Raw genomic sequence first — 230,641 nt, forward strand, 5'->3', positions numbered from 1 at the left:
GAGTAGCTGGGACTGCAGGGATGTGCCACCATGCATGGTTAACTATTTTTGTATTTTTTTGTAGAGATGAGGTCTTGCTATGTTGCCTACCTAGGCTGGTCTTGATCTCCTTAGCTCAAGTGATCATCCTGCCTCTCTGCCTTCCAAAGTTCTGGGATTACAAGTGTGAGCCACTGCGTCCAGCTGCATTTCTCTTTTTATTTGTTTGTTTTGAGATGGAGTTTCGCTTTTGTGGCCCAGGCTGGAGTGCAATGATGCCATCTTGGCTCACTACAACCTCCACCTCCCAGGTTCAAGCAATTCTCCTGCCTTAGCCTCCCGAGTAGCTGGGATTACAGGTGGCCACCACCACACCTGGCTAAGTTTTGTATTTTTAGTAGAGAAGGGGTTTCACTATATTGGCCAGACTAGTCTCGACCTCAGGTGATCTGCCTGCCTCAGCCTCCCAAAGTGCTGGGATTATAGGCATGAGCCACCATGCCTGGCCTTGGCCACACATTTCTTAATAATAGGCTGCCACACTAAAAACAAACAAAACAGGTGCTCACGCCTATGAAGACAAAGTGTTAACAAAGAAATAGTAAACAAAGTGTAATTAGTCTTTATCCTTTACAGTTCAGTTCAAATATTATTGCTTTTGTCTTTTTCTATTTCCCAAGCAGAGCTAGTTAACATCCTATTGGATGCTACCATAGCATTTCCCACACTCTTCACTCCTAGTGATAATCACAATATATTGTAGTCTTGGTTTTTTTTTTTTCTTCCAAGTTTTCTCATAGACAGTGAGGAAGGAAATGTCTCTTATTTCTCTGTGTATCCTTCATGGCAGAGAGTTAATCATTACAATAATAATGGTTAACACTTACTGAGTTCTTAGTATGTACCAATGCTCTAAGTGTGTTATGTTTATAAATTGATTTCATTCTTAGAGCAATTCTATGAAGAAGTTACTGTGATAATCATTATTTTACAGATAAGGAAAATGACACACAGGAATAGAAGTCAGATTTGAACCTAAGTAGTCTGCCTCCAGAGCCCAATGCTGTTAAACACTGTGGTATATTGTACTGTATAAAATAAGTTTGTAGTGAATGGATAAATGAACGATGACTCATAATTACTCGTTTTATTACTTAAAGTCACCTGGGGGCATGAACAGAGTTATATTTGAGTTCCAATATACGATTAATTATATTTTGGACAGCCTTGGTTTAGAACAGGGTTTCTCAACTTCAGGGTTATTGACATTTTGGGCTGGACAATTCTTTGTTGTGGGGGGCTGTCCTGTGCATCATAAGATGTTCAGCAGCATCTCTGGTCTTTACCCACTAGATGCCAGTAGCAGCTCCCATTGTCCCTAGTTGTGACAACCAGAAATATCTCTAGACATTGCTATATGTCTTCCAGGGAACAAAATTGCCCCCAGTTGAGAATTACTATCTAGAATAGCACTAATCTAAAAAAAGCTACTTGTTTTTTTGTTTGTTTGAGATGGAGTTTCACTCTTGTGGCCCAGGCTGGAGTGCAGTGGCATGACCTTGGCTCACTGCAACCTCCGCCTCCCTGGTTCAGGCGATTCTCCTGCCTCAGCCTCCCGAATAGCTGGGATTACAGGCGCCCGCCACCATGCCCAGCTAATTTTTGTGTTTTTAGTAGAGATGGGGTTTCACCACATTGGCCAGGCTGGTCTTGAACTCCTGACCTCTGGTGATCCACCCACCTCAGCCTCTGAAAGTGCTGGGATTACAGGCATGAGCCACTGCGCCCGGCCGGAAAGCTACTTTTGGATCCAGCAATCCCACTTCCCAAATGAATTGAAATCAGTGTGTCTGTCAAAGGAATATCTGCACTCCTATATTCCTTACAGTATTATTCATAATAGCCAAGATATGAAATCAACCTACATATCCATCACCAGATGAATGGATAAAGAAAATGTGATTATATATACACACATATATACATATACATAAACACATATATACATATATACATATACATATATATTTTTTATTTTATTATTATTTTTTTGAGATAGAGTCTCGCTCTGTCGCCCAGGCTGGAGTGCAGTGGCACTGTCCTGGCTCACTGCAAGCTCCGCCTCCCACGTTCACACCATTCTCCTGCCTCAGCCTCCCCAGTAGCTGGGATTACAGGGGCCTGCCACCACGCCTGGCTAATTTTTTGTATTTTTAGTAGAGACGGGGTTTTACCGCGTTAGCCGCGATAGTCTAGATCTCCTGACCTCATGATCTGCCCACCTCGGCCTCCCAAAGTGCTGGGATTACAGGCGTGAGCCACCATGTCCGGCCCCTTTTTTTTTTTTTTTTTTTTTTTTGAGACTGAGTCTCGCTCTGTCACCTAGGCTGGAGTGCAGTGGCATGATCTCGGCTCACTGCAACCTCCGCCTCCTGGGTTCAAGCGATTCTCCTGCCTCAGCCTCCCAAGAGGCTGGGACTACAGGCGCACACCACCATGCCCGGCTAATTTTTTTTTTTTGAGACGGAGTCTCGCTCTTTCACCCAGGCTGGAGTGCAGTGGCGCGATCTCGGCTCACTGCAGGCTCCGCCCCGCGGGGTTCACGCCATTCTCCCGCCTCAGCCTCCAGCGTAGCTGGGACTACAGGCGCCCGCCACTTCGCCCGGCTAATTTTTTTTGTATTTTTAGTAGAGACGGGGTTTCACCGTGTTAGCCAGGATGGTCTCGATCTCCTGACCTCGTGATCTGCCCGCCTCAGCCTCCCAAAGTGCTGGGATTACAGGCGTGAGCCACCGCGCCCGGCCAATTTTTTTGAGTAGAGACGGGGTTTCACCATGTTAGCCAGGATGGTCTCGATCTCCTGACCTTGTGATCCGCCTGCCTTGGCCTCCCAAAGTGCTGGGATTACAAACAGGCCAGCCAAATGTGGTATATATACACAATAAAATACTATTCAGCCTTTAAAAAGAAGGAAATTCTGGCTGGGTTACATAGTAGGATAACTATAGCCAATAGTAATGTATCGTATATTTCAAAATAACTAAGAGTAAATTTCACATGTCTCATCACAAAAAAGGATAAGTAAGTGAGGTGATGGATATGTTAATTAGGTTGATTTAATCATTCCACATCCTATACATATATCAAAGCATCACATGGTACTCCATCAATGTATACAATTACGATCTCTCAATTTAAAACAATATTAATTTAAAAAGAAAAGCGACTTTCCCACTAATTGTGCTAATAAAAGAAAAGGGAAAAATATAATCCAGAAGAACAGAAAATACAAAAATTTTATTTCTTTGTATGGCAGAAATTGTTAGTTGCCTATTGCAACACCTATTAGAAGGGACTACCTCGGCCGGGGGCAGTGGCTCATGCCTGTAATCCCAGCACTTTGGGAGGCTGAGGCAGGTGGATCACAAGGTCAGGAGTTTGAGAACAGCCTGACCAACATGGTGAAATCCCGTCTCTACTAAAATACAAAAATTAGCCATGCGTAATGGTGTGTTCCTGTAATCCCAGCCACACAGGAGGCTGAGGCAGGATAATCCAACCAGGGAGGCAGAGGTTGCAGTGAGCAGAGATCGTGCCACTGCACTCCACTGCAGCCTGGGCAACAGAGCAAGACTCCATCTCAAAAAAGAAGAAGAAGAAGGGACTACCTTAACCTTTCTCTGCCAATTCTAAACTTAACTGCATTTGTCCTCATACGCTCCTCCTCCTGTCTCTCAGAGGAGGCTAATCCCTCCATCTGTTCCTAGATCCCTTTCTGTCCTGTCTTCTCAGGAACTGTTGCCATCATTATCCTCTTTCTTTCATCCTTAGCCTTTCTCTAATGGATCCTTTCTATCAGCATTTAAATATGCTCAAGTATCTCACTTCATTTTATTCCCCAAGTTTAAATTTTGGAAAATTTCAAACCCTCAGAAAAGTTGCAAGAAGAGTACAACGAATTCCTACAACCCTTCACTTAGATCCATCAATTTTCCTTTTTTTTTTTTTGAGACAGAGTCTCTCTTTGTCACCCAGGCTGGAGTGCAGTGGTGCGATCTCGGCTCACTGCAATCTCCATCTCCCGGGTTCAAGGGGTTCTCCTGCCTCAGCCTTCCATGTAGCTGGGATTAGAGGCACACACCACCATGCCTGGCTAATTTTTTGTATTTTTAATAGAGACACCATTTCACCTTGTTGGCTAGGCTGGTCTGGAACTCTTGACCTCAAGTGATCTGCCCACCTTGGCCTCCCAAAGTACTGGGATTATAAATGTGAGCCACCACACCCAGTCAGATCCACCAATTCTTAACATTTTGCCACGTTCGCTTTAGTTGTCTTTCTCCCTCCCTTCCTCCTTCCCTCTTTCTCTCTCACTTCACATAGACACCTTCCTTATTTCCTAAACCAATTGAGAGTTAGCTGCAGGTATCATAACATTTCACCCTAAATACTTCAGCATGTATCATCTAAGACATTCTCTGATTTTCTTATTCTCACAGTTATCACACTCAGAAAACTTAACATTGATAAAATACTGTTATCTAATACACAGCCCATATTCAGTTTTTCCCTGTTTCACTAATGTCTTTATTTATTTAATTTAATTTTTTTAAGAACTGGGCATGGGGCATGGTGGCTCACGCCTGTAATCCCAGCATTTTGGGAAGCCGAGGCGAGTGGATCACTTGAGGTCAGGAGTTCAAGACCAGCCTCGCCATCATGGTGAAACCCTGTCTCTACTAAAAATACAGAAATTAGGCTGGGCAGGGTGGCTCACGCCTGTAATCCCAGCACTTTGGGAGGCTGAGGCGGGTGGATCATGAGGTCAGGAGATAGAGACCATCCTGGCTAACACGGAGAAACCCCGTCTCTACTAAATATACAAAAAATTAGCCAGGCGAGGTGGCAGGTGCCTGTAGTCCCAGCTACTCGGGAGGCTGAGGCAGGAGAATGGCGTGAACCTGGGAGGCAGAGCTTGCAGTGAGCCGAGATCGCACCACTGTACTCCAGCCTGGGCAACAGAGCGAGATTCAGTCTCAAAAAAGAGAGAGAGAGACAAGGTCTTGCCAGGTTGCCAACCTGGTCTTGAACTTCTGGGCTCAAGAGATCCTCCTGCCTTGGCTTCCCACACCTGTGTGTAAGCCACCGCACCTGGCCCTATTAATGCCTTTTATAGCTGTTTTCTCTGCTGTGTATCAGTGTCAGTGTATGTGTGTTGTTCCTGTGTCCAATCAGGGATCATTCATTGCATTTAGTTGCCATGCCTCTTCAGTTTCCTTTGAACTAAAATCTTCCTTCTTTCAAACAAAACAATGCTTTCCTTAGACTCTCAACTTCTACATCCCACCACTGTGCTAGCTTTTCTCTCCTTCCCTAGATAGCCACATGTTTTGTAAAGAAGAGACTCAGCAGTCTTCATATCCTCACCTCCCTCTTCAACATGCTGCAGTGTGGCATCTGCACCCCCTAACCCCTTCATGATCCTCACTCACCAGACTTTCCTGCTACCTCTCTGGTCACTTCTTGGGCTACTTTGTAGGCTCCTCTTCCTGTGCTCGTCCTATAAATCTTACAGTTCTTCAGGACCCTGTCCTAGGCCTGTTGCTCTTTCCACTGTTTATGCTTTCCCTGGGTGATTTCTTTTCTTTCTTTATTTTATTTATTTATTTTTTTGAGACAGAGTCTTGCTTTGCCACCCAGGCTGGAGTGCAGTGGTGTGATCTCGGCTCACTGCAACCTCCACCTTCTGGGTTCAAGCGACTCTCCTGCATCAGCCTCCTGAGTAACTAGGACTACTGGTGAGCACCACCCCACCCAGCTAATTTTGTATTTTTCGTAGAGATGGGGTTTCACCATGTTGGCTAGGCTGGTCTCGAACTGCTGACCTCAGGTAATCCACCTGCCTCAGCCTCCCAAAGTGCTGGGATTTCCAGTGTGAGTCACCATGCCCAGCTCCCTGGATGATTTCATTCTTTTCGGGGGAAGAAGCTGGAGTGGAGTTTCATTTACCACCTACATGCTGGAATCCCTATTTGTAGCCCAGGTCTTTCCCTCCAACTTCAGTTTCAAATATCCAATGGCCTCCTCAACATCTGAATCCACTTAGAAATCTCACAGGCACCTTGAAGCAATATGTCCAAAAAGAGAACTGATTATCCTCCTACCACTTCTACTGTGCTTTCTGTCAAAAAAAAGAAAAAAAAATATATATATATATGGCATCCCTCATTCATTACCTGAGCCAGATACATAGAAGTCATCTTTGACACATCCTTTTGACATCATCCATGACACATCTAATCAATCACCATACTCCACTGATTCTATCTCCTTAGTATCTCTGGAATCCATCTACTTCTTTCTGTTCTCACCACCACATTCAGGCTGCCATCATCTCTCCCAGGAATATTTCAGCAACCTCATAAGCCTTTCCCCAAGCTTCCAGCTGTGCTCCATTTTAATCTCTCCTCCACCCTGGACTCTGAGTGATTTTCTGAAAATGCAAATCTGACCATTTTAAAAATTGTTCAGTTAGTTTCTCACAGCTCTCAGGATACAGTCTAAATGACTGAGCTTGGCCTATAAGCTGGAGTGAAAGTCAAGGTATTTTATAGCTGGTAAGGTACAGGCCCTGATGCCAGTTTAGAAAGCATGTCAGCTGATTTATCTGACCAGTTTATGCCGGCTAAATAATGGCTTGCCTATAGAGCCCCATACTCTTCTGCAGTCTCATCTAGGGCCACTCTTCCTCTAAAGTCCCACTGATCTTGTTTTGGTTCTCAGAATCAATCACCAAAAATGCAGTTACCTTTGCCTGGAATACTCTTTTCCAGTGGCTGCACCATCATCCCACCTTACCTTTTTATTTATTTATTTATTTATTTATTTATTTATTTTTTGTAACTCCATCCTGTTACTGCCTTAGTCCTCTGAAAACTTCCAGATAGTTTTCATACGAATGCGTTTGAAGTCTTCTCCATTTTGCACTTGTGTAGAATTTTTTTAAAAATTCAAGAACAAAACTTTTTATTAACTGAAAGCCTATTATGTATTAAGTATCATGCTGAGTTTTGTGGATATAGGGGCTAGGACAAAGTATCAACAGAGTAAAAGTGTAAGCTCCACGAGGAAATAACTGGGTCTGTCTTGTTCATTAATGAATCCCCATTTCTTTTTCTTTTTGTTTACTTAATTACTTTTATTTTTATTTCAATAGTTTTTGGGGTACAAGTGGTTTTTGGTTATATAGATGAATTGTATAGTGGTGAAGTCTGATATTTTAGCCACCCAAGTAGTGATGAATCCCTATTTCTTGAGATGATGTCTGCACACGGTTATATGCTTACCATTTGTTGGATGACTGAGTGAATAAGATAGTTTAAAATGGAGATTTTTTCCTATAAGTGAAAAAGTATTTTCCTAGTTCATTTATTTTATAAATTCAGATATTTTGTACAAGGCTGTCACAATCTAACTCACTTTTTTTTTTTTTTTTTTTTTTTAGACAGAGTCTCGCTCTGTTGCCCAACCTGGAGTGCAGTAGCGTGATCTCGGCTCACTGCAACTTCCGCCTCCCGGGTTCAAGCAATTCTCATGCCTCAGCCTGCCGAGTAGCTTGAATTACAGGCGCGTGCCACCAGGCCCGACTAATTTTTGTATTTTTAGTAGAGACGGGGGTTTCTCCATGTTGGCCAGGCTCGTCTCGAACTCCTGACCTCAGGTGATCCACCCGCCTTAGCCTCCCACAGTGCTGGGATTACAAGCATCAGTCACCGCGCCTGGCCCTAAATCACTTTTGTTGTTGTTGTTGTTGTTATACTGTTCTTTTTCATTGCTAAGTAATATTCCACTGTGCTACATATGGAATATGCTACAATTTGTTCATACAACCACCTGCTGAGGGGCATTTGGGTGTGTGTCAGTTTTTTAGGCTGTATAACCAATTATCACAAACATAGCAGCTTAAAACAACCTAAATCACTTTTAACCAAACCCTAGAGTTTTCTCCTCCTAAGGTAGATCCAATTTCCAAAATAAACCCATATTGTACCTTTTCAGGCCAAAGAAAATATTTATATGCTTTATTTGCTGGAGGCCATTATATTCCACCGTTGAAGGACTTTTGTTAAGTACCTGTTTGACCCTTAGTGCAGGGCTTACATCCCACAGTTAGCAATAGCAAGTTATGTGCTTTTTGAGCCCTAAACACTGAGAATTTCTTGAACCGAGTTCTATTCGGCCCTGACTTGCTGTGGGGGAGAAAAGATTCCTCGGGAGAAGCGTGGGTGGCGATGGCTTAGGAGGACCTTGAAATTCCGCATTTGTCTGTGAGCTGCTGCCAGGTGCCCATTGGCCCAGCTACTCTGGGTCGCAAACCTGCAGATGCCAGATACATGAAATTTGGGGACATTCAGCTTCCTAAAACCACAGTTAGGCAGGTCCTAGGACCCGTGATTCTTGCCACAGTTTTTCTTAGTATTTGGGCTACAAGTGAGGCATTGGCCGCCATCTTGATATCAAATGCCAGGCAAGCCGCTACTGGCGTCGCTCGGTAACCACGGAGACACCCGTGCCCCTCCCGTTTCTCATCCTTAGAGGCTGTAAACTACAATTCCCATCAGCCGATTTCCTCTGCTTAATGGCAACTTATCTAAATCTGGCTTGTGGGCAACCGCAACGCTGCCGCAGTGAACTGTGGGAGTTGCGGTTCATGGCGTAGACTCAGTTTTTTTCCTGGGGAAAGTTCCAGAACTACAAATCCCGTGAGCCAGTGGGCTTTCGCCTGCGCACGGAGAAGCCGATTCTCCTTGGCCCCTCAGCCTGCGCCTGAGAGGTAAGAGAGGGCGGGGGGAAGGAAGAGGAGGCGGGATCCGGGCGCTGCGTTGGCTGCGGCCTGGCACCAAAGGGGCGGCCCCGGCGGAGAGCGGACCCAGTGGCCTCGGCGATTATGGACCCGGCCGAGGCGGTGCTGCAAGAGAAGGCACTCAAGTTTATGGTGAGGAGACGGTGGAGGCCGGGGAACGGTGGAGGCGCTGGCGTTGGCGGCGTCGTTGAGCTCTGGCCTGGGCCGCCCGCCCACTGCGGGACCGGGCAGCGGGACCCTGGGCCGAGGCTGGCGGCGGAGCGGCTGGAGGGATGGGATGGGAGCTCCAGAAAGGAGGCCGGGGGTTGCGGAGCGGACCCAGGGGTGGGGGCAGCGGCTCCGCCATCTTGTGGATGAGAGGCCAAGTGACAGCGGGAGCTTAATCGAGGAGGGGGCTCCAGGCGGCGCGCGGGGCCCTGGAGGGAAAGGGGCGTGGGGACTGTTACTGAAAAGCGGAGGAAGCTCTCTGGAGAAACGCCGTGAGGCCGCTGGCGGGGCCTTCCTGGTGTCAGGGTTACCGGTAAGGCCCGGGAGAGGAGGTGCATTCACGACTGGGGAAGGGAGCGCGGGATAGAGTGAAGACAGATATGGTGGGTAGAGGGGAACGGGCAGGGCTGGATGCAGATGGATTTAAGGGTGGAGGAGGGAACGCTAGGGCTGGTGAGAGGCTTATAGTTTTGTAGAATGAGGAGGGAGGATAGCCTTTGCCTTGAGGGTGGAATCCCAGCTTGGCCAAACTACTGTTGACAAACTCTGGAAGGGAAGAGGCCTCACTAAAGAAGATAAGGACTGGGAATGAGGACCTAGGGCTATAATGACAGTCCCTGGGAGGGGAAAAGGGTGTTGACTGTAAGCTAGAATTACAAATGTCAGGGAGAGGGGTACATAACGCTACTTTGAAAGGAGAAGCTAAATACTGTAATAAGGACAAGGTGATGAAAAGTAAGAGCAGATTGTCAGGGAAACATGGGTACAGGAGATTGGGGCAAAATGAGTATCTAATAGGGTAAGCAAAACAAAATTTAAAGGTAAATTGTGGGACGGTAAAATGTGGAGGCCAGGTGCTTTGTATCATTTTCTGGGAAAGGAAAGGCCGTGGAGATGAGAGTTGCAAAGACCCATAAGAAGTGATGAGATCAGTTGAGAAATTTAGGAGATAAAAAAGGTGGAGGTTGGTAGAGGGAAGTAAGTCAGGGATAAGTCAGGATTTGTGGTTACCCGTCAGTTTTAGGTTGAAGCACAGTGTGAGCAAAGATTGGATTTTGTGGGTGTGCTTAAACCCCTTGGAACATATTTCTTTAACTTTGTATCACGCTTTTCTTTTTGCTGTGCTTATCTTTGGCAAACTTGTATAGTCTGATATTTGATGCTTTTAATCTGATGCTTTTTGTATTTCCTAGGTGTAAAACCAGACTTTGTGGTTACAACTAAAGAATGATGGAATGCATAGATTTTAAGCTTAACAGGTGGCCTTAGGGACATTGATATTATTTGCAGTCCAGTCTTGCTTTTTCAGAAGTTATTGTGACTTGTCACTCCAAATCTTACTCCTTTGCTTAAAAAAATAGCTATTTTGTATCTTTGCCTAAAATACCGTAACAAATCCAGATAAACATGGATACTAACAAAATTGAATTTTAGACTTTAAACTGCCCCATTTATAAGAATACTTTTTTGGAATCTAGTCAAATTCACTAAAACTTTATCTTGCATTAGTGTTTTCGAAAACACCTAATTAAAATTCAGGGGTATCATTAACAAAATTTCATTGAGCCTGAAGAAGGTTCTTGGATTTCTGCCCTACATTAAAATTCTAAATATGAAGAAGAGACCTTGAACTTTTACTGGACTTTAGAAGTAAGTGAAAGTTACTACACTTAAGTTAGAAAACTGTTACTGCTTATTTTTGTTTTCCTACTTAGAGGGTTGAGTCCTTTTTTTCTTCTTTTGAGATGGAGTCTTGCTTTGTCGCCCAGGCTGGAGTGCAGTGGTGCAGCCTCCACCTCCTGGGTTCAAGCGATTCTCCTGCCTCAGCCTCCCGAGTAGCTAGAACTACAGGTTCGGGCCACCACGCCCATCTAATTTTTTATTTTTAGTAGAGTCGGGGTTTCACTATGTTGGCCAGGATGGTCTCATCTCCTGACCTCGTGATCCGCCCACCTTGGCCTCCCAAAGTGCTGGGATTTCAGGTGTGAGCCACAGCGCCCAGCAGAGGGTTGACTCTTAATCCTAATCCTGACATTTGTGTCAGATTTATGGAATAATGTGATTTACAGATCATAAAGAGACATTATGAGATCATCCTTTTTACTCTCAGTTAGACTTCAGCCTAGTAACATTCTCAGCTACTTAATCTCTGCTTTGTACCAGTGAGTTATGTTTTGATAATGGCCTCCCTGGTTGAGTTAAAGTGGACTTGGAGATGACCATGTAGTAGTTGCAGCTTTTAGAGCACCACACATTATTAAATCTTGAATCAGTTTCCATAGGGAGAAGCCAATTTTTTCTTTTAATTTTAGTTACTTTCATTATTGACCTTGCCTGCTGTTTTGGCTGCCGTTTGAGAAAAGGTCAACTAGAAGAGGGTCACCAGAATGACACCTTAATAAAAGAAACAGAGAATGGAGAGTTTGAGATTGGGTATTCTCTTTCAGTGCAGTAACAGTCTTATGAATCTGAGTAAGTCACAACTTCCCTTTGGTGCCATTTACCCTGCTATAACATGTCTGTTTATTCAGAGTCAGTTTTAAGAAAGGAAGATAGGCCAGGTGCGGTGGCTCATGCCTGTAATCCAGGACTTTGGGAGGCCGAGGCAGGCGGATCACGAGGTCAGGAGATCGAGACCATCCTGGCTAACATGGTGAAACTCCGTCTCTCTAAAAATACAAAAAATTAGGCGGGTGTGGCAGCGTGCGCCTGTAGTCCCAGCTACTTGGGAGGCTGAGGCAGGAGAATGGCGTGAACCCGGGAGGCGGAGCTTGCAGTGAGCCAAGATCGCACCACTGCACTCCAGCCTGGGTGACAGAGCGAGACTCTGTCTCAAAAAAAAAAAAAAAAAAGGAAGCTATTTGAGCTAGCATCAAATAATTAGTGCACAGTACACATGGAAGAACTATCCTTTTAATCAAACGGGCATTTTTATTACTATTTGGCTTTGTTCTGGTCTTAACCTTTCCCTCAATTGTGAATCGCTAATGACAACTTTTATACAGATGTCATGATTTCCATGGTTTAAACAAATGTAAAATTAGTTTAAAATGCCAGAATGAAATGGATACTCTCACAAATTTGCTCATTGCTATACTAATGTGCCTTGATAAAGAATTTTACAATAAAATCCTATTAATAAGACTGCTGATTCAGAGATGACCATAATTCACACGTGATCGAGACTTAAAGCTTATTGTTTTACTTGTGAAAAAAGTTTAAGCAGAATGTTTAACTTTTAAAAACAAATAAATGATATTGAAAGCAACCGTTTACATTAACTTACGTGCTAATGTCTCTCATTCAGCTTTAGCAGGTCCTCAAGGACCTTTCTTAATACTTTTTTGGTTAACAAAAGTATAAATGGAAACTTGAAGAGAACCTAAGAAGAGAAATGAAAATGATTGAGGGAATATAGACCCCAAAACACACACACACACACACACACACGCACATTTAAGATAGGGGTTGAAAAGACATGCTGAGGAGGAATTTGAACTTTATTTTTGTTTTCACCTTTGAGACAGGGTCTCACTATGTTGCCCAGGCTAGAGTGCAGTCATAGCTTGCTGCAGCCTCAAACTCCCAGGCTCACACGATCCTCCTGCCTCGGCCTCTCAAGTGGCTACAGGCACACACCACTGTGCTGGCTATTTTTTTTTTTTCTTTTTTGTTTTTGTAGAGACAAGGGTCGCCCTTTGTTGACAGGGGTGGTTTTTGAACTCCTGGGCTCAAGGGGTCCTCCTGCCTTGGCCTCCCGTTGTTGGGATTACAGGTGTGAGCCACCTTGCCAAGCCACGTTTATTTTTAAAAACAGGATAAATATATTCTTGTCCAGCCAATCCCAGAATCAAGTACAGTAGCTTGAAATAGATGAAATAATTTTAGAATGTATTAAGTTTTATTTATAGAGCTGATAGATAAATGAAACAGTATAAAGGGTAAATATTTGCTGTTTAACAGACAACCTCAAAACTTAGCTTAAAAAAAACAATTATTTTTCCACTCAAATGTGATGGTTTTTCTGCTTCACTTGGTATTGGCTGAGGTGTGGGAAAGACCTTCACTTCTCCTCTATATGGGCCTTTCTCTACCTGGCTGCTTGGATTTCCTTAAAGTGTGGTGGCAAGGTCCTAAGAAGGGACATTCCAGGAGACAGGAGGTACAGACTGCCAGTCTTCTAAATCCTAGATTTGGAAGTCCAAGAATGTCACTGTGGGTCAAAGCCAGTCAAGGCCAACTACAGAGGGAGGAGAAATAATCTCTACCTATTGATAGGAAGGGTGGCGTGCATAAACAGGGAAGGGGGAATTGCTGGGGGCCACCTTTTGAGACTTGCTACCGTAGGTGCTATGCTAGTTGGATGTTCAGGCTAAAAATAAAAATGGTATCAGCCAAGTTTGTGGGTCATAATGCTAGGAATGTTTAGGAGGCATCTCTTTTTTTGAGGTTAACTTCGGAAGGCACTAACATGATCTCCTGCGTGACTTCCCTTAATGATGTCACTGTTGACATAATACTGGGTGAATTAATGTGATTCAGTAAACTTGCTTACTTACTTCAGGAAACAGAGGTATCTAAACACAGATTACATTTTAAAATAAATTGTCAGATGCTTCACTGTAATGGAATTTTCTTTACATCAGTGAAATTGATTACCAGGTAGTGGGATGAACATCTGAAACTAGTTCTTAGTTTAAGTTGTCTGAGTTTTTGTGTATACTTTACCTATTCCCAGTTTAAATTGGCTTTCAAACAGTTTCTTTTCTGGGTACTCTTATAGGTGTTGGGGTATGAAATTAGTGGTAATTCTTTTTGCTAATTTTCTTTTTTTTTGTCTGAGATACCCTGAGTCTCGCTCTGTTGCCCAGACTGGAGTGCAGTGGCACAATTTCGGTTCACTGCAACCTCCGCCTCCTGGGTTCAAGTGATTCTCCTGCCTCAGCCTCCTAAGTAGCTGGAATTACAGGCGTGTACCACCTCGCCTGGCTAATTTTGTTGTATTTTTTTTTTTTTTTTTGAGATGGAGTTTTGGTCTTGTTGCCCAGGCTGGAGTGCAATGGTGCAAACTCAGTTCACTGCAACCTCTGCTTCTGAGGTTCAAGTGATTCTCCTTCCTCAGCCTCCCCTGTAGCTGGGATTACAGGCATGCACCACCACACCCAGCTAATTTTGTATTTTTGGTAGAGACAGGGCTTTTCCATGTTGGTCAGGCTGGTCTCGAACTCCCAACCTCAGGTGATCTGCCCGCCTTGGCCTCCCAAAGTGCTGAGATTACAGGCGTGAGCTGCCGTGTCCGGCCTCTTTTTGCTAATTTTCTAAATTTATGTTTATAGTAGATTTTCATAAATTATCAAAAGTGAATTATTAGATGTGGAGTAAAAATTCAACTTTGGGTAGTTTTAGAAATTATTTATTGCTAAATTAGAAAATAAACTTTCAAAAGAGATCTCTCTTTTTTTAAAAAACTTAATTGAGACAGGGTCTCACTCTGTCACCCAGGCTGGAGTACAGTGGTGCAACCTTGGCTCACTGCAGCCCCTACCTCCTGGGTTCAAGCAATTCTTGTGCCTCAGCCTCCCAGGTAGCTGGGAATACAGGCATGTGCCATCACGCCCAGCTAAATTTCGTGTTTTTAGTAGAGACGGGGTTTCACCGTGTTGCCTGGGCTGGTCTCGAACTCCTGACCTCAAGTGATCCGCCCACCTTGGCCTCCCAAAGTGCTGGGATTACAGGCGTGAGTCACTATGCCTGGCCTAGAGATGGGATCTGCTTTTTTTTTTTTTTTTTTTGAGATGGAGTCTTGCTCTGTCACCCAGGCTGGAGTGCAATGGCACGATCTCAACTCACTGCAACCTCCGCTTCCCGGGTTCAGGCAATTCTCCTGTCTCAGCCTCCTAAGTAGCTGGGATTACAGGCACCTGCCATCATCCCTGACTAATTTTTGTATTTTTGTAGATGGGGTTTCACCATGTTGGCCAGGCTATTCTTGAACTCCTGACCTCAGGTGATCCGACCGCCTCGCCTTCCCAAAGTGCTGGGATTATAGGCATTAGCTACCGCGTCTGGCCTCTAGAGATGGGATCTTGCTTGCTCTGTTGCCAGGTTGGCCTTGAACTCAGGCTAGGGTTAAGTGATCTTTGTGCCTCGGCCTCCAGTAGCTGGGACTACAGGTGCGTGCCACCACTCGCAGCCTAAAATACTTTTTAAATCTCACCTACTTTCTAGCAGTATTTTATTTTATTTGGGCGCAGCTCTGCCATCAGTAGGCTGAGCTCACTGCAGCCTCAAACTCCTGGGCTGAAGCAATGCCTCTGCCTCAGCCTCCTGAGTAGCTGGGACTACAGGTTTGTGCCACCACACCTGGCTATATTTTTATTTTTTTGTAGAGATGGGGTCTTGCTGTGTTGCCCAGGCTGGTCTGGAACTCCTGGCCTCAAGTTATTCTCCTGCATCAGCCTTCCAAATTGCTGGGATTACAGGCTTGAGCCACCATGCCCAGCTTTAGCAATTTTTTTTTTTGAGACGGAGTCTCGCTCTATTGCCCAAGCTGGAGTGCAGTGGTGCGATCTCAGCTCACTGCAACCTCAGCTTCCTGGGTTCAAACAGTTCTCCTGCCTCAGCCTCCCAAATAGCTGGGATTACAGGCACGTGTCACCACACCTGGCTAATTTTTTGTATTTTTAGTAGAGATGGGGTTTCGCCTTGTTAGCCAGGATGGTCTCGATCTCCTGACCTTGTGATCCAACCGCCTCGGCCTCCCTAAGTGCTGGGATTACAGGCATGTGCCACCGCACCTGGCCAGCAATATTTTAATATAGCACAGAAGTCCTTTCTAAATGTGTATAGTGAGAATCCGTTGAGGATGAAATAGAAAATATTTACCAAAGTTTAACAACTTAGTCAATAAAAATAAAACTTTCTCTTTCCGTAATAAATCAATCTCAGCATTCTAAAATAGGCAATGGAGGGGGGAAGAAATCTCCATGGGAAGGGTCCACTGGATCTTAACAGTTTCAACTAGTGTTCCACAATATTTCTGCTGTACTTGGGGAGAATTTCTGGATAATTAGAATAGTCTGAGGCTTATTCCTTTTAGTTTCCCATAGCCTGATTGAGATAGAGCTATAAGACCAGCTATAATATTGTACAGAAGACTCAGAGATAAACAAGTGAAAAAGATAACTGAGATTAATGTTGAACTAAGAATATGATTGTTCTCTGAGGCACTACCTGCTAGTTCCTGGATTACCTTTATATGTGGCCAAGGTGGGGATTGGGAAGCAAGGGAGCAAAAGCCCTAGAGCTAAGGGAGAGAGAATTTCTGCCTGCCTAAGATGAACCTTCTGAGTTGGATATTTTTTTTCTTCCCCCTTGAGACGGAGTCTCACTCTGTCGCCAGACTGGAGTGCAGTGGCATGATCTCGGCTCACTGCAACCCCCGACTCCCTGGTTCAAATGATTTTCCTGCCTCAGCCTCCCGAGTAGCTGGGATTACAGGCACGCACCACCACACACAGCTCATTTTTGTGTTTTTAGTAGGGATGGGGTTTCACCATGTTGGCCAGGACAGTCTCGATCTCCTCCTCGTGATTCGCCTGCCTTGGCCTCCCAAAGTGCTGGGATTACAGGTGTGAGCCACCACGCCCGGCCAGAAGAAATTTTTTGTGTTTTGTTCATACAGTCAGCCACGAATAGCTAACAGCTATTCAGCCACGAATAGCTAACAGCTAACAGCTGGTCCCTCATATTTGTGGGTTCCATATCTGCTAATTCAACCATTGATTGAAAATATTCAGAAAAAGAGACCACAATAAAAAATAACAATATAACAATAAAAGTGGGAATTAAAAACAATACGTATAACAACTACTTACATAACATTTACATTGCATTATTATATGTAATCTAGAGATGATTTGAAATATATGGGAGGATGTGTGTAGGTTATGTGCCGTTTAAGGCACTATAAGAGACTTTTGAGTATCTGTGGATTTTGGTATCCGATGGGAGGATCCTGGAACCAGTTCCCTGCAGCTACGGAGATTTGACTATAATTATTTAGCATGTACTATTTGCTGTTCTAAATATACCGTTCTAAGCTCTTTATATATATTATTTCATTTAATCCTCCCAGTAATCCTGTGAGATAGATTCAGTATTACTATTATTCCCATTTCTCATTTAAGGAAAATTATTCCAGAGAGGTTAAGTAACTTGCTCAAAGTCATGCTAGCAGGTATCCTGAGATTAAATCCAGGCAGTCTGACTTGAGAGCCTTACTTACGTGCAGTATACTTCCTCTTTGAAGAGCAGGAAAACTGTGGGATATGGTGGCATGTTTCCTTAATATCTGTTAAGGCACACTTTGGTAAATGCTAAAATAGAAGCACAAAGTGCTATAGAATTTAAGGGAGGGGAAGTTCGTTTTTGTTGTTGTTGTTGTTGTTGTTGTTTTTTTGAGATGGAGTCTTACTCTGTCACCCAGGCTGGAGTGCAGTAGTGCAATCTCAGCTCACTGCCACCTCCACCTCCCGGGTTCAAGTGATTCTCCTCCCTCAGCCTCCCGAGTAGCTGGGACTACAGATGTGCACCACCATGCCCGGCTAAGTTTTGTATTTTTTAGTAGTGCTGGGATTACAGGTGTGAGCCACTGTGCCTGGCCGGGAAGTTCGTTTTAACTGAAGAGCTCTTTAGCAGCTTTGTAGAAGAAAGCTTCATATTAGATCTTGATGAATAGATAGATTTTGACAGATATCTCTCTGAGGTAGGCAGTCAAGCGGTGGCCAGAGTGGAAGAATTACTGTCCAGATTTACATATAGGTTTCCTGATTATTTAAATTACCGATGAAGTGCAGTAAGACTCTACTGTTGTCACAGTATCATTTCAGTTAGCTATTGGCGTTTAGAATCACAAAATACCAGCATCTTACAGTGATAGGTATTTATTCTCTTGAAATTGTGGGTTTGCTGGGTAGTGGATGATCTAAACTTGGCTTACTCAAAGTCAAAAGCCCAAAGTCAAGCAGGGCAGGGAGTAACTTGCACAATACTATAGTGACAGTAATCTACTGCAATGATCTAGTACAGTTGATTTAGAGAAGAATGGTAAGATGCTTATTATGACAACTATTGTGCTTTCTTCTTTCTGCTCTCTATTGTTGACACTCTCCTGATAGCACTTTTTCATTTTGGTTGCTGAATAATACCTGTTGATTGGATACTCCTAGAATCATAATGTAATACAGCAGATTTCTTCTCTTCATGTTATGTAGGAAAAAAGCATAAAGAAATAATCAGAATCTTGACTATTCCACAGTGATGCCCTGAAAAGTTCAGCAATATCATGGTGCTATTCTTCTATCTTTGGGACTGATAAGCTTGATGTCACTGGAATGGCATTTGTAACAGAATTTGAACTGTAACAGAGTTTACATCAAGGTCATACATAATAACCCAACAACTCCTTTGTTAACAGTTTTAACAGCTTTTCCATCTCTTCGCTGCACCTAAACTTAAGGTTGCAAAGATCGGGTGCTGATATATTTAGATGTCTGGAAAACTTTCATGCTTTCACTGAAAAGTCATAGAGACAGATATCCAGGAATTATAGCATGTCGATAAATATTTTTGTAGCACAGATTCATAAATCCTTGTATGCAGGAAGTACTACACCAAACTGTTAATGTGGTTATTTGTGAGTTGCTGGATTATGGGTAATATTTCAAAATATTTAATGGTATTCTGAAAATATACTAGTAAATACACAGAAAAGCATTATTTAGGTGATATTTCTTTTAATTCTTTTTTTTTTTTTTTTTTTTTTGTATCCCCGGAGCGAGTGCACCGTTCCTGGAGGTACTGCAATACCAGGTCGATGCATGGAGTGGACGGAGCAAGCTCCTATTCCATCTCCCTGCTCCAAAAATCTATTTAATATATTGTCCTCAGATAGAGGACATATCAGATACTAAACTGATGAGAACAGATACTACACTTGATCTTAGCCAAAAGGCCGAGAAGTGATTTTAATTCTTTTTCTTTTTTTCTTTTTAAAATTTTTTTATTTTTATTTTTTTTTAAGATGGAGTTTCGCTCTTGGTGCCCAGGCTGGAATACAATGGCGCGATCTCGGCTCACCGCAACCTCCACCTCCCGGGTTCAAGTGATTCTCCTGCCTTAGCTTCCTGAGTAGCTGGGATTACAGGCATGCACCACCACACCCAGCTAATTTTGCAGTTTTAGTAGAGATGGGGTTTCTCCATGTTGGCCAGGCTGGTCTTGAACTCCGGATCTCAGGTGATCTGCCCGCCTCAGCCTTCCAAAGTGCTGGGATTACTGGCGTGAGCCACCGCGCTTGGCCCTTTTTTTTAAAATTTTTTGAGACAGTCTCACTCACTCTGTCACCCAGGCTGGGTGATATTTCTTTTCTTTAATTCTTTTTCTTTTTAAAAATTTTTTATTTTTATTTTTATTTTTTTGAGACGAAGTTTCGCTCTTGTTGCACAGGCTGGAGTGCAGTGGTGCAGTCTCAGCTCACTGCAACCTCTGCCTTCCGGGTTCAAGCAATTCTCCTGCCTCAGCTTCCCGAGTAGCTGGGACTACAGGTGTGCATCACCACACTCAGCTAATTTTTGTGATTTTTATTAGAGACAGGGTTTCACCATGTTGGCCAGGCTGGTCTTATACTCCTGAACTTAAGTGATCCACCTGTCTTGGCCTCCCAAAGTGCTGGGATTATAGGCATGAGCCACCATGCCTAGCCTTCTTTCAATTCTTTTATGTTTTACGGTTTTTCTACAGTGAATATATATCATAATCGGAAAAAGTAAAATTTAGTATATTGAGTATATGCATTTATAAAACAAAATGATCATGGACTACATTGTAGCAAGTGTACTGGCCAGTGGGCTGACAGTGGCTGCTTAAACGACTCCTTACTCTGAGCTCCAGTTTTCTTAACCAGAAAATCGGCTATTGTTAATTTTACCTACTTAGGGTCTCTCTCTATTTTTCCTTTCAATTCATGTTAATTTCTAAATTGCCATGTATAAGTAAGGGGTTGTCAATTTACACCATAAAACCCCTTTATGTATCCAAGGTTTTCATAGGAAATTTAGGACTGTATGATCCTAAATTGTGCTGGAGTACCACATTTTCTGTTAAGTAGTACTTGGCAATAAAGTATAGGAAAAAAAAATCAGTGGGTTGACAAAGAGAGGTCATGATAGTGTACCTGTAATGTAATTTGATAAAAAATGTGAGCCTGAACTGATTGCAAAGCATTGTTACATATAGGGGAAGACATTAGGGGGCAGAGGGGGGTGAAGATACAAAGTTGAATAAAACTTCTCTAGAGCTTCACAATCTAATAAGATAGGCATTTATAAATATCTCTTAAGGCGCACTTTGTTAAGTGCTAAAATAGTGGCACAAAGAGCTATAGAATTTAAGAGAGGCAACAGGAAAAAAAAGTAAATTGAGTTAAAGGAAGGAGAAATTAGTTTTAATGAGAGATTTTTTAGAAGCTTTAAAGAAGAAAGTTTTGTATTGGACCTTGAAGAGTAGACAGATTTTGACAGACTTGTGTCTGAGGTGGGCAATTCCAAGAATAGGAAGTAGCTTGGGTAAAGGCCAGGAGATCAGAAGTTGGGCAGGTGCAGTGAGTTATAGGTGGGTAGATAGATATAATTTGAGTATAGCAGATAAGGAAAATATAAATTGGAGGCCCAGGGAGTTTGGACTTGATCTAGTTATATATATATATATATTTATATGTATATTATATATATATTTATATATAATATATATTTATATATATTATATATATATATATATATTTTTATATTTATATATATATATTTATATATATTTATATATATATATATTTTTGAGATAGAGTCTCACTCTGTCGCCCAGGCTGGAGTGCAGTGGCGCGATCTTGGCTCACTGCATCGTCTGCCTCCCAGGTTCAAGCCATTCTCCTACCTCAGCCTCCCCAGTGGCTGGGACTACATGCACGCACCACCACGCCCAGCTAATTTTTGTATTTTTAGTAGAGACAGGGTTTCGCCATGTTGGCCAGGATGGTCTCTATCTCTTGACCTTGTGATCCGCCTGCCTCGGCCTCCCAAAGTGCTGGGATTACAGGTGTGAGCCACTGCGCCTGGCCTAGGTCTATATTTAAGAAGAATGTTCTAGTGTACTTTATGTATGTGTTAATGTGAGCTTTTTTACTAAAGTAAAATATATATACAAATAGTTACATATTTTTAATATGTACAAATAATTATATATAGCTCAGTGAGTTTTTACCTAGTGAACACATCTTCGTAACCATTATCTAGATCAGGAATAGAACTTTGCCAGCACTCCACAAGTTGCCTTCATGCTCCCTTTAGTTACTAACTCCCTAATCCCAAGGGAAACCACTCTCTTATAATATCTGTAGATTAGTTTTACTGTTATTGGTATGTAAGCTCATCTAAATGGAATCATTCCAGGGTGTATTCTTTGGTGACTGGTGTCTTTTGTCCCACATTGTTCGTAAGATGATTCATTCAGGTTGTTGTGGGAGGTGTGGTGTGTTTATTCTTGTTAATGTATTCCACTGTGATTAATCATTCAGATTAGTCATTCTATTTTTGATGGACACTTGGGTTATTTCCAGTTTTTGGCTACTTTAAATTGTGCTATTATAAATAATCTTGTACAGTCTTTCCTTAAACATATGTACATATTTCTGTTGGGTAGGTACCTGAGAATGGAATCGCTGGGTCACAGGGTATGAAAATGTTTAGCTTTATGCTATGGTTTGAATATAGCTTGTTTGGCCCTGCCAAGTCTCATGTTGAAATTTGATCTCCAGTGTTGGAGGTGGGGCCTGGTGGGAGGTGTTTGGATTATGGAGGTGCATTCCTCATGAAGGGCTTGGTGCCATCCTTTTGGAAATAAGTGAGTTCTCGCTCCATTAGTTCCTGCCAGAGTTGGTAGTTTAAGAGTCTGGCACCTCCCTTTTCTCTCTTTTGGTTTCTCTCTTGGCGTGTGATTTCTGCGCATGCAGCTCCTCTTCGCCCTCCACCGTGAGTGGAAGCCGCTTGAGACTCTCACCAGGAGCAGATGCTAGCACCATGCTTCTTGTACAGCCTGCAGAACTGTGAGCCAAATAAACCTTTTTTTATTATGAATTACCCACCCTCAGGTATTCCATTATAGCAACGTAAATGGACTAAGACACTTTAGTAGAACCTATGCAACTGTTTTTCTTTTTTTTTTTTAGAGACAGGGTCTCACTCTGTTGCCCAGGCCGGAGTGCAGTGGCATGATCATGGGTCACTGCACCCTTGAACTCCTGGGTTCAAGCTGTCTTCCCATTTTAGCCTCCTGAGTAACTAGGACTACAGGCATGTGCCACCACAGTCAGCCAATGTTTTTCATTTTATACTTTCTTTAGCAGTGTATGGGAGTCCCAGTTGCTGAACATTCTTGCAGTGCTCACTTAATATCGTCTTTTTTGAGGCCGGGTATAGTGGCTCATGCCTGTAATCCCAGCACTTTGGGAGGCTGGGGCAGGTAGATCGCTTGAGGCCAGGAGTTCGAGTCTAGCCTGGCTAACGTGGTGAAACCTAGCTTCTACTAAAGGTACAAAAGTTAGCTGGATGTGGTGGCGGGCACCTGTAATCCCAGCTACTCAGGAGGCTGACGCACGAGAATCGCTTGAACCTGGGAGGCGGAGGTTGCAGTGAGCTGAGATGGTACTACTGGACTCCAGCCTTGGCGACAGAGCGAGACACCATCTTAAATAATAATAATAATAACATCGTCTTTTTCGTTGTAGCCACTGTAGTGGATGATGGTACTATCCCACCGTTTTAATTTGTGTTTCCTTAATGACTACTGTAAACAAGCACCTTTTTAGGTTTGTTGACTGTTTAGACATAGTCTTTTGTTGAAGTGTTTATTCAAGTCTTGGCCTTTTTTCCCCTATTGGAGTATTATTATTATTTTTTTTTTTAAAGAGATGGGTTCTTGCCCTCTTGTCCAGGCTCTCGAGTACACTGGTGTGATCATAGCTCACTGATGATAGCTCACTGCAGCCTCCAACTCCTGGGCTCAAACATCCTCCCACCTTGGCCTCCCAAAGTGCTGAGAGGCATGAGCCTCATTATTTTTTGTGTGCCTGGCCTCATTATTTATTTTGATGCTTGAATTGTTCCCTATTTGGCCAGTGGGAAGTGCATTCAAACTGCTTCCTCTGTTTTTTGGTGTCATTAAGCATTTTCTTGTTTACTGAAAGATACTCCAGGCTCTTCTTATACTTTTTTTGCCCTAGCCCTGGAATTAGTGATTTCTCCGAGAAGCTCTTTTAGAAGTTTCTTTTAGTAGAGAATGACATGTAGAAGTCCAGATCTGGGTGTTAAGCGTGCTCATTGCTATTGGGGTGTCACTGCTCACAAGCCATCATACTGGACACACCACGCACACAGGTGCACATTGCACATTTACGTTGTTATTTTATCTTACATATTATTTAAAACCATGAGTTCACACTGATATCCCCAATTCCAGTCTAATACCACAGGGTTCGTTCAATAATTTCATAATTGTAACTCCGTTTTCTGACAGTGAGTAACTTGGCTTTCATTATCCTCAACATATTTTCTTAGTCAATCAGCCCCTTTCTATGTGACCACTCTCATGTTGCTGCTGTTCCCCACACCCACTATATAGATGCCGTCCTTGACTTACTTAGGCTCCAAAACCCCATGTCAGATTGCTGGCCTACACCCTTCCATGAACACCCTTGTCCGATACCTGTGCTAGATTGCTTTTCACATCACATTTGGACTTCAACACTCTGTGCAGGGCTGCCATGTTACCTGCCATATTTCTGTATGGACATATCCCTTATCCTGTTTTTTTGTTTGTTTTGAGACAAGGTCTCACTCTTTTGCCCAGGCTGCAGTGCAGTGGCACAATCACAGCTCACAGCAGCCTCACTCAACCTCCTGGGCTCAGGCGATCCTCCTGCCTCAGTCTCCTGAGCATCTGGGACTACAGGTGCTTGCCAGCACGCCTGGCTAATTTTTTGTAGAGATGGGGTTTCCCCATGTTGCCCTGGCTGGTCTCAAACTCCTGGACCCAAGTGATCCTCTCACCTCGGCCTCCCAAAGTGCTGGTATTACAGGTGTGAGCCATCGGGCCCGCCCCTTCTTCCTTATCCTGATAGTACTCTGTCATCCTGTACTAAGACCTCTGCTGATCCTGCAGATATCTGTTTTGCCTGGCCCTGACAAAATGAGTAGAGGTTTATTGTAGTCAAAATGTAGTCAAGATTTTCAATTTTTAAATTTATGGTTAGCACTTTTTCTCTTTGCTTATCCCAAGGTCATACAGATCCTTCCCTCCCTCCCTCCCTCCCTTTCTCCCATCTAGGCTCACTGCAGCCTTGACCTCCTGGGCTCAAGCGATCCTCCCACCTCAACTTCCCCGTAGCTGGGACTACAGGCATGTACCACCAAACATCGGCTAATTTTTTTGCATTTTTAGTGGAGATGAGGTTTCTTCATGTTGTCCAGGCTGGTCTCAAGCTCCTGGGCTCAAGTGATTCACCTGCCTCTGCCTCCCAAAGTGCTGGGATGCTGGGGTTACAGGTGTGCACCACTTCACTGGGCCAAGATGTTGATTTTATTTATCTGCACACACAGACACACATACATATGTACCTATATACATACACACACATATAAGCTTCATTTAAACATTTTTTATTGTGGTAAAATACATGTAAAATTTACCATTTTAACTATTTAAAATGTATAGTTAAGTAGTGTTAAGTATGTTCACACTGTTGTGCATATATAATCTTTAGAACTTTTTTGTCTTGCAAAACTGAAACTCTATACCCATTAGACAAACTATCGATGTCTCCCTTATCCCAGCCACTGGCAACCACTATTCTTTTTTTTGTTTGTTTGGTGTTTTTTTTTCCCCCAGAGACAGAGTCTTGCTCTCTTGCCCAGACTGGAGTGCAGTGGCACCATCTTGGCTCACTGCAGACTCCGCCAAGCAATTCTCCTGCCTCAGCCTCCTGAGTAGCTGGGACTACAGGTGTGTGCCACCATGCCAGCTAATTTTTGTATTTTTAGTAGAGACGAAGTTCACCATGTTGGCCAGGCTGGTCTTGAACTCCTGATCTCAGGTGATCCGCCCGCCTCGGCCTCCCAAAGTGCTGGGATTACAGGCATGAGCCACTGAGCCCAGCCTTCTATTTTTTTTTCCTATGAATTTGATTCCTCTAGATACCTCATATAAGTAGAATCATACAGTGTTTGCCTTTTTGTGACTAGCTTATTTTACTTAATGTCCTCAGGTTTCATCCATGTTCTTCCTTTTTTAAGGCTGAATAACATTTAATTGTATGTATATACCACATTTTATTTGTTGTCAACGGACACTTGGGAAGCTTGTACGTTTTGACCTTTGTGAATAATGCTGCTATTTGTATATGTTACAAGTACCTCTTCAAGTCCGTGAGAAGTTTTATTTACCATTTGCATTTAGCTCTGCAATCCATCTGGAATTAATTTTTGCATATGGTGTGAGGTAGACGTCAGCATTCTTTTTTTTTTTCTTTCTCCATGCCGGACAGGTAATGTGCCTATGTAACAAGGTTTGAGGGAGGCACACTTCACACATGAGGCTGAAAACCCAATCGTCATGCTTACAAACTACAAAAGGATCAGAATTCTTTTTTTCCTTTTCTTTCTATAGCCAGCTTATTCAGCACTATTTATTGAAAAGATTGTTCTTTTTCTATTGCAGGGTCATTTTTGTCATATTAATGTCTATATATGTATGTAGGCCTGCTTTTGGGATTTTCTCAGTAGCTCCATTGGTCTATTCTTGTGCCAATACCACACTGTCTTAATTTCTATATTTTTATATAATAACATTTCTTGATATCTGATAGTATATGCCCCTCAGCTTCCCCTTCCCCCAAGATTGCATTGGCTATCTTGGCCTTTTGCGTTTTCTTTTTTTTTTTCTTTTTTTTTTAAATGGAGTCTCGCTCTTTCACTCAGGCTGCAGTGCAGTGGCGCAATCTTGGCTCACAGCAACATCTGCCTCCTGGGTTCAAGTGATTCTCCTGCCTCAGCCTCGAGTAGCTGGGATTACAGGCACACACCACCACGCCCGGCTAATTTTTGTATTTTTAGTAGAGACGGGGTTTCACCATGTTGGTCAGGCTGGTCTCGAACTCCCTGACCTCGTGATCTGCCCGCCTCGGCCTCCCAAAGTGTTGGGATTACAGGTGTGAGCCACTGTGCCCGGCCTGCATTTTCATGTGTATTAGAATCAGCTAGGCCAGTTGCGGTGGCTCACGCCTGTAATCCCAGCACTTTGGGAGGCCGAGGCGGGCAGATCACCTGAGGTCAGGAGTTGGAGACCAGCCTGACCAACATGGTGAAATCCCGTCTCTACTAAAAATACAAAAATTAGCCGGGCATGGTGGGGCATGCCTGTAATCCCAGGTACTCCAGGTTGAGGCAGGAGAATCGCTTGAACCCGGGAGGCAGAGGTTGCAGTGTGTGGAGATCATGCCACTGCACTGCAGCCTGGGCAACAGAGCGAGACTGTTTCCAAAAAAATAAAAAAGAATTAGCTAGTCAGTTTCCACAAAACATACTTTTATGGTTTTTATTGGAATTGCATTGAATCCATATATAAGTTTTGGGAGAGCTGAGATCTTAACACTATTGAGTTTCATAGTCCACAAAAATGATGTGTCTTTCCATTTATTTAGGTTTTGAATTTCTCTGTTTAGAGGTCTTTATATATCTTTTGTTAAATTATTCCTAGGAAGCAGATGTTTTTAGGTGTTACTTAAAAAATTTAATCCTCTTTGTTGCTGATAGTGCAGAGGCTTTAAATCTGTGGTCTGTGGCCCCTGTACAAGCTATAAACATGTGAATACTTTTTCCTGAAAGATTTGTAATTTACATTTGAATCTGATTCCCACTGGGGGCAATAACAACAAAGATGAAAGAGCACTTAGTGCTTTAGAGTGGATTAGACTAGGGAGGGGTACCAGAGAGGCAGGGAGGCCATTTAAAGTATGTAATAGTCTACACAAGAGACTGGGCTTGAGCTAGGGCAGTAGGTATGGAAAAGGAGGAAAGACATTCAAGGATATTCTGGAGACAGAATGAAGAAGGTTGCTGAGAGTAGGGTAGAACAAATGAAGAAAAAGTAAAATATAGCTGGCATCAGTCATGTTAAGGGCAATTAGAGGGTTATCAAAGCAGTAGGTAGGTAAGGGAAAATGAGTGTTTGGTGGGTGAAGATATTGGGATGGTCCCTAACTATAATAAGGAGACTTTTAATTTAAGATATATTCGTATAAATAAAGATGGGCAGGGCCGGGCGCGGTGGTTCACACCTGTAATCCCAGCACTTTGGGAGGCCGAGGTGGGCGGATCACGAGGTCAGGAGATCGAGACCATCCTGGCTAACATGCTGAAACTCAGTCTCTACTAAAAAATACAAAAAATTAGCCGGGCATGGTGGTGGGCGCCTGTAGTCCCAGCTACTCGGGAGGCTGAGGCAGGAGAATGGCATGAACCAGGGAGGTGGAGTTTGCAATGAGCCGAGATCGTGCCACTGCACTCCAGCCTGGGCGACAGAGCAAGACTCCATCTCCAAAACAAAACAAACAAGACAGAAAAAAAAAAAAAAAGATGGTCAAAGTGATAGAATATATGAGACTTGAAAGGTAGAAAGCTGGGTGATGATTAGATGGAGATTATATATTATTCTGTACTTTTTTGTATATTTAAAAGTATCCATGATAAGAGGTTAAGAAAAGTTTATCCGCATAAAAAGTAGGCTGAACTGAAGATCTCTGGACCAGCTGTACTCAAATTGTTATGTGAGAGAAATATCAGGATTTGGTTTTGAGTAATTTCATAACCGCTGTCTATTGGGAACACAGTTTTATCAAGATCTGCCAGATAAGGAGGCACAAAGCTACAGAGGCCAGGTGCTGCGGGGTGACTAGGAGTTGGGGAAAAGAAATTGACTAGGTGTCTGTTGGCAACTCAACCAGGTGTGTGGACTCAGGGGAACTTAGCAAGGGAAGGTGATATGATTTGGCTCTGTACCCACCCAAATCTCATGTCTAATTATAATCCCCAGTGTTGGAGGTGGGGCCTGGTAGGAGGTGTTTGGATCATGGGGGCGGATTTCCGCCTTTTGTGCTGTTTTCGTGATAGAGTTCTCACAAGTTCTGGTTGTTTAAAAGTGTGTGGCACCTTCTCTGCCCCCCTCTCTTCTTCCTGCTTCGGCCATATAAGATGCACCCGCTTCCCCTTTGCCTTCTCCCGTGATTTTAAGTTTCCTGAGGCCTCCCCAGAAGGAGAAACCATCAGAAGCAGAATTCACTACGCTTCTTGTACAGCCTGCAGAACCATGAGCCAATGAAACCTCTTTTCTTATAAATTACCCAGTCTCAGGCATTTCTTTATAGCAGTGCAAAAATGGACTCATATACAAGGGTATACATTCAGCAGGAGAATAATGGCAGGGAGTCTGGGGCAGATATTCTGGGGAGATCAATAGGCAGAAAGCATCAGTGAATACTAGAAACAGGTAGCAAAGCGTTGCTTCAAGCTTGAACTCAAAAGTGGAACTGGGAAACCTAGCAAGGAACTAAATAATTGATTCATTCAGCCTATACTGATTAGTGTCTATTGTAATAGTTCTACACTTTACCCTGTATAGGAATTATTTGGAATGCATGTTAAAATGTAGTACAGATTCTTAGTTCTTTTTCCCCCCTCTTCCCTTTTACTTGGTATGCCTAAAAAATTGGCATGTTCAGCAAGCATATTAGATGTTTCTGATGCTGATGTTTCTCAGGATCATGCTTTGACAAAATATCTAGTCCACTGTGTGCTGGCCAGTGTATCAACACAGGGGAAGTGGGGGAAATGATGTGGCTAGAACCAGAGTAAAAGGTGAGGCCTTGTACTTGGGAAACACAGCAGGAAGGAGCTGAATTAACTGGAATCAAAAGTGATGGCAGGCCAGTTGCAGTGGCTCACGCCTGTAATCCTAGCACTTTGGGAGGCTGAGGCAGGCGGATCACCTGAGGTCAGGAGTTTGAGACCAGTCTGGCCAACGTGGTGAAACCCCGTCTCTACTAAAAATAAAAAAATTAGCCGCTCATGGTGGCCCAGGCCTGTAGTCTAGCTACTTGGGTGGCTGAGGCCAGAGAATCGCTTGAAACCAGGAGGCGGAGGTTTCAGTGAGCCAAGATTATGCCACTGCACTCCAGCATGTGTGACAGAGCAAGACTCCATCTCAACAACAACAACAACAACAAGTGATGGCAGAATGAGACAAATCTCATGGCCAAGGCTTGGACTCTCTGAATTCCAACTAGTTGGTAGTAAGTTGGTTTCAGAAAACAATTTACTTCTGTAGGCTGTTTGCAGCTAGAGAAATAGTGAACCATGGGAGTAGGAATATAAGCAAGCTGTGACACTTAGAAGAGGTATATCTAGTGGAAGGACAATAGCAACATCCCAGAATGTGGCCACTGAGGTACTACATTAAAATCACATCACAATAAAACTGGTAGTTTTTCCTAGTACTATGAACAGATTGTGTATCATCTTCATTTATTTTAAAGATGCTGTGGCTGGTCCCTCAGCTCATAATCACCATCAGCCATGGCATCTTTACATAGAGGAAAAGGATGTAATTCAGTACAATTAAATAAGGTAAATGTAAAGGTGCTTTGTAGGTCATAGGGTAAGGTGGTGGTGGTGGTGGTGCTTTCACAACAACATTCTAACACAAAGCAATTCATACAGACTCCCAAAGTTTATTGAATAGGCATTCCACTCTCATTCCATTTTACTCTTTAAATATATATTTATTCATGCCTGCTGTATGCAAATTTTTGATTCCAATTTTTTTAATGAACATACAGTAAAATGGATTTTTCTTAACGTACACAGTTTTAGGAATTCTAATATGTGTAGATTCATGTAAACCACAATCAGGATAAGAACAATTGTATCACTCCCCCGCAAAAAAACTCTTAAACTCTTCCTCCACCTCTAACACCCTCTTCCTCACTTCATTTTATGTTTTTGAGAATGTCATATAAATGGAACCGTGCAATATGAAATCTTCTGTTACTGACCTCTTCCGTTCAGCATAATGCCTTTGAGCTAGATTAATCCATGTTTTTGCATGTATCAGGAGTTCACGTCTTACTATTGTTGAGTAGTATTTTATTGTGTAGTGTACCAGACTGTTTATTCACTCCTGAAGGACATTTGGGTTGTTTCTGGTTTTGGTGATTATAAATAAAGCTGCTATAAATAAACACTTGTGTATAGATTTTGTGTGAACATTTTCATTTCTCTAAATACCCATGAGGGAGAATTGCGTGATAAATGTAGGTTTAACCTTTTTAGAAATTGCTATTTTCCAGAGTGATTGTACCAGTTGGCATTCCCACAAGCAATGGGTGAGAGTTCTAGTTGATCTGCATCCGTGTCAGCATTTGGGATTATCAGTATTTTTAATTTTAGCCATTCTAATAGGTGTATAGTGATATCCTATTGTGGTTTCAATTTGTATTTCCCTAATGCATTCCTCGATTCTTGATGCTTTTATTGATGGAGGATCCAACACAAAAGATAATGCATGGTCATGAGAACAAAATATTTGATATGCCTAACTTTAACATTCTATGAAAGACTTCATTAATATTTTTAAAAAGGAGTTTGTACTATTGAATATTCATGGTTTTTCAGTGAAGTTTGAGGTACTCTGAAGCCTATCTACAAAGTTTTAAGTAAGCCATGTGACAGTGTGGATAAGAGAGTGACTTCAGAGCATTTTTTTTTTTTCTGGTGACCTTTGGTGTGTAGAACACTTGTGGCCTTTAATAAACTGAGGAGATAGGATGACCAAAAATTTTTTTATATGCCTGTAATTTTTTTAAAGCAGAAATAAGTGAGAAACGCTTATGGACACTGTGATCAAGATCGTGAACAAGATCATGATCTACATTTACTGATTTCATGTTCCTAGTAGCATAGATCAGTGGTATGATTTTAATAATTCTTATTCAGGGAAGTAATTTAGATGGAGGCAAGGAAGGCTTTCCCTTGAGTAATATATTAATTTGGCCCCATCTATCTCTTCTCCTTTGTAGATCATCCCAAGCAGCAGTCTGTATTATAAGAAGCAAACTAAATGATTGCTAATTAAATGTTTAGTGTTTTTTTTGAGTTGGTTATTAGCTTGAGGTTAAATTTGTTTAATGAGTGAATATGGAAGAATTATGTTTTTCACATTTGGAATGCATACTTGCTGATCATTGGTATGTTACTCCCATTTTATGAAGCTGGAACATAATTTCCTTCTTTTTAATGATTGTGAGTTTTACAGTTATTTAATCTTTGTTTTGGTGGTGTTAGTCATGTCAGTACTTTATTTGCTACCGAGTTCTCAGTTAGGAAATAGGCTCCCAATTATAATTTTTTTTTTTTTTTTTTTTTCTGTTACGACGTCTCACTCTGTCACCCAGGCTGGAGTGCAGTGGCGCGATCTTGGTGCACTGCAACCCCTACCTCCCACGTTCAAGCGATTCTCCTGCCTCAGCCTCCCAAGTAGCTGGGACTACAGGAATGAGCCACCACGCCCGGCTAATTTTTGTATTTTTAGTGGAGATGGGGTTTCACCATGTTGGCCAGGCTGGTCTCGAACTCCCGACCTCAAGTGATCCGCCCACTTCGGCCTCCCAAAGTGCTAGAATTACAGGCATGAACCACTGTGCCCAGCCCCAATTATAACTTGTTTCCATGGGAAAACATCCGCTTTTAAGCAGTATTCAGTAATATATTGAAATGAGAAATAGGCGGTCAAGCAGTGATTCAGGTTTAGTGTTCAGTGTAATTAAGAAAAGGTGACTTAAGTTGAAGAACATTGATGTATCTGTTTTTAAATTGCACCTAATTATAATGACAACTTACAAGATCTCTTTCCTTCCTTCTCTCTTGGAATGTTGACTATAAATTTCACATAATTTAAAAACAATTTAAAAGCTAGTCAAATTAATTGAGAAGAATCCTGCTTTATCAAATTTTGCCTGTAATCATATCCAGACATGGCATTTTGAAAATCAGAAAGGATTGCTTCCACTTATATCAGAGTTTGAAAGTAGAAACTCTTTTCATGTAGGTATGGGTCACCTTTGATTATATGGTAGTCTTCTGAATATGGTCCTCTTACCTGACACATATGCACCTCATCAATAAACTACATACAATTCTTAGGTTTATATGTGGTCATGTTACAAAGGATTTCTTAAGTACTCTTAAATGTGTTCTACTAATGTCTTGTGGAAAAATATAATCTTTTGAAAGCATTCGTGTTAAAAAGAATTAGACGTGATTTATCTCATTTGGACCTGTTCTTTTTCAATGTGTCTTTAAAATGTAGGTACAGTATATAAGAATTCATACTAAAGGATCAACTGAGACTTTGATTTAAATATGTTATAAATTATAGTATGGAGGCCTGCATAATATACTACATATTTTTTTTTCCTAAGAAGCTTATTTAAATGGTTCTGTTAAGTGTAGGAATGTTCTGATGATTATCTTTTTAATTAAAATGAGAAATCTTTGTTTAAAGTGGCACTCGTTTTTTTATGGCCTGTTACAGTCTCTGTAACAATCATTTCTTAAGTCTGAACGTTTTATTTCCAGGAATCCATTTATATAAAACTATGTTTAGACGTAATTAAGGAACGATTCTTACAAAGCTTGTAAATAGCCAGGAAAAAAGGGACAGAAAATAAAACTGACATTCACATTTAACAAAATGATTGTTACAAGGTATGTAATAAGCTATAAAAATACAATAAAGCCCTTTTTATAAGAGTTCATATTTTTTGATCCTTGTTTTCAAAGGTATTTAAGAAAAGTATCAAAGCTTTGCAAAGTGACATCTGTTTGCTGAATGGACTAGTTATAACTTCTTTTGTTTATAACTGACAATACGAGAATTCTACCTGTTTTGTTAGTGTGTCTTCTTTGAAATACCTTGTAATTAGTTTAGATTGGTAGGTAAATTTTACGTTGTACCATAGTGAAAACAAGACCTGGTTTTCAGGTTCTGCTTCCTAGACGTCATAGATATTGGGCATGTTGCTTGACCTCCTTGAGTCTCACTTTCCTCATATAGAAAGCAAAGATAATATCTACTTTTGTACCTCAAAGAGCTGTTATGAGGAGTAAATGAAATTATTATAAATAGAGCAAATATTTTGGAAATTATAAAGGACTGTAAGCATCCAGATCATGTGTCTCTTAAAGATGAATTAGATTTAACAACCTCTTTTTTTTTTTTAATTAAAAAGTAAACTTTAATGTCAAAAATGCAAACTTGGGGAGGGCAGAAAGATCACACACAAGGCTGTCCCTTCACACTTGGAGGGTTGCACAGCAGCCGGGCAGAGGTACTCCTCACTTCCCAGACGGTGGGGCAGCTGGGCAGAGGCACTCCCCACTTCCCGGGGAGGGCAGAAAAATCACACACAAGGCTGTCCCTTCACACTTGGAGGGTTGCACAGCAGCCGGGCAGAGGTACTCCTCACTTCCCAGACGGTGGGGCAGCTGGGCAGAGGCACTCCCCACTTCCCAGACAGGGCAGCGGCTATTAACAACCTCTTTTAATTAGCAAACTTCCTTCTCTTGTTCATGCATTCTGTCAAGTACATATATGTACATCCTTTTTGAAATGACACTTATTTTTCCATTTCCTTGTCTAAGTATAAGTGATTGAAACCACTATTGGCATAGTGGAAATTACACAAGAATTGGAGTCAGAAGACCTGGTTTCAAGTCCTGTCTTAACTACAGTCATGCATTGCTTAACAATATGTGATACATTATGAGAAATACATTGTTAGGTGATTAAGTGGTTGTGTGAGCTTCACAGAGTGTACTTAGACAAATCTAGATAGTATACCTTACTATACACAAATGCCATGTGATAACCTGTTGCTTGTGCAGTTTGTTACTGTACACTGAATCCTGTAAGCCATTGTAACACAATGGTATTTGTATATCTAAACATAGAAAGGGTACGGTAAAAATACAGTGTTATAATTTTATGAGACCACTGTTGCGTATCTGACCATACTTGACTGAAGTGTCAGGGGGTGCATGACTGTATTTTTACTTATTCTCTGACCTTATTCTTGGGTGGTGATAATAATAAAATAACAATAATAATGGCAGCCAACACTTGTAGCTCAGTATATACCGTGCAGGATTCTAGACACTATATATATTAACTCACTTGATCCTCTCATCTTATTAGGTGTGTATTATTATTATCATCCTGATTTACAAATGTGGAAACTGAGGCACAGACAGGTTGTTACTTTTTCCAGATCAAACAGTTTGTGAATGGCACAGCTGGTATTCCAGCTCAGACATTCTAGCTCCAGAGTGAGTGTGGTTAATCATTGTGCTATACTAACCATGTTCCTTAATTTCCTCTTCTCTAAAATGAGAATAACAATAACTGTTCTATCTACTGGGTTGAAGATCCAGTAAGAGAGTACACATAAAAGCACTTTGACATCACAGTGTACCATAAATAGAAGTTATATGTGAACTGTAGAATTAGCATGCACCTTAGAGTAGGTATTTTATAGTTTTTTGGTGGGTGAGGGATGTTATCTTTTGACTTATTTTTGAGAAATATAATTTTGAAGAGAGGTGTTGATGGTGTCATTCTGTGTTCAACTCCTCAGAAAAATTATGAGAAACACACGATGATAACTCATATATCCCTCACCTGAATTATCTAATTGTTAACATTTTGCCACATTTGACTTTTCCTAGTATATAGTTATACTTTCTTTCTAAATTATTTGAGAGTTGCAGACATGATATTTTACCTTCTGCATGTATTTTCTAAGAACAAGAGCATCCTTATTCCTAACCTCAATACAAGATCCCACTCAGGAAATTTAACACTGATCGCTGATAACCTTTTATTATTTAATATACAGTTCATATCCAGAACCCCTAGTTATCCTAAGAATGTCTTTTTTTTTTTTTTTTTTTTTTTTTTTGAGATGGAGTCTTGCTCTGTTGCCTAGGCTGGAGTGCAGTGGCGTGATCTCAGCTCACTGCAACCTTCGCCTCCCGGGTTCAAGTGATTCTCCTGCCTCAGCTTCCCGAGTAGCTGTTATTACAGGTACCTGCCACCACGCCCGGTTAATTTTTGTATTTTTAGTAGAGATGGGGTTTCACCATGCTGGCCAGGCTGGTCTCGAACTCCTGACCTCAGGTGATCCACCTGCCTCAGCCTCCCAAAGTGCTGGGATTACAGGCATGAGCCACCGCGTCCGGCCCCTAAGAATGTCTTTTACAGCTCTTTAAAAAGAAATCCAGGATCCAATCACGTTATATATAATATCTCTTTAGTTTCCTTTAATTTACAGTAGTTCCCTAATGGTTTTTATTCATGAAATTGACATTTTTGAAGAGTTTGAGGTAGTTTTACAGAATGTCCCTCATTTGTTTTTGTCTGATTGTTTTTCCATGATTAGATCAGGGTAAAAAAATTTGGCAGGAGTATAATATATGCTGTGTTTTTTTTTTCTTAGTGCACTACTACATCAGAAGGCATATAATGTCAGTTTGTTCCATTATTGGAGATATTGTTTGATCATTTATTAAGGTTGTATTCACTAGATTTCTCTGTTGTAAAGGTATATTTGTAAGTATTCAGAGGAGCAAACTTGGAGACTGTGTAAATATCTTATTTCACAACATTGTTTCACGCAGTAGTTTTACCATCCATTGGTGATTCTTCTGTGGTAGTTGTAAAATCAACCTATTTATTTTTAGGTAGTTCTAAATAATTTTTTTCTTTCTCAATTTTGAAATGGTGAGTGTTTCCTATTTTGGAAAGACATTACATGGGCTTTATCCTCTTTATTTCATTTTTGAACTTAGACCAATTAAACTGTACTTTTTACATTGTAAAAAAGATAAAGATAACTTTTATCTTTAGTGCAAAACACTACTAAAGCTGCTTAGAGAATTGAGTTAAGTTTTTAAGGGCTTTTTGTAACAAAAAGTATGTCTGAATTCCCTGGAGGACTTGTTGGGCCTTCCCTGGAGATTTTTTTTTTTTTTTTCTGAGACAGGGTCTCACTCTTTCTCCCAGGTTGGAGTGCTGTGGTGCTATCACAGCTCACTGCAGCCTTGACCTCCCAGGCTCAAGTGATCCTCCCACCTCAGCCTCCTTAGTAGCTGGGACTACAGGCGTGCACCACCACGCCCGGCTAATTTTTTTATTTTTCATAGAGATAGGGTTTTGCCCATGCTGAGTTTGCCATTCTTTAGGCCTGGGTTGGGGTCTGAGAATTTGCATTTCTAACTAGTTTACAGGTGATGCTGCTGGTTCTGGGACTACACTTTGAGGACTGCTGTGGCTTCTATAAGTCTTCCTTTTAAAAAAAAAAAAAAAAAAAGGCTAGTCAAGTTCTGAAGCAATTGGTTGTGAACACCTGCACTTGCCATTCGAGCAGATATTTTGCTCATGATTATTTGGACCGTTTTCTTCCTTTCTTCTTTTCTTTCTTCCTTTCTTTCCTTCTTTCCAGGCTGGAGTGCAGTGGTTCGATCATAGCTTATTGCAACTTTGAAAGCCTAGGCCCAGGGAGCCCTCTCGCCTCAGCTTCCTAAAGTGCTGGGGTTACAGGCATGAGCCACTGTGCTGACCTTGGGCTACTTTTCTACTTGTTTGCTTTCTTTAATAGATATGAGAATAATATGGATATAGTATAGCAGAGTAAATTGAAGTTTGTATTAGGGGATTTTGATGAATGTTGGGAAAATTTTGGCAATTGGCTAAATTACTGAATAGGATCTCATTAACCTAGCTAATTCAAAATTATCTATGTTGTAATGAAAATGGTTATAGGGTATTTTATCTATTTATTTATTTATTTATTAGAGATGGAGTCTTGCTATGTTGCCCAGGCTGGACTCAAACTCCTGGGCTCAAAAGTGATTCTTCCGTCTCAGCCTCCCAAATAGTTGCCGGTACCACAGGCTTGTATCACCATGCCCTTTCTAGGTTATTGTAAAACATATTTGTAGCATTTATATTTGTTGAATTTTCTTTACTTTGCTCAATGAAGTAACCAAATTAGGTATCCATAGTGATCAGTTTGTGCTTTCAGTATTTAAGTAATCTCTGTTACACTTTAGCAACTGGTTTTGTTAAGTCTGTGCAATTAGTAAAGCAAGTGGCAAATTTGTTACGTCATAGAGATTATTTTCACTTTTACAGAAGTTGGCCATCAGCCCTCCTTCTTTGAGTCTCCTATTAGAAATACTATAAATATCAGAGAGAAGAGGATGACCTTAATATTTGCTTCCCAGGCTAAATCACAGCCTTGAAGCAGCTATTTCTTTCCGCATAAAAAGTTTAATTTCACGCCCTGATTAGTGCCAGTACGTGCAGGTAGATACTTATGTTATGTAGCTAAACTGATTTGCCTTTGCAAATTACTTGCCAGTCAGCAGAACTATAGTTTCTTATGAGTAGTTTATGGTAAATTATAGTTCTAGTTAGCAAGTTCTGTGTGTTTTTTTAAAGTGTGTATTTATTAGATACGAGTAGGAATCAGTCACTAAATTTTGGCCAGACTAGCAGTTGACTAACAGCTTTTTTCAAAGGCTCAGGTTTGGACTAACAGTCCAGCCAATTAGCAGTAGGAAAGAGTGAGATCTTATTTTCAGTTGATTTGAAAATATACACAGGACCTAGAAAGAGTGGTTTCTGATGGAAAAGACCTAAGGAGAGATTATTTTTCTTATTGAGAAGTAAAATACATTGTAGTTAAAAATTGAGACCTTTGAGAGGCTTAAAAAATAGGAAGATCCACTGAGGACAAGACATAGAAGGTTTTGAAATCGTGGGACACTACTTAACTGAATTTTTAATTGCTTAATTGAAACTATGGAGTTTTAAAAACTTTTAAGATGAACTGGGGCCAGGTTTAGTGGCTGTCACCTGTAATCCCAGCACTTTGGGAGGCTGAGGTGGGAGGATTGCTTGAGGCCAGGAGTTTGAGACCAGCCTGGTCAACTTAGCAAGACCCATGTCTCTACAAACAGAACAAAACAGAACAAAATTAGCGTGGCATGGTGGTGCACACCTGTAGTCCCAGCTACTTGCTTTGAGGCTGCAGTGGGCTATGATTCCTCCGCTGCATTCCAGCCTGGGACACAGAGTGAGATCCTGTCTCTAAAAAAAAGAAAAAAAAAAAATTAGCCGGGCATGGTGGCGGGCACCTGTAGTCCCAGCTACTCAGGAGGCTGAGGCAGGAGAATGGCGTGAACCCGGGAGGTGGAGCTTGCAGTGAGCCGAAATCGTGCCACTGCATTCCAGCCTAGGTGACAGAACGAGACTCTGTCTCAAACAAAAAAAAAAAAAGAAAAAGAAAAAAAGGGAAACTGACTTTTTTTGAACTTGGATGAAGGATAGATGAGATGAATTAGAAGGAAGCAAAATACTGTTTCCTTAATAAATGTATCATTTGTCTTATCTAAAATGTCACTAAATTTGCATGGAGTCATAGGATTTAAGAGTCTAGAAGGACCATCTAATTCAAGGCTTTTTTTTTTTTAATTTAGTTTTTCTATTTTCTTTGTTCTTTCTTTCTTCTTCTTTTTTTTTTTTTTTTTTTTTTTTGCGTGTTCTTCTACTTGATAATTCAAGGCTTCTTAACCTTTTTTTGGTTATGGACTTCACTGAAAATCTTGTATCACAGGATCCTTCCTCTTCCCAGACATACACACACACATATGTTTTGTACAAAATTTCAGGAGGTTCAGAGATCCCTGAATCCTATCTATGGACCCTGGGTTAAGAACCCTGATCTAGCTTGGTTTTTTTTGATTCTTGCATAGTATATTTTTATTTAAAAGGTTTTGCTGATAATTATTATTTTAATATAACTAAGTTGTGACCTGTTTTAATAAGGGTCTGACTGTAAAACTTGAGCTTCATCATAAAGTGCCATTTTGAGAAGCTAATGAAATGTTGAGTATGTTGCCTAGTAGTGTCAGGAAAAATGGTACAGAGATGACTTGGCTGGTAGTTATCAAAAGTCCTCCCAGAACATCCTGTTCTCATTCCCCTAGCTATTCAGGCAAGCGGCCACAATTAATCCCTGTCTATGATGATGTAATTTTACTTTTCAGGATATATGGACAGATACACTTAAATCCTTTGATTATTATTCTACTGATATTTCCAGGACCTTTCTATTTTTATAAGTTTTATTAAAGATGTGGTATAACCAAGCAAATGCCCAGCAAGGTCAGTTTACTCTAGTAAGTACACTCTGCATCTAGAAGCATGTGGAATAAACTCTGTTCTGTCAAGGTCAGCCTTAAACATTGTCAACATGTTCACTTATTTATGCTCTGCAGTTCTGGGGAGGCCTGAGAAACATTTATCTTCTTTTCTTTTTCTTCATCCTCTTAAGGTATCAACACTGACAATGCTATCTATCTAATTAGCTCATTCAAGAAAGACTTTTTTGTGATAATTTTAGATCAGCAGTACACTTTGGCCAGAAAACCTGGTTTGGATTTTATCTTATGTTATCCCACATGCTACTTAGAAAAAGAGTTTTTATGAGATATCGATAAAAAGTATTGTGGAATACTTCTTTTTTTTTAAAAATGAGCACATGAAGAACCAAGGACTTGTTTGACTTGCCAGTGTCACAATTGATGACAGCCTGAATTAGAGCCCACATTTCCTAAGTCCAAGTCTAGTTGGTGCTTTTCCGAGTCTTTGCTTTGTTTGTGGTTTAGCTTGTGTTACTTCTACTGATAGGTGAATTGGTGGGGGGTGTTTTTAATTAGTACTTTTGTGATTCGTTTAAGAAAGCCTTCCCTAATTTAAGATCATGAAAATAGCCTCATATTTTCTACTAGAGACTTTTTGAGTTTTGGTTTTTACGTTTAGAATTTTAGTCTTTCTAGAATTGATTTTTGGGTTTGATGTGAGGAAGGGATTCCGTTTCACTTTTTTCCATATGGATTTACAGTGGCCCCCAGCATCATTTATTGGAAGAACATGCATTCTCCATCAATCTGCAGTGTTATCTCCCTCATAAATCATGTCATTACATGCATTGATCAGTTTTTGGACTCATTCTGTTCTATTGTTCATTTATTTATATCAGTGCCATACTATCTTATTCATATAGCTTTTTTTTGGGCAAATCTTTTCTATTTTAAAAAATTCATATTAAAAATTTAACATAATAAGTGTACATATTTATGGGGTATATACTGATATTGTGATACATATAGTGATCAGATTAGTAATTAGTGTATGTATCTCAGTCATTTATTTTTTTTTTGTATTGGGAACATTCAATATTCTCCTTCTAGCTATTTGAACTATATAATATTTTATTATTAATTATTGTCATTCTACAGTGCTATAGAACACTAGGACTTATTCCTCCTATATAGCTCACACTGCTTTATAATACACCTTTTTTATGGTAGTTAAGGTCTCATACCTTATTTTCTTCTTGGCTATTTGTGGCTTTTTATACCTTCATGGGACTTTTTTTTTTTTTTTTTTTTTGAGATAGCCTCACTCTGTTGCCCAGGCTGGAGTGCAATGGTGCGATCTTGGCTCACTGCAACCTCTGCCTCCTGGGTTCAAGCGATTCTCCTGCCTCACCTTCCCGAGTTGTTGGGATTACAGGTGCCCACCACCACACCCGGCTACTTTTTTTTTTTCTTGAGACGGAGTCTTGCTCTGTCGCCCAGGCTGAAGTACAGTGGCGCGATCTCTGCTCACTGCAAACTCTGCCTCCCAGGTTCAAGCGATTCTCTTGCCTCAGCCTCCTGAGTAGCTGGGATTACAGGTGTGTGCCACCATGCCCAGCTAATTTTTGTATTTTTAGGAGAGACGGGGCTTTGCCATGTTGGTCAGGCTGGTCTTGAACTCCTGACCTCAGGTGATCTGCCTGCCTCGGCCTCCCAAAGTGCTGGGATTTCAGGTGTGAGCCACCATGCCCAGCCTTTGGAAATTTTTATAGACAGCTTGTCAAGTTCAAAAGCAACAAATATCTAAAGGCAAAAATATACTAAACCTATTGGGATTCAGGTTAGTTGATTCTTGATAGAAACCAAAGTATGGAGTTACTTCAAAATTAAAAACTAAAATTTGAGAACTTTTAGCTAGGAAAGATGGCTTTCTTTTGTTTTGTTTAGAGGAGAATCTTGCTCTGTTGCCCAGGCTAGAGGGTAGTGGTACAATCATAGCTCATTGTAACATCAACCTCCTGGGCTCAAGTGATCCTCCTGCCCCAGCCTTCCAAGTAGCTAGGACTACAGGTAACACCACACCACACCCGGCTAATTTTTATTTTATTTTATTTTTATTTATTTATCTTTGTAGAGACAGGGTCTCTCTCTGTTGCCCAGCTGTTCTCAAACTCTTGGCCTGAAACAATCTTCCTGCTGTGGCCTCCCAAAGTGCTGGGATTACAGGCAGGTGCCACCGCCCCGCCTGTGTTTATTGATTGATTGAGACAGGGTCTCATTCTGTTGCCCAGGCTGGAGTGCAGTGGCATGATCTCAGCTCACTGCCGCCTCGACCTCCTGGGTTCAAGTGATCCTCCCACCTCAGCTTCCCAAGTAGCTGGGACTACGGGTGCCCACCACCACGCTTGGCTAATTTTTTTGCATTTTTGTAGAGGTGGGGTTTTGCCATGTTGCCTAGGCTAGTCTTGAACTCCTGGCCTCAAGCAATCTGCCCACCTCAGCCTCTCAAAGTGCTGGGATTACAGGCATGAGCCACTGCACCCAGCCCAGCCTGTTTTATTCTTAATGTTAAGAGATAGTTGGATATGATGAAAGAGCACTTTATTGAGCCAGATCACTTAAGCATTTGACCTTTAGACAAGTCTTTTATTTATGTTAGAGTTTCTTAGCCCTTGGGCCTTGGCCCTCTTCTCTTTCCTGTCTACACTTTGTTCCTAGATGATCATCTATTCCTTTTGCTTTGAAATACCATCTGTGGGCTGATGATTTCTAATGGGCTAATAGTCTCTAACCCATCCTTTTACTGTGACTTCTACCTTTATGTATTCAACTGATTATCCACTTGAATGTTGCATAATTGTGATTTTTTGTGGTTTTTTTTTTTTTTGCTGATCTTCCCATACTAATAAATGGTGCCACCATTTATCCAGTTACTGAAGCCTGAAACCTGGAATCATCATTGGCTCCTCACTTTTTCTTATGCCGATATGCAATTCACAAGATTTTATCTGTTCTACTTCCAAAATACATCTCAAATTCGTCTACCCCTCTCTGCCTACACTGCTATCAACTTACTTTGGGTTATTATCATTTCTTTTATGGAAAAGTTTAACAGTTTTCTAGCTACTCTCCCCTTTAAATCTAGTCTGTCTCCGCACAATAGCCAGAGTGATCTTTCAGAGATCTAAAATGTTCTAATATCTTCCTTTTGGACTAAAGCTATGCATGGTAAACTTTGTTGTTTTGCCTGGCAGAGCTGGTCCTTTCCCACCTATGTCTTTGACCCTGTTAGGTCATTACTCCCAGTCTTCAGTTACAGTCAAGTTACACTGGCCTTTTGCCAAACACCTTTTTTTTTTTTTTTTTTTTTTTTTGAGACAGGGTCTTTCTCTGTTGCCCAGGCTGGAGTGCCATGGAATAAACACAGTACAGCTCACTGCAGTCTTGACCTCCTGGGCTCAAGTGATCCTCCTGCCTCAGCCTCTGGAGTATCTGAGACCACAGGTGCACGCCACCATGCCTGGCTAATTTTTAAATTTTTTGTACAGACAGGGTCTCACTATGTTGCCCAGCCTGGCTGACCTCTTGGGTTCAAGCGATCTGTCTACCTCAGCCTTCCAAAGTGTTGAGATTATAGGTGTGAGCTAAATTTGCCAAACTCTTGCAAGACCACTGTAAGGCCTTTGCATTGGCTGTTTTCTCCAACTCTGACTTTTTGGTTGAGTCCTTCGTTTATCCTTTATATCTCAGTTCTAATCACCTACTTAGAGCCTACCCTATCTAAAGTAAATGCCCCTTTCCTTATTTGTCTATTATTTCTACTAGAAAAGAAAATAAAGCCCATGATAGTAAAATTTTGTGTTTTACTCTTGAGTATATCCCAGCGCATGACATGTGGTAGACAATAAATACTTGTGAAGTCACTCACTTTCTTTTTTTTCATTTTGTAAACTGGAAGCTGATGATAAACTGCCCATCCTGCTTCCTGGAGTCATTGTAGGGAATAAATCAAACAGTGTTTATGGGAATAAATCAAACAATGTTTATCAGTTTTGATGTCCTGGTATGATTTTTTTTTTTTTTTTTTGAGACGGAGTCTCGCTTTGTTCCCCAGGCTGGAGTGCAGTGGTGCAATCTCTGCTCACTGCAAGCTTCGCCTCCCGGGTTCATGCCATTCTCCTGCCTCAGTCTCCTGAGTAGCTGGGATTACAGGTGCCCGCCACCACGCCCGGCTAATTTTTTGTATTTTAGTAGAGACGGGGTTTCACCATGTTAGCCAGGATGGTCTCAACCTCCTGACCTCGTGATCCTCCCGCCTCGGTCTCCCAAAGTGCTAGGATTACAGGCGTGAGCCACCATGCCCGACCTGGTATGATAATTTTCAATAAATGAGCTTTAGTTTTTTAAAAGACATTAGAGCAAATTTGAGAAAGTACAAAATAAAAAAAAGCAGCCTGCCATCCCACACAGCCACTTTTATTTAATTTTGTTTGTCTTAAAAAAAAAAAAAAAGAAAGAAAGAAAAACAACAACTTTTAAGGGTGAATGTACTGTCCAGCACTCTCTTCTTTCTAATTTTCCTGTCCCAAGCAGCTTCCAAACACTTTAAGGAGGTGCATCAGTTAAGATAGATTAATTTTATACTTTTTAAGACTTGTAGGGAATTCATTTATGTATTTTGAAACTTGCGTGGAAAGAAGTAAATACAAATGGTTCTTTATCAAATTTAGAAATTTTACTCTTGATAATTAAAGTTTTTATAAGAATTTTGCCTAAAGAACTTTTCTTGAAACTAGCCTGTATATAATCAGGATTTCTTGATATGGAATACAATCTGATTTGTCTTTTAAAACAACTTGTACAGGTTACTATTTATCCTGTGTGGTAACTACCACTCCTGCTGTGATTCAAATATTTCAGCCCTTAAGCAGTTATATTAGGCTTGGGGAATAGTGTAATTTGAAGCCCTTGGAACATCTTTTTGAATTAGAAAAGCAATTCTCTAAATAAATATATTCAACTGGGAGAACTACTTTTTTGAAATTTATTACTTTGGAATATATAAAGTTTGGTCATCTTTGGAAGTAGAGATCTAATTTACCAGCAAATGGAGTTTATAATACTAAAATATAGTATTGTTTGCAAATAACATTCTTTGTTTTTGTGTCTTAGGTTAATAAATTGTCTCTGAGTCAATTGTTACAACAAATACCAAATGGAAAAATTGCTTTCATTTCTTAGCATAGGCACAACCTTCGTAGTTCAGCCTTCCCAAAATGCTCTTTGTTCATCTGATGTATGTTGGAGAGACTCTTTATAAAAATGGCAATGTTGACATGTACCTTAATTTGCTATGTTCTTTTAAAAATAAATTTGGGAAATTTGCTCTCTAGAACAGGTAGCCTCCTAACCCATCAGAAACATTTTAAGGACTTATCCTAAATATTTTTACTTCTTAATTTGCAAATTGCAAATTGTACTCATGCCCTGCCATCATTAGCTACTATATTAAGGCACAATATATACACTTAGGGTAAATAAATATAAATAAGTAAATATATATGTGTAAATTGTGTCCAGATAGTTGTAATGATAATGTCTTTGGTTTATTCACATATGGTTAGTTCAATATTATTTTTACCTTGTAAAGTGACTAATGAAGGGCTTGTGCAAAGAATTAGAGAAGAGTCAATTGACAGTTTACTTAAAACTAACTAATATTCTTTTTTTTTTTTTTTTTTTTTTGAGACGGAGGCTTGCTCTGTCGCCCAGGCTGGAGTGCGTGCAGTGGCGCTATCTCAGCTCACTGCAACTTCCGCCTCCCGGGTTCAAGTGTTTCTCTTGCCTAAGCCTCCCATGTAGCTGGGATTACTGGCGTGCGCCACCACGCCCGGCTAATTTTTGTATTTTTGATAGCTACTGGGTTTCACCATGTTGGTCAGGCTGGTCTCAAACTCTTGACCTCGTGATCTGCCCGCCTTGGCCTCCCAAACTGCTTGGATTACAGGCATGAGCCACTGCACCCAGTGAAAACATTCTTAAATTCTGAGCACACTTAAGTTTTTTGCAATATGCCCAAAGAGAATGAATGAGGGAAGAAACCATTGGCAACCCCTTTGTGTTGTGGAATTCCCAATCTTCAGTAAGTGACATTTAACCATTTAACATCAGATTAGGGGAACACGTATCAAAAAAATTTTTAAAGATTATTTTTTAAACTAAAAATTAATTGAAAGTTTTTTGTTGTTGTTGTTTTCTTTTTGAGACAGAGTTTCGTTCTTGTTGCCCAGGCTGGAGTGCAGTGGTGGCATGGTCTTGGCTCACTGCAACCTCCGCCTCCCAGGTTCAAGCGATTCTTGTACCTCAGCCTCCCAAATAGTTGGGATTACGGGTGCCCACCACCACACCTGGCTAATTTTTTTGTAGTTTTAGTAGAGACAGGGTTTCACCATAGTAGAGACAGGGTTTCACCATGTTGGCCAGACTGGTCTCGAACTCCTGACCTCAGGCGATCCACCTGCCTCGGCCTCCCAAAGTGCTGGAATTATAGGTGTAAGCTTCCGCACCCGACCAATTAAAAGTTTTAATATTCCCCCTGTGGTGCTATATATGTATACATAGGTTTTCATCCATGGTCCTGGTTCATAACTCCCATATCCCTTTTTATGGTCTTTTGTTAATAATGTTGGGTGTGTTAGGCCTCAGCCGCAGACCTCAGGAAATAGTCTGTCTCCTGCCCTTCTTTCACCTGCCCCAGGGCAGGACTCTAATCTCCCACCACCTCCTTTCTGATTGTGGATCTTAAGACCCTCCACTGAGAGGGTCCCACCTCATACCCTCGTGGGAGGAAGGAATGCTTCCATAAAAACTCAAGAGGACTGGGTTTGGAAAGCTTCTGGATAGCTGAACACATGGAGATCCCTGGAGGGTGGTGTGCCCAGGGAGTCATGGCAGCTCTGAGCCCCTTCACCCATACCTTGTTCTGTGGGTCTCTTCATCTGTATTCTTTGCAATATCCTTCATAATAAACCAGCAGATATAAGTAAGTGTTTCCCTCAGTTCTGTGAGCCACTTCAGCAAATTAATTGAACCCACAGAGGGGATCATGGTAACCCCAACTTGAAGCCAGTCAGAAGCTCCAGAGGCCCAGAGTTGTGACTGATATCTGGGGATATGGGGGACAATCTTGGAGCTCTCAAGATGAGGCCCGAGGCTCTCTTTTAAGGGGTGTTCTGGATAAGTCATAGCAGTTAACAAGAATGCTAGGACATACAGGGACACATAATTCATCAGTCCTGTCAAAGTACATCACAAAAATCCAGTATCATGATTCCAACAGCATTTCAGTCTTGGGGTTAGGGTTGAAGTTAGACAAAACAAAAACAAAAACAACCCACATTTGGTCACAGAGAAGTCTTCTGTGTTGATGATTATTGTAGTATGAGAGTAGTGGAAAAACACGAGGTTGGAAAGAGTCTTTCCCTACACACTCCCCCACCCTGGAGGATCATCTTGCCTACCTCCTGGCATGTGTACACCCTGCTTTGGAAACCACCTTGCCTCACACAAGGGATGAAAATGCATTGTGGCAGAATTTAGTTCTTTGTCTTTTCTCATTTTCTCTCCAGATTTCATATATTGTTGAAAAGCAGTTGAATGAGAAAACTAATCTTTCGAACAAGCATAGCCAGTGTAATGCAGACTTCGTAGACTGTAGAGCATGTCCCTCTAAAACTGAGTGTATAATTGAGTCTGTACCTAGGACTTCCAGGGCTTTTAGTAATTAAATGATAGATTTTATAGAACGCAGACATTGTTTAGCTAAAAAGAGATATTTCCATCTCAATTCTATTTAGAAGATATTATGGAGCTAGAGGTGGAGATCTATGACTAAGGGCATGTTGAATTTTTTTATGAAAGAAGACTGGTAATTAATTTTTTATGATAATGTATTCTTTCAATTTGGAAATGGTTTGAGTACGAACTCAATTATTTTCAAATATAAATTTTGGAAATGGGATATTTTTAGATCTAATTGCCGATGACTAATATAATGAATCTTTATAAAAATACTATTTTTTATCTTGGAGGTTGGGGGACATGTAGATGTCGCTTAAAATCACTGAAAAAGTATTCTTTTTGCAGCATCCTGCTTGCCTGGCTTGTGGATTTCACCTTGTTTCTGCTGGGGATATTAGTTTGTTTCTTAAATAAGGATTTTTGTCTATTTAAAGACTCAGTTGTCTAGTTTCAAAGGTAAAGCTTAAAGCAGGTCCTTCTTCCGCTTCCCTACTCCACAAAATACATAGTCACAGACTGACTAGTTATGAGTAAAACAAAAGCAAACTGCCTCTTAATCTAGGAACAGAGAAGAAATAAAGAAGTCCCTATTTCAGAGAGAGTAAGGGTTAAAATTCTTACCAGTCAGGGCAGGATATAACACTCTTTAGAAGAGTGATAAGGGCTTTCCCAGTAGCCTGCAGTTCCCTGTAGAGTAGTACATGGCTAGACTTGTCAGATTAGGGCAAGAATAGCAATTTGACCAGTGAGTTCCAGCAGGTGTAACAGCAAAAGCACAGATTTCTTACACATACATGTAATGCATGTCTGCTTATAGCAGACAGCCCTTGAGATGAGGTCTGAGGTGTTCTGGATGAGTCATAGCAGTTACCAAGAATGCTAGGACATGCATGCACAGATAATTCACCAATCCTGTCAACGTGCATCACAAAAATCCAGTCTCACATGATTCCAACAGCAGTAGCGCCTAAATTCACGTTATTGCACTGTAACAAAATTGTATCATCTTGTGTATAGCCTAGGATCTACTGGCTTCAGCTAATGTAGAAGTCATTATCACTAGGTGGCATTTGCTTGGGGAGTTGAGGCCTCACACAGAGGGATTTTCCTGAGGTTTCCTACCAATACAGCAAACTCTGAGGAAAGAAGAAGGTAGGGTTGGAGAGAGATGGGGTTTTGTATATTATTTCAGCCCATTCCGTTGGTTTAATTTTCGTGTGAGAGTCTAGCCAGGCAGGCTAGGATTGGAAATTATTTTGTCTGACTCTTTGCCCCCCTTTTTTCCCAACACCCTCTGTGCTGCTGTTCTTCCTCCCTTGACTGTAAGTAGTGTAACCCTCCCTTTTGCTCCAGCTGCTTTATTTTCATTATCATTGTCTAGGAGTTCCTCATTTTCCTGAGTGTGGAAAAGATTCTAAAGAAAAGACCTTGATCCAGTAATTAATTTTGCTCTTAACATTTACAGACCCTTCCTCTCCTTAATAAAAATGGCTAAAATACAAATTGTTAAATTGTTATTTCAGAATTTGAAATAACAGTGGATTTTTTTCTTTAAAAAATGAACTTAAAATGATCATGCTATGAAAGATCTTAGATTTATTTTTGGTTCTCAAGTTTGGTTAATAAATTATATTTTTCAGTTCATTGCATACTACAAAATTTATTAAATTATCTCAGCTGTGATTAAAATTAAAATGTATCTTGTTACATTAGTATGTGAAAATTAGTTCTATCCTGTAAAAATACTACCATATTATGAATAATCTTTTACATGCCTGTAGGGGACTAATGGGAAATTTAGTAATATTTGCATATTTTTTCCTTAAATAGTAGTAATATTTCCATGTTTTGTTTGTAAGCGACAAATATGTGTATATATATTCATAGGTATTTTTTATATGATGGGAGAAGGTTTTGTATTTTTGTTTTTTGCCTCAGCTTTCCCAGCTGTAGGGAGAGGTTTTTAATATATCTTTGTAATTGATCAAAGTTATAAGGGATCTGAATTTATTGATTTAAGCTATTAAAGATAACCTTTGCATACACAAAGTTCTGTTATAGCGAATACTGGTACAACAAAGAGTCATAACAATAGAGTTCTTTAAAAAACACACTGTCTTTGCTCTCATTTCCCAACATGATGGACCTAGTAATGGATATGGTGATCTAGTAGCCAGAATATTTTAAAATTTTTATACCACCAATTAGAATAATGCTTTTCTTTAATTTTTGTCAATGAATGTGAGTTTTTATAAATGCTCATTTTATACTGTAAAAGTAGTTGAACTTTATGAATTTCTGCAAGATTCTGCCACTATGCGAAAACTTGAATGGGAGGTGAAGATTTTTTTTTTTTTTTTTTTTTGGTAGAGACATGGTCTCACTGTGTTGCCCAGGCTGGTCTCGAGCGAGGTAAAGATTTTAAATGGAGTTCAGCTAGTATTAAGCCCACTACTCACTTGTTCTGTGGTACTCTTAACAAATAATGTTGGATTACGACAGCAAAATATGTGGTATAGAACTATTTTCATTTTTGATCTACTTAGGACAGGTATTAATGGACACTTTCTCATAGCTCATAATCATGTTGGTATTGCTGTCTCTTGTTTGTGAAAGTCTGTGGAAACATCAGTCACTACTAACGGTAGACAGTCTTTAGATTTCAGCAGATATTCATCAGGGTTTGTTGATGTTTGTTTTTACATGATGAAAGTCCCTATCAAAGTAATTCTATCTCCAAAAGATTTTTTTTTTTTTTTTTTTGAGACAGAGTCTCACTCTGTCACTCAGGCTGGAGTGCAGTGGCATGATCTTGGCTCATCGGAACCTCCGCCTCCCGGATTCAAGCAATTCTCCTGCCTCAGCCTCCAAAGTAACTGGGATTACAGGCATCTGCCACCACGCCTAGCTAATTTTTTGTATTTTTAGTAGAGACGAGGTTTCACCATGTTGGCCAGGTTGGTCTCAAAGTCCTGACCACAGGTGATCCACTTGCCTCGGCCTCCCAAAGTGCTGAGATTACAGGCATGAGCCACTGCGCCCAGCCTCTCCAAAAGATTTTAAAGTTGGGTGTTATGTTATTGAAATAAAATTCTTATATAAATTCTCTTATTTACTTTGTTAGTGGGGAAATCCAGTATCCTTAAGAATACAATCCTAAAATAAAGTTGTTACATATTGCAGAAAGGCAGAGTGATTGTGTTGTTATGGCAACTCAAATGGGGAAAATGAAAACAGCCCAGATAAGCTGCAACCTGTTGTCATGGCAACCACAGTTGTGGAAATGATTAAAGCTAGTCTAGAAAGGATGTATTGCAGCTTTAGTCCATTGAAAGTAAATAGTGTAAGAAAAGACAGGGAGAATTGGTTTTTGACAAAAGTTAAATCCCTCTGGTGCCACAAGTTGCTAGTACCACCATGTGTAGACAGATCTCTGTCCTTTCTAATTGTGTTTCAACTCAATTTTATTGCCTCAGATCATAATTGTGCTATGAAGGAAAGAAATGTAATAACTATGAAAAGCTTGTGAATAATGATTTTTTGGTAGCAAATTTAGAAAGCAAAGTTAGGAAATTTATTTATTGAAAATGACTTTTAAAAAATAGGGTGTTTTCCTTTCCTCTTTCCCCCATTTCTCACCCAGTGCTTAATTTTCATTTTTTTCATACCCTGTTACTGTATCATTTTAGTCTTAAGTGTTGAATTGTAATGTAAATATCTAATACCATGGCAATTGGTAAGGCATCACATGCAGCATTATGATTGCCTATGAACAGATGGATTTGATGATAAATGATAAACATCCTGTAAGTGTGAATAAATTTATTTTAGCTCTATCTTTCAAACTTTCTCTGTAATCAAAGCTTCTTAAGTGTTTTTAAAAATGCCATTATTTCCTTCCCAAATTCCACTTGCTCATCACAGCAAGATATTTCATCCTATTGGAGTGGAGACATGTTAGGAATAAACCTGATGAAAACCGTGGTCTTTGTTCAGCAGCTGGCTGCTTGCACAGGTTTTTGTGGTAATGGCATTGGCATCTCTGTATTAGAGTATTGATCTGCTGCTTGGTAGGTACTGTGTAAAATAAGTCTTCTAGTAAAGATGTATTAAAGTGGTTTAAGAGCAGTTTATATTACAAATAAGGTGGAAGAAGGTGGAGTTCTGTAAGACTGGACACATGCTATAAATATCCATAAAATTAAGTATTTTATCTAAAAATGTGTGTTGAAAATTTCTTTTTTTCTTTTTTTGTTTTTTTGAGACGGACTCTTGCTCTGTCGCTGGAGTACAGTGGTGCGATCTCGGCTCGCTGCAAGCTCCGCCTTCCGGGTTCACACCATTCTCCTGCCTCAGCCTCCCGAGTAGCTGGGACTACAGGCGCCCGCCACTGTGCCCAGATAATGTTTTGTATTTTTTAGTAGACACTGGGTTTCATCGTGTTAGCCAGGATGTTCTCAATCTCCTGACCTCGTGATCCGTCTGCCTCGGCCTCCCAAAGTGCTGGGATTATAGGCATGAGCAACTGCGCCCAGCTGAAATTTTCTTATTTTAATTCATATTTAATTGCACATAGTTGAACATTATCTGAGTGTGAGTTGCGTACACTAATACCATCATCCTTTGCCCTTTAGTGGAGGATTTTATATTTGATGTTCCTGTGTTGTGGTTGAAAACTGTGTTGTAAACTCGTCAGTTATGAGAAATAATATTGACCATAGGAACAGTGTTTTAAAGTAATCCATTGAATATTTTCATGAAAATCCAGGTTGATTTTGCCTGAGCATAAGTTGGTTTTCATCAATAACCTCTTCACTGTATACATTGCCTGGTTTTGCCTGGCTAACCGAAATCTGGCCTTTCATGTAGGTATAGAGAAGAAACCTTTTTTGTTTTTTTTCTTTTGAGATAGAGTCTCACTCTGTTGCCCAGACTGGAATGCAGTGGTGCGATCTTGGCTCACTGCAACGTCCGCCTCCTGGGCTCAAGCGATTCTCCTGCATCAGCCTCCTGAGTAACTGGGACTACAGGCATGCGCCACCATCCCCGGCTAATTTTTTTGTATTTTTAGTAGAGATGGGGTTTCACCATGTTGGCCAAGCTGGTCTTGAATTCCTGACCTCAAATGATCCACCCACCTCGGCCTCCCAAAGTGCTGGGATTACAGGCGTGAGCCGTCATGCCTGTCCAGAAACCTATTTTTAAAAAGAAGAAAAAGATGGAGGAGGAGAAGGGAGAACTATAACTAGAATCACCTTTTTTTTTTTTTTTTTTTTTAGAATTTTTAAAAAGCTCATTCCTTTTTGCTGTTATTTAATGGTAGCAGGTCATGTATGACTCACGACTTAGGTCATACAACTTAGGCTATTAAATGGTTCAGATACCCAGCAAACAGTTCAAAGATTGCATTAACAAGCTAGCTAACATTTTGTAAAGGAGTTCAAAATGAAAGACTGTCAGTACCTATATTCTGTGTGCCTAGCTATTGTTGCCCCACTGGAATGTCACAATGCAAGGATGTGAATCTCCCTTTCTCCTAACAGAAGTTTTTAAAGCTAACAGATTTTAATAGATTTGCAAACAGAAGTTTGCAAGCAGAAGTTTGTAAATCTGTTAAAATGTTTTACATTAAAATTTGATGCACTGATTTTTAGATTGGTGTCTAAAGTAGGCAATATCATCAGGTTGTGCATTTGAGATTTACCAGTTTACATCTTGGCTTATGATAAATTGGATTGGAAGATCAGGTACTTTATTTTCCTGGAAGAAAAAAAAATTAGGTATATTCATCATTCCCATTTCACAATTTCTTGTCATATCTCACTTGCTTCAGAAATACTCATTTTGGATCCTTCTTGTGAATATGTAACTCTTAATACTAATGTCCTGAGAGAAAGGAGAATTTCTTGTCTAACCTCAGTAATAACCATACCATCACAAAAGAAGGCCTCACAATGTATCAGGCAATGAAATAGCCAATAACCTATTCTCCTGCTAAATTCCATAAACTGGATGGGGAGGGTAGATAATGTTCATTTTTGTTACTTACCAGGGAACATGACACTTGGTCTTTGAAATTGTTATTTATTTCATATATTGTAGCTGCCAATCAGTCAGTGATTTGCAAATAGCAAAGTAAATACACTGCTGAAAATGAGTTTCTTCTTTGTGCTGACCTGTGATGTGCGGGAAATCAGATGTAATATGGTTGCATTTATTTATGTAGGCATTTATTCTCTTTCTTAATGAGCAAGTAATTTTCTTTTCTCTACTTCTACACAAAAGTTAAATTAAGGAGTACCCAAGAGGGCTGGGAAACTTGGTTTGCAGTCATTGAAATACTGCTGAGTATCAGGGGATCCTTTCATGAGTGGAGTTTCCCTCTCCTTAAGAAGAAAGCTCCAGATAGCTCCCTTTTGAACTCATTGTTAGAGCAAACACATCTGTAGAGGAAGATGATCCATAAGTCTAATGCTAAGGATTTGCCTCCTCTCCCTATCAATGAGAAGGATTTGCCTCCTCTCCCTGTCAAAGGATTTTACTCTGGCTTATTTGGCTGTTTTTGCCTGGGAAGTGAGGGGCAAGAGCTCTGATCTTTCCTATGACGGCCAGCCTGGCCTTAATATGTAGATTATTAACATGATACCAGCCTCTGTTGAGTCATAGCAACTGCTATGAACAAACATGTAAATCCATCTAGGGGAAAAAAAGAGTGTTGCAAATGCCTTTCATCAAAATGGAAGACTACTTCAACTTCTATTTGCTCTTCTTGTTATAACCAAGCTTTTTCTTTTTTCATTTTCCTCTGCCTTCCTTTCCCTCCTTTTTTCCGTCCCCACTATCCTCCATCTTTCAGAAATATCAAAAGCTGAATCTTCCCACCGAACACTGCAATCATTTGAAATTTGTGTATAGGCCAGCTTCACATCATCAGAAATTGTGTAACCCCATGATTCCCAGGCCTCAGCTGGTAGCGTAGTTATTTCAAATAATATTTAATACAATAAATTCTATGGCAATAAAAGAATTTGGACAGTCCCTTCGAACTTATTGCAACGAGATTTGACTTGAATTTAATACAATGAAGTTTCAGAATAGCCAAGTAATTTTGTTGTGGCATGATTTAAAGGGTATTTAAGTACAGGTATAGGTGATTGAGTTTGTAAAACCTAATCAGAGGTAAATTGCAGTTTCACTCTTATCACGTGAATGAGCATTCAAAAATACAGAAATTCTTTACTTAGCATGAGGTGATTTTTAACAGTGTGGCAAAGAGTGTAAGTGAACATCCTTAACTTTTTGTTCTGTCAAGGGGAGAATAAAGATACCACCTGGCTGTATGTATAAATTTGCTTACTAAGATGGTTGATTGATTTCTTGTAGGTGGGTATTAAAAATGGCTTTTTTGGTATAGAAAACATGTAGCATCAAAGCATTGTTGTGATGCCCTGCTGTCTTCTGATGTTGAATATTTTATGGGATTAAAAACAATTGTTTTTATCTTACTCTTTCAGATTCAACAATCTTATAGTAAAAGCAGCCATAGACCAAATATTTAGAATTTATTATGTTGATACAAATGAAAGAAACATAAAATACAAATATTGAGTGAATTAAGAAAAAGAGGCTGCTTGCAGTGGCTCACACGTGTAATCCTGGCACTTTCTGAGGCTGAGTCGGGAGGATCTCTTGAGGCCAGGAGTTTGAGGCTGCAGTGAGCTATGATTATGCCACTGCACTCCAGCCTGGGTGACAGAGCGAGACCTCATCTCAAAAAAAAAAAAAAAGAAAAAGAAAAACAATGTTTCTTTCTAGAGTGCTTAGCAGGGCAAAAAAAGAAGGAAAAAAGAAAAACAGAATGTTGATGTTAGAAAAATTTGGTTATTGTCTTATGCTGTGGAGTTCTTACCTCAAGCCAGTGACTTTTAAGATCTTTTGTTTTCTGTACTGAAGCAGAATAGTGAAAATGTTTTTATAGGAAGTTATGAAAAAAAGTCTATATTAATTTGTTTTGGGTCATTCTAGTCTCTCTGGTAAATTCATAATTAGGAAGGCCTTTTTAAGGCTGTATGCTAGTCTCACAGGTATACAGCTACTTCATATCTGATAAATCTAAATTCATATGTGAGGAGGTTATTTTTTTTAAAGCATATTATTTACACAATTCACTGGAATGGCTCCTTTGGAAGTTGGGTGACTCTCTTATGTAATTATGTACTTAGTAACCCTGCTCTACAAAGCAGTAGAAATTCAAGTAAGAATAATTTACTGCTTATGCATAGTTATTAGAATTTTAAAGCATTTGTTTGTTCAAAATTCTAGTTTATCAGTGTTGTATTTGACTAATTGCCTACTTAATAAATAATAATGAATATAATTTATTTTAGAAGGCACCCAAATTTTAACAATTGTAAATAAACATTAGGAGCTGCTCCCCCTCTTCACTTTCTTGTTTAAAGGGATTCTCATCCCTTTAGTCCAAGTTTCGTGGAGAAAATAATTCCTATTTTAAAAATTCTATATTAGAAGTATTATAGATGGACTTAAATTACAGAATTGTGGAATTTTATTGCTGTAAGGTAGTTAGAAATATCTTATTCTATCCATTTTACCAGCAAAGAAGGTGAAGTGTATAGAAATTAAGTGAACTTCTCAAAGTCATACAATTGGTTTGAGGACAAGTCTGTTCCACAACCTGATATGTCATGCCTTCTCAGTTGTCATGATAATTCAGCAGTTCATTTCACCAGGGATTCCTTAAACACTGCTGTGTGTACAACAGTGGGCTAAGCATCCAGAGGTTATAACAATAGTGTGAGTTTATATGGTCTAACAATAATGATATCAGACTAGTAATATTTTACATTTGAATCTCAGTTTTATCTGGTGTTTTCTAATGTTTATAAATGTTAATGTGTGGTGGCTAAACCTTTAAATCTCTTTTTCTCTACTAGATTATAACCTCTTTAAAAGCAGGGACTCATTTAGCTTTTGTAAAGTCAATCCAGTTTCATTTTTAAAGACTTAAATTAAAATTTCTAAGCATTGATGGCATTGTTGGAATAAGTGTAGCTTCCTGAGGTGTCTTCTCTGGGGACGATACACATTTTAAAATTGTATTTCTGTCTTCATCAAGTACTTTTCATTTCAAGTAACAGATTGCTTCATTCCCCCTTTAAGCAAGAAGGGAGAGTATTTTAAGGGTACAGAGATAGCTCATGGAACTAAAGGGAAAAAGATGTCCAGTAAGGCCCCATAAGGACTTGGAACCAGGCATTGGAATACCTTTAGGACACAAGGCAGCCGCCCTTGCATTCCTAAGATAAATCCTACTTAGTCATGATGTATATTCCTTTTTCTGTGTTGCTGGATTTTATTTGCCATTATTTTGTTGAGGATTTTTGCCTATATGGCCATAAGGGATATTGGTCTGTAATCTCCATTCTGCTCTTGAGACCATCCAGTGAGTTTAAAAATTTTATTTTCAGTTTTCTCATTCCCATTTAGTTCTTCCCCTGACCCCCTTTTTTTACTTCCCCACTTTGAGACAGGTCTAGCTCTGTTGCCCAAACCAGAGTGCAGTAGCATGATCGTAGCTCACTGCAGCCTCGACCTCTCAGGCTCAAGAGATCTTCCCACCTCAGCCCCTCAAGTAGCTGGGACTACAGGAATGTGCCACCAGGCTTGGCTAATTTTGTAAGAAATTTTCTGTAGAGACAGGGTCTTGCCCTGTTTTTCAGGCTCGTCTGGAACTCCTGGGCTGAAGCAATCCTCCTGCCTTGGCCTCCCAAAGTGCTGGGATTATAGGCGTGAGCCACTGCACCTGGCCCATTTAGTTCTTTATATCTGTTGTTTCTTTGCTGGTACTCTCTTTCTTTCAAGAGTGTTTTTAGTTATTGGAACATTTTAATCCTATCTATGTGTATGTGTGTGTGTGTATATATATATATATATATATATTTTTTTTTTTTTTTTTGAGACAGTCTCGCTCTGTCACCCAGGCTGGAGTGCAGTGGCGCATCTCAGCTCACTGCAAGCTCTGCCTACCGGGTTCATGCCATTCTCCTGCCTCAGCCTCTCGAGTAGCTGGGACTACAGGCGCCCGCCATCATGCCCAACTAATTTTTTGTATTTTTGGTAGAGACGGGGTTTCACCGTGTTAGCCAGGAGGGCCTCAATCTCCTGACCTTATGATCCGCCCTCCTCGGCCTCCCAAAGTGCTGGGATTACAGGTGTGAGCCACCGCACCCAGCCAATCCTAGCTATATTACAGTCTTTGCCTTTAAAGTTAATTTCACCATCTGTGCCATCTTGGTATTGGCATCTGTTGATACCAGTTGAAGTTTTCCCCTTTTTAGTATACCAAGTAATTTTTGCGTTATATCCTTGGCTTTTTTAATATTATGCAACTCAGTTTTGTTTAAATTGTATTGAAAATGTTGATATTTTTGTCAGGCATTCAACCCAGTTGGCTGCAGTCTACAAGTTGAGATTCTGTAGGATTGTGGTTTCAATGTCTGTTACATTTTGAAAGCCTTTGCAGTTCTATTGAGATATATTCCATGCGTGTGCCACTTGATGGCCATTGTGGAATCTGGATGATAGTCCATCTCGTAGTTCAGTTCTCAAAGTCTATGCCTGGCCGAGTGCAGTGGCTCACACCTGTAATCCCAGCACTTTGGGAGGCCGAGGTGGGCGGATCACGAGGTCAGGAGATCGAGACCATCCTGGCTAATATGGTGAAACTCCATCTCTACTAAAAATACAAAAAATTAGCCGGGCGTGGTGGCAGGTGCCTGTAGTCCCAGCTACTCGGGAGGCTGAGGCAGGAGAATGGGATGAACCCAGGAGACAGAGCTTGCAGTGAGCCTAGATGGTGCCACTGCACTCCAGCCTGGGTAACAGAGCTAGACTCCATCTTAAAAAAAAAAAAAAAAAAGTCTATGCCTTACCGTTTTGGGTTATATCCACCCATGTGCAGCTTGGGGGTGAACATAGGAGTTCATTAACCACTTTATGAGGCCATTTTCTTGAGTTCCTCCCTCTGTACAATCTCCCCAGTACTATCTGGTTCCCTGGGGCCGCCTTTTTCAGTCCTCCAGCCAGAAAGCTAGGACTTTATTTAATCCTGCATCTGTTACTGCATATGGGGCTACGCAATGGGAGGCTAGAGGAAAAAAAAAAAGCAATGAGGTTTTGTCTCACCCTTTTAGGATCACAACTCCTCTGATCAGAGAGGAAGGTTTCCTTACTTCAGAGTTTTAGCCTTCTTTGGGTCTCTGCTTCTGCTGTGGCTTTCCTCATGGAATTGCTTTGAGAGAATAGCAAGAACTTTAAAGAAAAATGGGAGATTTTTGCCATTCTCTCTGAGTGTTACGATACTCCTTCTGCACTCCTTAAGCTAGAACTAGAGGGCTTTTCCTGGAGCTCTCTTTACTGACACCAATACCCACTTGTGGGTTTCAGGCAGCAGTCCAGGCTGGTGGATACTGGAGGAATAATAAAAAGATAAATTCATTATTGGTTCAGTGTTATGTAAAAGTCTTCTCCAATTACCTGCTAGTATTTAATTTTTTGAGTCTTCAAATAGTTGTTCTATATGTTCTGTCCATTTCTTAGTGGTTGCCTTCAGTGGGAAATACAGGATGGAGTGCACTTACTCCATCTTACATGGAACTAGAACCCCTTCTAGTTAATTATCCTTTTGATATTGATTTATGCTAGTCAACAACATACACTGCAAGTTCAGTCCTTTGAACTTCCTTCATGGCCCATCTTAAGGTCTGTTTTGGTAAAGTGTAGCAAGTGTGCTTGAAAAGAATGTGTGTGTATACTGCAGTTGTTGGGTGAAGTGTTCTAGATAAATCATTACATCAAGTTTATTATTACTGTGCTTGTCACTTCTTTGTTGCTTATTCTATCAATAGCTGAGAGAGTTATGTTAGGCTCTCAAACTATGTAGATTTGTGTATTTTCCCTTTAGTTCTGAGTTTTTTGCTTATTTTGAAATTGTTAGTAGTGGTACATATACTTTTAGGATTATTCTCGATGAATTAACCTTTTTATAATTATGAAATAGTCCTCTTTATTACTGCTTGTACTTTTTTTTTTTTTTTTGAGATGGAGTCTCGCTCTGTCGCCCAGGCTGGAGTGCAGTGGCGCTATCTCAGCTCACTGCAAGCTCCGCCTCCCGGGTTCATGCCATTCTCCTGCCTCAGCCTCCCGAGTAGCTGGGACTACAGGCGCCCGCCACTATGCCCGGCTAACATTTTGTATTTTTAGTAGAGACGGGGTTTCACCGTGGTCTTGATCTCCTGACCTCGTGATCCGCCCGCCTCAGCCTCCCAAAGTGCTGGGATTACAGGCGTGAGCCACTGCACCCAGCCTACTGCTTATACTCTTTGTTCCGAGGTAAACTTTCATGTTAACATAGCCATCTCAGCTTTCTTTTTTTTTTTTTTTTTTTTTTGAGACGGAGTCTCACTCTTTCACCCAGGCTGGAGTGCAGTGGTGTGATCTTGGCTCACTGTACCTCCACCTCCTGGGTTCAAGTGATTCTCCTGCCTCAGCCTCCCAAGTAGCTGGAGTTACAGGCACGTGCCATCACAGCTAGCTAATTTTTGTGTTTTTAATATAGACAGGGTTTTGCCATGTTGGCCAGGCTGGTCTTGAACTCCTGACCTCAGGTGATCTACCCACCTCAGCCTCGCAAAGTGCTGGGATTACAGGCGTGAGCCACCGTGCCCGGCCTCAGCTTTCTTATGACTGTTTTTATGATACAGCTTCTTTAAGCTTTTTACTTTTAATTTATTGGTATACATTAATAGATAATTATGTCGGTTTTTAAATTAATCATCTGTCCTGATCATCTGTCCTGATCATCTGTCCTTCTTTGTTTATACTTGCACTGTCCAATAGAAATGTTTACCACAGATGCCAACCAAGTATATACTTTTAAATTTTCTTGTAGCCGCATTGAAAATGTAAAATGAAGCTGGGCAAGGTGGCTCATGCTTGTAATCCCAGCGTTTTAGGAGGCCGAGGTGGGAGGATCAGTTGAGGCCAGGAGTATGAGACCTGCCTGGGTAATATAGCAAGAACTTGTCTGTACCCAAAAAAAAAAAAAAAAAAAAAAAATTAGGCGTAGTGGTATACACCTGTAGTCCCATCTACTTGGAAGGCTGAGGCAGGAGGATCTCTTGAGCTCAGGAGTTTGAGGTTCCAGGGAGCTGTGATCATACCACTGCACTCCATCCTGGTTGACAATGAGACCATGTCTCTTACAAAAAAGTGAAAAGAAAGTTGAAATTTTCATAATGTATTTTATTTAACACACCGTAATTTTTTATTTTTGTTTTTATTTCTTTGGAAACAGTCTCGCTTTGTTGCCCAGGCTGGAGTGAAGTGGCGTGATCTTGGCTCACTGCAAACTCCGCCTCTGGCTTCAAGTGATTCTCGTGGACTACAGGTATGCGCCACTACACCTGGCTAATTTCTGTATTTTTAGTAGAGATGGGGTTTTGCCATGTTGCCCAAGCTGGTCTTGAACTCCCGAGCTCAGGCAATCCGCCCACCTTCGCCTCCCAAAGTGCAAGATGACAGGCCTGAGCCACTGTGCCCAGCCTAACACAGTGTAGTTTAAACATTAATTTTTTTCTTTTTCTTTTTTTTTTTTTTTTTTTTTTTGTGAGACAGAGTCTCATTCTGTCACCAGGCTGGAGTGCAGTGGCGCAATCTCGGCTCATTGCAACCTCCACCTCCCAGGTTCAAGCAATTTTCCTGCCTCAGCCTCCCAAGAAGCTGGGACTACAGGTGCGTACCACCATGCCCAGCTAATTTTTTGTATTTTTAGTAGAGACAGGGTTTTACCATGTTGGCCAGGATGGCCTCGATCTCTTGACCTCGTGATCTGCCCACCTCGGCCTCCCAAAGTGCTGGGATTACAGGCGTGAGCCACTGCACCTGGCCTAAACATTATTTCAAAATATAATTAATATACAATTATGAATTAGATATTTCACCTTTTTGTATTAAGTTTTTAAAAATCAATGGGTATTTTAAAGTTGTAACATATTTCAATTTGGACTAGCCACCATTCAAGTGCTCAGTAGCCGTATGTGACTAGTGGTTATTGTATTGGAGAGTATGTTTAGACCATACATTTAGTGTAGTGATCAGTATGGTTAAATTTAAATTGATCATTTTGCTATTTGTTTGTTTTTTCCCATCTGTTCTTTTTCTTCTTTTTTTAAAAATTTATTTTCTTTTTCTGAGACAGGGTCTCACTCTGTCACCCAGGCTGAAATGCAGTGGAGTGATCTCTGTTCACTGCAGCCTTGCCCTCCCAGCCTCAAGTGATCCTCTCATCTCAGCCTCCTGAGTAGCTGGGACTATAGGCATGCACCACTATGCCTGGCTAATTTTTGTATTTTTTACAGAGACAGAGTTTTGCCATGTTGCCCAGGCTGGTCTCCAACTCATGGACGCAAGCGATCTGCCACCTGGGCCTCCCAAAGTGTTAGAATTACAGTTATGAGTCACTGGGCCTGGCCCTTTTTGCCTTTAAAAAAATTTTCCTGCTTTCTTTTGGATTTATTTTTTGTTACTATTTAAGTATTCCATTTTATGCCTTCTATTGGCTTACTAGGTACCTTTGTTTTGTTTTAATGGTTGCTTTAGAGGTGACAATTTGCATGTTAAAATATTGAGGTTGGCCGGGCACAGTGGCCCACCCCTGTAATCCCAGCACTTTGGGAGGCTGAGGCAGGTGGATCATCTGAGGTCAGGAGTTCAAGACCAGCCTAGCCAACACGGTGAAACCCTGACTCTACTAAAAATACAAAAAAATTAGCCGGGCGTGGTGGTGGGCGCATGAAAGCCCAGCTATTTGGGAGGCTGAGGCAGGGCAATCGCTTGAACCGGGGAGACGGAGGTTGCAGTGAACCAAGATTGTGCCACTGCACTCCAGCCTGGGCGACAAGAGCAAAACTCCATCTCAAAACAAAAACAAAAAAAACCACACAAAACATTGAGGTAAAGTTCACATAATATAAAATTAACCATTTTAAAGTGAACAATTCTGTGTAGTTTAGCAACTACTACCTCTATGTAGTTGAAAGACATTTACATCATTCCAAGTAAAAGCTTTTATCCAGTAAGCAGTTTCTTTCTATTCCCTTCCTTCAGCCCTTGGCAATCACCAATCTGCATTCTGCCCATATGAATTTATCTATTCTGGACATTTCATATAAATGGAAGCATACAATATGTGACTTTTTGTGTATGACTTCTTTCACTTACCATATTTTTGAGTTTTAGTCATGTTATAGCATATATTAGTAGTTTATTTTTATGGCTGAATAATATTCCATTGTATGTACATACAGTCATGTGTCACTTGATGGGGATACATTCTGAGAAATGTGCCATTAGGTGAGTTCAACATTGTGTGAATGTCATCTAGTGTACTTACACAAACCTAGGTAATATAGCCTACTATACACCTGGGCTATATCTTATAGCTTGTTGCTCCCAGGCTACCTGGACAGCATGTTACTGTACTGAATATTGTAGGCAGTTGTTACACAATAGGGAGTATTTGTGTATCTAAACATACTTAGACATAGAAAAGATGTAGTTAAAATGTTGGTATTATCATCTGTGGGACCACCATGGTATATGCAGTTCATTGCTGACTAAAAATGTCATTGTGCAGTGCGTGAGTTACCAGAATTTGTTTATCTGTTTATTCGTTGATAAGTATTTTTGGGCTGTTTTCAACCTTTTGCCAATTTTGAATAATGCTACTATGAACATGTGTATACATGTATTTGTTTACCTGTTTTTAATTCTTTGGATATATACCTAGAAGTAGGTATATACCAAAATTGCTATGGTAGTTCTGTGTTTTATTTTTTGAGACACTGCCAAATTGTTTCCCATGGTTACTGAACTATTTTATATTCCCACCAGCAATGTATGAAGGTTCCAGTTTCTCCGCATCCTTGTCAGCACTTGTTATTTTCTGTTGTGGGTTTTCTTGTTTTAATTGTAACTTCAAAAGCTTTTGAGACTGGACAGGAGTTTACTGATAAAGCTTCTTCTAGTACATCTGGATTTCCTGGTATGCTTCTCTCCTAATATATCTGGATGGCTGCTTTTTAGCTTTCTTTAGTTCTTTTTTTAAACTTACCATACTAGTGGGTGTGAAGGGTACATTATCGTAGTTTTGATTTTCATTTTCCCAATGACCGCTGATGTCAAGAAGAGTACCTTGGCTGCGCAGGGTGGCTCACACCTGTAATTCCAGCACTTTTGGAGGCCAAGGTGGGCGGATCATGAGGTCAGGAGTTGGAGACCAGCCTGGCCAACATGGTGAAACCCCGTCTCTACTAAAAATACAAATATTAGCCAGGAACGATGATGCGTGCCTGTAATCCCAGCTGCTTGGAGGCTGAGGCAGGAGAATTGCTTGAATCTGGGAGTCGGAGATTGCAGTGAGCCAAGATCATGCCACTGCACTCCAACCTGGGTGACAGAGCAAGACTCTGTCTTGGACAAAAAAAGGAAGAGTACCCTTTTAATGTGCTGTTGAGAGTAATATCTTTTCAGTTCTTTTGCCCATTTTTTAATTGAGTTGTCTTTTTTTATTTTTTATTTTTTATTTTTTTGAGTTGTAAAAGTTGTAAAAGTATATTCTGGATAGTCAACTGTTCTTAGAGATATGATTTACAAAACAATATGCATCTTTAACTTAACACAGCCTGGAAATATTTCACTTCACATATACTGTATTTTCAGTTTTCTACATTCCTATCCTTTGTGTTATTATTGTCATACGTTTTGTTTTCATGTATATTATGAACACTGTAACTTATTATTTTTGCTTAAATTGCTTACTTTTTAAAAAAATTTTAAATGAAACAATTTAAAAAATATTGACATATTTGTATTTCTGGCACTTTTTTTTTTTTTTTTTTGAGACAGTGTCACTCTGTCGCCCAGGCTAAAGTGCACTGGGGCAATCTCAGCTCACTGCAACCTCCGCCTCCTGGGTTCAAGCAGTTCTCCTGCTTCAGCCTCCTGAATAGCTGGCATTACAGGTGCAGGCCCCTACGCCTGGCTATTTTGTTTTTTCAGTAGAGATGGGATTTCACCATGTTGGCCAGGCTGGTCTCGAACTCCTGACCTCAAGAAATCTACCTGCCTCGGCCTCCCAAAGTGCTGGGATTACAGGCATGAGCCACTGCACCTGGCCATTTCTGGCACTTTTTATAGTTTTGTATAGGTTGGTCTATTATCATTCTTCAGATATATTTGGAAATATGCATTTTCCAAATATATTTTCTGCTTCTGCCCATCCCTGTTCTCTAATTTTCTTTTGAGACACCAGATATACATGTGTTAGACCACTTACAATTTCCTATAGGTCACTGAAGCTTTGTTCAGTTTGTTTCCTTAGTCTTTTTTCTCTTAGTGCTTTATTTTTGCTTCCTCGGGTTCACTGATCTTCTACAGAGTTTAAATGTGCTGCTAGTCCTATTTCAGGAAATTATCATTTCAAACATTGTATTTTTCATTCTGGAACTTTTTATTTCATTCTTTTTTTATACCCTACATCACTATGTTCATGTTATTATAGCTGTTTTAATTCTTAGGTCTGCTAATTTCATTGTCAGTTTTTTTTTTTCTGGGTCTGCTTCCATTGACTGATAGTCCTCCTAGTTATGAATCATATTTTGTGCCTCTTGTCTTGTAATTTTAGATTTAGTTGTAGACATTGTGATATTACATTTTTGAATATTTGTATTTTAAAAATCTTTTTAAAAGGATGTTGAGTTTATTTTGGTGCTCTTAAGTTTTTTGCAGATCAACTTGATGCTCTTGTGGCTGATTTTAAGCTTTATTATGATAGTTTTAGTGTAGCTTTTATTCTAGTGTAGTTCATCCCAGCAACTGAGATGTGAGCTTTCTAAGGCTCCTAGTGAATGTCATAAGTATTCATTAGGCTTCTGAAATCTGACCAGTCAGAACAGAAATGTGCCCCAGGTCTGTGTAGTTTCTAGTTGCTGAGCTTATAGTTCTGTTGTAGTTTTTTGCCTAGTGTTGTGGAATTTCACTGTATGCATACAGGACTTAGTATTCAGGAACTGAGTCAGGGGTGTCCTATTCAGGTATATGGAACCTTTTTCTACATAATTCATTCTTCAGTATTCTGCCTCACTAATTCTTTTTAGCCTTCATGTATTTTGTTTCCTCAAGTAAGTGGTCCCATTGTACTCTGTTTGAGTTCCCCTTTCTTGTGCAGCAGCCTGGACAGTACCTTCAGGTAGAAGACTAGGATAATTTTAAGGGTCACCTTATTTGTTTCCCGTCATTCAGGGATTACATTCTGGCATTGTTTGTTGTTCAGTGTCTTGAAATATATGTTTCACATATTTTGTTCAGTTTCTTGATGGTAGGAAGATAAGTTTGATACCAATTATTGCCTTATGGTAGAATCTAAAGTCTAGTGCTTGTTTTTACTTTAGAGTTTAATTTTATTTAAACTTAATGTACTAGAAGTCCTCATATTACATATTTCTAATGTGCATAAATTTCAGTTAGCACAGTTAAGTGACACTAGTCACCCAACACCATGGTTCCAATTTCCGTTACCATAGTATATTAACTATGAGTAACTATGTAAAGTACAAACTTCATTGCTAGTACTCCAGTCCACACATGACTATGTGAAAAACAGATACACACTAGTCTATTTACTTCAAGGTCTGTTGGCGATTAAGTTTATATACAGACAATAAAGTGTCTAGTTGTAATGTCTTTCCCAATGTTAAGCCCACATGATATTTTATAGAAATAGATAATCAAAAGTGGAAATTGGCCAACAGATATGAAACAAAGTAACAAAAAATGATAACCCTTTCATTGAAATTTGAGAGAAATGTAAATGAAGTTATAGAAGAGATAGTTGACCATAGGAAAATTGACACTGTCACCATTTGATAGACTCTAGATATGCAGCCAGAGGAACTTATTGAAGGTGAATTTATTAACATAAATGAGGGAAGTGGTTTTTTTGTTTGTTTGTTTTTGGTTTGTTTTTGAGATGGAGTCTTGCTCTGTCGCCCAGGCTAGAGTGCAGTGGTGCAATCTCGGCTCACTGCAACCTCTGCCTCTCACTGCAACCTCTGCCTCCTGGGTTCAGGCAATTCTCCTGCCTCAGCCTCCTGAGTAGCTGGGATTATAGGCGCCCACCACCACACCTGGCTAATTTTTGTTTTGTTTTGTTTTTTTGACAGAGTCTCGCTCTGTTGCCCAGGCTGGAGTGCAGTGGTGCAATCTCGGCTCACTGCAGGCTCCGCCTCCCGGGTTTACACCATTCTCCTGGCTCAGCCTCCCGAGTAGCTGGGACTACAGGCACCTGCCACCACGCCTGGCTAATTTTTGTATTTTTAGTAGAGATGGGGTTTCACCATCTTGGCCAGGCTGGTCTCGAACACCTGGCCTCAGGTGATCCACCCGCCTTGGCCTCCCAAAGTACTGGGATTACAGGTGTGAGCCACTGCGCCCAGCCTGAGGGAAGTGGTTTTGATGCAAAAGATGAAGATGTCCCAGAGGAAATCTTTACATTAAAGGAAAAAAAACTTTATATTAAAAGACCTTGAGATACTTCACAAAATTGAAAGTACAAAGGATAAAATGTTAGAATGTGATCTTGCTTTGTTTCTAATCTTCTCTTAAACCAATCTAATGAATTCTTAATTTCAACTTTTGTGTTTTTTTATATACAGGATTTTCATGTTATATATTTTAAATTTTAGATTCCAATTTTCTGGTGTAACTTTTTAATCTGTTTTGTTGAATATCTTAAATATGGTTATTTTAAAGTCTGTGATTACTTATCACATTGGGGGCTGTTGTTTTTAACTGTGTTAATATGTACATACCATAAAATTGACCATCTTAACCATTTTTAAGTGTACAATTCAGTAGTTTTAGCACATTCACATCATTGTGCAACCAGTCTTCAGAACTTTTTCCTCTTGCAAAACTGAAATTCTATACTCATTAAATAACAACTCCCCATTACCCATCACCTCTCAGCTCCTGGCAACCACCATCCTACTTTCTGAATTTGACTACTCTAGGTAACTCATATAAGTGGATTTATACAGTACAGGCATGCACTGTATAATGACATTTCAGTCAGTGATGGACTGTGTACACGATGATGGTCCCTTGAGATTATAATGGAGCTGAAAAATTCCTATCGCCTAGTGACATTGTAGCCAATGTAACGTCATATAATGCAAGGCATTATTCAGGTGTTTGTGTTGATACTGGTGTAAATGAACCTGCTGCACTGCTAGTCATAAAAAAGTGTAGTACATACTATTATGTACAGTACATAATACTTGATAATAAACAACTATGTTACAGGTTTATGTACTTACTGTACAGTATTTTTTATTGTTATTTTAGAGTGGGCTACTTCTACTTATTAAAAAAAATTAACTGTAAAACAGCGTTAGGCAGGTCCTTCAGGAGGTATTCCAGAAAAAGTCATTGATGTCATAGGAGATGACAGGTCCGTAGATGTTAATTGCTCCCGAAGACCTTCCAGTGCCATAAGCTATGAAGGTAGAAGACAGTGATATTGATGATCCTTACTCTCTGTGGGCCTAGGCTAATGTAATGTGTGTGTTCATGTGTTGGTTTTCAACAAAGATGTTTAAATAATATATATAATATATATTTTTAAAATAGGAAACAACTTATAAAGATGTAAGGAAAAATATTTTTGTACTGCTGTACAATATGTTTGTGTTTTGAGCTAAATGTTATTACAAAAGAGTCAAAGTTTTTAAAAATTAAAAAAATTTATAAAGTGAAAAGGTCACAGTAAGCTAAGTTTATTACTAAAGAGACAAAAGTATGTTTTAATAAATTTAGTCTAGCCTAAGTGCACAGAGTTTATTGGCCATCTTAACCATTGTAAAGTCTATAGTAGTGTACAATAATGTCCTAGGCCTTCACGTTTATTGACCACTCATTCAGTGACTCACCCAGAGCAACTTGCAATCCTGCAACCTCCATTCATGGTTAAGTGCCCTATATAGGTGTACCATTTTTTATCTTTTTGTCTTTTTTTTTGAGACAAGGTCTTCTGTTGCCTGGGCTGGAGTGCAGTGGTGAGATCTCGGCTTACTTCAGCCTCCACATTCCAGGCTGAAATGATCCTCCTGCTGCAGTCTCCCGAGTAGCTGGGACTACAGGCATGTGCCACCATGCCTGGCTAATTTAAGTATTTTTTGTAGAGATGGGGTTTCACCATGTTGCCCAGGCTGGTTTTGAACTCCTGGACTCAAGGGATCTGCCCACCTCAGCCTCCCAAAGCCACCACACCCAGCCACCATTTTTATTTTATTTTATTTTATTTTATTATTTATGTTATGTTATGTTATGTTATTTTATGTTATTTTATTTTATGTTATTTTATGTTATTTTATTTTATGTTATGTTATGTTATGTTATTTTATGTTATGTTATTTTATGTTATGTTATTTTATGTTATGTTATGTTATTTTATGTTATTTTATGTTGAGACAGAGTTTCACTCTTGTTGCCCAGGCTGGAGTGCAATGGCGTGATCTCGGCTCACTGCAACCTCTGCCTCCTGAGTTCAAGCGATTCTCCTGCCTCAACCTTCCGAGTAGCTGGGATTACAGGCATGCGCCACCATGCCTGGCTAATTTTGTATTTTTAGTAGAGACAGGGTTTCATCATGTTGGCCAGGCTGGTCTGGGACTCCTGACCTCAGGCGATCTGCCCGCCTCAGCCTCCCAAAGTGCTGGGATTACAGGCATGAGCCACTGCGCCTGGCCCTTTTAATCTTTTATACTGTATTTTTACTGTACTTTTTCTGTTTAGATACACAAATACTTTCCACTATATTGCAGTTGCCTACAGTATTCGGTACAGTAACATGCTGTCCCTGCTTGTAGCACAGGAGCAATATGCTCTACCTATAGTCTAGGCATGTGGTAGTACCTTCTAGATTTGTGTAAGTACACTGTGATCACACAGCCGAGAAATCACCTAGTGATGCATTTCTCAGAATGTATCCCCTTTGTTAAGTGTCACATGACTGTATTTGTCTTTTTGTGACTGGCTTATTTCACTCAGCATAATGTCCTCAAGGTTCATCCATGTTGCAGCATGTGTCAGATTTTCCATCCTTTATTAGGCTGAATAATATTCCATTGTATGCATATACTAGATTTTAGTTATCTACCCATCTGTTGATGGCCATTTGAATCTGTCTACTTTATTGTTTGCCTTTTCCCCTGGTTTTTGTTTGTTTTTTAATTTGGCCATTTGATCCCTTTGCTTTGAATGCTTCGTAATTATTCATTGAGAGCTAGATATTTTTTAATGAAAATGTTAGAGACTCTGAAATCATTCTTCACAGGGTGAATATTCTTTTCACAGACATATCCCTTTGGTTCAGTTGAGGCATCTCTGTTTTTGGTGCCCTTCATTGTTCTGGTTCATGTGACTCTTCCATGGTGTCAATTGAAAGCCTGAGTTGTTGTTGTTGTTGTTGTTGTTGTTGTTGTTGTTGTTGTTGTTTTTTACCAGGGTACCTTGTCCTATATGCACCCTATACTCCAGTCTTTGGCTCCACAGCATCATGAGACTGCTGAAATACACTTCAGACTTAGTTTTTCAGCATCTTACTCTCTGCGTGTAAAATTTAGGAGTCAGGAAATGCCGTAGGGGAAAAATTATACCCAGAATATCAGGTTAACCGTAATGCATTTCCCTTCTGCCTAGGATCTTTGCCCCTAAAGTTTTGGCTGTATTAGTTGTTCTCTCTCTCATGCCTTCCATTTTCTATATTTTATTTAGCTTCTATAATTTTCTGCATGAAATTTAGTCTGATAATAATTACTACATTATGACCAAAAGCAAAATCCCAGTATGTATTTTTATTAATTTATATTCCATGTTTTATTTTTAAACATTCTCAAACTACAGAAGAGTTGTAAGTAAAATGCAAATTGTTTTTTTTTCATAAACCACTTGAGAATAAGGTTCTGACATGATGTCCCATCACCTCTGAATTCTCTGTGTATTTCCTGCAAACCAGAACATTCTCCCATATAACCCAATAACAACCGTCAGAATTAAGGAAATTATTATTGGCATATTATTTTGTCATCTAATCCACAGACCCCATTCAAGTTTCTCTAGTAATCTCAATCAATGTCCTTTATATAATAGCATAAAGATCTAGTTCAGGATCACATGATACATTTAGTAGTCATACCTCTTTAGTCTCGTTTACTCTGGAACAGTTCTTCAGTCTTTCCTTGGCTTTCATAACATTGACATTTTTGAGGATTACATGCCAGTATCTTGCAGAACATTTTTCAAATTGGGTTTTTCTGATGTATTCTCATGATTAGATCCAAATTAGGTATCTTCGACAGGAATATCACAGAGGTGATGTTGTGTTTTTATTGAATAGTATCAGGTGACACATAATGTGAATTTCTTCCAATATTGGTGATATTAATGTTGATTACTTGATTAAGATATCAGGGTTTTTTTCCCACTATAGAATTAACTTTATATTTTTCCAATTAAAATGAAGTAGTATTTTGTGGGGAGGTATTTTGAGACTATTTAAGTATCCTCCTCCTTATCAAACTTACAGTTTATATTTTGTTTCATTTTATTTTATTTCATTTTAGAGATAGGGTCTTGTTCTTTCACTCAGGGTGGAGTGCAGTGGCGTGATCCTCATTGTAACTCCTGGGCTCAAGTGATCTTCCTGCCTCAGTCTCCCAAGTAGCTGGAACTACAGATGCGTGTCACCATGCCTTCTTTTTTTCCCTTTAATTCTTTTTGTAGAGGCAGGATCTCAAAATGTTGCTCTGACTGGTCTCTAATTCTTGGCCTCAGGCAATCTGCTGGGTTACAGGTGTGACCCACCACACTTGTCCCCAGTTTATTTTTTATATCATTAATGGAGTCATAGATTTCAACTTTATTCAGTGGCTTATTTTATTAGTTATCTATTATTACATAACAAATTACCTCAAATTGAGTGGCTTATAATAACACATACAGTTAGGCTGGGCACAGTGGCTCACACCAGTAATCCCAGCACTTTGAGAGGCCGAGGCAGGTGGGTCATTTGAGGCCAGGAGTTCAAGACCAGCCTGGCCAATATGGTGAAACCCCATCTCTACTAAAAATACAAAAAATTAGCTGGGTGTGGTGGCGGGTGCCTGTAGTCCCAGCTACTCAGGAGGCTGAGGCAGGAGAATCGCTTGAACCTGAGAGGCGGAGGTTGCAGTGAGCCAATATTGTGCCACTGCACTCCAGCCTGGGTGACAGAGCAAGACTCTGTCTCAAAAAAAAAACAAAAACACAGACATTTATATTTTTGGGGGGGGGGGATTTACAAGTGAGTTGTATTTAAACTTTAAATGGCGAATAGTTATTACAATATTAAATTTTTCAAAAATATATAGAAAAATGAATACTTAATACTTATTTTCAATAAATTTTTATGAGCTCCAGTATTTCAGAGTGCCACCTCCCAAAATGACAGCATGATATACCTTGGCAATAGTTTAGACCTCTTCTAGAATTTTCTCACATCTGCTTTTTTTTGCCAAACATATATATGTTTATATTTTTTCTCCCTGGCTGTATTGCTGTATAATTGGCAAACAAAAATTATTATTATTATTATTATTTTTTTTTATTCTGGGGTACATGTGCAGGATGTGCAGGTTTGGTACATAGGTAAACATACCACGGTGTTTTGTTGCACCTATCAACCCATCACCTAGGTATCAAGCCCAGCATGCATCAGCTCTTTTCCCTAATGCTCTCCCCTGACCCGCCCTCCTGGCAAACAAAAATTACATTTAAGGTGTACAACATGATGTTTTCATATACATATTCATTGTAAAATGCTTGTCTCAATCAAGCTAATTAACATATCTGTAACCTAGCATACATGTAACATCTCACAGTTTCTTTTCTTTCTTTCTTTTTTTTTTTTTTTTTGATACAGAGTCTCGCTCTGTCACCCAGGCTGGAGTGCAGTGGCACGATCTTGGCTCACTGCAACCTCTGCCTCCCAGGTTCTGGCAATTCTCCTGCCTCAGCCTCTGGAGTAGCTGGAATTATAGGCACACACCACCATGCCTGGCTAATTTTTATATTTTTAGTAGAGACAGGGTTTCACCATGTTGACCAGGCTGGTCTCGAACTCCTGACCTCAGGTGATCCACCCATGTCGGCCTCCCAAAGTGCTGGGATTACAGGTGTGAACCACTGCGTCTGGCCAGTACCTCACAGTTTCTTTCAATCAGGAGTCTGGGCACAGCTGACCTGGGCCTTCTGCTTTAGAATCTCTCTCACAAGGCCATAATCAAGGTGGTGTCTAGGGCTGAGGTCTCATTTGAAGGTTTTATTTCGAGAAAAAGCCACTTCCAAGCTTACTGTTGTTGGTGGTGGTGGAATTCTTTTCTTCAAGGGCTGTTGGACTGAGCCTCAATTCTTAGTTGTTTGTTGACTGGGTCACCGCCAGGTCTGTGCCATGGGGACATCTACAGTATGACTGCTTGTTTCATCAAAGCATGCAAACCAAGAAGGCAATAGAGTCTGTTAGCAAGATGGAAGTTGCAGTCTTAACCTAATTAGGAAAATGGCATCACATCACCTTTACCAAGGGCATGCATACCAAGCGGTGGGAAACATCGGGGGGCATGTTAGAGTTTGCCTGCTACCGTTATCCATTATTATCATTATTTAGTTTGATATTCTAATTTTCTCAAATGTAGCCTGCCTCAGTCTTTCACTCTGGCCCCTGTATTATTTTGACATGTCTCTGTCATTCATTGAGCACCTCAAGAAGATATTCCAAGCTCCTCTTAAACTTTCCTGTCCAAGCCCTCGCATTGTTCTAAGGAGCTCTGGTTTCTTTTAGTGGAGAGTGATATTTTGAATCATTAAATGTGTTTGTTGCTATTAGGTTGCTCCTAGGCCCTCTCAGTTGGTAGTCAGTCTGTGTGTGTCTGTGGGTATATGTGTACATATATATATATATATCATGAATATATTATTTACCTAGGAATTTCTCGGTGTAATACATTGTAAGATTTCAGCTTACAACAACATCCTCAATTCTAGTTCAGCAATGTAATATTCATTCTAGTTTTCTTTCTTTCTGTACTTGTAACTTGTTTTTCTGATTATGAGAAACCTAGCTCTTATTATCCTTTGTATTTGATCTGCCACCTTTATTTGATCAATCTTCCTGTATAATCCATCTCCTGTTGCTGACATATCTCTCGCTCCATTTCTCACCCCATACTTCATATGCATGCCTTCCTCACCCTTTTGGGATCCGACAGCTTGCACTTGGCTGCCCCTTCTACCCTCCTCACTCCACTGGGTCTGAAACTCACTGCTGGACCACTGCCTCTCCCTCTCTTAATGCATGCCTTCTTCTGCCGACATGGGCAACCCTCACTGCCATCCCCCCACCCTTCACTGCCCTGTGTGGATGTAGACATCCTCATCATTCTGCTCACTGCTGTTACAGTTCCTACGTGGTAGCCTTCCTTGTTCCATTAGGGCTCTGTCACCTCATGCTGGGTCCCCCTCCCAGCAGATTTTTTCCTATCACTCTGCTTAGTCCCTGAAACTTTGTGCCCTGTCCTTTTCCCTCTCGGGAATACCCTTTTCCTACTACTTGGACTCCAAAAGCCTGTTTTGGGCCACTGTCGTCAACTCTCTGCCACTTAGCTTGATGCCTCCTTTGCCTGTACTCACCTAATGGCTATTGAACTGTTCAGGTAGGAAAGGAGAAGAGGGAGAGGTATCAGTTAAATTTTATTTTTGAAAAACTCACTGGTATTTTTACAACAAATGCTTTTAACTTAGTTTGTTATTACTTACATAGAAGTCAGTTACTCCCATATCTCTGTAATCGCTACAGGTTTATACTCATATTTTCATGCCATATTTTTCTTACATACTAGGTAGAGGTTTACTATCACATCAGATTCATGATTTGTGAACTTGGTTACTCCCTGCACCCTCCAAACGAGTTTCAGTTTACCAGTGTCTGTCACTACCACTACTGTTCTTCTAGTCATTCAAGTTTGAAATGTTGAAGTTAATTCATTTTTCCTTATAATCAGTTATCCAGTCCTGTTGATCCTTCTTTTGATGTACATTATCTTCTCCATGGCCATTACTTTAATGAATATAATAACCTCTTGGGTGCGATTTCTTTATTTAGTTTGTGTAGTCATTCCTGTGCCCCTAAACCATTTTGGCTTCCCATTTCTTAATGAGTGAAGTAACTCCATGTTTAACTTTTAAAGTGCCATTTTAATGTAACACTATTCTAGATAGTCAGAATATCTAGTTTTGACTCCCATCTTTGCTGCTTACTAACTACTCATCAACGTGTAATTTATTTAACCTCCCTGGGTCTGTTTATTTTTATTTTATTATACTTTAAGTTCTAGGGTACATGTGCACAATGTGCAGGTTTGTTACATATGTATACATGTGCCATGTTGGTGTGCTGCACCCATTAACTCGTCATTTACATTAGGTATATCTCCTAATGCTATCCCTCCCCCCTCCCCCCACCCCACAACAGGCCCTGGTGTGTGATGTTCCTCTTCTGTGTCCAAGTGTTTTCATTGTTCAATTCCCACCAAGAGTGAGAACATGCAGTGTTTGGTTTTTTGTCCTTGTGATAGTTTGCTGAGAATGATGGTTTCCAGGTTCATCCGTGTCCCTACAAAGGGCATGAACTTATCCTTTTTTATGGCTGGCTACTATTCCATGGTGTATATGTGCCATATTTTCTTAATCCAGTCTATCATTGTTGGACATTTGGGTTGGTTCCAAGTCTTTGCTATTGTGAATAGTGCCACAATAAACATACGTGTGCATGTGTCTTTAGAGCAGCATGATTTATAATCCTCTGGGTATATACCCAGTAATGGGATGGCTGGGTCAAATGGTATTTCTAGTTCTAGATCCCTGAGGAATTGCCACACTGTCTTCCACAATGGTTGAACTAGTTTACAGTCCCACCAACAGTGTAAAAGTGTTCCTCTTCTCCACATCCTCTCCAGCACCTGTTGTTTCCTGACTTTTTAATGATCACCATTCTAACTGGCGTGAGATGGTATCTCATTGTGGTTTTGATTTGCATTTCTCTGATGGCCAGTGATGATGAGCATTTTTTCATGTGTCTGTTGGCTGCATAAATGTCTTCTTCTGAGAAGTGTCTGTTCATATCCTTTGCCCACTTGTTGATGGGGTTGTTTGTTTTTTTTCTTGTAAATTTGTTTGAGTTCTTTGTAGATTCTGGATATTAGCCCTTTGTCAGAGGAGTAGATTGCAAAAATTTTCTTCCATTCTGTAGGTTGCCTGTTCACTCTGATGGTAGTTTCTTTTGCTGTGCAGCTCTTTAGTTTAATTAGATCCCATTTGTCAATTTTGGCTTTTGTTGCTATGGCTTTTGGTGTTTTAGACATGAAGTCCTTGCCCATGCCTATGTCCTGAATGGTATTGCCTAGGTTTTCTTCTAGGGTTTTTATGGTTTTAGGTCTAACATTTAAGTCTTTACTCCACCTTGAATTAATTTTTGTGTAAGGTGTAAGGAAGAGATCCAGTTTCAGCTTTCTATATATGGCTAGCCAGTTTTCCCAGCACCATTTATTAAATAGGGAATCCTTTCCCCATTTCTTGTTTTTGTCAGGTTTGTCAAAGATCAGATAGTTGTAGATGTGTGGTATTATTTCTGAGGGCTCTGTTCTGTTCCATTGGTCTATATCTCTGTTTTGGTACCAGTACCATGTCATTTTGGTTACTGTTGCCTTGTAGTATAGTTTGAAGTGAGGTAGCATGATGCCTCCAGCTTTGTTCTTTTGGCTTAGGATTGACTTGGCAATGCGGGCTCTTTTTTGGTTCCATATGAACTTTAAAGTAGTTTTTTACAATTCTGTGAAGAAAGTCATTGGTATTGATATTGATTCTTCCTATCCATGAGTTTTTTTTAATTAAGTTAAATTTTTTTTATTTTCCAGTTTTTCATAAAAATAGAGATGGGGTCTAGTTATGTTGACCAGGCTGGTCTTGAACTCCTGGTCTCAAGCAGTCCTCCCACCTTGGCCTCCCAAAGTGGTGGGATTATACACAGGAGCCACCTTGCCTGACCCTCTCTGGGTCTTATTTACCTTACTAGTTTATTATACAGGTGAATGAATTGGGGAAGAGCTTGTTCCGCAATTCATTGCCAAACAATGAATTGTTAGACTGACAAAGCTAACTAACAAAGCTTGTTAGTTTGTTATACAGAGAATGTTATACAGATGCAGCTTGTTAGTTTGTTATACATATAGTAACAAGTGCTACAATAAAATTAAAGTCTGTGACTGAGCTTTTCTAAATATTTGAAAATTTACCTAAACTTATAGTAGCTGTTGTCTAATGCAATTTAGTACATTGTTAAATTTTTTCTTGTAGTTACTATTTGTTAGTAATTTATCTCCTTGAAATAGAGTGTAAACTACTTGAGTCTGTGGATTTGTGGAGACAAACACATTTGAGTATTATTTCTGCCATTGTCATTTAGGCACTATAACTTCGCTGAACTTGAGGGTACTCTCTTGTTAAGGCAAAAGTACTAATAATTGTTTGACAAGAAGGTAATGCTTAAATGAAATAATGTACTTAAGGGATCTAGTACAATGCCTGGCAGACAGTTTATTCCCGGTAAACTTTACTTATCCTCTTTTTGTACTCCACCTGTGCCCACTTTGGTAATGAAAAAATAAATGGCTTCCCAGAACAGTTTGAAATGCAAGTGGCATTCACAGAAGCCTATTCCTGGTGATGATGCCATTTATATTTTTTTCTTTTGCACTTTGCAGCTTTTAGAATCCTTATTTTGACCGGGCGAGGTGGCTCATGCCTGTAATCCCAGCACTTTGGGAGGCCAAGGCAGGTGGACCACCTGAGTTCAGGAGTTCGAGACCAGCCTGGCTAACATGGAGAAACCCTGCCTGTCTCTACCAAAAATACAAAAATTAGTCAGGCGTGGTGGTGCATGCCGGCAGCCCCAGCTACTCAGGAGGCTTAGTCAGGAAAATCACTTGAACCTGGGAGGCGGAGGTTGCAGTGAGCCGAGATCATGGCATTGCACTCCAACCTGGGCAACAAAAGTAAAACTCCGTCTCAAAGAAAAAAAAAGAATCCTTGTTTTAGTTTTACCACAACCTTGTGCAATAAGGCTGGGCAGATATGATTATCCTATCTGACAGGTGGGAGTTTTGTTTTTGGAGTGAACTAAATTGGGATTCTTAAGAGGCAATCATTGGATTTGTAGGTAAAGTCTGAATGTATTACATGATTATGGTATACTGCATTTCTCTGAATTTCTTAGTTGATATAGTAGTGAAAAGGGAATTCTTCTATTCCATGGCTTAAGGATACGTAAACTCTCAGTACAGCAATCTTTTTATTGTTGATTATTATAGCTTCTATTACTCCTAGAAGTTGACCAACAGGGACCTTAATTTAGGAGATTTTGTCATTCAGCTTTCGTATAGTAAATGCTGAGGCTAGCCCTTTGCCTGCAGGGCTATCAGTGAAGAGGATCTGTGACATTACTCCAGACAGCCAAGTGTAGGGGGAAGAGTTGAGATTTTCAGTGTTCTCTGTGTAAATGAATTGTGCCATTGAACCTGGTGGGCACTAGATACTATATTCTTCTTGAAGCCCTGGAGGCCCTTCATTGCAATCTTGTTTTTTCAACTTTTATTTTAAAATTGGGGTATATGTGCAGGTTTGTTACAGAGATATACTGCACGATGCTGAGGTTTGGAGTCTGAGTGAATCTCACCCAGGTAGAGAGTGCAAAGTACCCATAGGTAGTTTTTTCAAGCTTTACCCCCTTTGTCCTCCCACCTTTTGTATTCCTCAGTGTCTGTTCCCTTCTTTATGTCCATGTGTACTCAAGGTTTTGTTCCTGTGTATAAGTGAGAAAATGTGGCATTTGGTTTTCTGTTTCTGCATTAGTTCACTTAGGATAATGGCTTCTAGCTGCATCCATGTTCTGCAGAGGACATGATTTCATTATTTTTTATGGCTACTTAGTATTCCTTGGTATATGTGTACTGCATTTTCTTTATCCAGTCTTCCATTGATGGGTACCTGGGTTGATTCTGTGTCTTTACTATCGCATTGCAGCATTTCAATTTTTTTTCTGATTCAGGTAGTAGAAAACATGTTCAGTCTTATTTTTTTCTGTGCTGTGTATGCTTTTTAAAGGCTAGTGAAGTCATTCAGTTGGATAACAACAATTGTAATACATTGTTATACTCTTCAACTTTCTTTGATTTTGCAAAGGAGAGTCAATTGGGGTGAAGTTAGGTGGGAACTGAGCTGAAGAAACTAATATGTGCTGTGCAGGGCTGGATTTGTGTAGGATGCAGTCATTATCTGTTAACTTTGTCATAGCTTTTGAGACTGCATGTAAGGAGTAGGTGATTTGCAAGTTATTTAACAGTTAACAGAAGGTAAATATTTAAACAGGAGAAATGCGTAGTTGCTGCTTAGTTTAGAACCTGCTTTTTTTTTTTTTTTTTTTTCATTAAAAAAAAAAATGTTTTTTAGCCAGGCGTGGTGGTGCACGCCTGTAGTCCCAGCTACTGGGCAGGCTGAGGCAGAAGGATTGCTTAAGTCCAGGAGGTCAAGGGTGCAGTGAGCTGTGATCGTGCCACTGCACTCCAGCCTGGGCAAGAGAGTGAGACTCTGTCTCAATAAAAGGAAAGAAAGGGAAAAAAAATTAAGTATAGAAAGAAAATTTTAGGAATTTAAATATAATTTGCAAGGAAAAACAACAAAAACAGTCCAAACTTTAAGTAGAAAACTATGTGCTTTTCAGGTATTTTAAAGGTAAATTTTAAAGGGCATTATTTATTAAATGTTGAAGGACAGAAAACATCTTACATATTTGTCAGAAACTGACCAATCAGAATGGCCCTGAAATGTATAGACTTAATAAGGATAGTAACCAAAATGGCAGTCCTTTCCACTCTGTTCCTCATTGCCCAAATTTGCTATTTTCTCCTTCTTTTACGAAATGCTTCTAAATGTGAAGATAGAAGGGAAACAGGTAGAGTAAAAGTTATAGCCCACTCCATTTATTTTGTAATAATATTTTTTCTCAGTGTTAAGTGGCATTTACCAGTATAGATAAGATTAATTGTTACAAAACAAACCAATTTGAAGATTAGTTTTTAAATTGAGCCATAATATATAAAATCTTATGGTAATGTGCAGATCTGACTATATTCAAGTGTAGTTTTCATACCCATACCAATTGTCTTGTAATAATCGGGAATGCATCCTCTGTGTGGTGTTTGCAAATTAATGCTATTTTGGAAATCACACTGGTATATCTAGTGGCTTTCCTGGGTGTATGTGGCTCATTACTGATTATAATTTTCTTTGGGAATTTTAGTTTAAGGGGATGGGGTAAGCACTTTCAAATTCTTTGTTGTTAGTAGTTTTGATGGAGGATAGGGATAAATGAATGAGGAAGAGAACGAGTAAGTAAACTCAGATAATTTATCAAGTACATACTACAAAAATAACACAGATTTTTATGTAAAATGGAGGAGACAAATCATTCACAAGAGGAAAGCCTTAAAAACTTACCAAGGAGCATTCACAAAAATAAATATGTATATTTTAATTTTAAAAAGAGCCCCAAGTCTGTGAATGAAAGGGTTCTGGTTGGTTTCTAGACCCAGCTGTGCTTGCTGTATGTCATGCAGGTGGCTTTAGTATGGTTAAAAGTGTCACCTGCCCTCTTGTGAAGGGAAGCAGGAGAAGCGACAAGCTACCTTCCAGTGCCTCCTCGATTTTCTTCCACTATTTCCTTTGTCCTTTTCCTGTGTTTTCATGCTCTATTTATTTACACCCACTTCTGACTTCTCTTTTTTCTCAGATTCAATCTTTCCTTCCGAATGACTGTGAGATTTTTTTCTACCCAGCACACACAGAAACTTAACCAATTGCATATGTACAGCATTTCCATTTCTTTTTTCTTTCTTTCTTTTTTTTTTTTTTTTTTTTTGAGACAGAGTCTTGTTCTGTCGCCAGGCTGGAGTGCAGTGGCACAATCTCAGCTCACTGCAACCTCCGCCTTCCGGGTTCAAGCGATTCTCCTGCCTCAGCCTCCTGAGTAGCTGGGACTATAGGCGTGCGCCACCATACCCAGCTAATTTTTGTATTTTTAGTAGAGATGGGGTTTCACCGTGTTGGCCAGGATGGTCTTGATCTCTTGACCTTGTGTTCCACCCACCTTGGCCTCCCAAAGTGCTGGGATTACAGGCGTGAGCCACCGTGCCCAGCCTGTGTACAGCATTTCTTATAACAATGAGTTACTTTTATGTTAAGGATTTTTTTTTTTTTTTTGAGACGGGTCCCTTCCTTCCTTCCTTCTTCTCTTTCTTCTCTTACTTTCTTCTCTTTCTTCTTTCTTTCGACAGGGTCTTGCTTTGTTGCCCAGGCTGGTGTGCAGTGGCATGATCACCGCTCATTGCTGCCCTGATATCCCTGGCTCAAGCAGTCCTCCCATCTCAGCCTCCCCAAGTAGCTAGGACCACAGGCATGTGCCACCGTGCCCAGCTATTTTTTAAATTTTTTGTAGAGATGGGGTCTCCCACATTGCTGAGGCTGGTCTTGAACTTCTAGGCTCAAGGGATCCACCTGCCTCGCCCTCCCAAAGTGCTGGGATTATAGGATTGAGCCACCACATCTGGCTCCAGGACAGTGTCTACTACCAGAACAGCATTTAATAAGTATTTATTGAATAAATGATTAAAATATTAGCCTTAAGAAAATTTTAGTATCATTTACTTAAAAAATTAGCAAAGCATTCTTAATACTTATAAAGAAGTAATATGAGTAGAATGTGATTCTCAACAGCAAGGAAGCTTTTTTTACCCTATTTTCTCCATTCTCTTTCTGTTGCCTTCTCCTTCCAATATGAGAATCTCTGCTATTAAGAACCGCTGGCAGAGACTGAAATTAGTATACATAATTCTAAGGAGATATTGATGTAAATGGTCGATATGGATTGGCAGGATGACAGGGAGAAGGAAATTATAAGTTTAAAGATAGGGGTAAGATGAGTATTTGAACAAAATATCAAGGTAGGTAGTTAGCTAGAGTGCCAGGGCCAATTAGAAGATTAGAGAAGGTGAGTTGATGTTGGCAGTGGGGGAAATGTTAGATTGACAGAGTGCTTGGATTTCATACAGTAGATATAGGGAGCCCTCATGAATTATTGATGAGAGTGACATGATAACAAAGTGAAGACAATTATTTTTCTATTTAGCTGCTGTTTATAAAATGGATCGTAGCTTGAGGTGAGGAAACATTGGAAACAGTGAACAAAGTTCAGAGATTGTTGGAGTAATTCAAAGCAGTTTAGCTGTTTTGCTTGGTATGTTATCTGGTGATGCCTTTAGCAGATACCCTTCTTTTGAACCCCAGTGTCCACTTTATGACTGAGGGATGGATGGAGGCAGGAGGAAGAATTCTGCACTAGAAAGCAACAGGCCAAGATTCTAGTCCCTACTTCCCTACTTTGTAAATTCATAATCATGGATAAATACTTAATTTTTCCTGGGCATCAGTCACCTTACCTATAAAATGAGGATAATGTATTAAGCGTAGTCCTATGGGTGGTAAATAAAATGAGGATAATGATCTAAAATCAGGGGATATACATAGATCTCCTTTGGATTTATTTGCAGCCCATTATCTATCTATCTTTATTTAGATAAGAGACGGGATCTTGCTGTGCTGCCCAGGCTGGATTTGAACTCCTGGGCTCAAGCAATCCACCCATCTCAGTCTTCTGAGTAGCTTGGACCACAGGCACAAACCTCTTGCATGGCTCTCATTGTCCATTTATCAATTTTAGATGGTGTAAACAGTGAATACCGTATTTTGTTTCCCAATATTACTTTCTACAACTATATTGTTTTAAGGAGAAAAAAGTCTATGACAATATAAAATATTTCAAAGTCTGTAATTTTAAGGTTTAATGTTACCTATATTGACTACTATATTTTAAAATATGTATCCCTGTTTTTATATGTGCCATGATTAGGTATTTAGTTTTTTAGTTATTATTAGACTGTAATAGCACTCAAGTTGATGGATAAAACTTCATCCTGGGATACTTTTAGAGAAACATGAAGAATATAAAAATAGTTTTGAAAAGTATGGTTTCTTTCTTACAAAGCTATAGCTGCAATAATACTAATGTCAGTTACTTAGAGCTACTAGAAATGTGTAATTTCTACCTTTTTTGACTACTGAATATACCATATATATTATATATATGTACATTCTTAGGTATTTTTGTTTGTTTGTTTAGAAGGTTTTAATACCAACAGCTTTCTAGGTTTCTTCTTCTTCTTCTTCTTCTTCTTCTTCTTCTTCTTCTTCTTCTTCTTCTTCTTCTGGTTCTTCTTCCTCTTCCTCTCCCTCTCCCCTCCCCCCCTCCCCTCCCTCCCTTCCTCCTCCTCCTCCTCCTCCTTTTTCTTCTTCTCTCTCTCTCTCCTTTCTCTCTCTTTTCTCTCTCCTTTTTCTCTCTCTCTCCTTTCTCTCTCTCTGTGTCCCTGTCTCTCTTTGTTGTTGTTTTCCCTTCTGTTTGGGTTGTTTCTTCTCCCCGCCTTATACCCCCCACCCCCCACAGACCCCAATCCATCTGGAAAGATGAAGAGGCAGCTGCTATGGTAACTGTGCATTTTGGTTAATGAATAGCAGACTAACAAGATACATAAAACATACGCAAACTGTGCAGAGTTTGTTGCTGTCAAAGCCGTAGGGATACAATACTTTTTCTTTTCCTTCTTAAAAAAAAAAAAACTCTCTTGGCTGTGGTGTTTTGTTTTCTAATTTACCATTCCTAATATTGTAATGTTTCTGTGAACTCCTCCTCTTTCTGCTTAGTCTGCACAGTATTACACCCTGTGGTGAGTTTATGGGAGCTGAGTTGAGGTGCATAGAGGAAAATAATTGATCAACTGGATTAAGAAGTAGATTTCCTTTAGACTGATACATAGAAGAATAGGGACAAAATTTTTTTGACTAAATGTTTGGTTTTTTGAACGATAACTTCTTTTTTTACCTCCTTTCCTTTTGGCCACTACTGCCCCTTTTGGGATTCTCTCTGGGGTTAAAGCCAGTAAGTAGTGTGTTTCTTAAAGATGTTTCTATCATAAAGGTCAGCTGCAACTGGAATATTGCGTTCAGCCAAGCCTTAAAAATTCCTGTAATCTGTGCCATCCTGTCTCATACTGTCCCATCTCATAGTTGTCCTCTCTCTGCAGTGCTCTATGCCCAGGTCTCTGTGGCTGGGCTGCTCCAGCCTGGCGGACAGCATGCCTTCGCTGCGATGCCTGTATAACCCAGGGACTGGCGCACTCACAGCTTTCCAGGTACTTTCTCTGTCTCTGTGGGTTATTTGCGGGCATTAGTGTATGTGTCTAATTCATTAGTATGTGCCTCCTCCTTTCCCATACTTTACTTATGTTCATCTTTTCTCCTTCATATTGCCTGTATCTCACATCACTCAGTACTCCTTTAATGATTAGTTTATAATGTAGATCCAGACTGATCCACTCTTAAGACAGTGTCATCATGATTGGTTACAAAAATTGACATAGTACAGCTTGACTGTTGGCTTTCAGATCAAGTAGAAGTATGATAGTAAATTTTAAAGTAATCTCAATAAATAGCAGTTCAATACGTAATATTTGCTCTGGACCTACATAAAGCCAATTAGTATAATCAATCAATTAATTACAATCAGTTTCCTGAACATTTTCTTATTTTTTTTAAATGATTACTCAAAGTATAAAGTGCCCTCTTCAGAGTATCTCCTGGTAATTATACTACTAAGTATATATTTTTTATAACTGTTTTATTTATATCTTGATTAACATTTCTAATTTCTAGGTGGAAAAACCTTTGAGACCTTTAGGTACAGTATTCACCTTGAGACACTCTAGCTAGTGTTTCATGAATTAACAGATTCCAGTTCTCCTCAGCCTTTTTTTTTTTTTTTTTTTTTTTTTGAGACGGAGTCTTGCTTCATGGCGCAAGCTGGAGTGCAGTGGCGTGATCTCAGCTCACTGCATCCTGCGCCTCCTGGGTTCAAGCAATTCTCCTGCCTCAGCCTCCTGAGTAGTTGGGATTACAGTTACGCGCCACCACGCCTGGCTAATTTTTGTATTTTTAGTAGAGACGGGGTTTCACCATGTTGGCCAGGCTGGTCTCGAACTCCTGACCTCAGGTAATCCACCCATCTCGGCCTCCCAAAATGCTGGAATTACAGGCAAGAACCACCGCACACAGACCCCTCAGCCTTTCTTAGAGGCCAGGATGTCAGTTCCAGGATGTGCGAGAAACTTATAGAGAAATAATGTGGAAAATTGTAGACAAAAACGTAGGGAAGAGTTTGGTGCTCATTGCTTACAGATTAGGGTACCATACATGATTGTTTTCTTGGCTGAGTCTTATCTGCGTACCTCAGGTATTTGGAATTTGTGTTTAGCATTTTATAGTAATACACAACAAATTAGTTTTTATATTAATATTTGCCTGCTTTTAACCTGTTGTTCATATCTATTTAGAAGAATTTCAAAGATAGGCTGTAAGTGTCAGAATGCTTGTGACTAAATTTTAGCTAAAAGAGGGGAACTTAGGTTTTCCACATTCCTAACCTATGCTAAGAGTTGTTAATTTTTAATGATACTATTTAGTGATCATAAAGCTGGATATTTTCATTTTTCCTTTACAAAATTTAATATCTTAAGATTTTCAGTTTTCCTTTACAAAATTTAATATTAAACTTCCTTGGCTTATACTATGAGATACAATATAGTAAAGCATGCAGGTTCTAAAATTAGCTAAATCAAGTCTTGAATATTGTCTTTGTCACTAGTGGTATGATCCTGAACTTATTTCCTTATCTGTAAATGGATACTATAGTAAGGGCATGCAGTGATGGTAGCTGCTTTTATCATGATCGTTATAAACATTATTGCTATTATTGGAGAGTAATTGATATCCTGAGACTGCTTATTTATTTCAAAGTGAAATATCTTTTTTTTCCTTTTTTTTTTTTTGAGACAGTCTTGCTCTGTTGTCCAGGCTAGAGTGCAGTGGCACAATCTCGACTCACAGCAACCTCTGCCTACTGGGCTCTAGTTATCCTCCTACCTCAAACTTCCGGGTAGCTGAGACTACAGGCACACAACCACACTTGGCTCATTTTTCTATTTTTTTTGTGGAGATAGGGTTTCACCATGTTGTCCAGGCTGGTATCAAACTCCCCAGCTCAAGTGATCTGCCTGCCTCAGCCTCCCAAAGTGCTGGGATTACAGATGTGAGCCACTGCACTTGGCTGTATCCTATATTTTTAACTACATATCATACTGACAAGGTTCTGCCATTGAAGAATCCATAGTCTAGTTTGTTGGTTTTTTTGTTTTTTTTTTTTTTTTAACCTTTTCGGGGTTGCAGTTAGTTTAGGCGATCTGCAAAGTCTGAGGGAATTGTAGTGCCTAAAAGGCTGCTCCTACTTCAGAAACTAGTTTCATGTTTAGAGGCCCCCACAACCACTCTTAGGTTTGATAACTTGCTAGAAAGGACTTAGAATTCACTGAAAACAATTATACTTACAGTTTATTACAGGGAAAGGACACAGGTTAAAATTAGCCAAAAGAAGAGACACATAGGGCAGAATCTCGGAAGGATCCAATTGTAGAACTTCCTGTCATCCTCTCCCCATGGAGTCATGGATGGCATTACTGCCTCCCAGCCGCAGTGTGTGACAATACTCACAGAGTATTACCAACCATGAAATTGACCTGAGCCTTTGGTGTCCAGGTATTCACTGGGGCTCTATCACATACTGCTCACATGGCTGACTTCTAGTCTCTTATTTCCTCATGGTGTTGAAACTTATAGGTATGGTTTAGTGCCCCCAACATGAATCACATTTGTCCAGTCGCTAAATCTCTCAGGGAAGCAGAGATACTCTCACCAGACAAGAAGTTCCAGGGGCCCAGAGACCGCTTTCCAGTAGCCAAGTGAAGAGTAATTCTTCACTACACAGGGGTCATGGATCTCTTTGGGAATCTGATGAGAACTATTGATCTTGGGTATTTGGCAACATTGTGTTGAATACTTTACATACATATATAGATGTTTATTATATTTCTATTTTATGAAATGATTGAGAGCTATTAAATCACATGATTCTAAAAGTGTAATCTCCCAAGCTGATAAATTCTAGGAAGGGAATGTTCAAGGAGCTGTAAGAATATATAAAAGGGGGACCCAATCTAACCTGAAGTTTGAGGTAAAGAAGATCAGGTAATCAATGTTTAAGAGCTGAAGGATGAATAGGAATTAACTTGATAACAGGGAGGGATGGAGGAGAAGGAGGACATTTCAGGCCTAAGGAAGAGTCAGTGCAAAGGCCCCAAGAGCCAGTGAGGCTTGGTGCATTTAAGGACCCTACTGAAAACAAGACTGTTGTTTCAGAGAATAAAGAGAAAGGGGAGAATAGAGTGAGAAAAGACTGGGGAAGCTTGATCACTGAGGTCTTATGGGCCATTCAAAGTGTGTAGTTTAGTCTTGATTCTAAGAATAGTAAGTCACTGAAAGGATTTAAGCACAAGTTTTACCTGATCTGATTTGCATTACTCTGGCTATAAGAAGATGCATTTAGATATGTTACTCTGGCTATAAAAAGGATAATTTCAGTAGTTGAAGAGAGAGATGATGGCAGCTTGGTTTTGGACCCAGGATCTTTAAATTCTTAAAAAATTATTGAGGACCCCAAAGTGCTTTTGTTTATATGGCTTATATCTATTGATATTCACTATATTTGTAATAGGAATTAAGAAAAAAAAAATTAAATATTCTTTAATTCACCTAAAGACTATAATAAACCTGTGGCATATAATGCAAATAACATTTTTATGAAAAATATATTTTTCAAAAAAAATTAAGACTAGTGTATTACATTTTTATGAATCTCTTTAATGTCTGGATTAAGAAAAGACAGCTGGATTCTCATGTCTGCTTCTGCACTCAATCTATTGTGGTTTGTTATTTTGGTTGACATATGTGAGTAATATCTGACCTGGCATAGGTATATAGTTTGAAAGGGAAAGATATTTTAATACCATTTTCAGGTAGTTGCAGTTTCTTGAAGATTAGTTGCAGTATAGTATCTGAAGCCTTATCAATGAACTTCCTCTGTTATTGTATTAAAATCCATTGGTCTCAGTTTTTTTCAATAAATTATGCTGGAACAATTGGATATCCTTGTGCAAAACAATGAACCTCAACGGTTATACTGCACTATATACATAAATTAATTTGAAATGGATCATAGACCTAAATCGGAGTTAAAATGTATAAAACTAATAGAAAATGTGGCAAAAATAATCATTGTGACTTTGGGTTAGGCAGAGATTTCTTAGCTAAGATACAAAAAATATGAACCATAAAAGAAATAACTGATAAATTGGACTTCATCACTGTTTAAAAATTCTGCTTTTCAAAAGACACTTTAAAAAAATGAGCAGGAACCAGGTACAGCAGTGCATGCCTGTAGTCCCAGCTACTCAGGAAGCTGAGGCGGGAGGATTGCTTAAGCCCAGGAGTTCAGGGCTATAGTGCCTGTGAAAAACCACTGCTTAAGAACAGCCTGACTAACATGGCTGAAACCCCATCTCTACTAAATTTGCGTTTTTAGTAGAGACGGGGTTTCAGCCATGTTGGCCAGGCTGTTCTTAAACTCCTGTCTTCAGGTGATCTGCCCACCTCGGCCTCCTAAAGTCCTGGGATTACTGGCATGAGCCACTGCACCTGGCCTCAACAAGATTATTATTATGTCTTGTGTAGCAAAAATGGGCTTATGTACTGGTTTTACCCTATCAATTCAATAATTTGTTCTATGTCAGGTTCAGCACACACAGGTGCTTGATAATGCTGGTTGACTAATAGGCAGAAACTGGATTTGAATCTAGTATCTTCTCTGCCCACCTACTGGAATTACAGCAGTCTTAGTGCATTTGCATCCTTCTGGTTTAGGTTTTATTTTATTTACCTAGATTTTTATTTAGGTAAATTATTTACTTAGATTTTTATTTAGGTAAAATTTACATACAGTGAGATACATGGATCATAAGTGTACTCTTAGGTGAGTTTTGACAAATGTATACTTTTGTGTAACCTTCAATTTCAAGATACACAACAGTTTCATAATCTGAGTTTCCTCATACTCCTTTCCAGTCTGTACCCATCCCCCATATGCAATTACTGTTCTGATTTGTCACCAAGAATTTGTGTTGCCTATTCTTGAACTTACTTCATATGAATGCCATCATATAGTGTACATTCTTTGTGTCTGTTTTCTTTCAATCAGTATGATGTTTTTAAGATTTATCCATGTTACGTATATCAGTAGTTCTCTTTTATTGTTAAATATATTTCATTATATTAGTACACCACAATTTGTTTATCCATTCATTTATTGATAGGTATTTGGATTGTTTCCAATTTTGGCCTATTATTAATAAAGCTACTATAAACAGTTTTGTATAAGTCTTTTTTTTGGCATGTATTTTTATTTCTCTTAGGTACATGTCTAAGAATGGAATTTGTTGGGTCATAGAGTAAGTGTATTTTTAACTTTAAAAGAGACAGTGAAGCAATTCTTCAAAGTGGTTGTCACAGTAGGAATACCCATTTTTACTAATATTGACAAATATGTTAATGAAATGTCTCATTTAATGTAATGGCTTCATGACTTCTTTTTTTTTTTGATCATTGGATTCTTTTAGTAAGTTTGAAGCATCTTAAGTCAAAATTCTTATGGCAATAAAGAAGGAGGAGCTATGGAGTCATTGCTGAATTTGTTGGATTATTCCCAGTAGCTCAAATTGAAACCACAGCATTGAGATGGTTTGAAAACTAGTGACAGGAAAGATGCTGAAAAAAGTTGTTAGAATAAATTCTATGGGGATATGTTTAGTTTGAGGATATTTTTATTTTCATCATTCCATTGATTTATCCTGGAAAGTGTATGAGTGATTAGAAGATTTCTGTTGATTACCAGTATATATATTTGATGGAATCATTTGCTCATTCCCAGCAAATGGTGATCCTATAATCTATAATATTAAATGAGAATGAGCAATAGAGTTAAAGTAATTAAAAATAGCTGAGTAATTAAGATTCTTTATTTTGCTTTAGATATTGAAAGAGAAGAGAAATGAAATTCTGACTGTAAGAATATAAGTAAGGGGCCGGGCACGGTGATGCACGCTTATAATCTCAGCACTTTGGAAGGCCAGGGCTGGCGGATCCCATGAGCCCAGGAGTTCGAGACCAGCCTGGGCAACATAGTGAGACCCTGTCTCTACAAAAAATTAGCTGGGTGTGGTGGTACTCACCTGTCCCAGCTATCTGGAAGGCCAAGGTGGGAGGTCAAGGCTGCAGTGAGCCATGATTGCGACACTGCATTCTAGCCTGGGTGACAGAGTGAGACCCTGTTTCAATTAAAAAAAATATATAGATAGATAGATAGATTTATATGGCCCTAGAATACTTTAGCTATCAAGTGTAACCAGTAATTTTAGGAAAATCTCGAGCTAAGTGAAACGTGATATTTTAACATTAGCTAGGGTTCCATGTCAAAGATTGAAATTGTATTGAATTCAGGAGAGATGTTGTATTTTATTACTTAAGAATGCTTACAAGTCTACTGAATTTTACCATGTACAAAGTGAAATGTTAAAATGGAACAATACTAGGAAAATTAAGCATTATTCATTATATATATGGAAAACTTAATTTTACATTTGAGATTTTAGAGGAATATGGATTATCGAATTGAATATACATTAACATTCAAATTCTATTACAAAACAATACCATAAGGAAAATTATCCTGTGACAGAAATGCTTCTCATTCTGTAGCTGATACCCTCTCTATTGTATATGAATAATTTCTGTGTAGCACAATTTCTGTATAATAAATGTAGTTATTTTTTATGTATATGTTAACATTTGACTTGTATTTATCCCAGCTACACCCTTCACCTTAGGGGTTTGCAGGGAATGACAAATCAAACATGTTTTTATTTGTTTGTTTGTGCAGAAATGTTTTGTTCTCCTAATAAAATGAATTATTGTTTATTATGGAATATGTACATTATTTGGTAAATATATAAACAAGAGTATCACCCATATGCCTTCCACTTTAAGATAATTATTGCTAGATTAACATGTTAGTGTCCTTTGATCTGGAATGACTTATCCATCCATGTGTGCCTGTGCGTGCACACACACACACACGCCCAAATAATGGTTTCATTTTTAAGTATTTTTATTACATTTAATTAAATTATGAGATATACAGCTAAAACATTTAATATTCATTGTAGAAAATACAGAGAAGTAGAAAGAAGGAAGGATTTTAAATGTCCTCCCAGAGATTACCATTTCAGTGATACTAGTAATTTCTGAATTTCACCTATATCATATTGCTCAAATTCTACATTCATCATCTGGTAATACTGATTTTGGTCACTGTTTATCTCATAGATAGCTGCTCACATGTTTTTGAATTGAACAAAGTTTGAATTTGGCTTATATCTGACCACCACCTCCCTCTCATGTAATTGTTAGTCATTTCAAATTTTGCAGTTCCCCAAAGGTGCAGTGTTCTTTTATATATCTGTGTCTTTCCATATACCGTTCTGCTTACCTGAAAAACCCCTCCACAAACACCTATTGTTCCTTACCCACTCTCTGCCTTTGTCTACCTAATCTTCAAGATTCAGCTCAAGCTGAGCTAGAATTAAAGTCTTCCCTGATCTTTATCTTCTCTCTCTTAAACTAGTCAGAGGATCTGTACCCAGAGCATGCATGGAATTCTGTGCCCTGTAAAATTGACATGAAGAAAAGGAGTATTCATTTTCGTACTTGATTCTTTAACAAAAAATTCCTGATTGGGTCTAACTTTTTACGTGTGTTGGATTAGATGGTCATATACAGAAGGGAAAGAATAGCAATATAAGTCTTCTCACGTCTATAATCCCAGCACTTTGGGAGGCCAAGGAGGGCAGATCACACAGTCAGGAGATTGAGACCATCCTGGCTAATGCGGTGAAACCCCGTCTTTACTAAAAATACAAAAATTAGCCGGGCGTGGTGGCGGGCGCCTGTAGTCCCAGCTCCTCGGGAGGCTGAGGCAGGAGAATGGCATGAACCCGGGAGGCAGAGCTTGCAGTGAGCCGAGATCGCGCCACTACACTCCAGCCTGGGCGACAGAGCGAGACTCTGTCTCAAAAAAAAAAAAAAGTCTTCTCATTAGCAATATAAGTAATCTAATTTTATGTTTTTATGTCTCACACATACACATACATATATACTACATTGTGTCAAATTAGTAAGTACAAAACTTTTGTGTATGAATTTAAGTTTTCTATTTAAAAGAAAGTACATAATTAGTTTTACCAAAATATAGTTGCTACTGTTCATTGTAGTTTCTACCCTTTATATGAGCCATTGTTTGGGGGAGTACTTGTTTTGTTACTGGTAATAAACTACAAGGGAAATTTGTAATATAATATTAGTATATTTCCCCTAGATTTTTAAAAAGCAGGTCATTATTTTTTTAAGCACTTCAACTGCAGCACAGTGCAATCTTTTGGGGAGAATTGGTAAAATGAGGATAAAATTAGTACAGGATTCCAGCAGCTTGAAAATAACACAATATTTGACCAAAATCTCTTTTGTATTCCCTACTCTGGTTCAATTCCAGTAGTCCTGGAAATGTGCCTATGGACTATTTACAGTGAGATTATAAAACTGAATCATGATTTTGGTGAATAGAAGCCAGAGCATGTGGCTACAGCACCCCAGCTGGCAGTAAGCTCTCCCTAGGTTTATGAATGTAGTTAGATGGTCCCCAACTGTTTACAAGACAGCAGAGGTGAGATCTTTGATTGACAAGTCAGAAATGCATTAGATCATTCTCTCTGCCAGTCTCTGGTTCATGCTGTTAAAAATGTCAGCCTCCAAGTTTGAATGGCAGCCTGAGGGCCTTAGAAGCTTTTTGTTTTCTGAGATGGAAACACAAATTGGATGTGTGCCTGAGCGCTTCATCCTGGGCTGTAATTTCATCTTTTAGCTAAGAACCACAAGGTACACGAGCAAAGCACACTGTAAACAATAATACTGTGGAAAAAAAATAAACAAGGTCGTGTTTCTGGTACGTTGATCCGATGGTGTCCTGACCTCTATCACGTTGAACATCTCCACTCTGATTGCTGTTCCCTTTGGCATTACAATGAGAGAAAGAGAGACTGACATAGGAAGAAAAGATTTAAAGTTGCAGTATCGTTGCACATTCCTTGTATTGGCTATGAAATATTGAACTGTCAGAATGTGACACTTGGTTTTTTAAGCAACCTTTCTTGTTTGAGGTGTTTGCAGTTCATTCCTTTCTCCGCCATTTGTCTGCTTTCATTGATAGGGTTGGAAGTAGTTGCCTTAAATGCATGAAGAGGGACAGTGTTAAAGAGAAGTGGTGCTGATGGAGCCAAACAAACTTAACACTGGAAAATAAATGCAGGCTGTGGGGCAAAGGAGATAAACTTGGGTTAGTGTATTATTAATAGTGGAATTTATGGAACACCCTATTGTAAGGAAGAATCAGGTTAGGTCCCATTTCTGTTTTTGTGGAGGCAGGAAGTTGGGAAGGTGGTATTGGGTAAAGAGATGCAGTGACATAGTTTGTTAAACTGATAGCCTACTATATGGCAGTATTGCCAGGCCAATCAGAATTCACCCAGCTATTTTATTTATTGCTCTTATTATCCAGTGTCTTTAACAAGTGGTGAAATTATAGAAGACTTTAAAATTTGGGGAAGAAAAATATTTTTTTAATGTGGAAAATGTGTATTTATAGTAAGAAAGCTCATTAGGTAATATGGAAGAAACATTATGCTTATATTAGTCCAGCTTATGCCAAATGAATAGAAAAATCTTCCTTATAAAACCACCATATATTTCTTGGAAAATATTTTGTAGTAATAAAATGAGTTTTCTATTATGTTTTAAATTACATCTTTTTTTTTCAAGCTATGAGTAGGAGTTTATAAATTACAATACATCTTAAAACAACATATATATTTTTTCTTCTAAGGAAGCACTATTGATGTATGCTTTCATTTTCATCCATTTTGGGGCATTGAATTTACAAGTAAAGTTTTAACTGAGAATGAATGGCCTTTTGCAGTTCTTCTGGAGTATGGAAAAGAGTTTGTATTGAAAGTTCCTCAATGGCTGGGCACTGTGGCTCATACCTATAATCTCAATACTTTGGGAAGCTAAGGTGGGTGGATCACTTGAGCTCAGAAATTCGAGACCAGCCTGGGAAACATGGTGAAACCCCATCTTTACCAAAAATACAAAAAATTAGCCAGTCATGGTGGTGCCAGTCTGTGGTCCCAGCTACTCGGGAGGCTGAGGTGGGAGGATCGCTTAAGCCTTGGAGGTGGTGGTTGCAGTGAGCCGAAATCATATCACTACACTCCAGCCTGGGTTGACAGAGTGAGTCTCCATCTAAAAAAGAAAAAAAAAGGCAACTATTTAGCTTAGCCCTCTCCTCTGAAAATGTGAAAGGCAAGAGCTGTTCTGCATCAGTCTAGTGAAATGCACTGGAAAAATGGTGTTGGTAATTCCTGCTTTGAGGTCATGCTAGAAAGAGAGAAGATAATACTTGTAAAATATAAGTCCTGCTCCTTTGTAGCCAGATTTTTGTCCTTACTTAAAAATATTGTGCTCAGAAAGTAATACCAAAAGGAGGGATATTAAGAACTAGTGATTGTTGTTTTTAAGTATTGCTCTGAATTTTTAAAGCATAAACATTGATGTAGATTTGCATTTAAGCTATGAGAACCCACTGTCTTGACTCAGTGGGGGAGTTTTCAAAAATCATTCTTGTAGAAATTGATTTCTCATTGGCTGATTTCTACAGGATGAATGAAAACAAACCATTTTTTGCAGTCTTAGAAGAATAAGAGGAATGCAAGTGTTTAAGAAATGAGACTGAAGTATGCTTTATGGAGTTTTCTAAATCTGGTACAAAGAAACTACAAAATTTCTTCTTATGTATTATGCATCAATACAGTGAAAATGCCTCACAGCTTATGGGCTTTTTACAACCACACCTTCACAATTAATGATTAGCTTTATTATTTAAACTCCAGGCTTGCCTCATGAGCAAACATCAGTGTATTCATAGAACCATAGAATTTCAGCATTGGACCAGACATCAGAGGCCATCTAGTCACATACGTCTCATAATGTAGAAATCCTTTATGAAATGTGTTTGGAAGGGAGTCATCTAATCTCTCCCTGATCACTACCATTATTGGTGAATCAAACTTCTTGAAGCATCTTGCTTTTACTTTGTTGGTTCTACTAGAAAGTTTTTTCTTGGCCAGGCGTGGTGGCTCATGCCTATAATCCCAGCACTGTGGGAGGCTGAGGCGGGCGGATTGCCTGAGCTCACGAATTTGAGACCAGCCTGGGCAGCATGGTGAAACCCAGTCACTACTAAAAATCCAAAAAATTAGCCAGGCGTGGTAGTACATGCCTGTGATCCCAGCTGCTTGGGAGGCTAAGGCACGCGAATCGCTTGAACCTGGGAGGCGGAGATAGCAGTGAGCCGAGATCACACCCACTGCACTGCAGCCTGGGCGACAGAGTGAGACTGTCTCAAAAAAAAAAAAAAGTGTAATAAGTCAAAATACAATGTAGACACGTCTTGTTTTGAACACAATTTAAATAATGTAATTTAATTACTGCCTAAGATTGCATATACTTCTTTGATTTGAATGATGGAAAAATTTCTAGGAACTTAGCCTGGGTTTGTTTCCTCATCTTTTCTTTGAAGCCAGAAAAGCATAGAAAAGCATATGTAAGCACTTTGACAAATGACATAATGTAGCGGCATATCAGAGTGGCACAGGTATTTTAAACCTAGCTCCAGTTCCTGAAGATGGTGAACATCTGCTTAGAGGTACTGTAGAGCTCCACAATGCACTAATTGAATTACTCTTTTCTGGAGTTGCGACTGCACTAATTGAATTAGAATCTCTTTCTCTCTCTCTCTGTCTCTGTGTGTGTGTGTGTGTGTGTGTAAATGAGATAATTCCAACCTTAACGGGAGAGACTATGAGAGACATGACTGATGGTGTGTACTGTGCTGCTATCTAATGGCAGCCTGTGGAACTACTACGTGGTCTCCAGGGAAGAGAAAATACAGCGTGACCTCAGTCTAACCCCATCCAGTTTAGTTCAGAAGGTCCCAGGATGTAATTTTGTAATTCTAAATTGAAAAGGAAAGAATGTGATAAATTTCTTTATTAAAAATTAAGATATATTTTATTAGGCATAAAGTTTTTAAGTACTAAGTTACAAATATTCAACTGAATTAAAAATTTCCTTTAACTGGTGAAAAAAAATCGAGTTGGTGGGTCATCTTTTTTCTCATTTTGTCCTTCAGTGACATAAACATAAAAAGGAATTAACGTTTTTGAAATGTTTTAGCATCATAGAAAGGATAAATGATACAGGGCTTGTTCATATTTTTAAATACAATTTTTTTCCTGGTTGTTAGAAATAAGGTGTTACCAGATTTTGCTTATATGTGATTATGCTTATATTAATTATAGCAGTATCAAAGTAAGTTGTACAGATCTCACTTGCTCTTTTTTTTTTTTTTTTTTTTTTTTTTTTTTTTGAGACGGAGTCTCGCTCTGTCACCCAGGGTGGTGCCATCTCGGCTCACTGCAAGCTCTGCCTCTCGGGTTCACACCATTCCCCTGCCTCAGCCTCCCGAGTAGCTGGGACTACAGGCACCCGCCACCATGCCCGGCTAATTTTTTTGTATTTTTAGTAGAGACAGGGTTTCACCATGTTAGCCAGGATGGTCTGGATCTCCTGACCTCGTGATCCGCCTGCCTCAGCCTCCCAAAGTGCTGGGATTACGAGCATGAGCCACCGTGCCTGGCCTCTGTTGCTCTACTTAATAGTTTAAAAATTAACTTTACCACAAATTTGGGCAAGTTTTAAACCCTCCTAAGTGAAGTCAGTTATTTTGTTCCTTTAAAAGAAAAAAAGAATCTTAGTCACAATTTACTGATTTTTGTAAAACATGCAAATGTAGTCCTGCGCAACATTAAAAGCAAATACACTGAGGACAACTCAACATGAAATATATTTTGATTCAGTTTAACTCTAGGCATTCTAACTTGTAAAAATGGCCCTTAACAGAAAAATACATATGTATAATCACTTGATTTATAGAATGTGTATGTGTGCATACAAAACCACTTCAGTGATAGAAAAGTGCTGTTGGTTACCATTCTGAGCATTTAAAACGATCACTTTCCATTTGATCATATTAAAGATATAGAAACAAGTATATAGCATAGAAAAGTTTTAATTTCTTCTATGTAATCTTCATTATTAAAATATGTTTGAATATGCCATTATTTTGTAGGCTAATTTGTTCTTCACTGTGAGATTGAGGTACTTAGATTTCTTGTATGAATAGCTCTCACTAAAATGACTATAATTTGTACTTTTTATATTGTCCTTAGGGACATTTTACTGATTTAGAAAATCCTTTTGACATCAAGTAGATGTAAGGCTTTACAAATAACATGGCCATTCACAACTAGCCACAACTCCGATTCGATTCACAGAGTACCTTTTATTTGCCAATTACTGTACAAAGTCTTAGGCATAAATTAAGATTCAGAACCTATCCTCAAGGAGCTTATAGTTATTTGTTATACATGTATTAAGTACTTATATACCAGTCACTATGCATATAATTACTAGTGTTAACCATTAGTCATATGTATTTTTTTCTGATTTATTGAGCTAGAGGTCTGGCTAAGGAAATGGTATACTTATGTTCATATCAGATATATCTCATCTCAGCAAAAAAGTGATAATGTATATTTCAGACTAGTCTGTGTCTTAAATGGTTTTCTCTTGCCTTTACATACCTTCTAAGGGAGCAGTGTTGTTTGTGATAGCTGTACATGTAGCTTAAAAAGAGATGATAATATTTGTTACAATGCCTCCTACTGGTTGATCATAGATTTTCAATCCTTGTTGTCTTCAGAACTGGTAGTTCCCACTGGTGATTTGATAGTTTGGGGCTTCTACTGAGGCTATAACTGAGAAAGAGTCTATTGCATACAAGGTATAAAGTGCTTCTTTAAACAGTCTGTTTCTAGAACCTAAATTGTCCTGGGACCAGCTCTTGATATAAAAATTCATAGAAACCTGTTTTTCACAGAGTGTGGTAACTCCTTGCCATAGTGCTGTAGTGTTAAAATTCACATTGGCCAGGTTGTTCTGTAAATTAAACACTGACAGCTACCCTCAGGGGAACAGCCAATGTATTTATGATGATGTGCTGATTACACAAAATACACTGCAAGCAGAAAACAGCTGCAGAGAATAAACCTCTTAAAAAGAATACAATTACAAATAGCACCCTCAGTATTTCTAGTGGTGAGTGTAGAATACAGCATGCTAATGCAAGTTTCTTACTTAGTCTGCCTGAAAACAAAAAATCTGAAGGAGATAAATTATGGTTGAATGCACATGCGGTGCCAGCATAGCAGTGAACAAATTTCCTTTCTCAAGAGCATGGCTGTTAAGTGCACAGATTTCAGGTGTGGAGTAGTCTAACCACCCTCCCTCATTTTGTTAGGTTTTATTAGTGGTTTTCTCATATATAGTAGGGCATGGCCTTGAGGTTATAGGGGCTCTAGACATTTGAAAGATATTACACAATGAATGGGGCAGGAGGGTAACTAAATTGTGGTTACAAATTTCTGGTAGAAACTCGATATGTTAGGGTTTAGTTATCGACATTTCATTTGAAGATACGACTATATATTTTCAGTGTTATTAATGGCATTGAAGATGGTGCCCTTGGAATTAATAAAAGGAGTCATGACTCTCTGGTAAGATCTTTCTGATTTCTTAGATTCTGTTTTTCAAGAATAATGGTGTTTTAGGACATTGGAATAGCTGATTGTATATTTGTAGGAGTATCAGCTCTCAAATATGTCCCTTTTCATTCCTGCATCTTACTGGTCACATGCATACAGGTAAGAAGATTAGAAAAAAAATTTTGTTTTCCCTATTTGAGATTCTCTCTGTTAGAGCTTAGGGTCAGTATCTATAAAATATATTTCAACTGCTGAGCATGCTAGCTTCTGTTTAAATCAGTAGAAAATATGTTGATCTTTCAAGACATAAATTTACTCAAGCCAACTGTAAGGTATAGCGCAGGGACATAGTGATTGGAAACAGTTCACTTCACCTGCCTGAAACTAAGAATCAACTCTTCAGTATATGGATCACTGGTATGTAATAATCGACTATTATCGGTCTGTCTGTTGGTCTCTTTTTAAATCAGTTTGGAACCTCCTGGAGTTATTTTCTTGGTCTACTGACATCAATCCCATGTGGCTGAGGAGTTGTGTATAATCGCTTTGGTTTAATCAATAGAATAATTGATAAACCAGATAAGATTTAAACTGATTATAGCCCCAGCAGAATTCCCCAGAGGCCTTGGACTCTCTTAATTTTGACATGTGTGTTGTGTACCCTGAGGATGAAGTGCAGTTTCAATTATCTGCTTTTATTTGCTTAATGACGGGGAGGGTGTTAAAGTCAAATGTTTAATTAACCCAGCAATGGGCTGCGTTGTCACTTACACACAGCTGATTGAGATATCTCATGGAGAATACTGAATAGGAATGATAATGTGGCACTGGGACGGAAGATTGCTTTTTCAATCCATTTGCTGGGTCACTGCTTTGAATGTCTTATTGGATGAAAGGCATTCAGCCTGGAGAAAAAATTCAGCATTTAAGTACATTTTGTTCTCTTTCCCCCCCACCCCCCCAACCCCCTCTGTGCTCAGAAGTTAACTAAAACAGATATGTTCTAGGTTTAATAAGCCATCCATGTACTAGTAAGAGATCAGGATAGCCAGTAGCCTCAAGCTACATAATTTCCTGTGGAAACGGAAAAATCCTACTAGCCTCTAAGGTATTCTAAATGTGAGCTCTTTTGTCCCTCACATCCTGTGTCCCTTGCCATTATTGTGAGGTTGTCTTTGGTTACTTGTCTCTTGCCTTTTTCTGTAGCATTTGCTAGATGTGCAGCTACCTCTAGGGCCAAAGGCAGACCTTTTCCTCCCAAAGAAGCAAATTATCCAGTACATTTTTTGCTATTTGATATACCTGGCTTCTATTTGGTTGTAATTGTGACTAAGAATTATAATGAGACTGTTGAACTATTCAGAGAGATGAAAATTTGAGGCATTACAGATTCTTGCTTTTTTGGCTACTGCTATTATAAAAACAGTTGATGCTGTGTATATTTCATTTTGTTGAGAGGCACTTTGCTTTCTATATGGACTAAAAAATTAGGCCAGGAAAGATTGCAATATTCAACACCATCAAAAATGCAGTCTAGGCAACTGGAGTTTTAATGACTTGCTGCCCACAAAATATCCCTGACTAGCTTTATAATGGAATGTAAAAATTCATTGAAGGCATATGAGCAAAACTTTAAAAAAAATTAACCATGACTTTCCTTCTCTGTAGTTCTTATGTTTCTTCCCTCTATCCCCCAAAGATCTAAACCAGGAATTTACTAATTTTTTTCTTTGCTTTAGTCATTTGTATTCCAGAGAGCACAATAGGGAGAAGGATACAAGATTGATTTTTTTATGTGTGTCCTCTTGAAAGCAGAGTCTGGGGCATGAATACTGTGGGGGGTGGTGGGGGGCCGGTTACAAAGCAATAGAAGCATGCAGCTAGTGTTCGCGTGCAGGTTGGACTTTTTGCGGGTCAAGGCAGACCAGACGAGTAGCTTATCTTGAGGGACGCAAGTAATAGACCAAATATAGAGCAGCTATTTCAGGAATCATGTAGGTCATTTAATTATCCATTATGATTGAGTGGCTAATGCTCTTTTGGCAATTACATGACCTCTGTTATTCTTGAAACCTATCCAGGCCCTCGTGGGTCGAGTGACCCACAAGTCAGTGCTCTCAGACTTGATTCTACTCAGAAAGAAAGGAGATGTTGGGAACCACTGGCATTTAGAAATGGCCATGCTTTCTTTACTGACCACTACCCAGAATGTCCTTTGTACAGCAGTGATAGGCAACTGGTTTTGAAGTCAACTATTCCTTCATTGTATATAGGAGCAAAAGATGCATTATACATTGGTTTCCACAAGAGGGTATTTTGGCAGGAGATACTTTAATACCACAATTAGCTATTATGGTATTCACTAATTCTGTACTGTAAGAACAACTACTATGATATTAAAATTAATGTTTGATATCTGTCAAACCAATTATCTGTTACCAAACTCTGTAGTGGTATTTTCCATTCCATAACGCAACAAGTGCTATTGATGATAGCTAATAACAGATATTAGTATATTATTAATTACTAATAGTAATTATAGTAACAGAGATTAGTAATAATAACAAAATGCCATTGATGATAGCTAATAACAGATTTAAAAATATCATTCATTAAAATTAGCCTAATTTGAATTTCAGTGCTACAACGATTATTAAATTAAAAGGCCACTTTAAAATTAGGTTCTGGTCAAAGACAGAATAAGTTGGAAACATCTTGATTGTTTATCACTTTTTTCTTTAATCAACCAAGTATTATTAATATTTCCAAAAAAAACCAATTTCTGCTAAATGATAGTAAAATTTTCTATAATTCAGTGACTTGTGGGATAATTTTGAGAAAAGAAAATGTACATTTCTTGTGATTCTTTAAATCGAAGATAGTTACGGTGTGGAAAGCAATGGCAGCATAATCAAATTAATTGTAGGATTTGTCAGAAATGCACAAAATTCTGCATAGTTAGCAAAATGGTAGATTAGAGGTATACAGCCATTCTCTAGCATTCCAGTAACTTAAGACCTTAGGCTTAAGAGAAATAATTTTGGTATTCTTTAAGTAGAAACTATTTGCATTGCTATAGAAAAAGGCAGTTCCTTCTATTGGAGAAAAAACATCTTTTAAAAATTTGTTACTTACACATCAAAGAGCATTGCTTTAAAACAACAACAACAACAAAAACCCAACAAGGTTGTTTATCCCTGGAGCAGTAAAATTAGCCATCCTTCCCAATAAATTTATTAAATTACCCCTGGTAGAACTCCAAGCTAATCTGTTTTGGTTTTATTTTCATTTTGTTGTTTGGTGATGTTAACAAATGAAAAATTGAAGACATGAATTGGTGTTTATAACCTTTGACCCTTCAGAAATAGAAGACTTCTCACTCAAATTTTAAATCCTTAAGCCAATACTACCTTAGGGTCTGGCTACTTAGAGACCCATGAGAATGCAGTTAATCTGAGTTATATTTGCTGTTTTCTGTTTAAAAACATATTTTCTCTCATTCTAGTTTTTTCATTTCTGTGGTGGAGATGAACAGAAAATGGAAAGCAGGATTTACAGCAAAAGTTACAGATTAAACTCAAGTATCCCAAATAAGGAGTATAATTAGTCTGCTTACCATTTTAAGAGGAAAGCAAGGGATATAATGTATGGTGTATAATTTTTTTTTCTCCCTATATATTACTTTTCTTTAAGGCATACCCTTCAATATCTATGCTGAGACATGTTTTTCAGCCTTGGGAACCAAAAATTTATAGAAATAGGTGAGAGGAATGGTATTTGTAATTTTAAAGACCCGAAGAGACATTAAGGCAGTATCATTAGTGGGGAAGGACACAGTATAATAATAAGCCTATATAATAATTTCTTAATTAGGAAAAAAAATAATGATTAAACAAGACCAGTCCATATTAGAGACATACACCTAAACACAGATCTTAATCTAGCCCAGTCTAGCTTTCAGAAATGTAGTTTATTTACTTGGGATGGTTTTACGTCTCGGGATATTAGCTTTTATCAAGTTTAAAGGAATCTTAAATTTCTTTCAAGATATTGTTGAATTGTAATAAAATGGTAATACCAAAGCAAGGAAGATATCCAAGGGGATGAAAGTCATTTAGCAAAAAGAAACAAAAAACCAGGAAACAAGGATGACAGAAAAAAAAAATTCATCAGAGAGAAAGAATTTTGTCATACATCCTAAGGGTTCTATAGTTCTCAGTCCTATTTTGATAAAAAAACTACTTAAGAAAATCTACAGAGGTCTTTGAGTTACAAAAATAACCAGATGTCCTTATTAGTAGAAGCAAATGTTTGCCTCTTAATTTACACAAAACTATATGCAGAGGATCTCTGGATGAAATATTTTTGTAAATATGGCAGCAAAGAAAATCATGGCACAAAAAAATCTGTCCAAAACACATAATCGTGAAGGTAATGTCTTAAAGAGGAAAGCAGTTTTTTAAAAGATTCCTATAGATTTAAAGGTAAAAGGTAAGTTAAGCTAGTTATATTTTGGTTTACATGATACGTATTCTTGGCTTTTTATTATGTATGTCTTTCTATCTGAAATCCTCCTGGTGAATTTTAATTCATTTTGCCTTGCTTATTTCTCTACTTTGTACATTGTTGTTGCATTTTGAATAGTGTAAACGTATGTGTGGATTGCTTTTTTTTTCCCTGAAAGAATGGTTGTCCTTTTAGTTCCATCACGAAAAACACAACCTACAGTGGTATAAGATGCCTGCTTTGCAAGCCTGTTTGGGATTTTAAAATATTAACCCACATTTTAATAAGTAGATGTAGTTTTGTAATTGCATTCGTACATTAAGCAGGATAAAAATGTTAAAAAAAAAAAACTACTTGAAAGGGTAAGGTAGGAAGTGTTTTTTTTGTTTGTTTTTAAATTAAGGCTTTAGAGCCAAAAAAAAAAACCTGTAAAGTTTAAATGGACTATTACTTCTGATGTGGAGCATATTAACATAATTACAAACTCTTTTATATACTCATAGTCATTGCTAAGTTGATGTTCAAACCTTTGATTAAGAAGTCACAAAGCTGACTGTGTTCAGACAGCTGTGTAATATTGCTCCTATTCACAAAACAGATAACTGTTTTAGCCCCCTCCCTTTTTTGGTCCCCATATTTATTGCTACAAATTTGTCTTTCTCCTATAGCTAGACTTTTAATTAATGGTGAAACATTAAAATGTTGTATTGTGATATTTTCGGTGACTTGAATGTTAACAGAAAGCAGCACTGCTCATTCATGCCCTTGCCTTGTCACTCCCTGGTGCAGTTCATCTCTTCTATCCTTCTTATCAGAGTATCTCAGTGCTTAGTTGAGCTTGTTTATCTTAAAAGAGCAGGAGGCAGGCTTTTAGGGAGTAAGCTACATGTTCCAGTATAACAGGCACCAATGCTGTTTGACTTGAAAAACATTTGATCTCTTACATTAACAGCCCATGTCACTGTAATAGGTAGTACAGCCGAGTTGTTCAGTTTTCTATTATTTTAGCTTTGAAATAACTGTTAGTGCTGCCCCAAAATCTTCGTGTATAAAATTGTATATTGGCTGTCCCCCCAGGACTCGTAAGTAAACAAGGTGATATGTGTGGCCAGAGGGAGGGTATTTGTTGGCTTTGTTTTAGATAATAACTGATCCTATCTAAAGATGTTTTCTGTCTGATCCCTGATAGTGGGTGCTGCATGACGTTGTATAAATTCGCAGACCTAGCAATATTTTAAGGCAGATTTCTGTTTGTTACTAATATATGTGCTCAGTAACTATTAATTATGAACTTTCATTTTTTTCTCTGATAATGAAACATTTAGTTTTTATGAAGCTTAATGTCAAAGATCCTGCACAATTTGCCTAAGTATAGCAGTTTGCACAGCAGTTTTTGAAAATGGGCAAGCAAGAATTTAAAGGGAATGTTTGTTAGACTTAAAATATTACTTTATTTAAAAATAATTCAGTTGTGGATATAATTTCTGTGCCAGGAATAGTTTGACAGTTGTAATCAGGTAGCAGTATTAAAAGAACAGAAAACAAAATTCGTATAATCAGGTTGATGTTTTCTTCCTCTTTAAGAGTACTTCTCCTTTTAATAGTGGTAGAATGGCAGCAAATAATTTTAATCCTTCCTTTCTTCCTTTCTTCCTTCCTCTATTTTCAAGAATCTGATTTTTCTCATTCTTATTTTTTTCTGTTACAGCATTACCAGGCCACCCAGTTACTTTCTTAGAATTTAACCTAAATTAGATACATCAGCCAGAACAAGCATAATTGGTTGAAAGGCAGCCATCTATCTAGGGAGTTCTTCTAAATACTGAATGTGTCATGCGCTTTGACATGACATATCTGTAATCTCTGAATACAGAAAGCACTTTCTGTGTTAGCTGTAGGTGTTAAAGCAGTAGTGTGTTTTAAGAATGTGTGCTGTGCAAATTCTGGCTTGTGAGGTAATGACAAGTGTTTGCCTGCATAGACAATATATTTTTTCCCCCCTGAGGTCCCCACACACCTAGTTTCCCTCAAGCTCATCATCTCTGTCAGGTTAATCAATAGGCACCGTATGGCAGAGGGTCAGTAATCAGTGTCATCGTGCCTTTAAATCGTGTTGAAAATTTGCTTAAAGCCTGGGCCAATTAACATCGAGATGATGAATGGATGGGAAGATGGGAAGAGCCTGCCGCTCAGGGGCTTTGTGAGGAGGAGATGCTCAGCTGTTGAGCAGCAGACACCAGCGAATAAAATCAGCCATTCATGTGAGCTCAGTCCACCCACTCTTAATGATAATGTCAATCTAGCAAAATATATACACATTGGAGTTGTCACGAGTTCATAAATCAAAGGAGTTTGTCAAAGGCATTCAGATTAACGAGGCAGCAGCAATAACAAGTCAAATTTGCATAGAGAATTGCTCAAATCTCAGTAAATTATGATCCTGTTTTTCATTTGATTATTTGCTAATGTCTCAAGAGGGAGAATGATTATATTAGCATGCAAAATCTACTCCAGAAGTAGAAATCTGAGGTATAGAAGACCAGTGCACTATGACAATTAATCAGTTTCTGCATACTAGCATAAATGCACAAGGCCCAGAAATGAACTTCTTTTTTATTATTATTTCTCTTTGCTACTGATCCAAATGGTTCAGCTTGACAGAGACTTTATATTGCTTTAACAGTGTTCTGAATTGTGCCTGCAGGCAAGACATAGTTATGCAGCTATAACCAACCTATCCATCTGCCAACCAGATTGGAATTCTCCTATCCAAGGCTTCCATTAACCCCCACTGACAGCTCCAAACAGGATTAAGAATTTGGAAGCATAAAAAATAGTTGTTCTTTGCAAATATACACAATCCCTCTGCATTTTGAGAAAGGATGCATCTGTAGTGTTTTATGATTAGTGTCGGACAGTGTGGCGGGGAGAAAGCCTGCTTGGCAGTTTTTTGACTTCTGTCACAGGGAGTAAGGCAGTGCTAATGGAAGTCCTCTTTGGTTGTCCCAGAGAATGTTGTCCATTCTATCTAGTTGTTAGCACTGTGCTTGGAATTGGTATATTACTAGAAAAGAGCACTCCTTGAAAGCCTTAACTGGTGAATCTGTGGAGTTTAGCAGTATAGGGAGGCCTTGATGTGGTTGTGGTTTAATAGAGTATGTCAAATGATAAACATGCTGGAGAAGCAATGTGCATGAAAACATGCCAGAGAATATCTTAGGAGGACACTTTAGGTCCTCCCTAAAATGAGTCCTTGAATAGGATTTTCCAAACAGCTTCTGAACTTAAATGACCTAAGTTTTCCCCATTGTATCCTAAAAGGATTAATTAAAATTTGTTTAAACACACACACAGTGTTTTTTTTTAATGTCACCTTTCATAGAAGAGTTTGAGTGATTTTGTCCATGTAGCTAAAATATCTGTTAACCTTGTAAAATAATAATTTCTGTTTTTGTAAATTGTAAATTTATATTTGGAGGCTAAATTAGCTCCAAGTCACATAATAAGTTAATGAGAAAAAGTATTAATCCAATTACTAATTTACCATTGAAGTTCACTATACTGTGTTTGCAATTAGTTACTAGAAATCGGTCTCAGGATTTTTTCCTTCAGGTGGGTTGTCATTCTCTACGATGATGAGCAGATGATTTCATTTTTAAAATGTGTTCAAAATCAGTTATAATCCACCACAATTTACCCGCTTTGCTAAAATGATAGAATTATCCCAGTTACAGAGTCCTTCAAATCCTCCAATGGTAAATTAGTGAAGTATGTGGCATTGGTGGGAAATGTTCGCTTGTAGCTTTGGAGCTGGTTATTTTATTTATAACGGATGTCTCTTCAAACAGGTTCAGGCTCTGTTGCACCATCCAACCTTGAGCAAGATGCTTACTCAAAGATTATTGTAAGTCATTATGAGTGGCTTGACTTTTCATCACTGTGTAAATTAGTTTAATTTTTTATTTGATTATATAATCAACTCTTAATTATCCATTTTATCAGGAGTTGTGTGTTCAAATAGATAACTGAAAATAGTAAATAAGCCACTTACTAGGTCATGGGGAATATTGCCCCAGCTATGAACCTGCTGTGTGCTGCCATCAAAACATCTTTACTTCTTGAATTGGACAGTCAAAAATACAAACAACCTCAAAGTTAGGAATGCTTTGGTTAAGGGTTGCCAAACTTTGTCTGTAAAGGGGCAGATAATAAACATTTGAGGCTTTGTGGGAGATAGGATCTTTCTTGTGGCCACTTACCTCTTCCGTTGTAGTGTGAAAGCAGCCACAGACAAATCGTAAATGGATGGGCATGGCTATAGGCCAGTTAAACTTTATTTGCAAAACTATGTGTCAGGCCAGAGCTTGTAACTGCTGTTAACTGATCATACTGGCATTATAAGTAGTGGGACAGTAGGACTGCAGTTGGGCTGCCACTGAAGTTCCTCTGCTATTAAAAACAAAACAAAACAAAACTTTTTTTTAAGCTAGCTGGACAGTCTGGGTTTAGGGTTTCAATTATTCATTGAGCATCTGTTATCTGTATACTTATGTAATGTGTTAGTGGGTAGAGGGAGCTACAAAGACTTTTCCCAGTAATCTTTCAATCTTACTGGTTAGTCGAAAGTAACAGTGCAGACATTTATCTAATTAAGTGCCTGTTGTGTGGATCAAGATTAAAATTTAGTTAGGGAATTTCCAGTAGAGTAAGGTGGAGTAGTTTTATGGTTTCTTGGAGAAGATGACAGTTAAACCTCATTTTAAGAATGTGTAAGACTTGAATAGATGAGATAATCTTGTGTTTATAATTGTTGAGTGAACTAGACTGGAGTTAAGAATCCTTCCAGGCCAGACTCTGTGGCTCATGCCTGTAATCCCAGCACTTTGGGAGACGAAGGCGGGAGGATTGCTTGAGGCTGTGAGTTTGAGACCAGCTGGGTAATATAGTGAGAACCCCTGTCTCTACAAAAAAACAGAAAAATTAGCCTGGTGTAGTGGCTTACACCTGTAGTCTTAGCTAGTAGGGAGCCTGAGGCAGGAGGATTACTTGAGCCCAGGAGTTGGAGGTTACAAGGAGCTATGATCATGTCATTGCACTCCAGCCTGATGTGATAGAGCAAGACCCTGTCTTTAAAAAAGAATCCTTTCAACCCCGAAATTTCAAGATCATATCACCTGTTGGTGAGACTATGAAGAAACTTGCTTAACTGGGGCAGAAAAGATGTGTTGTGGGAAATAACTTGGTGTAATATAGTAGGGAATTCTGGATGGTCCTGAAAACCAGGCCTAGAACTTCATATTTGATTTCATAGAAATAAAGAGCCACTAAAAATATTTTAGGGAAAGACCATTATGACAGTAGCAGTGTTAAGAAAGATTAACCTGGCAATAATATTCAATGCAAGAAACTTTTTTTTTTTCTTTGAGACAGGGTCTCACTCTGTCGCCCAGGCTAGAGCACAATGGCATGATTACACCCCAAACTCCTGGGCTTAAGCGATCCTCCCGCCTTAGCCTCCTGAGTAGCTAGGACGACAAGCATGTGCCACTATGCCCAGCTAATTTTTTTTTTTTTTTTTTTTTTTTTTTTTTATGTAGAGGTAGGGTCTTGCTATGTTACCCAGGCTGGTCTTGAACTCCTGGCCCCAAGCAATCCTCCTGCCTCTACCTCCCGACAAGAAAACATTTTAAAATTCACATTATATTCTCTAGCTTTGTGCTGAACCTCTGAAATATAAGATGAAACAGAAACTGGCCCTGCCTTGAAGGAGTTTACAGTAGTGTGGGGTGGGAAGCATGTTCATGTAGAGATATAAAGAGATATAAAGAATTAAGTGCCAATTGGAAGTGAAGTTTTTCTTCGGAGTAATTAATTCTAACTGCAGGTTAGGCATAAGGGGATAAAGGCTTCTCAGAGAAGGTATCATTTTAGCTGACTCTTGAATCGGGATTTTTAGTAGATGAAGAGATTGGGAAAGAAGCCTGTTACATGTTAAGGGACTAGAATTAACAAAAACACAGAGATGAAAGAGTGGTTTCCTTATTTTGGTGAATGATAAATAATGTCATGTAAATGGTACAGAGACTTTGATGGAGTGTTAAGTTGGCTGTCTTATGGATGCTGTACTAAGAAGTTTGGGTTTATCCTGTTATTGCCAAAAAGCTATAAAAGGCTTTTGAACAGGAAAGTAACCTTTTTAGAATGATGATTCTAATGGCCGGGCATGGTGGCTTACGCCTGTAATCCCAGGACTTTGGGAGGCCGAGGTGGGTGGATCACTTGAGGTTAGGAGTTCGAGGCTAGCCTGGCCAACATGGTGAAACTCTGTCTCTACTAAAAACACACACACACACAAAATTAGCTGGGCATGGTGGCGCATGCCTGTAATCCCAGCTACTCGGGAGGCTGAGGCAGGAGAATCACTTGAACCCAGGAGGCAGAAGTTGTAGTGAGCTGAGGTTGCCACTGCCCTCCAGCCTGGGTGACAGAACGAGACTCTGTTTCAAAAAAAAAAAAAAAAGAATGATGATTGCCACTCTAGTGTATAGAATATATCATTTGGATTTAGGCAAGGATGTCAATGTCAGAAGGCTGTCTCAATAGTAATAGCACTGGTAAGAGGTGTTGTGGGTCTGGACTAGAGTAGAAGCAGTGGAAATGCAAAAGTAGGGTCAGATGTATTAAAATAGATGATTCAAAGAAAAAGTTTATAGACTGGAAATTAGCTAGATATGTTCAAAGAAAAAAAAGGAATGAGTAAAAACTGACTCTGAGGATTTAAGTCTAGGATAAAAAGAAAAGTTGGGAGGAAAAGAGCTGACCTAGAAATGAGTGGAGATGGTAAAAGAGTGCTTTAAATTTAGATGTGTTGATTTTGAGACAGTTTAAGCTTATCACCTGAATACTTTTTTAATATAATTACTTTCTTTTTTATTTGCCCAGTTTGGTTGTGGAAACATTTTATCCAAAATGCATCCCTGAGGTCTAATGCATGAGCTTTAGCAGTATTTCCTTCATTGACCTTTTCCTACCCAAATCTCTGTTACTGTATCTGCAGGTGTTACAGCCCAAATGCATCTAGTTTGGAGTTAAATTCAAAGTTGACAGGGAGACTTTCATTCTGCCCTTTCAATTCTAAGCTAGTAAGCACTGAGCTAAGAAATAAATATTTGAGTTAATATAAAAGGTAACAAGTTGTGCACTGGGCTAAGAAATAAATATTTGAGTTAATATAAAAGGTAACAAGTTGTGTAGAATCTTTTACAAAAATATTTTAATATACTATAGTCCCCACTTATTCATAGGGGGTATGTTCCCCAGTGGATGCCTAAACCACAGATAGTTCTGAACTCCATGTATACTATGTTTTTTCCTATGGACACATACCTATGATAAAGTTTAATTTATAAATTAGGCATAGTAAGAGATTAACAACAATAAGAATAAAATAGAACAGTTATAACTACACTGTAATAAAAGTTACATGAATATGCTCTCTCAAAATATCTTACTGTACTGTACTCACCCTTCTTATGATGATGTGAGACAATAAAGTGTCTATGTGATGAGATGAAGTGAGGTAAATGACCTAGGCATTGTGACACAGCATTAGGTTACTACTGACCCTTTGACAGCATGCTACCTGCTTCAGGTGATCCTGGATTATTGAGCCATGAAGATGTTGGTAGTGGGATGTCAGGAGCAGACAATGTCAATGACTCATGGTCGAGTAGCATGTACAGTGTGGATACACTGGACGAAGGGATAATTCACATCCTGGGCAGGACAGAGCTACCAGAAAGGTGCACAATTGAAAACTATTTCTAAAAATTTCCATTCAATATTTTAGGACCTCAGTTGACTGTAGTAACTGAAATTGCGTGAGTGAAACTGTGGATAAGGGAGGACTACTGTAATGCTATTCATAGACTATTAGTACTCAAGGACTACAAACACATTCTGCAATTTATTTACTATAATGAAACTTTCCATCTGAGTATTGGGAATCTGTTGTTCTGAGCAGGCAGGTTTGCTTAGGGTTGGTTTAAAGTTAAGCAGTAGAATATAATGTTAATTACATTTGATGGAATTTTCCCCCTAAAATTTATTTTTCACTTAACTTTTCTCCCATTTCTTAACATTTTATTATGGATTTAATTAATTTTTTATTTTGACATAACTTCAGATTTATAGACAAGTGAAAAGAATAGCACAAAGAATCTCCTTACACCCTTTCACATAGATTTACCTAATGTTAACATGTTACCACATTTGTATTATATCTGCTTATAAATACATATACACACGCACATACATCCATTTATGTATTATTTTTTCTGAACAATTTGAAAGTTACAGACGTAATGTTCCATCCCCCCTAAATGTTTCAGTGCGTGTTTCCAGAAAAACAAAGACATTTTAATAAAAATAATCACAGTACAAATTATCAAAACCAGGAAATTGAATGGATAAACAAAACTGTGGCACATCCATACAGTAGATAATACTACTTGGCAATAAAAGGAAAAGAAATACTAGTATTTACAACAACATGAGTAGATCTCAGATATTTTATGCTAAGTGATAAAAGCCAGATTCAAAGGTTACGTACGATATAATTCCATTTATATGACATTCTGAAAATGGCACAAATTATTGAGCCAACAAATCAGTGATTTTCAGTGGGGAGAGGGTTGACTATTAAGGAGAATTTCAAGAGAATTTTGGGAGTGGTGGAATTTTTCGTTTTTTAATGGCGGTGTTATACAACTGTATGTTTTTGTCAAAACTTACAGAGCTGTATACCAAAAAGGGTAAATTTTTCTGTATGTAAATTTTAATGGTGGGGAAACAATCAGGAAATTAATATTGATACAGTGTTATTAGTTCACCTACAGAACTTACTAAAAAGTTTCCAATTGCCTCAACAGTGTGTGCTATACCTCTTTAGTTTCCTTTAATCTGAAACAATTCCTTAGTCTATTTCATGGCCTTGACATTTCTTAGGTACAAACTAGTAACTTTATGGAATGAAATACTCATTTTTGGGTTAGCCTGATGTTTTCTTATAAGTAGATTTAAGTTTTGTGGTTTTGACAAGGATACCTCACAAGTGATGTGCTGTTTTCAGTACATCATATTAAAAGGCACACAATGTTAAGGTGGCGTCTGCTGGATTTCTCCACTATGAGGTTACCCTTTTTTCATTGTAACTATCAAGTATCTTATAGAAAAAATATTTTGAGATTATGTGACCATCCTGTTAACTTGTCAAACTTTCACTCACTTATTGTAGTTTTAAATTTTACTTAGGTTTTTGAGATGGTGTCTTGCTGTGATGCCCAGACTGCTCTCAAACTCCTGGACTCAGGCAGTCCCTCTGCCTCCACCTCCTGAGCAGCTGGGATTACACGCATATGCCACAGTACTAGGCTCACTTGCTAATTTTAGCACCCAATGATGATTCTTGCTTATATTAATCACTTATCCTTAAATAGAATTTATTGGATATAATTTACCCTGATGATCTAGGAAAATTATGCACATAGCTTATTGGGAATCCTCATAGATAAAGATGCAAGGAATAACTGTGTTGCTGAGCTTTCCTGGGTGATGTTGGACAGGCTTTGAGAACTATTGAGGTGACTACTTAGGTATACATGGCTATTTCATCATTACCCCTTACCCTCAAGACTGTAGACCTAGTAATCTCATTCACTGGCATTCTGCTTCTACTCTTTAGTATTAGGAGGGTTCCTAATCCTTGTTCCTGATATCATGACTGTTCAATGTCCCTACCTCTATTTTTTTGTAACAACATTATAAGTTGGATTTTTTGTTTGATTTGATTTCTCATGATGGATGGCCCAGAGTAAAAGTGTTGGGTTAATCTGTATTAAAAGAACATACCAATGTTTATGGGTTTCCCCCATTTTTTGTTTAAGAGTTATTTTTAACAATACCATTTAAATATTCTTTGCCCTAGTGGGATAGAAAGGGGAAAGGAACTCCTAAGAAGCTCTGTGTTCTATGTTAGGTTAGTAACACCCTTTAAGCTCCCTTTGTGTTTTCATTCTTTAGACATTTTCATAATACCCACCCAGTGGTTATCCATCTAAATCTGATAAAATAGAGGGTCAGTAAAAAGAAAATTGTGAGTAAGGGCTAGTCAATACTCAGGCTGTTAGGTTGAGATGACTATTTTTCACTTTATAATTCAGTATAGAGGAGTTTGCCAGCAATTGTGTATCAGCCCAAGTACCTGTATAATAAAAATGTGATTTATAGTATCTTTGGTGTGACAAACTTCCAGCAAAAAGTAATTAGGCTCCAAGTTATATGATAACATTTCAAAAAAATAATTAATTTTGAAATACAGGATCTTACACTGAATTAAACAGGTTTAGTTTATCTGATCTTTTTATTTATTTATTTAAAGGAGGAATTTCATGACCTGAAAGAGAGTTACTTGCAAATTCTAAGTTTATAATTGGATACTGGCTTAAGCTTCTATTATATAAGGCATTTAATTTTGGTATTTAAAACATTGATCTTTACATTTAAAAAAAAAAAAACATACAACTTGATGTTATGGGGTAAATAAATGTTGACCTTTCCCTTTCTTTGTTTGATACTCTCACATAGCATGTATTGCCAGTCGCCTCATTTGTCAAGCTTTGTAGTCATTAATTCAATTATATCCTTCCTCCATTTTTTGGTAGATGATCTCCATTCCTTTTTTTCCAAACAGGGAGGAAAAGAAGTTAGAACTCTGAAGTTCTTGAGTCTCTGTCCCTTTCTTTGTAATATAGCATGCTTTTTCTTTAATTTTAGGGACTTTTACAAGGGATCATCACAAATGTAAAATATCAAGTTAAACCTCATAAGATATTTCTGCCCAAAAGAAACACATTAGGGTACTGGCCTGTCAGGCTTACTAAAGGTGACACACAGGTGTCAGCCACAGAGGTGAAAGGGCCTCAGAATGACACAGTACGTTTTTTATCTCTCAGTATCTTTCAAAATGTAATATCTAATACAAACCAAAAAAGTGAAACTTACATGTAGGTTTAGAACACAGTAATGATTGTATATTAATAATTTCATGCTTGTATGAAAATTTTCAGATAAACTCTCATGTTAAAAATAATTTCTGAACCTACAAATAAACTAACTCTCCTGTTAGAACGTTATGACTATATGTAATGTAAGGAATATATTAACTGTAAGTTTTTTGTTGTTGTTGTTTTGAGACGGAACCTTGCTCTGTCACTCAGGCTGGAGTGCAGTGGTGTGATCTCGGCTCACTGCAACCTCGGCCTCCTGGGTTCAGGCGATTCTCCTGCCTCAGACTCCCGAGTAGCTGGGATTACAGGCACCCACCACCACACTTGGCTAATTTTGTATTTTCAGTAGAGACACAGTTTCAGCATGTTGGCCAGGCTGGTCTCAAACTCCTGACCTCAGATGATCTGCCCGCCTTGGCCTCCCAAAGTGCTGGGATTACAAGTGTGAGCCACCGCACCTAGCACAACTGCAGGGTTTTAAATATTAATGTTATTAATGTTACTAATGTTGTTGCCGAAAATGGAACTCAAATAATATGTAATTTGGATTTTCTGTATTTTGCCTTGTAGATAGTGATTTACATATATTGACTAGCAGATTTTTAGTACTTATGAACTCATTTTCAATTGGATTGTTGTTTTTTTCCCCCTCCTAAGTATATAAAAACCCCACTGACATTTTAGGGCCTCTAGCTGCTGTTTGAGGTGACAGTGCCAAGGAGTGGACTCTAATCCTAAACTACTGAGTAAATGTTTTTTTAAGTCCTATGCTACTTTTATCAAAGAAAATAAAATCAAATCTGAGAAGAGGGGGAAGAGAAATAACTATTTTTAGGACCCAGACTTGGAGATCTGTGCCAACCAAACATTTACTATAATCGAGAGAAGGTAATAATCATGGTTTTAGTTGTCATCAGCTAAGTGTGGGCTGGAACTTTCTTGTATCCAGTGTCAACCTGTGTCAAAGTGCAAGCTAGAGATCTAATGAATATGATCTCCTACACAATGCTTAAAGATACATGAAATACTTCCCATCTAAATCCTTACATAATTTATTTATATACATGGGCATATGTTTTCTTTTACATATGTGTATATCTGTATGTATGCAAATCTTCAAGTGAATAATTGTATAAATATATGTATGTTCTAACTTACAGAATTAGAAATGTAATTCAGTTTACTCCCAAAGGATAAGATTGAAGATAATGAGAACTGAATTAAAGCTTACTTTCTTTCACAGAATTCCTCAGAGAGAGAAGACTGTAATAATGGCGAACCCCCTAGGAAGATAATACCAGAGAAGAATTCACTTAGACAGGTATGAAATTCAGCCTTACTTAAGATAAAAAGCTACCAACAACAAAACAAAAGACAGGAAACCCTTGATTTGCCATTCTTTAAGCACTGGAGCTTATATTAAGAGTACTCGGACGTTGGCCTGGCCATAGCCATCACTTTCAATCAGGTGACATGGTTTTCCCAGTTATTTAAAAAACATTCTAGGTATACATGTACAGGACAGCTGGTTGGCATTTTTAAAAAAGTATAAAAACAGATCTGCCTGTAATAAAGTTAGCCCTTTTAGTATGAGCAATATTTTGTTTGCTTTTTCTGGAAGGAAAGGCCATTGTTAATAATAACTTAAAAAAACAGCAGCCGGGCAAGGTGGCTAACGCCTATAATCCCACCACGTTGGGAGGCTGAGGCAGGCGAATACCTGAAGTCAGGAGTTCGAGACCAGCCTGACCAACATGGAGAAACCCAGTCTCTACTAAAAATACAAAAATTTGCTGGGCGTGGTGGCGCATGCCTGTAATCCCAGCTACTCAGGAGGCTGAGGCAGGAGAATCACTTGAACCCCAGAGGCAGAGGTTGCGGTGAGCTGAGATCGCGCCATTGCACTCCAGCCTGGGCAACAAGAGCAAAACTCCGTCTCAAAAAAAAAAAAAAAAATAGCTCACCACTGTGCCCCAATAGAAGGTAACACATTTTACTTGTGAAAGTTCAATACCATTGTGTTCTTGTAAAAATTAGAATGTCCTTGGCAAAAACAAGAAACACAAGTTCTTATGACGTTGCCAGAGAATAAGTGTGCCACCTATTCATTTTTATTTATATTATTTTATTTTATTTTTATTTTTGAGACAAAGCCTCACTCTGTCGCCCAGGCTGGAGTGCAGTGGCGTGATCTTGGCTCACTGCAACCTCTGCCTTCTGGGTTCAAGCGATTCTCCTGCCTCAGCCTCCTGAGTAGCTGGAATTACAGGTGCCTGCCACCATGCCTGGCTAATTTTTGTATTTTGGGGTTTTGTTTTTTTTTTTGAGACACAGTCTTGCTCTATCGCCCAGGCTGGAGTGCAGTGGTGTGATCTTGGCTCACCACAACCTCCACCTCCAGGGTTCAAGCAACTCTTCTGCCTCAGCCTCCTGCGTAACTGGGACTACAGGTGCCCACTACCACACCGGGCTAATTTTTGTATTTTTAGTAGAAACGGGGTTTCACCATGTTGGCCAGGCTGGTCGCAAACTCTTGACCTTGTGATCTGCCCACCTAAGCCTCCCAAAGTGCTGGGATTACAGGCATGAGCCACTGTTCCCGACCTAATTTTTGTATTTTTAGTAGAGACAGGGTTTCACCATGTTGGCCAGGCTGTTCTCAGACTCCTGACCTCAGGTGATCTGCCCAGCTTGGCCTCCCAAAGTGCTGGGATTACAGACATGAGCCACCACACCTGGCCCTGTATTCATTTTTAATATAAAATTGGATACAATGAGCCTCAGCAGCAGTAAAAATAATTCTAATTTACTTGGATTTATAGCATTGTTCTAGGAGATAGGAGATCTAATATTTGTTGAGCACCCACCGTGAACATGATGCTTATTTGATTTAACCCTCACAATAACCCTGTAAAGTTTTTAGATATGATGTGACTTCCAATTTATAGATGAAGAAAATGGAGGGTTAGAGAGGTTAGATGACTTGTCTAGCTAATTAGTGATTTGATACTCAGATCTCAGTGTTTCCAAAGCGTTTCTACTTGTGCCTTCTGACTTCAGTTTATATATAGTGTTTAGAGGGAAAGTACTTGAAACTGTGACACATTCATTTTTTAATTTACTATATGTTAAATGTTTTTTGGATGAACACTTCTTTTTTTTATAAAAATAATTGTTTAGTAAATAGAATTGAATCATCCAGGAAGCTTTTAAAAAAAAACAAACAAAAATCCACAAATGATCAGTAATTGATGTTGAGACAGTTACAATTTTAACTGTTTGGAGAATCAACACCTGATTTGTTCATCTAAACCAATAGGACAATACTGAATAAGATAAATTGGGAAGTAGGAACACTCTGCCCACTATACAGAAACAACTGTCGGAAAACAATGACACAACAAAAGTTTTGGCAACTTTATTTAAGCTAACAAACGAATTTTCTCTCTGCAAAGTTATAAATTAATTTTAATAGGCTGATCCAGATGGTCCATTTGGAAAATGGATAGGCTGATCTGTTGAAAATTAAACTAAATTTATCTCTCTCATACTTCAAACTGAAGCAAGAGAGAGAATCATGCCTATTAAGTCCAGCACATACAGATGGACCAGCAGGTCACACATGGGACTAATCTGATTCATTTTAAAAATAAATGCATACATTATTGAATCATTTTCTACTTGCAAGATCTGTTGTGTGCAGTATTCGAAAGAGATTTAATGTTGTTTTTTTCATTGCCGTTTTAGCAGGTTCTCTTCCCCACTCCCCCTGCCCACTTTAATTTAACAACCTTTCCCCCCCGCCCCCATGGTGCTTTGAAATGATTTTTCTAATATCTGTCATTCAGTGTTGAGATCCAAGCTCTGGAGATTAATTAGGTCATGAGGCTTTTTCTCCTCCCTTCTTTGTAAAGGGTTTTATCTCCATTCTCTTTGTGAAGAGCATGAACTCAATGTTCTTGGAAAGAGAAATTGCCTTTAGAAACAGGGAAGTAGGAGATCCTCCTGGGGCCCTCAGAGTCTTTTAGCTTCTGGGTGTTTTAGCAGCCCCATGAATGCAGATTTGTAAATTTATTGCAGTGCCATCTGGTTTTTTGCTCGAACCAGATTACTGTTGGCTTGTGTCTGTCTATTGTGGTGGTCACTCCCTAGGAGCTTGCCCTCTCTATCTTAGGGAAGAGTGATGAATAGCAGGGGTCAATAGAAGCGGGTCACAGGGCAGCTGTCCAGGACTGCCCTGAACTTGATTACCCCATTGCTGATTTTTTTTAAGGTAGGACATAGTATATAAGCTGTTTAAACTCCCTCTTTTCTCTATTGCATATGACAATAATGAAGTGCCATTTGCTATTTTGTTTTTTTGTTTTTGTTTTGTTTTGTTTTTCCTGTAGTCAACTTCTGTAGACAAAAAGATGTCAAGGCCGCCTTATACCTAGTGTTGATACAAGTAGGATTTGCATCTCATTAACTTGAGATTCTTTTGCAGATATTTCTAATGGGATTTCAGAAACTCACTATTGATTATAAAAAGTTCAGTTATCTTCTAGCAATTTAACATTGTTTTTAACTAATATTATAGTTGACATATATTATTCAAAAATAGCGTTTTGCCATTGTTGATAGGACATAACTACTGCATGTTAATTTGGAGAGCTATTTAAATATTGGAGGAGCAAACAACTTTATACCAAAAATTTGGCAAGTTGAACAAATTCCTTGAAAAATAAAACTTACCAAAACTCTTAACACAGGGTGAAGCAAAATTTGAATAGCCTGATGTCTATTAAATAAATTTAATTAATCTTCAGAAGGGACATGTGGTTTTACTGGTGAATTCAACAAATATTTAAGGAAGAAATGATATGAATTTTATGCCAGACCCTTTCACAGAATAGAGAAGGAAAGAACACTTCTTGACTTGTAAATCCACCATAACAGTAATTCCAAAACCCAACAAAGATATTACCAGAACAAGAAATAATGACGGTGGAAATTAAGAGACACTGTTCCCTGTGTCTGTCACCAAGTCATTTTGTATACCTGCTTTTTCGTTTCATTTCCAGCATCTGAAGATGGAAGAGTTTGGGGTAGGGAGAGGAAGTAGAGCAGTATATCCTTGTAAAGAAAGTTAATTTTCTTAGTTTCAGAATAATCTCATTTCTTGGCATTAAATAAGAACTTTTATATAAAGGATGTACAAAATAGCTACAATTTTTGTTTTACTCCTAAAAATGTGAAGTCAAGGAAAGGATAGCCACTGTTTTCCTACCTTTTATTCCTATCTGCAATCAAGGGCAAAGGCCTGGGAGGATACATGAAAGTACTCATTACTTTTTGAAAATTGTGGCATTACAACGTTCAACTCTTTGCTTCTCATTGGTGCTAATAGGATCTGTCAGCCCTGCCTTTCTCTGTAATTGAGTAAATTGTGACCGTTGTCTAATCCCTCTCCCATCCCCCATTTCCTTTGTGTATGTGTCCACTTACCATCCTGAGAACGTGGGCAGTGATAAATAAAGCATTGAGTAGAGCTCTCTCAACTCTCTGAAAGCAGCATGATGCCAGCCCTCTAGTTATATTTCTTTAAGTGTTTAGGTTTTTCTGTATTCTTTCTCTTGTGTAGCTGGAACCCTGGGGATGCAAAGCCATGAGAGAGGCCAAGAAGCTAACAAAGTAGCTGTCTCCCTTGTTAGCTTGTTCCTTTATTCTTTAAAAACAAGATAAAAACCATCTGGCTCAGGGCATTACATTTTCCTCCCCCATGCACCTCTATAGATGGAGACTTCACCTGCAGTGAGGGTTTACATTGATTAGGGAGGGAGCAGTAATTCAAGCTTCCATCCTCTTCAAGGATACTTTGCAGTCTTTAAAGGTGCTGACCCACTGAGTTAAACTGTCAAGGGAGGATAAAAAAGTATCTTCATCCCAGGAGGTAACAGCTGCCAGGTTTTCAACACCTTGCACGCTGCTGGAAAAATGTCACAATTGTCAGCTGAAAGAAAAATGACTGTGTTGTCATCTTCTGTTAATGACTGGGCCTTATAAAAGGAACTACATAAGTCTTTTAGAAGGAATAAGTAGCTGTTTCCCTTTTCTACCATATTCCCCTCCCCTGAAAAAATTCCTGCGTTCTAAACATTGCCTTGGAGTAGATCCACAAAAAACAGCAGTGAAGAACTTAAATCAGCCAGTATAAGCATGGAAGTCTGATGGGCATAGCTCCTTTATACAGTTGGATGAGTAGGAGGAAAAAGCACATCACTGACACAGAAAATGACATTATAGTGTGTATTAACAAAACAACAACAACAACAAAAAGTCATTCATAAGCCAGTGAACTGAGAGAAAACATACTGTATTTCTGTTCTTTGGAGGACAATTTATTTTCAAGCAGCATCCAGATGGGTAAATACCAAGACATTTCTTTTTTCAAGAGAGCTCCTTTTCTTCCTTTAAAAAAAAAAAAAAAAAACACAGAATTTGCTTCCTTTAATAGCTCTGTAATGTTCATATATGATGGCATTCCCTTCTTTCTGATTTGATTGATGAGGGAAAAAGGTTTAATGAAGTCCCTGATATCAGGCAGACAGGGTTTTTTTTTTTTTCTCTATTTGTTTTAGGTTAGTCACTTTAATTGTATTGAGTAATTAGAAGGTACACACAGCCAAGGGAGCTTTGTTCTGGTAATTGCTCGAGAAAACCCATTCCCTATCTGCCGTTGCTTTGTGTTAAGACACTTCTCCCTCTAGTGGCAATAGTAAGCACTTTGGCTTGGCAGTAGGCAAGGTGTAATTGCAATATGACAAACTATGCTTAAGGGACTGTCTTGTAAATACTTTCGTTTGGGGTTTGCATTATTTCATTATATATGTGTGGTTGTTTGTTGTTGGTTTTTTTTACTCTATAAAACTTGCTACCTCTTTTTGCCCCCCTAAAGTGCTTTGGGCTTTGGGTAAAAAAAAAAATTGCCTGAGATGTTTATTAATAAAAAAAATCACAATGCATTCTGGGTAATGTTTTGCAGCTTGACTTAATTTTAGTCATCTGTTTTAATTACCTATTTATAAAAATGCCTTTGCATTTGTAGACATTATTTAATACTTTGGAAGAAGCACCTCATTTGAAATAAATAAATAAATTGTACTTATTTTAAATAGTCCATGTAAAAGATCTTAAAGGTAATTAATGTAGGTCTCTTAAGTAAGACAAAAGTGATCTTTCCAAATCTGACGAAGTGATTTGTTTATATAACTTCCCACTTCTGTTGAATCCTTTAGAGTCTAATAACTTTTTTAAGAAAACACGGTTTGGCAATTTGTGCCTAGCTACAAAAACCCTTCTTCAAAAAGGAGCAATTTAATAACCGGCTTTCTTAAAATTACTCTGAGGAAGGAAGACCGTATAGGGGGTTGGTGCTTTGTTTTATTTGTATTTTAATGTAATCATTCTTTGATAAATTGTGTAATCACTGACTTAGTAGGAAAAATATTATTGAACTCTTGGGTTGCAATGACCATAAAGAGTGTATTTTCATATAGAGAGTTGTGATACTGGGAATAAATTATAAAGGAAACAGTTTATATGCTGGTCAAAGTCCATATGGGCCCAATTCATTTTGTTTTCAGTGCTTACTCTGGATGTACCATTAAAAAAGGCGGGGGGTGGGGTGGGAGGAAGCCTGTTGTGCTCATCTGCATGAGCCCTAAAAAAGAAATCTGCCCTAAAAACAACACGGAATGATAGCAGATGCAGCTTTGCATCTATTGAACAAGATTCAGTAGCATCTGTGTGGCATTTTTAAAACCCACTTCCAGCTTCCTTAGATATTGCTTTTTGGTTTGCTTTTTCTATACCATATTCTTGTGTGGGACATGATTTGATGTTACCATGTATCTGGAAGTCCCTGTCTTCCTATACCCCCACTCCCAGTCACTAACGATTTTCATTATACTATATCTTGTTATGCTATAGGGCTGCTGAACAGATTTCTTAAGCAGCTTTTTGCAAGGTTAAAACAATGCAGCCCAGTAACAAGTTTGTGTCATTTTAAATATATACCTTCTAGTAAATAAGGGCAAGTCTGGCAATCAATCCCTTTTAGTGTGTTATATGTTTCACCTGACAACTAAACCTTCTATTGATTAGCCATTACTTTGTTAGATAATCCTATGTCATTGAATCCATTGTAAAAAATTAAACTCTTTAAAATGTTTTACCCTAGCAGCAGTGTGAAAATTGAAAACTTGTTCAGAATTACAGCCTGCTTTCACAAAGAAGGTAGTTTTCAGCAAGGCATCTTACTAGTTTATGCTTATGTGCTTTATATGCGATATAAAAACGTATTAAAGTACTCCAACGCAAAACTCTCTGCCTCTGGTTCAGCAATGAAGCTACCTTTTCAAGTGTTGCATGGGGACAGAACCTATCTTGCCTGTGGCTATTATATTCACTAGTTGGATTTCAAACTGGAGAGAGTCTTACAGGAAAATATTGAATGGAAAATATTGAATGTTTTAGCCTTTTAATTGCAGAGTGGTAAAGGAACTATGACAAATTTTAGTTTATTGATCTGTGTTACTTCCTTGGGAGATCAGCAAAGTCATTTACCCATTTTACAGATGGAATGTCTAGAAAATAAAGTCCTATATATAGCCCTACTCTGGAAACTCCCTCAGGCCTGGCACAGAGTTTCTGAATCTATCTAATGGTCCCCTAAATATGTTATTACATATTCATTCATGAAGGGAAAAGAGGGTAATTTTGAAGGAAAATAAATTTTCTTTTTATAACTTCATATTTTCAGAAAAATAGCATGATACATTTATTGATGACTGGACAAACCTCTGTAAAAAATTTACTCCTAAGATACTTCTATTGGAAGTTTTCATACAGTGAATTTTACAGATATTAATTGTATAAGTCTGAATTTTTGATAAATCTAACCACCTGTGTAACCACCACCCTAATTAAACTATAGAATATTTTCATAACCTAGGAATGTCTCTTGTTCTCCTTTCTACTTATTTTCTGCACCACCAATGGATCAAATACTGATCAGCTTACTGTCACTGTAATTTTGCCTTTTCTAGAATTTTGTGTAATGGTATGCTATATTTTTGGGGTCTGACATTCACTTTGCATAATGTTTGTGAGATTCCTCTATGTTGCTGTGTATATCAGTAGTTTATTCTCTTTCATTGAGTTGAATAAATATATTGCAGTTTGTTTTCTGTCTCCTTTTGGTGGATATCTGAGCCATTTCCATCATTATAAGTGAAGTTACTATGAACGTTCTTCTATAAAGGTTTTTGGTGAGCATATGTTAAGTACTTTTTCATGTGCTTATTGGTTATTCAGACATTTTCTTTGTGAAGTATCTTTTAAGTTTTTAGCCATTTTTAAAAATTGCATTGTTTGCCTTTTTATTATTGAGTTGTAGACTCAACTGTATTGAATTCTGGATACCATTCATTTGTCAGATATATGTACTCTGATTATGTCTCACAGTCTATGGTTTGCCTGTTTATGGTGTGTTTTGATGAGAAGTTTCTAATAGTTGGATGAAATCCAGTTTACCAATTTTTCTTTTTTTTTTTTTTTTTTTTTTTTTTTTGAGACAGAGTCTCGCTGTGTCGCCCAGGCTGGAGTGCAGTGACACAATCTCGGCTCACTGCAACCTCTGCCTCCCAGGTTCAAGCAATTCTTGTTCCTCAGCCTCCTGAGTAGATGGGATTACAGGCATGTGCCACCACATGCTAATTTTTGTATTTTTAGTAGAGACGGGGTTTCACCATGTTGGCCAGGCTGGCCTCGAACTCCAGACCTCAGGTGATCCGACCGCCTCAGCCTCCCAAAGTGCTGGGATTACAGGCGCGAGCCACCGCGCCTAGCCGGTTTTTTCTTTTAGAAGGGATACTTCCTTTGGTCCTACCTAAGAAATCTTCTTTGTCTACCCCATGATTGTGAAGATATTCTTCTAAGTTTTCTTCTGGGAGCTTTATAAGTTTACTATTTATACTTAATTCTATGATCCATCTCAAATTAATTCTTATACGTGCCATGAGGTAGAGTTTGGGCTTCATTATTTTTGCCATAATTTCATTCAGTTGTTTCAGCACCATTGTTGAAAAGACTTTCTTTTCCCCCATTGAATTACATGAATTCATTTGTCCAAACCATTTAGTTATATAAGAGTTATATTCTCGCTGGGCGCGGTGGCTCACGCCTGTAATCCCAGCACTCTGGGAGGCCGAGGCGGGCGGATCACGAGGTCAGGAGATCGAGACCATCCTGGGTAGCACAGTGAAACCCCGTGTCTACTAAAAATTACAAAAACTTAGCCGGGTGTAGTGGCGGGCGCCTGTAGTCCCAGCTACTCTGGAGGCTGAGGCAGGAGAATGACGTGAACCCAGGAGGCGGAGCTTGTAGTGAGCTGAGATCGCGCCACTGCACTCCAGCCTGGGCGACAAAGCGAGACTCCGTCTCAAAAAAAAAAAAAAAAATTGTAAAAAAAGAGTTATATTCTCGAACCTCCTGAAGAAAACATTGCTGCTGGACCCAGAGCAGTGGGTGACAGTGCCTAAGGTACTGACCCATCCCTATTTTATGTCCCTGTAGACAAGGCAGACAAGAAAAATGATAGGTGTCTATCCTTGCACCAAATACCATAGTGTCTTGATTATTGTCATTTTATATAATGGGCCATGAAATCAGGTAGTGTGAGTTCTCTAGATTTGTTGTTTTATTTTTTGTTATTCCAGATAGTTCACATTTCTATATAAATTTTAGAATCAACCTTGCACTTTCTATTAAAAAGCAGTCTGTGAGGGGCTGGGTGTGGTGGCTCACTCCTGTAATCCCAACACTTTGGGAGGCCGAAGTGGGAGGATCGCTGGAGCCCACTGAGTTGGAGGCTACAGTGAGTTATGATCACACCACTGCACTCCAGCCTGGGCAACAGAAAGAGAAACTATCTCCAAAAATAGACAGACAGATAGATAACTACTTTTTTTTCCATCTGAGATATATAGGATTTTGCCCCCGTTATTCTGTTAATACGACAAATTACCTTGATTTTTGTTAAGAGTTTTTGTGTCTGTTTCATGTGAGGTACTGGTTTGCAGTTTTCTTTTTTAAGTGTTTGCCAGGTTTTGGTATCAGGGTTATGCTGGTCTTATAAAATGAATTGGGAAATCTTCCTCCCATCCTCCTCTGTTTTCTAAAAGCACTTGTGTATAATCCTGGTGGTGTTTCTTCCTTCAGATTTCATAGAATTCACAAACCACTTGGGCCTGTAGTTTTCTTTGTGAAAGATTTTTTAAACTTATTATTTAAATTTATGTGGCAAGATGTTTTAGAGCAATTTGAATTTCTTTTAGAGGTATAGAGCTGTTCAGATTTTCTGTTTCATGTGTCAATTTTGGTAATTTGTGTTTTTGAAGAAATGTTTCCTGTTTATTCAACAGATTATAATATGTTAATATCTTTTATTTTAATACTGTGATTGTTTCATATTGGGCTACTGAAAGCCTCTTTCGGCAGGCTTCCATGCCCCCTTTGACTTATCTTCATCGTTCTCTGAGTATTTCCATCTTATAGTTTCCCTGGTCAGTCCTGGAGTCAACCGTATTTCCATGAATGTATGATTCCCTTTAGTGCAGAATGGTATTTAAAAACCAAGATTCAAACACTGACTTTTCTTTTACATCTATATTTATATACTTTGAAACCATTAGTTCACATTGATAACTCCAATTCTAATTCAACCCCACAGGGTTTGTTCTAGATTTTTCTTTCCATATTTCGTTTTTCTCCCTTCCTTCCTTCCTTCCCCTTCCTTCCTTTTTCTTTTCTTTTCCTCCCCTCTCTTCTCTTCTCTTCTCTTTTCTTCTCTCTCTTCTTTCTTTCTTGTTTTTGGTAGAGATGGGGTCTCTCCCTATGTTGTCCAGGCTGGTCTTGAACTCCAGAGCTCAAGCAATCCTCCTGCATTGGCTTCCCAAAATGTTGGGATTATAGGCATGAGCCACCCCACCCCTTTCCTAACACAGGAAACCTGGTTTAAGATTTTTTTCCTTTCAGCACTTTAAATATTGTTCCCAGCTGGGCGTGGTGGCTCATGCCTATAATCCCAGCACTTTGGGAGGCCAAGGTTGGGTGGATCACCTGAAGTCAGGAGTTCGAGACCAGCCTGGCCAATATGGTGAAACCCTGTCTCTACTAAAAATACAAAAATTATCTGGGCATGGTGGCGCACACCTGTAGTCCCAGCTACTTGGGAGGCTGAGGCAGGAGAATTGCTTGAACCCGGGAGACGGAGGTTGCGGTGAAATAAAAATATTATTCGCTTGTCTCCTAGCCTTCATTTTTTTATGAAAAGCCTGACATTATTTATATTGTTACTCCTAGATACATAACATCCCCTTTTTCCTTGGCTGCGTTCAAGGTTTTATCTGTATCACTCGTTTTCAGCAGTTCTGACTGTGATGGGCCTATATGTGTTTTCTTTGTATTTTTAACATGACTGGGGTTTGCTGATCTTAAATCAGAAAGCCGCTAGTTTTCACAAAATTTGGGGAAGTATTTGATCACTATTTTTATAACTTCTTTGCTGTACCGTTCTCTTCTCCCTTCCTTGGACTCCAGCCACGCATATATTCTAGATAATCCAGAATTGTCCCACACGGTGACTAAGACGGATCTTTTTTTTTTTTCTTTTCTTAATCTCCTTTTTTTCTCTCTGTTCTTCAGTTTATATGATTTCAGTTTATCTATCTTTTTTTTTTTTCGGTTTATCTGTCTTCATTGACCTTTTCTTCTGTCACTTCCAGTCTGCTTTTTAAGCCTCTCCAGTAAATTTTTTGATTTTTTTGAGATAGGGTCTCACTCTGTTGCTCAGGCTGAAGTGCAGTGGCATGAACATGGCTCACTGCAGCCTTGACCTTCTGGGCTCAAGCAACCGCCCACCCCAGCCTCCTAAGTAGCTGGGACTACAGGTGTGCACCACTATACCCAACTAATTTTTCTTTTTTTTCTTTTTTTTTTCTTTTTTTTTTTTGAGACAGAATCTCAATCTGTTGCCCAGGCTGGAGAACAGTGGTGCAATCTCGGCTTACTGCAACCTCCGTCTCCCGGGTTCAAGCGATTCTCCTGCCTCTGCCTCCCAAGTAGCTGGGATTACAGGCACGTGCCACCATGCCCAGCTAATTTTTGTATTTTTGGTAGAGATGGAGTTTCACCATGTTTGCTAGGCTGGTCTCAAACTCCTGACCTCAGGTGATCCGCCCGCCTCGGCCTCCAAAGTGCTAGGTGTAAGTCACTGGGCCTGGCCAATTTTTTCTATTTTTTGTAGAGACAGGATCTCACTACATTGCCCAGGCTGGTCCTGAACTCCTGAGCTCAAGCTATCCTCCTGCCTCGGCTTCCCAAAGTGCTGGGATTACAGGCATGAGCCACCATGCGCAGCCTGAATTTTTCATTTCAGATAATGCACTTTTCAGTTCTAGAATTTCTATTTAGTTTATTTTTGGTTTTTCATTTTCTGGTAGAATTTTTCATCTGTGTATTCATTGTGATCATATCTTTTATTGCTATGTTCAAGTTTGAACATATCTATTATAGCTTCTTTAGAGCTATAATATGTGCTAATTTCTACAACTAGGTCTTCTCAGGATTGGTTTTTGGTTCATTTTTCTCTTGACAATGGATCCCATTTATCTCCTTTTTCTCATTTTTAGTAATTTTTGATCATATAACCAACATTATAAATGGTACATTGCAGAAACTCTGAATTCATTTTTTCTTCCTCTGATTAAATTACTGGCTGATCACTATGACCTTGTGGAGGCTTGGTTTTGTATTTGTTAAGGTCAGGTGTATTTTGGTTTTGCCCTTAGTCCTAAGACATACTCTTGAATCTAAACTCACGGTCTCTTTGAATTTTTAATGGAAAGCCTAAGATGTTATTACATCCCTCTAACTTGATAGAAGTCAAACTCTAAACTCTTTCTCCCCCCATGAGCAGCAGCTGGAATATCTGCACAGGCCTTTCAACCCTCCAGCTGTTGCTCTCCATTGAAATCCTTGGAATCTCCCCTTCATGTACGTAGTTTGGGTGTTAGCCATAGATTTGAGGGGAATTTATATGTAATTTTTTAGTCTTCCTCCTTCCCCTGTGGTTCTCTTTCATTTCTGGGATTTCTGTTCTCTATTGCCAGCCACTATGGCAGTTTTGAACTCTATCACTTGATATCTCAAGCCAATAGACTGTGGCTTTCAGATTGAATTCTAGTCACCCTGCACCAAGTGGACTCGTGAGTGCCTTCAGGGGAAAGGCACATAAACACACATCTCACCCAGTGTGGTTCTCTTCTTTCAAGATCAGGCCACTCCTTCCCCATTTTCCGTCTTTTTTAAGTCGATCTCCAGTGCCTTTATGTAGCTTTAAAATGTTTTTCCTATCTGCAAGAGGGTTTATCTGATACAAACATTTCTGCCATTACTGGAAGCGGAACTCTTTGAGTCAAGTTATATTTTTTTCAGCAAATACTGATTACTTCATAAATTTATCTTTAAAACATAGTGAATTTTATTTTAAAAATATTTATGTTTGTGTGTGTATGAATAGTAAATGTTTGTGGAATTAGACAACGCAAAAGAAATAACAAATCTAGAGCCCAGAATTTACATGCACCAATATTTAAATCTGTACACTAATTTCTAATGCTCTATTTTTTCATATATATTTTGAAATAATTTTTACTTAAATTATAAGAATAAAACAAGTTGGTAAATTTTTTAAGGTTTAGCCTGTTTAAAAGAAAAACAGCTGGGCGTGGTGGCTCACGCCTGCAATCCCAGCACTTTGGGAGGCCAAGGCAGGTGGATCAATTAAGGTCAGGAGTTCAAGACCAGCCTGGCCAACATGGTAAAACCCTGTCTCTACTAAAAATACAAAAATTAGCCGGGCGTGGTGGCACATGTCTGTAATCCCAGCTACTTGGTAGGCTGAGGCAGGAGAATCACTCGAACCTGGGAGGTGCAGGTTACAGTGAGCCGAGATTGCACCACTGCACTCCAGCCTGGGAGACAGAGTGAGACTCCGTCTCAAAACAAAAACAAAAACAAAAACAGAACTGACTTTATAATGTCGATGGGGAGTTATATATCTCTACTATTTTCCCCATTTTTTCTTAAATTTTATCTATTTTCTTTCCAAAGAATGATAGTTGACCAAAATCAGATTCTTTAAAATATCTCTTCATGCTGATATAAACAAATGAGTAAATAAATAAATAAATGAGGGGTGAAATCACATCTTTTCCTTACAGAAGAATTCCAGTGAATGTGGAAGGAAAGACAAAAATAATAAATTCACTATTAGAATACACAGTAAAAATTACCATAGGCATGATTAGCACCTGATGGATGCTAAAATTAGCAAGCTGAGATGCAAGTAGAAACAGAATATTTGCATAGTCTCCAAGTATTTTGCCATATATATATATATATATATATATATATATATATATATATTCAGTAATTCCTAAGGGGAAAATAATGTTTATACTGGAGAATCTTGGCAGACATGTCCTTAGCTGTATAATCAAGGCTAACATCACCAGAAATACCAGCATACCTTCTGATTTGATGCAGTGAGAAGGGCACATCACCTCTAAAGTATCTTTCCCCAAAATAACCTCAATCTGATCATGAGAAAATATCAGACAAACCCAACTTGAGGCACAGTCTGTAGATTAACTGATCAGTGCTGTTTAGCAATGTCAGTCATGAAAGACAAGGAAAGACTGAGGGATTGTTGAAAATAAGAGGAGCCCTAAGAGACATGACAAATAAATGCCATGTGGGATCCTAGATTAGATGCTGAACAGAAAAAGGACGTTAGTGGAAAAACTGGTGAAACCTGAGTAAGTTCTGTACTTTATATAGTACCAAGTTAATTTCTTAGTTTCGATAAATGTTCTGTAATTATGTAAGATATTAACATATGGAGAAGCTGGGTGACAAGTATATAGGAAATCTTTACTTTTTCTTTCTTTCTTTTTTTAAAGAGATGATGTCTTGATTTGTTGCCCAGGCTGGAGTGCAATGGCATAATCATAGCTCCCTGCAGTCTTCAACTCCCGGGCTCAGTCAGTCCTCCTGAGTAGCCAGGACTACAGGCCTGTGCTGCCACGCCCAGTTAATTTTTTTTTTTTTAATAGAAATGTGGGCTTGTATGGAACTCCCGGTTTCAAGTAACCCTCCTGCCTCTACCTCCCAAAGTGCTGGGATTATAGGCATGAGCCACTGTGCTTGAACTTTACTATTTTTGTACTTGTTCTATAAATCTAAAATTATCTCAAAATGTTAAAAAATTGAATTCTTTGTTACTGTTGGTTTTGAGTGTCTTAAGATTTTTCTTCTTAAATCCAACACAAGTATTTATAGCAATGGTTCTCGAAGAGTGTTCCTGGATCAGCAGCACTAACGTCAACTGGGGCCTTGTTAAAAATGCAAATGTTCAGAAGCTCTGGGGATGGAACCTAGCAATCTGTGTTTGTTTTGTTTTGAGACAGAGTCTTGCTCTGTCACCCACGCTGGAGTGCCGTGGCACGATCTAGGCTTACTGCAGCCTCTGCCTCCCGGGTTCAAGCGATTCTTCTGCCTCAGCCTCCCGAGTAGCTGGGATTACAGGCATGCGCCACCACGCCTGGCTAATTTTTTTTATTTTTTTATTTTCTTTTTTTGTATTTTTAGTAGAGACGGGGTTTCACCATGTTGGTCAGGCTGGTCTCAAACTTCTGATCTCAAGTGATCCTCCTGCCTTCGCCTCCCAAAGTGCTGGGATTACAGGTGTTAGCCACCAGGCCCCACCGTGATCTGTGTTTTAACAAGCCCTCCTTCCAGATGATTCTGATGCACACTAAAGTTTGATAAACATAATTTATACCGTCAGTAAAAACTTAAGACTAAAAGGAAACATTTCTATTAATATATTGTCCAGTAATAAGTTTGCTTTTCATAAAGTATAACTATAGTATTACCAATGTTTTGTTTTGCTTTTGGTAGAGACAGGGCCTCACTGTGCTGCCCAGGCTGATCTCAAACTCCTAGGCTCAAGTGATTCCCCTGCCTCGGCCTCCCAAAGTGCTGGGATCACAGGCATGAGCCACTGTGCCCAGCTATCACCAATTTTTAAAATCCATTTCCTATGATTTTTTTCTTTCTTTTTTATTTGGAGACAATGTCTTGCTCTGTTGCCCAGGCTGGAGTGCAGTGGTGTGATCTCAGCTCACTACAACCTCCATCTCCTGGGCTCAAGCAATTCTCGTCCCTCAGCCTCCTGAGTAGCTGGAACTACAGGCACCCACCACCATGCCTGGCTAATTTTTTGTATTTTAGTAGAGACAGGGTTTCACCATGTTGCCCAGGGTGGCCTCAAACTCCTGAGCTCAGGCGATCTTCCCACCTCGGCTTCCCAAAGTGTTAGGATTACAGGTATGAGCCACCGCACCTGGCCTGATTTTTCTATTTTATCTCTTCAACATTACCAGATGTACTTAAGGGATAACTTCTAAGGTCTAGATAGGCCCAGTGAGGCTGCTCTTGCCTGTAATCCCAGCACTTTGGGAGGCCAAGGCGGGTGGGTCACCTGAGGTCAGTAGTTCAAGACCAGCCTGGCCAACATGATGAAACCCCATCTCTACTAAAAATACAAAAAATTAGCTGGGCATGGTGGCAGGCGCCTGTAAGCCCAGCTACTCGGGAGACTCAGGCGGGAGAATCACTTGAACCTGGGAGGCGGAGGTTGTAGTGAGCCGAGATTGTGCCACTGCACTCCAGCCTGGGCAGCAGAGCAAGACTCCGTCTCAAAAAAAAAAAAAAAAAGATTAGGTAAGTGTTGGTTTATCTTTTTTCAATGTTCTTTCAATTTTGGTTTATTTCTTTTTTCTTTTTAAAGCCAAAAGTCAAAGCTTGTATTGAGATTCTTTTATAAAAATATTTCATGATTGGTTTTAAAATAATTTTTTTTTTCTGGATGGTTTAAAATTTTTTCATTTATTGTTCTGAATAAGAAACATGTCAGCTGAGCACAATGGCTCGTCCCTGTAATCCCAGCACATTAGAAGGCTGAGGCAGGAGGATCACTTGAGCTCAGGAGTTCAAGACCAGTTTAGGCAACATGGCAAAACCCCAAAAAAATACAAAAAATTAGCTGGGCGTGGTAGCATGCCCCTGTAGTCCCCCACCTACTCTGGAGGATCACTTGAGTCCCAGAGGCATAGATTGCAGAGAGCCAAGATCTCACCACTGTACTTCCAGCTAGGGTGACAGAGTAAGACCCTATCTCAAAAAAAAAAGAAAAGAAAAGAAAAAAAGAGAAAGAAACATGTCCTCTGTGGGAGGCTGAGGCAGGAGAATCGCTTGAACCCCGGAGGCGGAGGTTGCAGTGAGCTGAGATCACGCCACTGCACCCCAGCCTGGGTGACAGAGCAAGACTCCATCTGGGGGGGGAAAAAAAAAAAGAAACATGCCCTCTAACTACTTTCAGATCTTGATGGTTTTGAAAGTTTAGAAGGAAAAACAACAAAAATAAATCTTTTCTCAGAACGGTAACTGCTGTTTTAAACAGAACTAAGCTTTTCCAATTGGCATTTTAAAATGCTACATAATCAGTACCCCCAGCTTCCATTAATCATTAATACAATGAAGCCACTGCTGCTTACATACTTGTTCATGGGCACATCAGTGGCTTTTGTAGCCTGTATCTTTGCCCTCCTCCTTTTCTAACTTACCTCTCAGTTCCCATAAGTCTTAATTTATAGATAAAATCTATTTGTGTTTTGACTTGAGAAATAGAGCAGAATTTGAAAACAGGATATGGCAGTATTTCAATATTTTAAAAACCTGTTTCCAACAAATTCTCTTTACAGACATACAACAGCTGTGCCAGACTCTGCTTAAACCAAGAAACAGTATGTTTAGGAAGCACTGCTATGAAGACTGAGAATTGTGTGGCCAAAGTAAGTAATATTGCTCATCAATGTATATTATACCACACCATAACAGTGCCATATCTGTAGGCATCTTTACTCAGTATTGCTTAAGGATTATTACAGGATTATATAGTTAAGAAAAAAATACAAACAGGCATCATTTTATCTAGAACAGATTGCAAGTTAGATTCTCCACCTCTTAATTGCAACAGAATGTTTTGCTTATGAATTCTGGTCACTCTTTAGACTGATTCACATTTGTTTCTTGACACTAGTTGTAGATTATCACATATCACTAGGATTTGTATAAGATAATGTACAATTGTTTTGATAAGTTTATGGTTTTTAAATACAGTTATGTATAGAGTACATCACATCATTGCAAGGACTGTGAAATATGCTATAGACAACCTAATTATTATATCACTATTATTATTTATTGAGTGGCTAATGTTAGAAATACTGCTTTTGTTGATCTTGATCCACATGGACAAGTATGTTTAGTCATGTGTATGGGCTACCTCTTTTTCATGTATATATGTCATCTCTATAGCCTAGATGTAAAATTAATCTTAAATATTAGAGATCTGATGCTTTTTATATCTATCATAACTCACATTTTCCAAATATCTGTAATTACTGAGGAATTTTGACTAAAATTCAAGTGTCAGACATTTTAGGAATAAGTACTATTAAGTATGGGCTTTGTTTCTTTTACTTGAATTATCTGCAAAAATATTGCCTTTATATCTATTCATAGATTTGCTACTGTTACAACATTCCCAACTTGAACTATTTTAGTTTAACCTATTTTATTATAGATCCAGGCCCTCAGTTTCTTACTGTTATTATTAGAGCTTAGGACTGGTGTCATGTCATTGCTATCTTTGCTACAAAAATCTAATGACAGTTGTCTTAGTCCATGTGAGCTGCTATAACAAAAATACTATAAGCTGGGTGGCTTATAAACAAAACTAATTTTTTTCTTATAGGGGCTGAGAAGTCCAAGATGAGAGCACTAGCAGATTCAGTGTCTGGTGAGGGCTTGCTCTCTGCCTTATAGATGGTGCCTTCTCACTGCATCCTCACATGATAGAAGAGACTAGCTAGATATCCGAGGTCTCTTTTTTTTAAGGGCACTAATCCCATTTACAAGGGGTCTGCCTTCATGAATTTTGGAGAACACAAACGTTCAGACCATAGCAAAAGCAGAGTTTTTGTTTATTTTTCCTTAAAACATGCAGTAGTCTCTGGGCCTGCTCTATCAACTGGAAATGTATCACACAAAATATAACCATCAAAATCATACATATAAGAAATATCAGAATTTATTTAAAATTACAGTTTAAAAAGGTAGGTTCATCAGTTAAATGTCTCAAATCCAAATATGTTAATATTTTGCTACAAAATGTAATTATAAATTACATATTTATTTTTTCAGTCATTTAGTCACAACTAACAAGTGCTAATTGACCCTATTTTATTTTGTTTTGTTTTATTTTATTTTTAGAGACAGGGTCTTGCTCTGTCGCCCAGGGTAGAGTGCAATGGCACTAATCCTAGCTCAATGCAGCCTTTACCTCCAGGGCTCAAGCCCTGATCTTCCTGCCTTAGCCTCCCGAGTAGCTGAGAACATGAGTGCATGCCACCACACCCAGCTAATTGTTGGTTTTTGGTTTTTTAGAGTTGTTTTGTTTTGTAGAGATGAGGTGTCGCTGTATTGCCTAGGCTGGTCTCGAACTCCTGGCCTCGAGTAATCCTCCCCACTAGGCCTGCCAAAGACTTGGGATTACAAGTGTGAGCCACTGCACCCAGCCCAAGTCTACTTTATATCCTGCTTTTGTGCATGGAAACAGGGATACACAGTTATTTGGGCCTTTAAAAATATTCTTTCTTTCTTTTTTTCTTTTTTTTGTTTTTGGCCATGCTGCTCTTAGTTTCATCACAAGTGGGTGACTTCTGGCTAAATAAGGTAAAATTTTAGCATGAGCACCAATCCAAGGACAGGGTGACGATTTTAATGAGTTTCACTGAGAGCTGGCCAAGTGAGCATCTGTTCCTTTTGTTTTCTCCATACTTTGTAAGCCAGGATCTCTAATCTAAATAGGTTGGTGTGTGTCTATATGATGTGGAGTTTTTTTTTGTTTTGTTTTTTTCTCCCACCCTCTGCTTTATTGGTACATGGTTAAAAATCTTCTGCCATCTAGCACAATTATTTAATTTCTTCCATGCTTTTGGGTCTTGAGTGAGAAAGTAAGTTTGCTCATTGCTGCTCATCAGTGTGTTTCACTTGCTCCCAGGTGGTGACCTTCTCATTGCATTGTTGCTTATTTTAACATTATTCTGACACCTATATCCTTTCATCATCCTCTTAAATAATCTAATTTAATAATGATGTCTATCATTTCCTATTGGAACCCAGTTAAATCACTGGTTCCTTTTATTGGCCCACATCCTGTCTTCTGGTTCATTGCTTCAGATTTGAGCCAAATAATCAGTTGGTCAATGTCAAATAAAAACACATAGCTGAAAAATTTTCTTTCTTGCAACAGTCTCCAGTGAGGTACCCATAGCATGAGAATACTGAAAAAGGTTTTCCTTTTTTTTGTGAGATGGAGTCTCACTTTGTCACCCAGGCTGGAGTGCAGTGGTGCCATCTTGGCTCACTACAACCTCCACCTCCTGGGTTCAAGCCATTATCCTGCCTCAGCCTCCCAAGTGGCTGGGATTACAGAAGTGTGTCACCACACCCAGCTAATTTTTATATTTTTTAGTAGAGACAGGGTTTCGCCATGTTGGCCAGGCTGGTCTCGAGCTTCTGACCTCAGGTGATCTCTCTGCCTCAGCTTCCCAAAGTACTGGGATTAGAGGTGTGAGCCACTGTGCCTGGCCAAGTTTTTTCTTTTTTATTTACATGTGTTTTGTGTGTCTCTTGATCCCTGTTTCTTTTTTGTTTGTTTGTTTGTTTGTTTGTTTTGAGACAGAGTCTTGCTCTGTCACCCAGGTTGGAGTGCAGTGGCATGATCTCAGCTCACTGCAAGCTCCGCCTCCCCGGTTCACGCCATTTTCCTGCCTCAGCCTCCTGAGTAGCTGGGACTACAGGCGCCCGCCACCACGCCCGGCTAATTTTTTGTATTTTTAGTAGAGATGGGGTTTCACCACGTTAGCCGGGATGGTCTTGATCTCCTGACGTCGTGATCCGCTTGCCTTAGCCTCCCAAAGCAATGGGATTACAGTCGTGAGCCGCCGCATCCGGCTAACTGTTTCTATTGGCCTCTATTGCTTGACCTTTGAATGGAATGACTTGTCGTTATTTTTGTTGGTCTGCAAGCTTGTCCCTATTTCCTGTTCTTCACCTTTAGCCCTTAACTGAATAGTTTCATCTGCTGCATTGATGTGGCTGCAGTGTTTTCTCAACTTGGTACAAGTGTCTGTTGTTGATTCAGATTGTACTCCATTGTGGCCTGAATCTGTAACCATTTCCATGTGAGAACAACTATAATATTGTGATATCAACCATTTTTGTCCTTTAGTTCAAAGAGTGACTTTGGCTTGGCTAGAGATACTAATTATAGGCCAAAACCTTATTATTTATTGAATATGGTTCATGTAAGTTTTAGAGAAGACATTAATACCATTTATTTCCCTAAAAGCAGCAATGGTATTATGTTTGCACCCCTATAATACCTTGATTGTAACTCTTTGCCAGAAATATCATAGTCTTATGATAGCTCTATACGAAGGGTACCAATTAGTCCTCTGTAGAATACAAGAAACAAAGCTGTAAAACAAATTACAACCACCCTAAGTTGGCAATAATCTTGTTAGTCTTTAACTTGAAGAAAGAGGCCTAAGAAAAAATTTAAAACTAAAAATGGCCGGGCAGGGTGGATCACGAGGTCAGGAGTTCAAGACCAGCCCAACCAACATGGTGAAACCCTGTTTCTACTAAAAGTATAAAAATTAGCTGGGCGTGGTGGCACATGCCTATAATCCCAGCTACTCAGGAGGCTGAGGCAGGAGAATCACTTGAACCCGGGAGGCAGAGGTTGCAGTGAGCTGAGATCGTGCCACAGCACTCCAGCCTGGGCGACAGAGTGAGACTCAGTCTCAAAAAAAAAACTGAAAATGTAGGAGGGTCTATTTTATCCCTATAACTTAATCCAAGTAATATTTGGAGGCATTGAGATACCTTTTTGTTTTTTTTTCAGAATTCTTTCTCCTGGTTATGGCCCTATGTTTCATGAGATTTGTGTTTGGAGCATGATGAGCTCTGTGTTTATTGTAGCTTTAAATGGACAGTCATTATTAACTGTCAACTTAGTCTTTAAAATCCATAATCACATTGTGCTTATTACTTGTCAACCTTCATGATTTTTTTTAATTGGTAAAGAAAACTCACTGGAAGGCTGAAAAGCATTACTTTTTTATGTTATCTTGCTATTGGCTTTATTAAACTATTACTGCAAATTTTGGTCTTAGGTTTTTTTTCCTAATTTACCCTTACCCACACCCACAGATACACAAATACATGCAGTTAAAATTGAATTGTTTGAATACATCTATCCAGATTCCTGGCCCAGATAAGAGAAGTGTTTCCTCTTTATGTTTCGGAAATAAACCCCTTCAGTAGCCCTTTGTGGATGTTCTGTATTTTAGTTGTTATTGGTTGTTGTCACTATTTTTTTATTTGAGACTAATAATCTGCTTGAAACTGACTGAGACAGAAAAATGTGATGTTCCTTTCCACTCACTCCAGATTTTGATAGAAGACTTGTTTTATTTATTTCCAAAATTATATCCGCAGGAAACAAGCTGTTTAAATTCAGATTATGCTGAAGCAAAATGGTCCTGGTATGAGAAGCAACGTGCTGTTTTACGAGCACAGAGTCCCTTTTCTCATAACTGATTGATAGTAAATATTTTCCTGAAGAATTATTGCCAACCATGAACAGTGCAACTGTTTCACTTTTTTTCCATGCTACTTGCTGTACCAGCCATTGTCGGTAATTAAGATCTACAATTCACAATGCAGACGTTTGCACTTCCTCTGGGTCTGTGCTATTTATAAGGCATTTCAGCTGTTCAGAGTTTCTTTTGAGTTTTAAACTACATGTTAACAGGCTTCTTTAAGATACTGTTCCACAAGTAGCATGTCATATGGTCCGTTCTTCACACAGGTGCCTCTGTCAGGTCTAAACATTAGCTTTACAGAGAACATACTAAGATATAACCACGTCATTGAGGCTGATGTGGTTGGAAAAACTGTGGAGTATAATGTGTTACACATTGGGCTTATTGCTCTTTCAAAAAGATAGGAAGGAACTTCAGATGTAATATTCTTTTTGAAAATCTTAATATTCATATGAGCTTAATGTGTTAATTGGGTTACAGAGATATACACAGTTAAATGACTTTTCCAAGTTCACTTTGCATTAATAAGAGAAGCCAGGACCCCTCTTATAGACAAGAGTTTGTGTGTTTGTCAGATTAAGGATGTAAGAATATATTTTCTTCTAGATGTGCGTGCCGTTTAAGAAAAATACAGACATGGGGCGCCAAAACGGATCAGCAGATTGACTGCACATTTGTTGTGTAATCAGCTTCAGGAACCCTAAGTAGCATATGCCATTGGTTGAGGAAAGTGTAAACAGGAATCTTGGTCTGTGTTAAAGTTGGTAAAATTTAAACCATTTTCAACCAAAAAGAGATTTAAAAAAAAAAGTCCAGACCCCAGCCCAGAATCTTTATGAATTATGCCCTAAAATAAGAGTAATTGCTTGTGCAGTCTTCTTGCTACCGGCACTCATTGTTAAACATACAAGAAAAAGAAACAAGAAACTGAAAGCTGTCAACAAAATGTGTTTAAAACTTTGCCCCGAGTGGGCATCAGACTGGCTGTTTTTAAGCCTGAAGTCCAGCCGCATTGATTAGGCACGTTGGCCATCAGCACCTTCCAGCAGAGCAGATCTGCAGAGAAAGGCAGGACCCAGGTTTTAGTGCTGATTCTGGATGGCCCTTGAATATAGACAGAATATAGACAGCTTATAACAAAGCCATTCCAAGGCAGTTTTATTTTACAAATCTAAAACTTTCGGTAGTTCTTTTGAACTACCGTGTTTCTGTAAATTTCTTCAGTGAACTCTATGAACCGTTTTTTTTGTTTGTTTGTTTTTTTAAATAGCAGCGGTTCAGCTGTTGGGAACCACTGATATATCTGACTGAGGCACTTCAAGATGCTAGAACTTATTCATATTTCTATCTAGCCAGGGAGCTAATAGGCTCGAGCTTGTCTTTGTGGATTGATCTAGATTAGCATGAAATGAGCCCAGTCAGTGTCTTCCTCAGTGAAAAGGGAGAGGTTAGGGGAAAGAGGGATGAAAGAAGAAAGTTCTTCATCAAGAATTGACTGCAGTATTGCCTGCTGATGCATGTCGGATCACCCGCACAGAGAGATCACATGGCTTCTCCAAAAGTCAAACGATCAATTCGCCTCGTTTTGGCTCTGTACTTAATGCACAAACAGTGCGATCTGCGGGGCTGTAATTGCATTGTTAGGGCCAAGGAACAAGCCTGTGCCTTTTCAGCAGACAGCTGGCAGGGAGAGAGGCATGTTGTTAGGAAAGAGAGAGGCAAGGCAAATAAAATTACTGCTAACGCTCAGAGATCGGCAGGAGTCCTACTTGCCTAATCTTACCGGTGGGAGCAAGCGGCTGTTGTAATCCAATTATAGCAGCATAAGCAATTTGTTAGACACTCCGCATAATGTAACAATTTCCCAATAAACTCTGACTTGTAATAACGTCGGCAAGAGTCCGCATAAATCTGCCCGAATGGTGGGGGCTGGAGCATTCGGCTGGGGGCTTGTAATTGGCGCCATCAGCACGTTTTGCGGAGTGCAGTATGGTGCAGTCTTTTAGTGCAGGAATTTTAAGGAGAAAAGCGTGGCACACATTTCTCGGGGAAAAAAAAAAGTGGCCATTAAAAGGGGAACAGCAAGAAGGGCATACTCTTGCCGTCCCATTACCTAGGAATCTTAGTGTAGAAAGAAAACAGGAGGAAGCCATGTTTCCTCCTAATACTAAAGAGGGGAGGTGGGGAAAAGAGTGTGTGAATTAGTTAAATTCCTTTATTTAAAAGGCATCGGTTTCTATTATTTATACCTTCATCTCCAGCCCCCTAAAATGCTGTTCAGGCAGGGTTTAGCTAACATTTTTATAAAATGGTCATACTCAAGACAAGCCTAGAAATGCCAAGTTAAAATCTGTTTTCTTCTGGAGTTAGCATTTTCTTTACAACATGAAATATATATTCTTTATGACCAGGACAAATCTTTTAAAGATATTATCTCACTGAATATCAGACCTTTCTGTGGTGTTCTGACTTCTGCTTTAAGAAACTGTCACTTACTGAAGGGTTTAAATCTCAGCTTGTTTGCTTAGCTGCACTGCTTATTTTCTCATTCTGAAACATATTGTGAATATCTATGATACTAGGATTAGTAATCAATCTTATTGAAACATTACATTTTATAAGAACATAGTATCATTTAAATTTATACTTGTGTGATCATTATAGAAATAATTTTGATTCCTGAGTAATAAAATTTCTGTTTTGGAAAAAATATTTGTTGTTATATGGGACAAAATAAAATCACCCTTATTAATTGATTAGCATTTGTAGTCACAGAATAGGGTTTCTTATTATATAAGGTATAGGAGGTGAAGCGTGCTTATGGATTTGAGTTAATAGATTTTCATGCTACTCAATGTTTATTCAATGTTACCTACTTTCTTATGCCAACCCATTTCTTCATTGCTATATAATTTGTGTCAAAACCAACTATATGAAGAACAGGATTTTTCAGAATATCCTGTTGCTGTGGGTATTACCACAATAAATACTTACTTGCAGTCTTAAACATTTCCTTCTGCTGAAACAAATGCAGCCTTCTTTGACTGGAGCTACATCAATAAACTGCAGTGCCTCTAATAAAGCCACTCAGTGTCTGGGTTTAACTAATGGCTGATTTTCATGGCTTTGACAGTGAGCTGTGTGCGTTATTTTCTCCTGATATTGTAAAAATAATGAGAGCAAATTAGAACAATCAGTTTACACAGATAGCTCCTGATTGGAGGCGATGGGCAATATGGCAGCAGGTAATCCATCTTTGGACTCCTGTCACATTAACTTCAACAGTGTGAAAAGATCAGGTGGGGTAAGCAGGGATCCTACCCAATCGGAACACTGAAATTAATGAGAAGAACAGTGTTCTGTGATCAACCTTTTAATTAGCAAGAGTGGAAACAGAGGGAATGATGAAGGGAGCACCACAGCTGCACAATGCCAGGCTCAGTTTCTGAAAAGGAAAGCAAAAAAATCTGTGTTTTATGTTACTTTTTTTCTTGCTGTGTACAGGCATTATCTTTCCATTCTAGAGCTGGTTGCAGGCTTAAGAAATACTGCCTACTTTCCAAAGTAATGCCACAAATATGGTTGATATATTAATAATCTATAGACTGTAATTCTATCAGGAGTCATTTGATTTTGATTACCAGCATACTTTCTTTGGCATTGTACTCTGGGTTTTAAGCTTGATTTTTCTAAAAATCAGGTAACCAGAGGAATTACATTTTTTAAAGTTCTGCCTTGTCAGCCTCCTCTCTCCTCATCACTCCAATTTAGAGTTTTCCTTGCAAGTAACATGAGAGTTTTCTGGTTTGGAGCATTTCTGTCACTTTGGGTTATTTAAAAGAGGAGCAAAATCCAGGCAGCCAGCTATGTCATATTTAAATTATATTCCTTTCCTGATTCTGTTTATTAGAAATTTGCTGTTTTGTTTTTCTGTTACCTGTGCTATTGACTTCTCAGTGTTGGGCTGTGTTATTTCAATTTATGTAATTGAGAACTGAATATCAATCAAGTAAGGTGTTTATAGGAGGAAGAAGGAGAAAATCTAGGCATTAACTGAGACTAAAGGCTGATTCATCCATTCAAAGCTCAGATATACTAAAATTGTAACCTTGTTAATCAAATGGTATTAGGCTATAGAAGACATAAATGAGCAAAATTTTCTGAGCCAAATCAGCTTCTGTTTCCTAGACCTTTTTTGGAAGGCTTTAATTTTGGGAAAGTATATGAAGCCATCATGATTTGCAGCGTGTTAGTCTTTATATATTAGACTTAGTGGCTTACTGTAAAAGCAAGTAATATGTTATAGGCTATGTAAATGAATTCAAATATCTTCTAAAGATACACAAAATATTTTTTTCTTGATACTAATAATTAGGCATTTATTTGAAGTACTAATATGCAAAAGCTGGTTACCAGGTACCCACCTGGGTACAGAATTGGTAGGAAAGAGCCTAAAGTTAGTGTGAAATATTTAGGTTAGGTATGAGGTGATCTTTTCTCATAGGACTTTTTTTCACAGTATTTATAACTAATGTAGATTATATGTATCATAATAGGTATAACTCTCCAGGCTTTCAGTGCTAAGATACTGCATTTACAGAAACTTAAGTCTCTAATATTATGCCTCTACGTAAAACTCATTGTACAAAAGTACCTCACTTCCCCCTAGTACCATCTCCCTACCCTCTTCCCTGAAAAAACTTAGGATTCTGTTAGAACAGAAATCTGGTTTTTTGTCATGTTTTATTTTGACTGATAGTGAGCTTTTCCTGAAAACATTCATTTAGACTTGTATGTACCAATATTTTAGAATCAGTGATGTAATACCAAATAGTATCTAGGACTCCCCCCAGACAACTCTTTTTTTTTCTTTCCCAGAATCAAGAATAAAAGCAACCCAGACAACTCTTTAATAGTCTGATGCTACTGTGCATATTAATATTTAAAGTCCACTTGTTATTATTTTGCAGATCCTTTTCTGCATTCCTTAATCTGAAAGAGAGATTTTTATTCTTAATACTTGTATGGATTTTTGTGGCTTTTTATGGGTGTAAATATTCTCCTCTCTCGTTTGACAGTTTCAAAAGCCTAGGTTCATAAGCTCTCCATGAATAAATATATTCTTAGTCATGTGATGTAAAAAGTTCGCTTACAAAGCTTGTGAAACCTGAGCCTTCCTTTTGAACCTTTTACTACCCATGAGCTCAGGAACCATACATGCAAAATTTTATTCTTGCGTCATGACTTCAGCTTATGAGGGAAATGAGCTATGAATTTAAATGACTCTTCTACTCTATACCAAGTTTCTATGAAAATAAAATTGTATGTTTTCCTTTTTCCTAAAAGGAAAGTTTCATCTGACTAGTGTTTCTGCCGGTATTTGTTCCCATTGTTAAAAGATTTGTTTCTTAAGATTAGCATTAAAATAGACGTCCTGTTTTTGAAGGCATCTTTTTTTGTTTATACTGTAATCCCAAAAATGTCCAACTGGCTGAATGGCCAAGAAACTCCCTTGTAATTTCCTAATAGAGCTGAAGTTAACAAGTCACCTTAAAGTCTACTAATTCCAATGAAGTTCACCTTGGAGAAATTTTCATTAGTCTAGTCCTTTGGCACTTACCCAATACACCCTTAATTAAAGTTCTTATGCATGGGACCAGTTGTATCCATTATAAAGATTATCATAATTCTGAGTTTTCTCTCCCACCCCCATTTTTTTTTCAGGGTGTGTTTCCATATAAAGATCGAAAAAGTCCATTTTCTTTTCATGTATCTTCAAGATGGAAGATCTTTTCCTTCCCTTCCTTCCTCCCTTCTTCCCTCCCTCACTCCCTCCTTCCCTCCCTCACTCCCTCCGTCCCTCCCTTCCTTCCTTTCTTCTTCCTTCCTTCCTTTTCAGTTTTATACTACTCAGAAGTTTGAGGAGGAGAGAGAATACATTAAAATGTATTCAGCCCCAGTGTTCAGGCACTGTATAGTGCTAGCTATGTGTTACTTATTTGGATTCTCATGTGAACCTGGTGAGATGGACTGGATCCCACTTTACAAACGAGGAACGAGAAGCTTAGATAAGTTAAACCTTTTCCAAATTTTCACATCTTTAAATGATAGAGTCAAGTTTTGAACTAAGATCTGACTTCAGAGTTCTTGCTCACTAGATTGCCTTTCAGGTAGTATTTGGAGGCCTCTGCACCTCTCCTACCAGGATACTTCCCCCATCGCATTGTGTAGCTTTTCTCCATTTCATTTCTATAGCACTTTGACATCTAGCAAATGTTATTTTCTCGTCTTCCTCCTCTTCCTACCTCTTGCTGCTTGTATAAATATCTTGTTCAGGCTGAACTGAGAGAAGTAGTGTATTCAGAAAACTTACTATCTCTTTTCGGCTGGGTGTGGTGCCTCACACCTGTAATCCCAGCACTTTGGGAGGCCTAGGTGGGCGGATCACTTGAGGTCAGGAGTTCAAGGCCAGCCTGGCCAACATGATGAAACTTTGTCTCTACTAAAAATACAAAAATTAGGTGGATGTGGTGGCTGCACCTGTTGTCCCAGCTACTCAGGAGGCTGAGGTGGGGAGACTCACTTGAACCTGGGAGGCAGAGGTTGCAGTGGGCCAAGATTGCGCCACTGTACTCCAGCCTGGGTGAAGGAGCAAGACTCTGTCTCAAAAAAAAAAACTCTCTTTTCTGGGTTACCTAGTCAGTAATTCCATGTAACTTAAATAGTCACCTGCCTTATTAACATAGTATACAGATCTTTCAAGGATCTAAGGTGACTTCTTGGCTCCATATTACATTGTTCTGTATATAAAATAACTGAGATAATATTAGACAACTGGTTCAGGGTGGTGACTTACTTTAGTAATTGTTTTAGAAGTTGTTTTGGAATACAGATTTTATCCTGTTGTCTGTGTCACAATTTGTAGTGTAAGCATGCACTGGCAGTCCTTTCATACCAACACATTTGTTTTTCCCACTTAAACTTGGTTATTAATTTTGTCAATTAAAAATGTGTCCCTTGGCCTGGTTCGGCTCACACTTGTAATCCCAGTACTTTGGGAGGCTGAGGTGGGAGGAACACCTGAGGTCAGGAGTTCAAGACCAGCCTGGCCAATGTGCTGAAACCCGGTTTCTACTAAAACTACAAAAAAATTAGCTGGGTGTGGTGGCAGGCGCCTATAAGCCCAGCTGCTCAGGAGGCTGAGGCAGGAGAATTGCTTGAACCCAGGAGGCGGAGGTTGCAGTGAGCCAAGATCGCGCCACTGCACTCCAGCCTGGGTGACAGAGTAAGACTCCATCTCAAAAAAAAAAAAAAAAAAAAAAAAAGTCTCTTAAGGCTTCAGGTCTGTCTGATTACACTTCAGTAAATATTTTTATATTTTGATTCATGCTTCTAGATGGTTCGGTGATTGTGAAGACATGATGAGGTCATGAGAATGTAGCTGGACCTTGAAATCCTCTGTCTCAGAGAAAAGGCTTGGGACAGGGATGAGTGATTAGAAGAAATAGGTTTTTTTTAAAGCAAATGAAAACAAAGCAGACAAACACCAATATTACTATTTTGTGTGTATGTGTAGTTGTTGTTTTTTTTTTTATAACTCCCTGGATATTCTCTAATGGAAAGGTTAGAAATGCTTGACAGTTAAGGGTGGCATAAATTTTTCACACAGACTCATAAAGTATGTAAGAAGCACTTGCTCAACATGGAGCACTAAGACCATGACAAACAGGAACAGCAAAATATTTCTAGAAGAATGAACATAAATTTATGTTTTATACCTCAAACATCACTTCTCTAATTTAATCCACATTTTCTAGGAGTATCTAAGAGCATAAGAAATTTAATTATACAGTTTTGGGTTTGTTTGTTTGTTTTCAATGTGGGAGCAAGCCAAAAGGGAAATATAGAGAGAAAACCATGTTTAAAAAGAAATGGTTCCTACAGTGTTAACTATGGAGTCTGTAGCGTGACTCTGTAATGGAATATCATGGCAGGGGGTATAATACTGTAAATAAGATGAATATGCCACTTGTGGATTAATGGGCAACCTAAAGAGTGCTTTTATTTACATCTATGTGTGACGTTCATTTTCAGTTTGTATATTTTTCTCTTATTCTTGTGATTATAGTATTTACAAATCTGATATTTTAATTACGGAACTTTCTACTGATTTTTTAAAAAATCTGTTTCCATGAATCTTGCTCCATATTTATTTTTGTAGTATTAATATAGTGTCATTTTGGACTTTAAAATTGATAGATTGAAGGCGTTTTCTTTAACCCTTTCTTTAGATAATAAGGAGACAAGGTAGTTTCTGAAATGTATTGAATTCATAAAATACAGCTATTTTTAATTGTTTTTCTTATGAAAGATGGAGTATAGATACCACGAGTGTCCAGATTATAGCAGATTCCATTTGCAGTGATAGTTTTGTGGATATGGTTTGCTTTTCAAAGGTTTAGGTACTAATTAATATAAACTTGAATACATCTAGCCTGGGACACTAGAGGAGCTACTGTCTCAACATTATAACATTATAACATGCAATAAAGGTAAGTACTAAGTGAGATTTTATAAAACTGATTTTTTAGTCAGCAGTTTAGGTTGCTGTTGATTGCAAATTACTAGTATTATTTAGTGCCCTTGAAACTTGTGAAGTTGGAGGTTTCAATTGTTAGTTACTCCCTGCTTTCCTTCAATAGAAAATGTGTAGTAAAGGTTATTTATAAAAGACTAATTGTATCCAAAGCTAAATGGTCTTATTATAGAGTTTGTATAGGATTTATTTTCACTTGCACGGGTAGATTCTCAAAATGTATTTGAATGTGAATGACTTCAAACAAAAAAAAGTGAAAAATTTTTAAAAAGTACTAAAATCCAAAGATTTTGTCATCAAATTTGACAGCCTTTTTGCACCATTACAGGTATTTATTGAATGTTTATGATGTACTAGGCATATACATTTTCACTGAAATCATCACAATAGTCTCATTGTGTTTACACACAAATGAAGTAGAATTCAGATTAAGTAATTTGCCCAAGGTCATACTGTATGTTGCAGAACTGGAATTTGAACCCAGACCATCTGGCCCCATGGCCTTGTGCTTTCAAACCACTGTGTTTGTGAATTTTAATACATAGAAATTAGGGTAGATGTAGCAAATGGGGGGATTATCTAAAACATTCTCTGTGGTGTCTATTGAATGTTAACAATTTACTAACAACTAGCCAGGATTTGGAAATCGCAGAAGTATGCAAATTGGTTATATAAAATTATGATAGAGTAATACATCTTAGGTTTGTTGTTCTTCTCTTGCACTTATAGTATTTTCCTTTCTAGCATTCCATATGAGATGATAAAAATTAAAAATGCCTCAATTAGCAGCCACAAAAAAGTAAAACTGTTAATTGAACCTTGTAATCTCTTACTGTCTGTTAGGCTTTTCTTTTCAAGCTTTGATTGTGTGTAATAAAACTGTGGCTTAATTAATGCCAGGGTTCTGAAGCCTTTGGATGCCACAAAAGAGAGTGAAGTGGAGAAACCAAGGGGCAGCATCAAATAGCTTTTCTGTCATGTTAATTTAGCCCTGTCGTTCTTGTTCTAGTTCATGATGTACAGCTCCCACCAGATACTCACTTGGTGAATTGAAAGAGGAGCTGTAGTGAATACTGTCTTAGGAAAAACACAGCTCTTGATTGAGGCTATCAGCAGGTTAATGAATAACTGTTTTCAGACAACATTTCACCCCTAGTTTGAGCTGCTCTTAGAATGAATGTGGCCAGGTTAATGTGACCAGCAGACATAATGCAAAACCAAACTAAGGTGGTAAATTGGCATCTTGGCTTTATTGCACATGCAGGAAAGATCCAGGACTGGTGTCAGAGGTATACTGTCTTTGGCAGAAGAGTGCTTGTCCATAACCAGAGTACAAGAGAGGAAGTCATACTGATTTATATTAATCTTCATTTCATATGCTAAAAAACAAAATGGCAACCATTTCTCTAGGAAATTGCTAAAGCTGACTTTATAGACATACTTTTTGAGGGATCCATATGCTTTAAATAAGTTGATAGGAAATGTTTGCTATATCATAACTCAAAAAATATTTTCTTAATTTTGAGAATGCGGAATATTGAGCAAGACATAATTATCTTCCCTAAAATGAATTTACTTTTAAGGTGACTCTGCATTTTCTTCTTTTTCTTTCTCTCATTTTCCCTCCTTGATTCAAGGAACTTATTAATTAGCTGGTTTTATACACGTTATTGATTTTAACAAGAATATGGAAAAGCCATGTTTCTTTCAGGATGAGAAAGATTTGAAATCCAACCATGAAAAATGAAGCCCCTTGTATTTCTGGCTGCATTCCCAGAATAGTTGTGTGTAGTATAATTATTGAACTTTTAACACCTGCTCAAATTCTGTCTGGATTGCAGAGGATTACAACATCACATCTAAATTATACTTTCTGATAATATTCAAATGTGAAATAGACATTGTTGTGTGGAGGCAGTGATATCATCATAATTTTCAATGTTTTAAAGTGTCAGTGGTAAAGGGAGTTTACAAGCATAGGAAGAGAACACAGGCTTTACATTGAAAAACGTCTCTGTCATCCAGGGGGTTATTTAATGCTAATAAATACTTGTTTTGGAATGGATGGAACTAGGTTAAGTGTTTACAGCCAAAACTTTCTATTTTCCTCCACCAAAGAGCAGGGTTCTCCTAATACTGACCTACTTTGCTCTTAGACAATACTACAGGTACAGTGGTTATACAGCCATGAAGAGAAAAATAAATGAGACCAGAAAGATTTTTTAGTAGGAAGTGTTTGGTAGCATGTTGCTTTGTTGGTGGAACATAATGTTGCCACAAACCATGAATAAATATTCTGAATTATCTAATATTATAGCAGTTATAACCATTTTTAAGCCTCCTTTCTAAGTAGATATTTCTCTCCTGGCTTTCTGTGCTGTGAACTTTGCAAAACTGGCATAGGCAGCCTATTAATTATTCATATCATAGCAACAATTAAAGCAAATTAAAAATAAAAATCACCGTATTGCATTTAACCGTGGGCAGCACCAAACTGTGTCAGCTCTGTAAGGGCCTGTGGTGTTTCCTTAGTTAAAAGTGCTAGAGGGAGCTCTAACCTTGTTCAGAGTGGTGGCATATAGGAACAATTGTCTGTATGTGGCCATAGGTTTGCAAGTGAAGATATAGTCTCAGGCTCTTCTGTGGCAAAAATTTAAATCTTTTTTATTAGAAGTCCCTGTTTCCTTTATATCTGAAAATAAGGGCTAGGACAGTCTATCTATAGCCAAACAGAACTGGGTTCATCCTTATTGCCCTTTCTATGAATATAATCATAGTGAATTTTCACGAAGTGAACATACCTGTGTGATTACCATCAGATTTTATTTTTATTTTTAAAAAATTCCAGATTAAGTTCACATCCACCCAGATTTTAATAGGAAAAGAGAAATAAAAAGACCATTACCGGAGCCCACTACTACCCTCTTTAAGTCACTACCTTTTCAAGGGTAAACATTATCCTCACTTCTAACACCATACATTAGTTCTGCCTGGTTTTGAGCCTCATATAAATGGAACCATATAGTATTTTTTTTTTTACTGTCTGAATTATTTCACTGTTTTTGAGAGTCGTTTATATTGTTATGTATGTATAGTTATAATTTGTTATTGATATGTAATATTTCATTATACATATATGCCATAATTTATCCATTTTACTATAAGTGAACATTGGGTTTCTTTCAGATTTTCATAACTACAAAAAATTATTTTACATATATTTTCCTGAATATATACAATGAGTGTATTTGAATGGGTATATTAACCAGCAGAGGAATTGGAATTTCCAAACTAACACCAATTTTTATACAGCAGTGAATAAAAGTTCCATCATTCCTTTTTCTCACCAACCAACACTTGGTGTTGTCTACCTTTTTCATTGTAGCATTCTGGTGATACGTAGTAGTATTATGTATGACATTTTGGATTTTGTTTTAAGTTTTTATTTTAGAGGCATGGCTTCACTCTGTCACCCAGTCTGGAGTGCATCGATGCAATCATAGCTCACTGTAACCTCGAGCTCCTGGCCTCAGGCAGTCCTCTTGCCTCAGCCTCCCAAAGTGCTGGAATTACTGACTTTTTTTAAAATTGCAATTTAAAAAATAATAATAATATAAAATTTACCATCTTACTATTTTTAAGTATACAGTTTATTAGCTTTAAGTGTATTCACATTGTTGTCACATTGTTTTTCATTCACATTTCTCTGAACACTATTAAAATTGAGCATTTTTTAAATGTTGATTGGCCATTTGGATGTGAAGTTCTTGTTCAACGCATTTGCCCTTTTTTTTATTGGGTTTTATGTATTTTTCTTAAAGATTTATAAGAGTTCTTTATAAATTCTGGATACAGGTTATTTGTCTGATGTATGTATTGCATATATTTCTCCTAAACTGTGACTTGCCTTTTCACTTTTTAAATGATGTCTGTGATGAACAGAGGTTCTTAATTTAAGAGTCCAATTTATGGATCTTTGCCTTATACAATTAGTGTTTTTACATTCTACTTAAGAAATCTGCCTGTCCCAATGTCTTAAAGACATTGTTTTCTCTAGTTTTTATGGTTTTACATTTCATGTTTAATTCGTTTGATTTTTGTATATGATGCGTGGTAGAGGTGAGAATTCTTTGTTTTCCAGTGTGATACCCAGTTGACCTAGCACCATTTATTGAAATGTGTAGTTCCCATTATACTGGATTGTTTTCTTTGACCATATGCTGATAGGTCTTTATCAAAATCTTGAACTCTGATAGTAAGTGCCCTAGCTTTGTTGTTACTCTTCAAGATTATCTTGGTTATTCTTGGTTATTTTCATTTCCATATAAATTTTAGAATCGCCAATATTTACCAGCTGTGTGATCCACGCCTTGTGTACTACAGCACTTGAACATGGAACAGTCTTCATATATTTGTTTAAATATGAATATATTAAAGCTGGGCATGGTAGTTTATGCCTGTAATCCTGGCACTTTGGAATGCCCAGGTGGAAGGATTGAGCCTAGGAGTTTGAGACCAGCCTGGTCAACAAAGTGAGACCCCTGTCTCTACAAATAAAAAATTAAAAAAAAATTTATCCAGGCATGGTGGTGCGCACCTGTAGTCCCAGCTATTCAGGAGGCTGAGGTGAGAAGATCACTTGAGCTTGGGAGGTTGAGGCTGCAGTGAACCGTGATCATGCCACTGCACTCCAGGCTGGGTGATAGAGTGAGACCCTGTCTATCAGTCAATCAACCCATAATAAATAAACGAAGTTGGCTGGGCGTGATGACTCATGCCTGTAATCCCAGCACTTTGGGAGGCCAACGCGGGCATGTCACAAGGTCAAGAGATCAAGAACATCTTGGCCAACATGGTGAAACCCCATCTCTACTAAAAACACAAAAATTAACTGGGCATGGTGGCACGTGCCTGTAGTCCCAGCTACTCAGGAGGCTGAGGCAGGAGAATTGCTTGAACCTGGGAGGCAGAGCCTGCAGTGAGCTGTGATCGTTCCACTGCACTCCAGCCTGGTGACAGAGCGAGACTCCGTCTCTTAATTAATTCATTAATTAAAGTTGAGATATATATTGACATATACAGAGAGAGTGATTTTGTGTGACATATACACACAAAAATTCCCTAAGTTGTAGTTTCTTCTGATTTTTGCCCAGAGCCTTTTAACCTGGCTTTCTTAAGCTGCTTTTTTTGAGATGGAGTCTCATCCTGTCGCCCAGGCTGGAGTGCGGTGGCGTGATCTCAGCTCACTGCAACCTCTGCTTCCTGGATTCAAGCAATTCCCCTGCCTCAGCCTCCCTAGTAGCTGGGACCACAGACATGTGCCACCACGCACAGCTAATTTTTGTATTTTTAGTAGAGATGGGGGTTTCACTATTTTGGCCAGGCTGGTCTTGAACTCCTGAACTCAGGTGATCTGCCCCCCTTGGCCTCCCAAAGTGCTGTGATTACAGGTGTGAGCCACCACACCCGGCCTCCGAAGCTGCTGTTACAACCTAAATCACATCATAACTCTTTTTTCTTTTCTTCACAATTCTATCCTCAGTCCCATAAGCTAATGGTGGCCACACAGGTTAGCACATTTTTAAAGTATTTTAGTCATAATTCCCCTCTTGGGGAATTTGGCATTAAGTTTCTATTAAAACTACAGTTTTAAAGTTTAGTGGGCACGTCCTAATACAGCCTGAATTGTTGAGATGGTTTCTTGGTGCTAGAAAATAATAATAGCAGGCCAGCCGTGGTGGTTCACGCCTGTAATCCCAGCACTTTGGGAAGCCAAGGCAGGCAGATGACCGAAGGTCAGGAGTTCGAGACCAGCCTGACCAACATGGTGAAACCCCGTCTCTACTAAAAATACAAAAAAAGTAGCTGGGTGTAGTGGTGCGCACTTGTAATCCCAGCTACTCAGGAGGCTGAGGCAGGAGAATCACTTAAACCCAGGAGGCGGAGGTTGCAGTGAGCTGAGATCATGCCATTGCACTCCAGCCTGGACAACAAGAGCGAGACTCTGTCTCAAAAAAAAACAGAAAAAAAAAAATAATAATAGCCACCTTTAGTAACCATGTACATGCTAGATCCTGTTCCAAGTATTTCATATACATAATCTGTTATTTCATATGACAATTCTAGGAAGTAGGTGGTATTAGTTTCGTTTACAGGGGGAAAAAGTGAAGCTTAAAGAAGGCAACTAACTTGTTCAGGTCTATATAGCTTGTACATGGCAGACACTTGGCCTGTACCTGGGCTTGTCTGACACTATGCAGTACTACCTTTTTTTTGAGACAAGAGTCTCGTTCTGTCGGGCTGGAGTGCAGTGGTGCGATCTGGGCTCACTGCAACCTCCGCCTTCTGGGCTCAAGCAATTCTCGTGAGTAGCCGGGATTATAGGCATGCACCACCATGCCCAGCTAAATTTTTTTGTATTTTTAGTAGAGGTGGGGTTTCACCATGTTGCCCAGGCTGCTGTCAAACTCCTGGCCTCAAAGTGATCTGCCCACCTCGGCCTCCCAAAGTGCTAGGATTACAGGTATGAGCCACCATGCTTGGCCACTATGCAGTACTACCTTTTAAATAATTATGTATCTTACCACCTCCATAAATAAAGCCCTGGGTCCTTCATATTATATTTAAGAATATACCCTCCAAAATGTCTTGATTCTGTCTTTGTCACACCCCTAACCCCCATTCTCACTGCTGCTCTCCTAGTTCATGTCTATTCTGATATCAGCCCACTCTTCCATCCTTACTATGTAGGCCTACAAGATTGCTCACTATCAAAAAATGCTATCACCACAGAAAGATGAGGTTACAAATTCTGCTTCTACCTTCCAATGAAACTTAATTCTTTCAAATGGAAATCAAGCCTCAGTGCTTGTCCATATTCATTTAGTTATTACAATAGCTAGTATGCCACCTTGGTCTTGAGGGCACTTGATGGACTTTCAAATCTGAAAGAAAAAGCTCTCTGCAATACAGCAGGCTATGGACTATAATGCTGAAAATACAACTGGCAAAGAACAGTGGCCATCTGATCATGAGCTCTTAATAAAGTTTTGAGAGGATTCCAATGGGTTTTTTATATCTAGTTGCAGACTTTTCTTGTGGCCCTACTGTGGTTGTGCACTGCTTAATGATGGGGATATGTATGAAAATGTGTCATTAGGCAATTTTGTTGTATTGCAAACATTATAGAGTGTACTTCCGCAAATCTAAATGGTATAGCCTCCTATACACCTAGGCTATATGGTATACCTATTACTCCTAGGCAACAAACCTGTACACCATGTCAGCATACTGAATACTGTACACAATCATAACATGATGGTGTTTGTGTATCTAAACATTTCTAAACATAGAAAAGGTATAGTAAGAATACAATACTATAATCTTAGGGACCATAGTTGTATATGCAGTTATTGACTAAAATATCATCACATGGTGCATGACTGTACTTTGATTTGGCCCTAATGGAGACCAGTTGGTGTATATAACTTTTTGCCTTCTTATGAAGCAAAGGGATTATTAATAAAGAGATAGATTCATGTATAGACAGTTTTCTGAAAGCCTTTATTAAATACTGGAAACTGTGGGGAGGGATAGTTGGGGTAATTATCAGAAGAGTTGATGTGAAAGAAATGAGGCATATTGAAACAGAAAACTTCAAGAAGGCATTACTAGGGCTTCAGATCCTAGTGTCAGCCATGAAGAAGGCTAAAACCTTAAAGCTTTTAAGATTTTAAATTATTAATTTTAGAGTCAGCATGTAGAAAAGTCAGAGAATAATAATATTACCTGTGTACCTGTCACTCAGAATGATAGCATTTCTTTGCATTAAAAATTCAATTGTTTAAGAAAAGTTTGACCTATTCTTGGGGTTATAGAATATCTTACTTGCCCAAATAATATTGTGAAAAATGTTTTTTAAAATTCGAGGGCCAGGCACAGTGGCTCAAGTCTGTAATCCCAGCACTTTGGGAGGCCAAGGCAGGTGGATCACCTGAGGTCAAGGAGTTCAAGACCAGCCTGGCCAACATGGCAAAACCCCGCCTCTACTAAAAATACAAAAAATTAGCCAGGCATGGTGGCACACGCCTGTAGTCCCAGCTACTCAGGAGGCTGAGGCAGAATTACCTGAACCTGCGGGGCAGAGGTTGCAGTGAGTGGAGTACACTGCACTCCAGCCTGGGCAACAAAGTGAGACCGCGTCTCAAAAAAAAAAAGAGGTGTATGCTTAAACGCCAATATGATGGGTTTTAAGTAAGAACATGTGAAGAATGAATCTCTATTTTTAAATTTATGTACGCAATTTTATTTTAACTTACAGTAGAACTGGATTATAGACTCAAAGTTTAAGAGCCAGACTGAGCTTCAGATAATCCCATCCACTCACTCATGTTACACATGAACTCCCATGCCAGTAGATACTTCCCCCAGGTTATATGGCTAATTAGTGATTTAGACTGGGCCTAAATCTCTTTAGCATCATGTTGCCTCACTTTTGCTTTCAGGCTACATTAAAACATTTATGTCAACTATAAGAAAACTTTTTGATGAATGGTTTGTTTCCAGAGCATCAAAGTTCAGTATGTATTCCTTAAATGGAAAATAGAAATAAACTACAGTGTTTGATACATAGAAAAATTCCATGGGAAAGAGTTATTAGTACTCTTGAGCCTCGTATTTATAGTGCTCCATATGAACTTAAACCACTCCCAGGTAAAATAAAAAGGTTAGGTAGTAAACCAGAAAATGTCTTTATAGAAACTATTTCATGCTCTAAGAAAAGCCAAGTTCTTCAAAGAAAGGATACAAGTCCTAATTTTAAATCAAGCGCATAAATTTTATGGAGGTGACTGTCTTCCTGATTTTCATTTTCTTATTACAACCCCTCTTCCCAGAAAACACCTACACAAAACCCCTGGTGGAAGTTTGTCCCATTCTAGGTTAAACAAACAAACAAACCATTTTTAGTGACCCTCAAAATTCTATGTCTTTTCTCAGAAAGACCAAAAATCTGCAATCTCTGGTCTATGAAACCCCATTAAAAATGGTGCCCATGTAGGGGACATATAAATAACCTCCAAAGTTACAGGGTAGTAGAGTTTTTCTGCCTATTTCTGAGAGAAAGGAAAGTGGATGCTGACAACAGCCAGAATTTTAGTCTGGTTTCTGCCCTGGCTCTTGTCTTTGCTGATTCTAAAACAATGCCACAAATCAGAAGGAAGCAAAATATACTCTGTGCCCTACAGGATGTTAGCTCTTTGGTAGAAATTGTTCAAGTGGATTTTAAAAATTAGAGTAATGCACTGAGAGTCTTGTTACCATTCTGATAATTTCCTTACTGTTCTTCCTTCCCTGAAGTTGGGTGTTATGGGAAAACATTGTAGCAATAGCTCTGAAAGATTGAAAATGAAAAAAAAAATCAATGGCAAATGTCTTTTATTCCATATTGTAGAAGATCTTTGAGGGCTTCCTTTTGCTCTTTTCTGTCTTCAATTATTAAGTTTCATGAAACATTAACCTACTGTTAGTCTTCATTCCTTTTGGGAGTTCAGTTTTACTTTGGTTCTTAAATTTTTGCATACCAATCTTAGAAAATGGATTAGATTGCCAAATTTGAGTGCCTATGGACAAAGCATCAATATAGTGATAGTAGCATCCTTCTTGGTGAGAGAAGGGGACTCCAAATATGTTTACACCACAAGACATTTTACCACTGTACTCACAAAAAGCAATACCCACCTCCTCGTTCATTTAGATTAACAGTTCAGTTTATCGAATATTTTTGAGCTGCTGTTATATAGATACTGAAAACTTACGTGATAATCTATTTTAAAGTGAAAGTTTCTGGACATAATATTGTAAAAGCAAAGAAGAGTATATTTAAATATAGTGAAGCATTAAGCTAATTATAATAAGTAACTATGTAGATTACAATCCTTTTTAGTTAAAACTCATCACAACTTATGCCCTTACTATGTGCCAGGTACTCTTTCTGAATACCTTTATATGTATTATTTTAATCTTAACATTAGCCCTTCTAGCTAAGTATTGTAACTATCACCATTTTATAGATGAGGAATTTGAAGCCCAGAGAAGTTAATTAATTTACTGAAGATCACACTCCAGGTAAATAGTAGAGCTGGGATAGAATCAGTGTCAAATTATGATTTTTTTATGATATTCTATTACATAAACTCCTTCAGAAAGACATTTAAGCTTGCTTCAGTGTGGCACTTTGAGTCTCAGTGCATATGTAAACCTCTTTTGGTTATAGAAATGCATTTATCCATCTACGCAAAGCAGTCCTGGTCTTCTACATTTAGTCATAGTCATTGACTTGGAGCTTCATTGTCATTGAAAAGAGGAAGAGGACCAGAATTTCATTTTAGAAAAACTGTTCAGCTTATATAATAACTGCATTTTGAAATCTGAACTTTACTAACGTGTGAATCTGAGCAAGTTATTTTGATCACCTGTGCTGAAAAAACAGATGCTGCCTCTAAACTAAGCTTTTCCTGGATAAATTAAGAAAACAATTACCAAAGTATTCCAGAGAGAAATGTCTTCAGTCCCTTGATGTTCCCAGGGTTATTAAAGTTTTACCTGAAGATAACCAAGACTTCCAGAAATTACAAGTCATTTACTTCATTCACTGCAGCTAAGAGAAGCTTGTGCTGCTGCCTCATAGAATTATTTCTTGCTGCATTTAACATGCATTAACAAGCATTTGAAAAGAGTTGAATTTCTTCTAGAAAGCTGAGTTGGCTTCTTGAGATCCTATCCAAAAAACTTTGTATTTTCCTAATCCCAGTTTTAGATAAAGCTTCTCAAAGGCTTTTTTCAGGAGCAAGTTTTACCAAGTTGTTGAGGCCTTTTTATAGAACACAGAAATTGAAGGATTAGAGCACAAAGAAGAGCAGGGTAGTTTTTTCCTTCTTTATTTAAACCCGACTGTATTTTTCCCATACACTTTTTAACTGTTTTACATTGCCTCTGTGTTTTCCTCTGACATCTGATGCATTCCCTACTAATGTTAGAACTGAATTTTCTGATGCTAACTGAAGGGAGAAGGGTGTTGGGGGTAAGTTGGGCAGAAGACTCTCAGTTTCACCTTTCAGCATCACAGAAATTTTATTCTGGTAATCTTAACATAATTTGACATCTAGGTGAACAACCTCCACCTGAGGAAGTTACACAGAAAGAACAACCAGATTCCAGACAATTAAACTTTATTACTCCGCCTGAAACATTAAGTAGTGGTTTTAAAAAATAGTTTTTTATCTCCTCTCCCTCTTGATGTTTATTGTGTGGGAGAGGATGTTTGTCCAACAAGCATATTGCTCCTCTTAGAGCAGGTGAGCTTGGTAATGCTGGGTCCCTTTTGCATTTGGTTATATTCATTCTCCCCCTTCCCACCTATTTCTCACTTCATCTCTCCTGTAGCCATCTCCCTCCATCTCTTCCCCAGCTCATCATCTCTCCCCATCCCTATCTTTCCCCTAGACCTGCTTATCCCTCTTCCTTCATCCTTATCCCATCTCTCACCAACCCCACTGCCTAGTCTCCACTGTCCTTTCCCCAATCCTCAGTCACTTTTGTCATTCCTCTTCCTCTTCTACCCTCTTCTCTAGCCCTAGCCCTTCCTCTCCTTCCTTTCCTCCTTCTGCTTTCCCATTTTCCCCCTTCCATTTCCCTTTTCTTTCTCTCCTCACTTCCTCTCCCTTTGACTCTCTTTCCTTTCTCCTCTTTCCTCCCCTCCTTTCAGCTCCCGTCATCACAATAACCTATAATTCTCTGTCCTCCAGGATCAGATCTTGACTTCTCTAACAGCAAAGATTAATTTTGCTTGCTCTGATCAATTTGATATTATGAACAAAGAATTCTCTAGATGGCACAGATACACTCCCCCTCCCCCACATTCTTCAAATATTTGACTAATAAATTTTAAAAATTTTTTGTTTTCTTTTTGAGATGAAGTCTTACTCTGTCACCCAGGCTGGAGTGCAGTGGTACAATCTCAGCTCACTGCAACTTCTGCCTCCCGTGTTCAAGCAATCCTCCTGCCTCAGCCTCCCAAGTAGCTGGGATTACAGGCGTGCACCACCGCACCCGACTAATATATATATATATATGACGAGGTTTCACCATGTTGGCCAGGCTGGTCTAAGACTCTTGACCTTAAGTGATCCGCCTGCCTCAGCCTCCCAAAGTGCTGGGATTACAGGCATGAGCCACCATGCCTGGCCGTTGACTAATACATTTTTAAATAAACAGAAAGATGGCCGGGTGCGGTGGCTCACGCCTGTAGTCCCAGCACTTTGGGAGGCCGAGGCGGGCAGATCATGAGGTCAGGAGATCAAGACCATCCTGGTTAACATGGTGAAACCCCGTCTCTACTAAAAATTCAAAAAAATTAGCTGGGCGTGGTGGCAGGCGCCTGTAGTCCCAGCTGCTCAGGAGGCTGAGGCAGGAGAATGGCGTGAACCTAGGAGGTGGAGCTTGCAGTGAGCAGAGATTGTGCCACTGCACTCCAACCTGGGCGACAGAGCGAGACTCCGTCTCAAAAAAATAAAAAAAATAAAAAATAATAAAAAAAAACAAATATACCCACCAAAATGTGAACATTATGTCTTTGTTGATAGTTGAAATTATGGGCAATTTCCATGTTTTTTGTGTATCTGAATTTTTCATATTTACTAAAATGTGTCTATTGTAAATGCTATTTTTAGAAAATGAATTAAACATTCTTTGACCCCCCCCCATGGATCTTTATTTAATCAAAGTGAAAACAAAATGACTCAGATTTGATCCTTTTTGAAGATGAATTTGGTTTGCTATTTTGATGTTCAGTTTTCCAATTTTTTTTTTTTTTTTTTGAGACGGAGTCTCGCTGTGTCACCCAGGCTGGAGTGCAGTGGCACAATCTCGGCTCACTGCAACCTCCGCCTCCAGGATTCAAGCAATTCTCCTGCCTCAGCCTCCCATTAGCTGGGACTACCGGTGCCGGCCACCACGCACTGCTAATTTTTGTATTTTTAGTAGAGACGGGGTTTCACCATGTTGGTCAGGCTGATCTCGAACTCCCAACCTCAGGTGATCCGCCGCCTCAGCCTCCCAAAGTGCTGGGGTTACAGGCGTGAGCCACCTGTAGTTTTCGCGCCTGGCTAGTTTTCCAAATTTTTTTACCTTTCAAAATGGGTGGCCCTTTGAACTGAAGCATGAAGCCATCAGCTCATTGGCACTATTGTAGCACATGGTGAATGTTAAATACAGTTGCTCAAGTTAGGCTTCAACTCTAAGTCCTATAAAACCTTTCCTGCCTTTCTCTGTCCTCCCAAAATTTAGCTCATGTTTTTTTGTAATATTTCAATATTAGAGTGTTCAGTCTGATAGACTTGGCAATTTTTATACAGATTTGTTTTCAGCCCTGTTATCAGTCTTGGGGGTGGGGAGGACAGGCATTGATTAGCAGCAGTTCTGTTATATACCTTGTTTATTGTCCTTGGTAGTGTTGGTTATAAAAAGTGTAACAGTCATGCTGTACCGAGCCAAGATGCCAACTCTGCCATAGTTAAATGTTAAAATTCCAAGCTCAGATTCAAAATTGACTGAAAGGAAATCTTTCAGCAGACTATTTCAATCTCAGTTGACTAACCCTAGGTATGCAAGGTGGATGGCAAGGCTAGATGAAGTGCTCTAAACAACTGAAGTTTACTTATTTCCTAGCTATAGTGTACTCATTGTTTCACAAAGGGTTAAATTATGTAGTTAGTGAATGCTTTTCTAGCTGCAGGGGTTTTTGAAAGGAGATCTAGGAATTCTGCAGTTAATTGAATTCTTCAGGCATGGACTCAGGGTCTCTGAAAAAATTTGAGTGAGCAAAATTCTCTTGCTTTGCTCCTAGATATAGTTCATACCATGTCTTAGGAATCCAGAATTATTTTTTGAAGGATTTTATGCCTATATATGCTGACTGAACATTTAATAAGATAACCACGACATTTTAAAAGATTTTATACAATGTATTTGTTTCCTTGCATTGCCCTTCTCCCTGTTTTTTCTTCTCTTACTTCCCCAAGTCTGTATCACTGGTGCTTTTTTCCCATTTTTTCCCATCTTGTGAGCAAAGTTTTAACAGTACGTAGAAAGTTAACTGCCTGGAGTCTTTTAAATATAAGTAACACGCAACCAGTAATAAGCTGTCGGTTGATTTTTTGCTGCCTGCAAAGAAACATAAACACAGCGCTCATTTCTGGCAGGTTTTTACTGTCAGAGTTTCTCCTATTATATTTATCTTACAATTTGCCAGGGGGTGAAGTTATTAAGTTTTAGCAGCAGCCATCGATCAAGTTCACAAGTTAACACGATAAAGGCTCTGTGCCGCTCCGATCCGGGGAAATGATGATCCTCACTCGGTAATTAACTAAATGAGAAAGTTAAATCTTACTTGAGAGCTGGGAGAGATGAAAGAGAGGTGTTTGTCAGTTTCTCAGTGGAAATTAGAAGCAGTTTTCTGCAATTCCCTAAGCTGCTGCTCTGTCATATTTTACATAAGCACTGGGAAAACGTCTTGTAATTAGTGCTGTCATGGAAGATTTTTTTTTGCTGAAGGATGTTGGAATAATTCATTAGATTATCAAGAAAGGCTTGTGTCCTGAAATGATTAGCACAGTGAAATTTAAACCATTAACGATAACAAGTTTAGAGCTTGCTGCAGTGCAGAGGCACCCGGGGTATGTCTGTGCCTATTTCAATCATTTCTTATAATTAAACATTATGTCCTTTTTTTTTTCCTCACCACTAGGACCCATCCAAAAATCCTTTTAAGGTGGCACTATCTACATCAGTGGGTTTACCAGCCTTGGAGGTGTGTGTAGTTAGTAGCTATAATAATGCAACAGTAAATTAAACTGCTGTGAATTTCTTGGTTTAGAACAAAAGAACCTATCACCCTGGAAGCTATAAAGTTGCATGAGGGGGCCAATAAAGAAGCTTGAGTTTCAGTTTTGAAACCTAAAAATGTTAAATGACTATCCTGTCCCTTTAACTATGTCAGAAATCAGAAAATAATGAAAAACTGCTTTGTTCTGAATTTGATGAATTTTATATATGACTTTTCCTATAGTTAGTAAATAGGAAAAAAAGATTGGCAAGTGTCCAGTCATTAAATAATCATATATACTGGGCAATGTCAGTTCATTTCCTACTGGGCTTTATTTAAAGGAATTGGAATGACTGCAAGCTTTTTCTTGTTGGTTATTAGAAATCATTCAGATTCATAATGTGAACTTTCCCTCTACTGACAAATCTGCCCTTTCCTGTCTTCCATGTTCACTAATCAGATCTGACATGTTTATGAGTTCACCTAATATGTAATCATATTTAGTAGAGGCTGTTAAAATATTAATACAATAATCCCACTGAGAAATATGATGTTTACTTCTGTTGAAATGTGTGCCCCATTCTATATGTACCATTTTCTTTTCATTTGCACTCCCACTTCCCACCCTACTCCAAAAAAAGGAATGGACTACTCCTTTGATCACTGAGAGTTATAAAGTTTAAGAACTAAAAGTAGGCTGGGCGTGGTGGCTCACGCCTGTAATCCCAGCACTTTGGGAGGCCGAGGCGGGCAGATCACGAGGTCAGGAGATCAAGACCATCCTGGCTAACACGGTGATACCCCGTCTCTACTAAAAATACAAAAAATTAGCCAGGTGTGGTGGCGGGCGCCTGTAGTCCCAGCTACTGGGGAGGCTGAGGCAGGAGAATGGCGTGAACCCAGGAGGCGGAGCTTGCAGTGAGCCAAGATTGTGCCACTGCACTCCAGTCTGGGCAACAATGCAAGACTCCATCTTAAAAAAAAAAAAAAGAACTGAAAGTAGAATGTTAAAAGTTATTATCCCACTTTTGAGCATTAATTTCCTTTTTTCTGCATGTTCAATTTGTGGCTAAATTCTTTCAGTTTATCTTGAAATCTCCTTGTAAAAGGATGCTCAGGTGCCAATGGGCTCTAGCCCTTCTGGGTTCCTTTTCTTTTCCATTCTAGCTCTTTAGAAATCTAGGTCTCCCTGCTATCACCATCTTCATCACTAGGTGTGCTTACTTATCTCTTTCCATTCTAATCAAAGTGTAAACAATCCTATTTCCTCTCAATTCAAGCATGACAGTGGCAATGTGGATTTTTTTTTTTTTTTTTTTTTTTTTGAGACAAGGTCTCTCTCTGTTGTTTAGGCTGAAGTGCAGTGGCATGACCACGGCTCACTGCAGGCTCAACCTCCCAGGCTCAAGTAATCCTCCCACCTCAGCCTCCCAAGTAACTGAGACTACAGGCATGCACCACCACACACAGCTAATTTTTTTTTTTTTTTTTTTTTTTTTTTTTTTTTTTTTGTAGAGATGGAGTCTCACTATGCTGCCAAAGCTGGTCTCAAACTCCTGGGTTCAAGCAGTCCTTCTGCCCTGGCGTCCCAAAATTCTGGGATTACAGGCATGAGCCACCATGCCTGACTGGCTTTTTTTTTTAAAGATGCTTTTGGCCGGGTGCGATGGCTCATGCCTGTAATCCAAGCACTTTGGGAGGCCAAGACAGGTGGATCACGAGATCAGGAGTTTGAGACCAACCTGGCCAGCATGGTAAAACCCTGTCTCTACTAAAAACACAAAAATTAGCTGCGCTGTGGTGTTACATGTCTGTAATCCCAGCTACCTGGGAGGCGGAGGTTGCAGTGAGCCGAGATTGCACCATTGCACTCCAGCCTAGGCGACAGGCAAGACTCTGTCTCAAAAAAAGAAAAAAAGAAAAGAAAAGAAAAAGAAAGATGCTTTTACAAAGAAATCAAAGGAAAATAATCAGAAAAAGATCTTTTAAAGTCATTATTTTTGGCCGGGTGCAGTGGCTCACGCCTGTAATCCCAGCACTTTGGGAGGCAGAGGTGGGTGGATCACGAGGTCAGGAGATCAAGACCATCCTGGCTAACATGGTGAAACCCCGTCTCTACTAAAAATACAAAAAAATTTAGCCGAGCATGGTGGTGGGTGCCTGTAGTCCCAGCTACTCCGGAGGCTGAGGCCGGAGAATGGCGTGAACCCAGGAGTTGGAGCTTGCAGTGAGCCGAGATCGTGCCACTGCACTCCAACCTGGGCGACAGATTGAGACTCCATCTTAAAAAAAAACAAAAAAAAAAGTCGTTGTTAGATGTTTATTTAACTAAAGCCTGACAACAGCCTCTAGAGGGTATAATATAGACTTTTAAAAAATCTCTTCCTTTCCCCCTCAAAATCCTTGTAAGTTTTGCCTTGTTTCTCCTGGCCGCAGGAGCAAGAACACTGTTCTATCCCCATCCAGATTAATGTACCAGACTAAATATCTAAAGGATCAGCCTTAATGAGGTAGTAAAGTATTATACTAAAATAAATGTATATTATGACCCAGACTTACAATTCTCAACAGGGGATTTCTCCTCCTTCGGTTTCTCCTCCTTCATCCTCTGTAGTGAGAGTTAAAATACCTTTCTTTTAAACATTTCCTAATCTGCCTAATCTAATCCTAGCCATAGTCACATTTTGCCTGGATTATTTTATCAGCCTTCTAATTGATCTTTCTTCCTCTGCTTTTGCAACTTGCTCTTATTATCCCCTCCCCACCTTTCCAGCCCCTGCTCCATTCTCTGTGTGGCAGCTAGTATAAATATTTGTAAGGCACAAATCAGACAATGCCATATGTGACTATTTCAAAACCTCCAGGGGCTCTCCTTTACACTTCAGATGAAATCTAAACTCTGTAGGATGGCCTAGAAGGCCTTATGTGATCTTAGCCCCAGCCACCTTAATTCCCACCATTTTTCCTTAATTCCCACCATTTTCTTATTCATTCTGCCCAGCCACATTGGCCTTCTTTCACTTGAACATACCATTGCACTAGCTCTTCCTTCTATCTAGAAGGATCTTCCCCAAGATCTTCACAAGACTGACATGTCATTCAAATCTCAGCTCAGGTGTCACTTCCTTTAGAGGCATTTCTTGACCACTCCAGTTAAAGTAGGCTGCACTCTTTACTTCTTTTCTTTTTCTTTTCTTTTTAAACATGATCTCACTCTGTTGCCCAGGCGTTCAAGTAGTTCTCGTGCCTCAGACTCCCAAGTAGCTGGAACCACATGTGCGCACCACCATGCCCAGCTAATTTTTGTATTTTGGGTTTTTTGTTTTGTTTTGCGACAGAGTCTCACTCTGTTGCCCAGACTGGAGTGCAGTGGGCAATCTCAGGTCACTGTAACCTCTGCCTCCCGGGTTCAAGCGAGGGTTCACACACCATCAAGCCCAGCTAATTTTTGTATTTTTAATAGAGACAGGATTTCGCTATGTATGCCTGGCCAGGCTGGCCTTGAACTCCTGACCTCAAGTGATCCACCCACCTTGACCTTCCAAAGTGCTGGGATTACAGGCGTGAGCCACCGTGCTGGCTGTATTTTTAATAGAGACGAAGTTTCACTATGTTGACCAAGCTGGTCTCGAACTCCTAACCTCAAGTGATCTGTCCGCCTCAGCCTCCCAAAGTGCTGGGATTAGCGGCATGAGCTGCCACCATGCCTGCCTTTACTCCTTATTTTATCTTTCTTTGTTTTCTTCACAATCCTTACTGGTTTCTGAAATTAACATATTTATATATGTTCTTTCTCCACTCCTCTTCAGAGAAGGCAAAGACACTTTGTATGCCTGTTCACAGCAGTTTCCCTATTACCTGGTAAAGTGCCCAGCATAGAGTAGTCACTCAATAAACTGTTGTTGGTTGATTGATACCACTAAAGTTCCAGGTTTAGTCAAAATTGTTGTCCTGCCCCTCCTAGGCTACAGCCTTATCCCCTGCAAAACCCTTGCCTATTTTATTCTTAAATTAATTCAGCATTTAATCATTATATCCCCTGTCCCCCCATAGTTCTCAATGCCAGAGCCTTTCCTTAGAGCCTTTCTCAAAGCCAAATGGAATCCTTAGATATCTTTTATCATTTGCATCTTTCTTGTCATAAATACTTTCTTCATCTAGTCCTTGCAACCCCGGTACTAAAGAGTGTCCTATGTCTGGAATGTCTTTCTCTACTTACTATACCCTTCCTTTTGGTTAAAGCAGATTTGGATGCAAACTAGAAATACTTGTCATTTCACCATAAAGTTCAGTCAGTCCACTATGTATTTCCCAACCTATACATAATACAGTTAGTAAAGTCAGCATACTTAGTATTACAATGATAGTTGATGGTCAAGCCAGTTGGTGTCTGCAAGTGTCTATTTTTCCCTCCTGGCCCAGGCTGCAGCTTCAGAGAAATTCATGGTAATTTTGAAAGTGGTACGTGAAATATGTTTTCAGAGAGGAAACTAGTCCCTAGCCTTTGAGAACTAAGCTGAAGGACAGTTCCAGAAATACTTAACTCCTTTCATTTTGTGTGCTTGTCACCTGACAGCTTCTTTCTTTCTTGTGGAGACAACTGTTCACTATAAACAAAAAAGAGGGAGATGTGCAGGGGTGGCAGAAACTTAGTGTTACCATTAAGCTGAGGCTGTTTGTCAGCTTTCCAAGACACTTGAACAGTAGTGGTTGAGTCATCAGGCTTTTGTTGGGAAAGCCAAATCAATTCTACTGCAACCAGTAACCATTATATCTCCCATACACTCTAATATACAACCTTTTGATTTTTTAATAATTGAACTTTTTCATTGTGTCCTTGTAGATTTTCAGAAGTTCTCAAATTGGAATTTTGCTGAATTTACTTTAGATAATTGTAGAAAAATCTGTATTGGAGAATGGTAGAAGAAAGGGGCATGACAACAAAGACCTTTAGATTTCTCTACAAACATAATACCTTAGTTACAAATAAAATTCATATTACAGTGGATTTATCCGTAGGAATACTCTACTCTTAGAAGTTTTTTTAAAATAACTTTATTAAAATATAATTTACATACAATAAAATACACCCATTTTAAGTATATAGTTCAATGAATGTTGGCAACTTGCGTAACAATCAAGTTAGAGAACATTTTCATTGTCCCAAAAACATCCCTTGTACCCTTCCCCCGTCAGTCCCATCTCTACATCCAGCCTCAGGCAACCACTGATCTGTTTTTCTAACAATTAGAATTACTGTTCCTAGAGTTTCATACGAGTAGAATCATAATGGACTCATTTGTACCTGGCTTCTTTGATTCAGCATGTTTTTGAGATTCATCTTTACCATTTTGTGTGTCTGTGGTTTATTCTTTTTGTTGCTGAGTACTATTCCATTCTACAGCAACATCACAGTTTGTTTACCAGTTAATCTTTTGATGGACATTTGGATTATTACCATTTTGGATTTTTATTAATATGGAAGCAAAAAACATTAATGTACCAGTCTTTGTGTTGAACTGTGTTTCGTTTTAAGGAGGTAAGTACCTAAAGTGGAATTGCTGGGTTGTTTGGTAAGTATATGTTTAACTTTACAAAAAACTGTCAACTTGCTTTCCAAAGTAGTTGTACCATTAAACGTGACTGCCAACAATGTGTGAGAGACCCAGTTGTTCCTCATTCTTGTCCACACTTAGTATTGTCAGTCTTTTAAATTTTAGCCATTCTAGTAAGTGTGTCATAATGTCTTGATATTTTAATTTGCATTTCCCTAATGACTAATAATGTTGAACATCTTTTCATATGCTTATTGGCATCTGTGGATCTTTTTTTGTGAAGTATCTGTTCAAATCTTTTGCCTATTTAATAAAACAGGATTTTTTTTAAATTATTATTGAGTTCTAAGAGTTCTTTATAGATGCTGGATACAAGTCCTTTGTGAAATACATTTATTGCAAATGTTAATAAAAATGACAAATCATTTTTGGAAATCATGTTTTGAACATGCCAATTTACTGACTTTTTTTTCCTTTTATAATGTTTGCCTATTCCAAGAACATCAAGGTTTTCTCTTGTGTTTTCTTTTAGAAGTTTTATAGTTTTAGCTCCTATATATAAATCTAGAATTAAGTTAATTTTTGTATATGATGTGAAGTTAGGAACAGACTTCATTTCCTCTATGGATATCCAATTGTTGAAAAGACAATCCTTTCCCTATTTAATTTTTTTTTTTTTTTTTTTTTTTTTTTTGAGAAGGCTCTGTCACCCAATCTAGAGTGCAGTAGCACAATCTAGGCTCACTATAACCTCCACCTCCCAGGTTCAAGTGATTCTTGTGTCTCAGCTGCCCTAGTAGCTAGGATTATAGGCGTGTGCCATGATGTCCAGCTAATTTTTGTATTTTTAGTAGAGATGGGGTTTCACCATGTTGGCCAGGCTGGTCTCGATTTCCTGACCTCAGGTGATCTGCCTGCCTCAGCCTCCCAAAGTGCTGGGATTACAGGCATGAGCCACCGTGCCTGGCCTCCCCATTGAATTATCTTGGCATCTTTCTTGAAAGTCAGTTGGCTGTATGTATTTCTGGACTCACTATTCCTTTCCATTGATCTACACTTGTGTCCTTACACCAAAGCCACACTATCTTGATTACTATTACATATCTTGAAATTTACTAGTCTGAGTCTTCCATCTTTTTTCAAAGGGTTTTGTGGTTTTTTAGGGTTTTGTTTGTTTTGTTTTGTTTGAGACAGTTTTACTCTGTAATCCAGGCTGGAGTGCAATGGCACGATCTCGGCTCACTGCAGCCTCCACCTCCCGGGTTCAAGCAATGCTCCTGCCTCAGCCTTCAGGGTAGCTGGGATTACAGGCATGCACCACCACACCCGGCAAATTTTTGTATTTTTAGTAGAGACAGGGTTTTACCCTGTCAGCCAGGCTGGTCTCAAACTCCTGACTTCAAGTGATCCACTCACCTCAGACTCCCAAAGTGCTGGGATTACAGGTGTGAGCCACCACACCTAACCGTTTTTTTTATTTTCAGGAATATTTTGGTTAAGTTTAGGTCCTTTGCTTTTCTTTACAAATTTTAGAATCAGCGAGTTAATTTGCCTGCTGAGACTTTGATATTGCACTAACTCTATAGGTTGATTTGGAAAGAATAAACATCTTAATAGATCCAATTTCTGAATACAGTGTATCTCTCCATTTATTTAAGTCTTTTTAAAATTTCCCTCAGCAATGTTTTATAGTTTTCCATTTATAAGTATTACACAAATTTTATCCATTTTTTTTTTTTTTTTGAGACGGAGTCTAGCTCTGTATCCCAGGCTAGAGTGCAGTGGCGTGATCTCAGCTCACTGCAATCTCCACCTCCCGGGTTCAAGTGATTCTCCTGCCTCAGCCTCCAGAGTAGCTAGGGCTACAGGCATGTACCACCACGCCCAGCTAATTTTTTGTACTTTTAGTAGAGACGAGGTTTCACCTTGTTAGCCAGGATGGTCTTGATCTCCTGACCTCGTGATCCGCCCATCTCTGCCTCCCAAAGTGCTTGGATTATAGGCGTGAGTCACTGCTCCCAGGCTAAACTTTATCAAATTTATTTCTGAGAATTTTATGTTTTTATGGTACTACAGATTGTATAGGTGGATGGTTTTCAAAAAATGTATTCTTTTTTAATAGGTGTAGGAGTCACTCTCAGGGTGACTAGTGACCTGAAAAGGGACACAAAGGGGGCTAGTGAGTCTCGTGATGATCTGTTTCTTGATCTGGGTGTTGGTTATGTGGGTATGTTCACCTTGTGAAAATTAGTTGAGTACATTTAAGATTAAGCATTTCTATTTATGTTATACTTTAATGAAAATTAAAATAGAAAAAATATATAGTGAAAAAGAAGAATGTACTTTCAAAAAGAGAGGGAAGGCTCAGCTCCAACAGTGTTATAAGCTCATTAAGAGTGTTGATTGACGGAACACTTGACTGTATGCTAGGTGGTGTGCTAAGCATGCTTTTCATGAGGGTTTTTTAATTTGTTCCTTACAAAAACCCAATGAAATAGAACCTATTATATTATTTTCCCATTTTATAGATGAGAGAATTAGACTCAGAAGGATCAAGTTATTTATTCCATGTCACACAGCTGCTAAATTGAGGAGCTAGAATTTGAAACCAGGTCTTTTTACTCCAGGGCCAAAGCTTTTAAAACAATACAGTATGGGGTAGTGGTTGAGAGTAACCCATTTGTTAATGGATCTCAGGTATGTGTCTTTCTGCCTCATCAAAAAAATACTCATTTTGAGGGATGGTGACTAAAATGTATACCAGCTAGAATAGCCCAGAACAGTTGATAAATACGTGAAATCTCAGTTTATACTTTATGTCTAATAACCAAATGTGTGATTCCCACTTATGACTTGATCATTGAAAGTATCACAAAGTCTTATCTTTAGCTTCTGCAGTAGGATACCCAGACTTTTTAAATCCTTAGGCAGTTTTACCTAACAGTCTGATAGCCACTGATCAAAGCATGACTCCTCATGATTATAGCAGTATCTCGTTTATTTAATGTATAAGTGGAATAATTTCATTAAGTTGCTGATTGTTCTTCTCTGTTACTGGCATTCTGGTCTTTATCCAGAAAACAGTACTCCAGTAGCACCCAACTCATGTCCATTTCCACCTTTTAAAAGACAAAGGGTGCATTTTAAAAGGCAAATATATAAAAAATGATAGAGTTTGGGAGGTTTTCATTATTGGGATTAGAAGTGGCATTTAGTCAAGCTTAGAAGCCTGCCTGTGTGTTAGTTCTCTAAATCTTCACATTTCATGAGTTTTCATTTCTGAGATACAAACTAATAAGTTACACAAAAAGCAGCCCTAAACTCCCCCAAGGCCTGTGTCCAACAAGGTTCTTAGTAATCATTTTTAGTCTGTATCATAGGCAACAGTGGCATTTATGCTAGAAAACATCCACCTCAACACACCAGGATTACAGGTGTCAGCTCCTTCTGTGTATATAAAATGGCCTAATGCCATTCTTGAAAATATGCTTTCAGCTGTGTATCTTTACTTTGTAAAGAGGCCTGTGTATAGGATTTAACATCTAGAAAATAAGCAAGCCTCAAGAGTTCAGGGCTGCAGTGAGCTATGATCACACCACTGCACTCTAGCCTGAGTGACAGAACAAGACCCTGTTTCTAAAAATAAAAGTAAATAAATAAAAGAAAATAAGGCAAGCCTGAGCCTTGAAATGAATTATCTAAATGTGGTACAGTTTTATAGCATGTTCCACATTGAGTATGTCTGAGCAGGGATGAACTCTATGGTAACATGGGTCTTTCTGCCACATTTGGGTTGCCTTAAGTAAATATGCCAAAGATCCATCAAATTACTTTGATAAGTACCCAGTTGTACCCATTTGTGATTATCCTTTAAAGAAATACTTTCTTCAGAGTAGCAAAAGTTTCTATTGATTTCTGAATCTTTTCCCAGTGTCCCCCAGCTTCAAACTTGGGTGTGATTTTGTCTCCTTTTTTCTCATGCTCATATCCAGTCGATCAGCAAATTCAGTAGGATCTGTCTTCAGAATATACACTGAATCCCAATTATTTCTCACCACCTCTATAGCTACCACTGTGGTCCAAGAGATTGTTCTGTCTTCCATGGACTGTTGAAGTAGTGTCTTAATTGGCCTCCTTCTATTTATGTCCCATATAGTTTTAAAGGACCACATAGCAGTGGTCCTTTTAAACGGTGTCAGATTGTGTCGCTATTATGCTTCTGGGTGTTTGCCCATGTGGCCCCTCTGTATGGCTTCTCATCCTCCATACCTGTCTCTTTCTCAGATTAGCCTGAGTTTCTTACATGGTAGCTCAACGCTCTAAGGAGTAAGCAGAAGTTGCCTGGGCTTAGAAGTCCCAGAATGGAATGCAACTTTCTCCCCATTCTCTTAGTCAAAGCCCAGATTCACAGAATAGGACATAATCTCCGCCTTTTGATGGGAGGAGTAGCATTCATGTAGAGGGAGGGCTGGAGTTGCTGGGGCCAATCTGTGGAGATTAGTTACCACCACCGGAATGACCAGGATGATTTGACCCTGGCTACTTCTCCAGCCTTAACTTTTCCTTGCTCACTCTGTTCCAGCCACACCAGGCCCTCTTGTTCCTTGAACATCCCAGGCCGACTGCCACCCAGGACCTAGGGTCTCAAAATTTTCATTGCCTAGACCATTCTTCCTCGCTGTCTAGTCCTCATTTCCTTCATGTCTGAGTTAAATTGTCACCTTTTTCAGGAAACGATCTCTAACCACTTAGACTTAAATAATCCTATTAGTTTTTTGTTAATTGCTGCCTAATCACCACAAACTTAGCAAGTTATAACAACACATATTTATTAATTCTGTGTATAGTTCTGAGGGTCAGAAGTGTGGCACATAGTGGCTGGGTTCTCTGCTGAGAGCATCTCAAGGCTTAAATCAATCAAGGTGTTGGGCTGGACTGAGTTCTCATCTGGAAGCTCAGAGGGAAAATCCTCTTCTCAGCTTTTTTTTTTTTTTTTTTTTTTTGAGATGGAGTTTCGCTCTCGTTGCCCAGGCTGGAGTGCAATGGCGTGATCTCACCTCACTGCAATCTCCACCTCCTGGGTTCAAGTGATTCTCCTGCCTCAGCCTCCCAAGTAGCTGGGATTACAGGCGCCCGCCACCACACCTGGCTAATTTTTTGTATTTTTAGTAGAGATAGGGTTTCACGATGTTGGCCAGGCTGTTGTCAAACTCCTGACCTTAGGTGATCCACCCACCTCATCCTCCCAAAGTGCTGGGATTACAGACATGAGCCACCACACCCGGCCCTCAGCTCATTCTTGTTGGCAGAATTCAGTTCCTTGCTGTTGTAGGACTGAGGCCCCCATTTTCTTACTGGCTGTCAGCTGGGGGCTCCTTTCAGCAGCTAGAGACTGACCACATTTCTTGCCAGCTGTCCCCCTTCCTCTTCTGTAACCCGTTGAAGCAAACTCTGTGCTTGTAAAGCCTGATACGATTAGGTCAGATCCACCTGAGTAATCTCCTTATCTTAAGGTCAGCTGATTTGGATCCCTCTTTTAATGACAGCAATACCTACATTACTGTTTGAATAACTCAGAGAAGGTATGTGTACACCAGGGGCCAAGAGTCTTGGGGACCAGCCGGGTGCAGTGGCTCACGCCTGTGATCCCAGCACTTTGGGAGGCCAAGGCGGGCAGCTCACCTCAGGTTGGGAGTTCAAGAACAGCCTGACCAACATGGAGAAACCCCGTCTTTACTAAAAATACAGAATTAGCTGGGCATGGGGTTGTGCACCTGTAATCCCAGCTACTCAGGAGGCTGAAGCAGGAGAATCACTTGAACCCGGGAGGCAGAGGTTGCAGTGAGCCGAGATCACGCTATTGCACTCCAGTGTGGGCAACAAGACTGAAACTCTGTCTCAAAACAAACAAACAAAAAAGAATCTTGGGGGACCATCTTAGAATTTTGCCTACCACAATAACATACTTTTTTCCTGTCCCCTTAAACTGCTTTATTTTTCTTCATAGCACTACCTACATTATATTTTCTAAGTATTTGCTTGTATTTTGTTTGTTTATTTGTTTGTTTGTTTGTTTTGGGGGACAGAGTCTCGCCCTGTTGCCCAGGCTGGAGGGAAGTGGTGCAATCTCAGCTCACTGCAACCTCTGCCTCCCGGGTTCAAGCGATTCTCCTGCCTCAGCCTCCTGAGTAGCTGGGATTACAGGTGTGTTCTCCTCACCTTGGCCTCCCAAAATGCTGGGATTACAGGTATAAGCTACTGCACCTGGCTGCTTCTGTTTTTAATGTGCCTTTCACACTAAGAGTATATGTTAGTGATGTTAGAGACTGTCATTTTTGTTCATTGTTATATTCCTAGTACCAAGGACAGTGTTTGGCACATTGTAGAGGTTCAGTAAATACTTATTGAATGAATCAATTAATAAAAAAGACTTCATGGGAAATACTGAATATTTTATGTTATGGAAAAAGGTAGATTGAGCATACGAGTGTTGTTTTAGCTTTATGTCCAAAAAGGTACCACAGAGTCTCAGAATATTCATTGGTTTCTCTTTTCATGAGGAACTTCTTATTTGACAATTAAAAACCAAGTTGTTGGCCGGGCACGGTGGCTCATGCCTGTAATCCCAGTACTTTGGGAGGCTGAAGTGGGCAGATCATTTGACGTCAGGAGTTCAAGACCAGCCTGTCCAACATGATGAAACCCTGTCTCTACTAAAAATATAAAACTTAGCCAGGCGTGGTGGTGGGCACCTGTAGTCCCAATACTTGGGAGGCTGAGGCAGGAGAATCGCTTGATTCTCCGCCTGGGAGGTGGAAGTTGCAGTGAGCCAAGATCATGCCAGTGCACTTCCAGCCTGGGCGACAGAGCAAGACTGTCTCCAAAAAAAAAAAAAAAAAAAAAAAAGTTGTGATGACGGAGCACAATGGCTCACACCTGTAATCCCAGCACTTTGGAAAGCCAAGGCAGGAAAATTGCTTGAAGCCAGGAGTTTGAGACCAGCCTGGGCAACAAAAGAAGACTCCATCTCTACAAAAAAAAAATGTTAAAAATTAGCAGGACATGATAGTGTGTACCTACATAGTCCCAGCTACTCTGGAGGCTAAGGTGGGAGGATCGCTTGAGCCCAGGAGCTGGAGGCTGCAGTGAGCTATGATCTCACCACTGCACTCCAGCCTGGGTGACAGAGTGAGACCTTGTCTCAAAAAAAAGTTGTGAGCAAGTAATTGTATAAATGTCCAACAACTGTTGTATACAAGAAAAAGCAAATTAGATTTTTGGCTTGCTAGTAATAACATGCTTTCAGCTTTCGGTTTTTATTTGTATATCTTCAAATATTAAGAATGTCTTCTGCAAACTTTTGGAAATGGATGCTTAGTCTTGTAGTATTATAGCTGATTTACCAACTTTCTATGGTATTTCTGTGGTTTTCCACATAATTGCTAATAGAATAACAGAGTGGGCTCAATCATGTAGACATAATATAGCATGCCATACCAGAAAATCATATATATTTCCCTCATTTTCAATACTAATCATTTTATGTTTCTTTTAACCCCCTTCTACAGACAAAACTTGCCAATGGCACTTCCAGTATGATTGTGCCCAAGCAACGGAAACTCTCAGCAAGCTATGAAAAGGAAAAGGAACTGTGTGTCAAATACTTTGAGCAGTGGTCAGAGTCAGATCAAGTGGAATTTGTGGAACATCTTATATCCCAAATGTGTCATTACCAACATGGGCACATAAACTCGTATCTTAAACCTATGTTGCAGAGAGATTTCATAACTGCTCTGCCAGGTATGTCTACAAGTGTTTGTAAACCATTAATTTGCTATGATGATAAGAGAACTAGATCTCCAGCTATATATCTCTCTTTAAAAGTCTTTATTGGCTTGAATTTTACAAATTAAGTTCCTTAACTGTACCTTTTTGGTATAAAGCTTTTTTTTTTTTTTTTTTTGAGATGGAGTCTTGCCCTGTCGCCCAGGCTGGAATGCAGTGGTGTGATCTCGGCTCACTGCAACACTGCAAGCTCCACCTCCCGGCTTAACACCATTCTCCTGCCTCAGCCTTCTGAGTAGCTGGGACTACAGGTGCCCGCCACCACACTGGGCTAATTTTTTGTATTTTTAGTAGAGATGGGGTTTCACCATGTTAGCCAGGATGGTCTGGATCTCCTGACCTCGTGATCCACCTGCCTCGGCCTCCCAAAGTGCTGGGATTACAGGCGTGAGCCACCACGCCCAGCTGGTATAAAGCTTTAAAAAAAAAAAAAAAACAGACTCTAGAAATAAAGACTCCTTTTTTTTTTTTTTTGAGACAAAGTCTCACTCTTGTCACCCAGGCTGGAGTGCAGTGGCGCGATCATTGCAACCTCTGCCTCCCAGATTCAAGCAATTCTCCTGCCTCAGCCTCCCGAGTAGCTGGGACTACAGGCACCTACCACCATGCCTGGCTAATTTTTGTATTTTTAGTAGAGGCGGGGTTTCACCATATTGGCCAGGCTGGTCTCAAACTCTTGACCTCAAATGACTCACCCGCCTCGGCCTCCCAAAGTGTTGGGATTACAGGTGTGAGCCACCGTACCCAGCCAAGACTCCTTTTACCTATCTTCTTACTCATGCCCTTCTATTCAACCTATTTTTACCCATACATAGGTCCAAATAAAATCTTTTCTGAGGTGTTACCTGGTGTAAGATGTGTCTTTTATAATAACACGTCTTAGTTCATGTTTATGTACTTGGATTTGTATTTCTATGAGAATATATCAACAGAATATTTAAGTTCTACAGATGGGCTGGGCACGGTGGCTCAGGCCTGTAATTCCAGCACTTTGGGAGGCCGAAGTGGGTGGATCACGAGGTCAAGAGTTCGAGACCAGCATGACCAACATAGTGAAACCCTGTCTCTACTAAAAATACAAAAATTAGCTGGGTGTAGTAGCACACACCTGTTATCTCAGCTACTTGGGAGGCTGGGGCAGGAGAATCGCTTGAACCCAGGAGGCAGAGGTTGCAGTCAGCTGAGATCACACCCCTGCATTCCAGACTGGGCGACAGGGCGAGACTCCATCTCAGAAAATAAATAAATAAATAAATAGATAAATAAATTCTACAGATGAATAAGAAACGTTTTTAGTTGAAGTTTTTAGAAAGAAGGATATCTCATAAGCCTTGTTGTGGTGTTAAATAAATATAAAATGATACGTAAAATCATTTTTTTGGAGGATGCTGTGGTTTTTCTGAATGCTTAAGGGCAGACAAGAACACTGCCAAGGTGTCAGTATTTGGGGGGAATGCTGTTTCAGGAAAATAGGAGTCTTGTGTATTCAAAGTTTATTTTAAGAGAAAAAAATCATACCAGCATGAATGAATCTTATCTTAAATATCATTACCTTGTTAGGGGAGGGGGTGTTGGTTGTTGTTTTCCAATTATAGAAGTTATAGGAAACTTAGAAAATATTTAAAAACATTTCCTAGAACCCCACCATTCAGAAAACTAGGAATTTAAGTTGCTGTTTAAAACAAAAGAAGTACCTATTTATATCTTAGGAATAACCACTATAAAAACTGAATTTTACCTATATCTTTTGTTAAATAGAATAGATTTTTGCCCCCTCTTTACTCATTGGATTTTGTTTTAGCCATAGGCAAAGAGTTTTCTTCGTACAAAACAGTCTGTGTGTACCTCATTACTTTGTTCTCCCCAGTCACTGAGACATGTTACTATCTCAAGCTTATACCACTAAGAATTGAACAGGAGTTGATTAGACCTGTGTATCCTTTACCTAATATTGATCCCTGGTTTGTATCCACTGACCACTCTATGAGGTATTAAATCATCAATCTAATGCTTTATGGCCATTTAAACTTATAAACCTATATACCATCTGGCTATGTTTAGTAAACCAAACTACTTCAAAAAGTGCCTGTAGTCCATTAATGTAATGGGTTTGTTTGGAGTGTTAGGTGAAATTACTTCCAAAGACTTATTTATAGGTACATGGTGAAATGATCAGGAACAATTTGATGGCACCCATTAAAAACACAGGACTGCATTTTGGAAATTTCTGATGGTGTAGAAAGTTTTAATATAAATTGTACCATTACTGTATTTAACATGAAGAACTAATTATTATATCTTTAATTGGCTTTTGTTCATGTTCCTTTAATAAGAATTGGGTAATGCATGTCTCCATCTGCTTATGCTTACATACGAACATGTGATGCCAGCCAAACAAAATCCATTTAATGCTTTCTTTCTCAAGTCTGCTGAAAAGTGTGACTGATATCCATACAATCTTTATAATTAAAATGATATGATTCAGGGGAAAGGCCCAAAATGAAATGCCACGTTCTCTTTCTTGTTAAGTTTGTGCCTACGGGAGTGAGAGTATGAAGGAATCCTTCTGAACTATTTAAGTCTGTAGAAAACCTCTGATATGTACTTTGTAAACAGAAATAACTTTGAATGTTTTTATCTCAGTTGTAAATGTAGAACAGCAGGCAAAAGAAGTTTTTTTAGTGAGATCATCCTATTTTATAGGATCTTTTCTTCTGAGACCTCAGTACAGATTTGGGTGGTGGAGAACTTTAATTGGGAAGCCCTTCTGGTTTACACTCCCCAAGATCTATTCTCCACTGTTTTCCTCTGCACCTCCTACAAAATATTCTCTGAAATGCTAACCAAGTTATCTTTTGGTCTGGAATTTTTTTTCATTTTTGCCCAACTGTCATTTAGGTTTTATAGCAGCAGCTACTCTCAAATATAGTTTTTTTTAAATCTGAAATTAAACCCATTCTTGAACTTAAACATACATCTCTGTCTTTCTCTTGGGATATTTCCATGCCATTCTGTATTTCCTTCTTCTCTCCTTTCTGCATGCCCAAAATTCTATAACCCAGCACATTCTGACTTAGTGCCTCTCCCCTAGTACATTTAAAGGACATTTCTTTTACCGAACAGCTTTGGAACTACAGCAGTAATAGAAACAGAATGAGAAATGGACCTAATATAGAGATTTGGGGGGGGTCTGAATCATAGTTTGAGATGCCATCCATAGAACATCCCCTAGTGCTGAAATCCATATAGATAGATGTGAATTGTTTTCTGGAATCCTTTTTATTTTTAATGTCTTGGGGGGTTTGCTGGTTGTTAGCTTTAACTTCCTTATCTAAAGGAAGATGGAAAATACTGTTCATTTCTGTAACCTTATGGAAAAATTATTGACACTCATTTTACCCAAGCCTCTGTTTGAAAAAGAAACTGGACCACACTAGGGACAATGATGTGCCTTCATAGCAGAACAAATGCTGTTCTGTTTTAAAGGACCTTTTGTAAAAAATCATTCGCCTCCTTCTGTGTTCTTTTTCTTTGCCTCCTCCCCCTACTGAAAGCTCGGGGTTTGGATCATATTGCTGAGAACATTCTGTCATACCTGGATGCCAAATCACTATGTGCTGCTGAACTTGTGTGCAAGGAATGGTACCGAGTGACCTCTGATGGCATGCTGTGGAAGAAGCTTATCGAGAGAATGGTCAGGACAGATTCTCTGTGGAGAGGCCTGGCAGAACGAAGAGGATGGTGAGCCTTTAACTTTTCTTACTCTTATACGGCTTCAGGACCTGGCCATTCACAGTCACTGAAAGATTTTTGGGGAGCCAATGAGACCACTTCTCATTTAATATGGTGATTTTGTTGATTTCTAGCTTAAAATGTAACAGAGAACAAATGTTCATATACTCAGCAGTTTTTCTTCTTACCTGTCACTCACAAAATGACATGATATTGTATTAATACTGCTTTGCAAAAAATAATGGAAAGCTGATCAGCCCTCCTGTTTAAAACATTCTATTATCTGGGCAGAAGTTGGTATCCTGTGGCTGGGCACAGTGGGTTCACACCTGCAATCCCAGCACTTTCGGAGGCCAAGGTGGGCAGATCACTCGAGGCCAGGAGTTTGAGACCAGCCTGGCCAACGTGGTGAAACCCCAACTCTACTAAAAATACAAAATTTAGCCGGGTATGGTGGCGTGCACCTGTAATCCCAGCTACTGTAGAGGCTGAGGCAGGAGAATCGCATGAACCCTAGGTGGACATTACACTCCAGCCTAGGTGACAGAGCGTGACTTCGTCTCAAAAAAAAAAAAAAAAAGTTGGTATCCTGCAAAAGGACTGATGGGCAATTTATGAGAAAAAAAAAAAAGTAGATGACTTTGAATCACATAGAAACCATCCAGTATAGCTTTCCCCTAAAATAATGCAGGACAAATGCTTTTATTTTCTTTCAGAAAATTTCTTGCCTTTATCTTATGCCTCTGGTGTTTTGTCACCTTTGTAATCAAAAATTATTTTTAAGCCCAAGTGGAATAAGAACTCTAGCCATCAGAAAAAGTGAAAATGAAATTAAGTATAAATCATTGTTTCTTCTTAAGACTTCTGTTTTTCAAGATTTTCTGACTTAATTCCGAATTCCCCAAAGCATCATATAGTTAGCAGTCTAAGAGACTTCACTAATTTTTTTGTTGTTCTCTTAACAGTACTATTTCATTAGAACTTCTGAAAGATATCTTTCTTTAAAGAATTTTCTCTCAGAGTATGTCTCTAGAATGTCACTATAGGAAAGCTACGTAGTAATAGTTCACAAATAAAGGTGACATATTAAATATTCTTTGACAGAAAAAATTATAATAGGCATGTGTGTGCTTAGTAATGTCCTTCCAAATTAATTTTATCAGTTGTTTATCTTGGATCATAAAGAGGAAAACAGTTAAAAGTAGAGAACACTTTTAAAAGATAAATATTCATGGGCCAGCTTTCCTTTGAATTTTCATGAAAAAGTAGTTGGCTCTCTTTCTTTTTTTCTATCTTTGAAATTTATTAACACATAATAAATACAATGACCTATAAATATTATACCAAATGCCTCAGAGATTTTTATTATTCTGGCTATTAGGAAGACTGTTTAAATTTTTCTCTCAAATTGAATTAAAGGAACAAAAAAACTAGGCAATTTTTAGGCTGTGTAACAAAGAATATTGTTGGCCAGGTGGGGTGGCTCACGCCTGTAATCCCAACAGTTTTGGAGGCCAAGGCAAGAGGATCATTTGAGCCCAGGAGTTTGATACCAGGCTGGGCAACATATTGAGACCTCATCTCTACAAAAAAATCAAAAAATTAGCTGGGCCTGGTGGCGCATGCCTGTAATCCCAGCCACTCAGGAGGCTAAGGTGGGAGGATGGCTTGAGTCTGGGAAGTTGAGGCTGCAGTGAGCTGTGATCATGCCACTGCACTCCAGCCTGGGCAACAGAGCAAGACCCTGTCTCTTTCTCTGTCTCTCTCTCTCTCTCTCTCTCTCTCTCACATACACACACACACACACACACACACACACACAAAAGAATATTATTACTACTTCTCAAATATGTTTTTTAATTCTTATTTCGCTACATAGAAAAATAGAAATCTTTCATAACCTACTTCATACTTTGGAAATAAACTCTTTAATAGTACAACAAAGCAAATAAAAATGGAGTTATATGGTATTCGGGGTCCATTATTTTGCTAAGAGTGCTGGGACCAGCCTTGGGGATACAGCAGGCAATTGCTTACATGAGAAAATTTTAGGGCAGCTGAGAAGATTTCTGTATCCCTCAGAAAAAAAGAATCTCGTCTCCAAATAACTCCTGAAATTTCAGTTAAGGAGATTCATTCCTTTAGTTATAAAGGTTCTGTTACCTGTTAAAATACATTGTGTTCCCATTTGGACTGTAAATGACAGTAAACCTTCATCATAAATTGGGAGTTTACTGAGTCCTTTTTTGAAGGCAGAAAGATCAAGAAGTAACTGGGCAGTTCTTGACAGATAGATGTGAAAATGCCAAAGGTAAAAGGCTCCACAGTTTTGCTTGGGATTGGCACTAAATGGCAAGATGTTTTATGTTAGTTACAAAGAAAAAACAATCATTGAGAAGATGGCTTTTGAGCCTTTCTAAAGCGTAGGTGAAATAATCCAGGATCCAGCACTAATTACCACTTTTTTCCCCTATCTCTTTATCCACAGAAACCCATTCCCGCTCTTTTGAGTATCCTTCAGAGTTCTGACTATATCCCCTTGTCTTTGGGCATGTTTATCCTCTTAATCCCATGATACACCCATGAAATTCCAAATACTTATACATCCCGTGTCGACTTCCTCCATTATTCCCTCGACTTTCTTGTTGCTGCTTCTGTTTTTACATGTTGACTTTATTCCTGTGTCAGTTGTCCTCCCTTTTTTAAAAAAAAATTTACTCCATCAGTTTCTCATTTTCTTCTTTCAAGTTGTCTTACCAAGCCTAATACGTCAATAAAGTCTTTCTGTGTTATACTTTTCCCCATATGCTAGCTTTGAAAGGTTCTTCCATTTCTACTAACCAAAAATAGTAAGTAAATACAGTTTTCTAATAAAGCTTTTATCTCTAAGTTTTAACTTGGTATTTGATGTTGTATTTTATATCTAGATGGATTTGACAGTCTTCCCCTGGGACATGAACTCTGTAGTTTTCTCTCTTGAATAATACTGAATATGCTGTCTGCTCAGTAATGGTAACTCTTAAAAGTATAATAAAAGACCACTTGGGAAAAGTCAATTTTCTTAATCAGCAGATCACATTTTATAACATTCTGAATTTAATATTTAACGTTTATCATGTACTCACATTCTTGTAGGTACTAGGCATTTCACGTAGAAGTAGTCCCTGTTTTCAAAGATCTTCCATCATAAAAGGTTTTGACTTAAAACATAAAGACAGAAGCCAGTTTTCAGTACCTAGCCACCCCTTTCTGTAACACTTTGATTTGAAGAAATTCAGATACTTTACCAAGACATGGTAAATGCAGTGAGGTGGAAAACAAGATCAGAAGCTTATGTGAGTTCTCTTTCCTTAGAATGTAGATAGTATCATTGCATAGGAAGAAAGTCTTGGAGTGCTAGAGATTAAAAGAAGACAGGAATCTCAGGAATGGTGGGCATTGAGAAACAATAAAGTAGTTAAGAATGTGGGTGGGCTCAGGAGTCAGACTTAAAATCTTCACATTCAAAATCTATTATTTGCCTGCAAAGTGTTTGTAGAATAATATTGTACAGAGAAATGTACCATTAATCTGGAATTCTTTCATAATGCATCTTGTTTCCCCTTTTGTTTATGCTGGTGTATCATGTTTCATTAATCTCCCTTTTTATAAGTATTATTTTCACTTCTCTATTTCAGATTTTCTTTTCTGTATTAACACAGAAGTTAGAGCCATCTACTTTCCTGATAGGAAATTTTCTCAACTAATTTTCAGGGTGTATAATAGGGAGAGGGCAGGGGAGAAACACTCCTGGAGACACCAAACAATTAATTATATTGTAATGGAGCTATAGAGGGAGGAGTGGATGACTGGCCCAGAGAAAACATGATTTCTCTGGTGCCAGGATTACACTCAGAGGCATTTCTGCCTATCTCCACTTTGCAAGGCACGGTGCCAGTGAGAACAGCAGTTAGTACACCCATAGTGGGGTTTACTAGCTTCCACACCGTGTTTGGTGGGTTCTTAACTTCCGGATGAGGAATTGAATTTTTTACCCAGCAGGAAGTGATTGCCATTTACTGATTTTTTTTTGTAGCAAAGATCTAGCTTGGGATACGAGTATTCCGGAGATGTGCTGTCATAAGGAAGGAGATACTAACAAATGTTGCTCACTGGAATCAGGGAAGGCAGTTAAGTACATGTATGTATGTACACAGCCAGGAGCACACCTGTGAAAGTCAGTTTCATGCCTTAGACTTGATAGCAGTGCTCTTAGGCATTTCTTTTTTTTCTTCTTCCCTAGCTGCTGCTGGACACACCTGTGATCCTTTTGTTTTCTGTTGAAATGAACTGAATTGCTCCTTTCAAAGCATAGTTGCACTGATTAGCAGCAGCCTGGGTGACTGAGCAGCCACCACACCTTACCCTGTACAAATAAAGACCTAGCAAAAGTGATCTCCATGCCAGAGGCATTGCTGCTGTCTACAATGCTGGGGACCACTGACACAGTAAAAGGGGGAAAAAAAAAAACCTATAGGGCATGTGCTAGTTCAAAGGTAATAGTTACCATTACTAACAAAATTTCCAAAAGATGAGGCCAGTGAATCTAAGCAGTAGTCTTAATAGAGCAATAGATGAATTCTGATTGTACATATTCCATTTGTTTACTGATATTATAATATTCCTAAAGGCTTGGTACTCCGATGTTCTACACTGGAAATAATCATGTTTTACCCAAAAGCAAATCAGTGTTGGTCAGATTCCTTAGAGCCCAGAAGGTTACTCTTTGACATGGGACTCCTGAAATCAGGCTTACCTTTGCTCCTCCGCAGACAGCTATGGAGAGTATATGGAATGGTAACTGTGAAAACACTTTCAAAATATATGAAGTTCCTTATAAATATATAATGTCGGCCGGGTGTGATGGCTCACGCCTGTAATCCCAGCACTTTGGGAGGCCAAGCAGGCGGGTCATTTGAGGCCAGGAGTTCAAGACCAGCCTGACCAACATGGTGAAACCCCATCTCTACTAAAATCCAAAAATTAGCCAGCATGGTGGCAGATGACTGTAATCACAGCTACTCAGGAGGCTGAGGCAGGAGAATCACTTGAACCCAGGAAGCGGAGGTTGCAGTGAGCCAACATCACACTGCTGCACTCCAGCCTGGGCAACAGAGCGAGACTCTGTCTCAAAATATATATGTATTTAAATATATAATGTCATGATTTTCACTGGGAAATATTTGTTATTTTTTAGGGGACAGTATTTATTCAAAAACAAACCTCCTGACGGGAATGCTCCTCCCAACTCTTTTTATAGAGCACTTTATCCTAAAATTATACAAGACATTGAGGTAAGAATCTATGTATTTTGGGGTATTGCCCAAGGGCACAGAATTATCAGCATTCTTCAGTCACAGTATGGTTACAGCAAGCCCATTAAGGTTTATTGACATGAGTTGGGAATCAATCTGTTAGCTGGCCATGGTGGCTCACACCTGTAATCCCAGCACTTTTGGAGGCTGAGGTCAGGAGTTTGAGACCAGCCTGGCTAACATGGTGAGACCCCTGTCTCTACTAAAAATACAAAAATTAGCCAGGCATGGTGGCACACACCTGTAATTCCAGCTACTGAGGAGGCTGAGATAGGAGAATCACTTGAACCTGGGAGGCACATGTTGCAGTGAGCCAAGATCGCACCACTGCACTCCCTCCTGAACGACAGAGCGAGACTCCATCAAAAAAAAGAAAAGGAAAAGAAAATCAATCTCTTTACAGGCGAGTAGGGTAGGTAAAATAAATTGCTAGGCAAAATTTTAAAGCTTTAAAAAATGGTTTACTAATAAGTAGATGAGAGAGTTAAAGAGATTGATCCCTTCATACATAGCAGTGTGACTGGTAAACTTGTACTCATAAGCTCATATTTAAATATCTTCTGAATTGAACCTCCTTAGAAGTTCATCAGTAGCAATCAGTAGCAATGGCCATCACATATGTAAGAGCACTGAGTGTATAACCTCACGTAGTTCGTAGCTTTTCTTCTCTTGATGAGTAGTCTCTTTCCACCAGATTTATTATTTAATTGAACAAATTATAGGCAGGGGAGTTCTAGGAAACAACCTTTAATTACCTTGCAAAAGGAAGAATATTTTATAAATATAGATAGTAGCCTTTTAAAGACATTTTTTAGTTTTCCCTAAGTTGTGTATATCCCATAGAGTAAAGCATTGAGCCATTGATTGTCATTAAAGCCTAAAAAGAGTTTGATTCTAGGTGTTTCCTAACACTGCCTCTTTCCCATTCCTTCTTCTCAGACAATAGAATCTAATTGGAGATGTGGAAGACATAGTTTACAGAGAATTCACTGCCGAAGTGAAACAAGCAAAGGAGTTTACTGTTTACAGTATGATGATCAGAAAATAGTAAGCGGCCTTCGAGACAACACAATCAAGGTGAGGTCTATTCAGTTGTAGAAAGGTAGCAGAGGGAGCAAGAGTGACCACATTCATAGCGCAGTCTAAAGCATAAACTCTAAGCATTATTTCTAGAAAGTAAGTGAAGATTTTAGATTGTTTCCAGTCCCAAAGCCAAAATCATTTCCTTAAAGGACAGACATCAGCTTCCCCCTAGAACACTATACAAATGGGTAGTCCTAGGGTTAAATTCTCTTCTTGAAATGCACTGAATGGGCTGTTACTCTTTTGACCATCACATAATTATAGACTACCCTGTTCCTTAATGAAAAGGATAAAAGTTTGCATTAGTACTGAAGCTATGTGTGTGTGTGTGTGTGTGTGTGTGTGTGTGTGTGTGTGTGTGCTTAGCTATACCTATAGAAAATGCATTCCACACTACTCTAGGCTTTGATTATTTTGGGGGATCAGACACGTAATAGGACCAACAAGTCTCCACAGCACCCCATCATCACATTGATCAAAAGGATCTTATTTGCCATCCTAGATCTGGGATAAAAACACATTGGAATGCAAGCGAATTCTCACAGGCCATACGGGTTCAGTCCTCTGTCTCCAGTATGATGAGAGAGTGATCATAACGGGATCATCGGATTCCACGGTCAGGTAGAAAATTTCAAATGCTTTTTTGAACTCTGAAATATCAGCTCTGCTCTGTTCTTTGTCATAGATAGTAATTTTGTATATATCGGCACAGTTCTGAAACTAAAGAAGAATAAACCACCGGTTCCCCATCATTTCTGTCAGTCTAGAACTAGAAAACTTGATTTAGAAATGCTTGAGGTAAGTTTACATTTTCACACATTGAAGAAACTACACATTCTATTTTAATTTGGAGGATCATCTATTACAGAAACTTTTCTTATCCTTATGGTAAACTTTGCATTCCTTACAAAAACCACCTCACGGGGGAATGATATGAATGCAATGAAGCCTTCCTTTCAGGTAGTGGTAACTGTAGTGCAGGTCTGTATTATCTCCTTTGAAACATGTACAGGTGAGCTGTGCTCTCTTTGCCAGCCCCTCCCCTGCCATCCCTGCAGTTTTTAATTGCAAGCTTCACTCAGGGAGGGGCCCTCAATTTCCAGAGGCATTAGTGATTTGATGACACAGCCATTATACTGCTGGAGTCCAGGATAGCTTGAGTTCTGGGTACCAGCAGCACTGCTGGGAACCTCTGTTAGGAATTTTGCCTTAAACTAAAGGATTTAGCAAACATAATGCATCAAAAGTAACTTTAAAAAAAAAATAGACCTAGGAAAAAAGCAGTTAAGTGCATTGTTAGATACTCTGAAGTTAAATGTTTACCATTCCAAGTTATCCTCTGTGAATAGAAAAGACTGTTCCTGTTTTTTGTCTTTTGACTTAAAGGCATAGCAAGGCATAGCAAACTTGGCCCTTGTAGTTACTGACATTTAACATTTATTGGTGCTTGTGGAGTGAGTGCCCCACAGAATCTAAAACACTGCAGGTGCTAACATCATTTATAAGATAAAGAAAAAATGATATTCTATAAAAGGGGGCTAAACTGGAAAAAAGGAAATAACATGTTATAAAACCTTAAGTAAATACACAAAAATAGAATAATCAAAATATATAATCATACAAAATTCTCAAACTATCCAAGGGCCCCACACTCTGCTGTGAAGCCCATATTTACAATGGGGGTCTATTTTAAACCCCTACCCACTTCAGAACACAGAAATGGGGGCTTAGAATTAGAGTCGTGGTTATCTTGGCCTTTGACCTTTATGATAAAACCTGAGATCCAGGGTAATGAAACTCACATTCACATTACTAAGTATGTGACAGAAGCATCTTGGCCTATTTCATTTCTGGCTCCTGAGGGCTATCATTGGAATGGGCACTAATGCTATTGTTATTAATCAGATTCCTCATTTAAAATGTATCTTACTAATGGTATCAAATTGAATGTGAGAAGTTTTACAGTCTTCAAGTCTGGGCCAAATTATTAGGTAACAGTGGCTGCCACCTCATCCTTGCCCTCCACAACTTGCCCATATTTCAAGCAGTATGTCTTAAGGACACACTGGCAGCATCCCATCCCCTTCCTTCTCCCACTCTCCCAGTCCGGCCCTCTCTCTAAATATAAGGAGTGGAAGGGCGCATGATGGTCAAATATAGGTAACAGATTGTAGCTTGAGTACCATCTAAATCTCATCTATCACTTCCAGAGTGTGGGATGTAAATACAGGTGAAATGCTAAACACGTTGATTCACCATTGTGAAGCAGTTCTGCACTTGCGTTTCAATAATGGCATGATGGTGACCTGCTCCAAAGATCGTTCCATTGCTGTATGGGATATGGCCTCCCCAACTGACATTACCCTCCGGAGGGTGCTGGTCGGACACCGAGCTGCTGTCAATGTTGTAGACTTTGATGACAAGTACATTGTTTCTGCATCTGGGGATAGAACTATAAAGGTAATAAGGCATTTTTCAGTAAGTTTCCAACTTAGAATGGGGGAATTCATATGAAAATTTGATCAAGGGCAATTTCATATTTAAACGTTGCTACAGAAAAATGTAATATTTAATTCAGAGACTAGTCTACAAGTGAAAAGGTAATAAGTGAGACGTTGTGTGACAATTTATCCTAGATATTTTATTCCTATAAATAGTGGTGAGTGTGAGAAGAGACTAACCCTAGAAGAGTAAATCAATTTGAGGAATTCTCATGTGGTAACAGCCAACTGCAAATTAGCCTCTGTTACCATGAATTTAAATTGTCCTTTGTTTTATTTGTTTGAGAAGACTTCCCTCTAATGGTTCAGTCCTGTTTTCTGCTTCTCTAAGACTCCAGTTGCCATAGATTTTACCAATAAAAGCACCAAATCAACTGCTCAATGCCATTTTCTTTTTCAGGTATGGAACACAAGTACTTGTGAATTTGTAAGGACCTTAAATGGACACAAACGAGGCATTGCCTGTTTGCAGTACAGGGACAGGCTGGTAGTGAGTGGCTCATCTGACAACACTATCAGGTGAGCAGCAAGTGCCTTGTATCATAAGGGATCAATATTATGCTCCCATTCATTATTAATGCACAGATCATACAAGTCTTCAATTTTGTTATGTTTATAATCAAATGTTTTTCCTTTCTGTAGCTTCTTACAGGTCAGAAGTTTGCCCCAGGCAGAGAAGCAGCACAGCAAAGCCTTTTGTTGCCCTTCTTTTTAAATTTCTCCTGTCTACAGTTGAAAAGTGCTAATAAACAGCTAACAGCCTTTTCTTTGCCATTGTTTTTAAGAAATGAAAAGAAAGATTTGTTTCCTTACTAGAAATTATGTTATTTTTGTCTTAGCATTACATAATTGGCCAGAGAGTTACCTGTCTTTGAAATTATGAAGATTTCACAGTTGGAAGTCCTTTTTGGGGTTTTCCCTTCACAAAGATGAATGACATAGATATGATTATAATTTGGAAGAGTTATCCATCCTCTCCCTTCAGTGAAGTATTAAAAGGATGAAAAGGCCATTAAAAAAGAGCTACTGTTTGTTATATCTAAGGAAATTATTCCTAGAAATCACTTGAATTGCTCTGAAAACGTACAGTTTTTATAATTAGTACACAAAAGTTCTTGAGAACTGAGTTTGCATTTCCATTCTCTGAGAAGAGCTGTCCTGGACAGTGGTGAAAGAAGTGTCTGCCGTGGCAGAGGGGGAGGTGCTTTGTGAGAACAGGACATCACTGATAATCTGTATCTCTTTCAGTTTGGTGACTTCAGGAAACTGGTTTCTTAGCTTGGTCATTTCCTTCTCAGGCAACTGCATGCATTGAATTAGTTTTTATGCCTGGAAGAACCTGTTTACAGAATTATGTAAAGCCCTGTGCTTTGAAAATACATTTTACATTTGAACTTAAACCTACATATTTCTGTGTGAGTTATATAGCAGAAAGGAAATAAATTACATTGAAAGCAGTACATATCTGTGTGGGTGGTGATTGATTTTATTTTATGAATTTTTAGAAGGCATATGAGGTGTATTGTTATAACATTCCAGGCTTAGAAAAGAATACGTGAAAATTCACCTGACTTAATTTTCTCTTCCAGATTATGGGACATAGAATGTGGTGCATGTTTACGAGTGTTAGAAGGCCATGAGGAATTGGTGCGTTGTATTCGATTTGATAACAAGAGGATAGTCAGTGGGGCCTATGATGGGTGAGTGTGCTAACAGAGTGTAAAAAAGAGAAAATCTACGTCTTAATCCTTCCTTATGTTTATGGTGTTAAACATAACCATTCCTTGTTTCTAAAAGCTTATAGATTTTATACAAAATATCTGATACCATATTTCTTTAATCCGTGTATTTACCTCTCCTTGGTTTAGTGTCCTGAAATATTCTTCCCATTCATTTTATTATACTTGTTTGCACATGGTTGTCATTCATATTTTGGTTATTTGGTTATGTATTTGACTGTTTTGCCCTGTAAAGCAAAGAACAAGAAAAACCCAGTGTTAACAGGCTACCCATGTAAAAGGGTAACCTGTTAACAAAACAGAAACACTAGAGGGCAGTATTTGGGGACTTAGTGTGGTAAGATCTTGAATTTTGATCTCTTGGGTTTTTTATCTCTTTGAGTAATTTTTAAGAGTACAGTTCTCTTGTCATCACTTGTCATCCTAGCATTTCATTTATGAGTTTAGTCATCTTTATTTTCTTCTAATTTCTAGTGGTTATGGAATCCATTAATTTTGTGAATGGACCCCATGTCCACCAATCCTAAACACAGAGTAAATTCAAACAAAAGTAGTCTGGGCACAATGGATCATGCATTTAATCCCAGCACTTTGGGAGACCGAGACAGGTGGATCATTTGAGGTCAGTAGTTCGAGACCAGCCTGGCCAGCATGGCAAAACCCAGTCTCTACTAAAAGTACAAAAATTAGCCAGGTGTGGTTGCGGGCGCCTGTAATCCCAGCTACTTAGGAGGCTGAGGCAGGAGAATTGCTTGAACCAGGGAGGCAGAGGTTGCAGTGAGCCAAGATTGCGCCACCACACTCCAGCCTGGGCAACAGAGCGAGACTCCGTCTCAGAAAAAGAAAAAAAAATAGTTATTCACTTAGGAAGAACTCTTATCATTTCTTTTTGTCAATCTGCCTGATTTTGGCAGCTTTTTAAATATCAGAAACTAACAACATTATTTTAGTTCATGAGCTAACTACACTGATACATTCATTAGCCAATGCAAGCAGCAGGAAGTGTAGACTGCTCACTTCTTCTGCTTTGGGACAGCCATCACTGTTACAACCTTGGGAAATTGTTCAGAGTGTGGTGACATGTTCCAGCTTGGTCAAGACAATATTTTCTTATTGTCCTGGCTTTGATCTGTACCCACCTGTCTTGGAATTTGTCTGCTATGTACCTTGAGGAAACATGGCCTATTAAAAGATTTTTGGAAGAGCTACACTTATCTTATTTAAATCAAAAGATGAGGGCTTGCTTATATAAACTGCATTGCTCTTACATGGACCCCAGTCCCTCAGTACCTGTGACCTGGGCCACTCTTAGAAGTGCCCAGGAAGAGGATGCTTCACAGTTGTAGATTTCTAGGTCTGTGTAATATCATTAAAAGGTCTAAGGTACAAGATCTCCTCTTGATCCCAAAGTATGGTATAACTTTACTATTAACTGTCTTCAGTTTGGTTAAAGCTAGCCTGTTTCTCATTTGTAGGTTAATCACGTACATTTAAACTATACTCACCATCCATATTTATTGCCATGAATTTCTGCTGTTCTTCCCTGCCTTCTCTTACATTTGCTTTTAACTAACATTTTTGTCCCCTTTTTGATCTTTAGAAAAATTAAAGTGTGGGATCTTGTGGCTGCTTTGGACCCCCGTGCTCCTGCAGGGACACTCTGTCTACGGACCCTTGTGGTAAGAGCCTTGCTGTTTAGAGAGCATTGGAGAGCAGGTGGGGGAAGAAATTAAACGTTGATGTGCTGTGGAATATGGATTTGAATTTAATAGTTACAACCTCACAAAACCTACAACTAAGTGGTAAGGCAACCAGTACATGACAATAAAATATGTTTATATAATTCCTTTCATCCAAAAATGCTTTAGAGACTATATATGGAGAGAAATGTGGCAGCTGTTTAACAGCTGCACAGCAACTCTACACAACAGTTTAGTGCAGGGAGTGAATAAGAATTCTGTATCCACCAGAAACAGCAGGGGGTACTAAGGGAGAGAGAATATAATTATTCAAATTGGAACCTGTCCAAAATCTGAGGACCTGTACACCTGTGCCTTCAAAAAGTGCCCTGGGGGCCGGGTGCGGTGGCTCATGCCTATTATCCCAGCACTTTGGGAGGTCAAGGCGGATGGATCACCTGAGATCAGGAGTTCAAGACCAGCTTGACCAACACGGTGAAACCCCGTCTCTGCTAAAAATAAAAAAAAATTAGCCAAGCATGGTGGCAAGCGCCTGTAATCCCAGCTACTCAGGAGGCTGAGGCAGGAGAATCACTTGAACCTGAGAGGCGGAGGTTGCAGTGAACCAAGATCATGCTTGCACTCCAGCCTGGGCAACAAGAGCGAAACTCTGTCTTAAAAAAAAAAAAAAAACTGCCCTGGGAATCTGCATGAATCCCCCTGGTCAACCCCTTAGTTCTGCAGCCTATTCATGAGCTAGTGCCTCCAGCAACTTGAGCCCATCTTTTTTGTTCCCCATATACCCCCTTTTGACATTTGGGGAAAAAAGTGATTCAAAAGGAGGAATGCACTAAATTATTTATCATGTTGTTAGCCAAGGGCCCAGATTGATAAATGCTGCTTCCATTAGAAAATTAGTTGGAGCAACAGGGTGGACAGACACCACTTGGAGAAAAGATGAGAGCAAGCATTTGAAGCCCAGTGTTCTAAATCCTGACTGTCATCATTTAGGCATTCTTGGCTCCGGAGAAGAGAAAGAGGTTACATTTCTTGTCTTCCTTGTTGGATTTATGTGTGTATGTATAAGACAGGGTCTTCCTCTGTCACCCAGGCTATAGTGAAGTGGCACTACATGTTGTTGATGTATATCAATATTTCATTTCTTTTGAAAATTTGCTGAGTAGTATTCTATTGTATGGTTATACCCATTCACTGATTGTTTCTCGTTTTTGGCTATTAACAAAGTTTCTATAAACATTTATGTAGAAGTCTTGGGATGAATGTATGCTTTTTGCTTTTATTTCTCTGAGGTAAATACCTAGGAGCAGATGACTAGGTCATATGGTAAGTGTATGTTTAAAATTTTTAGAAACTGCCAAACTGTTTTTCAAAGTGGTTTACCCTTTTACATTATAGTATAGCAGTGTATGAGAGTTCCAGTTACTCCACATTCTTGCCAGTACTGAGCACAGTCTGTAATTTAGTCATTCTTATTGTGGTTTAATTCGTGTATCTCTAATGATTAATAATGTCAAGCATCTATTCTTTGCCATCTGTATATCTACTTTAGTGAAGTGTGTTCAAATCTTTTCCCATTTTTTAATTGAGTGGTTATTGAGTTTTGAGATTCTTTTATATATTCTAAGTTACAAATGCTTTATCAGATGTAATTCACAAGTATTTTCTCCACGTTCATAATTTGTTTCTTTGTTTTCTTAAAAGTGTCTTTCAAAAAGCGGTTCTTAATTTTAAGTCTACTGCATTGACTTCTTCTATTATGGCCTATATTACTTGCTGTTGTATCTCAGAAAAACCTTTGACTAATCCAAAGTCACAAGGATTTTTCCCTGTGTTTTCTTCTCTAAGTTTTATAATTTTCAGTTTGTATTTTGGTCTATGATCCATTTTGAGTTAATCTTTGCATATGGTACAAGGTATAGATCAAAGGGTTGGGCTTTTTTACACATGAATATCCAGTTGTTCCAGCACCATTTATTCAAAAGACTGTCCTTTCGAAATGCTTTTGCAGCTTTGTCAAAAATGAATTGACCATATATGTGTGAGTCTTCTTTGGGAATCTGTTCTGTTCCATTGATTTTTGTCTGTCTTGATTCCAGTATAATTTTATTTTGATTACTGCAGCTTTTTACCAACTCTTGAAGTCAAGTAATGTGAGTCCTTCAGCTTTGTCTTTTTCAAAGTTTTTTGGGGCCTTTGATTTTTCATGTTAATTTTAAAATCAGTTTGCCAAGTTCAACCAAAAAAGTCTGCTGGGAATGTATTTTAATTTTTTAATAAATAAATAGGTATGGGGTCTCAGTGTGTTGCCCAGACTGGTCTCAAACTCCTGGCCTCAAATAGTACTCCTACCTCAGACATCCAAAGTGCTTGGATTATAGGCCTGAGCCACTCCATCTGCTGGGTTTTTTGTTGGACTTGTGTTGACTGTAGATCAGTTTGGAGAATATTGACTTCTGAACAATATTGAGTCTTTATCTCTCCATTTGTTTAGGTCTTTTTAAATTTCTCAGCCACGTTGTAGCTTTTAGTATAAAGGTTTTGCACATCTTTTTGTCACAGTTATCCCTAAATATTTTGTATTTTTAATGCTATTGGAAAAGGTATTTTTAAACCTTGGTTTCTGATTGTTCATTGCAAATACATAGAAATATACTTTTACTTATTTCCCAATCTGTGTATCTTTTATTTCTCTCTCCCTCTTTTTTTTTTTTTTCTTAATTGCACTGGCTAAGACCTCCAGTACAATGTTAAAAACAATTGGTAAGAGTGAATGTCCCTTTTTTGTTCATGATCGTAGGTGAAAGGCATTCAGTCTTTCACCGTTTCACATATGTGTATATATAGATGTATGTCAGCTATAGGGTTTTTCTCTTTTTTTTTTTTGAGACGGAGTCTCGCTCTTTCACCCAGGCTGGAGTGCAGTGGCGCGATCTCAGCTCACTGCAAGCTCTGCCTCCTGGGTTCACGCCATTCTCCTGCCTCAGCTTCCTGAGTAGCTGGGACTACAGGCGCGTGCCACCACGGCCGGCTGATTTTTTGTATTTTTTAGTAGAGACGGGGTTTCATCATGTTAGCCAGGATGGTCTCGATCTCCTGACCTCGTGATCCAGCCACCTCGGCCTCCCAAAGTGCTGGGATTACAGGCGTGAACCACCGCGCCCGGCCTAGGGTTTTTCATAGTGACCCATTATCAGGGGATTAGGCAGTTCCCTTCTGTTCCTAGATTGCTGAGAGTTTTAATGAGGAACGCATGTTGGATTTTGTGAAATGCTTTATCTACATCCATTGAGATAATCATATGGTTTTTCACTTTTCTTCTGTTAATTGGTATATTACATTGAATTTTTTTTAGCTTTAAATCCTTTGCATTGCTGGTATAAACCCCACTTGTTCATGAGGTATAATCCTTTTTATGTGTTGTTGGATTCACCTTGCTAATATCTTTTTAAGGATTTTTGTGTGTGTGTGTATCTGTGTTTGTAAGGGATATTGGTTTGTTACTTTATTTTCTGTGTCTCTGGTTGACTGTCATGATAATGTTGGCCTTATAAAATAATTTTTGAAGTGTTCTTTCATCTATTTTCTAAGAGTTTGCATATGTGATATTATGCTTCTTTAAATGCTTGATAGAATTCACTAGTGAAGCATCTAGACCTGGAATTTTCTTTGTGGAAAGTTTTAATTACAACTTCAGTTTCTTTAATAAATACAGCACTCTTCAGATTTAATATTTCTTTTGAAGTCCACTTTAATACTTTGTCTTCCAAGCAGTTTGGCCGTTTTATCTAAATTATGAAATTTATTGAAATAAAGTTATTCATCATATTCCCTTATTATCCTTTTAATGCCTGTTAGGAGCATAGTCCTGTTTTCCTTTTTTGGTTTCATTGATTTTTTTTTTTTTCTAGCTTCTTAAGATAGAAACTAAGATCATTGACTTTGAACCTTTTTTTAAATATAATCAGTTGAAGCTATAAATGTTATTAGAAGTAATTCTAATCACTACTTTAGCCACATCCCAAAAAATGTCAATTAAATCAAGTTGGTTTATAATATTCAGGTCTTCTGTATCCTTAGTGATTTTTCTATTCGTCCTTACCAATTATTGAGAGAGGAATTTTTATGTCTCCCACTATAGTTTTGAATTTGTCTGTTTCTCCTTACAGTTGTGACAGCTTTTGCTTCATGGTTTTTGTTTGAGACAGGGTATCACTATGCCGCCCAGGCTGGAATGCAGTGGCACACCCATGACTCACTGCAGCCTCAACCTCCCAGGCTCTGTCAATCCACCCACCTGAGCCTCCTGAGTAGCTGGGACCACAGGCGTGCGCCACCACGTCCAGCTAATTTTTTTGTACTTTTTTTTAGAGATGGGGTTTTGCCACATTGCCCAGGCTGGTCTGGAACTCCTGGGCTCAACCTCGACAAAGTACTGGGATCACAGGCATGAGCCATGGCACCTGGCCTGCTTCATGGTTTTTTTTGTTGTTGTCGTTGTTTTTGAGACGGAGTTTCTCTCTTGTCACCCAGGCTGGAGTGCAGTGGCACGATGTCAGCTCACTGCAACCTCCGCCTCCTGGGTTCAAGCCATTCTCCTGCCTCAGCCTCCCAAGTAGCTGGCATTACAGGCGCCTGCCACCACACCTGGCTAATTTTTTGTATTTTCAGTAGAGACAGGATTTTGCCATGTTGGGCAGGCTGGTCTCGAACTCCTGACCTCAGGTGATCCACCCACCTCGGCCTCCCAAAGTGTTGGGATTACAGGCGTGAGCCACCGCACCCAGCCGCTTCATGTATTTTTAAGCTCTATTATTGGGTACCTGCGTGCTTAGGATTTTTGTCTTAGTGATTAACTGACTTTTTAACATTATGAAATGTCCTTCTTTGATGTTTATAGTATTCTTTGTTTTGGGAAATTAATACTTTGATATTATATGTAAACATTCTGCTTTTTTATGATTAGTGTCTGTGTGGTGTATCTTACTATATTCTTTTACTTTTAATATGCCTGTGTCTTTATATTTAAAATGAATTTCTCATATTCAGCATATAGTTGGGCCATGTTTTTTTTTTGTTTTTTTTTTTTTCTTAATCCAGCCTGACCATCTCTGCCTTTGTCATGTTTAGACCATTTATGTAATTTTTGTATGTTTGGATTTAAATCTATCATGTTGCTATTTATTTTCCATTTTTTGCTTTTGTTTGTTACCTCCTGTTTTCATGCTCTTTTTTTTTTTCTTTTTTATCTCAGTTTAGCTCCTATTATGGGTTCTTAGTTATATCTCACTAATTTGGTGAGGAGGGACCTAGGGTTTACAATAGTTATCTCTAATTTATTGCAGTCTACTATCAGAAGATATTGTACCACTTCATGTATAATGTAGGAAACTTAAAACACTATATGTTCATTTTTCACCCCCATCCTTTATGCTATTGTTGCTACAGATTTTACTTCTAAATATGTTATCATCCCCACAGCACTTGTTATTTTTGCTTTAAACAATCAACCATCTTTTAAGATTTTTTTGTTTGTTTGTTTGAGACGGAGTCTTGCTCTGTCACCCAGGCTGGAGTGCACTGGCATGATCTTGGCTCACTGCAACCTCCGCCTCCCGGGTTCAAGCAATTCTCCTGCCTCAGCCTCCAGAGTAGCTGGGACTACAGGCGCCCGCCACCACACCCAGCTAATTTTTTGTAGTTTTAATAGAGACGGGATTTCACCATGTTAGCCAAGATGGTCTCGATCTCCTGACCTCGTGATCCACCCGCCTCAGGCTCCCAAAGTGCTGGGATTACAGGCATGAGCCACCGCAGCTGGCCTTTTAAAGAAATTTTTTAATGGAAAAAAGAGAGTTTATTTTTACCCACACGTTTACCTTTTCTGTTGCCTCCCATTCCTTTGTATAAATTCTATTTCCATCTGATACATTTTCCTTTTGCTTAAAGAACTTACTTTAACATTTCATATATGCAGGTACACTGGTGACAAATACTTTCACTTGTTGTTTACTTGGGAAAGTTTTTTTTTTTTTTTTAAGGGATGGGGTCTCATTCTATATCCCAGGCTGGAATGCAGTGGCATGATCATAGCTCACTGCAGCCTTGGACTCCTAGTCTCAAGCAGTCCTCCTGACAGCTTCCCACATAGCTGACTACAGGCTTGTGCCACCATATCTGGCTAATTTTCTTTATTTTTTTAGAGATAGGTCTCATTGTGTTGCCCAGACTGGTCTTGAACTCCTGGCCTCACATAATCCTCTTGCCTCACAACCTCCTGAGTAGCTGAGATTATTACAGGTGCAAGCCACTGCGCCTGGCTCTGAAAAAGTTTTCGTTTTGCCTTCATTTTTGAAAGATATTTTTGCTGGCTAAATAATTCTATATAGGCCAGGCATAGTGTCTCACACCTGTAATCCCAGCACTTTGGGAGTCTGAGGCGGGTGGATTGCTTGAACTCAGGAGTTCAAGACCAGCCTGGCAACATGGCAACCCCTTCTCTTCAAAAATACAAAGATTAGCTGGGCATGGTGGCACGTGCCCAGTGCAACAACTTTTGGGTGGCTGAGGTGTGAGGATCATATGAGTCCAGGAGATTGAGGCTGCAGTAAGCCACAAATATGCCACTGCACTCCAGCTTGGGTGAGAATGAGACCCTGTCTCAAAAAAAAAAAAAAAAAGAAAAAAAGCTAGATTGACAGTGTCTTTCAGCACTTTAATGATGTCATTCCATTTTCTTCTGGCTTGGTTTCTGACTAGAAGTTGGAAGTCACTGATCTCCATTCTGTATCTTTTTCCTCTGGGTGCTTTTAAGATTTTCTCTTTATCATTAGTTTTCAGCAATTTGCTTATGATGTGTCTTGGTGTGGTTTTGTTTGTATTTTTCCTACTTCACATTTAAAAAATAGAAATTGTCAGAGCAATTTGAAGAAGAAGGCTAAACTTATGTTGTCTACAAGAAAGCTACTTTAACTATAAAGACACATACACCTTAAAAGTAAATGGTTAGCGAAAGATATAACACATGTTATTGGCTGAATTGTGTTCCCCTAAAATTTATATGATGTCTTAACCTCCAGTACCTCAGAATGTGACTGTATTTGGAGTTATAGGAGCTTTCAAGAGGTAAATAAGGTTAAATGAAGTCATTGGAGTAGGCCCTAATCCAATATGACTGGTGTCCTTATAACAAGAGGAGATTGGGACACACAGAGACCATGTGAAGATAAAGGGAGAAGATGACCATCTACAAGTCAAAGGAAGAAGCATCAGAATGAAACCAACCCTGCCAACACTTTGATCTTAGAATTCTAGTCTCCAGACTGTAGGGAAATTAATTTCTATTTTTTGAGCCCCCTAGTGTATGCCATACTTTGTTATGGCACCCCTAGCCCTGATGGACCATTCTAACACTAGTCAGAAGAAAGTTGGGGTAGCTGTATTAATTAGAGAGAGAGCAAACCTCAGAGCAAAGAATATTATCAGGGATAAAGAGAAGTGTTGTATAAGGATAAAGGGGCCAGTTCTCCAAGAAGACCTAACAATCCTTAATGTGTACACACCTAACAACAGAGCATCAAAACATATGAGGCAAAAAACCATAGAACTGCAAGGAAAAAATAGATGCATCCACTGTTATAGTTGGAGACTTCAGCACCCCCTATCAGTAATGGACAGATCTGGCAGGCAGCCAATTCAGTAAGAACATAGTTGAATTTAGCAGTACTATCAATCAAGTGGATATAATTGACATCTATAGAATGCTTCATCCAACAGCAGCAGAATACACATTCTTCTCAAGCTCCCAAGGAAATTACACCAAGGCAGACCACAGTCAGGGCCATAAAAGGTACCTTAAAAAATTTACAAGAGTAGAAATCATACAGCATATGCTCTCAGATTACAGTGGTATTCAGTAATGGAAAGATAGCTGAAAAATCCCAAAATATGTGGAGATTAAACAACACACCTCTAAATAACACGTAGGTCAAGAAGAAATTGCAAGATAAATTGAAATGTATTTTTTTTTAATTTTTACTTTTCATTTTTGTGGGTACATAGTAGGTTTATATATTTATGGGGAACATGTGATGTTTTGAAAAGTATTTTGAAGTAAATAAAAATGAAAACACAGCTATCAAAATTTGTGGGATGCAGTGAAAGCAGTGCTTAGAGGGAAATTTATAGCACTGAATGCATATCTTAGAAAAGGTCTAAAATCAATAGTCTAAGCTTCTACTACAGCCAACTAAGAAAAGAGCAAATTAAATTCAAAGTAAGTAGAAGAAAAGAAATAACAAAAACTAGACCAGAAATCAATGAAATTGAAAACAGGAAATCAATGGATTACATCAAGACCAAAAGCTAGTTCTTTGAAAGGATCAATAAAATGGATGAGTCTCTAGCCAGACTATGAAAAACAAAGAAGACATAATTTACTAATATCAGAAATGAAAGAGATCCCAGATCTTCACAGAATCAATACTTAATAATTATCTTTCCAAACAGAGAAACTAAGCCTAGGCAGATCCACTGGTGAATTCTACCAAACATTTGAAGAAGTTATATCAATTTTCTGTTATCTCTTCTATAAGATAAAAACAGAATGAATAACTTACTAACTCATCTATGAAGCATTACCCTAAAACCAAAACCAGACAAACACAATATAGGAAAAGAAAAATACAGACTAATAATGGCTAAGCTATGAAGTTCAATAGGTTAGGCAGATCAAATGCATTTTCAGCTTAGGATAGTTTCATTTACAACAGGTTCATCAGGATGTAACCCATTGTAATTTGAGGAGCATCTGTATTTTAAACTATTTGATTCATGCTTGAACCCGGGAGGCGGAGGTTGCAGTGAGCCAAGATCACACCATTTCTAGCCTGGGTGACAAGAACGAAACTCCATCTCAAAATAAATAAGTAAATATATGGTTTTTCTTTTTTTTTTTTTTTTTTTTGAGACGGAGTCTCACTCTTGTTACCCAGGCTGGAGTAGTGCAATGGCGCAATCTCGGCTCACTGCAACCTCCACCTCCTGGGTGCAAGCTATTCTCCTGTCACAGCCTCCTGAGTAGCTGGGATTACAGGTGCCTGCCACCACGCTCAGCTGATTTTTGTATTTTTAGTAGAGACTGGGTTTCTGCTTGTTGGCCAGGCTGCTCTCAAACTCCGGACCTCATGATCCACCTGCCTCAACCTCCCAAAGATCTGGGATTATAGGCGTGAGCCACTGCACCCGGCCATGTATGGTCTTATTATTGCCCTTATGTTTAGCAATTTCATGATTTCTAAAATATTTTAAAATGTAATAATGTGCCAATAAAATGTAGTAACTCTGAAATTTTAAAAAAAATCCTCGACAAAATATTAGCAAATTAAATCCAACAATGTATGAAAAGAATTATACAGTGTGACCAAGTGAGATTTATGCCAGGTATGCAAGGCTGGTTCAGCATTCAGAAATCAATCAGTGTAATCCATCACATCAGGGGGCTATAGAAGACAAATCACATGCTTATATCAATGGATGCAGTAAAAGCATTTGACAAAATCCAACACCCATTCATGATAAAAACTCTCAGCAAACAAGGGATAGAGAGGCTTTTCCTCAACTTCATAAAGAAAAATGCAAATTAAAATTATAGTAAAATACTACTACAAACCTACCAAAATAAATGTAAAAGATTGGTAATATCAATTTTTGGTGAAGATGTGGAGTAACAAACTCTGATAAACTGTTGGTGTGAGTATAAATTGGCATGACTTTTAAAAAATTGTTTCATAGTATCTTCTAAAGCCAAACATACACCTACCCCGTGGCCCAGCAAGTCTACTCCTAGTTGAAATGGGTGCATATATTCAGCAAAAGACACGTACATAAATGTTCCTAGCAGCTTTGTTTTATAATAGCCATAAACTATAATCAGCCCCTATGTCCACCAACAAGAGAATAGATGGATTGTAGTATATTCATACAGTGGAATATCAACCAGTAATAAAAAAGAATGAACTACTGTTTTACATGCAGCAACATAGAAGAATCTTATAATGTTGACTAAAAGAAGCCAGGCATGAGCTGGGCTCAGTGGCTCATGTCTGTAATACCAGCACTTTGGGAGGCTGAGGCCGGCAGATTGCCTGAGCTCAGCAGTTGGAGACCAGCCTGGGCAACACGGTGGAATCCCGTCTTTACTAAAATACAAAAAATTAGCCAAGCATGGCGGGGGGCATCTGTAGTCCCAGCTACTTGGGAGGCTGAGGCAGGAGAATCACTTGAACCTGGGAGGCGGAAGTTGCAGTGAGCCGAGATTGCACCACTGCACTCCAGCCTGAGCGACAGAGCAAGACTCCATCTCCAAAAAAAAAAAAAACCAGGCATGGCTGGGCACAGTAGCTAAGGCCTGTAATCCCAACACTTTGGGAGGCCGAGGTGGGCAGATCACGAGGTCAGGAGATCGAGACCATCCTGGCCAACATGGTGAAACCCCGTCTCTACTAAAAATACAAAAATTAGCTGGGTGTGGTGGCACGTGCCTGTAATCCCAGGTACTCAGGAGACTGAGGCAGGAGAATCGCTTGAACCCAGGAGGCAGAGGTTGCAGTGAGCCAAGATCGCGCCACTGCACTCCACCCTGGGCGACAGAGCAAGACTCTGTCTCAAAAAAAAAAAAAAGCCAGACACAAAAGAATACATACTATATGATTATATTTATATGAAATTCAATAAGAGACTAAACAAATTAATAACAATAACAACATTGGGCCAGGCACAGTGGCCCACACCTATAATCTCAGAGCTTTGGGAGGCCAAGGCAGAAGGACTGCTTGGTCTTGAGTTCAAGACCAGCCTGGGCAACAAAAAGACCTAATCTCTACAAAAAAAAAAAAAAAAAGCCAGGTGTGGTGGCATGAGCCTATAGTCCTCACTACTTGGGAGGCTTAAGCAGGAAAATCACTTGAGCCCAGGAGTTTGAGGTTACAGTGAGCTATGATCACACTACCGCATTCTAGCCTAGGCGACAAAGCAAGACTCTGTCTCTAAAAAAAATGATGATGATGACGCCTGTAATCCCAGCACTTTGGGAGGCCGAGGCGGGCGGATCACGAGGTCAGGAGATCAAGACCATCCTGGCTAACACGATGAAACCCCGTCTCTACTAAAAATTCAAAAAATTAGCCAGGTGTGGTGGCAGGCGCCTGTAGTCCCAGCTACTCGGGAGGCTGAGGCAGGAGAACGGCGTGAACCCGGGAGGCAGAGCTTGCGGTGAGCTGAGATGGCACCACTGCACTCCAGCAGGGGCGAAAGAGCGAGACTCTGTCTCAAAAAAAAAAGAAAAAAAAATGATGATGATGAAGATGATGATGATAAAATTGGAGTGGAGGTAACATTGTTTAGTAAGGGGTGTGAGATTGTTTTCCAGTATGCTGGGAACATTCTACATCTTCATCAGGGTGGTAACTGCCAGTGGTGTGCTAGAACAGGCTCATACTCACTTATGAGAGCCAACTATTAGATATTCATGAATTTTGCCAGCGGTTGACTATGACTAGCTTATAATTGGCCATGATAGGAGTTTTTAATGCCGTGGAAATCTACCGATGGTTTTACAAAGTAGCAAAGTTTGGTTGATAAACATTTATCAGCATACTGCTTCTTATTGCTCACCAATCCTTGACCTCTGATTGTAGAAGGAACTTAGAAGATAAAAACCAGGGAGGTAGTAAGGAATGCTCTCATCCACCCTACGCCAAAAAGGGTTGGCCATGAGAAACTATTAATAGCATGCTATTTAGCATGTCTTGGCCAAAGAGTATTGCTTTGTTTACAGCTGCCTAGTATTTGACTTTTCCATGCTGCCTTTAGCCGAAGTAAATTTTCTCTATTTTTTTAATTTATTTATTTTTATTTTATTTTTTTTTAGATGGAGTCTCACTCTGTTGCCCAGGCTGGAGTGCAGTGGAGTGATCTCGGCTCACTGCAACCTCCACCTCCCAGGTTCAAGCAATTCTTCTGCCTCAGCCTCCCAAGTAGCTGGGACTATAGGCACATGCCACCAGCCCGGCTAATTTTTTGTATTTTTAGTAGAAATGGGGTTTCACCATGTTAGCCAGGATGGTCTCGATCTCCTGACCTCGTGATCCGCACGCCTCAGGCTCCCAAAGTGCTGGGATTACAGGTGTGAGCCACTGCACCCAGCCTCTTTATAACAGCAAACCATAGCCGTTCCGTAGACTCCTTTTGACATGTTGCTGAATTTGTGTCCTATTGATTTTGAGTAGTTCAAGTTCCTACCCTTTTTGTTTCTACTTCTTTAGGAGCATTCCGGAAGAGTTTTTCGACTACAGTTTGATGAATTCCAGATTGTCAGTAGTTCACATGATGACACAATCCTCATCTGGGACTTCCTAAATGATCCAGCTGCCCAAGCTGAACCCCCCCGTTCCCCTTCTCGAACATACACCTACATCTCCAGATAAATAACCATACACTGACCTCATACTTGCCCAGGTATCGAAATCGATTATGTACATAACACTGTGGGTAGGAGACGGAATATTAGCTGTAAGGTGTTGCTAGTTCATGGAGCTTTCTCCTGCCGTTTGGGTCACCAACTCCTGTAAAGCCGAGGAAGCAGACAATGTGAGACAGGGCTGAAGCTGCCACAGTGTGGACAGTGCCTTTCACCAAGGTAGCCAGCCTCAGTTCTAGATGATTCTAGGGTCCTACTTGTGTGGTAAGCCTAGTCATTCCTGCCCTAGTTATCTAGTAGTACTGTTATGAAAATAAAATGAGATTTGAATCAGTTTGAAAACTAAGTACTGTAATGACCCAAAGGCCTGTGATGTTTAAGTTCCCAGATCAAACAGTACCTACAATAGAGACCTTTCAAGCCAAGTAAACAGTCTGATGTCTAATGTGTGAATGGAAACATCTCTTGGTGAAAGTTCACACTGACATATAAATAAAAGGGCAGATTTTAAAAGGAATATAAAAAGTAGCTTTTATATCCCTATCCCTATTCCTCAACCCTCCAAAAAGAGGACCTGTCTTTTGACCTCTGACCTCCACATGTCCTCCCACTCAAGTCTCCAACCTCTCTCTCAGGCAGGGGAAGATCCTAAAATACCCAGGTGGTCCATACATATTGTGGTATATTCAGATCATACCTGGTGTTCTAACCAGTTCGAATACACTAGGTTGTTACCAGTTTGAGAAGGCTGCCCTAGCTGCTGAGGAGCGTTGCTGTCAGGATTTGCCACGTGTGCCTCAGTTCTCGTGGTGGAAGTACATGTTCGCTACACGTTTCTGCATCTCTCTTTGCAGTGTTCCGCTGAGGACAGTGATTCACGCCCAGCTGGGCTGTCCTCAGCACCTCTTTCTCTCACAGAGGACACGGTTCGTCATTCCTCAGCCAGGTCGCACAGGCTGTGTGCCCTTAGACAAGTAACTTCCCAGAGCCTGAATCTCTTGATGAGTAACGTGAGGGGCAGCACTCACCTCACGGAACCCTGTGAAGGCTGTGTGGAGATACTGCATGGAAAATTCCTAGTGCTTAGCACAGTGGCGAATACATAATATGCCCTCAGGAAAAACTGGTCATGAGTATTAATATTGCAATCTCCATATACCTACCCCCTCCTTTGCCCAAAATTTTCTCTTCCTTAGACTTCCATGTTACTTTGCCATTTTTAATATTCTTCCTGACTCTCTGATTATTTGTGCTTCTTTCCCCCTCACTCCCAAGAGTCTGTTGCTGACTTTTCTTATTATTTTTATTTTATTTTATTTTATTTTATTTTATTTTATTTTATTTTATTTTATTTCTTGAGACAGGGCTTCACTCCTGTCACCCAAGCTGGAGTGCAGTGGCACAATGTCAGCTCATTGCAACCTCCACCTCCTGGGCTCAAGTGATTCTCCTGCCTCAGCCTCCTGAGTACCACGGGCACACAACACCATGACCAGCTAATTGTTTGTATTTTTTTTTTTTTTTGGAGAGATGGAGTTTCACCATGTTGCCCAGGCTGGTCTCGAACTCCTGAGCTCAAGTGATCCTCCCAAGGCCTCCCTTGGCCTCCCAAAGTTACTGGGATTACAGGTGTGAGCCACCGCACCCGGCCTGTCTCTGGCTTTTCTTCCTTATCTGAGTTCCTTCTTAGGCTGCCTTCTCTATTCCCAAGGCTTCAGATCTCATCTCATTGCAGAAGACTCAAATTTCTGTCTCCAGTCCAAGCCTCTGCCTTAATCTCCAGGCCACATTTCCAGCTGCCATCCACACAGCTGTCCTTGAAGATAGCAAGAGCACTTCTAGTGCTCACATCCTCAACTGCACTGTCCCCTCCTTTACACTGCTGGTACCCTGCAGCCACACAGCCAGGCCAGCTTTCCTTGATTCCCCCACTTCTGTTACTGGCACCGCCATGCTCATGGCCACTCAAAAGGCAGGGCCCACAGACCATCCCCCACCCCTGCCCTGCCATTCTACAGGGCAGGTGAAAGCTATGCCAACCGTGGGCACTCTCAGCCTCAAGACATCAGAGTCACTCTGCTTGAACACCACAGCCCTAAGCATGTCAGCAAGCCCTGCCTTTAGTATAACTTCCCCCATCAGGCCAGGTCACCTTTGACAGAAGCTCCTGCGTGGCATAGGCAGAGAGCAGGCATTAGGAAGGACCCCTAAGCCTTTTCCCCATTGGCAGCTAAGTGAATGCTCTTTTCTCTTCAAGCAAGTAAGAAATATCGAAAAAGGGGCTAATGACTATTTGCTCTGTTTTCACACAGGACCCATTAAAGTTGCGGTATTTAACGTATCTGCCAATACCAGGATGAGCAACAACAGTAACAATCAAACTACTGCCCAGTTTCCCTGGACTAGCCGAGGAGCAGGGCTTTGAGACTCCTGTTGGGACACAGTTGGTCTGCAGTCGGCCCAGGACGGTCTACTCAGCACAACTGACTGCTTCAGTGCTGCTATCAGAAGATGTCTTCTATCTTTTGTGAATGATTGGAACTTTTAAACCTCCCCTCCTCTCCTCCTTTCACCTCTGCACCTAGTTTTTTCCCGTTGGTTCCAGACAAAGGTGACTTATAAATATATTTAGTGTTTTGCCAGAATCTCTCTTGCTTTGCCATTAAGCAGAAGAACTAGTTTCCCTGTATAGCCTGCTGGGAGAGACCCACTTCTAGGGTATGGGGGATGCAGCTTCAAGCCCAGTGCCCTGTTAACTGCAGGAATGCCTAGCACCTGGCCAGAGCAGCCCAGCCCCAATATGCTTAGGAGGAGACAGAGTTCTCTCTGTATAGCCTCTGGGGCAAGAAAAAGAAAACACAAGAATGTATACACTGGAAGATTTGGGCCTCCTGCCTGCCTTCTCTTTGTTTCTGTTCCTCTTCCCATCTACTCCCCTACGCCCCTTCAACCTTTTTTCTCTGTCTGCTTCACCTGAGAAGAAAGTGTATGAAGAGAGTGTCCTCCTCTAGCATGAGCCAGATCAGCCAGAAAATGCAACACTTGGAAGAGTTAAATGCTGTTCAGTGAAGATTTCAGCCCCAGGCCTTTGCTGCAAGTAACCCTGTGGCAACAGTGGATTCTCAGACATGATACTCTCATCATATTTGCAACTCTTCTCTTTCTTCCACACACCCAAGAGGAGGATTGGTGGTAGGGGGCAGGCAGAGGGGGTGGGGAGAAGTTTCCTGGGCTCCATCAATGGCTGCATCTTTTCTGGACTCAGCAGTCTCCTTGATTCCATGTAGAGTGTGGAAAGGAGTTGCTGATTGCATTTCCTCTCATTAACAATTGGGTGTGTAATAAAAAGCATTGTACTTCATCTTAAATCACTGGTAAGGCTCAGCCTACAGAAAGATTTGAAATGGCCAGAGCCAATCGCTTGGTGCATTCTGCGTAATGGTTTCCATCTCCGATTTCCTCATCAGGGCCTGTGAATACCCAGGTGCCTGTATCTTTGCCAAGACCGTGATCAAGGTAGCTTAAGAGAGATGGTCAGGAGAAAACACTGTTTTTGTTTTTTTGTTGTTGTTTTGTTTTGTTTTGGCCAGTTAAATATCATCTCTCAAATATTGATCTCACCGTGTCAACCTTGCACTGCAGAACCTTCCTTCTGCTTCTCCCACACCCAGTATTTGCAGAAGGGCAAAGCTGCTTAAGAGAGAGGATCAGGGTGAAGTTTGGCACACAGGGTTTATTAATGGGGCAAAAACTGCCTTTTCTTCCTCCTCCTGACCTTATTTTGCTCTTCACTCTCCCCAGCCAATAAAGCGTCTGTGGCGATTGGTGAACAGCATAAACAGCTGGACCTCAGCAAGGGTCAGGCAAACCCAGTCACTCGGAAGGCAGCTGTGTGAGCTGCCAAGCTAGTGGGCTTCAGGTGCAAGGGTACCTGTGCCACACCAACCTGGGAGCACACAGAATACTATTAATGTGCACCCAGCTGGTCTCCCCAGGCAAGAAGGTATCCTCTTCCCAAGGTGTACCCACTGAATGTTGTTACTACATATTGAGAGTCATTTTATGCATATGCATTCTACCTTTCCTGCTTTATGAGTATTTTTAAGCTTTTAGTTCAAGGTTATATTCAGAAAATATTTCCCAGTATAATGATACATCGTAGCCTAGGAAATATTTTCTCAATGTAATTCCCTTCCCAGCTACCCAAATGCTACAGAGAAATGTTTTCTACTTGGCCACTATCAGGGTTTGTCATCTATTGTGTTGACTATTAATGGCTTTTTGATTGGGTAAGGATTTTGCTATAGATGAAGGTAGAGGGCTGTCAGCCCTGAAAAACACACAGGTCAGACATTTAAAAGGCATGGGTTTCGAGCTGTCTCAAAATATTGCCCAATAGCCATAATTTTACCAGCCTTTCTGTCATATGCTGCTATTACAAAGTGGAAGCTGTTGAATGTTTATTGGTGCCCAGGGTTTTGCTCTCCAATCTAGGTTCAGTTGAAGGAATATTGTTTCTAAGACTGTTTTGAAACATGTCCAGTACATCACAAAGGAGATCGGGGCGACCCCTGCAGATGTGGAGCCATTAGCCCAGTTGAGGATATTCTCCAAGTTGTCCTCTCTGCTGCTGATGGAAATGGGAATGAAGTTAAGTGGTCTGAAAAACTTGAATCGTTCACATTTCTCAGCTCTGGGGGTCATTTACCAGTTTGTTGTAGAAGAAATAATCAGGTAAGTTAAAAGTTCATTTCCAGAGAAGGTAAACCCCACTTACCATCTCTGCATGATTTCAGTGGGAATTGATTATCACTAATCCCCAACTGGGCTAGAATAAATGTAAAGTTTGACCTTTTTAAAATGAAAAGAGAGACAAAGTCTCAGCACATTCCAAGGAGTGGTAGAAACAGAGCTGAAGGTGTCCCCATTGTAGATTAGTCTCTTCTCACTAAAATTTACTTTCCGACGTAGGGCCTAAAGGAAACCTTTCTTAAAGACAGGCTGAAACCCCTTCAAAGGCAGATGAGGAGGTACAGACACGTGACCTTTTGGTGCACACTGGAGCTACTTGGACAAGACCAGCATGCCTTGCTGCACGTGTGTGTATTTCACTGCTGAGAACATCCTTTAACTTGGTGTGCAATTTGAAAGGATGTGAATCATGGATGGAAGCCCATTTGTACATGTCCCTTGGCAAAATTCTTTCTGGTGTCTCCTAACTTCAGAGACAGGGACTCTTTTTGGATCTCTATTGACAAGTAATAAAAGTCTGGCCCTCATAACTTGTTTCTGAACTAGAAAAGTCTGTGAGACCCCTACATCATTCTGGTTTTTTTGCTTGAGTAAGAACAATCCTTTTTTATTTTTCTTCTGTACAGTCTAAAGCTACAGAGAAAAAAAATGCACTCTTCCCTTGCCGGCTCCTGGTGCCATTGGTCTGAACAGCTGTAGTTGGTCTACTCCTTACTTAGCACTTGATTGTGTGGGGAAACAAAGGTGGGAGGGGTGGGGAATACTGGAAATAATCAGGGCAATTTTTTTCTTTCCCATAATTGGACTAGATACCTTGGTACTGTTGACCTTCTCAGCATCTCCCTTTTGCCTTAGACGGCAACACCCTCCAGTCTGTAGCAGAGCAGTCCAACCCAGATTAGTGCAGCCCGGAGGCTTAGGGTGCAGCCTCCCTGGTCTTCCTCCACACAGTGGTTCACCAACAGACCAGACCTCCTTTAACCACAATGTCAACATAGTATCGGAAAGAGAGCCATTTCTTAGGGGAATAAAACTGAGTTTCGCTTCTTTAGCTCATCTGTGGTGTCAGAATCCTTGGAGCTGAAGAGAGAAATCAAAAGAGCATGATGATGGCTGCCTGGTTTCAGGTGGAACTTAATGCATTGATCTTTAGAAGCTCCTTCTGTTGGAAGTTGAGTACCTGTGATCTAAAATGTCCTGGAGGCAGATGACATCTAAAATATGTGCTTTCCAACCAGCACAGCTGGCGCTCTTAGCTCCTGATTGGTTGTGTGTTTTATTAAGGATCAGTGCAGTTAAGTCGTATTTTAAAGTGTTACCTCCCCTCCTAACCCTTCCCCTTCTTGGACACTGAAGGAAAAGGCCAACTAGGGTGTTAGCCCTCTGGGCACCAAGGAAACTAACAGCTTTCTCAAAGCGGTGACCACTCAGGCCAGCCCAGACAAATCTGAGGGATGGCCAGTGCACTCCAACGATGGGACAGGCCTAGCAACACATGTAAGCTTCCCTGAGAGCTTTCAGCTGGTTCACCTCTTTGTTCTCTAGACTCTTAAGTACTGACTGCTTTGACTTTTGTGGTTATGTTATGGTGATGTGTAGTCAGTGTACCAATATGTTCACAACCTAGGATCATGATAATAGAGTGTGTTTTGGGTTTTTTTTAACTGTTCAGAAAAAAAGTAAATTACAAATATAAGATTAAAGTGAATTTTCTAAGCGTCTTGTCTCCTTGCCCCAGCATCCAGAAGGACAGTACACTTTTCAGTATACAGACTGAGGGAGTGCAGAGGTAGAATACCTTTGCAGATAATCTGACATGAGAAAACAAGATTGAGAGAAAGCAGGGCTGGACGCTGTGGATGAGTGTGGGGTCCCTGGCTTACGCCTACTGTTCCATGTTGAGTTAAATTGAAGCCAAAGTCATGTCTCATTTGTGCATTGGTCACCTTAGCCAACCACAGCCCAACCTGAATGCAGAATTTACATTTTTCTCTGCCCCTCAGCTGTGAAAAAAGACTTGAGTTTCCCCTACATCCCATTTGATCAGTTTATAGGCAAGCAAGCTCACATCTGGGAGCAATTTCCAGAGGGACTCCAACAAGCTGTAAGAATGAAGGCACCCTTGACTATCTGGGATATGACATTGCAGTTCTTGAGTGAAACCCCCCTTCCCTCCTTCAGCCAAACCTGGAGAGGTACAAGGTTGCAGGCAGTGGCCGAATGGGACTATCTCTCCCCGTTGGCCCTGTACCCCTCCCCTCTCTAGTGTCACAAACAGGATCCTTGTCAAAATTGACCCATCCTTCTTTTAGATCTATGGGCTTTTTGTATTAATAACCCTTCCACATGACCAAGGCTCTCTGGCTTCCATCAGCCTTGTAGTCTCATTGTCTTGTCTGGACTGACCACTGGCCATGAGCAATCTCAGACTGTGGTCAATATCAGGGCCGCTGTGCAGAACCCTCCCTACTAGAGCTGGAAGAATGTCAGAGCATCAGGTCTGACATTGCCATCAACCCTTGGCAGATGAGGAAACTGAGGAGGAAGAAAAGGGACCCACATTGCCCAAAACTACACTGAAGAATCCTCCCTAACAACTAAGGGCAGGCAGCACCCAAGAGAGAGAAGGAAGGGAGGGAGGTGTCAGAGGAACCACTGTGGGGCCACTGGTATCTGCTCAGTTAATATTCCTCACCAGCTGGGCTCCTGAGCAGAGGCTGAGCCTAAGAGTTTGTGGACCTCACCCTCAAACTGTGTCAGATCTCTTCCCCAGGAAGGGTGTGGTCTAGGGCCTGCCCTGGCAAGTCTCAACCCTATAGCCGTGGTTTCCTACTGCCAGGCTGGGCCAGGAATCCCTCCCTGCTTTAAACCTATAGCTGTGCCACCATCAGCAATGACTAAGGGGAGGAGATCTCTCTTCTTCCTGATTGGCTCTTGCCAATTAAGAGCATTTTATTAGGCTGCTAATTAAAGGCACTTCGTTAGCAGCAGGAGAGGCCAAGTGGGTGCCTGGTGAGACGGAGCTGAAGCCTGGAGAAATTGTTTTCGTCCCCCCATGGAAGCAGAGCCTCTCAGGGAAGCTCTCAGTCCCCACCCTCTCCTGCTGCGCCTACAACACCCCTTGCTTTCAATTAGCAACTCTGAGGGGAGCAAGGTGATTACCAAACCCAAGCTGGAACCCCCCCCACCACCAGCACCACCTCAGGCTGCATGCGGTCATCAGGGGCTGGCCAGACCCCCAGGCACCTCATGAACCCGGGCCCAGGGAAGGAGAGGCTGGGCAGCCCAATGGGGAGTGTGCTCTCCCCACTAAGGAATGGGGCATGACTCCCCAAGCAGCTCAGGTGAATGTCACCTGGTCCTCATCATTGGGGCCATCCCTAGCAGTCACTGGATAACCAGTCACTTGTTCACATAGTGTGAATCCTCATGCTCCTTTCCTCAACAAACGCTCATGATTTCATGGAGGAAATGTGCCCTTCCCACCCGTGAGGGACAGTCCCTGGTCGTTTAACAAGAGCACAGCCCACGTAGACCCTGAATGGGTCCAGGAGGAGAGGGGGCTGACAGTTTTACAATCCCGGCCATGCAGACCCTTGAGCGACTCCTGTCCCTGAGCTCATGTCGAATGTGAGGCGCTTCTCCTGGACGGTCCGAATGAGCCCCCTGCAAGAGAGGAGAGCCTGGCTATGACCTAGCACGTGGGGGCTGGCATGCAGGGACACCCCCTCTCCAGAGCCCTGCCTGTCCCATCTTGTGCCCACCTCACCCCTCAGTTAACTGCAGAATTAGCACCAGCCCGTGAGGGCAGATTTATGACTAGGCCTGCCTCCCTCCACTTAACCCGAGGCCGGCCCGGGCTCCAGACACTAAATTAGATTTTTGACAATTAGAGAGACTAATGGGCACATAGCCATCCCCAGAGCCAGATATCCAGATCCAGCAAGGCCATTCTTTAATATCCACCACCAGCCAGCCCAACCCTCCCCTGGCCACCCCCTTCTCCCTCCCGTGGGTGGGCGTTTCTCTCTCCCCAGCCCCTGTCTCTCTCTGCCCGGGCTCTACATGCACTCCCGAGCTGTCTCTGGTTCCCCTTCCCTGTCTCACCTACTCTTGCCTTCCAGCCCCTTGCCCAGTACCAGTCTGGCTCTAGAACGCTGTCCGTCTCCTTGCCTTCAGCCTCCTTTTTGTACTTTGAACACTTCCATCTTAAGCCGCCCTTTCCCCAGGGCCCATCTATCTGTAATCTTCCATCTGCCCTGAGGAGATGGCAAGCCCCTTGAGGGCAGGGGCTTAGGCTCTCTCTGGATCCTAAATGCTCCGCACCCAGTCGGTGTTTACTGTTTGTTGTTTCCTGAGACTCCGACTCCTTCCTCCCCCTTCCTCTGAGCTGCTGGGTCTACAAGGCCTGCCCACCTTGCCCTCTTGGTCCCAGGCCCACCCTGGCTCTGGCCTGGCTCTACTTGGATTGGGTGGCTCCCCCTTCCCTGCAGCCCCACAGCTCTGGCCAGTCTTGAGTTGGCCGGGTAATGAGATTGCAGTAAGTAGTTGGGGGAGCTGCTCACATTCACTCAGGCAGACTCATAGCTCTGTCAGGCTGATTGGTCCTGAGTGGAGGCACAAACGGCCCCCCATGGACACACTGCGATTGGTTATAAAATTACAAGCATTTGTCCTGCTGTCAGGGGCCTTCCTCCCGCCCCTCTGCCTGCCTGCCTGGGCTCCCACCATTCCCCACCCATCCCTCTCCCCAATGGGGTTGGCCCACACACCCCAAAGGACCTGGCCAGGGGCCACCACAGCAGGTAGGGCTAAGAGGCTGAGGCCACCAAGCTCCCAAGGGGCAGGTTTTCATGTCTTGGCCCTGGAGTGGTTCACAGTGCAGGCTGGCCTCAGAGTGACCTGACCCTGTGCTCAGTGTTTCCTGTCCCCTGAGGGTAAGTGGGGGTGGGGGCCCCAGGGCAAACAGGCCTTGGGATCCTCAGGAGAGGAAGAGGTGTCCCAAGCCCCAGGCCTCCCAAGGACAACCAATGCCTGCAACTTTAGATGTGGTCCCAGGCTGGAGCTGTGGAGCAAGGGGTGGCTGAAGGCCTGCCCTGCTGAAGGGGAGAGCAGCAGAAGCCAGGTCAGCCACAGGAGCCCATCTCTCCTCCCTCCAGGTGGCCAGACCCTTGCCCTGTATCCTGACCCCCAGCTAAGGACAAATCAGCCCTCAGGAGAGTCTCTGAAGCCTAGACCAGAACAAAAAGCCAGTATGGCACACCAGAGCCTTGCTGTGGTTACTGGTCTGCAGGCTGAGTCCTCTAGGTCTGGCTCTTAGACACCCCCACCCAGGCCTTGGCAAGGGCCCAGTTACCCCCAAGCATGAGTGCCTTGAAATCCCACCTAGTGCTCTCTTATGCTCACACAGAAACACCCACTTCTACCCAGGCATCAGCCCAGGCCCTCTCACCCCCACTGCACAGCCTCCTTCCCACTCTCATTTCTCCAGCCAGGCCCCAGACCCCAGCCCCTGACCAGCCCCCAGCTCCAGCCTCAGTCCTTCCTCTCTGGAGGCACCAGGGCACCCTATAATCTGCTTGGAGGGATGCTGAGGGAAGGGTTCCCCAGCTTGGAGAGGGGAGCATTAGGGGAGCAGCGTTTCCTGGCTGTGGGCCACAAGGTGCCTTCCTGCCATCCGTCACTCATTCGCAGCCCAGAATGTATTTGCTGTAATTACATCTTTAATTAGGGTGGTGACGGCTCATTGTTCACCAACAATGATGAATGGGTCCTCCTGCTTGCCATCCTCCCTGTCCAGCACCCTCCAGGTCAGCTCTCCCCCAGCTTTGGGGCTGGGAAGGATACATGAGCACAGGCTCTTCTCCCATCGAGTCCCAGGCCCTGAGGCCTAGGAGCAGCCGTGAGCTCTCCCCCAAGGGTGATGATGTCCTTCTGGGCCTCCGGGGGCTCCCAAGGGACTCGACAGATCCTGATACCTTCACCCAGGGCTCCCTGCAGCAAGGCTGCAGATCTCACAGCCACCAGATGTCTCCTTGGTCCCAACCGGCCAGGCTGGGGGGGTAGCCTGACATTGCCTCACTCCCACCCACCACACACATGCCACATCACCACGCCCAGACTCGTCCCTGGGCCACACGCTCCTCATCACAGGAGCTGACAGGTGCAGAAAGAAAGGCTTGCAGTTCACAAGCTGGAGGGTGAGTGGGCAGCCTTAACTCCAAGCTCCCCTGTGAATGAAATGGGGTCTCTGACCAAGGCGAGGCCTCCCTTCCCCCACATGCCTATGCGCACCCAGGCCATGTGCCCAGGCCCAAAGCTGCAGGTGGTGGATGTTTGGTGACTCCATGAGCAAATGGATCCATCAGTGAGAGGAAATCCATACACCTGTTTGGAGATCATGGGCTGGTTGGGGCCTATGGTAAGCAGAGGGGCCGGGACAGGCCATGGAGGCCCAGGAGGCTTGTGGAGGTGAGAACCCTAATCTGGGTTAAAGCCCCAAGTGGCATGCTCCTGGCTGTATGACCTGGGTGTGTCCCCTAACCTCTAAGTGTTCCCTCATTTATAAGAGGGGATGAGAACAGAACTCCCCCACAAGAGATGGCTGCCTGGATTTTCACTGCAACACTGCATGCCAAGTGAACAGAGCAGGCCAAGGTGGGAGCCACAAAGGAAGGGGGGTGCAGGGCAGCTGAGGCCACAAGGAGCTGGGAGAGGGACCTCACACCTTGGTGTGAAAAAGACCTCAACAACTGCAAGCTTTGTTGGGCACAGAATGGGAGGCGGGGGTGGCAGGGCTGTGACAAGGGTGGTGTAGGATTGGGTGCACAGTAGTTGCACAGGACATACTTGTTGATAGGAATTGCGGCGGGGGCCTCCTTTCAGAAGCTGAGGAAGCTCCTCCCAGCATGGGCATGATCTGGTCAGGGCAGGGCCCTGGTGAGGGAGGCTGCCATGGGGATATAGGGATAATATCTTCTTCATAGGATGGTCATGAGTACACTGGGAGAGGTGAATGGATTAGAAGTGCTCAGAGGCCGGGGCACAGTGGCTCACGCCTGTAATCCCAACACTTTGGGAGCACAGATCACCTGAGGTCAGGAGTTCAAGACCAGCCTAGCCAACATGGTCTACTAAAAATACAAAAAATTAGCCGGGCGTGGTAGCATGCGCCTGTAATCCCAGCTACCTGGGAGGCTGAGGCAGGAGAATCTCTTGAACCCAGGAGTAGGAAGTTTCCGTGAGCCGAGATCATGCCACTGCACTCCAGCCTGGGCAACAGAGTGAGACTCTTTGGAAAAAAAAAAACAATCATCAGGGGTCCAGGCGCAGTGGCTCATGCTTGCAATCCCAGAATGTTGGGAGGACCCAGGAGGGCGGGTCGCTTGAGTCCAGGAGTTCCAGCCTGGCACAGAGGGAAGGGTGTTGGAGAGACAGCTTTGAATGCCAGCAGGGGCATGGAGCCCATGGACTGCATCTCTTTTGTGTCAGTGTTTATGAATACGTGGTCGTTGTAGTACCTTTAAGGTACTGGCCTTGGAGACAGCAGGGCAGGCTAGCACAAGTGGCTTCAGGAAGGGTAGCCGGCAGGAGGGGATGCAGATGGGTTGCGCCCTCTGCCCTTTCTACTTCCAGCTCTACAGTTCTGTGACTCCCATCCCTCCATGGGGACTGTCATTTTCCATGGAGCCTCTCTACTCCCAGGGATGGCCTTTCAGCATCCCTGCTCTTCCCCAGCAACCCTCTCCACCCCGCAGGGACCCCCTTCCCAGGGTGGAAGCCCAGGCTGGAAGGAAGAGTCGTACCTAGCGGTAAGTATGGGCAACATTACATATGTATATTGGAGAGTAAATAACCCCAAAAAGCTCCTTGTAAATAGACTCTGAGTTTATCCTTTATTAATGAGGCACCGAGTGCCCTGCTGTTTTAGAGCAGCGAGACTTTCATAATATCAAAACCTAAATTACACTTGCGTCTCTCATCCCAGGGACGAGCATCTTTCAGCCCCGTTTGCAGAGTGAGTAAGCAGGAATCCCTCCTTGCCTGCCTGGGAGTTGGTGGCACCTTTCTTCTGGCTGGAGTGAGGGTGGATGTGGACACACACACCCCAAGTCCCTGGAGAGCTCCGTGTCTAAGGCCTCAGGGTCCCATGGATGAGGGCTGCCTGGGATGCCGGCCTCTGTTCCTTGCACAGAGTTTACCGGATCCAGGGGCTGCCCCAGGCTCTGAGGTTTACTCTTTCAACATAAGGCAGTGGACACTTACAAGCTTTGTGATCAAGTTACTCCCCATCTCTCAGCTTCAGTTTATACATGTGTAAAACAGGGATAATATCTTCATAGGATGGCCGTGGGGACGCTGGGAGAGGTGAATGGATTAGCAGTTCTTGGGGGTGAGGGGGCCTGCGCGCAGTGGCTCATGCCTTGCAATCCCAGCACATTGGAGGCCAAGGCAGACAGATTGCTTGAACCCAGGAGTTCCAGACCAGCCTGGTCAACAAAATAAGAACCTGTCTCTACAAAAAATACAAAAATATGCTGGGTCTGGTTGTGTGTATCTGTAGTCCTGGCTACTCGGGAGGCTGAGACGGGAGGATCACCTGAGCCCAGGAAGGTGGAAGCTGCAGTGAGCCGTGATCATGCCACTGCACTCCAGCCTGGGCGACAGAGTGAGATCCTGTCTCAAAAAAAAAAAGAAAAAGAAAGTGCTCGGGGGTGGTGCTTGGCAAATGTGAGTGGTGATGATGATAATGATAGTGACAACAATGATTAATTCCCCTCTTTGGGATGGGACATCATTGTCTTCTGTTCAATTCCTGGAATGGACCATGTGGGTGGGTGGGGGGGGGCCCAAGCTCCAGCCCCATCCTGGCATCAAGGCGCTGTGCTGAGGTTGGGATGCCAGGGCCCCTCTCACCCCAGCACATTCAGGATCTGACTTTGCTGTGTCCCCCAACTCTGGGGCAGAACCCAGACCCTCTTGGCCCCCTCAATTCCCCAGGTCCAAGACCCCTCTCAGGCTCCCTGGGGATTGCATCTGTCCTGCCCTGGGCCTGGGCCAGGCTGGCTAGGCAGGCAGGTGGGCAGGCGGGCGCGGTGTGGTCAGGATTTACAGCTTGGCCAGCCAGGTTCCTGGTGCTCCGGTGGGCGTCATGTCGAGTCTGTCCCATTATATGGACAGTTGAGTTTAATAGGCATTGTGTGCTCACTCGGAGCCCAGCAAACATCGCGGGGCGACACCCCCTCCACGCGAGCTGCCCGCTCCCCAGCCACACGGCCCATCCATACAGTAAATTAAAAATATGAATCACTTCTCCCCACTGCCTCCCCAAACGCTCATCTTGTCAGCCTCTATGTTGCCTTCATTTGTATTACCTTAATTTAATGTTAATTATGGTCTTCATTTACAAGGAACAAGCGAGCCCTGCTCCGCCAGGGGAACTTCCCCCCAGCCCTCCCCGCTCAGCCCAGGAGGAGAGGCTGGGGGAGAAGGGGAATTTGGGGGACTGCAGGAGTGAAAAGGGGAGTTAGGGAGAGGGCATGAGATGAGATCTTGGCCATCAGAGGCTGGTGGCCATTCTAGGAGGGACTAGGAGGACCTCCCATCTCCCCCATACACTCTGTCTTCAATCATTTATTCATTCCACATCTATTTATTGAGCACATAATATGTGCCAAACAATCAGGAACCGGAGAGGTGGGGGTGGGTGTCTCTCTCTAATAAGCGCTAATGGAGTCCCCTCTGCAATCCTGAAGTGAATGTGGATCAGAAAGACATATCCGTGCCCCAAGTGGGCTGGCCCCTGACCCAGCCTAAAGGGCATAGGACACAGACAAGTGGGGGAGGTTCCTTCCCTTCCAAGCTTCCCTGGACTACCAGTGTTACCCTGTCCTTAATCTGCCTCACACCCCTTTCAGGCAGGAAGTTCTTTCTGGAGTCTTTCCTAAGGCCCTCTTGCTGCAGATCAACCTAGGCTCAGAGCCTGAATGGGGCCAGGAGTGGAAGAATGACTCCCATGCCACACTGTCTCTGGAGGGTTGGGAGGAAGGCATTGTGGGGATCAGTCATCCCACCACCCACCAGCCAGCAGCCATCATGCCCCCACCTCATCACCACCCCCCAGCCAGCCATGCAGACTCCACCAACATCCTTGTATCTGAGAGTCCTGGGAGCCCTGATTGTGACTCTTTTTTTTTGAGATGGGAGTCTCCTACTGTCACCTGGGCTGGAGTGCAATGGTGCCATCTCGGTTCACTGCAACCTCCGCCTCCCAGGTTCACGCGATTCTCCTGCCTCAGCCTCCCAAGTACCTGGGATTACAAGCGCATACCACCACGCCCAGCTAATTTTTTTTGTATTTTTAGTAGAGACGGGGTTTCACTATGTTGGCCACGCTGGTCTCAAACTCCTGACCTTGTGGTCTGCCTGCCTTGGCCTCCCAAAATGCTGGGATTACAGGGATGAGTGAGCCACCGCGCCCGGCCTGATTGTGACTCTCTGGCTGTCCCTGTGCTGCCAATGGAACACACAGTCACATTCAGACCTGTACAGCCTGTGGGGAGCGCAGTAAATGTTGGTGGCTGATGTCACACGTGTGCACACGAAGCTGGCAGAGGGCCACCTGCATGCAAGCTGCCATTAACCAGGAATATCCTCTCCCCTGCCCCCCCTACATACAGCTCTTCCACTGGGGAAGAGGATCTCCAGCTGGGAATATCTTCTTGACAGACGAGGCTGTTGTGTGTGTCTGTCTGCATGTGTGTCCTCTCCAGGGAACCTTGATCCCTGCATAGGGACATGTGTCCCCCAGGATCGGCGTGTCTTTCAGGTTCCGCGTGCATGTGTGTGTGTGCGCGAGCATGTATCCAGCAGGCCCATGTGCATGTGTGCGCGCCTGTGCTCATGCACGCCCCCCCTCCCGCTGTCAGCCGCGCTGATGACATTGGCGCAGAGGAAAGTGATGACAAATGCCCGTTATCAGCGAACGAGGCCGATGACAAATGGGCGGGCGCCCGAGCAGCCCCATTACGCTGTAATAACAAAAGATGGATGGCCTGGCGCCCCCCCACCCCCACCCCGTGCCGGTAACGGGAGCCGATCCTGCTCCGCCCGCTCCGCGAGGGAGCCCAGCCGCTGCCGCCGGGCCGCCAATCACGGCGGGGCCCAACACGCCCAGACCGAGGAGCCGTGAAACCACGCGGCCCTCCTCGGCGGAGGAACAAAGCCCTGCGCTCAGCGGCCGCAGGGGGCTCACCGGGCGTCTGGCCTGCCTGCGGCCAGGACATGCAGCTGTGCACACACATGGCCTGCACACGCGCCAGGCGCCTATATCCTTGTACGGTGCACCCGCAGCACTTGTTCAGGCACAACCCTGACCTCATGGGACCATGCACACATCCTTTTGTGTCACGCACACACATACATCTGCCACCAGACCTCGGTATACACCTGCCAATGTAAATCCATGCACACACCACCGTGCACACACCACCGTGCACACCCGTGTACCTTCAATTCTTACACAAGCCTACAGAAACCACTATGTCCATACACATGTATGCGCCTAACATGATTGCTCATGCATAGATATGGAAATATGTATACATATAAGCAGAAATGCTTGCACATGAACACAAGCCCTACACACTGCTCTGTGCACACAATTCAGGGTGTCTAAACACCCACACAGATGTAAAAGATGCCCACAGCTGCATCAACAAGTATTGACTGAGTCATACCATGCGCCTGTCAGTTAGGTGCTGGGGCAGTTATAATGATGAAGGTAACACCATCCCTGTCTTCTAGAATCTTAAGTTTATGGGAGTGGGCAGATGAGTGGCTGTGAGTGAAGGCAGAAAGTTGCTATGTGCTTTGACCCAAATAGTTTGTGATATAAGATTTACAACTGGAAAATCAGGACAGTCTTCCTGGAGGAGGTGGCTAAAGGAGGAGTGAATTTTTTAGAGGAACTGAATTCTGAACAAAAGGTATGGAAACGGGGAAATGTAGGGAGTGTTTGAGGACAAGAAGTCTAAGAGGACAGGAATCCAGGTGAATGGCATTGGTTGAGTGTGGTGGGAATGAGACTTCTCAGACAGACTGGGACTGGGAGGCTGGAAGCCAGGAGGCAATCGAGGAGGGTGGAGCCTGTCCACCTGAGAGACCCATGAGGCCTGGGCTAGCCTAGAAAGGAAAGGAGAGGATCAGGAAGTCAATGAACCAGAGAGTAAGTGGGCGGGAGGCACCAGGCAGGCTGACTTGACAGGACCCTGCACTTACACGAGCCCCATGCCTGATTGTACATTCTACTGTCTCTGTCTTGAAATTCTAATTTTTTATTAAGAAGCTCCTTGTTTTCATTTTGCACCAGGCCTTGAAGATTATGTTGCCCATCCTGGATCCTGAGGTTTCCAGGCGGAGCTAGTAAGACAGGCCAGCAGGAGTAGGTTTGGGAGAGGAGCTGGTGAGTTTGATTTGGGACGGGGGTATGTGAGATGCTGGAAGTGGAATGGGGGTTGAGGAGACGGGGGAAGATTCCATGTCTCCGTCCACAAAGTGAGAATTGCTGCCTCGCATCTGCCAGCGCCCAAGTCCACTTCTATTCTGCAGTGAGTCCGCGCCCCACCAGAGCCCTCAGACATACCTATCCTGTGCGCGCGCCCCTTGCTAGAATACAGCACTCGCAAGCTCCCAGTGTTGCCCCTACATTCTCAGGGCCTGACACATGGTAGCCACTCAGTACCTGTTTGTTGAATGAATAACTGTATTCATGAATACATGTGCACATATGAATCCACATACATACTCACGGGGCATCCATTGTCCCCACCACGAAGGGTACCTGCACGACCGAATATCTTCCCCTATCCCACTGTCACTGCCCCACACTTCCTCCAAGACTTTTCTGCTACCCTGTGTCTAACCTGGGGGCGGAATGCCCTTGCCTCAGTGGCCCTCTCATTGGGTGTCTCCTTTGCAGGCAGAGTTGGGCAGGAGTTAAGGAGGAGCAGAGAGCGGGAGAAGCCCAGGACCCGGGGGAAGGTGGGACAGAATAGAGGCTATGACTGAATTCCAGTCTCAGCTCCTCCCTGGCTTCTCTCAGCTCAAACTTCTTCATCTGCAAAATGGGGATGGCAGGCAGAAAGACATTCACACGGACACCTGGCTGCTGACACCGAGACAGAGTAAATCGAGGCAGGCTTTGAGAAGGCTGCTTCCCTACCCCCAACTCTGGGTTCCCTGCGGTGTTGAAAGTGGATGAGGGGCCCAGGGGATGACCCAGGTGATCTCAAACAAGGGGAGGGAGGCTGGCACTCCTGAGAGGAGGAGTGGTCCACTCCCAGTAGAAACCAGATGATACAGGAACTGAGACCCCAGCCAGTGCCTTGTACAACCCACATACAAGCAGGCACAGAAATGAGGTGGCCCCCAAAGACTACAGTAAACACTCTGACCTCAGGTAGCTTGGGGTGGGAGGAGGCAGAGGACACCAGAGAGAGGGGCCTGGGGAGGGAGCCCGGTGGAGGGGGGTGGGGGGCACCAGGGTTCCTCTGCCAGGGTACCCTGCCTTCCAACGGCAAGGACTGCTCCCTCTCCCCTCAATCAATGCTGGCTTCCCAATATGAGAATGGAAAAGGTGTGTGTTCCCAGGAACCCCCACCACCCCCACCTGTCTCCTTCACCTTCCTGTGACCCATTTTGGGTCTCTCCAATGTGTTCTGGTCCCGCCTCTACCCCAACCCCCACCCCCATTGCAGCGGTGTTAACCATCACCTCTCAGACCTGTCAGGAGGTCCTTGGGAAGCCCCCAGCAAGGGGACTGCAGTGAAAGGCACCAGAATGAGAGGGGAGATGCCGGCAGGCAGGGGATGGGCCGGCTAATGGGCCTCGTCTCTCCTCCCCTCACCAGTTCACTTCTTCTGTAGCGTTATTGACCTGTCATTAGTTATCCGTCCAAGGTCGACGGGCCTGGCCCAGCCATAAATCACGGCGGCTGGAGGTGGGCTACAGGCGGAGCGATGGTCCCTGGGATGCAGTCCAGAGCTCAGCCCCCAGCTCAGCCCGGGAGGAGGCACAGACGGCCTCAGCAAGTCTCGGAAGAGCTTCCCCGGGGGAGCTGGGCCCGCTTTCGTGTCCACGCATCCCGGACCTCCTCCGCGAACCTTCTCAACTTCCCCACGGTGCTCCAGGCAGCCCCTCCCTCCGTCTCTCACGCCTTTCTCCTCTCCCCATCTCTTTCTTCTCTCAGGCTCTGCCTTCAAGGTGGGCGGGGAAAGAGGGATGGGGTGGGGACCTGGGGAGGTGCTGGTTCCCGCCCACTCGGTGTTCTCACCCCACCTGATCTCCCAGTTTAGAACATCCAGGATCAAGGACAGAACACACCCACGGGGAAACTGAGGCACAGAGCCCTGACCAGGGTTGAGTGTGGGGAATGGGGTCCCACCGGATTCAGCACCAAAGTCACCAGTCCCAGCTCCGCTGTCTCAGCTCCCGGCGGGTTGACGGGGAGGCTCTACCCTCTTCGAAGGGCACGCCAGGCCCCATCGGGCCACCTCCTGCAGAGAGGAGCGGGGGCTCGCGCTGCAGCAGCGCAGTGGGGACCCTTCCGCCCCACCCCACTCCACCCCACTCCACTCTCACGCCCGAGATCGGAGAGAAGCCCGGCCGCGGGTCTCTTGCCCCGCACCCACCGCACCCTCAACCACACCCCACCCAGGCCTTCCCGCGCGGCCGGACCTCTTCGCCGGTCCTCGCGCGCCCTCTGCTGGCGGCTTCCAGGAAGCGCGCCCGTGGCCCCCAATACCCGCCCCGCCCCCAGCCAGGCCCCGCAGCCCGGCAGGCCCCGCACCCGTCCCCAAGGACGCCCCACGGAGCACTCCCCATCCCGCCATCCCCGTTTCAGTGCGGCCGCTCCCATTTCGGATCCCAGAGGCCCGTTTTTTCCCAGAGGGTGGAGGGTGTTAGGATCAGGAAGGCAGAGCCTGAAGCTAGAGTGGCGAGTGAGGCTCCTCCCTGCGGAGCCCGAGGGGCATCTGCAGCCCGAATTTATTCTTCGCAGGGAGGTAGAGAGGGGACATCTCCTTGCAGACCGCCCCTCCGCTTGGTGGTCCTGAGGCTCCCGTGGGCACAAGGTAAGGGAGAGCCAAGGAGGCCCTCAGGTGGGTGGACCCTGGTTCTCAGAGTCTCTGAGGTGGGAAGCTGGCGCTCAGGACTGTTGCCAGCAGGAAGACGAAGAGCATGGCCTCTGGGTTCTCCTCTGGGGCCACGCCCGAGGGCCCTCGGCTCCCTCCCCGTTAGGCAGCTCGGGAGGAAGGGGAACAGGCCGGGGGATGATCCCCTTACAAGGTGCTGTCTGGCTGACAGGTAGGGAGGGTACGTCGACCAGAGGCTATGCTCAAACTGGCCCCAAAGTGCTCCACAGAATGCTGGGTCCAAGGTCAGGATGATGAGGGAGGATTCCTCAGCGGACGCCTGGAGCTGTGGGGAGGCGACGTCTCAGGCCAGGCGAGGCCCCCATCAGGCCCTGAGGTGGAGTTGGCATGGGGACAAGTGAGGCATGTGTGGGCTGTGGGGCCGGGCCGGGTGTGTGCAGGGACATGAGGCCAAGGGCTGAGGGGAAAGGGTCAGGTGTGTGCAGGCCCGCTGGGCCATGGGGGACAGGGCAGGCACGTAGGGATGTCTGTGAGCTATAGAGCCCGGACCCCTGCCTCCAGCAGGGCTGGACTAAGGAGTGCTCAGGCATTGGAGCCCTCGACACCACTAATTCCCAAATGGAGGTGGAGAGGTCAGGAGACCCCAACTCAGGGCAAGCGGGTGACTGCTGATTCCAAACCCCAGGCTTCAGGGCCGGGGACTGTGTCCTTCAACATCAGCACAGCAACCCTCCACAGACTGAAAAGCTCAGGCTCCTTGCTTCAGATAAGGGGAAAGGAGGGAAAGAGGTTAGGACAGAAAGCCCAGTTACATCTGGGATGGATCGAACCAGTCCCAGAGAGGAGCCAGGGAAACCAGCTGGGCTTCCCAGGTCACACAGATCTGAGCTGAAACCCAGCTCTGTTCTTCATATGGTGTGTGACTTAGGACTAGTAAATGAACCTCTCTGGGCCTCACTTTCATCATCTGCAAAATGGGGATAATACAACTACCAGAGGGCTGTTGGGAAGCCTACATGATATAATCCATGTGCAGAATGGGTTAAGGGTGGACTGGCCAGGCTCAGGAGTCAATAAATGACGGTGAAACTCTGCTGAAACAAACCAGAAATAGGGTACAGCTAACTCCTCACTGGAGGCTCCTTTCATAACCTGAAAAATGTGCCTTGGTCTTCTCCAACCTCCATAGAAGCTGTTGCCTTCTATCTAGTAGGAATCAAAAACATCTTTGGCCGGGTGCGGTGGCTCACACCTGTAATCCCAGCACTTTGGGAGGCTGAGGCGGGCAGATCATGAGGTCAGGAGTTCGAGACCAGCCTGACCAACATGGTGAAACCCTGTCTCTACTAAAAATACAAAAATTAGCTGGGCATGGTGGCATGCACCTGTAATCCCAGCTACACAGGAGGCTGAGGCAGGAGAATCGCTTGAACCCGGGAGATGGAGGTTGTAGTCAGCTGAGATCGCGCCATTGCACACTCCAGCCTGGGCAACAAGAGCGAAACGCCATCTCAAAACAAACAAACAAAAAACATCTTTTACTGGCACCAATCCAGGCACCATGAATATATACATTTGAAAAACTCTGGTTTGGGAGGAGGAAGGGAACTCTGGTTTGAAAGGGCATCAGATTAGCCTGCCTGGAGTGCCCATAACCTAGAAGGCTCTACCTGAGCCAATGCCACAGAAACTCCTCTTGTCAAGGACCCACTCCTGTGAGAGGGAAGCTCATTGCTCACCACGCAGGGGCCCAGACTCCACCTGGGCAAGAGTCACAAATGTAAATGCTTACAGGGTTCGGTCCCAGTTACAGCAGTAGGGAGTGGTGAGGACTTTGGGTCCAGTCAGTTACTACCATGTGGGAATATAGGGGAAGGATGGCATTAGGACAGAGCACCCAGCCCTCTCCCAACTTCATCCCCTGCCCACCTCCTAGGAGCTTCCTAAGACACTCTTCCCCTAGGCCCTGTGAGTCTGTTTCCTACTGCTGCATAACAGATTATCACAAACTCTGCCCCTTAAACCAACACCAACTTATGATCTCACAGTGCTGTAGGTCAGCAGTCTGAGCAGGCTTAGCCCAGTTCTCGCTTAGGGTCCCACAAGGCTGAAATCCAGGTGTTGCCAGCCTGGGCTCTTCACTGGTGGCTCTGGGAAAGGCTGCGTCCACACACATTCTTGTTGCTGGTGGAATTCAGTTCCTTGTGGCTGTAGGACTGTTTCCTTGCTGGCTGTCAGCCAGGGCTGCTTTTCAAGGACCCTCTCTGGCCTTTCTCCTGCTTCAAATCTCTCTGACTGCCCTTCTGCTACCAGCCAGAGAAAGCTCTTTGCTTTTAAAGAGTTCATGTGATTAGACTAGGTCCTTTTGCCATATAATGTGACATGACCACATGAGTGACACCTCATCACAGTCATACCCACACTCAAACGGGAGATAATCCAAAGGCAAAGATAACTGGGGGTGATCCTTTGAATCCTGCCCAGCACACTTAGCTTCTGGTGTGGGGTGGAAGCATGCCTTACTCCTAGGTCCAGCCCTCCTGACCTCTGAGAGACCTTGAACCAGGGCATATCCCATCTCTGGGCCTCAGTTTCCTCTTTTATAAATGGGGTAAGGGGGCTGGATGGCATCTAAAATTCCTCCCAGGTCCCAAATACTAACTGTGACACAGGGGATGGGGAATTCAGATCCCTTGACTGGGGGCCCCACTGACCATGGAAGAGCAGGACTGTGTTGCCCTCCAGCAGCACCCCCATCCCGACCTCCCACAGGGCCTTGCTAGGGACAGCAGGATCGGTGACAGCCACACAGCACAGCGAAGGTGCCCAGCATAAGGCGGCCAGCTCCCCCGCTGACTGAGCTGTGGGCAAGTGGAGAGGCTGCTTCTGTAGCCAGAGACCACAGTGCCTGTGAGGCCCCATAGACCATGATGGGTCCATTATGGAGCCTGCACAGGGCAAGGTGGGCTGGATCTACTTGGGAGTGGGGTGGGGCAAAGTCCATGTTGGGTGGGCAACAACCCTCCTACCTCTCCACTCAAGCTGGTTTCCAGGCTCCTCTCCCAGATCCATCTCATCAGTCCTGATCTCAGCTTCTGCATCTCCAAAAGGGCCTTCTCAGGCTCCTCCTGCCCCTCCCACCTGGCCCTAGCTGGACAAGGGGCATTGACTTCAGCATCCTAGGCCCTCTGAGAGTCCCAATCATCCAGCCCCACCTGCTTCACTCCCCATCTTTCTCCCAGGCCCCTCCTACCCTCCCCAGGTGCCACTTTCAGTTCTGCCTACAAGCTGCCCTTCAGGGGTCCCCATTCCCCCAGGCTCCCACCAAGGCCCAGCAGAGGGGGCTGGAAGGAGACCCTCCCCAACTCCATCCAAGCACGGGAGCTGGGTAAGAGGCGGGGAAATGAATATTAATTTATCATGATTAGGCAAATCCGGCAGGGAGAGCCGATTCCGGCGGCGGAGGAGGCTAAAAAGATGAATTTCAGCAATAAAATTAAATAAGGACGGACGGGCAGCCCCTCCTCCCTCCCGCTTTGCTGATCTCTCTCTTTCTTACAATTTATGAGGCCAATTATGAAGATGAGGTTGGAAGTTCCTGGAACTTCACTAAATGGAAACGGCGGTCCCTGCTGTTCCCATCAAATTAATTAACCGCGCGCTATTGATGGCCGCTCAAGGCTGACGCAGGCGGCCCACCCTGCGGCCTCCTCCATGGACACGAGGACACAGGGTCTGGGGGCCCAGCCAGGGCTGCACCTGCAGTAGGGACTCCAGCACCACTGGGGACTTCCAGGGACCCCCCACCTCCTTCTACCCAAGGCCTTGCCTGAGCCCTTAACAACGCAGGGCCTCCACCAAGACCTAAACAGACAGGGCCACACGGACACATGCCCAGGGCTGAGCACACACACACACTCAGATACAAAATCATGAACATACAGCACAGACGCAGGGGCCGGGAATGTGCGTTAGGCACACACATGCCCCTGCAGTGGAACATGAACACACACATGCAGGGGCACTACACACACAACAACAACCACCCAGCTGAGGGAACCGGAGCAAGGGATGGGGGAGGTGCGCTGTGTCTGGGGCTCTGGGCCTGCTCCGTCAGGGCCAGGCTGAGTCCAGCAGGGCAAAGGTGCCACCATTGCTAAGAGGCTCCACTCAAGCAACGGCCAGTAGCCTGCCTTCCCTGGGGTCCGTACTGCCCTCCAGGGGCAACCTCGGGCCCCTACCCATGGCCCCTCAGCCCCTGGGGCCTCGCTTCATCTCCAGGCCTGGGGCCTTCTTCAGGGATGTTCCCTGCAGTGTGGGGACCAGGTCTTGCCGAACAGAGCCTCAGGCCAGTTTGGGACTTCATCCCTGAGGACTCCCCAGTTCCAGAGCTCAGAAGCAGTACTCCCCAGTGGCTCAAGAGTTCTGGAAAACTAAGGGCAGAGCAGACATAGGGCCAAAGGCACCTGCAGCTGAGCCCATCAAGGCCTACAAGCCTGGTAGCAGCAGGTGCCCCAACAGCAGTAACTTGCATGGGAGGCCACTCCCTCAGATAACAGGGGAGGGCCTGGAAAGGGGCGCCCCTGTTTGGGGAGCCCAAGTCTTCTCCAAGCCACAGTCCTCCATCCTGGCAAGAGGCATCCCATTCCATTTAAAGGGAGAGTAATTCCATGATTCTCCTGGAGAAGCAAGACAATGGGCCTGGGTTTGCCTTTCCCAGCCATTGGAACTGTAGGATGGGACACAGCTAGACTTGCCCACCTTGTCATGCCCACTCCAGGTGATGCCTGGGAAGCCCCTGCCCCATGCCCACACCTGCCCTGTGAGCAGCTGGAACCCAGGAGGAAAGGCCGGGGCCTGTCTTGCTCCCCTTTTAGTGTAGGTCTAAGGTCAAGACTGAGGTCCCCACCCCAGGCCCTGGGAAAAGATGAAGCTCCAAGCTCAGTAGGGGTGGGGCAGAGCAGCCCAGCAGGGACTTGCATCTTGCACAGTGTCAAGAAGAAGCTGAAATTAGGGAGGCTCAGACTGAACATGTGGCAGCCCTGGGCTCATGTGAGGCTCCCCCTTCCCCACACACTTCAGAGGATGCCCTCTACCTCACAGCAGGGCCTGCTCACACTTGCTGTCCCTCTGCCTTTGTACAGGGAGAGCCCAACACGCACTCGGTCTATTGGGTTTCTGCAGTCACATTAACAAATTACACCAACTCACTGGCTTAAACAACACAGTCATTATCTCACAGTTCCACCAGCTCAAAATCCAACAGGGCTCCCTGAGATAAGGCCAGACATCAGCAGAGCTGCCATCCTTCTGGAGGCTCTAGAGTAGAAGCTGTTCCTTGGCTTCTCTGACTCTTAGAGGCTGCTCACACTCGGCTGGAGACCTTTCCCCATCTTCAAAGCCAGAAACTTTGCATCTCTCTGACCTTTCCTCGTCAAGTCTCTCTGATTGTAGATTGTAGCTTTTTTTTTTTTTTTTTTTTTTTTTTTTTTTTGAGACAGGGTCTCACTCTGTTACAGCTCAGGCTGGAGTGCAGTTGTGTAATCTCAGCTCATTGGAACCTCTGCACCTCTGCCTCCCAGGCTCAGGTGATCCTCCCACTTCAGCCTCCCAAGTAGCTGGGATTATAGGCACCACTAGGTCTGGCCATGCCTAGCTAACTTTGGTTTTTTGTTTTTTTGTTTTTTTTTGTAGAGATGGGGTTTTGCCATGTTGGCCAGGCTGGTCTCAAACTCCCAGGCTCAAGCCATCAGCCCGCCTTGGCCTCGCAAAGTGTTGGGATTACAGGCGTCAGCCACCACACCCGGCCCTGACTGTAGCTCTTAAGAACTCATGTTTACATTGGGCCCACAGGATTACCCAGCATAATCACCTCATCTCAAAATGCTTAAGCTTCATCACAACTGCAAAGTCCCTCTAGCCAACTAAGGTGACATATTCACAGGTTCCAGGGATTAAGACATGGACATCTTCAGTGGACCATTATTCTGCCTGCCACAGGTGGCCTGTCCAAGGACAACCCTGGCTCAGGGACACAGTGATGAAGAACTGGGCTGGAGCAGGGAGCAGGCTTGTGGGGTCTCTCTCTGCCTACTCCAGGCCAGGTGGTGACTGGGTGGTAGGTGTGTGGGGTGCTCAGCTGCTGGACAGGACCCCAGTTACCACCAGGGCGCTGAAATGGAGTCTCTCTCCATTCAGGATGAATGGAAGACTGGGCTGAAAGCCTGTTCGAGAACCTGGTTCAGTGCTAAAGTGCCTGGGAACCCCCAATATTCATATTCCTTGCTTACTTGGACTCAAGAGAACCTCATTTCACCTCATTTTACCTCCAAACTGGGCAGCCTTTCTCAAGACTCAGAAATCCCTCCATTAGCTCCTCTGCCTCAGTGGCTCTTCTCCTGGGCTTGTGTGTCAGACTGGGCAGCTGAAGGGACACCCAGATGGGTCACTGGAGGTGGGGCATGCTCCCTCTTTATCCCACGACTTTGTGTTGCCCTGGCCAGGAGGTGGGACCAAGAGTCTGCATGGTTTCAAGGCAGTCTCTGAATTCTGAGTCTCCTGGGTGAAGGAGTTAAGGCAGATGGGGAGGGATGTCAAGAATGGAGGTCAGACCCTGATTTCAGACAAAGAAGTAAGCGGTATCCCTCCCTGCAGTTCTGGGACCTCCCTGTGTGTAGGAAAACTTGGGCGAGCTACTCTATGGCCTGCTGCACACTGGTTCCCTCCACCCCCAGCCCTGGAGGTCCTGTTCCTTGGGCCTGGAGCAGGCTGGGGCAAAAGGAGAGAAGCAACTTCCACATTTGGACCCAGACACGCATCTTTGGACTTCTGCTGACTCCGACTCTTGCTGGGGACAGCAGCAGGCACTGAGGGACCAGTCCAGAGTGGGACCAAAAGCAAGCCTTCACACCCGGGGGCCCAGGCTTTCCCCAGCCCCTCTCCTATCTACCCAGGCCCCCACTGTGGCTCTTGGCAGCCATGTGTCCCTGGCAGTAGACACTCTCAGGGGAGAGGCTCGCCCCTCTAGAAGGCTTCTGGGCTTTTGATTGGCCATCTCTTGGGTTGGTGCTGAGCTGCGAAAGGGCCCTCCAGGTCCTGTGGGCTTCTGATTCCTTTCCCAACATGATCAGTGCTGGGAAGACCCCCTGACTTACACTTCAGGGGTATGAGCTTGAGTTGGGGGGCCTACTCCCAGGCTGCTAGGATCCCATGATCGAGACCAGGCAGACAAAGGCTGGCTCCGGGACTCTGCAAGTTACCAACAGAAATGTAGCCCACCCAGCACACTCAAGGT

At 40.7% G+C, this 230,641-nt stretch overlaps 1 protein-coding gene and 2 non-coding genes across 18 annotated transcripts; 1 reads left to right on the top strand and 2 right to left on the bottom strand.

Moving 5' to 3' along the window:
- Nucleotides 1-8,516: 8,516 nt before the first annotated feature.
- On the top strand, nucleotides 8,517-209,903 carry BTRC (beta-transducin repeat containing E3 ubiquitin protein ligase). Of its 16 annotated transcripts, XM_054660429.2 has the most exons (16): nucleotides 8,797-8,974; nucleotides 60,650-60,742; nucleotides 83,754-83,861; nucleotides 115,317-115,394; nucleotides 133,006-133,095; nucleotides 174,583-174,814; nucleotides 178,414-178,600; nucleotides 183,828-183,924; nucleotides 184,885-185,022; nucleotides 185,531-185,649; nucleotides 187,239-187,488; nucleotides 187,930-188,048; nucleotides 189,119-189,229; nucleotides 190,869-190,947; nucleotides 203,289-203,481; nucleotides 205,756-209,903. In XM_054660429.2, the coding sequence occupies exons 1-15, from the start codon at nucleotides 8,927-8,929 to the stop codon at nucleotides 203,448-203,450; spliced, it is 1,911 nt and encodes a 636-aa protein (XP_054516404.1). In that variant the 5' UTR covers nucleotides 8,797-8,926; the 3' UTR covers nucleotides 203,451-203,481; nucleotides 205,756-209,903. The 16 variants fall into 16 exon arrangements, 14 of the variants coding, with proteins under 14 accessions (XP_063637133.1, XP_063637134.1, XP_016774649.1 ...); XR_010146683.1 differs by lacking the exon at nucleotides 60,650-60,742 and having other exon boundaries at nucleotides 8,517-8,812; nucleotides 190,869-191,070; nucleotides 205,756-206,088; XM_063781063.1 differs by lacking the exon at nucleotides 60,650-60,742 and having other exon boundaries at nucleotides 8,517-8,812.
- On the bottom strand, nucleotides 18,886-19,076 carry LOC112204710 (U2 spliceosomal RNA). The gene has a single exon (XR_002938374.1). It is a non-coding gene; the product is annotated as a U2 spliceosomal RNA (small nuclear RNA).
- Nucleotides 25,691-25,791, bottom strand: LOC112204692 (small nucleolar RNA U13). Its single transcript, XR_002938359.1, has one exon. It is a non-coding gene; the product is annotated as a small nucleolar RNA U13 (small nucleolar RNA).
- Nucleotides 209,904-230,641: the final 20,738 nt, after the last annotated feature.

This window comes from Pan troglodytes, chromosome 8 (genome assembly GCF_028858775.2).
Source record: "Pan troglodytes isolate AG18354 chromosome 8, NHGRI_mPanTro3-v2.0_pri, whole genome shotgun sequence".
In the NCBI taxonomy this organism is placed as follows: Eukaryota; Metazoa; Chordata; class Mammalia; order Primates; family Hominidae; genus Pan; species Pan troglodytes.

Coding starts and splice junctions, on each gene's coding strand:
- BTRC (XM_016919154.4), top strand. CDS start 9,120: ATGGGAGCTCCAGAAAGGAGGCCGGGGGTTGCGGAGCGGACCCAGGGG. Junction 133,096..174,582: donor CTGAGAATTGTGTGGCCAAA/GTAAGTAATATT, acceptor CCCCTTCTACAG/ACAAAACTTGCCAATGGCAC. Junction 174,815..178,413: donor TTTCATAACTGCTCTGCCAG/GTATGTCTACAA, acceptor CCCTACTGAAAG/CTCGGGGTTTGGATCATATT.